At 37.6% G+C, this 258,501-nt stretch overlaps 5 protein-coding genes across 5 annotated transcripts in view; all 5 read right to left on the reverse strand.

Moving 5' to 3' along the window:
- The window catches only part of XKR4 (XK related 4), a 224,561-nt gene extending 211,526 nt beyond the window's left edge, over positions 1–13,035 (reverse strand). Inside the window, exon 1 of the mRNA XM_064653007.1 lies at positions 11,929–13,035. Coding sequence (XP_064509077.1) covers positions 11,929–12,776 — 848 coding nt within the window. The 5' untranslated portion in view covers positions 12,777–13,035. The remainder of the gene's footprint in view (positions 1–11,928) is intronic.
- A 7,706-nt stretch (positions 13,036–20,741) lies between these two features.
- Positions 20,742–210,266, reverse strand: RP1 (RP1 axonemal microtubule associated). The gene is made up of 59 exons (XM_064653041.1): positions 210,173–210,266; positions 189,079–189,729; positions 187,572–187,743; positions 174,765–174,928; positions 172,709–172,795; positions 169,893–170,025; positions 164,238–164,389; positions 163,558–163,636; positions 162,675–162,750; positions 161,046–161,122; positions 160,912–160,943; positions 160,642–160,771; positions 159,233–159,336; positions 156,717–156,890; positions 155,871–156,083; positions 154,637–154,814; positions 152,903–153,034; positions 148,280–148,482; positions 144,904–144,993; positions 142,808–142,940; positions 142,419–142,570; positions 139,983–140,137; positions 137,490–137,548; positions 137,129–137,170; positions 133,035–133,198; positions 120,674–120,899; positions 110,494–110,648; positions 109,815–109,893; positions 106,629–106,710; positions 102,446–102,501; positions 102,260–102,292; positions 96,141–96,310; positions 89,309–89,528; positions 85,994–86,148; positions 84,096–84,309; positions 82,573–82,763; positions 80,649–80,859; positions 75,272–75,423; positions 72,459–72,537; positions 70,744–70,875; positions 70,084–70,265; positions 68,980–69,066; positions 66,526–66,658; positions 65,066–65,205; positions 60,002–60,254; positions 54,014–54,255; positions 51,365–51,491; positions 49,594–49,742; positions 36,397–36,604; positions 34,745–34,804; positions 34,262–34,440; positions 33,533–33,755; positions 30,452–30,606; positions 30,244–30,319; positions 29,265–29,343; positions 28,764–29,049; positions 27,129–27,207; positions 24,682–24,757; positions 20,742–21,992 (listed from the first exon to the last, which is right to left on the reverse strand). The coding sequence occupies exons 2-59, from the start codon at positions 189,715–189,717 to the stop codon at positions 21,938–21,940; spliced, it is 8,484 nt and encodes a 2,827-aa protein (XP_064509111.1). The 5' UTR covers positions 189,718–189,729; positions 210,173–210,266; the 3' UTR covers positions 20,742–21,937.
- On the reverse strand, positions 180,405–186,119 carry LOC135413372 (oxygen-regulated protein 1-like). Its single transcript, XM_064653029.1, has one exon. It carries the CDS (start codon positions 186,112–186,114, stop codon positions 180,526–180,528), a length of 5,589 nt encoding a protein of 1,862 aa, XP_064509099.1. The 5' UTR covers positions 186,115–186,119; the 3' UTR covers positions 180,405–180,525.
- Positions 210,267–244,856: 34,590 nt separating the features above from the next.
- LOC135413383 (transcription factor SOX-17-like) lies at positions 244,857–246,879 on the reverse strand. Its single transcript, XM_064653052.1, has 2 exons — positions 246,431–246,879; positions 244,857–246,139 (listed from the first exon to the last, which is right to left on the reverse strand). Exons 1-2 carry the CDS (start codon positions 246,720–246,722, stop codon positions 245,199–245,201), a joined length of 1,233 nt encoding a protein of 410 aa, XP_064509122.1. The 5' UTR covers positions 246,723–246,879; the 3' UTR covers positions 244,857–245,198.
- Positions 246,880–253,406: 6,527 nt separating this feature from the next.
- On the reverse strand, positions 253,407–255,395 carry LOC135413389 (transcription factor SOX-17-like). The gene is made up of 2 exons (XM_064653067.1): positions 254,994–255,395; positions 253,407–254,702 (listed from the first exon to the last, which is right to left on the reverse strand). The coding sequence occupies exons 1-2, from the start codon at positions 255,283–255,285 to the stop codon at positions 253,768–253,770; spliced, it is 1,227 nt and encodes a 408-aa protein (XP_064509137.1). The 5' UTR covers positions 255,286–255,395; the 3' UTR covers positions 253,407–253,767.
- Positions 255,396–258,501: the final 3,106 nt, after the last annotated feature.

Here is a 258,501-nt window from a genome sequence, read left to right on the forward strand (position 1 = left end):
CTTCTGCACTTCAAGAAAGGTAATCAGTACCTGACACTTAACAAACAGAAATGTATGGACGTATAATTTAATTTTTTTTTGTTATATGACTCTCTCATTTGTAAAACATCATAAAAATTATTGATAACAACTTCTTAACATGAATTCTGAAGCTGTATGGTATTCCACAAGCCTGTCATATTAAAAGATGCTAGACCTGTAGAAAAATTCTGACTCTTATCATGGAAGGTTGACTTTGTGAGGCTGCACACATCGTGTAATAAAGATATGGGCACTGTGAGAATAGATAGACTCAAGAAGAAGGACTGAGTCCAGGTCTGGAATTGATTTTGGGATGAGTTAGGAATGGCACCTGCTCAAAAATACTCCTCTATTTTAAACATGCTCTTAAACCACAAGTAGCAGCAACTCCTCATTACTTCTGTTACAGAATATCTCCAAACCTGCACACAACGTCATTCTCCTGCTGTGCTATGAAGTTTTCAAAGGAACAGAAAGAGAACCTTCTTCCAAGCAGCTTGCCACCTTACCAACAAAGGTGAGGCTGGAAGCTGTTAAACACCTGCTCTGGGCTGTCTGAGGCAAGACCCACACGAAATCACAGGCTGGTTGTGAGGCCAGCATTCTCTCTCTAGAGGGGCTATACTTCTACACTGATGAGTGTAAAGCACCCACAAACTCACAAAATTCTCAGTCTACATGATAGCATATGAGTCCAGGTTCAAACTGACAAGCGAATGAGTCCATTTCAACCAGAGCCTTCTCGGGTCCTGGATTTTTATGCTCTGCTTCTCCAAACACACCAGTAGGCTGTACAAGGGGCTGAGTCAGTCTCTTCAGAGATGAACTTAGGGACTGATGGTGGGATGACTTGTTTAGCATCTTTTGCTAGTTTTCTCAGCAGCCCTCTTGATTTAGTCTGACCATGCAAAGAACACTCCCAATAACTCATTATTTCTCTAACTCAATTGGATTATTAATGGAGTAGCTATGTCATAGAAGTGACACAAACAGAACGAAGACAAGTTATAGAAAAATGTACATCTCCAAAATCTTATATTTTATAAACAGAATAAAATAATGAATAGCACACAAGGGCCAAACACGGCTCTTAGTTCAGTAAGGTAATTTTCATAATCTCTCATCATGAGTTCTTAATTCACCTGTGTAGTAAAAATTGCTAACAAAAATTCTTGACTGTAAATGCAATCCCTCCTTTAGACACATGCATTAACATACTATTGTAAAAGTTCAAAGCCATTATTATTGAGTTCTCTCAGCCACATTAATTATCCTCCGCACTGTATTTGGCTTTACTTGGGTAAATCCGTAATTACCCAGTCTTTACTTACAGAACATCTCTGTTTAATATACTTTGTTTGATATACTATGAACTCTGTTTACATTTATGTTTTTTCCAAGAATTCTGTTTTGAATGTAGGTTTGACCATTACTACTGGAAATGTTCTACCCTCAGCCTATCTGTCTGCTGTGACCCATATAAGTAATTGGTTTTGGAGCTGAAATGTCCAGTGCTTGTAAGCTCTGGATTGAAGTTGATTCTAGCACCTGCACTTTGTTTAGAAAAATTCCCAGCTCTTGTTACCTAAGCCATTTTTTTCTCATGGCATGTTGGATCCAGATGGTAAAGCACACTAACAAATAAGGAAAACAGCATAAGGGAATAGGTGTGAGCTAACTTGAAGCAGCAAAATTAGTAGGTGAAGGAAATAGGGTAAAGGACAGAAATTTTTTAACCTGTATAACATATTAGGGTTGTAATAAGCATAAACCCTTGTGGAAAGAAATCCTTAAAATACTAAAATCTTTCTTTAAAAGCCCAATAATGTCCATTATAGAGAGATGTTCATGTTTTCAACGTGCTTAACCTAAAACTTGTTTTGACAGACACATTGAACTGATAATTGCTTTTGAATTGTTTCTACCTAGATGAATTTCCTTCTGAGTATCTCAATGTATATTACAGAAATTAAGCTTCATAATATCCATATAACAACTAGATTGCAAATATACTAAATAACAAAAAGATAACATCTTCAGAAGTATGCACTGTTTTTGACTGCCCAAACTGAGCCATTTTAAATCCTCTTTTCCTTTCAAGAAAAAAAAAAAAAAGATAATGAGCTCCACTCCAATTAAAAGAAAATGGAGATGCAGTTTTTCATTTCTGAAACTCAGACCAAAGGCAACCAAAAGACAACCAAAATTATTCGTACTGAAAAGCTGGACTACACTCGCTGTGAAACTAGAAGCAAATTGGGAAACAAGAAACCGGGGCATGAAGATAGGGTTCCATTTCATCCACAACACTGCTGCTTATGTTGATAAAATAAACTACAAAAATGTTATCAGGAAATAAACTCAGAGCAAGAACCAGGAACTCAAGCCATTTTTAAATTACTAGTTATTCGCTTTTGCAACAGACAACAGAGTAAAAGTGTGAAACAACTACTGGATGGACACGTCAAAGACAGGGAAAGATGATGAAAAAATTAATAAACCAATCCTTCAGCTAATTCAGTTCATCTAGAGCTACTCCCATAAGCTAAGCAGGCATTTCATGTAGATCTGTATTATGGTGCTATTTGTGGTTATACTATATATGAAGGATGAATGTTTGTAAATGGAAATACTGGTGCTATACTTCCAGGATAAGAGAGAGAGAAGGTTAAAAGGTGGGAAAAGGCTGAAAAAGAATTAATTAAGCAGTAAAGAAGAGAGACAGGGAGACCTGTATTTGGTCTCATCAGAAGTCCCTAAGTATTAAGCTTTCCTCTCCAGCCTCACAAACATGACATTTCTGTCAGTGTTATGTCACAGCTCCAGCAGGAAGGGTAGTAAAATGTCCCCATTCAGCCTCGCCTAGGCATCACTGCAGAAACCACTCAGGGAGACAAGATCTGACCCCTCACAGCTGGAAAGGGCAGTGGACTCAGATCTCCTAAAACCTGAGCAAATACTCTAATCGCAAGGGACATTTCTCCAGTACTATAAACCAAAGCAGAGTCAGCAATATTTGTCAGGGATCTAAGCTCATCATTGCTCATAAAGCAGGTATAAACAATGCTTGCCAACTGAATCCACTATGGGATTTTGGTGTCACTGCAGCCTAGCATCTGGTTTGCAATGGGCTTAAATAAGAAAGAGGAACTCAGGTTGTGTGTGCTGGGGAGGTTCTGAACACAGCCAAAATGCAGCCAAAATGCAAACCTCTAGCAAACTTTCAAGTTGAACATTATGGTCCATTATGTTTAAATTCCTTAAGAAACTTCACACAGAATCACAGAATTACAGAATAACAGAGTGGTTAGGGTTTGAAAGGACCTCTGGAGATCATGTAGTCCAAGCCCCCTGCCAAAACAAGTTCATCGACAATCCTGTGCAATCCTGCACAGGATTATGTTCAGGCATGTTTTAAATAATTCCATAGAAGGAGACTCCACAATCTCTCTGGGCAGCCTGTTCCAGTGCTCTGTCACCCTCACAGTAAAAAAAGCCTTCCTAACAAGTCTGTTGAGCCCAATTTTCTAGGTCATATTTTCTAGGTCATATTTTGGACATACTCTATATGTCCAAAGAGTATCTAAATTCTGCTTTGCAGATCTAAGTCCTATTTTACATCTGGCTCACAGAAGAATTTCCATATAAAGTCAGCATATAAAGATTAGGGCTGAAGAAAAATAAGATACACAACTCCATCTATACTCCTCTTTTAGATAAAACCCCCATGCATTTATAATGACAAAGCTTATTTTTCCACACAAGCAAATGGTGAAAATATCAGCACAGTGGCTTTTTGTTGCTTTCTATGCATGTACAGATCTCTCTATAGATAGCTGAAGGCTAGTGCTTGATACTTAAAGGTATTTTCCTTGGACCTGCCAGAAGTAATCTACTGATCCTATGCACTATACATGGAAAAATACCACTCAAAGAAATTGCTAGGATCCTAGAAAAGATCAGATGTTTACATGAGAACATCCCATTAAAGAGGGTAAAGTGGAAAACTGTGGCAATGTTAACCTTCATTCTTAAGGGCAGAAATCAATCTGATATATAACAGCTGAGAGAAACAAGGAAAACTGTCCTTCCATCTGTAGGTTAATTCACTTTTTATTCACCATAAAACATCTGCATCTTTCTCTAAACCAGCTGGTACCATCCTTGGTACATTAGTCTTGTCTAAGTCACACCTTCCAATTTTAGATGAACAAAAAGTAGTTACTTTTGCTGTCACATCACTGGCTGCCAAACTTCCTTTGAAGACATCCCACAAGACAGTCATGCTTCACGGGCTCCAACTCATGACATCAAATAATTTGTAACTGATAGCATTAACCACCCCCACTGATTATCTCTGCCAATCAAAAAGATTTATATGGCTTGCCATACAAATCTTATACCATAAACATGCTGAACAGCACCAGCTTGTTGTCAAAGGAAAAGTAATGAAAATAATAACATAATATAGCAATTATTTTATCTTGGGAGAAAAAATACATTATAACCCATTTCAGCCATTCAGGCAGGTAAACAGAATGAGAAGGAGAGTGATAAAAAAACACTTCAGCAATCAGAGCCTATGGGGACATGATAATTTATGTTATTGTTGCCAGAAAATTCAGGTAAAATCTCCTGGAAAAATATATACCCAAGACTTATTATTTTTTAATTCTAAAATGTATGAAAAGATGTTTCAGAGCACTCTCTTCATTGTCAGCTGGTGCCACACTGATACCTTACATTTGTATTTATCATTGTTCAGATGATTACTCACTGCAATCAGAGTTTATCTAGCATTTTCTCTGTGTATCTAACATTTTTTGCTCTGAGTTTGCCCAGACATACAAATCTTCTGTTTCCCTGCCTCACTCTACACTTTCTCTAGCAGTCTCTTAGAAAATTAATCAAATAATCCCTCTTTGGTCAATGGCGAAAGGGAAATAAACTGGAGTGAGGTACATAGTTAGGAGGGTTAACTGGCATTCCCATGCCTTTTCAGAACCTGATTCCTTTTCTACAGGCTCACTCAATTCTCCCTCATGTTCTCTTTTATATCATCCTCCTTTCATTTTAAAAATCAAGCAAATCAAAACAGTTCTTTTTATAGCCTGTTTGCTACTTCCACTCCTATATGTCCACTTGACGCAATGTATACACCTGGCAGCTGTGCTAAAATGGACAAAAATGGCACTACTTTGTAAATATACTTTAGTAACCACAAATTTCCTCTTGAAATGCAAGTAAAAGAGCTATTGATTTTGTCTGTGCCTGATAAATTCCTTCCAAACAACCTGTTTACTGAAAATGTAAGTCACTATGTGATTTATCTGCCTTACATTAAAAGCTACTTAATTGGAACAGAGAGACAGAAGAACGAGGTAATACTGTTACAAGTGACATAGGTATTGATTTTATTTTAATTTTACTAGAACTTTTGTATCTTCGTGGTCAAGTCAGTCCTTATGGACAAATATTAAGGACTAAGCAGTTGACAAGGGGAGTACTCCTCTGAACAAGTTAAACTTTGATGTAAATAACCTGAAGAATGAAGCAGGATAAATGAGGCTACAGATGATGATGTCACACTTTTTTTCCTTTCCCACAGGAGATGTGGACATGCAAACTGACCTTTCAGCAATAAATACTTTCCCTGATGTATGTAACAGAAATTTTAAAAAATCAACCAACCATCTGAAAAAAACCCAAAAAACACAAAGCCAAAAATCCCAAAAAAGAACCAACACACCAATTTGGTTGCAATTTTACAACATATACAAACAAATTATAATGTGAAGCATTTCTCTGAATTCATGGTATGTTCATATATTCAATCCTGCATAGTGTTGGAGGACTCTTGAATAATAACTGCACATGGTGACATGAAATCCTCTGAAACACAAACCCTTGAAATCATACAGATTTTCCACTTTTTTGGAAAAAAGCCAAATATAAATCCTTCTCATACATAAGTTTCTAGAAAGCATTCTGTGTATAAAATATTAGTTTTCCTACTAGACTTATTGAGCGATCAGAAATTTTAGTGCTTAAGCAGTCCTTTGAAAATCTGAAAACTTATGTAACTGATAAATATTCTCTACAGAGAGAATTCTTGTTAATTATTAAAGTATAGTATCTTTCTTCTAAAGTACATCAGCATCTTTTACACATAGCTAAGGTTATTAGAATAAACTGAATACCAAATCTGATTTGTATGCAGACTTGTAAGAGATTTTTAAGAACATAGTAAAACTTCACTTTTGTGTTTCTAAAAAAATATGAAAGGCACAGACTTCATCTGCATACCACTGTCTTCAGAAAAAGAAGGAAAAAAAAGAAAAAGAAAATATTTTGAATATTTATTCTGCTGAACGTAGAATCAAAACTAAATATGGTCAGGTCACTCACAGGGGGGGCTGCCCCTTCTAATCCTGCTGAGAGGGAAAAAAAGAAAACTTTAATTGCTATTTCTGGGGGCCCATCACCTTCCTGAGACCTAAAGACACAGCAAGCAAAATAGTTAGCCGGTAGGACTTTAACTCAAGCACCGCAGTAACTCAATAAAAGAAATATGGTATTGCTGAGTGGTAGCATTTCACTACACTAAGAGACAGATGGGGAGGATATGCAATAATCTTGTCTAGGAAATGGCTATGATTCATAAATTTGGACTCCGTGTGACAAATTATCTGACAGATTTCAAAACAGTAAGAAAAACTGGTGTCAGATTGAGATATTATCACATCTTAGTGCGAAGTCCAATGGCAGCTGGAATTATTGACCACGTAACTACACCGAGCTCCTACACTACTACTCCAGTAAGTGTCAAAACTATTGTGTAGAGCAAAAGTGCAAAACCAAATGAACTTATTTAAGTTTGGAGTCGAGCTAAGATTGATGACGTTTTTCTTAATTTGAACTACCTTGCTCCCAGTTCCATCTTAGGGGTCCAGTCATGCTTAATAGTGAGCACCTGATGAAGTTGTAAGGATTTCTCATATACAGAACAGTATACAAGGCAGGCACCGTTTTCCTTTTTTTTTTTTTTCCTAATTCTAAGAACATAAAGTTGTTGAAGAGGTGAAGCTCATGAACACAGGCAATGAAATTTCTTTGGCAGATGACCCAGACCTGTGATAAATGCTTCCGCAGGGCAGCAGAGAAATTGCAACTCACTCTGGTCTCAGAATCCAGTATCACCTCTACAACCTTGCTCCAAGGATTTTTTTTTTTCCAAATAAGAAACAGGAAGGAGAAGCAAAATAATGGTTTCTTATTAATACACATAAACAGATATAGCATAGCATCACTAAACCATAGCATCACTTGTCAGGCAACTAGACCCACTTTGGAACAGACACTTGTCCTGGAAAATACCACCTGGAAGGGCCTGCAATTAACTTGGTGTCTCTTCCTTTTTCAGGTGGATTCCCACACAGCTAGGAAATCTAAAAACCCCTTACTCTGTTGAAAGGGATGTACTTAATCATCTCAGTATTATTTTAGCTATCCAGAAATAATTTTAAAGGGTAATTTCCAGACCTCCTCTTTCCAATGATTCACCTTTCCTCTGACATTGTTGGCTACAGAAACTTGACAGTTCCCTTTCAGGGACTTTAACTGCAGCCTTTCAGACAAATGACAGACACTGTGGGAACCTCCAAGAACCAAGGCAGGCTGCTCACACCACCCAGCTTCAAGGCACAATAATTGTCTCAGGGAGCTACTTCTTGCTTTCCAGACACCACAAGCTGGGTGCCAGCAGTCCTCCAGTCTCCTCCTCTCACCCACCCAATTTCCTACAATCCACACTCCCCCCAGGGCTGGGTCTCAGGACGCCTTTTCCCAGCTTCAGGAGCATTGCTATCCAATCCTGCCAGCCCAAAGAAACCTCAGCCAGAGAAAATTTTTTTAAGGAAATGAACTAGCTTCACAGACACCAAGCGAATTCTACTATCTCTTACATCCAGTCACCAAGTCCTGCTATCCATTGCAAAATCTGAAAGCCACGGCTAAGCCTGGGAAGGTTAGTGAATCAAAGGGATGCTCAAGGGCAGTGGTTAGATACTCTCATGCCAGCTCAAAGGGCAATAGTTTATCCGAATTTTACTGGCCCATATTCCTCTACGTAGTCCTTATAGACTATAAATTAAATCACCTGCTTTCATTTTTTCTTTTCAATGGAATACAAAGAACTCATGCATTACATCTTTCTTGCACTCCCCAGATTCTACTAACAATCAGCCAGGTCTCTCACAGCACATACTTGGGAAAACAGGGCTCCATAGCATGGCTTCTATGCCCATATATTGGTTAAAAGCAGAATTATTGGTAAAGAAATGTGTCTGTATCTATCTCTGAAGGCAAAATCCCATCAGTGATCATATTTTAACATGAAATTAGCTGCCAATGAAGGCCTAGTAGCTGCACTTTGCTGTGGCAAGGAGGTCCTCAGAGACTTCACTGGTACTTTAACAGGACACTATTATCAGGAAGCTCATGAACATCCGACCCCCAGAGAAAAAGTAAATTATATGTTTATACTTCAGAAAGGAGGAATTCAATATTCTAAAGTTTGTGGGGAAAAGAAAAAAGTTATACTGATTTCAAAAGAAAAAAAATTACATTTTTATTCAGAACTGACTGGCAGCTTAGCTGCTCCTGGAGCTCCCCTTCTTTACATTCTAGGAATAAAAACTGTTTTAGTAATTTTAGATTGCCAATTTCCAGCATTGTTCCATGCCACATTAAAGAGCTCATTCATTTCCCATTATCACATTCTAGTTAAAATTAACACATAATCATTTTAAATGATCTGGCTTTCAGTATATTTGTAAACAAAAAATTAATCTCAAAGGAAAAGCTTTGAAATTGTTAAAAGTCATCCTGACAGAACTAATTAGTAAAACCACATTTTTACAAGTTTGGTTTTTGTTTGTTTGTTTGTTTGTTTTTAATTTAATGCAAGAAAATTAAGAATGTTGGTATTGTCAGTTGTACCCCCATTCCTCAGGATAGCTTCCTTAACTAAGCAGTTGACACAGTTCCCCTAAAAATCTTTGGTAATGGGACATTTTTAATAGGAGACAAAAGACAACAAACACCACATAAAAACAGAATGAGCACCAGTTTCAGTATCTTGAGAATCAGGAATCAGCAAACGTTCTCCTCATTCCCTGATATCCTTGCCCTTACACAAAACCAAGGAACTTATACCTAGGGCTCCTTGTCAACAGAGAAATGATGGGCAAACGATACTGTCATTTTTGCTGAAGGAAATTCAATGCAATAAGTAACAGAAAACTTAAATGCAGACATATGGGAGTTTTAACCAGGGCCAAAAGAAAAAGAGAAGGGAAAAACTGAAAGCTGAGAGGAAACACAGTGAGAAGCACAGAACAAAGGGTAACATGGGTTTTGTTGACTGGGGGGATGGTGACCCCAGCACATGTGCACTTGTGGTGCTCACACAGCCAGCACAGTCTGTTCAGCTGTGTCAAAGAAGGAGTTAGTCTCCAAATACCGGCAACTGGAAAACATTTCAGATCCTCCTTCAGCCTAAATAGCTTGAATTATTTGCTCAAGACAGTGCCAGTGTTACACTGCAGAGAAAAAGTTCTGGACTATTAAGTGTCTAAATAGACACTCTATTTTCCAGAAAATTTCCACAGATCATGTTAGTTCTGATGCCATGCTTATATACAGAGTTTCTCAGGGTTTGACGTGACCTCTCCTCTTTGGTGCTGATTATTAGTTGTAGACGTCTCCAAAGGCTCTCCCTTATCAGGAATGTATGCAGGGAATTAAAATGAAGTCACTTTAATAAATTATGAAGTGCTGATATGCAACACTGCATACAAGTGACCATATATATTTGTATGTTTGTGGAAAACTGCAAATAAATACTACAAAGTTACTGACAGACAAAAAATTCTATGGCTCTGTTTCACTGAGGAAAAAAAAGGCATCACCATAAAAAGGTTAAACCATAAATAATGTCCTAACTTGCCTCATCAGTCTAATATTCTGGTAGTCTGACGTTGCTGCATATAAAACACAAATAAAAGCTACATATGATCAAAAGAGACTCAGCTAGCTTTAAATATAGAGGACTAGGTGCTCTTCCAAGGAGAAAATTGGATTTTAAAAAAGACTGTTCTTCATCAAAAAGCAAGCAGCTAGAGAGCTCTAAATCCCAGACACCTCATCTGACAGAAGTGCTGCACAGTATCAGATCCCACCTTGCTCCACCCACAGCCCTCCCTGCTCTTTGTATTCTCCACATGACACTAGACCTTGTAAAACTCTCTTCTCTGTCACTCAGCATGATCCACAGTTTTGTCTTCTATATGAGTCAGTATCAACATGAATTTCTACATACAATTTGAGCCATGGTACCTACTTTTCTGTCTCTGCAGGTTGGGGACTAAACATTACATAAAAACCATCTCACTCACGAAGTCCTAAATTTACCTTGTGTTAACTTGTGTTCAGCTGTGGAGGTACAGCATAAATGAGCATATAACCAATCAAGATCCAAAACAAAGCATCACTTTTTGTTCAAATTTCTGCTTCCCTCTCAAGTTCATATTGAGCACACCTGTAACTTTGAGTTAGTTTCACAAGTTTAGAAAATTGTATTTATCACAATGAACAAAATACTCTGGAAAGTGAAAGACAGTTATGGCATCCTAAGGTCTTTGATCAATTATCTAGCAGCACTTGGACTCCTTGATGCTTAAGGGCCACAAGCGGAACTGAGCAGTACCAGATACTGCATTAATACAGAGTAAAAGCCAGTCTTTGTTCAAAAGGATGAGACAGATATTAAAAACTTCAGCCTTAGAACTTTGGAATAGCAACAAATTAAACTCTCTAATGAAATAATTAGAAAAAAAAAACCAAAACCACTGTTTCCAAAACAGAAGGATGACAGAATTTCTTTTCATCCAGCAGACAAGAAACCCCAAAGGTATTTTCAGTTGTTGCTTTAGTGCACTTGCCCCACTGCATGACCTTCTTCAACACAGCATCTGTCTTCCAAAATTTTATGTGAAAGTTTTAGCTATTTATACACCATGCCTTCTGAACCCTGCACTTTTCAGGCAGCACTAAATGTATTTGCAGGGCATTCAGCCTCCATATGAATCTTTCCTGCAAATTTGCTCAAATTGAAGGAAAAGTTTACTTTTGAAAACTATGATGTCATCTCCTTCCTCAGTAAGCGCCTTCCACAACCTACTTCAGCACATCCTTCCCATAACGCAGCGTGTGTCGCTTGCGGGTGGTTTTGAGAACTGCTACTCAGAAGTTTGATTTAGAAGACATTCCTTTAATACATCACATATATAGAAAACAGGTATGCATAGCAAGGAGATGACTGCTCGCAGCATATGTGTAAATCTCATAAAACAGCATCGGGGTGTTACCAGAAAGAAACTCTTCACTGTCAGTGAAGTTCCCTGCTGGCGGCAACGGTGTCCTGGTCACATGTGAGGACACCAGGAGACGAGCATTACGGGGGTATGGCCCCTTTCCCCTATCGGTTCTTTTATTTTACGAGCCCCCGGCGCAAGTTTCCCAGGAGGTTCAGGGCACCTGGCGCTGTGCGGGCGGGACGCAGCCGGGCGCCTCCCCGGGCGGCGGCCGCCCGTGCGGCACAGGGCGCTCAGGGACACGGCGGGGCTCCCCTCAGCGGGGTGGGAGACGCCGCGCCCGGGGCCGCTCACAGCCTCGGGGGGGCCCCGGCCACCCCTAGCCCCCGACGGCCCGGCGGGTCCCGAAGAGGGACCCCGAGGTGGGGCAGGCGGCGCTCGCCAGGCGCGGTCCCGCACGCGGCCGGGAGCGCTCCCCCATGGCGAGGGGCTCAGGCCCCGGCCCCCGCACCGCCCTCGCCCGGCTCCTCACCTCCAGACCTGCCCCAGCTGCAGGATGTGGACGAGCGACTGCAGGAGCCAGATGCAGAAGGCGCAGGACGCGGACCGGCCGCCGCTGGCGCGGGGACCGGCGGCGCCGCTGCCGGCGGCGTTGCTGCTGCTGTTGCTGCTGCTGTTGGTGGCGTTGCCCTTGCTGGCGGTGGACGCCTGTCGCTGCGGCGTGCTGGGGCGAGCGGCGTCGATGTCCGCGGCCGCGGAGCTGCTGCTCACCAGCAGCTTGCTCTCGGCGGCGGGGCAGTGCCCGGCGGCGGCGGCGGCGGCGGCGCTGTCTTCGGTGCTGAAGTCGTGAGCGAACCAGCGGAAGCTGAAGACCTGCACAGAGAGGGAGCCCAGCAGCACGAAGAATAGGGTGAGCCCGAACCACCAGCGCTGGCCCCGCAGGTAGTAGTCGACCGCCAGCCAGATGTCGGTGCCCACGTCCGCGAAGTACACGGCCAGGGCGGCCAGGATCCAGAGGCAGTCCCACAGCGAGTAGCGCCGCTGCTCCCTGCCCAGCCGCAAGCACAAGGAGGACGAGCCCCCGCCCGAGCCCCGGGAGCCCCCGCCGCCGCCCCCTCCGCCGTCTCCTCCTCTGCCGCCGCCGCAGCAGCAGCAGCAGCACCGGGAGCCGCCGCCCGAGCCGTCCCTGCTGCCGCCGCTGCTGCAGCACCCGCCCCCGGGCGCCTCGTCGTCGTCGCTGCCACCGCCCGGCCCGGAGCCGGTGGGCAGCCCCGGGGCCAGCGCCTGCACGGAGCCCGAGTGCTCGGAGTTCTGCAGCGGCGTGAACGCCACCTCGCCGCCCTTCTTCATCTTCCGCCGCCCGTCCGACTTCGCGGCCATGATGCCTCCCTCAGCCCCGCCGGAGAGCGAGAGGGAGCAGCGAGCGCTCCTTTATCCCGCGTCTCCTCCTGCTCCTCCTCCTTCGCCTCCTGACTCTTGCCTCCCGCCCTCCGCCGCCGCGGACCCGCCGCTCCCCGCGTCCCCTGTCCCCGCTCCGCGCCGGGCTGCGCGCCCGCGGGCGGCTCCTCCGCGGCGGCCGCGTCCGCAGCGCCGCCTGTCTGCGGGGAGCCGCGCTCAGCCCGCCCGCCCCGCCACCGCCTCCGCGGGGGCCGGCGGTGCCGGGGCCGCCGCCGCGCTCCGCTCGAGCCGGGAGCAGGCAGGGATGCGCTGCCCGGAGCAGCGCATCCCGCACCCGCCTCCCCGCCCGCCTCCGCCCGCACCCGCCGCCGCCACCACCCAGCTGACTGACGCCGGGAAAGAGGATGACCTCATCCCTCTTCCCTCGCTGCCGCCGCCCCCCGCCCGGCACCGGCACCGGCACTGGCGCAGGGGCGGGGAAGGGGGCGCTCGGCGGCCGGGAGGGGAGGGCTCGGCGTTGTCCCGAGGGTGCGGAGCACGGCCCTGCGGCGGCGAGGGGAGGCAGTGGCTTTGCCGCCCGGCCCGGGGAGGTGGGCGCGGCAGCGGCGAGGGAGCGGGTCGGCGAGGGAACGGGGCGGGGTGAGGTGTGGTCGGCACCCCCCGGGGCCGGGGCCGCAGGAGCAGAAGGTCGCGGCCCTGCCGCCGGCTCTGCTGTCGATCTCCTGTGCCCTCGGAGCAGTTTGTGTTGCCTCTGCCCCGCCAGCACGGGGTGGAGTGGCGGGACGCGGGTGGATGCGGACGGGGCGGACAGGAGGGCTGCCTCCCCCCACCCCTGGGCTTCTCGCTGCGAGCGGGGATCCTCGGACCGGGGGAAGCCGCCGCCGCCGCCCCGGAGCGGTGACTGGGGGCCGGCCCCGGCAGCGATGCCCAGCCGTAACACCCGGCCGACGGAGCGGGAGCCACGGGCCACACTCCGTGGCCGCGCTGAGCCCCCGGCCCGGCGAGTCCCGCTGAGCCCCTCGCCGCTGTCCCGGCCGTCCCGTAGGAAGCGCCGCCGCCGCTCCCTAACTTTGTGAAACGCGGTTGCGAGGTGCAGCTCTCGGATTGTGCCGTGACTCACGCTGCCTCAGAGGCGTTCGGGGGAAGGTGAGGAGACACCGTTTTATTCCACCACCTGGAGAAATCGTGTTTTAGGCGTAAAATTCACTAGGCGAACTCACGATGCCTTTCACTGTTCCCCGCCCCTTTCCCCACAGCCGCGGCTGCACGCGGAGCGCGGCCGCTCCTCACACACAGCTCGCCCGCGTGTTTCGGGAGCAGAACTGGCCCCGCTGGCAGTTCCCAACTCGGACAGCGAGCGGCCGAGGCCGGGAGCGGCCGTCCCGGGCGGAGCCGGCGGCCGCTCACCGCCGAGGAGCACAGACCCTCTCAGGGCGGTCCGCGGCAGTCGTCGCCCTCGGAGCCCGGCGGGGGATGCAAGTGTACACTAGCTACCCGCTCACGGACGGCCACGGGAGTCATAGGGCTTGGGCTGTTGGCTGGGTGGGGAGGCATTTGCCGCCTACCCTTGGCCCTTCTGCCCCCTCTGTCCTCTTGCACCTCTAACCGTACAGAATGAGCAACTAACTGATCTCTTCACATTTTAATTTTTTTTTTAAATCTCTGGAATATTTTATAAGCATGCCTTCTCCCTTCTTAAAATAGAAGACTGAGATAGTTCAACCACGTTGGTAGAATATCTTAATAGGAACGGCAGTGAGACTGTGATAGGGCAGTGTTACATTAAGCTATGTGACTAAATATAGTCCCTTTAAGTTCATTAATTAAACAGAAGAAGTCATATGGACAGCTGAAAAATCTGTCTTCAAACTCTTAAATGTACGTGGTAAGTATAAAATTGCCTTTAGGAAATTAGGTTTTACTGATATATACCCCAGATTTCAAGAAAAGACTGCAGCATGCATTACAGTATTATTCCAAGAGTGCTGAGCACACAAAAATCAAACTTTGGAAGATGAAGACCATACATGAAAATAATTTGGTTAGTTATTTTGCATGTTATCTCACAAGAGTCTTTAACTACATTGTCACATAGTGGTTCTCAAATAATACACATTTGCTGTCCAATCTCTGTTACCATGGTATAACTTTATTTCTATTCCTTTTGGAACCCCATATTTTATTCTCACTACAATCCATATGACGTTTCTTGCCTTAGACTTGTAATGCAAATTGCTTCTTTCTCAAGATATCTTTTCATTATTTGGTCAGCAGCTATACATAATACAGTACATTCATTTAAGGTCCCTTTCAACCCAAACCATTCTATGATTCCAAGACCACCTTGTCAGGAGAGAAGGTGCTTAATAACAAAGCTAATTTAGTGGCAAGTTTATGGTTTATATATATCAACAAGTTTCCAGCATTATTCTATTTCATAGAATGGTTTGGGTTTGAAGGGACCTTAAAGATCATCTGGTTCCAATCCCCTGCCATGGGCAGGGACACCTTCCACTTTACCAGGTTGTTCAAAACCCCATCCAGCTTGACTTTGAACACTTCCAGGGATGGGGCATGCACAATTTCTCTGGGTAACCTGTTCCAGTGTCTCACCACCCTCACAGTAAACAATTTTTTTCCTAACATCTAATCTAAACCTGCCCTCTGTCAGTTCAAATCCATTACCTCTTATCCTATCACTATATGCCCTTGCAAAAAGTCCCTCTCCACCTTTCTTGTTGTCCCGTTAGCTACTGGAAAGTGCTATACAGTATCTCCAGAGCCTTCTTATAGTTACATCTTAAATAAATTGTTATAGTGTGCACTTTAAGTTACTTTAATTGAGTCTGTTTAATATGTACAGGTCTAAAAGATGCCACAAATTTATAATGGAGGTTATAGTGTGATACATGGGTGAGAGTGATGGAACAACTGTGTTCCTAGAGTTGAAATCCTAACCTAAATTGCTTGGGCTGTAGGTGGAGTAAGAGAGTTACTCAAACGTGTCAGATTAAGATGGAGAGAATAAAATGGAGGAGAACAAGGTCCAACTTACTAAAAGGGCAGAAGGTGCCTCTGAGCAATGCAATAGAAATTTAAGAATATAAATGGCATCAATCCAGCTGTACATCATCTTCAGAAGTCATGGTAGCCTGTTTAAGGCTACTCCACTACTTGCCACTTGGAGGAGGTAACTGCTGGGGCCAAGTGTCCCTACATCCTCCCCTCCCTTCTCCTTAAGTGGGGCAAATTTTCTGGTATGTTTGCCCTGAACCACTTCACTAAAGGGTGAATTTGACCAAAGGAATTGATCCATCTTCCAGGAAGACTCCAGTTCACCACAGTGGGTTCAGACCTGTAAATCTGAAAGGTGTTCAGTTTGCCAAATATTTCACTGTGGTGGAGAGAGTTTTACATATCCTTTCCTATATTTTTCTGTTCACTCTCCCCCTCCCCTCCCCTCCCCTCCTCAGTAGTGGGTTCAGCTACTGTTGCATTTGAGAGGGAAATAATATTTCCCACTGATTTTCATGTTAAAATTAACTATCTTAAATGAAGACAGTGCATTAGATGAACACTTAAATTAAAGGCTGTTTGATACGCTATAAGAGGAATGTCTTCTGTTTTGTTTTCTCACTTTAAAGATAACAAATAAAAAGCATCCCAAATAATAATAGTAACAGAACCAAATTTCCTCTTTGTTAAACTGACATAACATCTATGGAGCTATCTCAAGGCCAGAAGAGTTTGTATACACACAGTGTGCAAAGCAGCATGCATTCAGCTAGCCAATGTTGGCACTAAATCTCAGAAATTATTAATTACAAAATATAATTGAACAGCAAAAGTGAGATCACATAAATACATATTTCCTAAACCAAGTACAGAAAAAAATATATTTATTTCTCATGTGAAGGTAATTTTTGTCTGAAGGAGATTTTATTCTTGGCTTTCTTTTTCTCCAACTTTCTTTAAAGAAAACATTTTTATGGATACCACTGCTTTTGTTCTGAGTTACGACTCCTGTTTCCCTTTTTTGCCCCTTACAATATCTTATAATCTATGTCTACTTTAGCAATACTTTTTGTCTGTGTGTCTTTCTGTTTTTTCACTGTAGACCATTATCAATTGAAACCTAAATGTCCAGGAAATAAGCTTCTGGGTTCCAATCCTCTTATCTTTACTCAAAAGTATTTTTTAGCTCTTCGGGTTCCTAATATGTTTTTCCAAGTCTTCTTTAATTTATTGTACAAACTGCCATTTCAAAATACACTCAAGCTCTTGCTTGCATATCTCTCATTTTGCCATTAGAATATCAGTATACTGTACAGGTCTAATAATTTTTTGCATACATTCATTCCAAAGGATTCCAAAATCTATTTTCTTTTGTTTGGCAGTACTTTTGGCAATTGCGGTTTAGTGCTTGATGTTTCTGCATTTTCTTCTAGTTCAGACTAACTGAAGCATTAGAATGAACTCATTGTACTGGATTTGACACATTATGGAAGCATGCTGACACAAAAGTCTGACTTTCTGACTGTCAGTCCCTTGGGGAGTAGTTCTGTGTCATGAAGGAGCTGTGCATAACCCTACTGTCCTGGCAGGACTTGCAATGGACCAGTCTCTCCTGCTGAACAAAGCTCCTGAGCAGCCCTTCTTAGAAATAAATGAAGTCCTAAGCCGTAAAGAGTTCTCTGGTGATGTCTTCCAGATCTGGTGAATCTGCTAGCAGATCTTCCTTCCTTCGTTCCTTCATTCCTTCCTTCCTTCCTTCCTTCCTTCCTTCCTTCTCTCCTTCCCTCCCTCACTCCCTTCCCGATGAACATTCGTTTTCTCATTCACTCAGACATGGTCTCACTGCTATGCCTTCCATAGATCTGACTTTAACTAGTTTTCCGTGTTAAAACAGTGCCCTTAGGAACATATGCACATTGAATCAGTTTCTCAGGAGCATAAAGTAAGAACTATTCTCCAAAATGTTTGGGGATTTTAGGTGTTTTCAATAGATTCATGTTTAAACTGTACATGCAGGTGTCAGTGAAAGTTGTAATATAGACTGTATGTTTAATATTTATGCACTAATTGCCTTTTTGCCCAACCAGCTTCATTCACAACAGGCACATGCCACTGTGTGCTCTGATAACAGAGTTACTCCATTGCAAAGGAAGGATGCATTTCCTTTCAATGAAGCCTGTATTTCAGCAAATTAATATAAGCACAAATCAGAAATACATTGGTAAATTGGTATGCTGTTTAGAAAATTAATATTAGAATACTATATATTTTTAAAACATACTTAAACTTCATGGTGAATTGGGGCTGTAGTTTCTTTTATTATATTTCCAGAATGTCTAAAGATTAGAAACATGTAAATACATTCAAATGTATGCTCTAGATCGATAGATAGATAGACAGACTGATAGACCTGATTGATTCCAGGTTTAAGCAGACAGAGAATAGCCATGCTTTGATGACAGCATCTGGATTTAAATATTACTTATGAAAGAAGAAATTATTTCTTAGAATTTTTGAGAGATTGAACTCAGGATTTCTTAAATTTACATTTGTTGTTTAGAAATGGATTCCAATCACCTTTCAAGTCACTTCATAGTATGTATTTAAATATATAATCAAAGATAGACCTAAATATATATGGAATGAAAGAAGAAGACATAGCCATATAGGAAAACATCAAGGAAGCAAACTTTGTACAATGCTGACAACCCTTTCACTGTCATTGTGCATGCAGAAACCAACCAACAAGCAAGCATATTTCTTTTTATGATAAATGGGAAAAGCATTTATGGAATGCCTAAGGGGATATTAACATGCCCTCTCACACTGTAAAATGTAATTAAGAATTTTCAGAAGTTTGAAGAAGAAAATTAAAATCCTTATTTTCTTTCCCATTTTTGATTCATCTGTTCAAAATGAATTCAAGTCAAGCAAAATGATTGTAAGACAAAGATTCAACTAGCACAGAAGTTACGACACTGCTTTGCACTGTTCAGTATGGAGGATTTTATGGACTTTTCCAGTCTACTGCCTTTCTTTGTGGAGAAGTGCAAAAGAACATTTCAAACTGATATGTCAGCAGAGGTGGTTTATATTTGCAAAGACATTTATAAATACTAACAATGGAAGACTAGATGTTATCTATCCAAGACATCTAAAGAAACTCAAAAGGGAACTTGGTACTTCCTTTTTTCTTACTCTCATGCCATTTCCACAACTGACAAACTACAGGGTGGATAGATGCAATATAACTGGTTGTATGTACTTAAAAGGAAGGAATTCTTTCTTATGTATGATGAGTTTCAGCAAGGCAGTACTTGGAGTTGGTGGGAGAATATTAAATGGTCCAGTGAGCCAGTCAGAGCATTGTTATATTTTTTTCAAGTCCTTAACATCATCAGCAAAAGAAACTAAGACACTTAAGGGCTTAAATGGGCAAAAATGTGTCACCTAGGTCAACCTAATAATATATATAACAGCATACCAGGAGAAGCGGATGAAGAAAAAAGATACAGTTAACCAATACTGGACCTTTAATGGCCATTTTCAGACTCTATTTTGTCTAAGAGTCTATATTATGATCTTCAGGGTATATATTTTAGTACCCAGCTCCAGGTTTTCTCTGCAGTGCAAAATTAAATTAATAATAATGACAATAATGATAATAACAACAATAGCAGCAGAATCCTCTAGCTGCTGCCCTATTGCACAGATCTTCAAGGACAGGTTGCAGCAGGGAGAGGCAGTTGAAGACGAACCCATCTCTCCACTACAGCTTTACCTTCTCCAACTGATTGAGTTCTCTCTCTGCTCCTTCCAAGACTTCTTTGTGTGCCAGATTCATGGGTTTCTTGTTTACCCAGGCAGACTCTTTTCCATGCTACATCTCCGTTCCCCACAGAGGCATCAGTGGTGTCAATATATGCCCAGGTTTTCTATAGGCAGAGCAGGGTGCTGGGAGGAAAAAGACGGGGCAGCACCCTTGCTGTGTAGGAACAGCAGAGTGCACACGAGGAGGCAAGTCTGTAATGTCCCTGTCTTTGGTCTGCAATTTTTCCAAAAATCATCCCACTGACAAGGGAGAGAGACTAAGTGACTTCTGTGCCAAACACAGCAGACATCACTGTATACCATGTGGAAGAAACACATTTGGGGTTTGGCACTGGTCACAAGCTAAATATGCTAACTGGCATGTCTTCCAAGAAAGACTTGAACAGGAGGTTATATGGTATTTCAGGTTTTCTTACCAAAGTGAAATCGCCTGCAAGCACCCATGATGCTCTTGAAATGAAGCCCTCTGCTATGGCGGCCCTGTTAGTGGAAGGCTTAGAGAGGTGTTTATATGGCTCTGGATCAAGGGAAGAGAATCAAAAACCTGATTTGGACACCCTATAGGTAGAGAAAATAATTTTCAAATATGGAAGGCAGCTGCAGAAGGAGGATACTCACTCTTAGTAAGGAAAAACAGATTAGGAAGGCACCGTTTACACTTGATAAATCAGAAATGACATCAAAGAGAGCTAGTATTACAAACTATTAATGAAAGACATAATAATGAAACAAATCACATAATAGATCACAATGAAGTGATTCAGTGTAATGAATACTGATACTAAGTAAGTGAACTGTGCACTCTGGGGATACAATTTCAAGTCCATTCCAGAGAGCATGGTAGTAGAGGGAGAAAGAAAAAGCACTTCTAGAAGAAATTGAATCTGTTCCATTGCTCACACTTACCACATCCACACCTTATACCTTTTGATAACATAGATAGATAAAGGTAGATAAAAATTATATTACATACCAAGACCAATTATATGCACTTATTTTTTTGTGTCAAAGTAACAACTGAGATCTCCACACACATACAGATTTCAAGCATCCTCATTTCACAGAATAATGTGAGTAAATAAGCATTAAACATATTAAAAAGACAGCCAGACAATGTTTCATCAACACAGATTAGAAACTCATTTAATTCTTGTGATTACAGAAAGCACATAGCTGATACAGAACATGATGGCATCTTGAGGGTGAAACAGGTCTAAATTTCAAATCTTCATAAAGATTTTAGGTTTTGGATGTACAAAAGGTGAAGCCTTTGATTAACGGAGGGATGACCTATGTAGCTTATATACAATATTTGTATTTTGATCACACACATGAAACTTCTGGCAATGTGCAAGTCATGATTTCAGTTCAGACTTGCCTAGATCCTAAACTCTTCCTGAGTCAATTCTGACAATATCAAAGCCTACCAAAACAAACATTAATTTGTGCATCTGTAGCTAAATATATTACTATTTATTGTGCATTTGCAAAAATAATTGTTCGATTTCTTTCTTTTTTTTTTCTTTGAAGGGAAGGCATTCACGCATATTGCACTGGAAAGCCAGTTTAGATAGCTAAGGACAGGCACTGCAAAAGTCATTGTGCTGAGCAGGGAGATGCCTAAGCCTCCCAGTAAGCTATTGCAGTGTTCCTGATAACAGCCTCTCTTAAGACACTTTGGATCTAAAGATTCACAGCTGAGTTTCTGTCTCAGCTACAAGATTTTACAGTCAATGTCAGAGAGAGGCTTACCAACACAGGGTGAACTCCTGAATAACAAGGTCTTTATTACTCTCTGTTATGGTCCTATAGAAAAGAGCAGCGATACATGGTAAGGCTGAAACATTGTGCAATTTGTTTGGAAATTGATTTAAGAAAATCTAAATTTTAATAAATGTTGAAATTGATAAAGATTCATCAAATTAGTAAATACTGACAGATTTGATACAAGAGCTAAACTTAGCTTACCCACAAATTATTGCTGGAACAAAAATATTTGAGTATGTTACTACATATGTCTACCATTATGATTGCTCAGATCAAGTCCACAAATCATGTTACATATTTAAATTTCTGATATGGAAATTTCAGTCATGCAAAGTTTTTGAGCATTTCTAATAGGATCACACTTCTGTGTTCACATTAGACACATTTAATTTACTGTGATGTTTTTAACTCATTGTTTTGACATTTCTGCACAAAAATTACAATACCTTCAGAATTATAAAATACAATCAAATCAAATCAGCATGAATTTGGAGAAGCAACACACTCAGAAAGAATCAGAAATCAAGCTGCTATGGATAAAGTTGCACTGCGGTGAGGCCATCACTTTCATCTTCAGAAAGCCACCTTAAGGAAAAAACATAAAAACCTGTCATAAACACAACACATGTAAAACTTAATAAACAGAAGACAAACTCGTGAGAGCCTGTTTCTGCACCTTTGATCTTCTAGGAGAGCTTTTACATTGGTTTATACAGAAGCAGAAACCAACCTGAAAAAAAATAGTGATTTTTTTTTAAAATTTTTGTTTTAGTATCCCAATATATGTAATTTAAAAGTGTAATTAACTTTATGGGTATATTTATTAAATATACATTCATTTTATTTCTTGGTCATATGGGTAACCTGTAGTTCACCACAAAGAGTGACATAAAATCAGGATAATTCAGAGTAAGGAAACCTGTTCTGTGATAGCAGATTATTGTTCTGGTATTCCATTCCCGTGACTGTTTATTTCTCGTGTCTCTTTGTTGGTTCACAAAATACTGAGTTGCATAGTGGGCTCAATCCTTGCTCTGTAAGAGCCTATGGAGGTTTTACTGTTGATTATATGGGAAATAAACCTGAGTCCAAAACTCAGATAGACTGATATTACCTGGAACCATGGATACAGTGGAATTAGTATCCAAAGAGAGTTAAAAAGCTTCTAACACTTTTGGAAGGTTTATAACAGTCTACCTCATGTGATATCTACTAAGGAGGTAGTATGGGAGGGATTCCTAGACATTAGTATAGCATTAAGTAGCTCACATCTGAAGTTGCACCTTTCAACATCTGGGAGATATGGCAGAATCTAAACATTTCCAGGTTGAAACACGCTAATCTTAGCAGCTAAAATTGCATATGGATGTCACAGAGCCTAGGAAAGGTGTGATGTGTATGGTAGACAACAGGCATTTAGATGGGTTAACAAAGGATTTGGGTTTTTCAGTGATGGATATCTTTTAGAGACATCGTTTGTACCAGATGAGTCTTTTGATGAGAGAATGAACCATTCCCCATTTACATGGTAGGCTTGATGAGGAGCTCCATGTCTCAGCTGGAAGAGGAACATGAACTTACAATTTCCTGTATTTTAGGAGTGCCCCAGAGCCTCTGGGTCACTGAGTACTCTGGGGTTAACCTCTTCTGCTAAAATACTTCCATTTTGGGTGAGTAGGTATACACCAAAGTAAGCATACATCTCTAACCCACCAAGACCTCTGTTAAATGTCCTAGTCAGCAGCATTTAGAATCAATCTGTGTCAGTCGCTCCCCCACATCAATGATGTGATTCAAATTCTTATGCCAAATGGGTCTCTTACATACCTTTGTCGTTTTACTACAATACTTTAAATAAAATTGAAAAAAAATCTCTGGAAAAAAATGTTTGTTGCAAGCTATCTTTTTCAAGAATCTTCCTCTGACTGGTGTGATCTGAAAACTCTTACAAGCAAAAGAGATGGAGTGGCATCAACTGAAATTCCGTCATGGATTGTGTTTCACAAAGGAGTGATATTCTGGTTTAAGGATTTTTGTTGCTGTCCACTAACTTAAATTTAGGTATTTGGAAGACTAGATAGTATCTGAGCATGTGTTTGGAGAAAGTTAAGTGAAGTTTAATGTTGTTGAAAGACGTTTAACGTTGTTAGGGTCATTAACAGCCTCACATTCTCGTGACTTAGACTGTAGAGTACAACTGACTATCCAAAAACCAAAAAAGGTACTTTTTTGGGTTCAGGGTTGGGATTTGGCTTCCGTCAACTGTTAAGTTTAGAGACATATTTAGGGAAAGGATAAATTAAATATTCTTGGTTGCCATTTCTGTTTTCAGACCCCCAGGTAACATTCTTCTCTCTAGATACAGGGAACTTGTAAATTTTCACACTTATGTGTTCTCCAGGTGCATTAAAAAGCTGATTTCCTCTTAGGAAGACATGAACATGTTTGCTTCAGATGCTTATTCTGAAATTCTTCAAGCTGTGAACTGTACTATAGTACTCACTATAGTGAGCAGTCACTCCAAATATACCCTTCAATTTAATTTCCAACTTTTGAAACTGTACTGTTTCAGTTTGATGCAGACTAAAGTGCATCTGCTTTTTGCACACTAGAAGTCCTTTACACCAGTACCCCAGAATCCAAATAAATTTAGAAATTTAGATCATCATCCTCCTACATCACATCATATAAAGCTTTCTTTTGGTTTTATCTTATTTTCTGAATGTATTTTGGATCCATAGTAAGCAAACATAGAAACAGAATGATTCTAATGTTTTAATGTTGCCTTTTTTATCAATAAGATACACTCCTTTTTCTCCAGTTTTTTATCTATACTGCCATATCCTAACATCCTCCTTTCTGTTCCCCTCCCATGCCTGTTTGCTTATCCATGATATGTTTGTCAGAGCCACATACGCATTAATGCTTGTATAATGGTTCACCAGACACCTTCTACCTTTGAAAATACATACAAATACCTTCTCTTGGCAAAGGCACTAAATTGTATCTCTTCCTTCTGCAGTCATTCAGTTTTAATTTCTTGGAAAAATATCGTGTTTTCTTCTAACAATTCTTCTGACATATTATTTTGAAATTGGCCAAATGGTTCAAAAGTCTTTGGCGATGGACTGATAGCAACACAGCATGGTATAAAAAAGTTCTTACTGTTTTAGAAAACCAGAAGAGAACCAACTGAGAGACTAAAAAGACTACTACTAATTCTTATGGAGAAGAAAATGGTTTGTACAGAGTGATGATGAACTGATCTGCTGACCTGTTACAGTAGAAGCAATACACTGAATTTCTAGATGCATCTGTGATTTCCACTTTTTCCAGAAACCAGCCACTTGCTGTAGAAGGAAAAAAAAAAGGAGAAAATTTAATAAAACCAAAACACAATTAGAGTATAAGAAGTGTTTCCAAACCCCATGTGGTTCAATACTTCCAAGTGTATTCAACATCAATAATAAAACTGAAATGTAGATAATTCAAATTACTACCAACTTCTCTCAGTTTTATAGGGAAGGTGTATGATGTTTTTGACAGAAAATGTAATGGAAAATTTTTGTTACAACTTAACTTATTTTTCCATATTGAACAGAACAGGTAACAAGACAAATGAAACAGAGTGCATGGTAATATTGAATACATTCTTGAAAACCCATTTTGCCCTTTTTCGTACTTGGAAATGCACTCCACATGAACCCCTGGTGGGCATTCTACTACTCCCTTCTAATTAGTATATTGATATGTATATAAACCAAGTGGTGAATCTGAATGCTCCTTATAATTCTATCTCTCCAGTACTGTGATTCAGAATAGCATCTCCATTTAGGGCAACACTCACATCTGTTTCAGCTTTAAGAATGTATTAAATAATATACTATAATCTCCTATTTTGCTGTGTGAAAAATATCTTCATTCTTGTGATATAGAATTTTATTTCATGGAATATTAAAATATTAAGATTTTAAAACCAAAACTTTTATATATATATATGTATACAATGTTTTTGCTGATATCTTTAGTTGTGTTTGCCAAGGCAAATATTAATGACAATATTTTAAAACTAATTAGGATTATACTGCTATTAGCTGACTACCTTTTAGCATTCTTTGCATGTCCTACAGATAAAGAACTATATTCTATCAAATTATTTTGGTTTTCAAATATTTGGACAAAGTTCTAAATAGGTTAAAACCAGTAAAAATATTTTATTTGTAAGTAGACTAAAAATGTAATGTGAAAATATTTGTAAATTGTTTCAATTTGAACAAAATGTAAATGCATTGCAACTTTTCTCATTTTTCATTGGCATTTTCAAAAAAATAGTTGGTATAACTAGGCCATGAATGTGTCTAGGTTTTCCATCTTCAATTCACAAGATTCATTTATTGATATTGTGAAGTACTTTTGGAACTCCTTTAATGAAATCTTGTGAATGGTTTAATATATCATAGACTCGACTTGGAATATATGACCTTTCAGGAAATCTCTAATTCATAGTCAGGATTATCAGCAATAAAAATTTACGGTCTCTCAAATTTACACAGCATTTTACAAGAGAATATAAAGGCATATTCTTGAAAAGATCAAAATCTAATGCTTCCTCCTTTATTGACAAAACTCCAACAGACACCTCTGAAATATCCAGGTGTGGAGAAATCCAGAGGCATCTAGGAAACAGATGAAACATTTCAAAGAGCTGTTACATTTGAGGAAGCTTGTGAAGGTAACAGCTGATGTGACAAGAGACACTTGGAGATAATTTCAGAGAAAAAATTAGAGGAAGGTAGTCATGTCTATAAGATGAATTGACACACACCAGCTGTGCTAGGAAGGCAGTATTGTGATGATGATCAGGGCACAGAGAGAAAAGATAATAATTTTGTTGATAGTTCGGGATCCAGGAAATGAAAATTCAACCTATTATTTCCCCTACAGACCTCTGTGCAACTCTCAGAGTGCCAGAAGTCTGCCGGTGTGGAGTTTCGTTTCCACACTGGGAATCGGTCCTAAACTGAATTGTGTACATGCACAGCAGGATGAAAGTCAGCAAAAGGATCTTATTTATTACAGGTATTTCAACAGGTTTGGTGATTTTTCTGTTTGAATTTTCAACAACATGACGTATACAATGTGACTGGTACTTTGGAAAAAAACACCACACCTGTTCAACTTTTTCCAAATAAGAACTGCTATTTGCAGAATTTTGCTTGGTTCATCCTAGAAATGATAAACCCTTGCCACTATATAGTGCATCATGAGCTTAGAGTAATCAGATTTTATCAAACCTAAAACTCTATTTCTTTGAGATGGGTTAAGCAAATTTCACCTGACTAGAGTATCTCAATACAATCAGACCTTTTTGACTCAAGTTATACATTGCCTGCAAATTTAGTTTATGTATTTGTATGTCTCTATATGTCTGTATACATCTGATATCTGTAAGGGTTTTGGCTGAGCAATGTTTGAAGGATAAAACCATCTGAGGTTTATGTTAACTTGATCTCTATTAGAAAAAAAAAATCAAATTAAAGTCAAGGGAAATGTGATAGACAGAGGGGGTGAAAGCAAGTGCAGTGAATCTGACCTCATTTGTACACAGATTTGTATTAGCTAGCTGTAGCATAGTATGACTTCAAACACCTTTCCAAATGTCAGGCAGATCTTTAGGCAGAAGATTTTTACAAGGCTACTGAACACAGGCAGTATACTCACCGAATCCTTTCCCATCGTGACCAATTTCAATTGAATACAGGCTGCCTAATCTTTTTGTCTTAATCTTGAATGTATCGACCTTTAATATTAAAATACAGTTATTAAAAATATTATACCTATACCAATGTTTGGAAACTTACAAATTTATTTAGGTCAGTTCCGAGATTAATTCAAATATAATAATACCAATTCAAAACAGATGAGTCACAGATGATTTATTTTCCATACTGAAGATGGTGGTATAGATCCTGTCCTACTAGGTCTCAGTTTAAACAGAAAGGATTCACTTTTCAATTTATAGTAGGACAATCTCCACCTCTTTCCTGACTTTTGTCTACCAGAAAAACATTTTTTGGTCTCATGAATACTCAACTGATATGGTCTTCTAAAATGTTATTTAGTATATAATATATAAATAAACATTCAAGAACATTAGAGAGAAAGGCTTTTGCTACATGTACCGTTATGTCTCTCAAATAGTATCTACTTTAAAATATTACCTTGTTTCATATTGCAGATTTTTTTAAAATGAGATTCTTTTTTCATAAGGCATTTGACACCACTGGCTACCCATTGGCTTAGCTGGATTGCTAACAGGATTTCTATGTATCTACTCTTCTTTTTCAAAAAGTAGCGACACCTCCTGCGTAGTAGTAGGCAAAAGGAAATACTGCTCAAGAAACTTTTTTAGTTGCTCCTTGTACCTGTAGTTAACCAGATTTATTAACCTCCTCAGTATGGAAGACAATTCATGGGTAAATATCTTTTAGAAGATAGTCACAGATATCCTGGCTGAAGAAACTTGGACCAACTGCAGGTAAAAAGATGTTTAGTAATACTGGAGAAAACGAGGTACATCTCTTAAGGAAGATATTTTCACTTGAGTTCTAATTATTCAGTCATTACCTTTCAATAAATCCACAGGAGAAAGATATGGAAAATATATATATATTTCTTGTTACTTAAGGGTAACCATCATTGTATTCTGTTGCAGAGGTGGTGACTAAATGGAGCAATTGCTTTGTCGGAGTAATATCTTATTAAAATAGGAGAACAGTCAGCTAAGGTACTAGGACATAATGCAGAGAGTCTGCATTATTATGCAAATATCTGTATCTGAATTATTGGGTCTCTCAATAACAGCCTAAAGCAAGATGGATATCAGAAATAGGTTGATGTGTATGGTTCCACTTTATCTGGTTATAGGCTTATACATTCAGTGAGGCTCACAGCATCAGTTTCCATGGCAAAGTAAAATGATGGGATGTAAGAGACTGATGTATCCTCATGCACAAAGTTTGTGCAACAGCATGGGATATTGCACATATATGCACATGAACAGGCAATGCATGTTGTGCATTTCAGAACAAGGAAATTAATAACTGGGCAGATAAGTGGATGTAATATGAAGATGTATTTGGGACTAAGAGACAGAAGAGCAACAGAGACAGCAGAAGTAAAATGTCCCTTGGTTACTCTGGTGAAAAGGTGAAACAGAAGTAGCTGAGAAAAAATCTCATCTAATGACGTGGAAAATAGAATAAATACCTAAAGTTCTCTAAAGAACTTGCAGAGATTTCAAATTTGCTTTTCCAGTACAGAAATTAACACAGCTTGTAAAATCTGTGTACTCACCTTTCCTCTTTCAAAGGGGTTTTGATGCTCTAGTGACTGAGAGAGTTGAAGTACCTCAGATTTGTCCTCATTCCCAAATAAAATAATATGCACATTGGCATCAGTCCCTGCTCCCCTTTTGTTGCCTGTGTACACTTTAATAGTATACTCTGTCACATTTCTCGCTTGACTTTCTTCTTTATTTAAGTTGTTATCGATTTCATTTTTTTGTTTATCTCCTCTAATAACAAAAGATCTTGGGATATCTCTCTGTATTTCAGGCTTATTTGCACCCACAGAAAATTCTCTGAAAAACAAAACCACATATGATTTTGTGGTAAGTAAATCATATGTTAAATCAAAAAAATCCTATGAACTTGTGTGGAACAGTTAAAGATGGATTTATTTTTCAAATATCTATTTACAGAACCGCTCTGATAGTTACTTTGATTCAGTGTCTGCTCAGTGTTTTCAGCCATTACATTTTAAGAAAACATTGCTAGCTTTACATAATATACTTACCCATTCATTTCAAATACATAGATAGGATGCTGCTTTGCAGCTTCTTTCACTTCCAATTTTTTAATGTTCAGTTTGCAGTCTACAAAGAAGGAAATAGAGTTAGGTAAAAATGTTGCATTGCATGTCAAGAAATTAGGTAGACTCTATTGTTGGTATAATGGTGTCATTCCTAATATATTAAAACATCATTTATTAATTAATTTATGAATGCCAACAATTGAGTTAAAAATTGGGTGATAAGCCTAAAAGGCTTTTATGAAGAGTCTACAGATAGGCAAACAAACAAACAAAAAAAGACAGATAAAGTGTAGACATAGAACCCCTGTTTTCCTAGAAAACTGTCTGAAAATGATCAACTGTAATACATAGTAAGTAATGATTTGCAATTATATAGCAAATTTCATTAACAGACTTAAAAAAAATATTTAATTATTTTTTTAAATATTCCCTCATAGCATGATAACTGTTCTATAGATGAGGCAAAGAGGTGTTAAAGTCATGACGACTTTAAGGAAGTTCAGTGACAGAACTTGCTGACCAACAAATAGAGGTAAAATTCCCTTACGAATGTTACAGAGAGAAAAGAGAACAGTTGGAAAAAATAGTGAAAATAATTGAATCAGGGAAGGAATATCAAACAATACCAATTTCTTACTGGAGTTATAATTATTCTCCTAGATCACTTCTTCATAGATGATGTATTAATTGCAGAATATAATTATTCATCCTAATTTTATGTTCTTCTTTCTTTTATGCAATGAAATAGTTTACTTTCTGGATGCAATAATGATATAGATTTTAGATCCAAGGATTTTAATATATCAAAAGGTAGGATTTTACTTTATAAAATATTACCTTTTCTAGAAGTAGCCAAAGGAAATTAATTAGTATTTAACTCTGGCAGTGATTTCATTGACTTTAACAGGATGCTAGCTGTGTGATTCACATCACTGACTTTAGAAAGTAAAAAGTACTTTACCTGTTTTGCTGCTGATCAAAAGAACAATTTTGTCCAGTTCTCCCAAATCCACAGCATCCACAATAACTAAAAATGACTAAAATAAAAGTATTCAGTATTGCAATCTCAAACTATATTACTTAACTGTATAGGAAAATTTGAAAATAATATATAGGAAGTACAAGAGTGGATTAAAGGGTAAGTTTTAAAGTACTTTAAGGCAGTGTACCTCATTTTCCTCTCCATACTGGACATTCTGCAATGGCTGGAGAAGAGATCTGTCCCCTGTGTCGCCACGACTACCATATATACATGCAGTCACGTGCACTAAATTTCTCTCACTCAAAATATTTCCAGAAAATACTGTTAGATGATATGTAACCACTGCAATATCAAGCAAAAAGAGATCTTGACTAGGTAACAGTTCTGCAACATCTTCACGTGGCAAGCAGAGCTGTCAACAGTCCCATATGCAGCAAACAATGAAAATGACCTGGAATCCATCCTGGTGATGAAGCTGGGAGCAGCAGGTGAAAGGGCCAGAGAAGGACTGAAAATAAGGCTACAACATATGTCCAAGGACTGTGCAGAATACTGGGGCATAGAGAGGAATAGAGTAAGATGCACATCTGAAGTAGCTCAAACATGATCTGAAATGGACATCCTATGCCCGTTATGGCTGGAGGTTCCAGGTGACTCTGGCCAAGGCAAGTAAGATCTGTTGACTTATCATGGCCCTGATACACTGTAGTCAAGCAGAAGTTGCACTGCATGAACTTTGTATCAGATCATACAGTGGATAGAACTGGCAGAATTCATTGTACAATTGAGCAATTGAGGAAGACTAATGTAGGCAAGGGCAGAGAGTTAAAATGCTTCAACAGCGGTCTTCCTTCAGGTAGTGTGATCAGATTATCATAGCATAAACATAGGCAACCAAGCTTTTGTCTCTGTAGTGTACTGAATAGATTGGAGAGAGGAAAGATGAAAGCAATCTCTGAAAAGAAGTTACATACAATAAGGGTAACATATATGAATGCTACAACTCCGTTAATTTTATAAAATTCAAATTATTTCCTAATCTCAGTGTGAATTACGGTTCTTTTTTAACTTTGTGGAAATAATCTATTTGAAAGTAGCATAATGCATTTTTATTTCACCTTTTCAATATTTAATTATTTTGCCTTAAAAACTACAGATTTGCAAAATTCACCTTCTGTACAGCCCTGTATGTGAGAGGAGAAAGAGAGCAGCATGTCATCCCTGGGGATTCCTGAGGTGTTAGCATCTCAAAGGGAGGTACAATGAAGAGAAACTATTTATGTATATATTCAGCTGGAGGCCTCTGCCCATTAATACACCCAAAGGCACATGTGTTCACAGCCAGAACTCGAGGGTCTGTACTGTATTTTATCAACTGTGTTTTGATGGTTTCAATTAGCCATTAGCCTATGCTTCATCACAATCCCAAATAGGAAAAAAAAAAGAAAGAGGCAAAAAGAAAATATAACTAAGAGATGAAATATTAAGTCACTCTATGAATGACAGAGCTTTATCTGAAATTTAACAGCACTTGGCTTCTGGTTATGATGATTATGATCAGCTGCTTTCCATTCCAATTAACACAATACTGGTTTTGTTTTTAGCTGAGAAAAAGAAAACTGAGGAGAAAATAAATTAGATTTAGAAAGATGACAGAAAAACATATCTCTTTTGCACAATAAACTGCAAGTAAGTGTGTGTGTAAAGATCGCTTTGAACTCCACATGTACCACTTACTGTGACACTGCTTAAATCTATCTTGGACATAAACAGCAAAGATTTGGGGGAATTACGGTTCCAGTTTTTTCTTCACTGTGGTTACAAAGCCTCCTTTAAGATTTCTAAAGCATGTGTGGAAACAAATAAAAGCCACAGAGATGAGCTATTTCATTTGTTTGTTATTTTACCTAAACACATGGGTAATATAACACCTATTCCTTGTCTGTGATTTTTCTATCTCTCAATCTCAGAGCCTTTACAAAGAACAAAAATATTACAAAACAAAAAAAAAAAAAAAAAAAGAAAGAAAGAAAGAAAAAAAAAAGGCAAAGAATGGGGAAATTATTTTTTCAACCAAGAGGTTGAAAGTGACAGCCAGAGTCAGAAAAAGTCATAGGGATTCCAATCTCACTGCCCCTTTATCCCCCATGCTGGATCTTTCTCCCATCATTTCTATGTGCTTGTACCTGTATCCCGCATACTTCTGCATGTGACAGTGATCAGGCTTTTGCAAGGGGCACAGTCATGGCCTTTATGTTAACCTGAAGGTCCTTTTTTTCAGTCTTGAGCATAGAAGATGAAAGCCATTAAGCCCTGTTTTGTACCCATACTTTGGATGTCTTCAAGTGAAAATAACACCTTTAAGCAATATAAAATCTAAAGCCTAAATACAAAATTTACATTATCAATTGCAGCCAAAATATGAAAAAAACACAAAGCCTCAACCTCTATTAATTCTACTGAGATTATTTGCATACATACATTTAGATGTATTCAAACACCTCACTGAAACTGGGCCATAAGTTCAAATACAAAGTGTATTGGGGTGGTTAATATAACATCTACTTCAACTCACTTTAGTTGAACTGAATTATTTGGTTTCTGCATAAAACACAGACACAAATTATTTGAATATTAAGTATCATTAATTGGTCTGTTAATTTAGCTGACAATTGTTTCATTATATAGTAGCATTCAGTAATGAGGAGATATGGTGGATTTTAGGTGAAAAGATTTCTTTTATTTTACTTAACCAAGGTGATGTATGAAAAAATTGTTGAATTATTTTAACAAGCATAAATATTTGGAGTGTATAAAGATAATAAAACTGAAGCTTATATGTAGTTTTGAGCCGTTATTTACTGAGAGTCTTTGTTTGGAATGTGCAAACAAACAACAAAATCTCTTAATAGTAAATGAGCTATAAAAATCATATTGTTAATGTCAGTAATATGAGCTGCTGAGGACTAAAGGAGAATAGAAATATTACAGTATTGCAAGAAAGGGATATTTCTTATGAACTGTTCTGTGTAGCATATAATAATGGTTCTGTGCAATCAAATGAATATTGCACTTACCATTTTATGGTACAGAAATTAAGCTGAGTGGGTAGTATTTTCCTTCATACATTTTAAATTCTTATCCAGCCTTTATGAATCATTAAATAAAACCAATAAAAATTTCTGTTTTGATAAAGGTTTCTATTGTAGTACTAGGATGTGTTAACCTCCTGGACCAGTCTACTGCTTTGAAGTAGATTTATACCTACCAGAAAGTGCTTCTTTTAATGGCCACTGTATGGGGAATTCAATCCATCTGTCTCCATTAAGAGAAAGAGGAAGTGTTTTATTTATGGTGAGACTAAAGGTATCCAGGGTCGATGTGTTCTGTATTTTAAAGTGATGAAGAGACAACTGGGATATGCTGTTTTCCAAACTCTGGAGACCAAGTCTCACTTTGTAAAGTGTTCCCAAATCAGATGGTAAATGTATCTAGGAAGAAACAAAACCATGAGTTAGCACCCAAACAGAGACAAATGCAAAGGTAATTTATAGCAAGAGAGGAAGTTTGCTTTAAAGGGATCAGAACAGTCCTGGACCCCTTTTACATCAACCTTGGTGCTAAAAGTCCCATTGACTTCAAAGGCAGCAGAACCAAGTTGACTGTAGGCACTTAAGGATATTTTAGCCTTATCTTCTAGGGACATTCATTGTAATTGTTCCATCAAATTCAAATTACATACCACACTTATTTCTAAATGTGAATATGTAACGTTAATGCTATTTAAATTGATATACATTATTAACTATTTTTTTTGGGGAAAAAAAAGAATATGCTTGATCATTGTGAACTCGAGAAAGTAAAAAAATTAAAAAATGAAATCTGGTGTGCAACTGAAAATTTCAGTTCTGTTTTTCTTGAATATTTAAACAATAATACATGATTGTCTCACTTTAAAAGAAAACTCAAAGAAAATTTAAATATAGGCATATCTTACATCATATGTTATTTGGTTCTTAGTCTGATGATCCACTCTGTTTTCCATGGAAACTGGATTTGACTTGCCTTTGTTTCCATAAAAAACCATAACCATTTTGGATATATTTTCTGACAACTTTTCAAATTCTGGTTTTGTTTCTTCTTGATGTTTTGTTAAATAAATCCTCCATCTGCCTTCTGAACAAATAAAATAAAGAAAATAAAAAGGAAAAAAATATAAATGATGTTTCTGTTTTCATATATTAACCAAACTATCTGATATAAAATTTCTAAGATGCTTAGTCTACATGGAGAGCATTACTTTATTAGCATGTCACCTGGGTGCTGATCAAGTATAAGTATATTGCCATTTCTTACTACTGCGAAGGGGAAACTACTGTCAGTACTCATAAGTGTCATGACATATGGTGATGAAAATATTCTCCCATTATTACTTCAAAAATGATCAATAAAACAGTCAACGTAACTAGAGAAGCTATACCTGAATTCATTTGTTCTTTTCCTAAAGACCAGGCAGAAGTGCTCCTCCTTTCCTGAATTTCTAATTAAAAAAAAAGATCAAATTAATACTTTCTGTAGAACAGTGTCTATACGATAATAAATGTCTGTATTCATCTCTAGTGAGACAATTGACTGAGTATTATATCATTTAGATTAAAGATTTAAATAGGAAGTGTACAATGTGATTTTCTACTTAAGCATCATCTCCTACATATCATCCTATTTAATGAACTGACTCTAGGGCTAGCTCTTTACTGTGAAATGGCTGTAACATGAAGATTCAAGTATTTTTCATTTTAAAGCATTTCTGTTTTATTTGTACAATTCATGCTCTGGAAGAATGAGCACTAATTAGATGTGTTTAAAGTCCATTCTAGGGTCTGATGTTCCTCCCTGTGATATTAGTCTCCATTGATTTCAGTGGGATTTGGTATTGACAAAAACTGTTTATAAACATTAGATAGAGGCCTGAACCAAAGATGAGAAGCCTTCTTTTGAGTTCATAACCTAGACTGGATTTGCCAATTATAGTATAAAGAAACTCACAGGAACATTTTGTTCAAAACAGTGCAGTCTGGTAGAAACAGAAATTAAATATTCGTTTTTCTTTTTTTTAGAGAAAAGTCAAAACATACAATCTAAAACAAAGCTGAAATTATTTGCTTTTGCACAATAGCAGCTTCCTCCTTTTCTTTCTGGTTTCAAATGATCAAAATTTAGAGACGATAAAGCAGAGAAAATGGATTGAATTGGAATCATATTCATTGTCAAGAGACTAGTGCTGGACAAGAACAGTAATGCCAAATGCTGCTACGGTGAGCAGAGATGCCTTGGGAGTTAGGTGGAAAAGAACTAGAATATTTTCTCTAATCTAAGGACTCATCTATACTGCTAATTAACTTCTCCTAGAGGTAGTACCATTTGAACTACATCAGTCTTAGAGATGCATGTTGAGCTTTGATTGCCTGCTGATATGGTTGGACCGTGTTGTGGTTCGGTTCTATCTTGCACACCAGATTGTATTCAAATATATGCTTGTATTGAAATCATGACACAGAGAGGAAGGATGTACATTCCCTTCTTGTTTTGACAAAGAGTGCAGTCACAGGCAGTGGGGTGAAAACTGAGCCTCTGTGGTCTCATTATCACATGGTGTCAGTCAAAAATATGTCCTGTTTCTGGCAAAAGCTGTCCAAACTGTGTAGCAGAAATATGGTAAAACAGTCATCTTCAATACAATAGAGATATTTTCTTCACTGCTTAAAAATATTTTGCCCCACTTTTTATCTCATTTTCACTCTGCCTAGCAAGTAGTCGGCAGAGGTACTTGAAGCTTAAAAAAATAGTTTGCAAATGTAGAAGTAAGACTTGGAGAGGCAGCAGTATGTAAAGACATAGGCCAAATATGTTGCCATTTATGCCACTATAAATCTGGAATAACAAAGCAGAAATTATCCTCTGGCAAATAATGTTTACTAAATGGTACTAAAACACAACCATGTTCAGACCCACTAATTCCCTATATAATGACAATGTTCTACTGGAATAATTTAAACAATAACTTGTTTGTAGAAGGAAATTACAGTTTGGAACAAATTTCTTAGCAAATGATAGTTTGAAGATAGTATTGACCTGTGGCATTCAGAGCTACTGAGGCAGATCTTTTTCCATCATGTCTGTCTTTAAGCCATGTATGAGCCATAAACAATGTTTCGGTCCCTGAAGATGCTGATTCTTTCACAATAATCTTCTCCAGAAGCCAGTCAGAACCTTTCCCTTTTTCAACCACCATCCTTTGCAGAATCCCAACATCTACTGCTTCCACTTGAAAAACATCCACCTGAAAAATTCAGAATCAAAAAGTCATATGGAAACAGAACCACGGAACCAAATTATCAGTGTATTTTGAAATACAGAAGCGAGAAGAAAATCAGGAATTTTTTTGTTAATTCAGTAAATACCAACAGAACCAGATGAACAGAACCAGAACAAGTTTAAAGATGCTAAATGCCTGCCTTAAGAAGTATTTACCTGCTTTGTGGTTCCACAATTTACAGCTAAACTGCTTCTTTTCCCACAGAGATCTACCAGTTGCTTATGCTCAATTTGTGAGAGATTTTCCTTCCCAAATTTCGAGTTTAATGATCTACAGGGATACCATTTTAAACATATCTTACTCTCAACAAAATATACGCCAAGGGCTATCATTTGAGGGATGAAATACAGGGAATAAGAAGGGTGGAAATAAGCATCACAGAAAGGTATTTTGTTTTCTTCAGAAAGAATGACAAACTTCATTCCAGATTTGGATTAACTTGTAGGACTAGTTTCAATAAACATAACTGAATTTAAGGAAAAATTAGAGATGGTTATGTTGAAATAAGTTCAACTCTATCCGTTAAAAAGTCCATAATATTTTTACAATTTTTAAAACACTGAAGTAAGAATCCTAAAGTAAATGGTACCAGTTTCACAATATGGGATTTTGGATTTTTTGGTCTTCACCTCTTTTCCTATTTCCTCAGATGGAAAACAGAGATTAAACTCTTGGCAAAGAGATTTTCCACCCTTTTTGCTTTATAGATTATGAATTATCATCTCATTTCTATTGGGGTTGATAACTGGTAAAATGTAGTGTTATTTGTGATGGAATTTCCAGCATGATTTAAAGATATAAAGATGTTTTTGAAGGGATTAGGTAGCAAGAAAAAAATGATGAAAAACATTTGACTGCTGAGAAGTCTTCTCAATCTAATTCACACTGAAGTTGCTCTGCCAGAGCAAGAGGGCAGCAACCCTTATTCAAAGGTTTATGCAGAGATGAAACAGAGAAAAGCAGTTCTCTTGCTCCACCAGTCACAATTATGTTTCTTTCCTGGACAGGTTTTCCAGCTGCAGAACTGATGAAAGATTTGTGTCACAAAGACCAGCCTGACCAGATTGCACCTTAATAAGACCCAGCATAAGCTAAAATATTGAGCTCAAAATTGCAGATATTATATGACCACCTCTGGTCATTATATGACCCAGAAACAGAAAATTTTTAAATTTGTTCTTAATAATTTTTTCTTGTTTTTTATTAATGTATGTACATGTGAATATGAAAGTATGTGTGTTTGTGAACTATATCTTTAACAGTTTCCTCAAAATAATCACCAAACCATCTTTGAATTACTCCGTGGCTTCTATACTGAAAGGTCATGTTAGTCAAAAACTGCTAGAGTGCATCATCTAATCATCATCACATCTGCACTATCACCCCAAAGTTATCATTTGAAATTGGAAAGTGAGACAATGATTTTAAGGAAAAAGTGCTACAGAAGCACTTGAATTGCTATACTTCCTTACAAGGAGTCAAGGTTATCAGCTGCTTAGTGAATTTAGACTGGCAAAAGCATGGAGGTTCTCAGAATAATGTCCTCCAGTAGCAGAGCAAATACATTGGAAGGGTTGAAATTTTAGATGGAGTGTAGGACTGCAGATAAAGAGGCTCCTCTTCATGCTTTCCTTAGTTATATCAAAAAATTAATGTTTAGTGTTGACACCACCATTTTATTTTATTACCTATTGGACTAATCTAATGATTGAATATGATTAATCTGAACTCTTAATTTACCTTAACTGTGATATTAGTTTGATCACTGCTTTAATAGGATTGGTAAAGTTATAGCATCATGTTTGAATAAAATAAAATTATTTATTACACTTGCAAAATTAAATGTATTAAAAATACACAGGGTTAGAAGATGAATGAAAAACACGGATAGACTCAAGTAAGAAACATATAGACCCTTGTCTCTGTTAGTAATAAAATATTTTAAGTTCCCAAAATGTGAAAATTTATCTCTAAAATTGCTGCTTGTTCTTGCAAATGCTTATGCTTATATTAATGCACGGTTGTTGTGGTTTAAGCCCAGTCAGTAACCAAGCCCCATGCAGCTCGCTCACTCCCCCACCAGTGGGATCAGGGAGAGAGTCAGAAGGGTAAAAGCCAGAAAACTTGTGAGCTGAGATAAAGACAGTTTAGTAGGGAAAGGAAAAGCTGCACACACAAGAAAAGCAAAACAAGGAATTAATTCACTGCTTCTCATGGGCAGTCAGGTGTGTTCAGCCATCTCCAGGAGAGCAGAGCCTCATCACGTGTAACGGTTACTTGGGAAGACAAAGAGCATCACTCTGAACATCCCCCTTCCTCCTTCCCCCCCCCCCCCCCCGCTTTATGTACTGAGCATGATGTCGTGTGGTCTGGAATATCCCTTTGGTTAGGTGGGGGCAGCTGTCCTGGTTGTGTCTCCTTCCAATTTCCCATGCACCCCCAGCCTCCTCACCAGCACGGCAGTATGAAAAGCAGAAAAGGCCTTGGCTCTGTGTGAACACTGCTCAGCAGTAACAAGAATATCTCTATATTATCAACCCTGTGTTCAGCGCAAATCCAAAACAGAGACTCATACTAGCTACTGTGAAGAAAATTAACTCGAAAAAACAAGCACAGTGATTTATTTTATTGGAAATATATGAGGGAGCTTTTGTTAGATCCTTGTTAGAATAACTTCTTTTTAAGAGAAAAGAGCTTTACAGAGGATGACTACTGACACTATCATCAGTGTCTCAAAAAAAATCTGTTGTCAGTGATCCACTCTTGGAAAGGAGAGTTAAGAATAAAGGAAAAATATAGACAACATTCTGCTGACTTCTAGACTTGTGCTTTCTCCAGAAGAAGGATAGTTGGGTTTGATTTACATTAAACTTGATGACTAATAAGCTTTTAGTACTTAGTAACTCAGTAACTTAAGAAATCGAGGGCAGCACGTACTATGAGTTATGTATAACCTGGATAATGCAGCCACAGGTAACAGCAAGTTTGTATATATAGTTAGTACACAAAAGATTTTCCAAATTGTTTTTCCTCTGAAAATAAGTATATTTTGACTGAATAAATATTTCTGAAAACTTTGATATTTGGTTTGTGTTGGACAGATTACTTCATCATTTGTCAGTGTGCCATTTAAACAAACTCATTTTAGAGCATGTAAAATCTCAGAAATCCATGGTCAAATTTGTAAATGATTCAGACATCTAATAAACTGTAAGTTAAGAAACTATTAGGTAGACTAGAAACTGTGACACCTGGGGAAAACTCACTTCACAGACAAGACTACATTTTCTCTTTATGTGTACATTTGAAAATCTATGTGGTGTAATAAGCTTTATTGTAGTCAAGAGACCAGAAAAGAACAGAGAAGGAGCAGCAACTATAATAAGAACAATTTGCTAGAGATAATTTATTTGCTAAATTTAATTCACTTTTCTCTTCTTAACCTATCTGCAAACAGACAGATTATGACATATATTTCATTCTAATTTTAAGAAATTCAATTATTATTAATAATTTAGTTAATGATTTTTTTGATTCATCTGAGACCACAGATTAGGCATAAATTGTTGGAAATACTCAAGTTGTTGACAGGTCTTGTATGTCATATGATACTTTATCTATTATTTGACTTACAAATGGGGAGTCTTTAAATTGCTGAAGGGTTAATTCTTCTACAAAAAGAGAAAGAGGGAGTAAGAAAACACATAGAAGAGAAGTAAACCTAAAGAATATAAAACTTTGCTACATCAGTTTCCCCTGGGGAAAAATGCTAATTGTTTTTTAGTTACTAATATCAAATTAGGTTTGAATGGAGAAAAGTCACCTTAAATATTGATAATAATACATATTATCTAATTCAGCAGAGCTTATACTGAATTTTCTCAGAATAGTATTAAAACAATTAGTGTGAATGTACAGTCCACTAAATTTTCCTAATTAATATTGCCTGGAGAAAGAATGATACTCTCCAAGGCTAAGCAGCTGAGACTGACAATGTGAGAACCGTACATCCTCTGTGATCCAGAAGAGTTGCCCTGGCAAAACCAGAATTGGCACTTTTCATATTTCTTGACTAAGAAAATAAGAACTAAAAAATTCCTTTAAAACAAGCATTCCAGCAAACCTTTCAGAATATTTAAAGTTTGGGTTTTTTTCTTAATTTCTTTTCAAATTTCCTTAAAACGTTTCTTTTTTTTTCCCAGGGACCCATGTTTTAAGCATTTCCTTTGAATCTATGACCCAGTTTGACTTTATTCAGTACTCTTCAGTGTCAGTGCTGGCAACATCACTGTCTGTAGCAGTTGCAATAGCTCTTGTAACAGAAGAAGCATTTGAACAGTCACTGTGCAATATTTACCTTTATAAATGCCAATCATTTTACAGGCATGGTATTGAGTTTTAATGGTTGGTAAATGACTATTCCCAGCAGAACTGAAAATGGCAAGTCAAGACACACCATATGCTTCATTTCATCAACCTGTATGCACAAGCAATTTCCCATTCTGCTAATGTTAGTATCATTTTAATAGGCTTTTATTGGAAAAGGAGTTAGAGTGTCTAGATAAAGGACCTTTTCTATTAAGCTTAGCAAACCTATTGATTTGCTGCCTGACTATTTTGATCTCACTTGTTAATCTGGAGAAACTCTACTGAAAACAAAGGAGTTTCAACACTGGGAGGTAAAGTAAAGGCCCTTGTAACACTGAGACAAAACAAGAAACGGTCTGTGAATATTCCTGTAGAAGGAGACAAACGAGAAAAATTAATTTTACTGAGACATCACCCTTCAGACTGTGGTCCCATGGCCTCTACCAGCTGTGCTGAACTGAACTCCTCCACCCTGTCCCAAATGCTTGTCACATCACTGCCTTCTCTTAGATGGATATTATCACCTTTTTAGTTGTGCCAGCATAGCCATACAATCAGCTCCAGAAAAATTTTATTAAGATAGACCAAGTGAGAAAGTCCAAACCATTAACAATATTAATTGCTTAAACTAAATAAGCATTTGGACAGAGTAAATGTATGTCACTGTACCAGCAGATTTAAGGGGTGAAAACTTTGGGAGCTAAGCAGCAGTGATGACAAGCACTAGTAGCAGTACTCAGTACAGAGTCCCACCTCAGTGGAAGGATGAACAGTTCACATGAGTGTGCCTTCACCATCTTATAATTGCTGTTCTGTACAAATGTTTCTTTAAAAGTAGGAGTTTCCATGCATCTGAAAAAGCCAATCCCAAATTTCTTCCAAACTCAAATTTCTGCAAACATGTTTTTGTATTATGTTAAATTCTCAACCAGAAATTCATTGAAAAATCTCTATCTTTACAGGAAAAAAAAGTAATGTAAATTAGAATGAATGAATAATTAGAGGTTTCTGATAACCTACATTTATCATGGTTTTGGTCATCTTCAGCAAAATTAGTAAAGAATCAGTGAAAGAATACGGGTAGTAAAAAAGCCCAAATAATATTTGCCCTGCACTGACCTTATGTAAATTTGCTTAGTATAACTGGAAGAAAATCTTTTTGAAACAGGATTTGTATGCACAGAACAGCGGCAGGAGCAAGAAAGAATAGTGGCATCTTATAATAACCAGCAGATATTACCATTCAACTAAGTAGTGAAAGACATTTCAATGAGACTTTAAGTGAAATGCATTTAATAAAACACAAAAGGACTGCTTACATAGACCAATATCATAAGCCACATCTAAAGCTGTAAACACAAATTATTACACAATAGAAATTAAAAAACAAAACAAAACAACAACAAAACATAAACGAATAACCCACAAAAGACAGCCATAACTCTGGACAGATTCAAACCTATCTAATGCAGCCTGATTATTGGATTAATAGAAGTCCAAATTTGAGATCTGGTTTAACAGGCAAAGAAAAGAGGATGGATGTATTTTTCTTCAACTTCAGTAATGCATATGATTGTATAATATTTTGATTAAGACACCATAATCTAATATAATAATGGGATAATAAAATATCTAACTTGCATGTCTCCAAGTGCAGCTGTAAACAGAATATTTTCGAGCACATTTCATTACAGTGAGGCCAGTTAATATGCTTATGCTCTTTAGTATTTTCTTGAGTTATCTGGAAGAAAACAAGATTTTAGAGATTATGCAAATACAATCTCTAGTTATGACACTTTAAGAAGTAGGATGTTAAACTGAAGAGTACTCTGAAAAGATTTATGAGTTAATAAATCACTGGAAAGCCTTTCTTTCCATGAATCAAGCAGAATAATCTATTTAACTCGTCAAAGGCATACTGATTTGCTAATTGTCCTAAATACTCTCAAAGGCGGTAAAAGTTTAGTAAGAGAGCTATCCAGGCTAACAGTCAAAAGTGTGATTCAGTTCAGTTCCTGGAAGTTAAAGTTTAACAAATTTAGAAAATAGTGTGAATCTCTAAAATGTAAAAAAAAAAAAAAAGGATATTTAAGGTTTGAAACAACTGTCCAACTGGATGTAAATTTCATGACTGGTAGCCATTCATTCTGTTAGGGATATTGGCTAAACTATTTAACTTAAATTGAAGTTAATTTAGTTCTTGCTACATTGAGGAAAATGACTGAATATTTTATTTTCTGAAAAATGCAGACTTGCATTGACCATAACTACTTTAAGATTTTTTGATACATCAAGCTAATAAAGTTAGCTGCATTTTAAAATTATCTTGTTTATTAAAAAACTGAAATGAATACAGCATAAAATTCACGTACCCAACTTGGTCTATCTAAAATAAGTCCATATAGTGAGAAAATTTCCCTGCAAAATCTTGCAAAAGCAGCAGAAAGTCTCTGAGGATAACTAATTTCATTTTAAGATAAATGTCTAAATGAAGAGAGAAGGTAACCATCTCCTAGAAGCATCTACTTCACTCTCTTTCTGAAGCAGATGCTCAAACCATCATGCTAGGACAAATGTGTACAATACAGGCAAGCAAAACTAAGTGACAAGTACTTCAGACTTAGAAATGTCATTTATGTGGTTTATTTTTGAGCTTTACAAAGACAGAACACAGTACCTCTTTCTTGTATTTAATTTTAGCTTTAATTAGTTTTGTCCAGTTTTTATTTTATTGCAACAAAGTTTGACATGTTTTCTTTCCCTGCAAATGTCAGGAAACCAAATTAATTATTCACATAGCTCCAATCCATTGGCCAGTGTTGTGAAGGCAAGCTAGGTGATTGCAATGGTATGTTCTAACTCTGCCCCTTATAAATCTCTTACTGAGTGTAAATACAGACTGGGAAATGCCATCCTGGAGGTATCGCTGAGAACTGCACGTTACTCAGATATTTGTCACTGTCTTCTAGGATTACACAAAGCTTTAATGATATTCTTTCTTTCTACTTTTCTCCTCACAGTTTCTGGCAACGTCCACCACCTTCACTAAGAATGTATCCCATATTTTCCTAGTTCCCATCTGATTAGTCCTTCTGCTCAGTGGACTGAAACACGGTATAACCAAAACTAGCACTCAGTTGCCAAGCCGAGCGTCGCCGGTGCTGGCACGATCAGCAGCTGAGCATTGCAGTGTGGTGCACAGGGGAGTTTCCCGAAATGGGGGAACCACAGAGGGAGCAGAGAGAGCCCCCAAGAGTCCACAGCTCAAACTAGAGCAGCTCACAGGATAGGGCTAGGACCAATGGTGGCCAAGCTCCCTACATGTAGAGAAGAAGACCTGAGGGACTGCAAGCAACCAGGAGTGCCACCAAGAGAGCAGGCAAAGGATGAGGAAAAGGCTGAGGTACTTACTGCCTTCTTTGCCTCAGTCTCTAATAGAAAGACCAGTTGTCCCCCTGATACACAGCCCCCTGAGCTGTAAGACAGAGACAGGCAGCAGAATGAAGCCCCCACAATCCAAGAGGAAATGGCCAGCAAGCTGCTGCAGCACTTAGACACACTACTCCATGGTGCTGGAAGTGATCTACTCAAGAGTACTGAGGGAGTTGGCAGAAGTGCACACTGAGCCACTTTCCGTCATTTACCAGCAATCCTACCTAACTGGAAAAGTCCCAGTTGACAGGAAGTTAGCAAATGTCCATCTACAAGGGTTTTAATGAGGATCTGGGGAACTATAGGCCTGCCAGGGAAGGTCATGGAGCAGATCATCTCAAGTGTCATCACATGACACATGCAAGACAATCAGAGGATTATGCCCAGCCATCACAGTTTTATGAAAGGAAGGTCCTGCTTGACCAACCTTAGTAGTGGATGAAGGAAAAGCTGTGAGTGTTGTTTAGCTGGACTTTAAGAAAGACTTTGATGCCATTTCCCACAGCATTCTCCTGGAGAAAATAGCTGTTCATGGATTGGACAGGTGTACTGTTCCCTGGGTAAAGGACTGGCTGGATGGCCAGGCCCAGACAGGGGTGGTGGATTGAGTTACATCTGGCTGGTGGCCAATCACAAGTAACGTGATTGATAAGTACACTTATCAATGAGCTGAATGGGGGGATTGAGTGCACCCTCAGTCAGTTCTCAATGACACCAAGTCAGATGGGAGTGTTGATCTGCTGGAGGGCAGGAAGGATTTGGACAGGGTGGATCAATAGGCCAAGGCCAATTGGGCGAGGTTCAACAAGGCCAAGTGCCACGTCCTGCACTTGGGTCAAAACAACCCCATGCAGCACTACAGGACTGGGGAAGAGTAGCTGGAAAGATACCTGGCAGAAAAGACCTGGGGGTGCTGATCGACAGATGCTGAACGTGAGCCAGTAGTGTGCCCAGGTGGCCAAGTGGGCCAATGGCATTCTGGCTTGTATCAGAAATAGTGTGGCCAGAGGGACCACAGCAGTGACAATCCCCCTGTACTCAGCACTAGTGAGGTCACACCTCGAATCCTGTGTCCAGTTCTGGGCCCCTCTCTGTGAGAAAGACACTGAGGAACTGGGGCGTGTCCAGAGAAGGGCAACAAAGGTGTTAAAGAGTCTGGAACACAAGTTCTGTGAGGAATGGCTGAGGGAATTGGGGCTGTTTAGCCTGGAGAAGAGGATACTCTCTGCAACTACCTGAAAGCAGGCTGTAGCCAGGTGGGTGTCGGCGACTTCTGCCATGTAATCAGCAATTGCGCAAGCTCAAATTCCACCAGGGGAGGTTTAGATTGAATATTAGGAAAAGTTTTTTCACCAAAAGGGGCTTCAAGCTTTGAAACAGGCTGCCCAGGAAAGTGGATGAGTCATCGTCCCTAGAAGCTGTGTAGATGTGGCACTCGGGGCCACAGTGGCGAACCAGGCAATGCTGGGTTAATGGTTGGATTTGATCATAAAGGTCTTTTTTACCTAAACAATTCTATGGTTCTATGATGACCAGACTGATTTAGTGTTCACTTCTGTACAACATTAACTTGGCCAACAGCCTACCACTATGATTAATACATTTGGATCAATGGCATTTTGCAATTATTTAATCATTATGTCAGACATACTTTCCATAAGAGAAGGTTTTTCTGCATTTACAAATTAGCAGCACTCTTGTTGTGATGGGATGTCAACACTGCATGCAAATACTGGTTTCCTACTAGTGGTCTTAGTACACTGTCCCACATTCTGACCCAAATTAGTGTATTCTGGTGCACAGTGATTTTTCCTGAAGCATTTTTTTTTTTAATTGTCAATGCTTAATCTGTGAGTACTGAAACTGAACACTAACAGTCACCTCTCACTGACAATTTTTGTATGTGCTGCAGTTACCATGGTACCAACCTGAGCAGTTGATGTCTAAATATAGGGCAGGATAAAGGATATATCTTTTCAAATACTAATAGAATGAAGTAAAAATTCTCCGAGATTTTAGTGCTTCAGTAACTTGGAGTACTTAAAATACTGGCTACTTTCATAAAACCTAGATTGAAATACTTAAATATCAGTCATAACATAGTCAGTGTAGTTTACTGGCTTTGATGGAACTGAACTAAAAAAAACCCCACATTCTCAAAGAGGAAATTTGTGGGTAACTTACAGCCATATGACAGAGCGTACAGCAAGTCTATCAAAGACCATATAAAAAAGCACAAAGACTTACATTTGCTGAAAAATGTTGAGTGCAAGAAGCAGTAAGGATTTTCCAAAACTGGGCCCTGTTTTTCACAGAATGTCTGTGCTGAGTACACTTGGTTAAAAAAAGTGTTTGTAGCACTTAACATTTATCAGACTTAAACTGACTCATGAAGTATGAGTAAATACTATTAGGATTTCATGAAAACTGAACTGCATGAAGAAGTGTGCTGAGATTGCTTTGTCTATCCATACAGTTTTTAGAAGAACATCAAGCAAGGCATCAATGTCATAACAATTTGGAAGAATATGGTTCTTGCAGCACAAATATTCACGTCCATTTTTCTGAGTAGATCACCAAAAGCTCAACTCTCTCAGTGACAGTGCTGCTCTCTCTCAGGGTGAGCTATAGGGCGCTTACTGGTGAATTAATAATATTATACACATTACTTTATCTACCAGTTCTCTGATGGTTTCACAGGTGTAAGGACTTTGGAAAGGAACAAAGCAACTTTTCAGATATAAGAAGCTAATTCACTTTTTTACTGTCATGTAACTCAGCTCATGAAAATAAAAGACCCGTTAAATGAGAGAAGAGTATCTCCAACCCACTGCAAAGTTCACTGAATATTTAAACATTTCTATGTATTTCTGCATAGCTAAACTGTTGCTTGTAGCAGCCCTGACATTCTGTGAGACTAACACCATATTTTGATGTGATTTCTAACAGAAACACTGTTCCAGTTCACTAGCTGTTACTGTATAGTCAGGGGAAAAATTATTGCAAGGAAAAGCACATTTTAAAATGTCAGAACAACTGTTAAGATTCAGAATGCAAATTCTGCCTGTTATACTCCAAAACCCCTAAACCACCAAGTGCAGACTCTCTGACTGCAGGAGTGCTTGGCTCAATATGTGATTGGGCTGGTGTAGAAAGAGACATTCTACACTTGAGAGTCTTTTTGGAGATTACTTGTAAAGGGAGGAAAACATTGGGAAATTTCCAAAACATGTCACGAACAAAATGTTGCTGCAAAGGCAGGAGTCTTGCTTGCAGAATCATTTTACAATTTTCAGTTAACCAGATACCTTTAATTTATTTTCACAGAACAAAGAGTGAATCAAGACTTTTATGTGTTTCTCTATTACTTATCTACAAGCAATTTCTTTTTAGGACCCTAAAATATTCAAATGCTGATATCTAAAATTAGAAATATAAGAATACTGTGTTACATTCACACACTGCTCCTATAAAATGTCAAATAAGTAATGAAGAGATGGCTGCATGCCAGCTCTGCATCTTACTCTGTAAAACAGAAAAATTCTGAACCACACTGAAATAGATGCAAACACTATAAAAATACCCTCCAGGTTATAAATCTTTGTGGTTCACTTCTGTTTTCTTAGGTAACAATTCTGGATGTGCATCCCTGGTCCCTCTTCATTAAAAGCTGCTAGTCTAGAAATCAGATTGCACACTTGTGTAACTATGATTTAAGGAGAAATCCAGTAAAACTTTCATTAAACTAACTTTATGAGGACAAAAGGACCACAGGTCTAAAATTCAGTTAAATCATCTTATCAGTAAACCATAATCTGAATTTCAGAATTAGGGAAAACAAATATGACTTTATCAAAGCTGAGTACCTTTATCCGCAAGTATTTAGTCCCTTAAAGATATTTAAACTCTCCAAATTTTCTTATGAACAAGTATTTCAAGTAGGTGAAATCCGGTAAGACAATATCCATTTTCAATTCCCACTAAATTGATGAGTCTGGGGGTAGTTAAGATCTGAGCTCCTCCTAATCACACATATCATGCCTCGGCTTTGGTTATCAGTCTACACTTATTTGCAAGGTTGCATCCTTGGAGAAACTCTCATTTGTTTGGCAGCCAATATCAACAGAAGGAAATAATTTACTGCATGTTATTTCTGAAAGGGAGATATGTTAGAATATCGTGGTCAAAATATTCACTGAGATTTCAGAAAGGTATCAGGGCACACACACACAGGTAGCACTGTCTAATGTAAAATATGTTCAGCATTTCTGAATGGTTGCAAGCCACAGGTTGTTTTTTTATAAACTTTAACTATTCCAACTCAAATTTTCTATAGCAGATGTTTGTTTCAGAATCTTTATTAAATTGTTTCAATCCTAAAATTTGTTTTCAAATGAAGAGCCACAGTAAACAGAGATAATTTATTTATTCTATGGTTAAAATATCTTGTGATTTTTTTTTAGCTGAAAATTTCACTCCCTGTGTCCAGAGCTCCCAACAGGGACTAAGTTTTATGTCAAAGACATGCGTTTTGCAGTAAATCTACCTATGTTTCTGAAGCGCACTGAGTACCCAAATTCCCTCTAATTTCTTTTTATACTGACAATGCAACAGGGAAATTTATCTCTGGAAGCTATATTGGTCTTTGACTGGTCTATGTCTACCAGCTACAAGACTCACTCCTGCACAGCAAATAAATTACACTCTTGGTAGACCTAAGAAAATTATAGAAGGTAGTGTCTGACCGTCTGGAGAGAGACCAAGACCAAGACTGAGGGGTAGGCAGCAGAAGCCAGGGAAAGGTGCCACAGTCTGAAGAATGGCATGAGAAGAAAAGATGTATTAAAAGGAAATTGAGCCTCTTTATGGCTCTATTGTGAAGCAAATATGCAGGAAAACCACTGGCATGTCACTGAAGACCTTCAATATTCACAAAATTGAATCTTAAAGCACTTGATATAATCAATTTATTACTTGTACTTATTGTTAACATTAGCTATATAAATATCAGTATTTCCCACATAAGATAGAGATACTTTCAATTACAAAGCATTGCAAACTGGACTTTGTAGACTGCCCTACTGCCGTTAAGTCCACATGAATTGGACTGAGCTCTAAAAGTGAAAAATATAATGCAGAAACTATAAGTATACCTTTTCTTTAGTGAAATTGTCATCTCCTTTTCTGATTAGCTTTCTTCTGCCAGTATCTCCCAATGGGCCTTGCAGCATGACATATACATCTGCATCTGTTCCTGACCCAGGGGTAGCACCCGTGGTGATGTAGAGAACATAGCTTTTCACTGTGGGGAAAAAGAGATTAATGGTTTACCAAACCTTAATCAGTTAAAAAATACATCATTTAATAAATTACTACCCTTATATTTTCATTTCTCATCCTACCCAGTGTGATCAGAAGACTATATTGTAATGCTTAGAAAAGCACATAGAAGCATTGTAATTAGAATTTAAGAACCACTGTTATAAGGAATAATAAGCTAAATAGTTTGACCTGGCCTGAAACACAGGCAGAAGAAAAAATGAAATAAAAATATCACAAATTGGTATAAAAACATGTAAACAGTACTCAATCACCACCTTATGCAAGTAAATACATGATATTCCAATTAAATAGTTCCTAGGCTATGCTAAATCACTCAACAAGCTCATCTCTGCTCTGAGCATTATGGAGTTCAAATGAAGCTGAAATTTGCCAGATAGACAGTAACTTTTGCATTTCCTTTGGATCATGGTTCAGTCAGAGGCTGGCCACTGTACACTGTACCCACTGCAGTTACTGGCCTCAGCTGAGGAGATGACATGTCAGAGAACACACAGTATTTCTCTGACATGTCATCTTACAACTCTTCAGCTGAGCATTTCTTGAATGGCTGCTTATGTAAAGCACCTGTTTGTATGCCCAGAGAAATGCATAACACACTGGTGACCTGGCCCCCAAAACAAGAAAGAAGTCACATCCCTAAAATATTCAATTGAAAAAGAGAAAAAAAAAATGTGAGAGGGTTAAGAAAAGAGTATCTGTCCTCATGTTAAATGCTCCTCAGAAAGAGGAGCAGCATTTGTAAAGATTTAAATATCTGTATTCTTCCATAAAGAAATAAATTTTAGAAGTATTTAAAAGCAAAGAGCCTTCCCAGGGAATATCCCAGCAGTATTCTTCTCAAATTCATATTCAAGAACCTTCTGCCTAAGTGCTTTGTTTGACACTAACTTTGAAAGCACAGCAGAAAAGGCAAGTAATATACAGATTACTTGTGCTTGGTTTAAACCCTTAACTTCTGGAAGAGACTGGGATATTCTCATGGTAGAATATACATTTAGGACAAGAACTCTTCCATTCTTCTCTAACTTTCTCTAACTTTGGCTATAAAGCCTTGTAAGAAACACAGAGCAAACTAAAAATATCCTGTCTTGAGGTGATCTAGCACAACTCTGATGGAGTTTGATGACATAAAACTGCTAGGTCACAGAAAAAGAAGGCCTGAAATTCTGGGAACGCAAACAGAACATTTCGGTTGTGAGGGGCCATGGATCTCCTTCTTATCTGAAATTACAGTATAAGAGTTATTTCCTCTGGATTTCCCTTCTTTACTCTGGGAGAGAACCAAATCATATTGTTGAGAAAAAGCTGAACTCTGAGTACCATTCAAAACCTTTATAATAGTTTCAGTGCCATATGCTTGTTCTTTTATGTGTCACAAACTGATACCAATCAGACTTGAATGCACAATGCTCAGTTATGGGATCTGAGATACTGTTTTTTAAGCACTGGAAAGGACTGGACCTAGCCATGCATCACCAGGCTGAAATAAGTAGAAAATATCTGCTAAATCCTTTGGACTGCTCTGAAAATCAACCATTGTCACTGACCAACCTTTTCCAGTGTTTCTGATTTGTGACAAACCTGCTGGAAAAGGAGATCCTGCTGTGAGAACTGGAAGCTCAGTCACTCTTCCTCCTTCTTCATCAGCAAAGTTGTGACAAAATGGAAATTCTAGAACATTTTTACTTTCTCTGTGTTGAAGCTTTACCTTAGCAAAGAGCAAAACCAGATAATTTCAGCATCTGTTGCACTCTAATGCAAACTATAGCAAAAGGCAAACTATTAAACAGCTATGACACATCATCTCAATATTTAAAAAATAAAAGGAAATAATCCTTTCTAAAATGTTTTTGAAAGCAACCTGTTGAATGAGAAGGAATAGATACCTTTCCCAATTAAAGATAATCAAAATGTTGTCAACATTATTGCTGTAGAGACTACATTAAGGGACAAAATATTTAGAATTGTTCAAAAATGGTTCCTTCATGTATCTTATTCATCCAACATATGGAAGAAAAAGAAGTGAGCACATTTCAGCTTGTGAGAAATGTCAATATGCCACAATATTTTTCAGTGCAGAATGTTTTCTAATTCTAAGAGGGGAGAGAAAAAGAAGTGTTTCTTGGAAAAAACTGAAAAACAGAAATTAGGAATGCTTTAGGGCATATGTATATATCAGCATATATGTATCATATGAATATATAGAGTATCATACTAAGTATTCTTATTCTCTGTGAAATTCTGTGTATAAACTAATGTTTATACACATGTTGTTCCTGAGCTAAGCAGCTTATTCCTACTATAAGAAAACATATTTTAATAAGGAGATAACTTACACTATGGTACTACCAGCTACACTAAAATATGAAGTTCCATTTTTTAAGCTATTTAAAGATCAACCAGACAACATATTTGAAAGAAAAGTTGCACAAAGTAAACCTGCTTTGAAAAGGGCACAGATAGTTCACTCATACAATTCTTCATGACCTAACTCACTAAAATGTCCAAACCTTTAACCCAGTAAGCAAAACCATCTTTGGTTAGGAATTGTCATTGGGAGACGGTAGCAATATTTTTTCTTCAAAAGACTCTTATTATTTTTCATTATGACAGACACATTGAAAAGATTTTTTTTTAAATGTACTTTGAAGTATAATGTTGGCACAATTTCCCTTTCACAATAATATCTACATTCCTGAACACTTCATTGAAACTCAGATTTCATTTACTGTGCTTTATTTTTTCAAGAACTTAAAGAAGGAAGAATAAAACTGTTAGCTATTACATGTTGCAGAAATAAAGCATTAATTTCATTCTGGACATTATTTTATACTGTTTTCAATTTCCTCAAAAACATCAAGATAATTAGTTTGTAGTTATGGTTATAAGAATGAATCCTAAATCTATACATGGAATTCAACCAACTACTCCTTCCATTACTTTTGATAGAGGGAAATCTCAGACTCTCTGGAGGTGCAATATTGTAAAATCAAAACAAAATAGCATAGAAACGACCACACTGATCCTAACCAGCAGTGTAAATAGACTGGTAACCTGTCTTTTATAATAGATATTATCTACAATCTCCTATACCAACCTAGTTGAATCATAGCAAAAGGATTCAGGCAGTCTTGCTATAGAAATCATGGAAAAAGAGATGTCTTCCTAAAACCCAAATAATTTACATGTATCCCAAAGAAGGGAAATTTATAATTTCTTTCTCTGCCTTTTACTTCTATCTAAGGTAAATGTGCATCTTTTCCTTACTTACATAAATGATGCTGATTTTTTTCTAACTAAGCTTTGAATCATTGTCCTGAGCTAATGAACTAAAGCAGATGAATAGATGTCACTGTTTTCAACTGCCAAGTTTCTGTTCTGAAATTTTTACTGTGATCCACTGTCTCCTAAAATACTCCAGAAGCAGTCTTAATTTTGATATATTTGTTGGATGACTATTTCATCTGGCTAGGAAGATGAAATTAACAACCTGCCTACCATTTAAATGTCAGAGGGCTCAGCTCACTAATATCATGTATTGGACAGGAAAATTACTTTTTCTCCAGCTTTTAATGAGAACAAACCAAAAACATGAATGGACAAAAGTGTTTCTGCAATTTGAAAGAAGATGACCCTTTCCTTTAGAATTCTTTTTATTTTGCCAGCATAACAAGATAAAGATTTTTTTTTTTTTGTATAGTGAAGTGCTACAGCAATTTCAGTGTGATGTCAGATTTCAGCTTCAGCATCTTGGACACCAGAATAAAGATTGTCACTTTTGCTATTCACTTCTTTTATTCACATGCCAACTTAAAAGGCAGATACTTTCATCAAAATGCATTCCTAGTGTCTAACTTAATTATTTGCCTTGGATCACTGAGTCTACAGCATGTAACAGCCAATTTGGAGTTATGTAAATATTGCAATGGATGCCAGTGGGTACAGTTCTGAAAAGACACTACTGGATATACTACAGATGATGGCACATCTGTATACATGCCCTCCAGAAATCCACCCAAGTTTACAAGATTTTTGTTATTCATCACTGTCCTAGAAAGTGTTATAAGCAATCTCTGAAGTTACCACTCTACAAATGGTGTAAGTTTTGTAAATTAAAAATTATGTAATTTCAGACAAAACTGAAAACTGGAAGCCATAACTATAGAATATGGAAATAAAATAAAATAAATAGAGGCACAATAAGTAATTGCTTTAGATTTTAGTTTTTACCTCACGGCAATGCCAAGTTTCTCCTTCTCCAGCTTCTTCAATTTCTAAGCGAACTTTGAATATAGTATTAAATTTCTTACTTAGTTCAATAGAAGTCTCATAAATCTGTTCTTTTTTAAGGGATCCTTTGGGGAATATCACTGAAGTACAGTTTCCTTTTTCACCACATACAGTTAGAGACATTTTAGGGTTCATGCAATTAGAAGAAATATCGCTAGTTGTAACAAGGACATCCCAAGTCCCTGTTGAAATAAAACAGCAGAAAAGAAAATTAATAGGTTTGCTAAATATCCAAAAAAATACAGCAATTTGTAACAGGCTAAGTTAGTGAATGACTAGCAACAGATTCCCAGTTTTGTACTGAGCTCAAATATTGGTATGTAACAGGTACACTTACTGTCATTGATTTAGTGAGAAGCAAATTTGGACAGCAGCCCTTCCACAGCAGTACCTGACCCTTTAGAGATGGGCCAGTCCAAGAGAAGTGTGCAGATAAGACAGCCAGTTCCATATTCGAGACTTATGAAGAGTCATGCCAATCTGTTGATTTTTTTTCCCCTTTGTAAATGTTTCCTCTTATGATTTTAAATATTTAAATATTTTTCCATACTGATCACCATTCAAAAGCACCATATATTTTACTAGATACTACTGGTCAGTATTTTTTCATTTTAACATTTTGAGGATTTACTTAAATGAACATGTTAAAATTTGCTCCATGTATACTATAATAAACACAACAAATCACAACAAATGTGATTAGGTAAACCGGTTCAAAGCTCGAAATGTGATATTTTTATCACAGATCACCACAATTATCATGACAGCAAAGTACAAAACTTTGTCTATTTCTTCTGTGAAGAACTGATGTTTGCTGAGAGTTTAAAAATAGTCCTGTATAACAGCCCATAGATTTGTCTACTTTACAGACACAGGAAACACTCAGCTAGTATTTTCACTAGGTGTTGTCTGAAGTATTTAGTCTCTTAAGCATTATAGATGAATTGACAGTCCCCGGAAGACTCACAAGGACTCCACACTGATACCGGGTAGGCTCCTAAGTAATTTCTGCAACTCTAAATGGAACAGATATTTAGTTAAACCTTTAATCATTAAGACATTTTGAAGTTCAGAAACTTGTACCCATCAAAAAAATCTCACTACTTTAGCTAGCTTAAGTATTTTCAATAGATATTTGTAAATAGAATATATGGAAAATTCAGGGCTACCAAAATCACGGTTTCAATTTTAAAAAATTATGAAAATCTGAGTCTTTGGTCGCCTGGGCTGTGGCAGAAATGAGTAGAATATTTTCATTAGCTCTGTTTATGCAAAGCAAGACAAAGTATGGATTTGATAATTTCAAGTAGCTATTTTGTAAAACAGGTTATTTGAATAACGGAAACCGTAAACTTCCAAACTTCACGTCCTAATCATAACAGAAAAGTCATCGTCTCCTAATATAACTATGTTTAGTAAAGTTTTATTACTTTAGATCAGATGAGAATCTGTGCCATAAATCCAGGACTTGGTGAAGGTAAAAATCTAGTACTCACCATCTGTAAAATCATCTAAAATAACTTCAATGTTATGACTTGATGAATAATATTAAATACCTACCATTTTAACATCTATGAACACTAAATGTAAATGAAACCAATGATATCCATGAAAAAAAAGAAGTCAAATGAAAATTTATCATATCCCCTGTGACATAATCTAAGATACTGTAGCCCTTTAGTACAGAAATATTAAGCTTTTAAACTATCAGTGCCCAGGAAGGGTGAATTGAAGGATTATGCCTGTTGTCATATAGTGCCATACGCTGCTGTTAACACCTAAACTAAATTGTATAATCTCTGATAAATTTGTCAAGATCCAATTTAAAAGCAGTTTCCTTCCTTCTCTTTAACTGAGTATAAAACAATATATTGGGTTTGCATGGCAAGGTTTTGATAGCAGGGGAATTTCAGGGGTGGCTTTTGTGAGAAGCCACTGAGCCCATCAGCAAAAGTGATAGCACCTCTGGGATAAGGTCTTTAAGAAAGGAGGAAAAAAGACCTGCACAGGAAAAGGAAAGAGTGAGAAAATGCAAGAGAAACAATTCTTGAGATCCCCAGGTCAGTGCAGAAGGAGGGTGAGAAGGTTCTCCAGGCACTGGAGCAGAGATTCCCCTGAAGTCCATGGTGAAGACCATGATGAAGCAGCTGTCCCCTTATGGCCCATGGATGTCCACAGTGGAGCAGAGATCCACCTGGAGCCCATGGAGGACCCCAAGATGGAGTAGATGGTGGATGTCTGAAGGAGGACATGACCTCATGGAAACCTTATCGCCCCTTGGAGAGAGGAGTCCACACTGGAGCAGATTTGCTCCTGAAGGACTGCACCCTGAGGAAGGAACCCATGCTGGATCAGTTTATGCAGAACTGCAGCCTGTTGGAAGGACTCACTTTGGAGAAGTTTGTGGAGGACTGTCTCCTATGGGAGAGACCCCATGCTGGAGCAGGGGAAGAGTGTGGAGTCCTCCTCCTGAAGAGGAAGGAGAGACAGAGGCAACATGTGATGAACTGACTGCAAACCCCATTTCCTGTTCCCCTGAAAAGCTGGATAGGAGAAGATGGAGAAAACTGGGAGTGAAGTTTAGCCCAGGAATGAGAGGGGTAAGGTGTTTTTAGATCTGGTTTTGGTTCTCATTATCCTACTCTTATTTGATTGGTAATAAATTCAGCTAATTTCCCCAAGTCGAGTCTGTTTGGCCTGTGACAGTAATTCCTGAGTCTGTCTTATCTTAACCCACAAGTATTTTGTTGTGTTTTTTCTGTCCTGTCCAGCTGAGGAAGGGAATGATGAGTGGCCTAGATAGGCATCTGGCATCCAGCCATGTTCAACCCAACACAAAGAGTTCTATGCTAAAAATTTATTCTTTCTTTGTTTCTTTCTCAGAAATCTCTTAATTCTCTCAGAATGGCATTAACAGACTGCTGAAACCCATCTATTTTTGTGACAACTTTGCTAGCTTAAATAACACTTCTCCTTCCTTGATGTATAAACCACCATTAATTTTATAAATCATGACTGTGTCCATTTTGAGCATTTAATTTGTCACTCTGAATCTGTCAAGTTTTTTCAACACTCTTTCACAACAAAGAATTGCCATATTCTCAGTTATCATAACTTCTTTAGAGCTATTCCAGCTTGAACCAGTCCTTCTGGACACAGATGGCCACAATTGCACATAGCATTCCAGGTGAAATATCACGGTTTCTCTGTAGAGGTAGTAAATCACTTAGATTTGAACTGATAATGCCTCCATACCAGGTGAGAGTTACCAGGTGAGAGTAACCCCATTGCTGCATCATATTACTACCTCAAAAATTATCCTGTGATCATATAACAAGCCCAGATATTTCTTGTAGCCCTCCTGCTGAGGAACGTGTGTAGCAGAAATCATTACAAAACATGATGACACAGGTCAAATACAGTTTTTAGACTGCAAGGTACTACTTATTTCCTCATTCAAAAAAACCCAACAACAACAACAAAAAAAAAACCATACACACCACAATGGAAATTAGGAATGTGTATCAGAATTAAGAGCTCGAATATCTAGTTGGGTTTACACCTAACTGTATACAAGCTTTTTGCCACAGAATTCAGTACCATTGTTTTCCTCCAGTTCTCAGTTTATCACACAACCTCGTCATCTCCTGATAGTACTGATAGCAGCTTTGTAGCACCAACAGATTTCATTAGCATATTCATTGTCTCTTCTCCAGGCCTTTACAATTCTTCCTTTACTACTACTTTTCACTTTCTTATGATTACCTAATAATTTCCCATAAAGCAAATAAAATTAAGTATTGAAATTTAGACAGATTAGATGTTATTAAATTTGTCTTACTACACAATATTTCTGGAGTATCATCTTGTTTTACATCCTATCTTTAGTAAAGTCATGGTTCATTCTTTCTCATTTCCTATTTGCATCTATTATCTTAACTATTCTTTTCTTCAAAGTGTGTTATAAAGCTTTTCATGTGAACAATTACTAATTCTATATTCACCTACATTATGCTTTCCATGTTTTAGAGGGAGGTATTACCTTTATTATTGTCAAGTCATACCTTTTGTCTTCATCAAATTGTTTTAAATCCTTGCTATTAGTCCTGCTACTTCGTTTCCCAATTCCTTTAGTATTCTGGACTAACGACTGTTCTGGTTGTTGCTGTTTGACTACATGAAACTGGAAGTTCTCTTTGCATTTGAGATTTGGTGATTGCCAATAACCTCATTCCCATTAGTAGTTATATTTTTGATCCTCTGGCCAACATTACAGTTCCTTAATGAAAAGAGAGATAAAGTACTCTATTTCTTTAGAGATTTTACCTACATCATCTTCAATGTGAACTGTATTGTTCTTGTATATTTACACATCTTTCTAGGTTCTTTTCATAAGTAAATGGTTGAAGAACTTTTATTATTTGTTTTAATTCTTTTATAAAATCTTATTCAATTTGGAATTTAATAATTTTCTGACCCCTAAGGTCGTTCTTTGCTGATCAGCCTTTTTTTTCTCCATTTCTCAGAGGCTCTCTGCTTACTTATCATATTATTTCTGGAGTTTTATACACCCAGATCAGAAATGATTTTCAATAGATACAGACCTGAGTATTGATAACCACAGACTTGAAATTATCAGCAAGTCTGCACTTAGATTATTGAGGAGTATGTGTATGTGGGAAACCAAGGAAAGAAAATGGTTTTACATTTAACATAACAATTACATTCAGACACTAATCAAGGCGCATAAACAAGGATGCAAGATTTCTCTCACTTTTCACATTATCAGTGAAGAAAGATGTAACAGATTTTGACCAACCTTGGGCTTCTGCTCTGAATTACCCTCAGAAGACGCCTGCCTTGCTCTGTGGATTATGTAGGACACCTATGGGATCTACTTATTAGGGACCTAGAGTACTTACAGTGGTGCAATACAGCTATTTCTTATTCTGTAATTGACACTACTCTAACTGCTTATCCTAGGCCTATATTTCCATGGTATCCTGTTCTGTTGTCTCAGTGACATTATTTTTCTGTTTCCTTAGCTGATATGAGATATTCACTAGTCGACTAACTAGAGGTGGCTATATGTGAACTAATTTTGTCTGCAACTACATGTAATATAAAACTCTCTGAACATAAAAAGAAATATCCAGGAGTACAGAAATTAATAAAGATCAGTTTAAAAAATGGCTGATACAGAATGCGAATTCACACCTTCAGATTAAACTTTACATAGCTTGGTCTACCAGTTCTGATTCAGACTTCATAAATGGACTCAAACCAACATTTTACACCTCTTCAAAAAAGATATGTGAGAGTGCTAAGAAATCCTATACTCTGGCAAGGCATAAAAGACTTATCATGTTTTCACTGTCTAATTTGTTTCTGAATTTTCGTAGTTTTTTAAATAAACAATTAGAATAGGATATTGAGTTCAGGTCAACTAGCTGTTTGCAAGAACTTGTGCCACTGATATAAGTAAAAGAGAAAACTGCAAATAAAAGCAAATGCTTTCTGCAAATATAAGAACATACGGGAAAATCTCATTCTGCTAAAAGCATTTTTGTATCTCTTCTTGTGATTTCATCACTTGCAGGAGCCTTCTGCTCTGCATTGACTACCATATGGAACAACCTACCTCTTTCTGCTTCAGCTTTTTTTCTAGCTTCAACTGAAAACATAGTTCCTTCATTGCCTCCACCACTTAATACCTCCCTTCTGCTCTAGTCTTTCTTCCCTGAATATTGTAATTGTATTTACCAGCTCAGGAAAGTGTTTAGAGAGACAATTTGTGTGAGAGATGCAATTCACATTCAAACTGTATTGTTTCTGTAGTTTGGTTTTAGTCTCAAGAATAACCAAAATATATTATAAATTACAATTACAACAAAAGTTGAAAGGAGTTTTGAGGATTTTGGACCTTACCATAAATCTGTCCTGTCAACATTCCATTCCCGACTTTGCCAAGAAGTTTCAATGTTCGTTTCATCTGGGCATCACCAACTCCACTGTCTAACCATTGTTGGCAAAGAAATACATATTGGTTGTCAGTCTTGTCTGATTCATGGATGACAATTTGGTCCAGGTACCATCCGGCTCCAAAACCCACATTATGGTGCTCAACAAGGACTTTGCTTAACTGTCCAAGGTCTACTGCTCTCATTTCAGAAATACAAACCTGAGGAAGTAGAGGTAAAAAGAATAGCAAAGTGATTAAACCATAAATTTTATCTTCCATCTTTGAGAAGATTGTGTTTGAAAAGGCAGACTCCTTTCAATGCTGAAGTATTTTTTCCTTTCTGAGAGTAAGGGAAGGCATTATAGGCTGACATTCATATTTGGAGACCTTGTTTGGAAACTATGTGGATGTTCGAATATGTACATTTTTAATTTTTAATGATCACTGCAGCCCAGGCTTTATTATGAAAAACATCCAACATTTTTGGGTGGAAAAAACTTACAGAAATCTCATGAAAATGGAAGTTCAACCACTTCCTCATAACTGAAACAAAGCAAGTGTTTCAAGTATCAGAAGAGACCTGGTAAATTAAATCTTGGTTTAGATAAGGCATTTTATTTTTAAATATTTCAAAGTATTTTACATTCTAAGACATCCTATTTTTCAAATGGGAAGTGTCGTATTATTCGACTCTGAACAGCAATACTGACACTGTTGATGACTGTGCAAACAAAGGAAGATACTGACAGTAGAAACTATAACTAAGGCTGTGCACGCATACAGGCAAGAATTGATGTGCTCTTCAGATGTAAATAGACATCTGTTTAAATATTGCTGCGGCTACCAGTAAACAAAAGCTAAATGGCAACTGCACTAGTGCATATTGGGATGAATAAATTGTGTGAGTGAGAGAATGAATGTGTTCTGTGTGAGAGATAATATGAGTGGGTGGGTAGATACATGGGCATGTGTGTGGGTGACATTAAAAAAACCCAGATGGATAGTAGAAACAGACGCTATAATTTTTATTTGTTGCCAACCAGTTTGCCACCAGGCAGGAAAAAGCATGAGGACCAGAAAGCAACAAAGGAAGAGATGATTTTTAGAAAGAATTATGTCATCTGGTCCATTCTACTGTCTGTGTCAGACTATTCTCTACAATGTGATCAGAAAAAGAAAACATCGGAGTTATTATTCCTATCACAGTCTTAGGACTTCCAGCATTCTTACCTTGTTATATCTACAATCTCCTCAAACAGTTACCATGGCAAGTTATACTCCTGCATGTAATGTATATGTAGACCAAAATAAGATCTATCTGTGAGGAACATCTTGCAAACAACTTTTTGGGTGCATTCATTGCTTTTTAATTTTATTCTTTGTAGTTCCAAGCCAAATATAATTTTCTTGTCAGTCTACATGACCCTTGACTTAGAGGAAATAGCCTGTATTGCTAATATTCATGTTCCTTCACAGCTAACTCTATCCGAGAAAGGGACCTATCATTAGTTTCATTCTTTGTGATAATAATTAACATTCATTAGACAACAGTGGTCATAATTGCCCATTGTTATCAATGAATTCTCATAATAATACATTAAATTGCCTACTCCCTCAGCATTAGCAAGAATGTACTTTTGGTTGATGTCATTGCATCTCTTTTTTTCCCTTCAGTATAAGGACATTACATTGAACACATTACTGGAAGTATAATTAATGAAAGTCAAAATGATTTCATTTAAATTGTTTCACAAACCCACTTCACACTTTTTTCTTACACTTTGTTGCAATTCTCTGCTCTCTTAGCTTTTCCTTATATTCCTGTCCTTTATCAGTCAAGAAAGATCCTTTTTTTTTGATGTCTCAAGTTTCCTTAACTGTGTTTTCTTTGCCTGTCCATTCCATATTTTCCAGGCATATTGCTGACGTAATCTTGTCTTTCAAGACAGCTTGCCCTTTACATTCCTTCCTTTCACCTTCTATTCTTAGATACTCTCACTAAAACCTCATTCCAACTTTTTTATTGATGTACTTCTATGTATAAAGAATGTAAGACCAGTAGTAGTATTTTAGATTGCAGATCCATCTAATCCAATACAGTGTTGCCAACAGCTACCACTAAGAGATTTCTTGGGAAGAGTTGAAAAACAGGGCAAATATATAGAGATGCTTCTTGAATATAAAGTCTCTCAGGCTTTAGCAATTTGTGATTCAGAGATTGCCTGAGCCAGAGATAGCGTCTTTGCACTTAACAGCCCTCGGTGGAAAGTTGTCTTCCATGACAATGTGCGATGGCTTTTTGCACCAATATGCATTTTATCATCTGCAACATCTTGTGCCAGAAAATAAAATGTATTAATTACACACTGTGTAAAACGCCACCTCCTTTTGTTTTGAGTCTGCCACCTGCAAGTGTCATTGAATGCTCTTGAGCCCTGGTATTTCATGAGAAAATAGAAATGCTCATTTTCTCTATGCCGTTTTATATTTCTTATCCCCCTCATCCTTCCTCTCATCAGCTCTTTTCCAGGCCAAACAGTACTTGTTTGCTTCATTGTTCCTTGTATGGAAGATATTTCTTATCACTTGACATTCTTGCACTTTTTAAGACAAGTGAATCAGAACAAAACACAGCACCTGCACCAGAGAACTTACTTGGAGGCATGACTGTCTTTTCTGCCTTGAAGTGGCTGGGTTTTTCCTTTTTGTAACAATTTCTAAAAATTTTATCTGTTCTATTTTCCTTTCGTTTTGCTTCTAGTGGGTACTGGGCTGACATAGTCACAAAGCTATCCTAATGGTAAGGTCATTTTCCTATTTCACAGCCCATCATTTTGCATGAAAATTTAAGGGGTTTTCCACTCATGGCCACTGCTTTTCATTTAGTTACAATGATTTAATCTGCCATTTTATTACTCATTCACTCTGCATGAGGTTCTTCTTCAATCTCTGCCACCAACTTTCATATTTATTAGCTTAGTATCATCAGAACTTTTTGCCATCTCGCTGCTCAACTCTTTCCCAAGAACCTATCGCACAATGAAGAGCACGAATACACAAAACACCTAAGCTGAAGAACAATTTCATTGTCTACAGCACAAAAACCGCTCCCCTAAAACAAAGGATCTGTTTGTGAAGATACAGCACTGCTGCTTAACTCAATGCAGTGGCTCTGATTTCTTTAACCCAAACAGCTGTGCCACTGACTCTGTATTAACGACCACCTTGAAAGTGCTGAGTAAATTATTTCTTTTTAGACCTCTTTTCTAGATTATGTCACCAGCTATGTGTCTTTATGCCTTTTATTAACTCTTCTTATTGCCTCTAGACATTTGCCCTCAAAAATGCCAAGGATTAACCTATATTTTTAATTATATAATCCAGAAAATCAATATCACAAACCTTTTCCTATTTTTTTTTGGACTAGGAGAGCAGGATTCTGCAAAAATAACATCTTTAAAAAAAAAATAAAGTTTCAAGAGACTATAAGAAAAGGAAAAGAAAAACATGCCTAAATATTTTGGGGGGGAAGACCATGGGCAAATTATTAAATATCTCCCAATGCAGAGTAATTTCACTAGACACCAGGATGCTAAATACTGCTATGAATCTAGCAGTAGGTTATTGCTATGAAAAGAGATTAAGCATATTTTTAAAAGATATATTTAATTTCCTCAGTAGTAACTGAAAGTGGAATTAAACTTCCTTGAAATATATATATGTTTCCCTCTTTTCATTCTTGCCTAAACTATTGACGATCTTCATTTTACAGTGAGAAATAAGGGATAGAAGGAAAGTAAAATCATACATTCAGATCACCAGGTAAACCAGTGACTGAGCTTAGAAATGAATATAGGTGTTCTGCCTAGGTGTGCTTTATACATTATATCACAGAGTCCACTTAGAACAAATGTCTGAAGACGGTACCTAGAGCTAAGCTCATAGAAATTAGACATAGAAAAAAAAAGAGAAGCAGAGAAGGCGATGGCAAACTTTTAAGGAGATTGTAAATGTATTATTGGAGTCAGAAAAACATATAGGAATATCTAAGTAGGATGATTAAAGAAACATACTTCTACACAAGGCACAATGCAGCAACAAGACTGTTGAGCAGAAGAGGGAGGTCTATAAAAGAAAGAGAGAAGCAAAGAGAAAAAAGGCTTATACAAATTCATGGAAAAAAAATATCAACTACTCTGGAACACAATGATGACATGTCTGGTTTCTAAGTTTCTAAGCTCAATAATATATTTTGACATTATAAAGGAAGTGAAGGAAGAATTGTTAAGGGCAAGGCAGTGGAACAACATTCCAAAAACAGTGGAACATGTTGCCTAGGAAAATTATGGCATCTCAGCCATGAGAGAGCATATGAAGTGGTATGAAATATAGAGGATCCTGCATTGTTGTACAGGATAAATTGATCATTTGAAAGGTCTCTTGAAATTCTATCTAGTCATACCTGATCTGAGTCCAGGGTATGTGTGAACATGTTGTATAGATGCAATCATTACTATGGTAATTAACGAAGGTTGACCAGAAAATCTCTCCTAGGATATATCTTGACAAGACACAGTATGTTTAAAAGCATCTTTATCTGTTTGCAATTCTATATATAAATGGATTAATTAACATACAGTAGCTAACACATTTAAAATCTTTCTTTCAACTCTGTCTGAACAGATCTTTTGAAAAAAATTGCATTTTAAAGGAGCAGTCACAGGAAATAGCCCTGATATTTCTATATCATCTTCACAAAGAGCTGAAAATTAAGCCACAGAATTTTATATATCATTGGATTCAGTTCCAGACTCCAAGAACTGTTACTGAAAGTTTTTGGATTTTAAATTTCTTGGTAATTAAACTAATCTTAAACTGTAATGCCAATTCAGGTTACTTAGTAAGCAACACATTCTTTTGACAGGTTACCAGAGTGTAACATAAATGCTTGTATTTCATAATTAAAAAGAAATATGGTATTGGAAAAAAATAACATAAAAAACACGTAAGGAAAATAACTTAGTACTAACCTGTCCTCTCTCAAAATTCGAGTGCCTTAGTCGCCTTTTACAGGAATCTCCCTGCTCTCCAAATACTGTAATAAATACATTTGCATCAGTCCCTGATGCGGGCAATGTTCCCGTATGAACACTGATCGAGTAAAGGACTTCTGCCATGAAAAAACAGTGATAAAAGACATTATCAAATCAGACTATTAGCAACATAATTATCAAACATTATAAACCAATTTATTTTAGGTACAAGAGCAATTTCAAGACCAAGGAATTGACATCAATTTTCTGAGTTTCATATAGATTGCTAGCTACCTCACAGCACACAGCACAGCGTCAGAGATGAAATGTCCTTTATGAATCAATGCAGCAATCCATGCTTGCATGACAGAAGAAGATGTCCTAATTCTGGACTTATCCAGTGGTCACTGAAATCACCTGAAAGAATCACACTGATTCTATCAGGCATTGTAAAAAACCTAGAGTTCTTGTGGGAATTCAAGTTATTAAATTGAGTTAGGATTTACCAACTTTAACATTTTACCAAGAAAAAAACCACAGACATAAAAGATGAAATCCACTTTCTGTTCTGGATCAGTTGAATTATGTTTTGATCTCACATTTTGAGAATTATGGCCAATATCAGTTTAATATGTCCAGGAGAAATGGCTCAGCTATTTATACAAATATGCACTGTTATTATTATTCTTCACCACAAAGGATAGCTTGCCATGACTTTTGGCTGATGAGTTATACAGTACATATTCCTTGAGGCAGCATGACAGAGGACTTTTTATGGGTTCTGTGAAGAATTAAATGTTATAACAGATTCTTTAGATATATTTCCATTTGCAGTCTAGCCTTTGGTTAGATATTAGATGCAAAAAGTTTTAAATATTTTAACCAAGTCTTCTGTTCATAGAGTATAATAAATGAGAGCTCTTTTCTAAATATTTTATAAAATGTAATCAGAACAAAGGAACATGTTATCGTATTTTAAACACAATGATGAAATGAAACAGGGCTTCTGGGGCAGGAATGGGCCTTGAAGAAAACCTAAAAAAAGATTGTATTTTCTCTTTGTGATACATGCCATTATGACTTGGCATCTGCCTTTTTTTAATCTGTGATTTGGTCCCTCACCAAGAGTAAATCAGTCATTTTCTCAAAATTGCAACAGAAATATACTAATTCAGCTTTGTACATTTTTCAGACTTTCGAATTGGTACTTAGTCTAGTGAAAACAATATGTCAGTTGTTTTAAAACAAAAAAAGTGCTTTGACTACACGCCTATATAGACCCCAACATGGTTTATGCAGGTTTATTGAATGAATCTTCAAAAATGATTTTGATTGTTTTTTAACATATATAAAATGCTTTGCAATCTGTCCATTGTGTTCATCCCATTAGGCAGTTTACAATTTTGTGCATGTGCATGCATTTGCTCATGTATTTACTTTTTATTTAAGCAGCATACCCTTGAGTGGTGGCTTGTCTGGCCTGACTGCTGCTAGCTCTGTCACAGTCTCAGATCCATCTTCTCCAAACAGATATGGGGCTTCAGTATGGAAGCCCAACTCTTGTTTAGTATCCAGGTCTTTTAGCCGAAGCTGCAGACAGAATCAGAGTAAGAAATTAATTTATCTGAATTGCTTAATTTTTTTATTTCTATCCCAATAGAAACTTACATTTCTTCCTATTTCTAACTCCTGCACACGTTTCATAAAAGCTACTGGATTCTGTATAAGAGTTACAACAGCTGCTGTAAGCCGCTAATTCTGCAGCCTGATGTTTATAGGCGTATTCTTCATTGCATATTGACATGAGCATAGGACCCATTTGTAGAGAACCAATGAAGGATACAGATTAAATTGACCTGTATGTGTTTGCAATTTAGAATGTCAAATGAATGAATACAGTTACATCAATCTTAATAGCATATGCTCATTTTGCAAAAACATTTGCTTTGCTACTTTTTATTTATTTAAATGTGACTTGCTACATCTCAGTTAGGATTTTCAAAGTTGGCAGAAATTAGGTGTCCAGTGGCCTTCAGGCCTCCCTGTGGAAATATGTTATTTGAAGAATGAATTTCAGTAGAAGGTGTAAGCATTAGGTCCAGCTTCATTCCACTTGGCTTTAAATATTCATTGGAGACTGAACAAATTAGGCACCAATTTTGTGAACTTGGAACCTCCAAAACAACTGAGGATGCATATCCTGAGCCTCCATATCCTAGCTACTAAGATGGTCAATGTGGAAATTAGATTAACAGGAGGACAACTCAGATCATAAACTCTATCCTACGTCAGGTTATAAAATACAGAATGAAAATCTATCAAGTATATGAAGAAACATTTCTGATAATTATTACATGCAGTATTGAATTTTAATACATAGCTAATGACTGCAAGTTTGCAGGAATGGTTTCTTCAGCCTTTAAAATCTCTATGTATAGAAATAGAAATCCAAGACATTTAAAACAAACCAAAATGAAACAAAAACTGAATTTCATCAAGACAGTAAGTAATTGACAGTAATTGAAATACTTAGGCAGGGATTCCCAAAATTAGTGAGGTGACTTCTTGCCAGTACTGACACCAGCGACAAAAGCAAAACTTTGAGCTTATTGTACAGAATACACATACCAGTTTGGAAATCCTGAGTACAGATTTCCTCACATGGATTTCAATTGCAAGCTTTGAAATGTATAAATATTTAAATAATTGAATGATATAATTTAAATTATTGGGAATCTGACAGGTCCACTCAAAAATTTTGTCAGACTGTCTTGCCCTTGAGTTTCTAGAAATGTAATGACTGATCATTTTCATTATTGCTTATGCATTGTGTCCAGTGCTTCACAAGATCAGTCACAGGGCTTCAAGATGAAAATAAACTATTCTCCATGACCATTTCCAGAATTAAACCATTAATTAATCAAATAAGAGATGTTTTTATTTAGATAGAATCAAATTCCACTGAAAATGCAGCCCATTGTTTACTCATATTTTATACTTGCAAAAACTGAATTTTCTTACACTAAATGTATAAATCCTTCTTATACAAAAATATTCTCCCTATACAACCCTAATTAAATATCAATTACATATCACAAACTCCTATGTGTATTAAAATTTCACTAAGGGTTACCTGCATATGCAGGCAGACAACCTGCTGAAACTGGACTCATAAAAATGAGGTGTGTAAATTTATGTAGACTTTGGCCTTAAAATGAAAGGTACCTGACAAATTCTTGTCAGTTGTAAGATTACATTTAAGTGTGAACTTTATCTCCAAATCATATAGTATTTCTATATTCTATACAAAAGTGAAAAATAGTTTTGTATTTCATTTTGGAAAGGGCCATAAAATATTTTTGCGCAAGAAAAAGCTACTCATTCTATAGTACATAAATCTTCAAAATTTACAGAAAATACATACATAAGGTTATATAATTTTCTACAGAAATGTTCAGAAGACTCTAGGAGACAACACGAAAAACTCTTAGTTTTTATAGTACCTCTGGAAAAACCAAAATAGGGAAAACAGAGACTGGCAAAAGGAACACAGGGATTTTGTCTCCTTTTTAGCCTTTGCAGTTTCATCTGTAATCCATGTTTCTGAGAAATTTCTGAAACTTTGGATATTACTTTTTTCACTTAAGAAGAAATCAAGGATGGGTCTGCACATCAGTGAACCTCTCTAGCTATGTGCCCTTCAGCAGGTGCAAACAAGGTAGATCTGTCCACAAAGAGATCTGGAACCTGTAGGCAGTCATCTGTTGACACCAGGTAACAGAGAAAAAAAATGACTGGCTTTGCTAGTGTGATGCAAAGCATCACAAGAAAGACCATCTGTCTTTCAACAAAAGTTATTTGTTGGTATGTTGAAGAATATTGCAAGTGTACATGTAGTGTATTTGGAATACCTTGTGAAGTTTAATTCCTCTTCTCAGGGACGGACCGGACAATATAAAGGAAAGTTTTGTTATATCTCCAATATCACCAACAGTCAACTGTTAGGAAAAAAATAAACTAAACATTGTTTGTAATAGTTTGCATTACTCTTAAACCCAGGTAAAAAAATAAATACAATAGGTAAAAACACTAGTCAATTATATTAATATTGGAGTGAGGAAGTCCTATTAAGATAGCAAGTTAATTTGGACTTATATTTGTATCATAATTTATGTTTATTTTTAACTGAGAGAATTGGCTGCAGAGCCTAGGCCAACACATCAAAAGCAAGAAAATGCATGACCGATTCTGTATTTTCAAGCCAAATTCATATTACTATCCTTTTCTCCTGGTTTTCTTATTTACAACCTCTCCATCATATCTTTATTCTCAAATTTGAAATGAAATTTTGAACTCATGATGATTCTTATCCTTGGGTATTGGTTCTGTTCTCAGCTATTCTAGTGCTCAAAAGAAAGGATGGCTGGTATCCGTAAGTCCTATCATGTGCTGCTGCTTGTATCTTTTCCTTTTGCATCAGTTAAGCAAGTGATGTTTATATTCTGCAAAAGATTGGTAATGAGGTTTATTTCCTCATGTTTAAGAATAAAAACCTTTTGAAAGGGGTGACCCAGGTGTGTGGGTGTGCAGAAGCTGCCATTAACTTCGTATGCAAACTACAGATTTGACATTTGCCCAGGCACAAGCTCATTTTAAAAAGACACAGCTTCTAAGTAGTGAAAACAGATTAATTGAGGTTTGAGAAGCAGAATGTAAAGGAAGTGTGGAACAGCTTCATCATTCATTGCCTTACTTTTAAGGCCTACTAGTCTTAATTCAAAGTTAAAGAATTTTCTCACATCAAATTTGGTGTTTGCTAAAGAGAGATTTAATAAGAAATATGTATTAGCCCACAAGTGATAAGTTCTCCAAGCACTATTTGTATAAAACATGGAGGTATAAACATTAACACTGACAAAAAAAATCATTCCACACAACTTCACACATATTGGCTACAACTCTTATTTTACTGGAACTATTTGGTAAGACTTTTGTGAAATAAAAAAGAAACCAACCAAAAAAGGATTATCACTCAGATTTTGAACTTTCTGTGCAGGGGATTTCCCTTTTCTTCCAAATGCAACAACTTGAATGTCAGGAACATCTTCTGGTACTTGTGTACAGTGCACCCATGTTTGCCATCGTCCTCTGCTTTTCATATCAAAATTTTTCACAAGAAGAGACATCACAGATGTTTCTGCAATAAAAAAAAAAAGTATGTTTAGAACCTGTGTCTAAGTTATAAGGCAGCATAAACCAAAAGATACAAAATTATATTGCCTGGTAGTGCTGGATTTGGCACAGGCAAGTCAGGCAACAAAGACGCAAAACCCTCATTATTCATGTGGAGTGGTAGAAAATCGGGCCAGCCGCTGCATAAATCATATCACACTCACATAGGAGCCACACCTATTTTCTTTGTATCATTCCAAGGACAGGAAATGTACTGCCAGAGGAGATTCTTTCAATATTTCCATATTCTCCATCCCAGACATAATTTCTTCCTTCTTGTTTAGAGAAGGCACAATTCACCTTGGTCCAGGCCCATGTCCCTCACCATTGGGGTTCCAATGTTCAGTTCTGCCTACAGTGTGAAGTAGCCTTGTACCCATTATGTTCTGCTCTGCCACACAGGAGTGATTCACGCAAATAAAGGACACTTCTGTTAGCATTACCTTTGAGTGGAATTGCCACTTCTACAAAATCTTTCTTGGAGTGTTTATTTATCCAGTCATTGTGAACAAAAACATGCATAGAAAAAGGGTAGAAATCTTCTTTTATAACAATTTTTTCCAAGAACCACTCATCTGATGGAAAATAAATGGGACATTATTCATTTATACCTTTTAAGCACAAAATATTCTGTGTATACAGTCAAAAGTTTCTATCTTTGGCAAATCAACAAAGTGTGGTTTTTTTATGAACTTCTTAAGGAAATAAGACTTCTGAAAATATATGTTGGCAGTGTGTATATGTATTTCTGTCTGTTCCACTATGCTCCAAAATATTCAACAAAGTGAAGAAGTCTTTGCATTTTTACAGATCTTGTGAAATTAAATGTAGGGGTAGATTTGTTGTAATGATCTATTACCATCTCAAAGTATGGAAAGGCTTCCGTCTGAGATTTTTAGATACAAGAAGTCCCCCATAGGAAATTATATTATCAGTATCCTAAAGGAAAAAGGATCAGGATTTCTACGACATTAGACATCAAAAAATTCACTCAACACACAACTTTCTTTCTGATGAGGCCCTAATAAGGCACAAACTTCGGCTTAAAGTTTTATCTTGATTGAGACCATTGTGTTGATTCTTTGGAAACAAAGCATTTGAAGAGTCATATCTCTGAGTAAATTTGGTTACACTCCAAGTCTTGGTGAAGTGAATGAAAGTTTTAATGTTACCATCTAGGAAATATATGGGAAATAGTCTCCCAATCAGTTTCTCTGACTCTAACACACAGAGTCAGTTTATCATCTCGGGGTTTTTTAAAAATATGAAAGAACTAGAGACTCATTTTATCATACTCTGCAGGAATCTTGTCTCCATTATCAGCATTATCTACACAAGTAGAATATCTGTAGAATCTTTGTTCTGTTACCTTTAAAAACAATGGGCCTAAATTGTAGCCAAAGGATTGAATAAAATACCAAGTCATGATACTCCTTGCTGTTGCTATTCATTTTTAAGAAATAAGCTATTTTCTTTATCTCCAACAGCTGCCATGGAGTTGGAAGGAGAATGAGAAAAAATGCTGCAAAAATGCAGTCTTTTTATCTGCCACTCAACCTCACATACGCAGTATCCCTTAAAAAAAATATATATATTTTGCATGGATTAGAAGAAAAAAAGCTATGAGACCAGAAGAGCCTTTCTTCCCTCTTCCACTTCCCAATCTAATGAAGCAATTTTATCTTCTTATCTATATCTAGAAGTATTTAGACCTGAAATTAAATTATTTTTTTTTTAAATTATCCACAATGTAAAAATGGAGAGGAAGACAAAAATTACAAAAGCTGCAAAAGCATGGTGTCATATTGCTTCCTGGAAAAAAAACCCACTTTGTTGACTGTAATTCTTAAAACATAGTAACTATGGAGAAGAGTTTCACATATAATTTTACCATTTTGCATTTTCACAACATTTCCTAGGATGCCTTTGCACATTTTAGTAAAACCAATCTGGATCTGGATACTTGACATGTATAATCCACAGAAATAATGAACAGTAGAAAATGGAGTGCAATATCATATTTTCTAGAACTTTTTTTAGAAAAAAACCCACTTCTGATTTTTAATACTAAATTTAAGACATTTCTGAAGTTCTAGAATCTCCTAAATCTAACAATTTACATTATCATTACCTTACATTAACTGGAAAAATTGCTGACCTTTTTTTAGACTTTTAAATCCAACCAGAACTTGATTCAATTTGCCAAGGTATACTGATTTGATTTTGAAAATATTCACCTGCAATATGAAAATAATGAAAATTATATTTTAGTAAAACTCAATATGTATCTGCTTTTGAATATTTATCAGTTTAGCCTTGTGTCTGGTCACTGATTTGTATCTCAACAGAATAAAATTTATCTCGTTTATGCTGTTTCATTGCCTTTGAGCTCATAATTAAATATTACATGCTATAACTGATCTTTTCTGATCCAGTTAATACTATGAATTGTGCATTTCAGAATGCTGCCGTATCTGATAGGAAGCAATTTTGGAAACACTTTTTTCTAGTACCTTCATGGACTGAAATAACCGAATCAGATCAAGTACTAGTATGTTGAAAGTTACTTTGATCCAGAACCTAACTTGCAATAAAACTGATGAATAAGTGTCTAATAATTCTGAAAATCTGACGCAATTTTATCTTCACTAAAATTCACAGTAAATTTAGTAGGAATTAGGCAAGTAAATGAGAATTAAGTGAATGGTATCTGTGAAGGTTTCAACCACTGTGCTGTTAGGGTAAGGATTCCTCATTGAAATCATCTCTATAATAGGTCAAATTTTCTGCATACAACAGGCTTGAATGATAAATAGACTTCATGGAAACTTTCCTTTTTTCCCTACTGTAAATCTTTATAGTGTATTCACATTCTTGTATAAACATGTTAATCTATTTCCTTGTGCAGTCATCTTTATAATCAATGGGAAAGCTCACATAAGTGTGCACACTGATACTGGGAACACACATTGCTTAGTGTTATTTGTTGAATCTTTTGAACTGGGCCTGGAGAAGTGAGGTTTGGAAACATTATTCATTAATGGATTCATCTACTCTTTTGGCAAACCAGCTGTGAAATTAAATCTCTGTAGCTAAGACTTTTATTTTGTGTGACCTTATGAGCTATCCCGCTGTAGACAGAAGAAGTTGCCTTGGAAAGGTTGCACTGAAAATGCGAGTTGAATACAACAATGGGGACTAGTTTGAAAACAAACAGTAAAACCCTTGTATTGTTCCCATAGTTGTATAGACCCCAAAATTCACACTGTCTGTGAGAATCATATTGATGACAAGAATCATCTAGGAAAAAAGAGCGATTACTAAGAATGTAGCATTAGTCATTTGAGGGAAAATTGGAGTAAAGAAAACTGTGACAGAATGAACCCAAACAGTTGTTACTTGAAATCTTTTCTATAAGAAGACAACTAAGGTGCTATAGCCCAGGATATAGAAAAGCCCTTTAAAGTTTCAGAGGAAGGATTTAGCCTCTTGAACAAGCCTGTTCAAAAACTGACACAGAATCTGGATTATATAGAAAAATCTTTGCGAATTTGCAGATAAGTTGCACTTCCACAAAACTGAGTATTCACAGAAGTCAAGAGCTATTGTTCACATATTTTTCTCTACAAATTTTATTTTTGGCAAAAATGTAACACATTCTTACAAATGCAGAATTTTTTAAAAAGCTCAGGACAGTTTAGTTTTCTAAAAGAAACAGGAATCAGTCTTTCTTTCAGTCTGTACTCATACCTTATCCATTGTAGCAGTCTTGCTGTTCAGATTTCTCTAAGGTACTATCCTTAAGACATACTATATAGGACTATTATCTATATCACCAAAAAGAGTAATCTATAAAATTTCCTACTTTAAAGCAAGATGAGCCCTACTATTCCATCATCATTAATTTCAGATTTTTCTTGTGAAGTCTGAGCTACCGGTTTGATCGGTTCTTGATGAACATGACATTGGGCACGCATATTCTCTTCCAGAATGGAGAAAGAAAATACAGAATACAGAGGGTATAATGACTAAGGTTTGGTTTTGTTTTCATACAACAATACTGTATCTTCCAGAATCTTTCAAAATAGTAAGAAAAGCAGATAAAATAAACAGAGGCATGTATAAAGAATAAATGAAGCATATTGCAAGCAGTTTTCTCCAGATTTATACACCAGAAAAGACACTACTCTAGATTGACTGGCAACAGTGAAATACTCTCTCCTACCCTCCCCAAAAGAAGATTCCTATGAACTTCACAATGATTTTATGAATTCTTTAAAACAAAAAAATTTTCCAAGCGTAAATTCAAAACAAACAGCAGGGTCTCTAAAAGTATCAGCTAGACATTTCCTTTTGATATGAAATAGATATTTCCTTTTGATCTGAAATTTTAGTTACTTTTTTCTTATGCTGATAATCACTCCAGGAATTACTCTTCTAGGAAAAGCCATTTAATCTCAAAAAGCAACAATATGTTTACCATGTTGAAAGCAATAGGTGGGTAGATCAATTGGAAACATGAAATGATAAGACTCTGTTTGAAATACTGACAGTGTTCAGGAAAGTTAACGAGAAAAGGTCATGGACTAGTTTAGATTGAGTGGTTACAAATGCAAGATATCCTAACAGAAATGGTATCAGTTCTAGCAATCAGGCATGTTTTAACAAAGCAGTGATGCCTCCCCGGACTTAAAAGTCTGAAATATTAAAACAGAACTCTCAGAGAACCTTTAGTCCAACTCATTATTACTTCATCAATTGAACTGTTTTACTGTTGCACAATGCTGAAGATGCTTTAAAACAATGTCATCTATAGAAACAATCACCTCTAAGTTACAAGAGAAAATTATGTCTATATGGAATACAAAACCTAAGTATTTTGATACTCTGTCCATGAAAGGCTTTCTGTATACATAAGTTTTAACAAAAAGACACTCACAGATTCAGTTACATTTTCCCTCCTTGTTTTACCTGCCCTCTTGCCAAAGTGATCAGGCTCTTTTTCGAGTTAAGCCATCGTTTCCCGGAGTAACTTTTTTCTCCTTGTATACGAAGATAAACCTCACCAGTGGCATCTGCTTTCTTCAAGTCTCCCGTGTGCAAATGGATTGTGTATTCCACAACTTCAATAAAAATAGACATAAAACCTCAAAAAGTCAGCAGGAGAAAATACTCATTCTCTTCTTGCCCAAAACCTGCATTATGTAACAATTCCCAGTAGAAAGCATTGCAAATTTTATCCAAATCCCATACTGTACTACCAAACAAGGAGTACAGGTTTCTTCAGTCCTGGTGACACACATAACCCAAACATATTCCCCCTGTATATCTCCCTGTATGGCAATCTGCAGAATACAGATTTGTTCTGCTCTGATACCACTCCCAGAAAATCAGCACCCCTGGATGCTATTTGAGGCACAGGATCTCCTGTGTACTGTCTCTTTCCCCCAAGGTAAAAAATTCCTTTTTTAGAAAAATGTCATGTTTACATCCTCTTTGGAAATCTGAGTTCTTCTTTCTAAGACTATTTACTGATATTTCTTTGTTACTTCCTTCCATGTCTTTATATCTATTTATCCCTAGTCAGACAATAATACTATCACAATAATCTTAAATTAAAATGTTAATGTGGAACAGAAATGATGACATAAAATGCTTTCAATATCAACTTTAACACATAAATATAAAAGCCTCCTCATATTTTGTATCAGACTCCAAAGAACCTTCCATTTACTGCACAATAGCACATAAATCCAGGTCAGCTAAGTGAACTTTGAGTTTAAGGGAAAGTATTCCTGATTTTCTCATTTGTGGTCATAGTATAGCGATTAGAAGAGACACCTACGACTCCTATAAGAAGCTTCTGCTTCCTTGCCTTTTTCTAACACAATACATAGGGAAGTGATGCAGATGAGACAAGATTGCATTAATACTAAAGAAACTTCATGGAAAACTCCTATGTTCACTCTTTAAATGACCTATTTTACTTCGGAGTTTTTCATGGAAACAAGGAAAAAGAAAACACTTAAACAGAAACAGGTCACAATCTCAATATTCATTGTTATTTGCATCATTTTAACAAGAAGGAGTCCAGGAAAAAACAAGAAGGGGTTTTCGGTTTTTTTTTTTTTTTCATCTGGTGTTGTGTGTTCTTAATAAGTTATAATAAATCTCATTTGTATAGTGTGTTCATTTGTGCTCATTTGTGTAATGAGCTGGTGCTGTCAATTTAGGAATCTAACTTTGGTGGCTATATTAGGAATAAGATCCATATGCAGTCAGCAGGGAAAGGCAGGTGCTATAGAAAACACCTATAATAAGTTCTCATATATTCTAGAGATAGACACTAGAAGTTAGGAGTCAGATGGTCTAAATGTTCATCTGCTTCCAAACACAAGCATCATTTCTTCAGCCTAAGAAAAAAAGCTATTATCTTGCAGCAACACAGGTTTGTAAAACACACCTTTCTGGTATTTTTAATAAGGAGGAAAACATTTTTATCCACTGTAAAATGCAAAGTCACATTCAGTATATGGGTAATGAGCAATGCATATGTACCAAGAATGTATTCAAGAATGCCTGTATTACCTCCTGAATAAGCACCAAGACAGATTTTTTTTTAAGGACTGAGCAGCCTTAAAATCCAACATTTTACAAGTAGAGCTATCTTTGACTACCACTATCAGCCCAAACTCCCACAACCTTCATCACTGGAGCAGTAAAACATAGACAACATCTAGACTGTGTGACATTTACATGCAGCAGAAAGTCTTCCAGCCTCACTCCACCACTTGTTCCTACCTGGAACCTGGCTGGCTCTACAACAGCTGCTTTCCCAGAAGAGTCATGTGTGCAAAGAAGGAGAGTGATGTTTTAGACAGACATGAAACCAAGGAGAAACTAAGAAGCACTTTCAGTTTCACAATTGACGGTACAAGCCAGAGAGCACTAAATACGCATTATTTAAGTCTGAAACATATATTTCAGTGTAAAGCACCTCATAGGATACATGAATATCTAAGTATACATCCTAGAAACATCTGATATTTTCAGGACATTTTGCTTCTTCAATCAAATTTATTCCAAGTTAGAAATGGCCCAATTTAACCAAAGTGCACATTCTTTAAAAAGATATAATTATAAGAAATTTCTAGTAGGTTTGAGAATGATTCCCTGCACCCAGAAGCTAAAGCTGTCATTTTTTTTTCCTGCGTAGGTGATAGGAAAACAGGGAGGAAAAAAAATGTTCTGAGGATATTTATTTTTAAGCTTTTCTTACAGCTCTTTTCACAAGTTGGTGCTATTCATATTGAGTGTTATAATCAAAAGGCCTGAATTCAAATATTGTGACATCTTATATAGCTATTTCTTTATACATCTAAAATGAAGAGGTCACATAACTGGATTAAGCGTATTAAAGGCTGGGTTTGCATACTGACTGTAAAATTAATGTCTAAAAGTATTCATTAAATAATAAGGGCTGTTATCAATCTGCTAAGAAAAGTGTGCTCATTGCAATAAACTTCTGAAATATCTTTGTTTCTCTTTATCTTTTACTACATGGGGAAGAAGGCTGGGAAAATCTGTTTGCTGAAAAGTAGCTTTATTTCACTGCAGCACTATTCACTTCAGGGGCTTCCCCTGGGATTTTTTTTTTTTTTAATAATTTAAACTAAGGGCTGGGAAAGTACTTGTAATTGATAGCATCACTCATGTTTGATGACAAGAAATAAAACGAGAGTTTTCTGAAACTGGGGCCCTAATGTATCTCATTCCCTTCTTTGAGGCAGTTAAATGTGCACTGCCAGGTGAGAGGCAACATAGCTGCATTAAAGTCAACGTAGCTACACAGACTTGCTCTTGCTGGAGCTCCAGATAATTGAAAGCACATGAGCTGTCCAGGTGACACCTTACCATTTAGCCAATGGCATTTTTGCTTTCAGGGGAGTTAGGATATGAAGGTAGGATTCTGTATTATTCATTTGGAGTGTTGCCTTGTCTGTATAACTGGGTCATATGAGCAGATTCATTGGAGTCAAAAGGATACTTGAGTGAATAAGATCAAAAGAATTTGGTCCACAGGTGTGATCACTCATTTGGGGTGGATTAGAAATCACAGCACTCACATTTTTGCTGCTTTTGTCCAGAGTCATTAATATATATATAATCACGAGCTTAGCATTAATCACACAAGTAATATTCAAATGAGATAGGTTCTGAAAATTAAGAATGTATCTCATGTTTTTCCTGAGTCAGTATTTTCAGCTGAATCTGCTGAATCTATTGATGCATAATTTAAAGCTCAGTGCAGTCATAACAAATATTTCCCATTAATTTTGTACTATATAAGTGAAATAACAGTATACAAAGTAAGTCCTATGAAAAGGGTCATAACACAAAAGAGATGCTGGAAAATAGGGTAATCGTTTTTAGAATGAGTTTGGGACCATTCTGCCAGATGAACGACATACCCAAGCAACAAAGATCTATTAAGACAACTGCTTTGTTCAGCCTTGTCATCCTTTATCTCTTCCCAATCCTGTTGATAAAACTTCTGTTTCAGATGTGAGCCAACACAGAGTGAAAGTGATCACGTTATGCTCATTTAAAAAGGGAAAAAACACTCCATAAATTAAAGATAGGAGATGAAATACTTTTCTTTCTTTTTTTTTCTTCTTTTTTTTTTTTTTTTTTGGGTGGGAGTGTCTAGGAATGAAACTGAAATATAAGGAAGAAGCTGACATAAATTTTAGACTGAATTAGTATTGGGGTCGCAGAGAATAAAACTGATATTAACAACTCCAGTTGGAGATCTCTGGACTCCACAAAATAATTTGTGAGAAACTTCCTAGGTTAGCAGATACTCCCATCTGTGGAATAATTTTTGAGAGAAAGCATATACACATCTATTACCAGAAGTTTTCCAAGGAAAAATACCCTAACTTTCTAATATACTTCAAAAATTAATTGCTTTACACATCAGAATAATGTATCTCCATTTGGTTCTTAGCATAATAGAGGCTTTGAGGACTGTATTCTAGAATTATTTTTTTTTTAATTTCTGGATTTTTTATATGTAGTTAAAAATTTAACAAGTTTGCATTCAGAAAATAATTGTCAATATTTATGATTTATCCCATTTTTTCATAAATAAATTAAGGAAATAGAGCTTTTTAACTATCTCTAGAATTACTATTACTTACAATTCATGATTGTACATCCAACATATGATACATTCAACATCCAATGGTTTTTGTTGTTTTATCTGATGGATCAAAACTCTAAAATTTTAAGGTTTTTCAGTAAATAAATACAATGTGGCTAACTTTTTTAAATTACGTAAACATACACTAAACCAGAAATTTAAAAGGTCTTCAGTGTTTGTGTTCAAGTTTCATCTTTTAATTTGATGAAATATTTAGGGAACATTCCTTAGAGAATGGTGTGCAAAAGTTCATGTGGTCTGTCTTATTCCTTTTTCTGGGCTGCTTCCACCTTTTTCTATTAGTTTCTGTTTAAGCAGAGCACTCTTTGTACTATAAACTCTAGCAATAAACCTCTTAGTGGCACTAAAAGCTTCAGTATACCGTCTTTACTATCCTGATCAATCCTCTTCATTCTAATGAGCTGGATAGATGGGAAATCTGTTCCTAAGTACTAGTGATCAAGTTATCAGTATGCAATTGGTTGTTCCTCAGCATATTCCAGGAGGGAGTGGCAGAAAGCACTTAATCGTCTCTCTGGCATCATACCATTCAGATGTGCTACTAACATATAACTTAATATATACTTTTGTAGAATATTACTTGCTGTATTATAAATTTCTCATTGACACCAATAAAATACTAGTGCAATTGAAATTTTTTGATATCTCTTTGCTGGCTAATTGTAACACATTTTAAGAATTCTACCTTTGCTTTGTAGGGGATCTTTGCAATTCGTTCATTCTTAAAAAATTTGCTATGTTTGTAGGTCATGTATACTTCTTTGTGAATAAGATACAGGCAATATCACAGAGTAGATGATATTTTGTACACACCTTCAGCTGACATAGTGTTAATATGAAGAGATAATAAATAATCAAGAGCTAAAACTGGAACATCATTTAACATGGAAGAAGCCAAATACTATGTTTGGTGTCAGCAGTTAGAGCATCTGTCATAATCCTCCTACCGATGATTTCTGTTTTCTCAGCTTTCTTCTGTGATAAATGCATGTATAAAATCATTATATTCCTTAATATCAAATACTTATGGAAATCTTCACACAGTATTTTAGGCCCAAAAGAGATATATTGGTATTCCAGAGACAGATCCTGACCCCAGTAACAAAAAAGAACATAGCTTACCAGGCAAAGGCTCCTGATCTGCATAGAGAGCCGGCAGTTCCACACATTTGTCTTCCTTAGGGTTGAACCAGCAGTCAAAAGCTAAATACATCTCTTCCTTTGTGCCTGTGTGTTTCATATGCAGTAAATCTAAGTGCCATGGCTGTTTTAGCTCGCTATGTGGGCCAGATACCTGAACTTTGTATATTGAGCCAATATTTGCCAGTTCATCCTATGTGAGGAGAAAGAGAAGATGAAGGGATCTCATTTTAATTGTGCCAGAACAAATGTAGTTGGTAGCTGTATGCAACAGTTGAAAAAACTTCAGTAATTAAAGAATTGGGGCAGATTTATAACTAGTACTATTTTCCCCCTTTCTAGTCAATACAATGTGAATGAGGAGACGGAATGCTTGAGGTTTGATATCAGGGAAAAAGCAATAGCAGTCACTGCCAAAATTAGTACTTAGAACAAGGCATAGTGTTCATATATATTACACTGATTCAGTAAACTATTTTCAGGCACAGAAGCTTTGGTTGATTTTTAAAATTTTGAACATTATCGGAAATATTTCTTACAACTTTTAGTATAAAAATGGTGCAATTAACTATAAATTCAAAGGAGAGCTACTTTAGTTCTACTGGGGATAATGCAACATCTCTATGACATACCATTTCTTGAGTAAGTGAAGGTAGAGGAGGCCTCAGATACTATAAATATTGGCTTAAAATTATTTTTTCCCTCTATGGGGGAAAAAAAGGGAAAAAACAGAATTTGTCTTTTCCTATTCACTATTTCTTGTATTCTTTCCTCTGCTCTTTCCTTTCAAATACTGCCCAGATAGTAGAAGTGCATGTGACCTGACTTCAGCCTTTCCTCTGACATGGCACTTCCAGTTTCACACTATGTTTTGTATTTACCAGAGATTCTTGGAAAGAACTTAGGAAAACCTTCTGAGTACTCTTCATTTTGGATCATGTTGTGGCTAGTATAGTCTGCTAGTTCCTCTTTCATTAAAGTGGATCTTCAAAACCCAACAGTTATTTTTTTAGCTCAATCACCAAGAAGAAAAAGAAGGTGACAATAAATAACATGGGGAAAAAAAAGAGAGAGAAACCATTCTAGAAAAAGCAGTTTGTTCAGAGAAACGTGGTGGCAGGGATGAATAAGTTACATAAAAAAGAAAAATAAACTTTTTGCAGGCTTCATCCCATTTATCATAGAATCACAAAATCACAGAATATGCTGAGTTGGACAGGACCCACAAGATCATCTAGTTCAGCACTTAGCCCTGCACAGGACCATCCCCAAGAGTCACACCATGTGCCCAACATCATTGTCCAAAAACCTCTTGAACTCTGTTGGGCTTGGTGCTGTGACCATATCCCTGGGGAGCTTGTTCCAGTGCCCAACCGCCCTCTGGGTGAAGAACCTTTTTCTAATATCCAACCTAAATCTTCCCTGATGCAACTTCAGGCCATTCCCTTGGATCCTGTCACTGTTCACCACAGAGAAGAGACCACTGTCTGACCCTTCTCTTCCACTCATGAGGAAGTTGTGATTCTTCCTTCCCCATCATCAGCCCCAAAAGGTCTGCAGTAACCCGTGGCATATTGTATGCTTACAAATTGCTTACTTTTGTGAGATCAACAAAGCCTGTAAATCAGTGCATGCAGCATGGTATATACTGTGATATCCACCAAGAGACCAATTCGCTTACTTAAAAAATTTTCAGTATGAGACCCTGGGAGGATCTGCTCATTCAAAAACCCTTGTTAAAACGTTGCTATCTACAAACAAAAATGATGACCTGTGCCAAACTACACAGAGGACTTAAAAATCAATTTGGTAGTTTAGTTTAAAGAAACAATTTATCTCAGAATTAAGTGGGTTATTGGCTACAAGATTCATGGGCTTTTCTTGCAATAGAGAAAGGTTGAAGTACTTTGATCTGCATTGCTTTCCCCGTGACTTGCAGTGGTAACTTTTTGCAGCTCAGATTGCCGTAGAAGATAAAAGAAAGGCGTATTGGATCCTTCTCATTGCTCAAGTCAGACCCAGTGATAACCATTGTCCAGAGACCTGATGATTTCATGTTGATTTCAGGCGGTTCAGGACTAAGAGTCAATCTTCTACCTTTAAAAATTATCAAAGAGAAAGGAAAGATGACAGCATGAGAGAATGGCATAATGTAGCAGGACCATAGCTTTTACAGAACACAAGTAAAGCTCCTTTTGCAGGTTTTGTTATATCTATAGCAACTGTTCGCTAAGAATAACACATCAATAACTTTCCCCCCCCCAAGAATTTTACTGCTTAATGTTCTTTCTGTGTTTAGAATTTAGTTTCAAATGCATTTTTTTGATGCCAATGAATTTTCCTTGTCATGTTTGGAAGTAATTTCTAAGGGAACATTCTGTTACCTTTTAGAGGTCTAAGCAATTGCTCTCAAAAAAGCAATCAATATTACTAAAACTAATTTATCATTTAGGAGCACTAGCTATATGTAGCATGTAGGCACCTAATGCAAAATGAACAATTCTAATGAACTTCACTCATAACTGGATCTACCCTAGCAGTATAATATGTGCTGTAATGGTGCAACTGAGAGATAGTCTATAAAAAACACACAAAATTATTTGCCAGATCCTCAGAAGATCAATATTACTATGTCCCTCTCTTTTTCTTCATTAATTACTGTTATTCTTCATTTTAATTCTGTTTTAACCATTCTGGGGGAAAGGAAAATTATTTAATGGAGAGGAATAGCTCAGAAAAATGTACTTTCTACAACCTGGAAAAACCACACAACTGAATACCTGCATATCTATTATGTATCATGGACACCTTGTATTTTTAAGCTATCTTACTCCCTCTGGACAAATTTTTGTATCTCATTTCCTTTGCACTGAATTGTTTTCACAGGATTGAAGGAAGAAATCTTTTAGTAGTTCTAAAAGACTAAAGGTCCTGCTATTAGTGTTCTTTTGCCAAGTACATCCAGGTTTAGATTTGCACAAATTCTGGTGTAGTAGTAATTTTGAAATGAGCAGAAACTGAGAATACCAGAACTACACCTTCATGCTATGGAATAATACCACAGGTAAAGACTAGGCTCATTTCACCAAAGTAACTTTTCTTTGGATTTCAAGTGAGATCCCAAGCTGAAAAGTGATGCATAAAATTTAAGCTATTTATCCCCACGAGGCGCACATCCCAAGCTCTGTTTTATATCTCCCTTTGCAACGTGTTATATTTAATTTGGAAAGCAAGTGTTTCATACACAGCACACTGATAAGATGGAATTATATTAACTTTGACCTTACAAGATGTGGCTTTGCTATAACACTAAGATCAAACTGAAATTCACACTTTCAATAAAATGAGCATATTATAGAGGTCTGAAAGAGCTGTAGCCAAACATATATATGTATATATGAACAGTCAAGTTAGTTTTGCAGAACTTACCAATTGTTACAATCTCACAAACAGTCTCACATAAGCCCAAATGAGTATCAAGCCAATTCCACAATGGAAAGACCCATTCTTTGTCTGAATCTTGTGATTCTTTGACTGTTACCATCTTGAGGTACATCCCTGCCCCATAGCCTTCTCCGTCATGTCCTATGACCACTTTTTGCAAATGACTCAGAGAAACAGCTTCCACCAAAAATGAATCCACCTGAAAAACAGGGAAATACTCAATAAAACAGAATTTTGACCCAAATATTCTTGAACGTCAGGGAAAATATAGATCTGGATTCAGCAAGGATTGAAAACTTATGACTGCTTTTTTTGTAACGTTTAACATAACATCTCCCCTCTGAATCTAAAAAAGCTCACACTGATAATACCTATCATTGAATCCTACATTCATCAGTAATGGTGCTTTGTAACTTCATTTGATCTTCGGACAATATGGATCATTGCATCAATCATTTCCTATTACATTAAAATGTAATATGAAACTGTCAATCTTCTGACAGTCAGACAATTATGACAAGAGTTTGGTTCTAATCAAATTTCTATCTTTCAGGGTATTTCTAGTTTCTAAAACTTATCGGACAGACATAGATATATATCTAAAAGAGTGTATTCACTGCAAGATAGATGTTAAATTCTCCTCCAATAGTCAGAAAAGCCTGTCTTTTTGTTTTCCTTACAGAATGAAGAAAAGAGTAAGGAATAGAGAGGAGGAAGTTAAGATGAAAGTGGAGAGTAAAAGACAAGAGATGGGAAGGGAAGCAGTATGGAGAAGGCGGAGGAAGACAAAAGAGAAGTAAACTCAATGAGCAGTGGATGAGAATAGGGACCACAAAAACAAGAAAAGGAAAAATGTGAAATGCAAAGAAACAAATTACATGCCCCACTAAATTTTTACTTGTTTTGTAAGAAAGCCAGGTGTTCCATATAAGGCCCAGAATAGGGCCAGAAGGACCTGATGGTAGCTGGCAAAAGTTAGAAAGTTATGAACAACTGGAGCTAAATAGCAATGTCTAGGATTGTAATTAACACCATAATTCCAATAAAACATTATTTCAATAGTAGGAACTTACTAAACTGGATGTTAGAGCAAATGAAAAGAATATATTAGCAAACTGATCTCTAAAAAATACCATAGTTGCCAGAGTCTTATGCTACTTTTTAAATAAAAGTATTGAAGCAGATTTTCTGCTACTAACATTAAAAGTACTTTCATATGACAAAAAAATTCTTTCTTTTTTTCTAATAACAGTTGGAACCCAACAGCAGATTGTGAGCAGAAATCATTAACTTTGATAATTAAGGTATTTTAAGAAATAAATCCGTGCATGAATATAAATTTAAATAATTACAACAGAGTGATATCTTCTCTATATAAGCATAGTTCTGAGAAATACACAGGAATGAAATTTAGAAATTCCTTCAGTCCATTAGTGATTCCACTTTTACCCTAACAAGTGCTGTAGTAATTGTCTAATAAAATAGTTTTACAGAAATTTAAACCTCTCCTTGACAATGTACATTTTGGCAGTGAGTTTTTTCAAACTTCAATGTTCAGTGAAGGAATCTCTAATAAGAAATTCTAATTCACAAGGGAAGAATTCTGTTGCTTTTGGTCATCCAGAAACACTGTTTTTATGTGCATTCTCTTCTCTAAGTGGAATTTTTTTTCTCTTGTCTAAATTTATTGACTAGTAAGTCATGTGGGAATGTTCTTCCAGAAGAACTAAATAACACTGAAATTGGTCTGTTGCGAATATCTGGAGGACAAATTCTGTGAATGTTTCAAAATTTTTGCCTATCTGTAGCCAGAGCGGGTATAAAGTGACACTTAAGGCAATGCTAACCCCTGCACATGTAAGACCACATTTTTGTACCATTACCTTATTTCTTTGAAATTTTCTTCCTTTTGTTAAAGATGTATGAAGTTTCCTCACACCTGTGTCACCTCTTTTGCCATAGAGAGTGATATAAACATTTGCAAAAGTTTCTGCTCCCCAGCGATCGCCAGTATGCACAGAGACAACATACTTACAGACTGTATAGAAAGAGAAAAAAAAAGCTGATTAAGTACAAGGCATATTTAAAATAAAACAGCAACACAGAGTTAGACTACTGCTTGTTTTTATTTCTGCAGCTACCAAAAAATCTGCTATTCAGTGATTGTAATGCTGAGCTCAAAGAAAACTTTCTACTAATTTTCCTAGAAATTTGAAGGAAATTGGACAATTTAGACTTCTGTAGCTTAAGCTACTAAAATCTAGATAAATTCTGCCCAATTCTGTTTTATTGTGCAAGATCTGGAAAATAAGAACTCATCTGAGTTAGTTCAAGGTCTGTTAGAAACTGAATTATCTTTGCAGTAAATAGTAACTAGCACAGGTAAAAGAAGAAGAAGAAGAAGAAGAAGGTGATGTTAGTTGGAATAAGAGAGATAGATGTAACATAGCATCTGGATGCATGACATGACATACAAGTATAAAAATTTTACAAAATGCACTTATTAAATTAAGGAAGGAAACTATAAACTCTTTGTCTCTATATTGCTTCTGTATAAATGAACTTCTACAGTCAGATTGGATTTTCGTCTGAGGAAGACATGAGAGCCTAAAAAAAAATTATTACTGGCTCAAAACAACTTGAGGGAGGAGGGGAGCAGATTGGTTTTGCCAAGGTGGAATGGTGCTCTGACCCCATACCTCACCTCCTTGAGAGTCTCCATGCAGCTGTCAGTCACTGGCAAATCAGGAGCACTGCCCCACACCACACCCCCTGGAACCCCTAACCCAGGTCCCACATGGCTGACAGACTGGAAGCTCCACCTGAGGAGGGGGTGGCCACAGTAGTCCAGAGTAAATAAAACCAACAAACGTCACGAGGCTTCCACGTGGTCATGGCCCTGTTGTCCTTGGATTTGTGGTAGCTGGTTCTACACTGGATTTAAGGCAGTAGATATAATTCTCTCTTTCTCTCTCAACTTAAATCTGGATTGGTTGGAATTTGCTAAGTTGATGTTTTGTCAAATGCTTTATGTTGATTGAATGTTTTCTTTAAGCTTTTGCCAAGTTTCCTTATTTTCCAAAGTTGGTAAATGTAGGTGACCTCCTGAAAATATTGTCACATTTTTCCCTCATGTGGCCCCAAGGTATAAAAGAACTTAAGGCCCCTCTAATGAATCCATCAGGTTGATTTTTGATGCAAAAGCCCTTCAATGAGCTCATGGGGTGAGCCTGGGGTCTTACAGAATATCATTAAGTTGCATATATATTCATGCTCACAAAAAGAGTAACCAAAATTTTTCAAATGTCATTTTTAATGTACAATCTTCCTGAGTTAACATTTAACTAATGTAACACTATACTTTCTTTTAAGGTCGTGAATAGGTTTGAGGTATTCAGTGACTGAAAATTCTGGAACTTTAGTTTAACAAAGCAGTCAAGTCTCTAATTACTTTTATCTCGTGTAACTGCTAACTTTTCTGAACAAATGCAGTTCTTCTGTAAGTCTTCACATTCCAAGGGCATCTCTGAATATGCCCTGAAACTCTCAGCATGGCAAAAAATTAGTCCTTAGGAAAAAAAAAAAGAACTTTTTTGTACAATGAGGGTTTCTTCTGACACTTATGTTAGTAAGTAAATCTACTATAACCTATTGAGTAATAATTAAATAGTAACTGTAGTGGTTTGGACTTTGATTTTCCCCAGAGGCTGAAAAGTGGTAGACCCCAAGGGGTGGAAACCTCTGGAAGTTTTGAAATTCTACCCAATGGGCGCTCCTGCAGAAATGTCAACATCTCACAAACTGACTGGAAGAGATGAGTTGTAGTTTTGGTTGTTGTAGAAGTGGTAGCCATGTTGTAGGGCCACGAGGTAGGGGCTCTGTGCCCCTTGGGGCCTCTGGCCCCCTCCCAGCCCCTGGCTGGGGGGCTGCAGGGACCTGGAACAGCATAAAGCTGGGCTAGGTGCCTGTAGTTATGCTGGGAGATGTTTTTCTCCATGGGCACAGAACAGCAGCCAGGACTGACCAGAGAAACGGTGGCAGAGAGCCAGAGATAAGAACCAGAACTGAAGGAGCAGCAGAAGCAACATGCAGCACCGGAGAAAAGACTCCTGGAAAGGGAGAGAGAGGGAGAACCAGCAGCTGAGAGACAGAGTTTGGGGTAAGGCTGTACCAGACCCCCCAAAACTCCTTTGAGACCTCCTGGAAGGAGGAAGATGATGGACTCTTACTTGAAAGAGCCTTGGAGTGCTACAGCACTTACAGAGAGGAGCTAAGAAGCTCAAAGGCGTCCTGAAGCTGGACCAGGACAGCCAAAGGAATGTGGAGGAGGGCTTCGCCCCCCCCGCTGCCTGGAGACAGAGCACGGAGCTCTGCAAACGGGAATTTGAATCCCCTGAGGAAGGGACTTTCACGAAGATGCCCCGGCATTTCGTGATATGCCTGCGGTGATGCGAGTCTTGTCCCTGCTGGCAGTCCACAGGTGAGGCCTTCACTTGGACCGGAGGAGAGCCGAGGGGCTTGGAAACCCCCTTGTGTATGTTGAACAGAGATCCAGCTACAACAACCCAGTTACTGCTGCATGGAGGACAGAAGAGGAGCTGCTGCTTAAGGACTGGAAGGGATCTGTCCTTCTTTCCCTCCTGGACTTTTATTTGGAGGGGAGAAGAGATCTGATCATTGTAAATATATATATCATGGTAGAGATAGTTTGTGATCGTGTGTATAATGTGATATGGTATTTATTTGTACAGTCATTGTAATATATTCCCTTTCCCCCACTTGGAGTCTGGTGTGTTTGGTCTGGAAAAGCCCATCTCACATTGGGTTGAGATGTGGGAGGGGGGATGGAACTAGGGAATTGGATTTCAGGACTATCTCAAACCATGACAGTAACTCTACAACAAATCATTTCCATGGCTTTAAACATGTGCTTTTCTTTAAAAAGTATAATTATACTGTTCAATTTTTCACATTGAGAATCAGGCAGAAGAGTTAGCAACTGTAAAACTCAATATGCAACTTAACTGGAAAATTAAAATTTTTTAAGCGGTCAGCATTCTTGTAGTGCATATATGAAGAAGGTTGCAATAGAGCCACTGAAGATATCAAATCCAGACAAAGCGCTGTATTATATCTGTGGCATCAATTTATTTTTGAGCAGTTAATTTACAGTGTTTGTATCTTCTCAGTGGTTTTACCTGGTAAAGTTTTCTGGTCCTTGGTGACTGCAGGGAATTCTTTCACCAGCTCCTTGTCTTCTCTGTTAAGAGTAAGCCAGCAGTTACAGTCAAAGTTCAGCTCTTGTTTTGTGTGTAACTCTTCTAAGCAAAAAGACTTCAGATGCCAACCCTCAAAACCTGGCACATCATCACAGCTGACTCGAATCTTGTATATGTCTCCCAGATCTCCAGTCTCAAACTGCAACAAATAGCATAAGAATGTGCTGTCAAGCCTGGTTCACTTACAGAGATTTTCCCAAATCCCTGTGTAGAACTCCTAAATTTAACATTAACCAATGGAAAAGCTGAATCTGAGGCTGAGATATATGGGACGAGAGAATCAATCCTTTTTTCATGATATGATCATGGTGAGATTTTCTCCCTTATAAGTGTGTCAAGGTTAAAATTAGAAAGACCTGTGCATTTAGGCACTTTAGACAAATCTAACATAAAGCTGTGACCCTACTGGATAGAGAGAGCATTAGCTTACAACTAAAGGTTCTAATATCAGCAGTCAAGTGAGGTATTAGTTTAATAATGCTTACTATGAGCCTAGAATCACAGAATTATTTATGTTCCAAAAGACCTTTAAGATCATCAAGTCCAGTCATTAACTCAGCACTGCCAAGCCCACTATTATACTACGGCTCTGAGTGCCACATCTACACCTCTTTTAAGTACCTCCAGGATGATGACTCAACCACTGCCTTGGGCAGTATGTTCCAATGCTTCCTTTGGTGAAGAAATTTTCAATGAATTTTAATTTTAGGTGAAGAAATTTTAGAAAGTTTTAACTAAATTCCCATTTGCTAAATGATTTGGTTTAGAACATGACACTGCTTTACAACCAATTCTTTGTAAAAGAGAGGAGATATTGCTGAATAAAAAATAAATCATGAATGTCACAGAAATAACTCTGCAGGACAACAGAGTCCTGTTCCAATACTACATATGGGAAATTCAATAACTAGTTGATGACTGTGGGCTTCTTAAACCATCCAACCTAGAGCTGTGGGAACTGGGATGGTTAAACTGCATGAAGTGCTAATGATCTGCATGACATTAACCACTGCTTGATAAGTTTTCTGAACAGTGGCAGCCTTTCACTGGGAAACTGCAAGAAGGACTGGGTGGAAAGTGATTTTTGAGTGAAACAACACAGAACTGTTATTTTTAAAAGGTAACAATTATTTTTAAGAAGGATCAAATCAGGAAATGTTGCCAATGGCCTTGTTCTCCTCCCATATTGTTTGGGGGTTTTTTTCTCACACCAGTCACAACATAAGATTTGGTGACTTTCCAGAAAGTAAATCCTTTGTGCACCCTATAACATCACAGCAACAAACTGAAGTTAGTCTTGCACAGTCATGCCCTGGGATTAGCAGCATCAGCAGCAGATTGGCTCCTGATATAGAGCACAGACCTCCTAACAGATGATTTATTCTGCTTCTCAACAGCCCTCTGAATTTATTAGCCCTTCACTGCTGACCTCACTTGCTTAAAGGTAGTTCATGTGTATTTGCACAGTGGACATATACATGTAGGGAAGCATCAGCTACCTTATTCTTACTAGAGAGGAACCACATAAAAAATGTGGTTTTATAATTTTGGAAGACTTGGCCACCATCATTAATAACTGTTATGCAAATTCATCATCATCATCATCATCATGGCCAGTCTTTGCGAATGAAGATTTGGGAAAGGTCTTTTCCCTTCGAGCCTGCGCAGTGGATTTTTTAGGTGAGACACAGTGTGCACTGAACTGAGCCCACCCTTTAATCCTGAGGTTCATCTGCCGGGGCCGAGCGAGCTCGGACGGTGGCAGTGAGGTCCTCAGGACGTAGGTTTGTTTAGAGTGACCTTCTCTTAGATGGATGGCCTTACAGGGCTGATGAGCTCCATCTGCTGGAGGAGTTCCCTGACCGGGAATGGAACCCAGGCCGTGGCGGTGAGAGCGCCGCATCCTAACCACTAGACCACCAGGGGGCCCCCTGTTATGCAAATAAGAAATAGTAAAACATCAAAGTATGAGGAGGAACTGAACTGAAAATAAAGCAACGTGCCCAAACCATTTTACAGGAACTTGAACTGTTTATGATGTAGAACTTATGAAGAGAGGCCTTTGGTAGGAAGGAACTGCACTTGTTGACTTAATAGATCCCTTTCAGTCTGAATTTCTCAAGGTAAGTATTATAAGTGATAGGCATGCCACTCCTACAAATTTTCAATATTCAAGACATTGTTCTTTAAGGACCAGGGAAGAAATGCTTCCTATTTTCTATGTAAGAGCCCCGAGGCTGCATGGAACCTCTCAGATCCTGAACTGTACCTCCACAGCACTCATAGCAGTCACACAGCATTGGTTTTACACTGAAGAGGGCATTAGACTTGTCTTCCCTCCAAAACTAACCTGCCCTGACTGTACACATTTGTGCTTACATAACTTAAGGCTGTTCCTGACTTGGTCTCCACTGCTGCACTATGAAAAGGGAAATACATGGGCAGAATTTCATGTCAAGATTTTTTCATTCATGCTGTCTGTATTGCAAAGGATATCATTAGCTATGTATCATTAGCTATGGTGAAGTAAGTGGACTAATCCCTTGTAAAATATGCATTCCACCTTATTAAGCTGAACGGGAATTATTTGGGTTCATCGAGAGGAGAGTGCACATCTAAACTATGGTCCTTTCACAGGCAACAAAATTATTGCTTCTTCTCTTTCAGAACCAGACTACAGACTTTTAAAATTATGGCCTGCAGATTTTCTTTGTTGTACTTGGACCCCCATGACTAACACACAGCTACTCTAAATGCTTGAACAACTTGTTTCACAAAGCTCTCTGTTTGGGAGTTGCAAAAGTATAGGACTTGGTTTTTTTTATATGACAAGGTACCTCACATTTTACTTTGCCTTCTGCTACCCAGATTTGATATTCTATTGGTTTCTAAGTTGCCATAAATACATATGCTAAAATCCTTGTAGGAAATGCACAGATGAGAGATATAGGAAAATAATCCCAGAATACAGGACAGGCTACTTAAAAACCACAATTGTCCCTTTTGTTTCTAGAATCACAACTTCATTTATTTCTGTGACTGCCTTTGAAACAGAAAGCACTAATTATCATACAGTTTACAATCTGTGGAATTAAAACACCAACTATTTTCAACTGAGTTTATTAGATATTTCCCTTTTTTTCAGGGATTTGTTTTTCCCCCACGGTTCTGGCCAGTACTAGTCTTTTTTGTTCAGCTCCATCACTGTAAGCCAGTGCTACCATTAAGTCATCTTTGTAATCCTTTTCTGAGCAATTTAATATGAACAGTTTTTCTTTGGAATATGATATATTGTCTTTGATCCCATAATTTGCTTTTCCCTCCATCAATGTCTATTAATTGATTTAACATGAACTTTAAAGCAGAGATAGACTTATAATCCATTACAAAGTATATCAGTGTATATCAAAGTATATACAGTGAATATCTTTGTTTTAAATTTGTAGACTATTTGCAAGAGGACACTTTACCTTGTTCATTATTATAACTTCCTATTTAACGTTTCCATATTTATTTCTTCTGAGCAGCTTTATGTAATACTCAGAACTTGAAATTTTAGGTGAGTTGGATGTGATTTGTCATATACTAAACAACACTATTTTTTCTATCACATGACTGAAAGGAGCATGTCTCATAATCAAGAGAAGGCTCTGACAAAGCCACTGGACTTTTGAATATCTGAGAGACAGGTAACTGATGAAGATGATTAGAGAATTTCATAATATTTTAAGTCTTTTATTTTTGACTCACACAGGGTTTCTCAAAAACATCATGCCTAACGTAATTAAAGCTTTGTAAATTTCACTGTTTGGGGGCACATTTAAATTAGATTCTTTTTAATTCTTTTCAACTCTTTTCCCTGCAAAAAAAAAAGAAAGAAAAAAAAGGAAAAAACCCCATAAATTATTCTAGTTAATAAGGTTTGGTCAAAGCACTCTAAAATTCAGATGAAGAGCCTTCTATCATATACTCTAGAAATCCTGCTGTTTGTTGTTTGGAACATCATCTCATACTGTGTAAAACACATGGAGTATTGTATTATGTGATTTGAAACTTTCTGTCCCCTCATGGTTCTTAACACAAAATAAATTCCATATTTACTGTGTATTTACAAACAGTCCTACTTGCAGAGCTCTACTGCTCATTTTGTACTACCTGTGCTAGTGTTTTGAAGAGTAGTTTTAGGGATCCCAATCTCACAATCTGCCAGTTATGTATCTTCACATTTTATGGTTCTCTGAATAAAAGAATGTGCACAATACACTAGGACTCTCCAAAGACATGTTCTGACAAGCTTACTCTGCATGCAATCAAGAAACACAGATGACTGGGAGAAAGATCTATATACTTTACAAATCTGCTTATTCCATGTGAGATCAACAATTGATTCTTACCATCACCAGACTATCAAGGACAAAAACTTTTACTCATTTCTTGCCATGCTATCTTCAATCAAATCTCATAACGTTGACACATTCACCTATTTCTAAATTTATTTTTTAAAATTAAGGTGTTCTAATTAAGTTAATTCTTATTTAAGGAGCTCAAATATTATGCTATAGGTTTCTGAGACCACTGAAACCCAACTGTACCTCATAGCACACTGCTATTTTCTCTTTTAATTCATTCCTTATGCTTGCTATGTGCAATTAAACTACACCTGTTCTTTCATAGGATTTGGCTGGACATATTTTGGATTGAATAATCATTCTGAATATGATACACATCTGTGCATATACTTGTGTGAGAGCACCTGGAAAATCAGGAATTTAGATGTCTTTCTGTCCTCAGTGTTCAATAAATGTATCTCTGAGACCAAAATTTAGCTTACTGTTTCAAAACTATGTGAGCTGCTTATAGCACATAACCTGTTGTTCTTTTTACTGCACTATATTGTTAAGGATGTTTGTCTAGGACTAGGATCTTGGGGGGAGGTTGAAAGTTCATTTACTTCTGCTTGTTGAAAAGCTGAATTCACAGCTTGTCTTCTTTGTGATGTGTTCATGTCTCCAGCCTGCTGCTACAGTGAGAAAACATGAGCAAAGCTTCTGAGTTCTTTTGCATAGTCTTAGTAAGAACAAAGAAAGGGAGAGCAAAAAGAAACTGGGTTTATTAGCTCAACCACCTAAAGAAGATATGAAGGTATTTATGGAGATATCTGTGAATCCCCAAATGACCCTTTGTATCAGACCTGCTTATCTTGTAAGCTGTGCTATAAGCAATGTGACAAAGAGATAAAATTTCATGTGTAGTAAATAATGCTCAAATAGTACTAACTCCTTCATACAAAGCAACAAAAACAATGACACAAATATCTATGGGGAAAATATAAACACTAACCCAAAGCCAATCCAAAGTCTAAACAAGCATTCACAAAGGTGCTGGGGTGGAAGGGTACGATGGATAAGGTACTGTGGTGCCTAGGATAGTGGACTATGAGGGACAACCATGACTGACACACAGCATTACTAGTTTCTCCTAGTACCAGTCATTGGTACTATCATTCTCCTGGTACCAATCATTGAAGTAAGGCAGCCTTAAAGAGGAATACATGCCATTTGAGAAATTACCAACTTGTTGGGTGCAGCAAAGGTCTACTTTATGAAATGATGCTTCCCAAAATTCAATCAGCTGGTGTGGTTGCTCCATAGACAGATTCTGCCTCTACTGACCTCTTCAGTTCTGAAGCGTCTTTTGTTGCTCAGTGTGTTTCCCGTGTTTTTTGATAAGCAGCTGCTTTCTTGTCTTTAAGAAATGCTATTTATCTTCTCATTTACTCCCCATAAAGTTCCTAAATTGCTTTAGCTTGTTATTTAAACTAAAAATTCAGCCTGAATAGGGTCATTAAAACGAAGCTTTGGCATAATTTTCAAAATGTACTCTTGCCATTGTTTTCAGAATGTTTATTGCAGCCATTGAAAAGTCTTCCTGAGCTGTATAAAACTGACTTGAATTGCAAGCTATTTCTCTCATCTTGCTGGCTAGAAGCTGTACTTCATGCCAATCAACAGAATTTGCAGTGACTTAGCCTAGAAAGCCAGGACAGAATGTGAACATTAAAAAGATGTCTTGGATGAATCCTCTCAAAGCAGCAGCATGCATGTCGGGTGTACAGGCAGTCAGGACTGTGTTAGGGTTGATTTTAATAGTGGCCATATATAATCTATTGCTGCAGAGTTCATCACACTTTTATATGCATGAATGCATTCTCCAGTGATTTATTATTATCCAGAAAAATTCTCTGCCTGCTGGCCTGAGAGACAAAACTATCTTGGGGGAGAGTTGATACTACTTTACAAAGATGGAAATAAAGGAAAACAAAGCCCATTGAACTCCCCTGGGAGTGCTGCCCAATCCTTCATCTTCTGCATTCACAAATAATTATATATGGCCTTTTGAATGAACTTCAGCTCAGGAATCTTTAGGGAATTAAAAAAAATTGCAAGATGAGCTGGTGAATGCAATAAATTACAAAAAAGGGTCCATTTTTCTGCCCTTGAAGGCACTGAAAATTCAAAGAGAACATTGGAGCTTGCTATAGTAGAACAGGACTACCAACAGGAGATGACCCAAGACCTGAACTTGTGTCATTCCATCTTTGCAAATAATTGCATCATTTTTTACCAAAGTAATATTATATATATATGACTCTAGTTTTGTATACATACACACACACACACACATATATATATATCGCCTAGACAGCAATGTCATGGTAAGGTCTGTGTAGTAGTGTATATTTATGACTTACAGTGAATTCATCAGTTGCTCTGGGCAGAAAGCACACATAGCCAGGGGTTTGTGGAGAAAGCAGAAGCTCATCACTTTTGCCCTTTGAGCCATAAATCACAAGGGTCCTTTTACATTCCTGTGGCTCTGGGGAATCTCCATCTGTTTTAACCTGCACTCTCCACCGTTGTGCTAAATAAAATAAAGACATCTTTAATATCAATGTATCAATTAAACATTTTTAGTGTCAATGGTAGAGAGCAATGGATGTCTTTGTTACTATTGCAACAAAGAATTTAAAGATTACCGTGAACTTACATCCTATTTTATAAAAATAGACTGGTTGACATTCTTTTTCTTGACAATAAGTATAACTTAGACTTCATAAACATAAGACAATTGTCGAAGTGGGTATGAAAGCAGAAATTAACACTAAGGAAGCAGGAAAAAGACTCTGCCTATGTTGTTGTTGCGGAGTTTTTTTGCATTCTTTATAACAAAATAGTTGCTTTAATAAAGTAATTATTCTAACACATTTCAATTCTTAGAATGTTCTTATGTAACATGAGAAAGAAAACTAACATTCTGAAAGACTTGTATGTGATCTTTTTGTAAGAGATGCTGGCTAATACACTACTAGTTAAGCAATGAAACTTTTAACTTTTATTCTACAGTTTTTCTAAGTTGATTTGTCATGTTCGGTCTGCTCATTTGTCAGACAGATTATTCACTAGGGTTGAATACAAAATTTAGGTAGTTATGAAGAGATGTTTGCACTGACCTCAGCTCATGGCTTAGGCCTTTCAGAGATCATTTTTTGGTAGGTGACCTGCAGAATGCAACTGAGAAGCTATGCCATGTGTGGGAAAAATACAATGTTGTGGATGGACAGTATAGGTTAGGAAGTTACTTAGTGATTGAAAGTAAATCGTCCCCTGAATTCAAATGAATTATGTGTTGAAAAGATACTTGATTCTGCATAGCAAAAGGAACTTAACAGTAGAAGGAAATCAAAAACTTACGTTTAGACTGTGGGGAGTACTATGAAAATACGACAATTCGTTAATGGCATTAATATAAAAGAGAACTCTTTCATGTTTGTGTGTAAGCCTACAAAACAATATGTCGATAAAATAAATTTTAGAATAATTCAATTCAGAATTAAATTGGATGTGATTTTTTTTCTTACAGTACTGTGTACTTGTTTCATACCTTTTTCTTCCTCCTCCTGCTTGGAGATGGAGACTGGATGAAAACCTGATCTGGTTTCCTTGATTTATAATTTTCCCTTTTTTTCACCTTTTTTCTTTAGCTAATTCTGGTTTTCCCCTTTTTATAGAACATGTTTCTGCATTACATCTGACTGTTCCCTGACTCTTCTGGGCTCAACTATAAAACAGCAGGCAAATACACATCTCACAGTCAGTCTTCTGAGTTACATACTAGCTGAAAGGATCCTTCCATTTGAACTCTTTTTTTGAGGTCATTTCCAGGAATGAGTCAGATGTCGTGTGTGGAAGATCCACACTTTGCCTAATGAGGAACTTTTGCTGTTTGATATGTGTGCCAGCTTTGAATTTTATCTCCTTGTGCCAGGTTGGCATGTGGTACTCTACAGGGTGTCACACTTGGTGAAGTCAAGCATGGTTTGAGCTTTTGCTGTTCCTGATCACTCTGAGGGTTTATAAGGAGCTTCAAATTTTTACAAAGACTCCCAACGTAGCCCTGAATCTCTTATCCTGTCCAACCATGCCCCCTTTTGAAGGCTGTCCCAGGAACACAGCAGAGAGAAAATTAAGATAATTTTGCATTTTTGTGTTTCCCAAATGAGCTTTTTTTCTCTCTTTGTAAGATCCCCCTGCTCCAGGAAATAGTAATTCCCAAGTTGAAAGAAAGCACAGATGCATAACTGCCTGTTCCATCCTCAAAGAGGTCACACATTCGGAGAAGGTATTTCGGGCAAGGTGATTTATTTTAATTAATAACGATGATTGTGTTTTTAATTATTATTTCAGAAGAAATGCTAAGACACCAGTTGGGAGTTTTCCAGAAAATAAATCAGTGATTACAGATTTAAGGCCTCTTAGCATCTGTGACTCTTTTCTCCTACATTTACTTTTAATGCTTCTACAGTTTGGCAACTGAGCTAACCCAGACTGACTGCATTTTCTTTCAGTTCAGCAAATTCATTTAACCTGCTCATGCCAGAATAAGAAAAAAAAATCATTGTCTAATATTCTATTCACTTAGACAGCTACTTGGCAAGGATGGATACACCAGCCAGGAGACTGATGCCAAATATTCATTGTGTTTAATGGTTTCTCTAGGAGCGAAAATCAGATAGCTGGGCTTGAGAAGGTTATTTTCTGTGTTTCAGATGTGCAGCCACATATCATTAAAAAAGACACTTTTCCCCTGCTATCACTGAACTGTGTTAGCTTCCTTTCAGAGTGATTAGTGTGTTAGTGTGTTATTGTACTCTTGGCTAATGCGAAAAGCCAAGAGAATCAGTGTGAGAATCAGTGTGAGAATCACTAAAATGAATAGTAGGGAAAAACAGAATTCTGTGAAAAGAATCTCACAATTGTCTCTTTTTATAATGATATAATGAAAGATCTGATTTCACATTATAGAGATCTATACAGGGATATGTTAGAAGCAGGGGTCATCTGTTGACTTTCAGAAATTAAATGGGATCAGTCATAACAATTTCCTTCCAGAAATTCTTTTAACCACTAGTCTGGAACCTGAAAGTTCCTTCAGTAAAAGTGTGAAAATCAAACCTGCAGTGACTTCTGCACATAGAAATTTGAGCATGGTAAAGCATAAAGTCAACATTTGATAATATAATTCAGAAAACTGAAAAAGGGTGGGTTATTTTCTAGTTTTTTAGATCTGAGTAATTTATGTATTTTTAGAGGATTGCCAAAATTTTTCTTAAAATACATTATTCCAGTTTATTGGTTTTTTTACTCTGGTGTTTTTTGGTCTTAAGACCTAGGATGACATTCACACTTTGCTGGATGTAGGAGTAAGTTGCTTATTTCCTGGAGATTGTAGAAATTTGTATTGCCTTGAGGCAGAGCAGTCAGTCTGCTTAATTCTTTTTCTTAGGGATTTCTGCCTTCATCTGGCAATACATTTTGTCTATGCTTTTTAGAAGCAGGACCATTCCACTTAAAATTTGGGAATTTTGTGATTATTTTTAACCTATTAGCTAGTGCTTGCAAAGTAGGGAATAATTTTAAAACAGAATTAGTCATGGCAGTATTTACTGAATATTTTCTCTTATGAATTTTCTATATGCCTTAATACCAACAACTTTGCACAACACAAGAAGAGCCAATCTAGAAATAATTATAAACTGAACTCTGTTCAAGGATGTTGAACCACACTTCATTCACCACCCACAAAAGCCCAAAAAACCACAGGACACCCTACTGGAATCACATTACAAGAACCCAGCTCCTTTAAACTGACTGCAGTGGGGACAGTATTGGAATATATTGTGTCTTGACTTCTCTCTTTGAGAGAAAATCCTTTCCTATGTGTGAAAATCCACCTACTTTGAGGTAGAAAAAGAAAAGAAATAGGGAAAATAGGAGGAGAAAGTAGTAAAATATCCCTACAATGTGGAAAACTTTTAGAGAGTGTTGTAAAGTTCCATTCTCCCTTGAATCAACTTCATCATTTGAGAGCTGAGAGCCGAGACCTATCTGCTTTCTCTTCCAGGGCAATGCACTTTCTCTTTTTACCTTGCGTAAAATATACAAGGAGGAATCAGAGGAATACAAATAAATCTATTCCTATTCCTGATTTGCCAGAGCCTCTCTGTAGTCTACAAATGTATAAAGGTTATTGAGGAAACTTGATATGGGCATACTGCATTTTGGCAGAATCCATAGCCAGCAGCAGCAGTCACAGGGATCTGGGATTTATGCTTCATCAAAGCTGGCATAATGCCAGCCTGGCTGACAAAGGACAAAGAGCCCTCAAGTAATCTATCCAGCAATGATGACTTTCAAAGTCTACTCTTTGGCTAGGTGGTTGAACAGGTTACCAGCCTCGTACAAAGTGAATGAGATTTCTGACCTTCAGAGTGCCTTATAAAGTATTTTGTTCTATAACATTTGCTTTAGACCGGGCCTAAGGACATCGATCTAATCCTGAAAATGACCAAACAACACTGAATTACGCCAATCAACTTTTTATGACTTTCTTCGAAGCCCACTTGCGGAGTGCAGCTCATATAGAGTATGACTACAGGAATGCCTAAGATATTGGCTCCCTAACATCAGGACTGCTGCTTGCCTCTTATTCAGTAAAAATATATTATAACAACAATTTTTGCTTTCAGTCTGAATGACTCTGCTTATCACTACTGTACCATGTGAAATATTCACTGCTACAGATGCTGGGAGAATCTAAGGCAATTATTTTTTTCTTCCAAGACTCTCCATCTCTGGAGTTCTCATCTTCACTTATCAGCTCCAACTTAGTTCTGTGTCAATCTACCATGACGCAGTGCCTGAGTACAAGACATCTTTCCAAACCTCTGGTGGTTGTTACCCTCTTATAAAACTCAGTCATGCAAGGCCCGTGGCATCACCAGTATGACAACACAAATTAAATGGTGAAAATCCTGAGATCAGTCCTACTCATTATCTTTTTCACATAAGGCATAAAAGTCCAATCTCTCACCTATCTCAGTTCCTCACTGGAATGAGCCCCTGGGTGAAAGAAAGATGGCTGAAGAGCAAATCAAGCTAAGCTGCATATAACTAAGCTGCATATAACTCAAACAGATAACTTCCTAAAAATGTTCTTCTCCTTTATAATTTCATTTTCCAGAACCTCTGATCTCAACACTCTCTGGGTGCTACCAGACATCTTGACAGTGTGACGTATCAAAAGCTGATTAAGAAGAAGCCACTCCTTTCTTGTCATACCCAATATTTTGAGTCTAACCACTGTTGACACTCGAGGCACTGAGCAGCCTGTGCATCTGTGCCTGCTTATTATAACATAATGAAGAATGAAGCTGCACTGGAAAAAATTTGAATTGGTAGTAAAATATAGTCTCTTATCTGAACATAAGGTGAAATAGATATCATGGTTGCCTCTCTGAACTGTGCACTTAGCAGAATACAGAATCCAAAATCCAAGTCACTTGTGAAATTAATTTTCTATGTGGGAAAGCCTTTACTTACCTGAGTTCATCAGTCTCCTCTTGTCTAAGTTATGTTGCCATGGAACAATAAAACTGTTGGCTAAACTGTTTGACTGAATGCAAATACTTTGATTTTCACTGAAATTGAAATTAGATTGAGAGACTAGGACTCATTCTACAGAAGGCAAGTCACTGTTTTAAGAGACAAATGTAAATACTAAATTTTGTAGTTTAGTTTCTCCCATAAAATGCCCAGGCATGGTTGCACAGAATAGCCATTTACAGCTAAGCGTTCATAAAAATATGTGTGTCAGTCTGTGTCTCTTTTCTGGTTAGGAAGAAATGAGGAGATGGTATCTCAAATTTTAAACACCTGGGAGGAACTAGTGTATTACAGTGATGAGATTGTCTTTGTAAGTATAAAACCAGAAAGCTAGGTGGGTAGTTTTTTTATTAATTTTGTTATTAATTCAAGCAGATTTAGTCAACTGAATGCATGTACTACATTTAGCTTCACTAGAGGATTGGGAGTGTAAGCTGCATTATTTCTGGCTACTTTGGGATTTTGACCTGAAAATGCTTCTACTGACATTTCACAACACATTTTTCAACTTGCTGATGTTTGCTAGGGGACCTGTCCCCAAGTATTAAATGACAGTGACATTGCGGTAAATAAAACAACACTTGACTCTCTTCTCAGAGGAATTCCTTGTTGATTTCAGGTCAGAAGAGTAGAAATATGAAGAAAACAAGAAATGGTTTATATTTTTCTCAATTGGTTATTGAGGTTAGTCCTTTCTGTAGACTGTTGCCAGACAATCTGTCTTTTTGTGTCACAGCTGATATGCAGTATAAAACATATACAAATGAGGTCACTTGCTTACATATTTGTCTCAATACTGATTTGCAGGTTAAATTCAAACAGCAAAAGCTATGATATAGAAAACACTGGCTAGAAAAAAAACTCTTACCTTTGAGGAACGCCTTCATTGAACTGCCGTCCTCTAAAATATGAACAGGAAAACTAATTGGAATGAGCTTTATTATCACTTTTCTTCTTAAGTTATGGTCTCATCTGGAAGGGTTCTTCTTAATAACTGGATATTAAGCCTATAATATAGTGCTATAACACAATTTTTCTTTAACAAAATACTTACCATTGGCAGTTAGCTCCCTTTCAGTTTTCCCATCATCTTGGCATTCATCTAACCATCTTTCATTGCAAAAACAAAAATAATAAGATTAATAAAAACTATTAGTATATTATATGTGAGCTGACCATTACCTTCTGTCTCCAACAGTATTTTTATACTTTGTTTATCAAGTTATGCCTTGAAACCTAGATCAAAGTTTCTTTTATACATTCATCACAGTTAGTCTTATTTGTGTTAGAAGAATTGGGTTCAACCTGCTCCAGGCAGAGGAATTCTCCTTGTAGTTGTGCGAATACTGTAGTACTATATGAAGTATATTATATGAAATGCTAATTATTTACTGGTTCAGAGATTCAGCTGTATATTTGAAGGGGTATATAACCTGCAGTGATTAGTTATATTCATTGTACTGACTGATATATAAAATGATATATAAAACCTGCCAGTCTGGAAGTTTCTAAATCTTTTGCAGATCTGCAGCAATTAACTGAACTTCTCTTTTTACTTTTCTTTTAAATTGATGAATTTTAGCAGCTATCCTGCAATATCGTTTTACTGCAATATTGTTTTACTCCTTCAGTTGATCCTCCATGCTCAAATAATAACCCTTCATGGCCTTCGACAATATCACTTATTTAAAAATAAATAGATACATGTTTACTATCAGCTTCTATTCTATTGACTCCATATTAATGTTGCATTTGTTAAAACCCAAGGATCCACAATATATTTCACCTCTTATGTGTAACAAAACTCTACGAATAAATATCTTATGCATGAAGTCTGAACTCCACTGTATTTCAACTATTGTTGTAATAAATAGCTTGATTAACTTTTGGGACATATCTCCTAATTCTGTCCTAAGAAAGAAAAGATCAGTAGTAGTTTCTAAAAATAGAAAGCAAACTTTGACACATTGGCAGCACACTTACACTGCAGGCAAATAATGACAAAATTCCTCTGGTTCTATGTGTAAAGTCCCTAATCTTTTTCTAAGATCTTTACAATTTCCTTTTGAAAAGGCAGCCCAATGTTTTTATTAAGAATTCTACTCTTCAGAGAAGTCTCATAAGTTCTCCTTGAATCTAAAGAATCAATTTTCTCATTCATCTCTGCTTCCAATAACCATCTTTAATGCACACCGAACAATTTTAAAAGCTTAATACCCAAAAAGAAAAGCTAAACCAATAACCTGATCATTCGAATGATAGTCTTAAGAAGAGTAAATGGTTCTTAGCTAGTCATTTCCAGGAACTTTGCAAAAGGAAACCCTGTGGTGTTTTTTTGTAAACAGGTAGGATTCCTAGAAGAGGAGAGCTGTCTACTGAAGATTTTCGAGACTTAAAGCACAGTTCCCAAAATAACATGAAAACTATTTTAGCTATGTAACCCAAACTTTTAAGTTCTGGAAACCACATACTACAGAATATAATTATCTGGATCTAAATTACAATTCTTCAACTTATTTCTATTGTATTAAAAATACTTATGCATAAATAACACACACAGATCCTTACTTTCCTCTATTGTCTTATTTTATGTGGGGTTTTTTTCTACTACAGCTGTATTATTCAACTCAAAGACAGCTAAAAGGTTGCAGTTGCCTCAGATAGTAAGAAAATTTGAAAGAATGGACTGTTTAGCAGTTGTTAGAATTGAGAGAGTCGAATGTTTTCTAATTTTGTAGATGGTAGCAAAATTTTAGACCTACTAAAATAGAAGAGATTTATTCTACTTTAAGAGGAAAAGTTAAAGGTCTTTCCAAAGATTTCCAGGATTTCAGTGACAGAGAAAGTGACCAAAATCAGTGCAGCTAGATCTTAGAATAGAATCAGAGCATCATTTAGGTTGGAAAAAACCTTTAAATCATCAAGTCCAATCATTAGCCCAGCACCACCATGTTCACCACTAAACCATGTCTCCAAGTACCACATCAACACGTCTTTTAAATACCTTCGGGGATGGTCTTCACCACTTCGCTGGGCAGCCTGTTTCAATGCTTAACAAGTCTTTTGGTGAAACAAGTTTTCCTAACACTCTTTCTAAACAATCCCAGGCACAACTTGGGGCCATTTTCTCTCATCCTATCACTCGTTACTCTCAGGAAAAGAGACCAACCCCCACCTCACCACAACCTCCTTTCAGGTAGTTGCAGAGAGAGATAAGGTTCCCACTGAGCCTCCTTTTCTCCAGACTAAACAACCCCAAGTACCCTCAACTTCTCCTCACAGAGCTTGTGTTCTAGACCCTTCAACAGTCTCATTGCACTTCTCTGACGTGCTCCAGCTCCTCAACATCCTTCTTGTAGTGAGGAGCCCAGAACTAGATACAGGGTTTGAGATGCAGCCTCACCAGTGCTGAGTACAGGGGGGATGATCACTTCCTGCTGGCCATACTACTTCTGATACAAGCCAGAATGCCATTGGCCTTCTTGGCCACATGGTCACACTGTTAGCTCATGTTCAGCACCCCAAGTCCTTTTCCAACAGGCAGCTTTCCAGCCACTCATCCCCAAGTCTGTAGCATTGCAGAGGGCTGTTGTGACCCAAGTGCATCTCCCTCAGTACCCTTCTGTGAATCACATCCAGCCTCACAGCCTTGTACATGGCTAAGTGCTGCAGCAAGTTGCTATTTCCCATTGGATTGTGGGGGGTTCATTCTGTTCCCTCTACCTTTCTTCTAGCTCAGGAGACTGGATACCAAGAGAACAACTGGTATTACTGTCAAAGGCAAAGAATACATTAAGTGCCTCAGCCTTTCCCTCATCCTTTGCTAATGTTGACCCTCACATACAATAAAGGAGGGAGATTCTCTTTAACTCTCCTTTTGTTTCTGCTGTGTGGGGTTTTTTTGTGTTAGTTTTGTTGTTTTGGGGAGTTGTTTGTTTGGTTGGTTTGTTTGGGGTGTTTTTTGTTTATTTTTCTTTTTTATTTGGTTTGGTTTGTTTTTTTGCCTTGTACAGCAAGATTAATTTTTAGTTAGGTTTTGGCCCTTCTAATTTTCTCCCTGCATAACATCACAACAAGACTGAGTTGCCTGCCCCTTCTTCCAAAGGTCATAAACCCTCGTTTCATTCCTGAGTTTCAGCCAAAAATCTCTGTCCAGCCAGGCTGGTCTTCTTCATCCCCAGCTCATCTTGCAGCATATGGCAATGGCCTGTTCCCGTGTCTGTAAGATTTCCTTCCTGAAGAATGTCCAGTCTTCCTGGTATGCCTCCCAGGGGATTCTGTGAACCAGTCTCCTAAACAGGCCCAAGTCTGCTCTCCAGAATATCAAGGTGGCAGTTCTGCTCTCCCTTACTTCTCTGAGGACCAAAACCTCTTATAATTTCACAATTTCTGTGTCCAAAATGGCCTCCAACCTTCACATCACTCACCAGTCCCTCTCTGTTCACAAACAGCAGATCCAGTGGACATCTTCCCTAGCTAGTTCCCTGACCAGCTGTGTCAGAAGGTTCACTTCTATAAACTCCAGGAATCTCCTAGACTGCTGTGTTGTATTTGCAGCAGACACAAGTCCCTCAGGAGAACAAGGGCCAGTGATTGTGAGACTTTTCCCAGCTGCTTATAGTATGTCATCTGCCTCTTCATCCTGGTTGGGTGGTCTATAACAGACTTCTACCACGACACCTGCCTTGGCCATCTCCCTGATTCTTGCCCATATACACTCTACCTTATCATCACCATCATCAAGTCCTAGACAATCAAAACACTTCTTAGCATACAGGGCTACTCCATCACCTCTCCTTTCTTGCCTGTCCCTGCTGAAGGGTTTATAGCCATCCATTACAGCACTTCAGCTGTGTGAGACATCCTGCCATGTTTGCATGACTGCAGCTGTGTAATTTCAGATCTTTATATACAATACTTCTTAAAAGACTGAGAACTAAAAGCTTAAGTAATTTCACATGGTTTCTGTATAATTTAGATTAAACAAAAAGATCAATGCACCTTTGCTCTTATGAAATATTGGGTTTGGGGCTTCTTTGCTTCAGGCTATGACTCCCTCCTATGTCAATATAGCAAATTTGTTTCTTGCCTTTGATCGCAAAATTTTGCATCCCTTGTATGTTGAAAAACTCTGGGACATCGCTCATACACCTACGTTGTTTGTACATATCCATTCTGCGATTTTTTGATTATGTTGCTGGTAGGTAACAAATTATTTTTCTCCATGAATGGCATACCTATTACAAGGAAATACAACCTCCTGAGCTTCCTCTCCTTCTTTATGTTTGATGACAATCTTATCCAGGAACCATCCATTGCCTGTGTTGAAATGACAAAAGTTTATCATGTGAAATCATGCTTTTTTGTTTCTTTTTAATAAATTTTAAGAAAAAAAGCCCAGATTATATTTTTTTAGCAAAAACACAGATCATATTAAGACATCTCAGCTAAATAGATAAGATATATCAACAGAATGAAACTTTATTATTTTGTATCTCTTGGAAGAGAAGCAATTCTTTTCTGCCTGTTTTAATTTTAAGTGGGGGGGATTTTTTCTCTTTGAGATAAATACATGCATACATCTCTGAATTGTTCACACTGTTCACACCTCAGCCCATATCTTTTGATTCCTTGTAATCAGACACAAGGATGTTGAAACGAATCCATTTATTCCAATAATCAAGATTTGTGTGAATGCTGGAAATTTTGGTCCTCTGTGAGTGAACACCTTATTGCATATATAAAAATATTATATTAATTAACAAATCTTTAAAACTAGTGCTGCCATGGAAATGGAGCAGGACTGCAGCCTTGGTGGGGCTTTGTATGTCCTGGTGCCAGAAACTGGCAAAACTGAGGATCCAAGGATCCAGGGGCAGCACCCAGATAGACTGAGTGCCTAAGGCCAGTTACTGGAGGCCTTATACGCCCATACTGTATAAATTTTTTATATTTGACGTTGATGGACTGTTATTCTGATCAGCTGGAGAGGGTAACAGGATAAGGCCATTGTTACTATTTGTGTATAGGTTGAGTTCCTGTCTGTGTTGTCCTGCATGGCTGGCCATGTGCAGACACACGTGTTTGTGTGTATGTCTGCTTGGAACACATGCTCAGCCTTGCTACCAGTGCAGCCAGCAGGCATGGAGCTGTGCAGCCTCACTTCTGTCAGGCTACTGAATTCATCCTCTGCCTAACAGCAGTAACCACTGGCACATCCATGCTGATCTTTCAGATCACTTCCAGTAACCATCTTAGTGACCAGTATAATTCTCCTTGCGACACCCTTCTCAAATATCCTGTTCTCACCGCTCCTCCACAACTCACAACTTGTCATATTGCTTACAAGGTTTTGCGTGACTCACACCATTACCTATCAGCACATTTTAGAAAAACAACATGAGGGATGTTTTGGTCAGAAGAAACAATCATCCTATTTATTCTCATGCTCTGCCTCTCTGGCTGCATCTGAGTCTGGAAATCCCTAGAAGGCAGCAGTTTCTGTCACACAGGAAGGGCATGCCCAGGCAATGCATGGAACAAAATGGCATCTCCCTTTAGGATTTCAGGCCCAGGGCACATTAGGACACTTTGCAAGCTGCTTCTGTCACCCTCTTGCACCTCACTACTCTTTCGTTGGAAAAAGCCTATTAGGCTGGCCAAGATTAACTAGCGATCACACAGGTCAATTTGAAAAAAGCCAAAAAAGATGAAAGGTACTGCCTGTGTAAATATACAGGTATATATGGAAGGTTTCTATGGAGGAAAATCTTCTTTCAGCAGGTAAGAAAAATCACCTAGTGACTCACACCAGACCAATGCCCAAACCCTGAGTCTAGGACAAAATTCCTTTACTTTCCTCATTCACAGTGTCTGTGGGAGAAGATCTGTACCCTGCAGTCTAGGAACTCTGAAGAAAACATATGTTACAGGATCCTTTCAAGACAATCTCTAAATCAAGACTAAGGACCTTCCTGTCCTGTCACTCAAGCAAATGATAGGATTAGAAAAAGCGGTAGTCCCATCTCTAAAAGTACTCTCTTTCCTCTCTCTCAACCCTCAAGTGGATGAGCCTCTTGGTGGTCTCTCTCCTGAGTCACCATCCTTTTCCAACTCAAAACTCCCCAGTAATCTCAGGCCAGGTTTATGAGGGGCTAGTTTTGGATGCAGTTCAAAAGAGGTCTGTGAGATCTGTCTGTGATAAATACAATGAACAACCATCTGAATTACCGAGGCATAAATTTCATTACAGGAAGAATTCAATCCATTGTCCTGTTTAGACAGTCCTCCAAACCCATGGATTCAAACTCGGGTGTCAAAGAACAGCTTAAGATAGCTGAACTGAGTTACAGATTTACAATTCTTATCCTGTGATAAGGCTGAACTGCCTATTAACAGAGAGGTGAGGGAAGAGAGCATGGTACGGGATTCTGGGGAATAGAGGGAAGGTGGGTTCCACTGCACTGTTTTCTGTGTTATGTCTTGGGCTACCAGGATGTGAAACTCTCATGTATACAATCACGCATTTTGCTGAAGGCAGAAAACTCTAGAGAACTAGAATGCCCCATCCTAAGGCTGCACTATTAAGTCTATTTCTGTAGTAGTCACAGGTCTGCTCAGAGCCTTAGGCAGTACAGTCAGCAAGATGGGTGTTGCTTAAGGCCATTTCAGAACAGAATAGGGTAAAAGGTGTTTTCTAATCTGTTGTCAGTGTGGCCTCAGACTGCTTTAAAAATCCTTCTCTTCACTTAGCTTATTCCTAGATATTAATCTGCAAACATATTTTGAGTATTTACATCTTCAGTGCTTTTAAATGCTAGTTTTCTCTTCATTTACATCATGCACACTTCAAGGGCCTGTACTGAAAATTCATCTCATCACCAAATTTTCTCTTTTTTCTGAAAAACCTACAAGCCAAATGTAATGTCACTCACTGGAGCAGCTCCACATTGACTCACACAGATTAAGTAAATAATCGAATCATCTGCTGTTGCCCAAAGCAGCAAGGACATTATGCTAGAGTTACTCAAATTTTGTCTGGTAGAAAAGCAGCTGCTGAATATCTTTAATTCCATTCTGGCCAGTTTTCACTCTTTGTCTAATAAAGGATTGTCTTACCAGTGTGAAGACCATTGTCGTACACAGTTTTGAAAGTTTTCTATATGCAAATAAATAATGCTTTCTTATAAATAATCTTGAAAACAAAGAGTAGAATGACAGCATTTGAGATTAAACTCATGTCCATTCTTCTGTCCATTACTATTGTTTTTCATCATCCCATCACAGTGATCAGCCTGCAGGAAAACTTTTTATCACTGCAAGACCTTCTGTCACATTTTATATGAAGGATGCAATATAAACAAAGTGCATTGGGTTTAAAAAGGGCTTGAAAACAGATTGGTCTCTAGGAAGTTAAATCCTACCTGGACCAGCTCCATCATGGCTAATCAGAACTTTCTCCAAGTCTCCCAGTGAGACAGCCTTTATGCAGAAAATATCCATCTGTGGAACCATACAAGGAAAATGATAAAGGTCTTGAACACAGCTATTGCTTTGACTATAACAGAGTAGAATAGCTCTCTCCTCTCTCTTTCTTTTTTTTCTTCTTTTGCAAAATGAATATAGTTGTTTTATACTGGTCCTGGCCAGACAGTGAGGATCCTTTAAATCTTTCTGAGTTGAATAACACCTCAATTCCTTTGGCAAGACACAATGATCAGGTGCAAATAATTATTTATTCATCTCTATATCATATTTTCTAGTGCTATCTGCCTCAGCAAGACTAGAAAACCTGGGATATGGATTTAGAACTTGATTCTAAAATTCATGGTGATCTGTTCAGGAGAATAAAAACTATTGTTACCATTTTATCCATACAAGCAACGCAAACAAGCAAGAATACTCAAATTCTACTATTTAATGCTCTCAGTAAATGATTGATTGAGCAGATAAAAGTCATCCATATGATGTAATTATGTAAGTAATTTTGAATAAAGAAAATGGTAAATGCTTGAATAAATCTTATAAATAAAAGATATTTACACTTGTTTGCTAGCCATAATTTACTCTTATTGACCAGAAGTAGCATTGTTTTTACTTCACCTGCCCACGTTGAAATTTTACATTATTATTCTTAGATCTGTGGAGCTTCCTTTTGCCAGCATCTCCTCTTATCCCAATGAGGTTGATGTAAACGTTGGAATTTGTTTCAGCACCAAGTTCAGCACCTGTGTATACACGGACCTCATACACCAACACTAGAAGAAAAAATTTGAGATTATCCTTGTAGTTTTCACAATTCTAAAGTTTTCTCATCAAAATTTAGCCTGAAGATGGCACAGATTTTCAAGTTTACAAGTAGCAACAGCTACCTGTGAATTTTTCACTTCTAGCATCAAATCTTTTAATTCTCTTCACAAAAATATGAAAACACCAAGCTTCAGAAACCACAGGATGTTGAGCAATGCTATGCATTGCTTGGCAAAGCAAATCATCAAGTAAGTGTTCCCTTGTACTCCGTTTCCTTCTCTCACTTGTCATCGATTATTCATGATTTCAGGACCTAATTCACAAAGTCTTTCTTTCCGAGTTATCTGGAGACCACCTAACTGTGCCTAGTTGTCATCTCAAACAATAGTTAGTTTTCAATGGTACCAAGGCATTTTCAACCTCCAGATTTGTGCAAAACAATTATCTGGGTTGTTAACCTTCATTTCATCTCTTAAAAGAAGAGTAACAATCACAAATCCTAGCAATTTTGGATTTTCACCTCATATACAAAGGTTGGCAAGTAGATGAACAGGCTCCCTCACCTATGAAAAATGAACAGTCATCTTGCTTTTGAAGATTTCAACATTTGTCTCTAGTGAATGATAACACTTTTAAAACCAGCTCTCAGCTAAAATATATTTACAACTTTTTAACGCTTCTCCTTCTAGTCTTAGTCTAGTGTTACACACAAAAAATATACATGTGTCTTCAAAGAATTCTGGAATACAATTCAGAATTACTGTATTAACATGTTTTCTACCACACTAATATTATCTTTATAATTATCCAGATATGAAAATTTATTTTAAAAAATTATTTGTACTGATCATATAATATTGTATTTTATCACAGTTTTTCTTATTGTGACTTTGAAAAAAAAAACAATCCTGTTTGAATCTTAATGGCAATTTTTCCATGCAGTGTTTCTATTCTAATCACAGCTGGCCATTTCTGCTGCTATGTAGTAGATCACAGAGGAGATTACTGTTTCATTAGTGTATAATTTTAATAGTTCTTGGGAGTGAAGAAAGGTAACTGAAGCCCTAACAAACACAATTAAACACTACATTTAAGGAGGAACTAAGATGAAAACAGATATTAAAACAAAATGCTTGAAACTGGACAATATTATTCAAAAACTAATTAAAATACTATTACTCTTAAACCACCACATAGCTAGTAGAATTGCCATAAATTTCTTATTCACTGGATCCCAAGACAGCTTATAAAACTCAGACATCACATCATCCACCATTACTCAAGAAGAACAGCTATTTCTGATTCCCAGTGGAGAAGCTAAAAGAGTAGTAAAATAATACTGCAAATACTTTAGGAAAAAAAAATACCCCCACATCTATCAAAGGATAGATTTTGATGGATAGACTGTATGCTTAAGCAAATTAAGGTATTTCTTTTAATCTGTATTAAATCATCCTGAAGTGGCAAACACAATGTCTTAAACTCTTTATCACTGTTGTAACTGTGACTCAAAATATCAATGATGTTCCTGGATCAGTTTTGTTATTTTCTGTAGCTTCAAGCACTCATTGCAGCTCTCACATCCATGCCTTAGTGTACCAACAGCAACCATGATATACAATTGATCCCAATAACACACACACACATCAATTAAAAAATTTGACAGAACATAATAAAAATTAGTTTCAAGGTTTTCAATGTTAAAAAGTCATGATAAAACAAATAGTATATATGAATGGCAATTAACAAAGATAAATCGACCTGATAAGTAGCATAACTGAGCTATATATCCAAATTGCATTTTATATCATAACTCCTAGTATGATCATAACTGGCCAAAGGGCAGAGGATAAGGGTTGTTTGGAAGTTTGGAAGGGGAGAGGTCACGTTTCCAAAAATGCTAACAGTTATATTAATCTGCAAACAGCCTTTTTAATAACAGGCCTGTACTACCCATGGAGCAAGATTCTGCAGATAGATAGTAAAAGCAGGGCCATATTCATATGAAGTCTCCTCCATACTTTTACACACTCACATTCTTAGTTTTGAAATTGCAAAACATCTGTGGGAGCAAAGGAAAGAGTATAGACTGTTTATTTTATGACTGTTTATGTACAAAGACTGGTATTTGTATTACTTACACCTACAAAATCTTTGTCATGATCAAAAATAAAATTTTTAAGTAACTATAAGATGAATTTTAAAGTATATTCAAGGTTTTATTTTAAGAAGCCCTTTAAAAATAAATGTTTACAAAACCAAAATACCAACAAATACTTTCATTTCTGGAGGGAAGATACACAAGAACAGAACAAGAGGTAATTATAACACAACATGAAGATATTAACAGATAAATAAATTACAGTTCATTTTATAGCACTGTGCATCTCTGTGGTAACTAGAGAGATGATAATAATCTAATCAAATACCGCTTTCCATTTCTACAAGCCTAAATAAATCAGTCTGAAGTATAAAATACGCACATGCTGAATTTTAAAAAAACTGGAAAATATTTTTCAAAGCTCCTTGTGTCTATACATCTCTCACCATCTGTAAAATGTTAGGTCTGACATTTATTTAGTCTACGCAATCTACATTGTTTATATATGAACCTTCTTAACAAAAAAGACCAGTTTGCACTTTAAATTTTTCTACAAATCAATAATACATGCTACTATATTAGAATAATAACTGGAGTATGTGCTGAAAAGCATTTCACAGGAATCTCACAGAAATTTAAGCAAGGAATATATTCTCCAAAACACACTGCACGTGCCTACTTACAACATACCACCATGGTGAAATGCTTGCACATTCATGTAAACGTTCATTAAACAGGCTGTGGAGGTTAAGCCTTTTCTGTACAAATGAAAACCTAGGCACAGACTAGACTGAGAGGATGCAATTTTTTCAAATTTTGTCAAGCAGTTCCTCTAGATTGCAGAACAGCTACAAAAGGACCTAGGGTTAATGGCTCCTGAGCTACAGATTGCTTAAACATAAGAACAAGAAAGATGGTGCCATTCTGTAACAGATAAGACAAGGTACATCAATTGTTTGATGAGCACAGGGGACAATACAACCAAATCTGGATAACGAACCTACCTACAGAATGTACTGCTGAGACAGAAAGACTCACCATATGTGCAATTTTTCTGTTTGTACCTTTCTGTATATTGCTCACAAAACACAGATTTTTGTGTAGAGAGTAAAATAAAAAGATCCTAGAAAATGCGTTCAGACTCTGTGACTCTGGTTTAATTTCTTTTGAGTAACTGACATACTCCAAGCCCCCTGCTGCAGGCACATCTGAAATGGAGACCTGCTTCACTGCAGGAAGAAAAACCCATCCCAAAACTCTGAGAATTAGAACTCTATGGCCCATCCCCTATTCTGTAGTAGTAATTTCATTTTACTATACGCTGATTCAGTGAAACTACACCAACTGAAAACTGGAGTGACAAAAAAGAGAGGTAGGCCCATAGCCAAAAAAAACAAAGGAAAGAGAAAGTTGAAAATTATATCATAAAACCAAGCACTCAACAAAAGTCAGGAAATGGTGTTTCAGCATTATGAGGGACCCGTTATACTCACATCACATCTATACATCTGTCCAATCTGGAGCACATCAAAGTAACAGAAGAAACATCTTGGAAAACACAGTAACTTTGATAAAGGATATAGGAGGATTAATTAATACAGAATAGTAGGGGAAAATCTCAGATAGCACTCAGTATAAAAGAAAATGACCTTTCAGAAAATAAGTGACTGAAATCTTCAAATTGCCAACAGGGTAACTTTAGATAAGCACTATAACCAAACAGAAAACTCTGCAACATGAATGCATAGACGAAAGTTGAAAAAAGGGAAATAAATTTTTTTCAGGCAGAGGTGGGGAGCTTCTAAAAGGCAGACATTAAAGCAGTATAATAACTGTGTTAAAAATAACAGAATAAAATATATTAAAAATACAATAGGAGTCACTGAGCAGTCAAGTGTAGAAGTACCAAATTTCTACTTGCTCAATCTATAAAAATGCTACCACTACTATCTCTTGAGATACTATCATGAGGCTTCAGGTGTTTTTTAAATCCCAACTCCAGATTCTGGTATTTATTGATAACATAAGAACATGAACTACCTTGGACAAAGAGGAGAGCGAAAGGAAGTTTCCTTGGTTATGAAGAAAAGTAATCTAAGGGCATACTAAAGGCAGCATAATGTGAGTTAGAGAACCTTTTTTCCAGACTTCTTACTCTGGGCACCTGAATCAGGGTTTCCAATATAGAAAGGTGATATATTCCTGATCATTTACTGATGGTAAGAAAGAGTTTGGTCCCAGTTTGCAGGCACAGTATATAACTACCAATTCCTTCTGAAGAAGTGATGTACAGAATTCAATGACTTATGACATTTTCTTTTGAAAAATATAAACTGTAAGCAAACATCACAGGCTGCTTTGCATTAAAGACTGACTTAATATTTTGATATGTTTTGGAAGAAGAAAACAAACCTAACAAAGAACAATTTATTTTTGAGAATGTGAAAATGAAAGTTTTCATTGCAGAAATACTGGTCTTTTTCTGATGACTTAGTATAAACTCCTGTCCCATTTTTGGCTCTTTTCAAAGTAATTCTACTAAAAGAGAAGTCATTATTTTAGAATTCTGGTTAAAAGCAGATGAATTCAAGACAAATATATTTATCACTTATTACTCAAAGTATATTAGATAAGCATCCTCCATGTTACAACTATCTGTGCCTAGTGACATGGGTGTGTCTGCAACCGCACCTTAGTTTGAATCGAGGAACTGAATCCCCTCTTTCCTTCTTTCTGGTGTGCAGCATGGAGTGGTTTTAGAGCAAAAAAACAGGTTCTTTTCGGATGAAAATATACAAGATAATACATTCTAGGAACACAATGATGACAACCTTGCCAAGAATTGGTAGTCAGTCTGTGGGAGCTTTCCTCTAAACTCATATAAAGAGGACAATGGACACTTAACTAACTGGTTTTTTTAGCACTAAGCGCTTCACTAAGCAAATTCACTCCCACCAGGCTGCTAGTGTAAACAGAAAAATTGGCCAAAGTGCACAAAAGCTAGAGAGATGTTAAATTATATACAACACTAAAATTGTCAAACTCTTTCTATTCAGTCCTCCCTTAATGATGGCATTCCAAGATAACAGAACAGCTCCAGGTTCGGCCTTTTTTCCTCATGACATGCCCACTTGAATTAAATGGTCATTTTGGCTCAATCTGTCAAACAGCAAGACTGAATGTCTGTGGTTTTACGACTTGGTATTTACTACCCAGGTTTCACAAATAGTGTTTGGCATTTTGCCATGACAGACGGGTAAAGGTTGGTGAGTGCTAAGGCTAAAAGACAACAAAGTCTTAGTGGCTGATTGTGGTTAAGAGGGACTATCTTCCTCAGAAGTGGTGCATATATTATTTGAGAAGACACAAATATAAAAACAATATCAGGTGTAGACATTTAAATTAAAATTACAGTTCTCACTGTAATCTCCACTAAATGGTATCTATTGTCCACTATTACTCTTTGGAGCAGTAGTCTAAAAATATATATATTCTTCATAACATGTAAGAAAATTATCAGCTTTGAAAAAACACACTTATTAATGAATTTTACAATAGGAAAGAGAAGCTTGACTTTTTACCTATGTAGTTGGTGCCTCCTGAGTGATAAAACAGGGATAAAAATTTTGTAGAGCTAACACTTGAGTCATTACTATTTGCTTCGGTCGTCTTTTGCATTATTTCAGTCAGTAGGCATATCTAAACTTTCTATATTTGCCTGCACATTTCTCCAAGTGAAAAAGAATTCTAAATATTTTGAGCTGGAATTTTTCCTAATTCAGTCTCAATATTTGTCTTTTATCTCGTATCAGTACAATTATTCCTTCAATTCTGTGATTAAGAACAGAATACATTTACCCATTTTTATTCTCATTTGAAGTTTATGTTCATATAAACACAACAGTAGAGAAAATTCAACACTTCTTGTGTCACGTACCCCTTCGGTTCAAAACTTCAGCCATATCTGAAGACAGTCCGTGTTAGAATGTGTGAAAATATTCTGCACATTCACAAAAGAACACAGGCAGATATTGGCAGGGGGCAGTCCAGCTAACACCCTGCTCTGGCTTCTCCCAGGCCTATCACAGGAGCCGTCAGCCCACAGTCTGATGTGGAGCCATCTCTACAATCACAGGGGCACCAGGACAGGTGGAAAACCAACTTAGAGAAAGGGACACTCTCTTCCAGCCCCTTCAATGGTGTCCCAGGAGAGCCTCAGTCCCAGTGTCTGGGCATGAAACCCAGCACAGTGAGTCAATCTGGAGTATCTGCCATCCTTCTGGGGTTTGCTGTCTAAGGGTGTCCGACACAATATAGGGCCGAGGATTACACAGGATTTATGAGATGTTTTCCTCACTTGGGGAGGAACAGGTGTTAGAAAACAGAGGGATCAGATCTGTGCGCACATGTGGGTAGGGGGTCTAAGTGCCAGTGACTGGACTGAGACCCAGTTGGGGTCATGGATGACAGCAGCTGGAGATACTGAAGGGAGTAAAATTGTCAGCGAGTGAAATGGGACCAGGGGTCAAAAGCCCATGTCTCTAAGTGCAGGGTCACATGAGCAGCTGAATGCTAGAGGGACCATAGGAGTCCCAGTCAGCTGTCAGACACACCGTGAGGTGCAGGTATCTCTAGGGGTGAGACCTGCTAGGGTGCATGTGTGTCTCAAAGGGGCAGACAGCTCTGTGTGTGCATGCGTGTGTGCATATGGGAGAGGGTCTGTACCAGCAGCTGCAGCAGGGCTGCAGCTTCAGGGCCTCATATGTCCAGTTGCCAGCAACTGGGGAGACTGAGATTCAGGGGCAACTGCTGAGCAGAGAGAGTGTGTGAGCCCAACTGTTGGAAGCATCTACCATGTACACATCTATACACATATATAGTCCCACTAGTGGATACCCATCCTGGTGAGCCAGAGAAGGGAATGGGATGAGGCCGCTGGTGCAGTGTTTGTGCAACCATCTGTGCAGCTGGCCATTATATGTGGTGTATACATGTGCTCTCTCTCTGTGTGCTGACCAGAAGCACATGCTGAGCTTTGCTGCTGGTTGGACCTGGGGCCATGCAGCTGTGGCACCTTCACCGACACTGAGCTGTCATATCTGGTCTGATTCTCGTAATACTCCTGTGTTATAAAGCTAAGTCAAAAGCACTCAAAATAAGGTTTCTCTCTCATTTTCATTGAGTGATACTTAAGATTTAACCAGCTCAGGGCACGATTATTAGTTTCCAATACCTATCACTTAGAAAATAGTTGAACAATTTTTCTTTTATTTTGTGCATCGCAATGTAACTAGGCGATGAAACCCTATCAAAACAGCAACAAGTAAACAAACTTGTAAAGTTTGGTAAACTAAAAATATCTAGGACTACCAGAAAAAACAAAACAAAACAAAATGAGGCTGCATAGAAAAATCACATGAGAAAACCAGGTTGGAGCAGACCTCCAGGGATCATCCAGTTCAACAGCATGCTTAATTCAGGGACAACTTCAAAGATAGATCAGGCGAAGCTTTTTAAATCTCCAGGGTTGGAAAAGCAAAAGAGAGGATGTAACAGGAAGAGGAAAAGGAGCCACAGACCTATAAGCTTTGGCAATGTGAAAAAAATAAGAAAAGAGGGGAGCACAAATGCAGACATATATTGGAGGGTTAAGAAACCTAAGTTAGGAAAGGAAGCTGAGACTGGTGTGATGGAGAGATTGAGAAAGAAGTGAAATCATCACTGGGAGTAGGAGACCAGATTAGTATTAATTTTTTTAAGTGGCTGAGGGACGGTCAGAAAAACTAAGAGGGGTTACCATGGTGAGAAATTTGGATGGAAAAGAAGAATATTCAAAGAGGAAGGTGAAGAAAAACTAAAAGATTCAGGAAATAAATTCAGATCGTAAGAAGAGATGCTAGAAAAAGAGAAAGCCAAGGAACCAAAAATCAACTCCAAGGCTTTGGATCCATATTGGTTGCATAGTAGACTTTTGCTGGGGAAAGGGAGAAAAAGAATAAGATAAAAATTACCCTTTCTTCTAGGAGGAAAGCTGAACAATAGGATAAGTATTAAAGAACAGCAGTTTAAGTGCAAAAAGTACCTTTTGTCCTTAGTTTACATTTGTTCTTTTTGTTAAAATTTTCTAGGACATCACTTTTATAGTTAAGCAAGTCTAATATGACCAGAAGATAACAGATTGAATTGGAAGTACAGGATACAAATTACCAAATAATATCAGATCATCACTGAGTAATTAGCAGTACATCGTTTCTTCTGCTGGAGAAAGTGACTTGATGTGATTTGTACAGTACTTGTAAGCAATTAGCTTTTAAATGAAAAATGCAAATGGATAGTGTTTTATTTGCTTGTTCTTGAGAAAATAAGTAGGAAATCCTTTGGATTCCTTTCTGAGTTTATACTGATGTTCAATTTAAATATGCCTAAAATCAATAATTAATTAGTAAATCTTAAATTTTCAGGAAATTTCCAAATTTTTCTACTGTATCTTTTCTTACATTCTTGACACATATATTTTAATTAAGATAATGTTCCTGCAAGCATAAGGAAATATACAGTAATATAATAATTAAAGAGTAAATGAATGTGCTGGTTTAAATATATTCCCAGCCTTTGATAGAACTGACTTGATTTTTCATGCAGAAATACTTAATTGGAGTGCACCTACCAGAATATTAGTACTTCTCTATGAATGGGTATCTCAGACTACATAATGCAGATTTAAATTATTGATGTTGAATTGATTGTTTGTACAACTTAATTGGTTTCTGCACTATTATCCTATTGCCCCAGTATACCACATATATGCCACTGTGAGTGTATTATGGTACTGTGATACATGTTAATGGTCATAGGGCCTGATTCATCCAGGTCAGTCCTATTTTTTCAAATCTTTTTTTGAAGTCAGTAAATATTCTGCATAGTAATTTTTAAAAAGTGAAGAAAATAAAAAAAGACCAGAGGGAAAATGTGAACTAGCTCATACATGTTCCTCAGCATCTTCTGGCCATTCTAATAATACATTCACACATCACAGTCTTAATTTTTTTTTCAGAGAATTATATTCTTTTGACTTGAACGTTTTCATTTCTTTGATATTTTCTTCTAAAATGATTTGTCACTAAGTGCATGATGATATTTTTTTATGTTCAAACACTGATTCCTTGCAAAATTCACTGCATCAGTTTGAATGCAATTCACTATATGGTAGCACATATCTATGTAATGTCAAACATTATTGGCCATCAGCTGCATTGTTGTCATTCTGTACATAAAGAGAATTCTATTTTAAAAAAAAAGAAATCATGCTAAGTGATTATACCAAATCCCTATTCCTTCATAAAGGCCCAGGACTTTTTAAACAATAATCTTATATAATGGGCTATTTCCTACTTCACTTGAAGAGAACAAAGTGTGTCAAAGCTATCTTAAACTTTGAAGTACCTAAGTGTCACCCTGCGGCTAACAATTCCTGTGTGAATGGCTGTGACCCGAGCCTGATTTGAAAAACACATGTGTGATGATTCAGATAATGGATTTCTGGTAAAGAATATTTTATGCAGTACAAGAAACGATGATATCAAACTTGACAAAAGGAACTGGATGTCACATAACACTATGTACCTTGATGTGCCTTGATTTCCTGCCTGATTCCATTCTTTAAAGAGCAGAATTTGCCAGTGATGCACAGGCACTCTGAGAGATCAAAAATTGTATAGGGGTTACATGCACTGGCCACAGATATTATTCTGATTTTGGGAAGGAAAGAATTGAGGTTAAGTGATCACTTCCTGCTTCTGTGGAGCTAGAAAGTAACTGGAAGGGATTGCTTCGTGGTCACGCTGGCTTTTGGGCAGCCTGCCCTGGTAGAAACATGAAAAGCTGTCATAAACTCACAGGATATGGCTATGATCTAAAATACTAAGCACGTACAGGGCAAAAGCTCCTTTGCAGGGTTTCTTATTGCCACTTCTCTCCACGTATCACCTTCATCCTTGTCTTCCGCAAGCCAGCACTCTATGGGGAGACAAATCTCTTCATCAGAATGAGGGTCTACTCTTTCAAGTTTGACTTCCTTCAGGTACCAACTGGGATCATTTCCAGTGTTGTCATGGCCGATGCGGATTTTATATAGCTGCCCAAGATCTCCGAGATTAATCTGTAATGAAGAAAAAAAAATACAGATTTTAATAACAAATTATGGTGTTGTCTTTTAGCCATCCTTATACCGAGCATGCAAGCTAAATGTACAGCTAATGTGGACTAGGGTAATGGGTTTTTTTAGAAAATGAAGCCTTAATATACAATGAATCCCAGAGCAGTCAAGCAGAAGCCTATGGAGTAGTCTGCAAGTGTAATTTTATTGACTTCAGTACCATATTATTTAAAGTGACTAAAGGGCTCAGACGTTCCAGTCTGTTTTTAGACCTCTTCACAGCATCCAGTTTCCAGTGTTATAATGTAAATCTCTATTTCTAGACAAATACTTTAACAAGCAGAAATAAGTTCAGTTATTGCTGCATGAAATAATATGTTTGGAATCCATACAGTTATCATCAGCAGAGTGCTATTAACTATTCCTACCACTTATCAGTCTGCTAGGTTTTTCTTTGACTTCTATTTTCATGTGCACTGGTGTCAGGGTTAACTGTTTCTGTAAGTGCTGATGCCACACTACAGCAAATTTAAACAATAAAACATGACTATGTCACATTGAATACTGCAGCCTTGAAATAAGAGCAACTATGTTTTAGGTTGCAGAAGTTTTTTCAGCAGTGTTGATGGCAAGAACCTAAGCACAAAAACAGGGTTGACCACTTCAATTTTCAGTACGGTGTTTGAAAGATCATGGTATTTGGAGAAAAAATCAGTAAGAAAAAAACCAGAAAAAATAGTTGTTTCTTTTACCATTTTACCAATTTTGTACTTTCTCTCATCAAAACAAAAAACAAACAAACAAAAAAAAGCTTGACAAACAGTTAACACCAACATTGTCCCAGTAGTCCAAATCAACAAAAAAGATTAACTAAGGTCTGTGTTTGAAGGTCTGTTGTGTCTGTTCTGGCTGCCCCAGAGTGAGAGTTTCCCCTTCAATATTCTTTACAAAGGAAGACAACAAGGTAATGCTCCTTGTCTCTGTGGAGCCAGGAAATGTCAGAGACACTAGAGACATATCACTTTCACTCTTTTGTCAAAACATTTTCCAAGGCAATGACACAGGTTAGTGTAACACTGACATTTCTTGGTCACAATGACCATCACAGAAGAGAGTCTTGCAGCCCTAATTGAACCCCATTTCCTTGAATCCTTGCAGTGAGCCTGGCACAATTCAGTCTTATAGGGTGAGATCATGACACCTATGCTAGTAGTATAAAGTCTGCACAGAGTCACACTTATGACCATAGTAGTAGGTTTTGCTATATTAAAACAGTATGTTAAAGTAAGATGTGCTAACTGAAGGTATAACTATAGCATTAATGCAATAAAACCATGTACATCAAAAATATGTCGCTAATATTCACAGCAGAATTACAGTAACAGATAAAAAGCACTCTGAAACTAGCCAAAAATGTAGTCAGCACATAGGCTAAGTTGCCATAATAACCCTGTCACCCAGCTACAAAACAGAGGCCACTGCAGTGGGCAAGGGACTGCTAAAGTTGCCTTGCAAATAAATAGAAAAATATATTAGAACTCTCACCCTTTATCTCACCCTTTATTGTAAACTGAATAAAGTGTGATGCTCTCCTGAAATCCAGGCACTGGCTGCTATTTGCGGTGCAGAAGTGTTAAAGGGTAATTTAGTAAATAAAAGATTGAAACCTTGTGACCTCATCTCCATGATTAAATTCTGGCATAACCCTGTTAAAAGAGAAGCATCACAGCCATTTTTTGTACAGTATTCATTGCCATGATTCTTGGTCAGGACCAGGAAACTCTGTCAAAGAGCCTCTTTCAATTTCTGAAGCATCTAATTAGTCTTTTGTCTATGAAGCAAACTGAAACTATTGATAAAGCAAATTGTACATATCTATAGTACACATCATATGAGATGGCTCAAAAGTGAAGCTATAATTTTCTTAATTATATTTATTTATCATATTATGCTAAAGTGAATTTTTTTTTTAGAAGAAAGTCTAAGGTGGTAGGTATATTTCCAGGTGAATTCCCCTGCAATGACCAGGGACATCTTCCACTAGACCAGGTTTCTCAGAATCCCATCCAAACCGATCATCAATGATTCCAGGGATGAGGCATCCACCACCTCTATGGGCGACCCGTTCCAGTGTTTCACCACCCTCATTGTAAAAAACTTCTTCCTTATATCTAGTCTAAAACTACTCTCTTTTAGTTAAAAGCCATTAGCTGTCACCCTATCACAACAGACCCTGCCAAAAGTCCATCCCCGTCTTTCTTATAATCACAAAATCATAAAATCCTCAAGGTTGGAAGAGACCTTCAAGATCATCTAGCACCACCATAATCACCCCTAAACCATATCCCCAAGTGCCACATCCAGAGACCTCTAGAACACTTCCAGAGACAGTGACTCCACGATGCCCCTGGATAAATTATTCTAATGTCTAACCACTCTGCCAGTGAAAAAAATTTTTTCTAATATATAATCTGAACCTCCCCTATTGCAACTTATGGCCTTTTCCTCTTGTCCTTTCACTTGAGACTGACCCCCATCTCACTACAACCTTCTTTCATGAAGTTCGTCTAGACAGACAGCATCCATAGCCTTTCCCTCACACTGAGTCAGGTTGGTCAAGCAGGACTTGCCTTTCAATCAACGCATGTTGATTGGGCCTGATCCCCTGATTGTCCTGCATACGTCATGCAATGGCACTCAGGGTGATCTGCTCCATGACCTTCCCTGGCACCAAGGTCATGCTGACAGGCCTGTAGTTCCCAAGATCATCCTTCCAACCCTTCTTGCAGATGGGTGTTACATTTGCTAGTCCCTTTTAAAAGACTGGAAATAAGCCCCTTAAGTACTGAAATACTGAAATAAAGTCTCCCCAGAACCTTCTCTTCTTCAGGCTGAATAGCCCTAACTCTCTCAGACTTTCTTCATAGGAGAGGTGCTATAGCCAAATGACCATTTTTGTGGTCCTCCTCCTCCTGCTGTTCCCCAGCAGACCTATTTCCTTCTTGTGCTAGGGCCCCCAGAGATGGATACAGTACTCCAGGTGGGGTCTCACCAGAGCAGAACAGAGGGGCAGAATCACCTCCCTTGTCCTGTCAGCTGCATAGCAGCAGATGCTTGGCAGACCACTGGTACAACTGAAGAAAAGAGATCACAAAAATAACCACATGTAGGAGACCTGATCAAAAAAAAAAAAAAAAGACCAAAAAAATAAATAAACCAAACAAAAAAAAAGGGAACAGAAAGCTCTGTCCAGACCATTAGGTTTTTGAAAAATCTCAAAAATAATTAAAAACACAGAACACTGCCAAGCTGATAACATGCTTAGTAATACAGTTAATATTTTTGCCTAATATTCTGTTTCTGACTAATTGTTTATGGGTGTTCTTGGGGGGAAAATTGTGTTTATTCTTGCATGGAAATTAAGACAAGAATGTCAATGGCAGAGAGCAAATCAACTGTATATGATGTTCTGGAAGATGTATAATGCAATTACAAATTTAGTTTCAGTACCAGTTTCATTTTTGGAACAATTTATCTTGCTGTCAGATCAGATATCACATTGGTCTCTCAGTGGTATTGACTTGCTAACATGTTAGTTTTTGTCAATTGGAATCCTGTCAAATGTATGTCAAATTTTGCTTTTGCAGTGAAATGCAGAGGAAAACACTTATAACACAGTAGAGCTAATGATATTCTTTTGACAACAAAAACACTGTGTCTTAAGGTTGTTTCTTCATTTCTAGTGTTGACTAAATTGCCTTGAACTTCTGCATGACTTGAATGCAACCTGGCATCTAGAAATCTGCTTTCACAGCCAGAACATTATGAAAAAAGTTGTTAAACAAAGTTGACTTTGTTGCCCTCATAAACAACCTGCTTACAGAAACCTTAGTCTAGCTGCTCTGTATTCCAGCACCACAGATGCAAAAGTAACATTCAATTTTATATGGAAATAGCCATTCTGGTAAAAATGCAATAAAAGTCAGAGGAAAGAATGAGTCTCAGGACTAAAGCATTGTTCTGAAAATCAAGCAACTAGATTCTACTCCTGAGTCTGCTTTAGGCTTTCTGAGAAACATTACATAGTTCACAAGCCCTCTTTGCTTCACTTTCTCAACTATACAACAAGAAAAACATGTACGTGTCTCCTACAGGGACATTGCAAAGCTCTCTTCATAAATGTTGAGATCCTCGGGAAAAGACACAAGTCGAAAATTCTGTATTTTTTTCTAAAATTTTCTGTTCATTTTGGGTTAGTTGCTGTTTTTCCATAACTCAATTGAGAGATCAAAAATTATCAATTGTAATTCTCTTGATTAACTTTGTAAAGCTCGTATTTTTGCTCAGGGATGATGTGATCTCATTTACAGTCACCTGGTCTCTCATATAATCATGCAATTTCTGTTGTGACTAGCAGAATTTGTGCAGACAGAATAAGAGAGGAATAGCAACAACCTTCTCAGCAAATATGTTGTAAATCTACTGAAGAATGTGGCGAATATAATAAAGACACTCCTCCACTGCACTGTGAGTGGATATTGCAGGAACTCAAACCTCCTAAATGACAGCGGTACAGGGAGATAGACAGCTGAAGTATTTTGGGATAGTTCTACACTGCCCTGAACAAACCTGTTAAGAGTCCTAGCCACTGTGCACCTGAGTTAGCACAGTAGTCACTCAGACTGACCAGTGTCCTGCTTCTCATGGCACCCTGCTGCTGGTGAGCACTGACCAGCAGTGTTGCAGCACAAGTAGAAGCTTGAGACTAATCTTTGCTGTTCTCTGCAACAGAGCATTGTCAAAATCATCAGATATCAAGTCCTCAACCAAAGCACATGGTCAAACCATTGCAGAGTTTCAAACATCTGTTGATTAAACATATTAAAAATTGGCTTGCAAAGTGTCTTCCTGTAAATACTTCAGCTTGATGTAGTAGAGTTTGGACATGGATGGAAATTCAAAGTCAGGTTCAATTCTGATGTGGCTTACATCAGCCACATATAGAACGTAAATAAGACCTAAGCTGCAGAGATAATAAACAAGGGCATGGAAACACAGATATCTCACTGAGGTCAAGAAATATGACAAACATCAGGTATACTGATTTTCTTAGGGATGGCCTATTACAGAGATCTTCTAGAAATGCCAACCTTATGCTCTTCATAGCAAAAGTTTTTATAAAACATTTGAATAATCATCTACAGTTCATTTGTTGGTTGATTGTGAAACTCCTTCTGATGCATCAACCGATTTGCATCAAGTTCTGTGATAAGTTCTAAAGGGGATGGACCTCATACAGACCTTGCTTATGTGACAGACTGCCAGTACTTAATAACCTTAATAATAGCATTGTGGCTACAATGATAGTGGCAATTCTATTACCTTTGTAGCATTTTTCTTCACTGTTATAGGAAATAATACCAACACATCATATTTTATAGTATCAGTACCAGTACATATTATTGAAAAAACTGTTCACCACTTTCAAAAGGGCCACATTTTCAAACACAGCCACTTTGCTTCAGTCACAGTCATATTCTAAAAGTTTGCAAGCAGTTAAACTAGATTGGCCTGCTAATCCATACACCTATACACTTTGCACATTGCTACTATTTATTTTTGTACAAGCATAGGACTAAATTATCTTCTTACCAAAGGCAATGGGAACATTTTCATTAAATCATGCATTAGACAACTTTGCCTTATTTTTTGAAATTGAAGATTAACGAAACTCATATTTTACAATTTGTCTCTCAGCATAAATTGAAATCCAGGTTTATCAGCAAGAAGTTCTTCCTAAAGAGGATGCAAGGACTAAATTTTAATTCCACTTCTAAATGAGCTATGCAAATACACTTTTCGGTCCCTAGCATACCTGTGATATTTTGAGTGGAGTCAGTATGACCTATTTTCATGTACTTAAGATGTTTAGCTAAGTGAAAAGTGAAGTAATTCCTTGTCTGACCAAAAAACTGTTCAGTGGAAAGATACCTCCATAAAAGGATGGAAAGAATACATGTAATGACCCCATTTCTCTTTTATATACTGCAATAAGCAAAATAATGTCACTGCATTCATGTTGTACATAAAGTATCCTGCAATCTCTTCGTGATAAACTCAGGCTAGCATGAAAATCATTTGGATAAATCAACACTTCAGAGGCAGCTGCACCAAAGTCCCAATGCCTAACACATCCACTAGATAACATGTTCAACAGACAGTTATTAATTTCATGTAAGGCCACTTCATTAACAGAATTTTAGAAAAGTCATGCACAGCAACTGGATTCCCAAAAGAAAGAAAAATCATTGACTTCATTAGTTTAACTTCTACAGCATCTGCATATAATGAAGAAATCTTTGAAAGTAGAAGATATTTTTTAATTGTGAGCATTCAGCTAATAACTGTTGCCAAAAATATCATAACTAATATATCAGTGTAGTACCCATGATCTACCCATGGTGCTTGCTTTTTCCAGATGTCTGAATTCAGTCCACTTGTTAATTATGCCCAAGAAACTTGACACAGTTACATATTAACTAAAGAATTAGAGTATGTCACAGGTGTTCACACAGAAATTTAACAGTCTCATGAAAAAGGGTGGATATAGACATGCAAGGAGTAGGATTAAAGGCCACACAAAAATGAGCATTATTTTTTCCCACTTCATAGTTGCTTTGGTCACAAAAATAAACTGGATAAACAAATACTTCTCATTGCACACTGACAGCTAAACACTTTCTTTTCCAGCCCACTCAAGTTCTGAAAGAACTTTTTTTTTAGTGGGCGATTAATCAAATTATGCTAATACCAAGTACATATATATATATATATATATACAGTAAATACATACATATATCTATGCATCTCTCAATATATCTATCTATATACACTCCATACTGCAGTACATACTGAATAATTACTGAACAAGTAGCACCACATTCCCCACTCCCAGTTCTTGAAGATGAGATGAGTTGTGTTTTTCTCCAAGATTGTTTGTGAGTTCTTTACAATCATTCTATGTTTTTTTATTGGAACAAGTTAAATTTTTCTTCATGCACAGACTGTAGCTGATGGAGATAATTTTACATACTTCTCCTTTTTATCTCAGTGAGGAATGAGGTTCATCTTCTCATCATATGCATTTCACAGACAGACAGTTTCAAGTCGAGTTAAAGCTATGAGTATGATTGTTTTGTGCTGCCTTAAGCATCTCTGACTAAAGCCTGGGTTTCCCTAGGTTTTATTGCACTGTTTCTGGACCTAAATGGCTGTTACGCCAAACAGGGACAGCTGGAAAATAGCAGGACACAAGCTATGCCCAGCTTTTAGGCATCGTCAGTCTCATGGTTAAGAGAGTGGACAGCTACATCAGTGCTTGTGTTAACTTCTGCAATCTTCCCAGTTTGGAAGGATTCTCACTGAGCTCATTTCGGGCTCTTTTATTCAAACAATAGGAGGAAAAGCATGAAAATGGATTTGTTTCAACCTATTTTTACAACATTTAGTTTTCTCCTCACTGCTTCTCATTTTACTTTAGAGATCTCAGTTTTGACTCATGAATGAATAACTACGAATCCAGGGTAGAGGAATGAAAGACATGCAATGAAACACAACAGATTCTTAGAGTCTATAGGGTTGATTCTAAAGAAAGGAGTTTTAATTATTCGTGTATAGGTTATTTAAAATCACTGATGATTATATTTAAACAGGAGGAAACCAAAATGAAAAATGACAGATAAACTTCTAATTGTACCACCTTCATGTAATGCAGTACAGCCTAAGGTGCACCTGATGAACACAATTCTTTACAAACAAAGCACATTTAACTGGAAGGAAAAAGACTGGTTTTAGAGCTTTAACAATCTTATCACAGGAACACTGTTTATTAATTTTTATGATCAAGTACCTCTGCAAGTATTAGGAGGAGACCTGCTTTTCATGTACCCGTATTATTTTCTGGTATTTGCCCTGATAGAGCATAGCAGTGTTTAAAGGATTATTTATACAGATGAGGAAACTTTAAATCATGTGACTGGATGTGGCATCGTCTTTACAAATTAGAGAAATGGGTTCATGCAGCAAAATTCCCATCAGGGATAGATTCCAGTTTCCAATGCTCCTAAAATATAATGCATACTCCATGTTCTGTACTTGCAAACATGGAACAACTACCTTCCTTAGAAAGACAGCCACCAACTACAAGATATAAAATAAGGTTAAAGCAAAGATTTTGAAAATCTATTAGGAAAAAATTCCAGCCTTTCTAGTAGTTTAATATAGTATTATTTAAGATAAACTGGACAATGTGTCGAGATTGGTAAGAACAACACTGCCCTAAAGAGATTGCAGAGCTGATAATGAAGTAAACTCACAAAGCAAAGCATGAAAAAATTCTTGTTAAGGAAGTACTAAGTCCTGCCACTATCAACTAAGATAAGCAGTATTTTGAAAGCAGATCTGCAGAACCAGTCAGTGCGTTTACTGACTTCATTATTACTGGAGCAGCAGAACTTGTACCCGAAGGTATGGAATTATTATGTATTGAAGTAATAAAAATTGAGAGATTGCAGCTGGCTTTTACTGAAGATAATAGGCTTACAGACTTCTGCTTAGTTCTCTTTGACACAGAAGGGAATATTTGGCATGACCAAACATTAAAAGAATACTTATAAAAAGAATTTCTTTATCAAACAGTGTGTACACTCATAAGAGATAATTCACCATGTTTCAAAGAATGATGATGCAGAATACAGGGCTACAGAGAATATAATTTACAATATAATTAAAGCTTCAATGTCTTGAGCAACTCAGCATTCTGCCAAAATCAGTATTTTTGAAATACTGAGAAGTAATCAGGGACTGTGATGACACCAGAGGAAAATGCAGGAAACAGATCACACTTGTGATGAAAGCTGTAACTTATGGTAGATTGATATACCTTTGCTGGAGGAGGAATGACTCTCAACAGAAAAATTATGCCATAAAACTATGCCTGAATAGTAAGAGAAGCAGAAAACTGTAGCCTAGAAGTAGTTTCTTGGAACACACAGGAACAATTGCAGAGCAGAAAGGGAAACCCACCAAAGTTCAACACTGTTTTTTTAATGTTCCTATGTTGTTCATCCCTGACATACCCATCTGTAGGAAAAATTGCTAGGCCTCAAGGGCAAATGTTGTGCAGTTTACACATGACTGTCTTGTGAGAACCTAGAACCCAAGCTTCCAGTCAGAAACAAGAACTCTCTCCGTCACACAATATCTGTAAATTACCTTCAATGAATACCATCATATAGAGATCTCCAAGGGTAATAGCCTTCTTACACTCTACCTACATTACACTGGAGTCTGGCCAGTTTTTAATTTAACTTACACAAACCTTAATCAGAGATAGCCAAGGTTAATGAAGTTACACTGGCTTTATACAGCAATGCAAGTAACATCAAAATCAAGTTCTAGATGAGCAATGAAATCTCAGGTGGACATAAAGGAGCACAAGTTGACTCACTCGAGCTTTAATAACTTTCTTTCTTTTTTCATTATTTTTATCTTTACTGAATATTCATTAATATTCATTATTTACTTTTAGGTTACTACGCAGTTGACTGTACTTTCTATCAGACTACTACTCTTGATTTTTATTCAGACAATTCAGTATGATTTTGTCTCATTCTCTTTGTGTGGCCATTTCTCCGTCATTTCTTATGGTTGTATTTTTGACCAGAGGGATTTTGAAATGATATGGTACTTTGATTGTTTTTGTGAGGCATGATTGAACTTTATTTTTTTCCATTATATTATGCTGAACTCTCGCAGCTCCTTGCATCAGCTAACACTTTGTTTAAAAAAAAAGGTTACCTAGAGTTTAAATAGCCTTCGAATATGCAGCACATTTCTACACAAAGACTGCAAATCAAGGGCCATTTAGTCAAGATGGTTCCCAAACTTAATAGATTAAACTAGTGTAATCAAAAGTAAGAGGTGCTATCCAATTTTTCTGCAACTCCACAGGTTTTAGAATTACTGATTTTATTATATGATGCTCTTAATGTTGGAAAACTGTGGGAGTACAGGAGAGGTTTGACTACGAGCAGTGGAAAAAGGACATAGAAATATGTGAAGAAATCTACGGAACTCCTGTGGAAAACACCTTCTTTACATTCATCTAAGGAATGTTAATACACTTCATATTCATGTTCATGTTTAATGTTTGTTGTATTTCATCCTTCAGTGTACCCTTACTCCTCAGTTTTTTATAAAATCCCTCAGTGTTCTGTACCCCAGTTTTCTCCCTTTCCCCTGGTTGGTTAGGATTTGCTGCACTGCAGTACCTAATTAATTAGTAACTCTTATGGTTATCTCCTCCCATTTTCCCTCTTCATTGGTTTATACTAGCATACTCCTCCCCAACTCCTCCCTAGTTCCGCCCACTTTTCCAGTACCTTCGGTTCCCTACCCTATTTAAGCAGAGTTCTCCCTCCAATAAAGTGCCATTTTACCCTCCATCTCCGAAGTGGCTGGACTCATTCCCTTGGGCTGCAACAGAAAACTGTGGCAATACGAAGTGCTGAAATAGTTGGAGAACACAGTTTTTTTTTGGATTAACAAAAAACTCAGCTACCTTATTAAATTGAGACATTTAAGAGGGAAAGTGTGGGAAAAGGAAACCAAAACCCTTTATCTGTTCTTTTCTTTTTCTCCCCATTGATCAGCACTGAGTGAAAGTTAAGTGCTTTTGAGAAACAATGGATGGACAGACATCTGGTCAACTTTGAAGCTCTGATGGTATGGTTACGGATTAATTTACAGGTTTGATTACACAGTTAGGTTTTATAAAAGGTTTAAGTTGTATTCCTCAGTACAATGGCATATCACCAAAGAAAAACATCAGGCACAAAACCAAGGTGCAGTATATCACACCTAAACATAAATGTTGATGTGGATAGAAATCATCAGAACTCCCGGAGCAGGTGTCAATCTTGCTTTGTTGCTGGGAGGATAAAAATTATGCGTTGGGATATATACTGCTCCTTCCAAAGAGAAAGCAAGCAAACAAATGTTCTTGGTTCTTCCCTCAAGGAACAGAATAAATGATTAAGAACTGGTGTCAGACAGCATTAACCAGCTCAATAAATATCCAAGAAGATCATACAGTCAGAATGATTTGAAAAGGAATATTTAAATTTAGTTTTCAGGTAAACACTGATTTCACCTTCCTGTTTTGATATGAGATAATCTTAAAACACCATTATCTGCAAATTTAGCCAAGTTGCTTTCTACTTAAAAAATGTAAGGGGAAGATCACCACTGCCTTTCTTCTGCAAGGACTTACTTATACTTCAAACAGCAAAAAAAATTTAAAAAATCACAGATACTTCCTGTCCCATCTGTCACTGATTCTCTGTCATCTGTTTATTATGCATAAATTATTTCAACCTAAAAGACATATCACAGTTTTAACTACCATAACAGATACAATCCTGACTGAGGAACTGCATGAACTAGAGGAAATTGCAGGAATTATACGATCTTGCAGAAGTCCTGAGAAATGTTATGTTTCTGAAGGACATCTCAGAGATTTTTTCATAAATAGAGAGAAATCTCTCCATTTGCTTGGAGAAGCAGGACACCACCAGTCTGAATCACATGAGTTAATATACTCTGTGTGATTTTATTCTAGTCCCTATCCATTCCCCCTTTCCTTCTTACTTTCTCCAAGAAAAGGTTCACACAATAGTGTGCTTCAGTGGAAGTCCAAGGAAGTTCATGGAAGAATTTACAGTGGACACTTTCAAAGATGAACTTGCAACACAAGCCATAACCAAGACTATCTTATTTCATGAATGCAAAGACCAGATGAAGAAAATTCTTTTTACCTCTTATCTAGTGTAAACTAACACATTAAGCAGATGCAAGTATGAAGCAGATTCTGAGAGATGTGTCTGCTTGATGCAGTTGTGAATACATTGGCTGATTTAAAACTCACTGTCATAAAAAATCAGCCACTCCCTCAGAAATACTTATGATCCTTACATATTGCTTTGAGTCCTTTTTATTACCTCTATTATCTTGTTTTGAGAAAAGCTATATTGCATATGTTTTCAATTCTCTGGAGTTTACATAATAACCATACCACACCTTAAATGTATCTTCACTGCTGGGATTAAACAGCTGTTGTTTCCCAGATCCCAAAATAATAGGATCAGAAGCTTTGTTTTCTCCATAAGCGTAAAGGGATACTGTTGCTGTTGTGCCAGCTGTTTCAAAATCCCCAGTGACTACAGTAATCTTCCAGTCTCCTTCTGTAAAGTAAAAAATAAAGTCAAAATGCTTGTATAACTGATGCTTAAATGTTGCAATTTACTTGAAAGATATAAACAAAAGCATAGTTTGGCTCAAGGACCGTGACTACAATGTGCCTAAAAGGTGATGAGGAAGAGGCAACAGAAGATAGGCTAAATACTACATCATTCAAACTCGTCTCAAGCAAGTTGTGGATCAAGGATCTAGGATTGCAGTGTTCTAAAGCTGGAAATATGAACACAGAGCTCAGTGAAATTTCTAGTGATAACCCTGTTGCTCAACATGGAAGAAGACCAACATCCAGAATTTGGATTATGACAATACATATGACCAAGAAATGCATCAGGACAAATATCAAAACATCCCAATTAAGTAAAATTTCCTCTCATTTTATGTTGATGTGGCACATCAACAGACGATTGCATGGCTGGAAGCATGACATTGAAATCAGCATGGAAAAAAAAGAGATTTTGTAGAAAATTCTGAACTAGACGAGGACTCATTAGAAAATCATTTTATATAAAGCTCCCTGACACTAAAATGTCATCTTTGCTCGCATGCAATGTACACAAATTATTTAAATATTCAAAAGCAGCTTAATATAAATCTTATTTTAGAAAAGAACAATTCATAATTGTAAAATGCATTTCTGCATCTGAAAAGCTGGGATTGCACGCTTCTCCACCCCTCATTGATTGCAGCTTTTGTCTGTGTGAAACAAGTTCCACTTAGCAACTTAAATTCATTCTGTGCAAGACAAACAACAAATGAAATACCAGCCCACAGTCATCTTATAAATAAATGCCATAGCATACACTGCAGTTTTATTAATAGAAAGCTGTCTGGTAATGCCTTCCTGATTTAAATCTGTTGTCTGACAGAAACATTTATCTTGGGCCAGCCCCATTATCACTCAGTAATTTGCCCTGCAAAGATTGAACTGGACCAGGAAGTTTGATCTCCTGTTTTCCAAGTTTTTTGATGTCTGACCAATGCCTGGTTTTGGAAGGTGGTAGATTTTTAAGCACACACAAATACACATCTGGGAATTCAGAAAGCAGCTGAAGCTTATTTGGTCCGACCAATCAAACCTGGCCAGCTGGTTGAGGGAAGGAATTCTCCCCCTGTACTCTGATGTGATGAGACCCCATTTGAGTACTGCAGCCAGCTCTGGGGACCTTTACATAAGAAGGATGGGACCTGTTGAAACAGATCCAGAGAAGGGCCATGAAAATGATCAGGAGGCTGGAGCACCTCTCCTGTGAAGGTTGTTCAGCTTGGTTCCAGGCAGAGCTTATTGCAGCCTTTATTAAAAGGACTTAAAAGAAAAGCAAAGAGTTTTTACAAGGACGTGTAGTGATATGACAAGGGAAAGTGGTTTTAAACTGAAAGAGGGTAGGTTTAGACAAGACATAAAGAAGAAATATTTTTACTACAAGGATGATAAGATACTGGAACAAGTTGCCCAAAGAAGCTGTGGGTTCCCCGTCTCTGGAAGTGTTCAGGGACAGGTTGGATGGGGCTTTGAGTAACCTGGTCTGGTGCAAGATGTCCTTTTCCATGTCAGAGGCGTGTACTAAATATCTTTAAAGATGTCTTCCAACTCAAACTGTTCTACAATTCTATAAAGGAAGTGAACCATGCAATTTCTGCCAAAAGTTGTTAAACTCCAACTTGTAAGAAATTCTTTTGTGCCTTTGAAAATCTGAATCCTCACAGCCTTCTCTATAGACCCACTTTCTTGAAAAAAGAACCATAATGCCAGACAACAAAAGGATAAACATCAATTAAAAGAGCAAAAAGCCTCTGTACACTGAAATTGGAAACACAGAGCATAAGGCAAGGGTTTCCTGCCCCATAGAAGAAGAGCTTGTTTATAAAAAAGTCAGCCTCCTTAAAGGTAAAGTTCCTTTGGACCATTTGGTTGGAAAATAAGGACAATTTCATTTACAAAGGCTTATGAAGGGTGGTACAGACAAAGGGTAAAATATGACCAACTATTCTGCCTAAAAATTCAAAAATCAGTCAGAAACAAATACTCATTTCAAAGCTGGCAAAATTTATTTTCTTTTGGACATGTTCATTGATTAATTGTGCCTTGAGTGTTTTTGATGGCCATTTCTCTTGTATTATCCCCTCAAAGTCTATCTTTTATTAAGCAATGGAGCTTCAAAATGATGCAGTTGCTACTCTTGAGACTGTATATTCTACCTAGCTCATCTTCTACCTCCTACGGATAAGTTTAGTATCACTAAACTGTTGTGCACACAATTACCACTCTGAAGGTAAAAAGGGGAATCAAATTTCACCAAAAACATGATTTAAAAGAGTTTTGGCTTGAACTCCTCTGTATTGATTTTGAGTCTTTTTCTTTTTTCTGGAAACAGAAAGGACTTGTGTTTGAAAGACAATGTGGGTATAGGAAAAGAATCCTAAAATTTCTAACCTGATGCCCAAAATTCTCATTGCATTGCATGCTTCCAAATGGAAGCTGGAAACAGTATTACAAAAATGTAATTTTTGTTGGCATAAAAAGCTGGGGTTGTTCTGATGAGGTAGAATACCAAGAGTTCCTTAATGGCTGAAGAGGAATACACATTAAGGGGAAAAGAATACAGAAAAATATGTAATGACATGACATTCCTTTAGCATACATGGAGAAAAGGTGCAATCTAACACCAGGTACCTCCCTGGGGACATCAGAAAGTGGTACCTTGCCACAGATGACTTTCTAGATTTATTTTTTTTCTTTTATAGAACAATACAAGACACTAGAAAGTTCTAATTCTCAGAAAAATAATTCTGTTTAAAAAAAATTATATAGAATGAAGATGAGATATAATTAAAAGCTTATGGGAAAAAAGGTAGGTGAACAAAATCTCAGATGAACCACTGAAGCAGGAATTGATGCAGTCCCTCTAGGTGTAGGATACGCAATTTCAAGTCTCCCACTGTTCCACATTTTACCGACTGTCCCAAACAAGGCGTTATTTGTTGCATATGCTTTTGGCTGCCTAACTCTGATTGAGACATTTGCACAGCTTAAACAACATAGCATAGAGACCCAGCTATAGGTGCAGAAATGACTAACCAGACCAATTTAAAAGGAGGATCTCCAGGTGCAAGCCATGAGAAAACAAGGTGTGCAGAACAGCTGAAGCACAAAGAGTGATGAACAGACCACAAATGAATGCCTTCTGAAAAAAGCATAAGCAGGAAGAAAAGATACTTTTGGTTCAAAATAAAGCTTATAATAGTGGGATTCTAGTGTAATTTATAAAATAACTGGGCACACATTTTACTGTTAAATGCTTGCCATAGGAACACTGTTTAAGACAAGGTATTTATGTCTTTGTGGATATCTTGATTGATACAATAAATTTTGAATAAACATTTTAAAACTTTCTCCCAACACCTTCTGAATCAGTGTTCAACCTACAGCATGAAGCACTTCTCACAGCCGAGAAATTCTAATGTGTTATTAAGAAATTTAATTTAATCTGCTCTGGTTGCAGGGACAGAAGAGGCAACCTGAACAAATATGAAATCACAAGTAGAACAGAAAACAAAAAGTTAATGTTGAGAACAAAACTATATATAGCCCAGGAGAGCTAATCATGTATTAACATATTAACTATAAAAAAATGAAATTAAGATAGATCACCAGTAAGTATTAGAAGAATAAAAATTTTTCAAACAAGCAGAGAAAATTAATACTATGGAAAGAAAAATGACAGAATAAAAAGAAAGCATAAACAACGTTATTTATTGTTTAGATTAAAATGTGAACCTCAGAGTTTACTAAAATGTATGAATAGTGTGTTGTAATTAATGTTTTAAAATAAATACAAATGGCAACAAATATGTAAAGCAATTAGTTCTGAAACAGAAAATCTTCATTAAAAGAAGAAAACTAGAGCAGCATTTACCATATGCCCCTTGAATTTTCAGATGCTGATTTTTTTTAAACTCTGCAAAAAAAATAATCTGTTAATAGAGGATCTATCCTTTAACACTAAAGAAAAGGTTTGAAAGAAGAGATGAAAAAGACATTCCGTGTTTTACCCGATACAAGAAAACCCTTTCTCATTCATTCCCTCCTTACTTTCTCACTATCACTTCTAGCAATTATACTATTTAACACAAATTGTGTTCTCTCAGAAATATAGTAAAGGAAGCAGCAAAATGGTTAACTTTTATATTTACAGTGTAAATTCAGCCCAGATTTCTTCAGAGGCAGAAAATTACAAATTACTGTCCTTATTTCCATAAAGTTACAATAAATCTTACCTTGAGGGTACAACTCAATTTCTGATTGGATTATACCTTGGGACATAAATGGAATCCACCTAAGAATAAGAAAGAAAATAAGAAAGTAGGTAGGAATCAAATTTTTCTCCACTATATTACCATATAACTGAATGATCCACGTCTGATTTTCCTACTGAATACATATAACAGCAAAGGGTCTCTACTGCTAAAATTTTAGTATTAGATTTGATAGATGTTAAAATAGAAATTATTTGACTCAACAAAGAATTTAATTTGTGCAAACATAAGAGCTTTGTAACTGTAAAATTCACCTCTATCAGATTAGGAGACTCATGTGGCACTACTGTATTTGTTCCTATAGCTAAATAGAAGAATATGGCACAGAACATATCTTCAGTACTATGGATTTAGTAGTAAGTATAATTTGTATGTATCTATCTATCTTAAAATCACCGTTCAGTGTTAAAAACAAAGATGGAACCAAATATTGCTCTTCCTTATTCCTCCTACAAATTGGGGACAGGTAGATGAGTCTGAAAAAAGACAAATCAAGGCAAACATTTGTTAGGTTTCTTAGTCATGTTATTCAAGGCTATGGATAATTTTGAAACCTTGTTATTCAGAATATGGATCATCAACAGTTTTAGCTTCCTCTTGTTTGGTATAAGATCAGCTGGTTTTTACAGAAAAAAAATGCAGCAAGCTTCTGGGCTGCTGTTTTTTATTTCCTCGGTACACTTCCATGGACTCTCCAGGAATGACCTAAAGCATTCAGTCTCCTATGAAGCCTGTTGGGATTCCAGTATAAGCTGGACAAGTTAAGTCCAGAGCAACTTTTGAAGGTTCCTTATTTTTAGTCTTGAAAATATTAGCTGGTCAATCCATAGAAGCACGAGTCCCTAAGAAATAATTTTTTTTTACTAGACAACTACTTATTTCTATCACTTCTGCTATAACCTGATCACACAGGCATTTTCTGCAATCCTAAATGCTAAAAGGTGTCAGTAACTAGTAAATACTATATAACTGAAATCAAGTAAGAGCTGTTGGATGTTCAGAAACTAATATCAGATTTTCAAGACAGATAAATGCTTATGTTTCCTTGGATAAATGAGAACAAAGACAGCACTTCGTTCGTATCCTGGATCATAAAACACCTATGTAAAATAAAGCTGTGAGGCTGAACATTAATAAATTAAAGAGCTTTCTGAAGGGCTAAAGCTTTCCTCCCTCTTGAATAGAGCACAGTCTTTCAGCTTCACATTTTGCCAACATGGAAGCTACACCTCACCCCATCACTGACCTATTTTAACCCCTTTTCAGTGGCAGTGTTTCCTTGTAGAAAAGTTAGAAAAAAAACCCCACAACTTTTGTTTCTTTTTGGCAGTGTCTATCACAGAACAATTTTTGCTGATCAACATCTGGTGTTAATTACCACAGAATTAATACAGCAAAGTGTCTACCATTCATGGTTTCTAAGCCATGTTACCCACTGGAGGACAGCTATGACACAGAGTTGATTTTTTGTGTTTGAGGTAGGAAGCTGGCCTAACTTCTTTGTAGAACTTCCATTAGGAAATTTTACCCATATTTTTTTAGAAAGGTAGCAACTACAGCTAGCAACAACAGCTGGTCTGCATCCAAATCTAGTCCAGAGAAATCCTCAGTCTCATACTACTATTTAAAAAATATGTTACTGATCGAAGAAAAATCTCAGTTTTAGAGTTTTACCAAGGTGACACAGCATCTTTATTCCTGTTTTTGAGGATGTGACACCAAGGGCTGCAAGAAGCTGTTCAAGGTTATATAACAAATTCATTAAAATCCAGACAAAATAACTAGGCAACCTGCATTTATCAAATATTATTAATTAAATATTATTTATTCTAATGCCTTGTCACATAGTCATATTGTTTCTCTACACTTCTTTCATTTCTCTTGAATGATGCACATAGCCATGAAATAGACTGCAAAGTGGAAACTCTAAATGTGGGATTACCATATTTCTCCAAACATGCAAAATTCAGTATTTCTCAATTGACTTTTAAGATGCTCATTTAATAACCTAAATGGAACAACCACAAAATAATTCTGGGTATCACATTTCTCTCTCTAGCTATGCTGTTGTTCATAAAGAGAATGAATGCTACTTCTGCATGGCAAATCTGTTTTCTTTCCCATTTAGAAACGCACTTAATTTAGAACCTTTTTGTGTGCTTTGTCTTTCCTTCCTGAGAGGTAAGTCACACTTACAGCACTGATCCTGATAAGGCTGTACTCTGCAATCTAGTGACATAAACGCTATGTAAGCATTTAACCTTTGCTATGGACCATACAGCACATTAACTGAAGCAATCTGTTCTGGAACAACACATGTTATGGGTTTAATGAAACTGCAAAATAATCCAAATTTGTCTTTCCCCAAAAAACTCACATTTAATACATAGACTGACATAACACTTTTAGTAATACATGCTGAGGAGTATTTAAGATTATTATTGTAAACACTACCTTTCACAATTGAAAACATATTCTGAGTTGCTGGAGGCTTCTCTGACAACGATTTTATCACAGTACCAGTACTGGGGCTTGGTATTGGCCTCACAGCGCAACAGCACCTTCTGCAGCTTCCCAAGAGATACAGCTTCCACTTCAAAAACGTTGACCTGGAGGACAGAGGAGACAGCACTGTGCAATTTGCCACTACTAAGGCAGGCTGCAAACCGACATGTTTTAAAAGCCTGATTAACTCTCACAATGTACAGATTCCCATTGGTTTTAATGACAGCTGGACTGTATCCAAACATTTTGGATATGAAAAGTTAAATGTCGTTTAGTGACACATCAGAGTAAATGAGAAATCACAACTGAAGTCAAGCTGTAGTAATAATCCCAAATAAATTGTTTTTTTCAGCCATCATCCAAAACACTGCACACACCCTTCAATATTGTTTCAATACCTTGCCATTTCCACTACTCTTCTCTAGATAAGAATGAGTTGAAGCTGTTATTTCCCTTGCTGATATTTATTTGAAACACACTTTCTCATCCTTTTCTCTTTTTTTATCTCACCTCCTCTATTTACATTTTATTCTGCTGAAGGAAACTGAAATTTGACATGCCACTCTCCCCTTGTTATCCATTTAGGCTTGTGCTTACAGTTGGAAAAGATTGTTTTCATAGGAGCATGAAGCTGATCAGGTTCAGGTTGATGATTTTCTGCCACAGTAAAAAGTGTACAGCTTTCTCTCTCTGAATGTAATGGTCCAGATCACTCTTCTCAGTAAAAAGAAAATGAAGGAAAGAAATACACTGGAAAATTCATATCTATAAGGTTCTCAGTCCTTGGCAAATGGCAGAATTGAGACTGCCTGTGCAACACTAGTTATCCCTTGTGTATAGGTAATATATGATCACAAGCTATTCTCTCTGAAAGATTCCTGCCTCAACGTGTGCATGGGAGGACTGCAATTTTTCAGTATTTCTGTTTATCCTCATTATCTTTATGACTCTATGCATTATTTACAGCAATCACCCAAAGAGCTCAGTGAAACAGAACTGATTTCCCCAATGACTTCACCTTTGAACTTCTTCCAAAGCACCCCAGTTTTCTATAAATGTTAAATCTGTGGTGGTTTTTTTTGAAAGTCCATCTTCATATTAATTCAATTTACCTATACAGTTAAATCACAGAGTTTGTTGCCAAAAGCTGCCAAAGATGCAAAGTGCTTTGGGTGCTCAACTGAGAAACGGAGGGGTGAATTTATTGGCATTTCAAAAAGCTTCCTAGGTGCAGAGCAGAATTCTATTTGAACGAATCTCGGTTGCAGCTATGGCTCTTCAGAAAAAATTAAACAGGTTATTCAGCAAAAGATAAGCATGAAAAAAAGTGGTCGTTCAGCAAAGCTTTATTTTAAGTGATCTGCACAATATAATGTAGAATATCTGTGGCAGGGATGAAATCAAGTTGTTCAAGTCAGCACCCAACTGCCTCTGCCATAAAATGATGTATCCCAGTCCCTGTTCTGCTGCTCTAAACAATCCACTGTCTCATTCACCCATTTCCATAACAAAGTGCACTTTGAACCATTCCTCTTAGCCACTGTATAAATAATATGCTGAATTTACTAACAATCTGGGTAGAATAATGCCCCCCAGAAAATTCCACTTAAATTCTGAATTTTAATTTGAATAGAACTTTATCTCTCATACATTAGTAATGGCATAAAATATAGATTTTAAAATAGTATAGATACATTTGAAGTTTCCCAGTGGGTTATTACTATTCTTAGAATTTTAGAGATTGCTTTTTGTTTCGTAAGTAAGTGTTCCAATAACAGCTTGATACTCTTGGTTATACATACAAATGTTAATCCTCAATAGCTCACGAAGGAAGGAACAGGTTTGATAGAAGGTCACAAGAAGGCTACTGGTAGAGTTAACATTAAATTAAGTAGCTCCTGAAATTCAACCATACTGCAGAAAATCAGGCTGATAAAAATATTTTATTTATGGAGGAGCTAGGACATAATTAATTGAAAGAAAAATGACTTCTGATCTCTCCTGTATTAAAGCTACACTATTAGACATTAAAAGAAATAAATAACAAACAGATCTACTAAGATCTGACATCATGGAACAATTTCTGTACACGTATTTGGAGCCAGCTGTAACTCATCATACCTTGAAAGGATATGTTTTAAATTCATAGGCAGCTCTTCTCATCATCCTGAGATGGAGGCCTCAAATAATTTTTCTTTCCTTTTTCCTGCCTGTGTTTTTATTCATTCTAGTAATTCCTGGATCAGTAGAAGACTATTTTTCCTTAGTTCTTTATTTTGATAAACCTCTGATCTTTTTTTTTTTTTTTAATTAGGAACCTGTTTAAGACCTGTATAAGTTATTAATTATGCTTTTATGGCTAAGCAAATTGTATTTCAGACTTACCATTCTTCTCTGAAATGTCACTGGCATACCAGTTTTATGCAGAAGTCTTAGACCAGAATCTCCTCTTTTTCCATAGATGCACAAATAAACTGCAGTATCTGTATCAGCATGCTCCAAGTCACCGGTGTAGACATAAACATGGTATAAAACAACTTCCAAAAATAACCAAAAGAAGAAAATGCAAGTTACATGTAATCACAATTAGTTTTACTCACTATATTATAGCTTAGTGATAACAATGCCAGCAAGTCTGATTTGTAATTAATTTTCTGGAATATACTCCAGAAATCAGTCCAACTATCTGCTTTTAAGACTGCTAAGACCACAATTCAGATGCCATTCATGTTGAAAACCAGATGACTAGTATATACATAACTGTACACACATACTTGGATAGATAGGTTTTCCAGCTTCCACTACTGGAAGTTCACAGAGAAATCCTCTGCCATCACAATTCTTTGATAACTGTGTGTTTGCTGGAAAATTCAGTGTTTTCTTGCTCTTTAGATGTTGCAGTGTCACCTGGAGAAGAAGCAATTCCAACTATGACTCAGTACACTCTTTTCAGTGCCATGCTTCTCAACAGCAAAACATGGTTTTGTACATCTTTTTTTTTCTATCTCAGAAAACAATAACACAAATTGCAGTATCAAAATATATTTATTTTGGCCGCTACTTTGCAACAAACAAATCTGTAACTGAAATTTGTTGGGTTTGCCATTAGAAATATTACCAAGTCTGATTTCTGTCCATGAATCATGTAACACTGCCTGGAATACTGAAGACTGAAAATCTTCTGATAGGTGATGTTAGGTCAGACTGAGCTTTTGGAAGATGTGGAAAGATTGACACATTTTTTATTTTAAAATGAGAACAGGATGAAACTCATCATCTACATCCTTCTGAAATTTGGCAAGTAGAGGATATGTTGAAATCTTAAATCAATTTGTATTATATTTGGCTCTTTTACAGCAGAAAAAAAGACAACCTGTGTACCACCACCCTCTATATATTCCTCTGAAGATGATTAGAATTCAAATTCTCAAGCTATTTGCCTATGTACATTTTGATAGCTGTCTTACTTGTTTCCTATAACTAAAAGTCATTACTATCTTCTATGAAAACAATTTTTATTATTCTTGAATTGCAAGAATGTTTACTAAAGGTTTTTTCCATGGGCCTTGACTACCAAAAGGAAAGCAGTGCCAAAAATTATCTTTCTGCAGTTGTACTTCGAGTGTGCATATAATATGCATAAGCCTTGCAAACAAAATTATGAAAACAAGTATTTATATCCAAATTCTAAGACTTAGGAAATCAGAGCAAAAGATACCTTTTTCTCAGTTTTCCAATAAAATATTATTTCAAGTAAAATGAACACTGCTTTTAACACCGAAGCATGTATTTATTCTAATATGAAATACTTTGGCAGCACTGATTCCTAATCTCCAATATTTATTGGCAGAGCTCCCCCTGCTGATTCATAACAATTGCAAATATTAACTGCTTTGTCAGAAAAACACAGCTCTCAACATGATTTCTTTTTCTCTGTGAAAAGAAGTATTTGAAATCCCAGACTTACCCCATGAAATTTGGAACAAAATATTAAAGAAATATTTTGTAATCACCAGGCTGGAAAGTAGGACTCCTGCAATCATTTGAGCAACTGAAATATTTATACTTACATTCAATTTTGGTACAGTTACAGATGAGAGCTTTATGTTAATGTAAAAAATCTGTTATTACTGTCTAATTCTGGTTGTCTAAATCAGGCTTTTTAAGATTATTCAAATGACAAAGAATAAACTTGTTTCCTTTACAGATTCAAAGAAACAGAAGACAAATATTTATCCCAGTTCTGAAATAAATTTTATATGGGTGTCAGTGTTAACGAGAATTTCTCATAAATTAAATCTGGTGAGCATCCCTAAACAACACAAGAAAAATAGAGCTAAAACAAAACAAAGAAGAAGACTTAATTCACCCAATTGAAAAAAATTAGCAGGTGTTTTTTTCCCCTTGAAAATAGTCATAATTGTGAGCTGTGGTGGGGCCCATTAGAAGTTACTTAGCCTACTCTTAAGCAAACCTTGTTCATTCCTTGCATGTAGTTGTCATAGAATAATTGCTGCATGATTTTCAATCTTTCAGAACTGGAATTTATAGCTAAAACAGACACTGAAGAGTACAAACAAGCTTTGAGAAACTAAAACTTGGTTGAGCCCAGCAATAAAAGACACAATAAAATTGGTGTCTTCATGAATTAGGAATAATTGCAAAATAATCTTACATATTTCCATCTCTTAGGAGACGGACTGTGTTAGTGTTTTGTCATCTCTAAAGCAATCTAAGAACACAAAGCAATAATAACTTATCCCAATCAGCATTTATTGATTCATGAAGCTATGGCTTTATGGAAAGATGGCCCTTTAATTCACATAAAAATAAATAAAATGGGAAAAAATCAACATTAAAAAAATCTTACCCTTTGTAAGTTCCACTCTGATTGTTCGTTTGGTAATCCATCAAATTCAATTCTTATCTTGTAGATTTTCCCAATGCTTTTTATTTCAACCTGAATAAAGTCAGAACAGTACAATGTATAACTACAGAAAATTACATATATTTCTTTGCATTGGTTTGAGATTTCTCTGAACCATGGTAGCATCTGAGTGTACAGGAACAGCACGTAATATTTGATTGGCAGATTTTGGGGTACAGGATCCAGAAAAGAGACTGCTTATGTTTTGTCTGAGCAGATTGCTGTCTGAGCCCCAGTTTGACCAGACATAGCCTAGGGGAACCACAATGCTTGCCAGGAAAATGATTTGGCAGATATTTGAACTCTTCAAAGTTTGAAGAGTACAAAAAGTTGGTGAGGGTCATTCATGAGAGCAACAAGGAATACAAAATTATATCCTCTAAACTACAGGTCACAAATCTTTCATAATGCAACACAGTAATATCACCATAAACCTTAGTATGTCAAAATGAAGGATATAAAAAGAGTAAGCTCCCAAAAGCTGGCAGAACATCCGCAGAACTTTGGAAGCCACCAATACTACCTTTTCCTTCTGACTATGATTTGTATTCATTCACATTTTCTTTGCACTTTCAAGCATTATATGTGCTCTTATGAAAACTAACATAGAGTAGCAACTCTATCTTCAAAACTTCAAATGAACGCCCACTTTGAAGTTTAACCATTATTTAAAGCAAACATAAATAATTTTAGATCTTTTGTAAGGTACTGCTATGAAAGGAAAAGTGTGTTATCGTGCTATTTCTCAAATAATAATTCTATTCATAAAAAGTTGGTAACAGCCTATTCCTCTCCATCATTTACATCCTATTTACATTATACAAAAATTGTTTTCGTTCTCTTAGAAACACATAATAGCACATTATCAACCCAATCTTTATCTTCACTAATAAAAAGTGCTCTTCTCTTTTTGGAGGTCAGAATTATCTCATTTCCTATATCAGCTTTTGGCTTTTTGCGCTTCTGTATAATAAATTTTCGCATTATAGTCACAGCATTGCCATGCTTTAGTCAAAGAGTTCTGAAATCAAACAACTTTTAACTTTGGTTTCCTGAACATTGAAATGCATATTGAAATCTCTCAGCGGTTGTTTGAGAAAGAATCTGTGGGTTTAACACCTGCTATTTGTATTGGTATAGTTGTTACATCAACTTGAATTTCATTAACAAAATTTCATTAACAAAATAAATGCAACACTGATGTGACAATATATTCCCTCTCTTTACCGCTGGATTAAAAAATTAACTTTGCTTTGCTCTGTCAAGTCAGATTCTGATAGCCTTGCTTATGCTGCATAATATTTCTCTCTAAAAGTAGTCTTATTAGAGGTGACCCGGAGACTTTGGGATTAAAGCAGTAGTAAAGTAAGGGTGTATATTCAGCTTGACTGAAAAAACAGCTATTGTCCTTTTCCTCATTTCACAAAAAAACTAACCCAGTTCTCAATAATATGGGATGTGGTCTTCTCATTCATAGAGCAGGTGTTCACTGAATATACAATGTTATCATATTGTCTGTTTATTCTAATGAATCCCTCTTTAGACTTACTTGACAATTTGGAGTTACATGATAATTTCATGTATCAACACAAAACAAAATGTAGCAGACTTTGACAGAATGAAAAGAGTGATTTCTGCCTCAAACAAGTAGAGGTCTTCCAGAAGAAACACTCTGGTAAGCTTGATTTTTCTCATGCACAATCCTAAGAAGGATTAGACAGGCAATGACTACTTACATGGGTAAGGTAAGAAAGGGAAGGTCATATATGAATGGTTTTCATTTCTCAAGATAGTTCTATTCGAATTTTTCATAGTTGGGCATATTACTGATAAAGTGAAATGTTAAAGACTTTTACACTGATTCCAAATTGTCTTATTACAGCCTTTCAGAAACTGCTTTCTTACTATAACTCCTGGCCAGAGCTACAATTAAGTTGACTATGTTGAAAAATAAAATTTGGTATCCTCTGCTCTAGAATATATCAGTGAAAACATACCAAGTTTATGGAAATGGTAAAAAGAAGAAGAAGAAATTTTTTTTATGTCTTATGTTCCTATCCTCATTTCAAGACCTACTCTGTTAAACAAGTACAGGACAAAGCTTAAAGAGAAAAAATAGAAGAAAGAGCTCTTACTCATGGGCCTTTTCTTTCTTTATCTACTTCAGACTAAAGAGTGAAAAGCATTTCAGTGACATTTGCTATTTCCTGCCTGAAAGCAATGGTGTCAGGGTGATGTAAAGAATCATAGCAGTAGCTCCAGGTGCTGAGAGAAAAATTCTGCTCTCTCACAAGATCAATATCTGCAGCACACAGCCATAATGGACCATAGCTATTTTAGAGAAGAGAAATTGGTCCATCTCTTCAGAATGTATGGATTAACTTTGCAAACATGCCATTACCCAAAATTGCTTATAAATTATTTACTAATTAGGAGAACAAGATTGACTGTGGATCATAATATATAGCCTATATGCTCAGAAAATGAACTTTATGATAGGTTATCTTCCTGCCTATTCCCTATTCATAGAGAGTATTATTATTAATATTATTGACATTAACAATCTTGGGTTGTGCCAAGTTTTTATTAGAAGAGTTGAGGAGTGCAGAAAAAAATGTGAAGAATGTAACTTCTGCTTTAGTTAGCTGAGGACAGCAATGTTACATGCATCTCAGACAGAAAGATCTAAGCAAAACATAAATTTTAATGCCTTTGGTAATTTCCTCTCAGCCTACCTAGACACAATTTCCTCATTACAATAGAGGTGGGGTTATCCTTAAATTATAGCATAAACCCTGAGTTTTCATGACATGATCAAATGTAGTTTTTATTGGACTCTTACTTGTTCCATGGGTAAATCTGGCCCTTTGGTCATTTATAATATGGCAGCTCTAAAAAGGGTTTTTTTCTTCCTTAATTGAACCAGTTCCACAGCATACATTTTATAGTATGCTTTGAAAACTGTATACCTGAAGATTTAATTACTAAATGATATGCTAGTCTTACATCAGGCACGGTTCTTCTAGAAATGAATAGTTTTTAAAGCTAGTTTCAAATTAATTGCCTTAAAGAAATCAATGTACTTCTGCAGTTATTTCCTTTGGTCAACTATATGAGAGAGGGGCTTTAAAAGAAAGCGTATTTCTTCTGTTGCTTACGATATATAACAAGCTGATTTAATACACAATTCATAGAGATTAGACACAGATTTATTTTATACGGTATATATATAGGAGAAAAACATTTTTTCTTTTCACAAGACAGAATAATCCTTGGAAAGGTCTACATTAAAATAATGTTCTTAGCCTTCATTAGCTACCTGAAATTCATCTTCCTGCCTGGGAAGAAACAGCTGCTTCCTGTTGTCCTCGCCAAGAGTTATTGGTCCAGCTACTCCTCTGTCTCCATATATCCAGAGAGCAACATTCGCTTCAGTTCCTGCATTTCCTGTCAGTATTGACACTTTCCATTCATCATCTGAAGGAAGGGACCGCTCACCACCTTGGGGATTTCTCATTTCCTCTGTGAAATACAGAATATTTGTGGGAGACGACAATTGACATGAAACTTCCAGTCGCTGTTGTAACTTCAGTACATAAAGAGGCCATAACAGCAGGGGGATTGTATTTTTTCATGGCAAGTGAGACAGTCTGAAAAGATTGATTTATGTTTCTTGTCTAGACCTAAATGTGCTGATTAGCTGAGCAACAAGAATCAACTGGAAAATAACAAGTTATCTCTCACATGCATTATCATCAGTCTTTATACATATTCTGGAGTACAGTAAGGATGCTATGATGCAGAACTATGACCATTAAATTGACATTTCTGATTCCTTAGTCTGGCATTTAGAAATTAATAGAATTACTCCTCTAATGCCTTGTGTTGGGACATGATTAGCAGAGTCACGTATCTGGGAATAGAGACAATTTGCATTTCGAATTTAAAAAAAAAATCAGGAAATTAACTTTCTTCAAGTTAAATATTAACTAAATACTGTAAAATAAATCAAAAAGGAGCTCAATATATCCTTGCCTAACCATACTTATGCATACAGTGCCAACATTTGGTCTAAGAAAGGCTGTACATGAATGAGAAAATAACAGCACAGAACCACTTTATGAATATATTTCACAGCTTTAACGGCTGAGCAAATATAATTTTGGAAAACATAGGCTTCACTTTAGAATAGCACTTAGTGGTCTTTTATCTGCCTTTAAGAGAAATATATATATATATGCAGAGATGTCAAATTATACCTCTGCATATGAGATATGAAAAAACAGATTCTGTTAGGCTAAAGGAATTGGGTTTGAGTATTCTGGTCAAAGTGGAGTTTACAAAGATCAGATGGCTGGAACAGTACTTTTGAATAACTAAACCACGGACCATGGAATGCTCTCCAAAAAAAGGGAGTACTTGCTGACAAGAATTTATAGTCTATTCTGACACGGGAGGCAGGTATAAATCCTAAATTTGAAAAGATGAACTTACACATTGTCTATATACTGTGTCCTCCAGGGATTCCCAAAATGTTCAATTTGAGAACTCATTTTCATGTGACAGTAAAGAGACTTTTTAATATGCCACCAATATAAATTTGTTGAAGAATTCCCAAAACATCACTGTGCATGTTTCTGCTGCACTACATAAGGTATGTACTGCTATTAGAGTCTTTTTTTTTATTTGCTTGATTAAAATACTGCACTAGGTTTCTCTGGGATGGAGTTTTTCCCTTGACTTATTAAACTGCCCTTACATCAAAGAAAAAACCAAACAAATAAACAAACCTACAATCCAAAAAAAAAAAAAAACAAAAAAACAAAACCCGAAAACAAAAAAAAACAAAAACAAAAAAAAACCAAATAAAAAAAAAAAACCCACAACAAAAACAAAAAAACTCCCAAACTGATACCCAACTAGTCCCAGAGGAATGACTATTTTGAAAAAACTCTGCTCCAGTTCTATTTGTGAGCATGACAATATAAGGGACAATATCTCTTTGGTCAGTTGGGGTTAGCGCAGAGTGAGCAGAGATGGATGGACTCTGCTCTGCAAGTGATGCTCAGCAGCAGCTGAAACACTGGTGTGTTATCAACACTGCTTTGGTTACCAGTCTAAAACACAGCATCAGACAGACTGCTAGGAAGAATATAAGGTTCATCCCAGCCAAGCCCAGTACAAATACTAAAAAAATAAAGCAATACCTATGATGGAAATTTGCAAAATTTATCTGATTCTACTTTGTTGCTAGCATTAAAAAATAAGTTTGAATCCTTGAGACTTGCTTCTTAATAAACTTTTATGAGCAATAAATCCCACATCTTGATGAATCACTGCTGAAGCAAATTGGCTAAGTGGAGAAGCGTTGATTCAATACTTCATGTTCCCTTTAAATTTCCTCAAATGCACTTTTATGATATTAAGCAAATGCTTTTTTCTTTCTTCTTAAAAATTGAAATAACAGAACTACAACAAAGTAATTGCCTTGATATAACAAATATTTTTTTTTAGAATTTGACTATACAACTTTCTGTAACTTTAGTTACCTAAATTCTTACTTGTAACTCAGAAAGCTAGAGTTCCTTCCAGCTATCTAAAACCACATCTTTCTTACAGCAAAGAGATTAAAATGTTCATAAAATGCACAGATATTCAAGAAACATAAGGAATCCCAGGCTACTCCATGTGCTTAGGACAAGAATTCCATACTCTGGCGACTGCTACCCAAAGCAGTTACTGCAACCTCAAACTACTACCACTTGGAATAATTTTAATGCATAAACAATTCACAGACTTAGAATGCTTTTTGCCTCATAATTTACTGGCTCTTCTTACAAATGGAGATCAGTTGCATTGATTTGCTACAGGCTAAAAATATTGCTGTCTGAAAAGAGGATTTGATGGTTACCCTGCATTAGTCATGAGAGTTTACACGCTTCATGACACCATGCTGTAAATCTATTGCAATAAAAATTCATTCTGATAGGCCTGCATGAGAATGATGAAGTCACAACCCTTCACACATTATTTCATAAAAATAACCTTTTTTTAAATTTACTTATCCTAAATCTAACATAAAAAGAAAATTATTTTGTCTCAGAATACCATTTGATTGAGTGACACTTTTAAATTAACCATCAGAAAAAATTAATCTCTAGAGCAAAAGTTTGGGCAATAAAGTTGATGTATTTTTATTATACCTGTGCGTATCATCCTTTCCAAAGTTAACTGAGTGGAAATGAGATCAGATTTTATTTGATTCTTATTTGCTCTTGTAAGTAAAATATATTAAAATATTAACAGCATCTAATTGTACACCAGGCATACAGGAAAGGAACACAGAGGATACAGAGAGCATTTCTCAGAGGTACATTTTGTTAATACCAAACCACAGAGATGTTCTCGAGGTCACAGACTGCTTTTGTGTCATGGAAGCTAATGACACCTGAGTTGTTAAGTAGAAGCTGTGACCTGACATCCTCTCTATACAGTGAAAGAAGTTTCTTGAGGAACATTGGACTCAGACTGCAACAGGAGAAGCCCCAACTGCTGTAGCACAGTTTCCAGTTCAATTAATCCTAAATCAATTATTATTTGTGAAAACAGAAACCAAAACACAGGTTAGCAGACACAGACATAAAAATGATGGATTTAATTTGCCCTGAGTTCGACTGCTAAGCCTACTGCTGGACTGTGTACTCAGTACAAACATCACCCTTTTTCAAATGCTAACTGGGAGTAAAAAAAGCAAATGAGAATTTAATGAATATGAGTTTAAAAATCAAGGTTCAGCTGTACATATCAAAAGATAGTTACCTTTAAAGTATTTTGAGTGAAAATATCTTACTAAAAATGACCATTTTCTTGGAAGGGCAGAGTACCTTTGATATTTCTATTTATTTAGCACAAGCAGAGTCCACATTTATGAATGCCAGAAAAACTACTTACAAAGTGCTATAGACTCTATGTAACCAATTTCACTGCAGATATTGCTTTTATAAAAGGATCCTTTGTATCCGACCCTAAAAACATCCAGCTGCTTTGAAAACCGGTTAAATGGCTTTGTGTATTGTTGCCATGTGTTTCGGACACAGCATATCTCATCACTTGCTGACAACCCACAACACTTTGGGAAGGCTTAGTGACACAGTGATACAATATGAAGTCTGATAGATTAGAAAGTGGGTGGTTTTGAGCTAAAAATGGAAACAGCATTGCCAGAAATAAATAACAGTAATTGATAATGATTCACACCTATGTCTGGAATTTAACCATCCTCACTCTTTAAGAGATTAATCATTCCCTGTTTTGTTTAGTTGTGTAGTTCCTTAATCACATTTTGTTTTGTTACTAGGATGATGAATATTTCTAAAACTGTTGTCTTAGACCTTTTATGCTACTTCTAAACCACAATATGTAGCTAAAGAAGAAAGCAGTTTATTCTAGAAAAACACATCACTCCAGAAGGATGACCAGAACTTTGTTTATCTGTTCCTACCTGCCAAAACATAGGTATAAAGCTAGAATGCAATGAACCAAAGAACCAAAGTCTTCTTTTCTCCAGTGAACCAAAAAGCTGAAAACATGAGTGTGCGAGACAGTATAAATAAGAAATATTCCATTACTTTCAGCAAGCTTTAAATTGGCCTCTGCACCATAACAACCCCTTAATTTCCGCGGAAATAGTCCTCAGATAGATTACTAGTTCCTTGAAAAAAAAGTAATGCAAAGTTATTCAATTTACTGACTGCTGCCTTTTCAATAAACCTCCTCTTAAAAAAACAATGACTGGCAATGTGTTTTGTGTTGCATGTATGCCTGCATGATTCAACAATCTAGAAAAGTCATTCATTGTCCTTCTTGAGATAAGTGTCTGCAAGCGTGTATAGAAAGCAGGTTTAACACCTGTATCACGACTAGTTTGTAACCTGTCACTTACTGGAGGATGGGGGAGTTGAAGGGCTTTGAGATACCAGCTTCTGGGCTTTTCCTGGTTGGAGTTGAGATTCTCTGGAGTCTTTCCTCTCTTGATTGGGTGCTGCAGAGGTTCCCATAGGTTCTTCCCGGCCAACTAAAACAATGAAATATAAATTCTGTCACTAGCTACAAGCCGTTTGCTTTTTCTTGCTCAGAAACTACTAAAAGATCTCATTATTATTCAACAGAGTAGATGTCAAAATCTTTTCTCTACATATTGCACAGCTCGAAGCAATAGGATTTTATTGTTAGCAGAATGCCACAAGAAGTGGAAAAAAAATCAGGCATGCCAATTAAAGTCCATTCCATGCTTTGGAAATCTAAGTAAAAATTTAACAATGATGTATGAATAAAATGACTTGTTAAAATGTAGCTGTCCTCAAAATAAACTTCTCCACCTCCACGATGTTTCCTTTCTTAAGAGTGGGAATGCTGAAATGAAAACTGCTAGAGGCCATTTGAATAATATGAAGCAAATTGATATTGTTAAGATGAAGCAAACAGAAAATATTTATGGCTGTCATAGAAAACATTAGCTCCTTTTTATATTCCTTTTACTGGATAACAAGGATTCAGAAGAGCTGAAGCCTGTAACAAAGTAACATTTAGCTTTATTTTGTAACACTTCTATCAAAAACACTGCTCTTCCAAAATCTAACAAGGGAAAATAATTTCCTCATTTCTACGAGGACACAGTGATCAAAATATTTTTTTCACCTTACAGCAAATAGGGACTGAACAGTAGGAATGCCATTGCAGTGACTTTCATAAGGCTTGTCTGTGTCTTGATCACAATACACATAGAGCAATTAGTAAGACTAGTTGTATGGTTTGATACTTTCTCTTTGCACTTGTGTTTGGAAAAAATCTGACCAGCTTCTCAGTTTCAAACTGATGTCCTTTCCATGAGATGTTTCATTTCTTGGTCTCTGTAGTCATGTCCACCAGATAAGAATGTGTTTTATGTAGAATAGCACTCCCTGCAGTTATAACCTCAGTTAGCTGGTTATCTTTGGTAACCAATTTTTCACAAAATTAGAAACGTCATTCTCTTGCAGGAGAAAAGACAAGCAGGCAATCCAGGGACAGTGACCCAGAGTGTGCTGAGAGATAATTTCTGAGTCTTAGCTAGTTGACTAGAAAAGGTGAGCTGCCCAGTGAGGAAGCATTTTGACCACAATAGCTCTCAAATCTGACTATGGGACAGAAGAATGGCATAATGAATATACTAGTATGGGGGACTACAATATATTTCACATCATTAAAAAAGAAACTGAACATTGCCAAGTAGGTCCTCTTGAAAAACTACTAATTCTCCTATAAAATCAGGAAGACTATGGTACACCTGGCAGCAAGACAACATCCCCCAGGCTTCCACAATCTGTGGGCAGAATGGGGAATACACGCAAGAAATCAACTCCATCTCTATCTTTTCACTTATTTCGATTCTCGTTTTCAAAAATCTATTAGTAAAACTATTGATATCTTCTGCATAATTTATTATTATAAAAAGAAAGTAAAGATAACTAAATACATGGCGGAAATTAAGTGTACATACAGTAAACTTTTAAAATTACTGAAATAAAACAAGGAAAATTGTGCCCACGTAACTTTTACAGTTTTGCTTTGAAGTTTCTTAGAAAATTAGAAAGACTAATCTCTAAATCAAACTACAAACCATAGAGAAATCACATACATTTGATGACCTGTGGGTAGAAAAAAATATTTCTCTCTCCAGTGTTAATGACTGGTTTAGTTTGGCCATCTGGCAGGAGACCAACATATATCCCTTTATTTTGCACTGATTCCAGACTTATAGATCCAGTTTCCAAATTCTTCTCAATTTTAAAGTGACAGTATTCATCACCTGTACCCTAAGAAGTTGAAAACAAAAACATAAATAAAACAATCGAATTCATGTGGCTACAGGAGCTGGATGTTTCTTAAGTCTTAATTATTACTACTTTCCAATAACATTTCAGATTAATTTTACATTCTTCACAACATGCTACATTATTACATGCATACCTGCACCTTATTCTTGTTTATTCCTTTATGACCAGAAAGACTAATCACATAAGTTAGGTAAGTGAAGGACCAAGTGAAGCATTCTGATTTAGGCAAATTCTAGGATATATTCAAAGGAGTTTCCCACTTCAACAACTTTCAAAGGATTAAGGAATGTGAAAATATCTATTTCAGAAAACATATGGTATTTATATACAGATTTTATATATAGCACAGATTTCGTAATGCTACATAATATAACATCAATTAAATAGATGTAACTTTTTTTTCAAGTTCCTGACCCTTACAAGTTTAATTTCAAGACCTTTACCCAAACCCTCTTTTTATCCAGACCTCCTGATCCATTGGTGAAAGCACTGCTGAAAAATAAGATACTTGCAAAGCCTACATTCAAAATATGGATCAAATATTTTAATCTCTGAACAAAGTGTACTGGAGTCAATGACAAAACTCTCATGGACCTCACATCTGAGTACTTACACAGCTCTGTTTCATACTCACTTATCTTAAACTCCCCCAAAAAATGATGCGAGAATACTTCTCACATAAATATGAGAATTTTAACTTAGATGAGCAGAATCGCACTTTAAAAGTCAGTGCAGTATGCATTTACTTACATCTTAATTATTCTTTAATAGGTTTTATCTTCATCATCTATCTTGCAGCACATAAGTTTTAACTACATCCACGTCCTCAATAGTCTAAAAATATAATCAGATCTTTACAATCAACTATATTTTTCTATCTTTTCTTGGGCAAATGAAGGAAAATATCTGAAACATTTTAAATCTGAAAAAAGTTTTATCCCATTTTTATCCAACCAAGTAAAAAAAGATTCTCTCCTATCACTAACAATTTACTCAAACTATCTGCAGAGGGAAATACAAACAAGAATTGCTTACTGTTCCATCACACTGGTCATCTTTGATCTTCAGATACATTCTTGGTTTTCTCACACTTTCAAACATACAGAGTCCAGAGCCAATTTTATGCACCTTCCAGTAGGATTCCTGCTGCTTCTGACCTGCTCCACTGCAGCTCCCATCAGGTCTAAGGGACAGAGCCTGGTAGAGACTTGTGTTGAGCAGAATGATGGCACCATGATGAAACACACCCTTTAGATCAGAGGCAAGAAGTCCTTTGTGAATAGCACAGCCTTTCTCCATACTAAACTGTGATACTGATATTGCTCCTACTGTTTTATTTTAAGCACTTACTCATGCATGTTCTTGTATAAAACATAAAAGAGTTAGTCTCAAGTAACTCAAGTATACCTCCAGTTTTTGAACATTTGCTGCTTTCTGTGCAGGCACTAACCAGAATAGTGGAAATCCTTTCCTACTCAGCAGCTTCCCTGCTTTTTCTTGCTCAGCAGCGCAGCACAACACCCAGAGCGCAAGGAGTGCGGCAAATAAAGAAACTTGTCTCTTCTCAACAGCAGCTCTCCTGCGTGTACCTATATTCCTACTTTTCGAAGCTCTACTAGGAAGTTTATAATATCATCTTTCCTGTGTTACAGCCCACTCTATATGCATGTGCCAGCTGCAGTATCGGCATCACTCCTCCCAGGAGAGCAGTGAAGGAGAACTTGTCAAGTGCTGCCTACCTGTTAAGCTGTAGTTGAGCTCCACCTCGTGGAAGAGGATCACTCTTTTAGCTTGCAAACCTCTGACACTTGGCTAGATACAGCCTGCTTTATAATAGCAAATTTAAGAAGTGTCTTCTTAATTTCCCTCTGCCCACCTTACCTTGACATGCACAACAAACTCTTTGGAAATCCCAGCATATCCTGTTGTTTCATCAGCTACTTCGCCTTGAAGATTGAAAGTCACAACGTGACCTGGGTAGCTGGCTGACTCAAGAATGGCACAACCATTTGGTTGAAGGTGAACACGGAGGTTACAGCATGCCTTGTCTTTGTCCTAGCGTAGTCAAAGGAGGAATAATAAATTAGATGAACTAATCCAAAATAGAGAGTATTGCAATGTAGTTTTTATATTGAGTTCCAACCATACTACCAGTCTAGTAAAAAAGTTTTATATTCCTCAAGTTTGCAATCCTAATGCTTAAGGCCTAAATTGTGGACTCTGCGAAATTTCACAGAAACAGCTCATTGTGAGAGGACACAGATCTGATGATAACACGAAAGATACCTGGGTGCCTCAATTAGAGAGAGTTAGAGTTACAGTTGATAAACATGGCAAAGAAGTATAAAACTGACATAGACAGGAAATGAACCACAGTAACTCTTGGCCACCAGCCCACCTTCTCTTGCCTCTGAGTCCTCATTCATCTGTATCGTTCTCACAGAAAACCCTTAGAGAGTCAGAAGTTTTACACGAAAAAGTAAAGCAACACAGTCTCCATGCTTGTCTGTTCAGGTTTGAAGACTCTATGATCCCATTGTATAAAATACATAATAGAAAAAATACATATTTAAATATTTTATCAACTCCAACATCATTCTCATATTAAAATAAAACTAGGATTTTAATCTATGTAAAATGCTAATAATAACTTCAATAACTGAAAGCACTTCTGACTAACATCATCTAATAATTTTTCAGCATTTTTAAGCCTCCAAAGAATAAATATTCCTAGGAAAATTTTTAATTTCCAAGGCGCTACCTTCTGAAGAAAAAGTTTCATATTCAAAAAACTGTCTACTTAAAAGCAAAGGAAAAATTGTATGGATTTTGGAAGTAGTCCTGAAATAAGTGAACCAGAATGTCCTCAAAGTATTTATTATAAGGTAAATCGCAATTTTTGTGTTGCCATTTTGTTTTACATTTATCTTCATTAAAGGACCTCAGAAAGTTTTTCATACTCCCTGGGAAAAGGAACAACTTGCACAACTGAAAATGAGAAAATGGAGATCCAGATTTTCCATTGGTTGCTCAAAATTATGCTAGTAGCAAAATAGAAAACAGAAAGTTCAAATTTAAGTACCCAGTTAATAACCTCTCTGTAGTAAGATATACTACAGTGTGATGGCCTGCAACACTGACAGACTGGAGCTCTCTGTATTAGAATTATAGTAATGAACATGAACAAGTCCTGCAAGGAGGTCTTGACACTTTGCCTGGCAGCCTGATGCTATCCCCACTGAGGAACCTAACTCTACTGAGAATATTGTATTTCCCCTAATGTCAGTGTACATCATGTAAAAGAGGAATGGGACCAGCTTCCACTGTGAAATTATTCACTGCATAGATAAAGGAAAGAAAGTGAAAAAGAGAAAGGAAAACAGCTTCTTCCCTCATCAGTAGGAGAGTTTTGTTTGCTATTAGAAAGTGTCCAGATGGTGAAGGGTCTAGAGAGGAAGCCATACAAGGAGCAGCTGATGTAACTTGTTTTTTTCAGCCTAGAGAAGAGACTGAGGGGAGACTTCATGGTCATGAGAGGAAGCATAGGGGTAGGCACTGATTGCCTCTCTCTGGTGACCAGTGACAGGACCCAGGGCAACGGCATGAAGTTTTGTCAGGGAAGGTTTAGGTTGGATATTAGGGAAAGGTTCTTTACCCAGAGGGTGGTCGAGCACTGGAACAGGCTCCCCAGGGAAGTGGTCACAGCACCAAGCCTGATAGAGTTCAAGAAGTATTTGGACAGTGCTCTCAGGCACATGGTGTGACTCTTGGGGCTGTCCTGTGTATGGCCAGGAGCTGGACTTTGATGATCCTTGTGGGTCTCTTTCAACTCAGGATATTCTATGATTCTATGATCATAAGGAAGGAACTAAATCCTACAACTCCATTTACCTACTTGTATACTGCAAGTGATGAGAAAAAAGGCTTGGAAGATGGGATGAAACAAATCAAAATGGATCAAAACAAACCCTGGACTGTATCAATTGCTTTATGACTGGCATGTTACTTAGAAAAGACACAAAGGAAAAACGAACATTTTAAATCAAGCTGTAGATTTTATACTTATCCAAATAATAGGATATATTAGGGCATTCCAAGTAGCTTGTCAGTATGTGGCAAGCCAATAAAAATGACAGCTTGGAATGGTCTGGTATTCCTGCAGCAAATCATTTAGTTAACATACCCTACAAAAGAGTAAAAAGTAAACTGTGAAAAAACAAAGCCTTATGTCTAAATTTACCTACTCATTGGCAATTTCCTGGATTTAATTCTGCAATCTTTCACTCCTTATCTGATTGGAAGTACAATTATTTACTAGACAGATTTAAAAAAACTTTATTTTTAATCAGACAATGACATGTAACTATGAAACAGAAATCAGTAGCAGCATTTCCTACCTTTCCAGTTACATGGCCATTGACAAGAGCAAGAGCAAGACGTGGCATCTGATGACTGCTGAACATATAGATATTTCTCCTTTTGACATTTACATCAAAAAAACCTAAGAGTTAAATGAAAAAAAAAAAGGTTAGAAGTATGAAAGTATATTAATTCATACTTGCATTTAATTACAATCAATGGTTTATCATTTTCAAGGGAAAAGAATTAATTAAGTGGTTAACTCCACAGCTTGACCTCTCTGATCAACAAATTCTCTCATTCATTCAGGAAAGGGCATCTAGGGAGTACTGTCTATTTTGCTGCCTTGAGGAGGAAAACCCTGACGGCTAATGATAAGGAACAAATCTCTTTTTATCATCTTATATGTTTAAAAAAAATCCATAAAAAGAGCTGAGAACTCCAGCATAGTGAACTGGGCTATAGCAATGAATTTAGCTGATAAATAACAGATGATGTAGGGAACATAAAGCTCTCAAGTAAGAAAAGAGAATTCATTTTCTCAATATCCATATTATAATTTGTTAAGCAAATCCTGTAGTGTAGCTCAAGGCTTCTAAAATTTTAAATCTGGCCAATTTTCCAAACAATTACCTCTTATAGCTACAAAATACAGATGAAAGGTGAAGCAGTGCCATTTTTATTGTTCCCAGCAACAACAGATGATCTTTTAAGTAACTACCAGTACATTATGTTGCCTATTTGTTGGATGCAGCTGTCTCTAGAGGACTCCTGTGGTGTCCTGATGCACTCTTTGGCATGTCCTGAAAGATTCTATTCTTTCCCAAAAGATCTGTGTAAGGACCCTGGGAAGACATCAGAAAGGCTGAGCAGCTCTGTCACTAAAAAGGTAGCAAAATATGTGTGCCTAGTATGATATGTTTTACAAGTTAGTAACACAGTAGGATGAAAGCTGATAAAGGGGAGGAACTGGTAGACTACCATTAAAATCAATTACAAGAATAGAATAAAATGAATTTACATTTGTATGTAAACACACACACACACAAATATATATATATACTCCTTGTTAATGAACCATACCTAGAATTTCGAATTTGTTAGCTTAGATAGATCTAGGTGCAAAAGACAGTAACTGTTCTTGCCATGTGAGTTCTGTGGGAGCACTAAACTGCAGACGACAAAAAGTTTCTCTTTAGTAAGAGAAAGCCAGTGACAAAACACTATATGAGAATTTTTATGTGTGTGTCATCTTTATGTAAAATAGACATGTAATTTCTGAGTTCTTACAGCCATTAATACACAGATTAATACATGTATTAATATTTTGAGTAAGGAAAATTTTGAGTTTTATAATTATCTACTCCTATTCATTATAGTAATATCTATATTAAAGTCCCCCTTTCTTGTTTCTTTTATGCACAAATCCACATGAAAAATACTTTACCATATTTGTTTTTCTTGTCACCAAGAGCATCCACTCTGCTATCTGGGTTGAGGCAAATGAAGCCATGGGTGAGCCTGTTGTAAAACTGAAGTGTATTTCCTTTCTGAAATTTCCACTTCTCAGCAGCCCACTAGTTTTGTAAACAACAAACAGAAAAGACTTACGAGAAGATGATACACAGGAATTTATCATACAAAGCATTCAACTGACCTGATTCACTCAAAGCATAATTTGAATGTTTTAAATCAAAATAAAAAAGTACATTCTTACAGTTTCTTCTCTCTTGAGTTCCAGCTCTTGTCCTGTGCAGACAAAAACAGTGTAATTAATTTACAGAGTTTCTTCATTCCATTTGACACAGTCACAGTGAGGCTGAGTTCCCCTCCTCACCAGTTTTCACTTACTTCCTGGAAATGTGCTGGCATCTGTCACAGCCAGTTCTCTAGCAATATTGCCGTCATCCTGCCCCTGATCCAGCCACCTAAAAACCAGAACCTGTTTCAGTAGTAAGCTTGATTGCCTAATTCCACAGTAATGTATACGTGGCACTTGGATGCTGATACTCGCTGTTCAATGTATTAAAGTCTCAAGGCTGACAAACAGCAATACAAAAATCCAGCTTTAGTGAAAAGAGATTACCATCGACAAAAAAATTATTTTGCTTACTTGCTCTTGATGAAATATAAGTAAATGCTTTCCTGGACTGAGGTACAAGGGCCTAACCCATTTAATACAAATCAGAGAACTCATATCAATAAAACCAGATCAATAACATAATGTGCAGTGGTCACGATGTTTGCTCTTCCTGTCTGCAAGAAGGCTACAGCAGGATGCAAATTGTTCTGTGCCCTGAAAATCCTGATATAAGGAGGCAAATCCAACACTGGCATTACTTTTACCATGTCTGAAAGATATTTTTACAATGCCATCATACACATCTACTTACGTCAGTTAAGTCTAACTCCATTTGAGTCAAAAGCATTCACACACTCGAGTATAGTAGCAAGCACGGCATCAGGCTCTAACAATAAATAGCACATACCCTCTATTTTTCTGCCTGAAATGGATTTGAACTCTCCCTAAATTATGTATGAAGCTAGCATTATAGATCTCTTCATAGCAGTTCATCTCATCTAGAATACTGAATCAAAATTAGGTCAGGCAAGGATGAGGTGCTGTATCTGATAGGCAGAAAGTCCTTACTCACACATAAATCAGATGCAGTGTGCACATCGCTCACTCCGAGCTGTCTCAGCCAGTTATTTATTCACTCAGAGAAGTGAGAGGAGGAAATAGAATTGGGGTGCCACTGGCAAGCTGCAGCTAGAATCTTACGTGACTGGACTTTACCATTCCTAATATTTGCACTGATCTTTATCGATTAAAATTTTTCTGCAAGGTGTTGAGAATTAATCAGGCATAGATAAAATTGGAAATGAGTTATAGAACAGAAGATTCAGAGCAGAAGCATCTCCAAGGGGAAAGGAAGGGAAGTTAATACTGCTTCAAATTAAGTGGCAGCTCAGTGAAAGGCTGCAAAGCAAATGAGCAAAAGAGATGTGGTCAGGTGGCTGCATTTGTGATTACCATTTCACAAGATCTTAAAGTCTGATCCTGAGCTCACTGAACCCCATGTTAATCTCCATATAACTTCAGTAAACCAGGAACAGTTTGCTAGAGGGACAGCAACCCACTCTTCTGCCTTGCATAGCATGACATGGAAGAACAGATGGACCTGCTGGTGTCAGATACAAGGTGTTGAATATGAGGAATATGTGAAAAAAACATGCCTTAAATAGTTCAAAAGGTACAAGAATGGAAAGTTTCCAGGCAGAATATTTTATTTCTTTTTCATTAGTTCAAATTCACCAGAGGTTTGGGGCAGGTACAACTCAGAGAGTCATAAAAAGAATCAGACCATTTCAGCTTACTTTTTACGAAACACATATTTACCTTCACAGGACATTTCAGGAGAAAAACTGAGAGTAGTTAAAAATTTATTAAGAATCTAACCCAAATTAAACACCACTAACCTGTGACATAAAAAAGTATAATCCAAATCTGTTATGGGATCCTTGATTACAACTTTGTCCAGAAACCATCCATTTCCTTAGAACAAATAAATCAAAAAAAGAAAAAGTTTGTTTGTGAGAAACAGATTGATGGATTTAATGATGTTAGACTTCCTATAGCTTGCTGTCTTCTACTGGAACTGCAAAATCTGTAGCTTTACTGACAGGTTGCTAGAGTCACAGCTACCCTGATGTCTGGAGAGAAGACAGTACCTGATCTAGGTACTGTAGGGCTTGGTTATGTGCCTGCAAGCTGCTAGGTCTCTCCCTGGCTACATCCCTCCCTCCTTAACAAGTTATTGTATGACTTGTGCTTGTTTTGCCAATAAAAATATCAACAAAATTAGATAGCAGGGTATCATAGCTCAAAATGAATTGCTATGATTTACAATATTTAGGCTCAAGAGTTTGAAAAATATGACTTGTGGCTGCAAGCAATTTAAGTTTCACCATTAATTGCATCTTTACAGTGCAACTGATAATGCCAATCAATGTAAAATTTTAAAAGCCCATTTTAACTTTAATACAAGACACAATCAATGTCTTAAGGGGCAGACATTCTCCCTCTTCATAGTTTTTTCATAGGGATTAGTAAAAAAATTACTAGCAGATGATGTCCTTAACATATTGGTCAAGAGTATTTTGAAAATGAACACAAAATATTTGAAATCTATGATGATACAATAAGGTAACTATGTCATTTGAACAGTTTTCTTAGAAGCCTTTGTCTTTCACTTCAAAAACGCTATCACATATTCAGTTTTAGAAATACATATTGTATTTCCAATAAAAGATTAATAAATTTGCAGGCAGTATTCAGTCACTAGAGAAAGAGATTTCTGACCTGATCCAAGACCATTGTGTCCTATAACAATCTTGTACAAATGTCCAAGGTGCACAGCTTCAACAGCAAAGATGTCAGTCTGTAATCAATCAACGAAATTTCAGTAAAATCTAAAAAAGCAGAGAATTCCTCAGCCATGAAATTCTGAAGACCCATAAACCCTTATAACTCTTTTGTCAAGGTCATTTAAAATATCAGCTAATGATAAAGTGAGAACAAACCATGAAGGTCAGATTACCTGAAATAGAAGTAGTAAGTAAGCCTGATCACTTGCTAATGGCAGTAGTTCCATTCAAATGAATGTGATCAGTCAGGAAAGAGAAACCTGCTGAAAGCTTCACAGTCTAAACCATTACAAATTATAGCAGATTTCAACATTAGAAATTCAGATATGAAATGCAATTTAATTTATTATTTGATATTAAATCAAATTTTTAGAAGAATGAAAAACAAAAGTACACAGCTTACTTATGTTATAAATGAAAATTCTGACTTCCAGAAGCACTGGCATAACTTGAGAAAGTATTTTGGGCTTAATTATGGAATTTTGGGAAGCCATTGGAATGTTTCCCAAATGAAGTAATTATCTCCTTTCTAATTGCACCTTTTTTGGAATAACCACCCACCTGAGAGATAAAAGCCAGCCAAAGATATCAAAAAATTCCCTGTCTTTCACTTACTTGTCCTTTTAAAAATTTCTTGGATTTCTGTGACCTGAGCAGCTGTCTTGATCCTGTATCACCTCTTTCTCCATAGACAGAAATATAGACATCAGCCTCAGTTCCAGCATTCCACAGGTCTCCTGTTGTCACATGCACTTCATAGACAGTCACTGACAATAAAAGATGACAACTTTTCTTATCACAAACACTATTATAGTTACAATAACATCTAGCTGGGAATGTGTCTGTAGAGTCCAAATACGTCTGTGTCAAAGACATGCTACAAAACCTTAAAAATCCTATTCAGTAAAATAATATACAACTTGCTTTGGTGTTACACTTATGGTTTTTGTCCCAGAATGTCACTGGGGAACACAAACAGAATTAAACTTCACAATAATATGTCTTTGTCCTGCAACATATTTTGAAATCATCATAAAGCTGAAAAGTAAATAATATAAATCCAAGATTAGCTTCATCATAAGCGGTGAGATCAAAACTATAAAAAGCAACAGAACCATTAACATTTTCAATGCACTAGTTAACCAAACAGACAAAAATGTAGCACCATAATTTTAGTTTTCTTGGAACTCAGAAAGTTGCTTTGTTTTATTATTTTAGTAATTCATGCAATAGGATAGAATCATAGAATGGTTTGGTTGGAAGAGACTGTTCAAGACTGTCTAGTCCACGTCCCCTGCCATGATCATGGACATCTTCAATTACTGCAGGTTGTGCAGAGCCCTGTCCAACCTGACCTTGAATGTGTCCAGGGATGAGGTAACTACTATCTCTCTACATTCCATGTGTAAATTCTTTAGAGGATGTAAATTTTTTAAAGGATATAAATTCAGAGGGGAAAAAACTAGGACTTAAATTCCATAAATCATTTATTTAATGGAAATGGATAATGCAAATAAAAGTAAATTTGAGTCAAAATCTAATGAAACTGAAGTAAAGACTATGATACATAAAAATATGTATCAATATAAAACTGTGCTCACTAAAATGCAAATGTAGGAACTCCAAAAATCTCAGAATTAAGATAAAAACTTGCAATCATAATCCTCAGTATAAATATGGGAAAGGCAAAATTTATGCCCACATACGGTAAGAATGATTTGTTAGACAAAGAGAATGAAAGGGCGAGAGAAAAACCTCATTTTCTGCCACACAAGCTCTTCTTCCAGGTGTAGATGTCCTTGTGCTTCTCTGTCTTGCAAGTAGAAAAGAATTTCTGAACCACTGGGTCCGAAACAACATTAACATTATTATCACTCAGTTGTCAGTTTCCGTTTGAAACATGTTATAAAGCTTGACTGTAATTCTCTGAAGGAGGTTGTTTCCACATTTCACTCTTCTGATGGACAAACATCTTCTTTTTAATAAGTAGTGAAAATTAATTCATGATCAGTCCATATCCACAATTATGCTAAGCGGTTGGTCAGTGTTTACAATTTCTCCTTTTATCCTTATTTTTCTTATGATTATCTCTCATTTACTTACATAGTGTTTTATGTGCATGTTACTATACAAGCCATCTTTGAAGAATTTGGTTTGGATAATGGTAGCAATCTGGCTAAAAGGGTAAACAGTCTGCACAGGTTATTTTAATGTGCTCACACAGAACACTAGTGGTAGTTTGCTTCTGGCATGAGAGATAGCTTATTTTGAGATGAGCTCTGGAGCTCCTCTGAAGTATTGTGCCATAGACATATGCTATTACTAAATCCAGCATAGAAGCTTAAAATTGCTAACTTAAAATTTCAAGCAATGTTCACATTTTTTTTACATTTCTCTTCACCTCTCATAAGCCTAGGGATCATCCCAGCTTTATAATAAGTATTTATAATGCTTACAGTTTTCATCCTAGGAAATTGTGGTTCTCTTAACGGAATGAAGCCGCGTCAGGGGAATTTCAGACTGAACCTTAGGACAAAAGTTCTTCACTACAGAATGGTTGGTCACTGGAACAGACTCCCTGGGGAAATGGTCATTGCATTGAGCCTGTCAGAGTTCAAGGAATGTCTGGATGTTTTAGACATGTGGTTTAGCCTTAGGTACTACTGAGATCAGCAGGGAGTTGGATTAGATGATCCTCATGGGTCCCTTCCAACTTGAAATATTCTATGATTCTGTGATTCTTTCCTTTAGGTATTTCATGGAAAAGTGTGCAGAATAGAGATTAAGAGAAGGAACTGTGTTTTTTACATCTAATTTTCTCTGTAATTGTAGAACGTTACGTTTGCAAACATATAATTTCTGAAATTAGAAAGTGTAAGGGTTAAGATTATTTACAGTTAAGATTATTCAGTTCTTTCACCCACACCTATGAATTATGAAAGATAGAAGAAGGAGGTAAAACAAATATTATTTTCAGATCAGCTATTGTTATTTGGGTAAAAGACAGCCACATTTAAGATACAGAAGCTTTTGGCAGTCTTTAGTTGTCAGCATAATCAGGTACTATTTTTCCCAGAGTATGCCTGTCTCAATATTCAAAATAGTTTTCATTTAGGAACCATTAATTTATACCGCATTTTACCCATATCATTTCACGGGTCACCACATGATCTATTTACTTGCCCAAATTTTTCTTTGCAGCACTCACATGAACAGATTCCCCATGAACAGACCATGACAGAGGCAGAGAATTCATTTCTCCACACCAACAATCCCATGTCTAGGACCACAACAATCCTCTCTGTTGCTACAACAGCCTCCTTCAATAACTACCTACTTTCCAGTTTCTGCAAGAAGAAAAGCAAAGGTCCGCCAGCTACCAACACTGTGTAACTCTGATTTATTCCCAGCATATAATTAAAACTTGTGTTATAAACCAGAGCAGAAGGGGACAAAAGAAGAATGGTAGAAGATAAAATGTCAAATGAACAGTGCTCAGTCCTCCAGCATTACAGCAACAAAGTCTCTATATAATACTTCTTAACAGTTTAACTCCCATGTTTTTCCTTTGAATAAAAAGAGAATGTTAAATCAGAGAGTGTTTCAGCCTTTTTTTATTCAGAAATTGGTTTTAAAGTGCCTCTTATCATCTCTCTTTCACATTGAATCCAGACCTCTTTACTGTTCTGTTATCAAACTATCTTCTCTGAAGTTAAAACCTATGTTCCCTCTTCACTGACTCATGCAGAAATATAATATTGGCAAAAAGACACAGAGGCTGCCTTTCAATTACTGAGTCAGAGATGAAACTGTCTTCTCCAAAGGCTACAGCATGACTCCTCTTACACTGAAGCTGATAGAAATGCAGAGAAGTTCTTTTCTTCCTCTCTTGTGTGAGGGAGAAATTGTTAACTACAAAATGCAGATTGAGAGGATGGTTGTAAGTGTGCCTTTGAGCTTGTTATGCACAAAGATTACTGGATAGTAAAAATCTTCCATTGTATCTCTATCTCAGAAACAAGGAAACTAGCTACTCAGAAAGAGCCTGAAAACTAGGATGTTGTTGAGGTCAGTGTCCCAGAATATCTAAACAAGAGAACATTTGGGGAAGAAGAGATACTGCAAATAGGGAAACTGAGCATATTCAATATAATATGTTAATTATAATTAATTAACGTTTATTTAAAGGGATGGGTTAGGAGGTGCTTGACCTTTACACCAGTGTGCTTGTATGTCCCCCTGCAATAATAATACCAAAATCTCCTAACCCAAGAGACCAAACCTGTGAGGAAGCAGGCTGGCTGAGGCTTTTCATGCCCTCAAGGGTATGAAGATCATGACCATTCAAGATCAAAAGTCATTGTGGTTAATGTGGGCGGGCCTCTCTCTACAGCGCTTCATGAGCCATTTGCAGATGTTAAGTACATCACTGGAGGAAATCTCTCCTGCAATTTTGTTTCTCTTAAAACATACTAATGAAACACAAACCTGTGTTTTCTGCTCTTCTTGTCGGGTTCTTAATCTGAGAGTTCATTCATCACAGAGAGGCATAAATTCAACTCCAGGCCACCCACCTTTTTATTATAAGAGTAGCTGTACCATGGCAAGCTTCTCCACATTCATGGGCCATTTTCTGGACTTCTGCCCCTCGAATTTATTTACATCCTCTTCCTCTAGCTGCACCCACAACAGCTGCTACCACTGAAATACCTGTTACAATTTCTGTTTCATGAGTTAAACACAAAGGGCCATATGCATACCACCAATAATTGCTATAACATTAAACATTCTGGAAAAGGGTTTCTGGAATTTCTAGAGAACTTGGAATGGAAGTTTCTCACATCCCATTAATTTTGTCCACTGCAGCTGATATGATTTTTTGGGGGAAGAGAAGAAGGCATGTTCCAGGTGGATCTTATTCTGGTGATAATCCTAGCACAAATAATACCAGTGGTATTACGGCTCTTCCCCCTCTAGCATCACACCCTATAGGATGGAATCTGACCCAGCATTCTTATTTCCTCACCCATATCTCTCCTAGGACACACTGATCTTGCTATGCCCTTGTAATTTTCTTAGGCCAGAGAGGATCAATGCCATTTGGAGAGAAAGGAAGAAAAAGCACAGACTTTCATAGAATCATAGAATCGATTGGGTTGGAAAAGACCTCCGAGATCATTGAGTCCAACCCTTGGTCCAAATCCAGTCCATTTACTAGATCATGGCACTCAGTGCCACGTCCAATCTGCGTTTAAAAATCTCCAGGGATGGTGAATCCACCACCTCTCTGGGCAGCCCATTCCAATGCCTGATCACTCTCTCTGTAAAGAATTTTCTCCTGATATCCAACTTAAATTTCCCCTGGCGGAGCTTAAGCCCGTACCCCCTTGTCCTATTGCTGAGTGCCTGAGAGAAGAGACCAACCCCCACCTGGCTAGAACTTCCCTTCAGGTAGTTATAGACGGTGATGAGGTCACCTCTGAGCCTCCTCTTCTCCAGGCTAAACAACCCCAGCTCCCTCAGCCTCTCCCCATAGGACTTATGCTCCAGTCCCTTCACCAGCCTTGTTGCTCTTTCCACCCCCTTCCCATTGCTCAAGCCTAGAGATCCTATAGCAATAACATCCAGCATGGTGACAGAGATTGGCGTAGTAGAGAAAGACATTAAAAGAGGGTAACAGCAGCAACACCCAATAATTTTTGTACCATTTGGCATCATTCACTTTTAGAATTACAATACAGTCTTCATGTGAGTAATGGAAATTTTAATACTTATAGCCTTTCAAAATATTTTTAAAGTTTTGTTACACATCCAGAAATTAAAAAGCACAACGGTACACTTACACTTTTAATTTCTTACCAGAAAGAAACTAAAACAGCAGCTACAATAGTCATACTGGAGCTATAATCCTCAATTATTGAAAATAGAGTTTGCGATTTGACTCATATGTGCTGGCTTCATGGTAGTTACATATATGTGAGGTGTCTTTACCATTGCCTTTGTGTTAAACCAAACACACATGCTGAAAATCTTACCAAAGAATTAGTCCTCTTGAGGAATTTGTGAAATTCAAAGCATTAAAGACTCTCCCATCTTCTTTCCAGTGCTTCTTAACTTTTTATCTGAGTATGCCCAGTAACCACAGGAAAACAGCACAGAAAAAGTGTTGTAGCAGCCAGAAAGTAATAGAGGGCCTGATGAAAAACAATTAACTCACCTCTATCAACAGCTGTCTGTAGTCTGACTTAGCTGATGTGGTACTATGCTTACCTGGAAGGATAGGCTGACCCTGCTGTAAAACAGGAAGCTCCACAGGTATCTCCCCATCAGACTGGTCCTGGGCCAGCCATCGATGTGCAGGGAATGAAAACTGCTCCCCTGAGGAAAGGTTCAGCAACTGCACCTAAGTAGCACAAAAAAATCCAATTTAACTTGCTGATCTGACACCAGATGGTACAGAACAGAAACAAGTGGGATGCTGTTGAAATCTGTGCAGGTAGAGCTCTGTGTATGATAAAAAATCAGTCTGACTTTTCACTCAGTAAGATTTGAAAGCACAGGGCAGAGTAACTCAAGTTACTCTGTTCAATTAAGAAACAGGGTTTATCAGCTCAGGTTCACTCCAACAAAATACAGCTGTTGTTCCAGCTGGTACATCCACGTGGGCTGGCACTAGGTGGCATGGCTTACCAAAGACGGAACTTGTCGAAGTTTGGCAATGCTTGCAGCTCTATTTTTTATTTTCTTATCAGAACAGGAATTAAGGGAACAGGTTTTGGTTCTTCAACACTGCTTGTGACATAAACAAACCGTGAAAGTGCTAGCCCCAACACCAGTTGAGGCCTGCACAGTGCCCTACAAAATTTTCTTTCATGTACAACTTCTAGCATGCAGCAGCAGAAGGGCCATATGCATACCAGCTGAAGGAGGGAAGGAGGTTATTTTGTACTTCAAAGTAAACACTTCGGAGGCTGCTGTATATTATAATAGTCCCTACTTGTAGTTTCACTCTGTGCTTTGCAGAATCCAATCTCCTTAATTTGAACAATGAAGAAACCCAGAATTACTGGAAACATTTTTCTCTCTTTTGCTTCTTGAATATTAAAATTTTAAGACAGAGATTCATCTTGTCTGAAAAACTTGACACATCTTGACCTGCCAGCATCTACTGATGAAACTTGAAAAGGGATTTTAGATTAGCAAAGCAGCAGCTTTGTGGACATTTTCTGGCCTGATATCATCTCAGTACAGTAACAGACATAGAAACCGCAGAACATTGAGGGAGGTCTAGTGCGCCTAACTACCAGAAAAGCTCTGCAGTTGCAGATCACTCTCTTTTAATTGCAGTTCTTCCTGAAAAAAAAAAAAAAAAGTAGATTTCCCAAGGAACAATGATGTTAAATGTCTGTAGGTTGTTTCTATTCTATGAAGTGTAGAAATCAATGGCTGTACGCCTTTGATACATAGTATCAAAGTACGCTCTGCTACACAAAGTAACCTGCTACAGGTTACTTGTATGGTCTGTTCAGCTGAATGCACTTCTTTTCTTTGACCTTCTGCCCAAAGTTGCAAAGAGGGAATGATCTGGCTGATGAATCATGCCCTAAAAACTGTGCCTGATTGACTGAGATTCCATAAGGAGACAACTAAAATTTATAAGCTAATAACTAATGGAACAGACTGAAGTGTTGATTTTTTTTATTTTTAATTTTATTGTTCATTTTATTTAATATACCCCAGGTGGAAAGAAGGAGAATAATAAGTTCTCATTTTTCATTTTCCTTTTGTTTTTTCAGACTTCCTCAGTTTCCCAGTTTAAATGTCCGTCTTATACAAAGCAGGCAGCGCAGCCTCTATTAACAGATGGTGACATACAACAAACCTGCAAAGGTTTATTTGTTGAGCCAGATTTTACGATAACAAAAACTTCTAATATGAAGATTATGTATACAAATGAACCTTTTCCATTAGAGAAAACCCAGGAAAAACAAATACCTATGTTTTCTAATCAGGAAATCCTCACCTGAATTGTAAGAGATATAATCCCTAGAATTCTATCATGAAAGCTCTTAGAGGGATACTACCAGTGACACGATATTTCAGAATAGACAGCCACTGGCTAAAGGTATGAACTCACAGCCTGATGTTACCTTCAGTTAACATCGTCCAGATCTTAGTCTTCTTTCTGAGATGCAGTCTCAGACAAAAACAAGCATCAAATAACCAGAGAGTTTGAGCACCAATCAATGAATATTTTACTACAGTGGACACTTTACATTACATAGATATACATATACCTTGAAATATAATTTTAACATTGAGTTTACCAGCTGTTTCTAAAGCTCTTCATAAACTGCTACCTCTTAACTGAAAGATAAGAAACTCTTGGCCTAAAGATGGATGTGTTTTAGGCATGCATAGCATAGAATTGGCATACATAGTACATCATGGACTCTAAGGATAAAAGTCACCTACTTTAGTTTCCAGTCCGAAAACATATATTATGCTTCACAACTGAGGCTTGAAACAGAACTAGCTGATTCTCTTTGCTTTATTATATTTGCTATACCTGCATCAAGGTATAATTTCTGCATAAGGAAAGAGAAGAACCTGTTATTGTCTTTTTGTCCTCAGAGACACAGAATTAGAAACATTTGCAATGTAGCTCTGAGGTATTTATGCTGTGCATAAGGACCCAGCATCAGCCATGGTTTTCGAGATGACTTAGCCAGACTGGATTCAATGACTTTCTGGGTTTCAACAAACTCTAGGCACTCTGTAGCACAGAAAGACTGTAGAAACTGCAGCTAACTTAAGCAGTATTCCTTGCTGCCCAGCCGCACATTTTTAAAGAAACGTAATGTACAGCTGTCACTAAATTGTAAACAGCCAACCAATACATATCATCATAAGCTGCCTTTAGTTCCACACAAAAACACTCCTTCATAAATAATCCCTTAAATGAAGGTGCAAGCATTTGATGATGCTAATATACTTATCCCAGGGATTTTTTCTTACTCATATTTTGACTCCACTGTCCTAGTGACTGCCTTTGGAAAGATAAACTTCTTTCTCACTGCTTTTACCTCTTCGCAGTGCCAGGCAGGGGAATTTCCTGCATTCGTATGTCCTATGCGTATTTTGTAGAGATGTCCTATATTTCTAGTATTAATCTGTAAAAGAAATACAACTAATGAAACACAAAACATTTTTCAAACAGAAAAGACATGCAACAGAAATTCACTTACTAACTCTGAGACTTTTGTTTGGAGGAATTAAATATTCTGATATTTAAACAAGTGCTTCCAAACTATTTTGCTTCAAAAAATCATTAGAACCTTGAGCCTTCTAAAGGACAACCCTCAAAAAACCCATTGGCCTGACAATTCCATTTAAATGAATACTGCTGTAGCTGTTCCCCACTGAATATTAGCCTCAGTGGGAGATGAATATACTCTGTATGTATGACTAAAAAGCAGAACTCTCTTGACCCTAAACCTGGCTCAGTTTAGCATTTATACCACTGACCTTCTACAAAATAATTTTTGCCACCCACCTACCTCTGAGTTTTTCCCTACCCTTCCAGGAGTGTATACCTTACAATTTGGAAACAATTGTGTTCAGCTTTGATGTTTCCTTTCACAAATCATTTCAATTAAACCAACTTTAAAAGCTGTATTTGAAAGATTAGCTCCAGGGCAGGCAGGATGAGTGTGTCCAGTGCAGATAGCAGGGTGCTGAGGGAATAACTTTGTGTGAAGGTTATTAAACTACTAGTATAAACTTAAGTGTAGAAATAGAAAGCTTATCTTCAAGGAACTGGAAGCATGCCATGAGTGTCTTCCCTCCTCACTGTATAATTTATTTCATTATAATGTAGGCTTGATTTTCTGTCCTTCTGTTGTTTTCTGTACAACTCATTTTCATGTTTTCATTGACAGTGTATAGATGGGTGTGAACTGAGCTCCCTGTATCATGAACTTCCCTGAACTCAGTGTTATAAACAGTAAAGGGACAGAGCAGGGAGGACAGACCACAGCTGAGATCTAGCATACAGTGCACTCGGAGATTTTTCTCTTTCTATACGTTTCAGAGTAGGCTCTCTTTAACTGTGTTCAGTGCTATGCATACTTGCCTGAGAGGGGAATCCTAAATCCCAAACAATGTGACTGCCTCCATATTTTGCATTTAAAAGTCATTGGAGGTAAAATTAATTGCAATAATTACAACAGTAAAGAGCCAATGATATCTGTTGTGAAGAGGGTCTTTTTATCTGTCAGAGAACTGGTTACTTGTTTTGTCTACTTCTTTCAACCTGGGATTTTTTGATATCACAGATGGACAATGACATACTATATCAGAAGTGCTTCTTCTGAGAAACTCCATCAGGCTGAAGAGGGCAAAGAATTGCATTTTCTGCATCCCAAACATCCATGAGGCTATTGAGGAAAAGGTGAGCTCTTAATCAATGCTGCCATTAAACACCTTTTCTCAGAGAGGGGACTTGCTATGCTGGATACTAATAATGGAAGCAATTGTTTGTCATATGGCCTTATAGTGGACACCTGCCAGAGACAATCCCTGACAATTCCATATATACACTCAAGCTATGCAGATTGTGATGAGGGACCTATTCTGGATCACTTAAATCACTATGCCACAAGACTGATGAGGAAGGAATTTGTTTGTGGCACTGGGGGCAGAAGCAGCTGCAGATAGCAGATTTATTACAGGTATAAAATTTGGCATTACTTCAATAAAGCAGCAGGTATTTAACAAAATTAAAAATTTGCTCCATATCCTAATTCTTCACTTCCTTATTTAATTTTTAATATTGTAGCCCTGTTTCAAATTTGTAAACTAAACAATTATCTGTTGTGTTATATTTCTTGGTATTTTTTTGGGGCACTATGTAAATTAAACAGTAGTTCTTCTTAAACAGATAATAAATATGTTGGATCAAATCAGATTTGGATGAGTGAGTGAGAAAGGATACTAAATTTAGCTCTACATTTAAGTCCCATTTACCTTTTCTAGATATGTGTACCACGCAAAAAGCTGTCTTTTCATCACATAGATTTTGAAATGTCATATGATCTGGCAGAATGCAAGAGGGCAATACAATGAATATATATTACTTACTGTGAAGATGTCTTCATTGCCTCTCTGAAATAATTTTCCCTTGTCTCCATCAAGAAAAATAGGACCCGAACTGCCTTGATCCCCATACAATGTAATATAAACCTTTGAGCTTGTTCCTGCAGATGGCATATCACTGGTGAGGACTGACACGTTCCATTTCCTAGCTATCAAAAGATAAAAAAGACTCGCTGAATTACTTAAACTCGAGATTCTCAAACAAAATGCATTTCAGTAATCAAAATTCTAAATAATATCATGCCAATGAATACAGAAATATGTGTTTCACAAAATTACACCAGGCAAATATTGTTTGCTGTGTTGGGCATGTCAAGAAATGTCAGGTTGCGTTCACATCTTTTACTCCATGTGTCCTATATGACTATGTCAGATTTGCATGAATGTAGATCACTTTTCAAATGCAGTTTTGAAATTTTTTATTAAATTGTATTAAATATGGCTTTCTGTTTACTTAGGATCTATCACCTCTTCTCAGTGCAGCGCTGTGTAATGACAGCCTTGACACTACTGACATCAAACATTAGGGTCTCACAGCAAATTAGCTCTGCTAAAAAAGACCTCCAAGAAAGGGTCTGTATCTCTGCAAAGGTGTGATTGGCTGCGTAGATGTAACAACTTGTTTGGAATCCACTGAAGTTTACCAGCACACGAAGGACGTTGACCTGTTGGAGCAAGTCCAGAGGGGGGCCAGCAAGCTGATTAGAGGGATGGAGCGCCTCTCCTATGAGGAAAGGCTTATAGAATCAAGTTTGTTCAGTCTGGAAAAGTGAAGGCTTCAAGGTGACCTAATTGTGGCTCTTTAGTACCTGCAGGGAGCCTACAAGCAAGATGGAGAAAGAATATTTACAAGAGCATGTAGTGACAGGACAAGGGGTAATGGCTTCATACTGAAAGAGGGCATGTTTAGAAAATATATTAGGGAAAAATTGTTCACTATGAGGGTGGTGAGGCACCAGAACAGGTTGCCCAGAGAAGCTGTGGATGCCCCGTCCCTGGAAGAGTTTAAGACCAGGTTGGATGGAGTTCTGAATAACCTGGTCTAATGAAAGACGTTCCTGCCTATGGCCTGGGGGTTGGAACTAGCTGGTCTTTAAGGCCCCTTCCAACCCAAACCATTCACCCTGTGGAAGCTGCGTATCAATGGCATGGAATTAAGGGAAATGGTATCACTGAGGGATACTCTTATCAACAAGTTAAACGTGGTCATTACAGGAATTGTTGTAGCTTGAACATATTAAACTGAAAAAATAAGTATAAGTATAAAATATAAGTAAGCATACGTATAGGTAAACATAAGTATAAAACATTTAAGTTACTCTAGGTGGGTGTACCTAACCTCTTGTCTTAATTTAGTTCATTAAGATATGCTGGGTTTTGGTGGGGTGCACTTAAACGTCTTTGTAGCAGATAGTATGGGGCTAGGTTTTGGATTTGTTCTGAAAACAGGGTTAATAATACAGAGTGGTTTTGGTATTGCTGAGCAGCACTTGCACAGCATCAAGGCTTTTTGTTGTTCTCGTACTGCCCTGCCAGCAAGGAGGCTAGGAGCTTCAAGGGGACACAGCTGGGACAGCCACCCCCAACTGACTAAATGGATATTCCATACCATATGGCGTCACACTCAGCATATAGAGCTGGAAGAAGAAGAAAGAGGAAGGGGGAATGTTTGGAGTGGTGGTGTTTGTCTTCCCAAGTCACTGCTATGCCTGATGAAGCCTGCCTTTCCTGGTGATCGCTGAACACCTGCCTGCCCATGGGAAGTGATGATTTAATTCCTTGTTTTGCTTTGCCTGTGTTTGTGACTTTTGCTTTCCCTATTAAATTGTCTTTATCTCAACCCATGAATTTTCTCAGTTTTACTCTTCCAGTTCTCTCCCCCATCCCACTGGTGGGGGGAAGTGAGCAAGTGGCTGAGTGGGTCTTAGTTACCAGCTGGGGTTCAATCCATGACATAAGGTAAGAAAATTGCATTAAATATTCCCCATAATTCTTACTGCAGATTAACATGGTGATTAGACTAATGGTATTTGATATCATTAGGACTATAAAAGACAAGTTCCTTGTTTAATAGAGATACATTAAACAATTAAACAGTCTTCCTTTCCTCTGACATCCTTCCAAGTAAGAAAAATATGTCTTACGCATTTCAGAAATTACAACCATGATGACTAGAGGAAATGGATAAAATATTTATGTAGGACAAAAAGTTAAGAGAATGTCTGATTTTGTTGATAGATATCAAGGAGGAAAGGGCATATCTAAGTATGGTTTTCAATAACGACTTTGGGATAAGTATACATAAATTAACTAAGCTGAGGATGTATAGGGATAGGTATAATTTCAGAAGAATTTGTGGTGGAAAACTAGAACTTGATTTCACTCAGAAAGACTGTAAAATGCCTTCTCAAATGGGTTAGATTTTTTTTTTCTTCCTTCTGCATTTCAGAGAAAGTTGCATGGAGAAGCTGTGAGCAAGCTGTCTCTGTCCCTGGTATGCACAGAGATAACATGCTTGCAAACATATGCAAGGCCTCCTCTGGCCAGAGAGGGTGGGGAAGGAGAGAGAGAAGATACAAAAAGCCTTGGAGAAAGAGAGGCATTGCCTTTTTCCCCTGGAGTCCTTGCATCTGAAATAAACCTTTTTTTATTCATTCCACCGCCTTGCAATTCTTGGCAAGAATACCTGCATGTGTTTTACCCTTCAGGATGAAAACTAGAAAACAGTTAAGATAGATATCAAAAAAAGGATTCAAGCTCTAGAACATCCCTCTAGTGGAACCTGTAGTGACTATAGAGAAAAAGTTTTAAAATGAGATTTTGTAATTATATGTATTTACTTACCTAATTGTGTGATTTCTTCCTAGCAAGGCACTAAACTAGATTAACTGAAACTTCCTGGGACTGTGATCTATGTTATGCTGGCTGGTTTTTTTTAACAATGGCAAGACAAAAACTGAATTTCTTCCCAAAGAATGGCATACTCTATATACATCCCTTGAATGTTTGCTGAATGGTTTTCTATCCTATATAAAGTAGTTCATGTTACTTCTCACGGTGTTTTTCCCTCTGTCAATCAGTAAGTTGCTCTAGTCACCAACATTGTGAGATTCTCTCTTCAGCCTTCTCCATCTTACCTAATGAAAGCAATTTTATTTTATGTGTATATCTCAGACATTCGATATTCTTTATCTTTGTATATAGAATATATATACACAGGTGTATAGGCTGTAGCACGCTGGAGGTCGGTCTCTTCTACCAAGTAACCAGCAATAGGACCAGAGAAAATGGCTTCAAGTTGCACTAGGGAATGTTTAGACAGGATGTTAGGAAAAATTTCTTCACCAAAAGGGTTGTCAAGCATTGGAATAGACTGTCTGGGAAGTGGTTGAGTCACCATCCCTGGAGGTATTTAAAAGACATGTAGATGTGGCACTTGGGGACATGGTTTAGTGGTGGACTTGGCAGTGCTGGGTTAACAGTTGGACTCAGTCTTTTCTAACCTAAATAATTCTGTGATTCTGTGATCTTCCCTGAACCATTAATGAATATATAAACCCTATGACAGTATGGTACATCTCACTGTCAATCTTTTTTCCAGCTCCGAGGTCACCATTGTATTCTTTGTCTTTCAGTTAGCATCCTGAAATCAGAACCAAGTCCCTCAGTTAGTATAACAATCTTTTCACTGCTTGCTGTGGTCTGGTAATTGTAACCTCAAGGAGTACCTCACATCTCACCTTTTGAGTGTTTAGTTTGCTCAGTAACTCTCAGTAATTCAGTAATAAGCATCTGATTAAAGGTTCTTAAATCTTGATCTGATAAAGTTAAGGTGCCGTGAATGCAGTACAGGTTGCTGTGAATCAGAAAGACTGTGAGTGATGGAGACATACCTGTTAATTTGTCTGTCTACACATTTAGATATTATTTACAGCATAGAAGCTTGGTACTCAGAATGCTATATGACATTCAGTTGGATTCTAGTAATTTTGAGCTTCATTTTCCAAACATATATTTTATTTCTGTATCAACATGTAAAAGGATGAAAAATACCATTGAGATTCTTCACTTGGAGCAGGAGGATGCCAAAAAAATTGGAGATGAACAGAAGAATATCAGAACCAAGGCCAGCATACAAAATAACACACAACTATTTGGTATGAAATGTATTAGACAATATATCTTGCTTTAGGGTTGCAACATCAGTTTATTACATGGAATACACTGCTTCAAACAGCAGAAACATAACAGTTATTTTTGGGGAAATATATGCGCCACTGGACTCCTAAAAAGAACTCCTAAAAAGAATGCTTCTAGATTTCCTACCTGTACTGCAAACACCTTTTGCTTCAATTCCAACTTCTTTCCTCCACGTGCTTTCTGTCCCACATGGAGACAGTCCAAAGCCTCTGGGTCAAAGGAATTTGCATCAGCCTTTTATTAGGTCCCCAATCTGGATAATCAAAGGATCATGACCCACGGCTTATCACAGCATGTATGTGCCAGTTATTCTAGACACAGCCTCCAAGAGTACAGAATGGTCAAATTCTCATCGTCTAGCTGAAAAGTAACACTTTTCTTCAGGTACATCTCTGACTTCATTGACATTGAAGCAAGGTACCATGCAGTATTAGGAATTAAAATCTAACTGAAAAACTGAAACATTCTGCCTAATCACAATATACATTAAATATTTTCCAATTTTATATTTAAAGTCATTTACTGAAAATTGTAAACCATATATGAGTGCTTACGATGCACATGTAATGTTAAAAAAATTCTGTAAACAGGTATCCAAAATAATTCTAATAACAGATGGAAAGATCCTGGAACATATTGCATATGCCCTGATTCTCACAATACAACATATTTACAAACAAAACAAAACAAAAGCTAAAAACACATGGACTGTGTTTAAAGTACAGAGGTTACAGACAAATGCACAACTAAAACTTGTAATGTATTTAGAACAATTTTAAGTAAGTGGTGCTGTCTCAGAAGGAAATATGGCAAGAGGAGCCAGGAAGTCCACTGACAAACAGTCTCTCTTCTCGGTTCCTAAATATGCCCCTTTTCTAGTGCCCTCTGGGTAAAAGAGGCAATTTTCATTTGGTGTCTGGATGATCCTAGACACAGACTGAAAAATTTCTTTACTCCCATAATTATTCTGCAGTTGGCCCTTAAAAACTCAAATAGCAATTTAATAATGTACATCTATGTAAAATTAACACGACTTCTGTTTCCTACTTGCTATTGTATTACAGCATTTGAATAGTATTTCCTACTTTTCATTTGAAATTAAACATATCAGTTGATTTCTTCCAGGGAAAGCATTTCTACTGAAAGACAATTTTCAAACTCCTTCTCAAATGTCATGAAATATAGAAATCTTATCTTAAAAGTCAGGTAGGTATTTCAAATCACAGTCCTCTGTTCTAACAAGCAGTAGTTATTTCTCTAAAATTAGATGATTAGTATGCAACTATCTCTTAACATGTGATATTTCAGAGGAAAACTGTCTATTAACCAAGAAATCGTTGTCTTAGAACAGCTTTTCTTCTTAGGTTGGTTCCCATAAAATTTTAAGTAATATTTGTGTTTCAGCAATGATATACAATTGTGATTTATATTTATCTAGGTATTCATATTGGGAGTCTTATTGGGTGTGGCATTCAGCAGTTTATTATGTGATTTTTTTCTGAAGATTTTTCACTAATCTAATGTTATAGAAATTCCAAGATCTTCATTACAAGTCTTTCTCATCTTTACTGTTTCCATTGTTTATTATACAAAAGCAAACTTTTTCTTCTTTGTCTTCTTCCTCTTCTTCTTCTTTTTCTTTTGTAGGAAAGGCATTTTCATTTTTCTTATCTTCAGAAGCTTTATGTTCAATGCTATTTAAGGAAGCATCACACTTCAGAAATGTTTCAGAATGACAGGTTGCTGCTGGATCTGCCAACACGGGAGAAATTTTTTCTCCAACAATAGGAATTAGACTTATTCTTAAGGTTTGATGCATTGTTTTCTTTCCATTGGGTAGTTCAGTTGTGCCTATTACAAGATCACTGGATATGTGTTTGGATACATAATTTTGACAATTTCTGAATTCCATGGATTTTACATTGATATCCTCTGTAGTATGTAACTTCCCTAAATTACTTGTGTCTTTCAGAGTTGCAGATGTAAGTATTCCGAAGTTACTAATAAAATCTAAGGTGTTATCAGCATAAAACCTATTACAAATGTTATTGGCAATCTTATTGATAGAGTTATTCTTCAAAGTCACAAGATTAATTTTGTCTGTTAAATCTTCACCTGACCATTCTAAATGTTTGCTCTTTTTGGCCAGTAAATTTGGACCCAGCTGGTTTTCAATATCAGATGCCTTTTGGTAGGCATATCCTCTCTGTTCCTCATTAATTGGTATTACTGTTACCATCAGTATTGGACAATGTTGGCCACATATAGCATGGAGTCTATCCAGAGAGTCTTCTTCCTGAAGAGCACTTCTGTTAGCATTACTAACATCAGTTGGCTGAGACTGTACAGGTTCAGCATTTAAAGGCTTTTCCAATGGATGCACTTTATTATCAGGCATTCTAAATTCTACAGATGAAAAAGCTGGAAAATTGGTATCAGGCTGTGTGGAAGTAGAAGCTGCCATGACTGACGATTTGACCTTTTCTTTGTTTTCTGCAGGAAGGATCTTACCATTCCGGCTAGGCTTGCTTTTTGTATTTAACTCATCCTGTAATGGGTCTGAATCACTATTATGAGGCATATTGAAGTAGTTGCAAAGATTTTCAGGGGGTTTAACCATGTCTTCAAGTTCTGAAGAAGAGATTTCATCAAGGGCTGGGTAGTGATTCAGATTTCCAAAGTGAGAGTATGGAACTTCATCACTGTTAGTGTCATTTGAGGTTGTATCCAAATTACCATACATTCCAATCCGCTCAGGTGGTGATCTTCTTATCAAGTGATTTTCTTTGAGAAGCCATTTGCCTTTATCTATCAATATTCCTTCATCTTCACTAGCTTGTATGCTAGGTTGACAGTGTTGCTTTGGAGATTCCCTTACACAGTCATTAGCATAATTTATCTCTTCTCTGTTAAAAGTAGATTGTGATGTTGGTAAAGTATTTTCTCTCCTCGATATACTGCCATCTTTGTTTGTGTTTACTGGATATTCTTGTAATGGTAGCAAAGAATGTGATGATTTCTCTGCAGAACAAGACATAGATTCTTGAGAAAAATAAACTATTTTTTCTCCCACTGCAGAGTGGAATCCTTCCGTATCTGTTTTAAATACTTTTGACATATAAGGAAATCCTTTGTGATAGTCAGGCTTAAATGAAGCTTCTGTTTTGCCGTAAAGCCGTTCAATAGTTCTTTTCACATAGCCAGTATTATATTGTTTTTCAAGTGCTGCTTCCTCCCCACTTTCATTGGTCAAGTCACTGGATGCTTGACAGTTATATTCACTCTCTTCAGTATCTGGTCTGTAATCTGACCAGTCTGACGTAGCAGGACTTTTAAAGCATTTTTTTAATTGAGAAGTGTCTGAACACATTTTGTTCCCCAGTTCTTCTACTTGCAATTTCTGTTCTCCTTCGCTCGTGTCACATTCTGTAATTTGCTTTGATTCATAACGAAATGATAATGGAGAGACTGTAGATAATCTCTCAGAGCTTTCCTCAGAAGTTTCTGCATCTTCCTTTTCATCCTGTACAGAATAATCCTCATTATTATATTCTACGGAGGTATCGGCTGCAAGTTTAAGTTGTTTTTTGGAGGTTTTGTCATCACCTGATGACTTCAGATCAACATCCTCATCTTCACTTTTATCAGTAGTAACATGTAGAATATCTTTTTCACCTTCTAATTCAGAAATATCCTGATCTAAAATATAATTTTTATCATTAGAAGTTACACTATGAACTGTCGAGTTAGGTTCTACTGAAGTTTCTGACTCTTCATTAGTAAATGATGCATCAGTGGGTTTAACTTGTGGTTTTTCATATAGGCTATACAGCATTTCTTCATTTCTTTCAGGAGTCTCTAAAGCTGATGCAAGGCTACAGGTATTTGAATCAGGATTGGAATATTGACCATCTAGCTGTGTTTTGGAAGCAGTCAAGTCTAAGATCTCTGTTTCTCTGCAAAGATCATTCTGTATATCAAAACAGCTTTCTAATTCCCCAGATAATTTTAGAGCTTCTCCAGAATTGACACTGTCCATTGGAACACAAGGCTCAACTGATTCTTCATGTTCATGCAAATGTATACAACTATGAATTTCAGATATGGGTATATTCTCATGGTAATGTGGGGAGTCCTCCTTGTCAAGTTCCCTCTTGAAGTGTAATAACTTATTTTCTGTTGATTGTTGAAAATGCGAGAAGACAGCCTTCAGCTCATCAGCTTTTTCTGTAACTGTAGTTTGTTTCAGATGTTGTAACTGTGTAAACATTTCAGAACAGCTACAGGCAGTTTTTTGCATATCATCTGTGATTGTCCCAATCAAACTCTCTCTCAGATTCAGTACCAGTAGCCAAGCTAGGAGCATGTTGGAGGAAGAACCAAAACCTGAAGGAGAAAGACTTGAAAGGCTGCAAGCTTTTCCTATACATCCACTATGCTCTTTCTGGACACCAAGTAAAGTTGACTGTAGTTCATTCAGCAACATGCTAGACATGCAATTATTCTGGACATCAGTTCCAATTTTCTCATTAACAATTGTGCTATTAACTTGAACAGCAACTTCAGATTTTTTTCTTTGACATAGGTTGGTATCTTGAATATCAGCTTCTGCCATCTTTTCATCATTGTCGTGTGTTTCATGAAACAAGTGTAGCTTACTGTCCTGATGAAATTCTGACTTTAGTGAGTACTCGGCTGCTTCTACTATAGTTGTATTAGCATGAATTAAAGACGCAGTTTGTGTTTCGCCTGAATTCTTTGCTGATTCTTCTGAAGTTCTCAATTCACCAATAGGCTTTAAAGTTTTTTTGGTTAGGTTATGTTCAATCAGATGGTTTTTTCCAGTCATATGCACTTCATTTGTGATAAATCTTGTTTCTTTATCTATAGAAGTATTGATATTTTCTTCAGGAAAAAAACACGCATTGCTATTCTCAACGATCCCTTCTTTTTTCTTTATAGGGGGTAAGACAGGATTTGATAATGATTTTTTCAGCCAAGATTGGACATAGTTTTCTAGTGAATGTTCACCAGCCTCCTCTTGAAAACTGTCCTCTAGTGTAATGGCACTCTCTGACATATATAACTTCTTTGCACTTTTACTTAGATTTTTCTTGGTTGCCTTTTGCTTTTTCTCTTTCTTCGATGGCAAATTTTCTGAATTATTCTTTTCCTTTTCTTTTTCAAAGCTAAGATTCTTTGGCACTTCTGACAATGGTTTTAAAGTCACTAATGTGTTAGGTGTCTGTTTGAAAGATTTGGTTATAAGATATGTTCCTTCTTTCTCAGTATTCAATGTGTCCTGACTGTGTTCAGATTCATTGTTTGAATTAACTGTCATTAGACCATCTTCACTCTTTTCAGACGAAATGATACTACTTTTTTTGCCTGACTTCGATTTTACCTTGGCCAACTTCTTGTTATTACTTCTTTTTTTTTTATTTGATGATGATCCATTTTGTTCCACTGGATGCTGATGATACAACTCATCTTCAGGACATATGTTTTTGTCTGAATTGAGAGATCCATCATTGGTTTTCAGTAAAAATTCAGATTCTTTTTTCTGAGGCATTTCAGAATAATTATCCATAGCCTCTGTTGCGGAATCCTGTGTGGTTTTTCTTGTGATATGCATTCCCTCACTTCTAGTTATCCCTGAAATTTCTTGATCTTTTTGATTTTCATATGTACCTTGCTCTAAAAAACCAGATGATTTTCTCTTCTTCTTCTTTTTAGTGAGGGATGATGCAGATTGGCTGTTATCAACGAGCTGTGTTGTCATCACAGATTCAGTCCGGACACTGATTTGATTCTCACTTTCAGTAACAGTAGGAAAGAATTCAGTTGTAGGATTTATTTTCTCAGTAGGACCCTTATTACATGGAGGTACTGTCACCTTCATCTGGCTATGTCCAGGACAGGCTGAATGCACTGAATCTTGAGAAATAGGTATAAAATCAGCAGCTTTGCAGTTTTTTTCTTCTTTTGACTGACGTAATTCTGAATATGTAATGAAAGAACTCAGTGATCTTTTTATTTGTTTAATATCACATGACTTAGGGATGTGATCTGCTGAACCTGGTCTAGCTGTCTGGCAAATTTTTGATGCTGGTATGAAACCACTGATGTTAGCTTTGGAGGTTGATACTAAGCTACTATATGCACCTTGTCCCACAACTGATTTCTCCAATATATTCTGTACCAATTCCTCCTCATCAGGCACTTCTAATGTCTTCCTATTTGTGGTTTCTATTAAATCACTGCTTTTATGGCTTATTTTAAAAAGCATTTCTTCTTTTATATTCTCTGAAGAAAGCTTTAATAAACCATTGCCATTCATGTCACTAAACTTTGGATTACTGACACTTGATTTTTTTCTGCTTGAATGAGCTACCATGCAATACTCAGATGTTTTTTCTCCATTCTCTATTTCTTCACTGTACGAAAACTGTCCTATTGTCTTCTCTTGAACCTCTTTCTCAGATACCAAGGTGACACTTTCAACTACTGCTTTCTTTTGTCTAACACGCCTTGGCCCAGGGGTGGGAGGCCTGTAAAAGCGAGGCCTGATATTTTCCTCAGATACATTGCTTGTGTCTAGATCTGCAGAATTGTTCTGATCAGAGACATTACAATCAGCAGTTTTTAAATCAGAGTCTGATTCTTTGTCTGACACTTCTGCATTGGATTGCTGTAATGAGTCTTCCTCTTCTTTATTGTAGCTGTTCAAAAACGGAGTATCTTGTGGATTTATACATTCTGATGTGTTGACATTGGATAAACAGTCTTCCGCATTCATTGCAGAATTGCAAATTGAGATATTTTTGTCATCAGAAAGGCCAGCACGACTTACAGTGGTTGTCCATTTAATGGTTTCTTGCTCTTTAATTTTGAATCGAACTTTCATTTCCACTGTGACACTGCCATCTTGATTAAGGTGAACAGACTTCTCAATGTCATCTTGATACTGTGCCACAGATAAGTCTTCACCAGTAACTGACTGATTTCCTTCTATCCCATTATGACTGTCAAGAACATATGAAGAATCTGAGTTGTTATCATTGGAATTGTTATTGTTGCTGGATCCTTTATCGGAAGAAACCGAGAATATCTGAGATCTTGAGCTAGAGTCCATTTCACCTCTCACTACCAATAATTATATTGAAAGAACACAAATTCATTCAGTAGTTGGAAAGCAGAGCAGACAAGTATCATGGATAAGGATCCAGATGATGAGACAGCAGACAGGCAACAAAGAAAGAGAAAAGAAGAAAGGAGAAAAATTAGTACCAAAGTTGCTAATGAAGTGTGTTTATTTTAGATACTTTTTTATTTATTTTGCATTAGCAAGTACAGAGGAAAACATGATTAATCTTGCTGTTCATTTAAGAAATTGTTTGGAGAGAGAAATATAAGAAATTTTTAATAAATAATTAAGCATTTAAATACTTCACTTAATTTTATTTTACAGTAGGTTCTTTCTAATGAGAGAACTCTAGTCTTATTTGAAGCTCCAAAGCCTAAGGCATTCACAGGCCCTCACTTTTTTGGACTTCGAGCTACCGGCTTTGCTTCCTCTTCGAGCTTTAGCGATCAGTAATATATAATTTCCTATTAGTTCTTATGGTTGTACTAAAATATGTCAGTCATGGTGAATATATCTCTCCTTTCCTTAACCCAATTAACTACCCTGTGTACTATCACATGAATAAAGGGTTCAGATCCAGTCCCCTGGACTGACCTTCTACAAAGAAGTAAACATTGAAGTTCTTGAACTCCTTATAAAATCTGATCTTAAATTATGACATTCTGAAACACATTTATGCATAAGTACTGCAGACAATGGTGCAAAACTCAGCAAAGCCAATGAGAATACTTCCAGACTTCAGTGAATTTTGAATATGGCCCAAATATGTGTTAGCATACTGACCTTATCAGTGGCACAACTCTGTGAGTAATCAAAGGGAAAGTACATATTTGTGTATCTTTTCCCAAAGTTATCCAAAAAACATACACCGTAGCCATGAGGATATAGGAACAGATGATACACTGTTTAGACAAAAGCAGCTTCAAAAACATGATTAATTTATGAGTGGATGGATTAAAAGACAGGTTTTCCTGTCTGTGTGGAACATGGAACAAGGGAAGAAGTGTAAGTCATGACAAGCCAAAACTCCACTTGTTAAGGTAAGTTCTGAAAACTGAAAAAATGCTTGGTCAAGAAATTCAGTCAGTTAAGAGCCTGAAGTAGCCTGTGGTTTCTCTCCTACCAGTGTCATTATTAACCATGACACCAAAAAATTAATAACAATAACAGTCAAGTGAATTAAAATAAAAGATAGATTTGCATCCATGTTCCAAGTAAGTCTGTCAGAAACAAAATATTCATACTAGTCGAGTACTTTGCAGAAACTTACATTTTAAAAAGAAAATTAACAGTTTGATCTTAAGCTTATAGAGGAGTCATACCAGATATAAGCAGTTTCAACTGGCCTTTTTGAACATTCTTGATCCTAGTAAGATTGTCACTGTTTATGTCTTATGCCGAGATAAACAAATTAATAAAATGCAAATTAGTTTCAAAGTACTTACTCTTTTCACTTTCTGACTTGGCATTGGCTTTTGGGTACACACGATTTCCAATTCCAAGCAATTTAGCAGGCCGTAAATACCCAAGAGTTTCATAATTGCTTGGCTTGAAAGGCTCTCTTCCTGCTGCGACTACAGCTCCAGAGCACAATATCAGGGCCTGAAGATTAGGAACCTGGGAAAAAAAAGTAACATTAAATTTTCTGCCTGGGTAGTAACAAAAAAATAATGTAAGAGATTTGTCCCTTTCAAGCTTCTTAGTCTCTACATTCATTTGCAGCAGACTATTAAATATGTATCATTGCACGGAATTGATTTTTCAATTCCTATAAAGCAATTCCTATATCTGTGGGGGCATATCTTGTTATACAAATATATTGGAAAATGACTTCAAGAAGCAACTTGAATCCAGATCAGAATTTTCTTATAATTTAAGTATTTGCACATGTAATTTTGTTTCATTGTTGCACAGTGACTGTTCATAGCCATGAAATGCAAATATGTATTTGGAGGTAGGTAAACATATGAAGACATATTTGGAGGAAAAAATTCAGAATACACTGCAAGCAGTCGACACATACTTCCACCATTGAATAGGACACAGAACAATATACATTGGAAAAGACCTCTGAAGGTCATATAGTCTAACTCTCTACTCAAAGCAAGTCTGACTGGATCAAGATGCTCAGAGCATTGTCTAACTGGTTTGAATTTATGTTCCAAAATATATCGCAAGATATTCCTTACAAACTGCACTTCACTAACTTTTAGGTAATACGGACAGTTTTCCAACCTAATACACAACTTCACCAAATGGAGGATAAACAGGAGATTGCCCTTGAACTCCTGGAGCTCTGCATGGAATTCTCTTGCTAAATATTGGCTAAGTGTAATCATAAATGTTATTCTATGATTTAACAACACTCAGAAAAAACACTAAGTCATATAAAATTATATAAAGTACTATGTGAAATTAAAATCTGCGTTATTAGTGCTGCATCATCTGAGTTTAGTGGTATAAAACCTGGTCCATGTTTTGAAAACTATGATAGGCAATCAGGTGTCAGAGTTCCAAGTCATTAATGGCAAACCGCTCTGCATTTGTGCAATGATAAAAATATGCCTGGCTATTAGATGCTACTGTTCACGTTTCTAAAAGATTAAAAACCACAGATAAACAGCATTAAGCCTAAAGGAAGTTTCTGTGTGAATGGGTAAAGTATAGAATCAAGACCATGCCTGAAAGAGGCCTAAGTTAGAGAAAAAAAATGTTTTTTCTTTTTGCTTAAAATAAAATACCCTCTCTGACTGCAAGATTCCAGTATATTTCCTCCAAGCTAGTAGGTCTTCTGAAGGGGGAAAAGGCACAGAAAGGAAACATGAAATTCAGCACATCAGATCTTACACCAGGCCCATGTTCAAAGCTTATAATGGATAAAATCACCTCTTTAATTTAAAATAATCTAGAAGCAATCATAAAAAAATTGTCAGTACTCATCTTTGTTCTTACCTTTTTGCCATCAGTGGTATATAGTTTTGCAACTGGATATTGCATTAACTCGCTCATATGATCCAGAAAGGCCTCAAATGTTTGGGTATTTTTCTTTCCCAAAACTATGGTGCGCCTAAGTCTTACGTCTCCATTTTTGAAAACAAGCATCTTTTTGGGAGTTATTATTTTTCTTTCTCGATGGCCAAATCCATCTTCATTCCCCCTTGCTAATTGCACAGCTCGACGACGAGCACTGACAGGCCTGCTGATCTGCCATGGCAATGGCTTTTTGCTGGCCTGTTCCAAGTTGATGGGCTTCATTTTTCTCTGATGGGAACAAATATAAGATTTTCCATCTTCAAGATCCTCCAAATTGGTGATGCTGTGTCTCCCTCTTGGTGTACTAATGTTCCTCACTCCAAAAGGTAATGGGACACGTTTGGATAAACTATCCAGCAAGGAATCAAATGTTTTGTAAGACCGGCTATTAACGACCATTTTGATCCCATTAAACTGGGGATCTCCACTCTTATAGAAGCAAATCCGTTTTGCCACAACAGGTTCAGTAACATTGAAATGGCGCGTGGATAAACTCTGTTCACTATCAGAGGAGTTTGGCTGATTCACTGAGTAACTAGTTGAAGGTGTTTCGCTCATTTTGACAGCAATCTGCAAGAAAGAGGGGATGGGTGTAAAACCTTTCCTATAACTAGTAATAATACAGTCTTTATTTTGAAAGGTGTAGAAAGAGGATTTATAAGAAACCAACAGCAGAAAGTTGTGCCAAAAATCATTGCATTTAAATGAATCCAAGCTGTTATCTTTAAATTCCACAAAGACTCCAATACTGTCAGATTAAGTTAGCATAGCCCTACTTGCAAATATTCCCAAAACTCTACAATGTAATTTCAAATCTCTTATCATTTTGCAACAAGAGACCTGTCCTTAGAAGAAGGTGCTTTGACAGTCCATCCTTTCTTGAGGATGAAGACAACTAATGACAACTTTTCATATTTCAGATATTAGAAAATTCCTTATTAGGAGGGAGCAATTTGTGCATTGGCATGAGCCTTTTTCAGTCCAAAACAACAAAAATGAAAGACAATGCAATTCATTCTGATCTTACGTGCTAGTTTCATACGAAAGCAAATCCACTGGATTCAGAGAAAAGTCTCTTGATTTATTTACACTTGTTACAATAAAACACGTTGTAGAGTGAAGTTGCATCATAAATTGACAGATCATTTGTTTTTCTATTCATGATACATATCCACTAAAATATTTGCATTTATACTGAGGCAAAAAAACACTGACCAAATAAGATATCTTAAGTACAAGAAAAGTCCAATCTATATATAGATTCTGTAATGACAACCCTTTAAATGGCTAACTTAACACAGGGTAGAAATGTGGGTAATCAGTGTCAAGGAAAGAGTTTTAGTGGAGTTTTACTGAAAAGCTACATAGCAGTCTCAGGAAACATGTTTGTCAGCAAAATGATATAAATTAAATTATTTGATGATATTACCTTGATATAGTGGACATATTGACCAATGGAACTATCTCCTCTGGCTACTATATATTTTTCTTAATCAAGCTATGGAAAACAGTATTTTGACTATTTTACTACTACATACATCAGTTCTGAAACTGATAAGAAAAAGTTGTTATTTTTCAAGATACTCAAGGTTCAAACAGTCAGATTTGATAAGATTTTACCTTAATCTGTTCTTACAGCTTTTCCAATAATGCACTGCTTCAGAACAGGTGCATTACCTTTACTAGGAGTCAATAACTTTTTAAATTATTTTTATTTTGAACAATGATCAGAACATAGGAAGAAATCTCTCCTTTTAAGACATTATTTATGCTGTAAATTGTACTCATTCTAAGTGCTAAAATGAAAAAATAACCAAACAGGTCTCCACTAGAACTATGTACTCCAAGACTGATTTAGGTAATCACAATTCCACTTAAAATAAATAATTTTTTTTTTAAATTTTTAAAAAGTAATTATTTACTTAAGGAATATGCAAGAAGAAATTTTCAAGTTTGGCTACAGCAACTTATACAACCCAGTCCATGATAGCTATAGTTGTTCATCGTTTTTGACACATCTATTCATTAGCTGCCTAAATTTTCACTGCACTTCTAAACTGAGAGGTTGACAGGTGAGTTAAGACTAGGGACCCAATTTGAAGCAGTCATTTTATGCTTCGTGCGTCATTCCATTTAGACTGATATTCCTAGAGGAAATACGTAGGGGCATTTTTGCATTTTTGTTGCTTGCTGCAACACAAACTTTCCTACTCTCTTTGAAGAGCAGATGTTCTTCTACAATGAAAGCAGCAATGTGGTAAAGTTCTTGAGTGAACTGAACATAATGTTGCTCCGTTTTAACTGGCCAAGGAGACTTGAGCTTTAGAGTGCAGTTCAGGATCTCTGGGGACAAAAGTGTTATCGTCAACAATGGCCAGAGACAGAAATAAATATAGCTTCTCAGCTACTCTATACTGTATTTCTCACCCTTTACGAAAATGGAGTGGAATTTCATCTAACTATATGATTTGATTATTCACTCTTACCAGAGATAAAATAGGTGGATTTTCTCATGAGACTACTGAAATTAATCACTTTTGAATTAGCTTCTCAGAAGCTGATCTGGATATTTGTAATTGTATAAAACATTCAGCTACATAAGCATCAACATTTGGAAGAGAAATAAATATATTTTACATAAAGATAATTGTTAAACTTAATCTTGACGCTGTGAAAGTACTGAAATCCAAAACAAACAAAGAGAATATACATATCAATAGTGGAAATTGCTTATGCATCTTTAAGATACCTTATAATTGCATCCTACAAATAGAAAACATTTAAACAATGAACAATTGTTCAACCTATGGACAATGAACAATTGTTCTTTAATGTATTGTAGAAGTTACTTTTTCGTACTACAGGTCATCACACTGTAATAGCTTCATTTCATCTTAAACATACTAATGATTTTCATACTTAAATGATATTATTATAAAATTAAAAATAGCTGATATTACATAATACAGAATGTCTATTAAGATATTTTGACAACTATATTGCTAAGAAATTTATTCTCAAAAAAAAGCAAAACAGAAATCAGAATTTAATCCCTTTCCCTGTGTTCTCATAAACAAAACCACTCATTCAAAGCTTATGCATAAAGATGCCAAATTTTATAAAGACTTAAAGTGGAGCACTTTGTTCTAAATACATAAGAATATGCCTAATGCCATAGAGCTGGTAAGCATTGCATATAATTTTATCATACTCACCCACAGTCACACGTAAATAAAAGAGAGTATAGCTTGTTTTCAGAAATTTATGAATTGTACATGTAGTTGTCTATACCATCTGAAACAACATCCTTAGTCTTATTCTAAGTATGCTCAGCTAGAAAAAACATCATAATCCATTTGCTTAATCTCAGCTAATGTGAATCACCAGATCAGGTTCATCTCAGGCAGCCATTGTTCAGAGCAGAATGTCCAACATCTCATTCAGCAAGTCCTCTCATATGGTTTTGAAACTCTATTTACCTTCTAAATATCTCATTTATATAATTTTCTGTTTATTTAAATTGCTCAAGAGATGCATAGAAACACATAAAATAAAAATGGGGGGGAATGTAGGTCACCTAATCCATCTTCTTGTCAGAGTAGGGTTATCCTCCAAAACTAAATCCTTTAGTGATATGAATTTTTAATATGTTAAGATATAACACAATATAACTCACCTTCTGAGACTATTTATTAATTTTATCTACTTATTAGCTAGCATTAATTCTTGCTTTTGTTCGTTCATTTTATCAAGTTGATCCTCCTTGTGCTAAAAGATTCTCATATATTGTCTACAATCAGATGTCAAAATGAAAATAGTCCCCTGTTTCTTTCCCAACATTCAGTAAAACATGACAGTCTGAAGGAGTTTTGTCATCCATGAGGCACTCTTTATTTCAACATGTTGGAAAAAGGGCAAAGATTGTAAATGCATGTGAATACAGTTTATGAAGAGACAGGAGGATTACATTTAACTATATTTTAACTATACCACTGACTGTGGGGGTTTTGTGGGGTATTTTTTCTTTTTTTCCAGTGGAAATACTATGTTCCCAGATGGTAACTGTTCCATCTAATTGCTAGCAGATGTATAATCTGATTTGGAGCTTCTTTGCTTAATCAGGATTACATCAAGCTCTCAAAACTAGCTGTGTAGAAGAGTAACAAAAACACTGCTCAGTAGACGCCACCATTGCATGCAGTAACGAGTTTCCTTGGAGGAGAATGCAAAATTTATAGAAGTTTTAAAATACCACTTCAGTTCCACTTTCATAAGATGCATAGGTACAAACATTAAATGATAATCTTGCACAGATATTTTGCTAAAAATATGATTTTTTAATAATATATTAATATTATTATTTAGGCTCTTAAGTTATCTTAGCTAATGTACTACAGTCAGTATTTTGTTGTTTACACTTGTTCAGAAGATGAAAAAGTGCTAATTATATTCTGGTGTCTTATAACTTAACCATTAGTAATATGAATTTATATTGCAGGATTTAAAATATCATTGCTACCCCCATTAGCTTTCCAGGGCATGCAAAGCCACTTTCAATAACCAGCTAATCCATCAGTAGCTTCTGTGTATCACTAGAATTTGAGACCCAAAAGATAATACTTCTGGAACCTGGTGAAGATTATAATCAAGTGTCACCATTTGATAATGTGAATGCTACTTCTTTAAGACTTCAAAAGGCTTATAAAGTTCTGTCCAGACATATGCAACTTTAAAGCTCCACTGCATTCATTCTTGTACTGCAAACACTCAACATATTCTGAAAAGATAGGAGAAATCAACTTTATAGTAAAAATAGCATCAATAGAATTATGCTTAATTCAGGCTTAAAACTAACAAGCCACAAAAAATTTTAATTGTCCCATAACGATCATTACCGACACAAAAACACTTTTTACCCATTCGTGGGGGCAGCTTGACTGATGCCTATGGAATTATATAAATGATGTGATAAGAATTTAGCCCTAATATTTAGAGACCAGTTTTATTTATATATAAATCATTCACAAATACAGACTGAGTAATATAAAACTAGTTCAGAAAATTTAAGCAAGAAAAATCAGGCCACATGAGAAACATACTAGTAATCAAAATTGTAACTGCAAACAGATTTACAATTTTTCTGATTTGCTGTCACTCTCATATTTAAATTACAAGCCTGTCTATCTCTCACATCTTCAATTCTAAGTTCTGATACTAAATATAGCACTTAATCTGTACTCAGTATCCTTAGTCTTGGTTTTTTTGTAAGGGTTATTGACTGGTCAATAACTGAAATTATGACCATATCACTGTGAGACTGTCACTAACTTTGGTTCTTACCTCTCAGTGAAAAAAAAAAATAGGAAAGCTCGCATTTGGATCTTTGTGAACACAACATCAGATAAGTACAAAGGATCTACTCTAATGACCACAGGCATCAGTGGAACTTTTCCTTTCGATTCCTCTAGGAAGAGAGTGGCACAGAGATGGCCAGCTGAAGGTCCAGTGCCTGAAGTTAACCTGCAATTCAATTCTATGAGGCAAAAGGTCTAAGTCCAGCACCCTGAGCACACTTGGCCTGCAGACCCCGGGCTGAACCAAAGCTCAAGTGGAACTTTTCAAAGTCAAAATTTTCTAACTGACTCCAAAATTCATTGTATAAGACCAGAAAAGTACAGCATCAAAATAATTGTAAAAAATATTTTAATCACAACTCTTTCTGATTTTGATTAATTATTCTTCCTTTTCTATGGACTTCGCTTTAGTAACTGAACTGATTAAAAGCTACAAGTACCTAAATATAACCTAACACTTTCCACCTCCATCTACAAGTCTTCAGTGTTTTTCAAGACCATCATATCAAGGAAACTGAAAAAAAATTGTTAGCAATTACATTAGCTTGTTTGCTGACAAATTCTTTTTTCCTTAGTAGATAACCACCATCTCAGGTTGAGAAACATAAAAAACCTTTTCTGCAGCATTATCCTAAGTCTGAGCAGGGCCAGAGCTCTGTGTGATGTGGCCTTCCCTGCCTAGCAATCCTATGGCCCTTGAATGACATCCTTTGTTTAAGTCAGAGCCATATGGAGCAGCAGTTAACACTTGAGTATTTTTATCATTCAAGTGTGAGTCACTCCTTTAAAAAGGGCAGTTGCTACACCAGTTAAACTACTACTGTTTATCTTATGGCCCGAGAAAATGCTGATAACGTGCTTTATATTTCCAGGTCACTTCATGCTCTTTTATTTTGGAAGGGTTTTATTTTTTAATGAACTTGCTCAGTAAGGTATGGAACTAGGAAATTACTATCAAGCTAAAAAGGAAATTATCACATTAGAAGCAGGGGGCTGGGTCAAGTTCCCTTCAGTGTGCCCAGCCTGTTTACATCCTTTCCAGCAAAGCCTTCCAAAAAATGTGCCACTGTTAATATGTTACCATTGATAAGGTTTTGGACCATTGCATTACAACAGCATTTTACTGTTTGATATAGGTGAACTTCTTATCAAGTTAATCCCCATAGACTTTTATTCATTAAATTCTCTGCCAGAGATTTGATAACCAATAGCTGAGGATGCAGAATGAGAAAAAAAAAAGGATGCCTCTCGGGAGGGAAACAAAACAAAACCAAACCAGGGCTCTGCTTTCAAGAGAGCTCTGCCTGGATGGTTAATTGAACTGCAAAACTCCTCATTGAGCTGTTCTAGTTTTTGACCACCACTAAATTTAACTCAAATCTAAACACTAAACTGTCTTCAGAAGACAGATTCCTATGAAAATTCAATGGGCTTGCAAAAGCAGGAATTGACCCATCACCTTTAAGTGGGTTAGAATTTAATTCTGGAGTGTACAGCCTATCTCAAATTTAAAGGTATAATCATTTTCAGACTAGTTTTTCTTGTTTTCTTGCCTCAGATGTATTTAACCATCTACATTTACCTTCTGTTCTGTAATATACTAACTAAAGAGAATGGTCAACCACGTTCTCATTTTTCCTGAGTATGGGCATCTGAAAAAAGAGCCATCCTAGAGTACATTTTTATTTGTTTGTATTATATCAACATAATCTCCTGCAGTGATATGTGGATGCTTACAGAGCACCTCAAATTCTTTAAACTAGCAAAAGAGTGACTAGAAATTTTTCCATGTCCCTAGTTTTCTTCTTCTACAACATTTCAAAAATTCCTTTTCTCCCTTCAATTTGCCTTCCTGACCCTCCCAGCCCTTTCATCAAATGCAGTCACCTGTGTACTGACCTTAACACATCACGATTTATAAAAACATTGCTACAACTAACTGTACATCTAATTGGTTCTGTCAGCATACTTAAGATTGACTTCTTCCTGTATTGGTTAGAAAACTCCTATGTGAACTTTAATGTTTTACTGAAAATTTCACTCATTAAGACATCTAGGGTTGTCACACATTCTCAGGGTTTTTTTATGATCTTTTAACTTCCTTGTATTTCTTACCAATCTGTTAATTTATAACTATTATTCTTTACATTTCCCAAACAGCATGGTCAAAGAAAAGGCTTAAGAAGGCAGCACATGAGTTTCCTGGTCAAGATGTTATCAGCTTACCTTGAAATTTTACCACATGTGCCTCAGTTTGTCTAGCTGGAATTGCACGCAATGGCCTTGCATGCAATTTCCTATTTCACAGAGACATTGTGAAGCATAAGCTGAAGAAGCCTCCTGAAGCTCCAGCAGCTTAAGTGACTGTGAGGGACATATCTTTTGATTCCTTCTGGAGGACATAATGAAATCTTTTACTTATTTCCTTGATGGAGTTCAGAGATTGTTTTTAGAGTGAGTGACGTCATAAAGTGAGGCCAAAAAGATAAAAAAGCTAGTCTTAAATGTATTGTACACTTCTGCCTCCTACAAACAATTTAAAGTAAAAATTTACATCTTCAAACCCCTGTTCTGATCTGCTGCCCACTCCTGTGCAGCCCAGGCTCCTGAGGCTCCCAAATTGCTAATAGCACAGCTTTGCTGTTGGGCACGTGTACAACTACTCCAGCTCTGACAACACTAAGCTGCTTAATGTCTTAGCTTTGGTGCAATGCACAGCTCATCGCTGCTTTGCAGATCTTGCCTGAAGAAAACTGACCAACCCCTTTTACAGCCCAGGCAGCCAGCTGCTGCTGTCCTTCATAACTGTCTAGTAGTTAAAGAGCTCTTTTACTGCTCCAGAGATCCAGTTCACTGGCTGATTTAGAGCAAGTGAAGGATTTGAGTCCGTATATCTTAACCTTCAACAGTGAACTAGCTCAATGCTCCTCCTCCTGTCTAGGTTCTGTATAAGAAAAGACTGCCTAGTGTAGAACATCTAATTCCACAACAGATTTCAAAATGCCCAGTGGCAAGACACTCCTAATTTTAAGCCTGGGTTTAGATACCCATTTCTTTGACAGAAATGGAAATAGTATCAAATACAGACCTGACCTAAAGGCTTTTTATCTGCCCGGGATTCAGGGGACAAAATACCTAACTCAGACCTGAGGGTGCCCAGAGGAAACAACCTGACCACCTCCAGTGCTCTATCACTGTGCCTGAATCCCCAGGAAAAGTCCAGCTCACTCAGTTGTGTTAAATGTAGGGAGAAGCAAGAAGATCTGGGGAAATATATATACTACTGAATTATATTTGACTGTCATGCTTGGAAAACTACATGTGAAAAACTGAGCTGAATGTGTGTTCCTACAATCAACCCAGGGTTCCCACAATGAGTTTTAAACCTGAAGACAGTCACCACTTCTGTTATTGTAGTTCTCCAGGATACTTGGTTTTGCCCTTTCTGCATTTACTCTCACTTACACTTATACACGAACATTAAAAGTAGCTATTTCTGCATATGCATGTTTATATTTAAGTATATGTACATACACAAACACACACAGAGGAACTCTACTCAAATATCTGTAGCTACTTTTATATCCTTTGGATTAAATTGTCATTTTCCAGTGTCTTGCTTGCATATTCCCAGGCCTCTTGTTTCCCTTTCATTTTATTTTTGTTTGGAAGTACATTCCTCTAAACTCCCTCACAGGCAGAACTGGTATTTTACACTTACATTGAATTTTGAACCAATTAGATGCACAAATTATTTTTTTTTTTATGAAGACATCCAGCCTGTATTTCTGTACTGTACTTTTGTCATAATGCCAGTTTCTAATCTCAATTAGTGCTAAAAGGTATCATTAGATGAATAAAGATTTTTTGACATATGATCAATAAAAAATAGAAAGGCAATGTCCACCTCCTTCAAAAATAATCAAACTGTATTAGCTGTTATTACCAGCAAATTTCCATATGTCAGTCTTTTTCTCTATCTAAATGAAGCCTCAGATCTTGCCAACAGATTTTTCTACACACAGTAATACTGACTAAAAACTATGTATGAACAAAATGGTACTTACTACTTCCTTTTAATTAAATGTTCAATAGTAAGATTTGGGGGGGAGGTGTTAATTTAATAAAATACTTTTCATATTTATGTTATTAATTTTTAATTAAGTTATAATTAAATTAGCAAAAGCCATAAAAATATTTGTAAGTAGGAAGTCTGTGAGATGAATACACGATCAAACAGAATGGTAAAAAATATTGCTGCTGTTTTCAAGAAGTCCTCTCAGTAAAATAAGAGAAAGTAATTCAAAGTTTCATTATGTGAGATACTGAAATTAGACTAGATAAAATATTAAAATTTAAATTAAAAAAAATTAAAAGCATACACCAGCAAGGCTAAAGAATAAGAGACCCCCTAGTATTTTTTTCTATCTCTTAAGCACATTAAGTCAAATTATTTACTTTGTGCTTAAGACAGATAAAATCCAATACACATAACTTGTAATGGAAAAGATCTGTTCATTTCCTCACTTATTCAGACTGAACCCCACACACTGATCCTTGTGGTCTTTCTCCAGGGAAATAACAATACAAAGCCAAGAAAGAGCAGATGAGTTAACTTACAAGACAACATATCATCTACTATTAAAAACTAAGGAGAGGTCAGTGATGAAAAGGCCTGACTGTCAATAAAAATTTATAATGTTTCTGCTTCTGCTGCTCCACTGCAGCAGAAAGTTGGTGCATTTTCAAGCTTCCTCCCTCTTACTAATATTATCCCTCCCTTAAGACAAACAAAAAATTCTTTTTCTCCCATCAACTACTAGTTTTGAGTTAGGCTCTTCTCAGTTGTGCCAAGCAGTAGGGCAACAGGCAGAAACTGAGGCAAAGGAATTTCTGCCTGAATATGAGGAAGAACTTATTTACTGTGCAGGTGACCAAGCACTGGAACAGATTGCCCAGAAAGGGTGTGGAGTCGCTCTCACTGGAGATATTCAAGAAGTGTCTGGACACAATCCTGTGCAGTGTGCTCTAGGATAAACCTGCCTGAGCAGGGAGGTTGGACCAAATGACCCACTGTGGTCCCTTCCACCCTGAACCATTCTGTGATTCTGTGAATGTGACTGCATCTCAAAAGGATGTATGTTCAGATGCTCCACTCCCCTTCAGGATACAGTTGCATTATATTGTGTTATTCTGTGAAGTGCATTCATGCTCTTATCTTCACTTATCTTCACTATACTGAATACTAAACAGTATCTATTTTCAACTTATTTTCTAAGTTAAAAAATTACAAGTTTTAATTATTTAAGTTTTGTGTTATTGTGCCTTTATTTCTTGACAATTTCAAACACTGATCAAGAAAAAATGTTTAGAATTCCAGACCATGCTGAAGGAAAATAATATTCTTATAGAGATCTAGTACTGTCTAAAGGGATGCTAAATTGAAGAGATATATTCAGGTGAAGTCTTGAAATCTTTTGGTAATGATGACATAAAGGTTTTTATTATAGTGACAAAGAAGGTGTGATTTATAATCAAATATTGGCCATGCCTCTATAAGATTCTAAAGGCAAATTATGCAGTTATACTTTTCTTCAGAAAAGCAGCAGCTGACATTCTCTTTTTGCAGGCACAGCCATCTCTGTCTTCAGAGCGTCAGAAGACAGCACAAGGCCTTGGAGAATGAAAAAAAATTTGCAGAAATACAAAACCCCTCTCCAGAGCAACCTCTACTTGGAATCACAATCCTCATGGCTTTCGCTTGGAACACGTAAAGAAAAAAGCAACTTGCAAAAAGTTATTTGAATGTTACTGAAAAAACCCCAGTATTTGCAAAATCACCTCTGATAAGGTCACTAGCCAAGGTCAACCTACGGCAATCTCTCCGGGTGCTGTGACAGAACAATAGACCCTCCACACGGAGCAAGCGGGCAGGCGCGGGCTCTGCAGCTCTATCTCGGCAGATAAGCAATTCTTGTGACTTCAAATAAATCACGGGGAACAGCCAGCGGAAAGAGCGATGTCAGATAGGTCTCTTCTCGTGTTTTTCTTAGAAGACTGCCACAGGGAAATACTCAGATGCTGAAGGATGTCTGTTTACTTAGAAGAGACTGATCTAAAAAGAAGTGACATACTATAATCTGGTCACGCGAACTGACTCTAAGCAATTAGACTGTCTTACTGCTTTAATGCTATTTCAGGCTTATTTTGCTTATGGAAATAAGACTTCCTCCTTGGAAAACACAGTACATGTTACGCCACATCATCCGTGCTCTTATGATGGTATCAGAGGCTACTGTAGTCATTGCATCATTTTTGTGAAATGTATAACCTCAACCTGAACTGAGCTACTCTTTTACCTTTTTGAACTATGGAGAAAAAGAAAATGTAGTAGGCTTTGTTCAGAGAGTTTTCTGGATACTAATCCTTAACTTTTATCTCCTTTCAGAAACACTGAAAGGAATGGAGGTGAAAAGTAATTTTTGTGTGACCCCCATTTAAAGGCTAAAATACAAATTTTCATTTAGATACTTACTTTTTATTGCTATTGATATTTCTTAAATTACCCTAGAATTTTCTCAGACTAAAAATATAAATTGAGAGATAATTCCTAACATACTTGGAATTGTTTATATTGCAATAAATAACAATAAACTTGTTTCCAACTGAAAAAAGCTCCCTTTGAAGATGTAATCTAAAATAGTTGCTGTAAGAAGACGAGAGTGCTAATTAATAACATTATATTTGTATACTACAGAAGGAGTTGATTCAAAATAGGCTCCTTTTTTTTTTTGTGAGAACCATTTTTATCTGCTTGCAAACTAATGTGTTAAACAAGAACCATAACTGAGTCCCCTCAATAAATGGACAAATCCTTGCATGAAAAGAGTACAGTTGGAAGTATATTCCTGCAAGGTAGAAGTAAAAAGCATTATTCTTGAGACTGATGCATCTCTTAGTCACATCACAAATATTTCTTACAGCAGAATCCAGATAATTTTCTTTAGACTGTGTTCAAGTGATCCTCGTGATGTATTTCTCTGAGAGACCGAGTTAATGTGAATGCAGCTCAGTTACAAAGTTCTTCTCACAGTCACTGGAAATTTGTCTTTATTGCCTTTCCAAATATTACCTGTATACTATTAACTTAGGAGATTCATCAAACAAGTAAATCCTTCATTATTCAGAAGAACCATTACACATAGGTCTAGCACAAATGCTGCACAAATATAGATCTCTATGCTACCTGCAGTGGTCAGAAATACCTGTAGCAATGGTGTATTTGTATGCTAGCTGAAAATTGAGGGTCTGTAAGGTCACCCTATTTTTGGATCAATGTTTGTAAACTTTGAAGATCAAGTGAGAAATTCAAAATATTTCTTTGGAAGGAAGAAAGGAAGATTCCCCCCCACACACACTTTTTCAAAAAGAGATATGGTTTAACTTTAAAACTCTCCTAGTCTTATTCTTCATCTGTGCGCTTAGGCCCTTAATTCCCTTAGTTTTGCTTGAATTTTGCCACTTTTATTTACCCTTCCCCAATGCAGTTGTGCATTTTCTTAATTTGAAATACATCAGAGCTTTGTATCAGTTCAGATACATTTTTATTTATCTTTTATCTATTATCAATAATTCAGTTTTATTCTGTATTGCATATGCTCCCAATCACATTACAGGTACTATATGAATATGCTAGACATATTATGATACAAATGTTTCTGTGATCAGTCCAAGCGAGAACAGAAGTACAAATCTCAAATTTGGAGAACAGGATCAGGGAAAGTGTAGTAATAATGACTCATAATTGATCTGCTTTCAAAAAGCATGTTTAACAGTTAATAACAATAACTTTTAAAGGGACCAAATAGAATAGATAGACAGATAGATAGATAGATAGATAGATAGATAGATAGATAGATAGATAGATAGATAGATAGATAGACAGATAACTGTTATTAGATAATGGAAGGCTTTTTTATGCTGTCAAGTTCAAAGTTTGTTACTTCCTCGACAGTCTTAGACCATGTTACCTTTTATGTTGTATAACAAAGGTATATCCCTTGACTTATTTTTCAAAAGTATTGTCACGGTTGCAAACAAACAAGGTCATGCATTGGTTGTCCATGTCAAGGTTTTGGTAGCAGGGGGGGATACAGGGAGGAATGAGAGGAGGCTGAGGCTGCCCTGTGCTGGACACAGCTGGTTCCAATCATCTCCAACAGAGCTAAGACAGGACGTAGCTGAACCTGTCATGTGGCACATCTGTAATAACATATTTAAGAACGGTCAAAAATGATGGACAGACAGGGGAGGAAAAAAAAAAAGGGAGTGAGAAACAGCAGTGTAAGTATCCATGTGAGAGAAGAAGCAGGAGAGAAGGTGCTGGAGCAGAAACTCCCCTGCAACCCCTAGAACAGCACAGACTGGAGCAGAGATCTGAAATGTGGCCTGGGAAGACCTCATGCCAGAGCAGGTTTTTCCTGTAGGACTACAGCTCATGGTAGGACCCACATTGGAGCAGAGGAAAAGTATCAAATGGAAAGAGAGACCGAGAGGATCTGCTGGGGACTGACTATACCATACCCCCCACCATCCTTGCACTGCTTTGGAGGTGGTTGTCAGGATCTGGAGAAGTTGATCCTGAAAGAGGGAGAGGAAAGATGTTTCATTGTTTGTCTTTATTTCTCGCTGCCTGAATCTATTTTCATTGGCAATACACTAAATTAATTTTTCCTCAAGTCAGAGCTGTTTTACTCAGAACAGTAACTCTTAAGCAATTTCTCTGACTTTATCTCAACCAATCAGTTTTCTCATTCTATTTTTTCCCCTGTCCCTTCAGGGGGAGTCGGTGAGCAGCCAAGTAGGTGTTTGGCCCTTAGCAGTGGTTAACCTGCTGCCACTCCCCAGCAGAAACACAGATTCCTGAATTCAGAAACTGCATCTCCTCACTTGTGCAAGTCATCTAGCTGTGTTCGTGAGAATTACTGTCTCATAAATATTCCTTTTTTAAACACAATGCCTGGTGGCAGCAGATGCAGATAAGAGACAAATGAGGCTGAAAATACTTTTTGCTTTAGTTATCTTCAAAGGATTCAGAGCTAAACCCCTCACTTTTATAATAGTAAATCTCTAGTCACAGCAATATTTCATTTGGTACTCGAGGATTTCAGACAACAGGTCCACACACTGACACAAACTGTCCTTTGGCCAAGTAATCTCACTCAAGTAAATGAAACTAATACTGTAACCAAGGGGTTTGTACTCAACGTTGTCTAAGGTGAAACAGTTCAGAGGAAGTTCAGTTCAGTGCATTTCAAGACTTGAAATGCTCAAAAGAAAAAAAAAAGTGAAGCTGTCAAATACCATATTCTGCTATTTTCTAAGTGAAATTTCAGTCCTTTCGTTTGAAGGCACTTTTATTTTAGAAACTTACCATATGGTTAAAATGGTAAAATAAGAAAAGATCATAATCAAAATAACATATAAAATCATTTAAATGGAATATTTTGAAATGATCAGAGCTTTTTGGTGCCCAGTTTCCCTTTTTTTTTCCTTTTTTGAGATTTTAACCCTGATTTCACTTAAAATGAGAAAAAAAAATTGAAATCTCAAAAATGCTTGCATGATGGGAAAAGGCCATGATTAGCTGTTTTTCCTAACATTTAAAACTAGAAAATAAAAATTGCACAACTGGGAGCCTGCCACATGGCAGCTGACATAAGCTGGCACTACTATCCTAATTCCCAGGGACTTGGAGCAAATTACAATGGAAGATCAAGTGGATCTTTCTGTGATAACCATGCCATTCAATTAATGTCTACAAGTAACTCAGTATTACTGATGCATGAAAAATTAAAACATTACTTTAGAATTGTGTACGTGTAGTAACAGAGATGTTTAAAAGAAAGCTAACAAAAAATCAGTATTAAAAGTACTTCTTCAAAATGATTACCGCACATTGTCAAAAGAAGGGTTAATATTTTTATGCTGATAAACAGTAATGCCTCTTTTATACAAACAAAGAACACGTCAAATCACTGCCTCAATCTTTTCCTCTTCACAACATCAGTAGGTAGCCAATATACTTCAATTTAAAAAGGCAATTTTTTCTATTTAAAGAAAATCAAGTGTAAGTTCCCATGAAGTCACTGCAGAGCAAATATTTATCCATCTAAGCATCAAATTTAGCCACAACATTCTGTTCAGTTCAGAATCCTAATGTGAAGTCAATGGACAAATACAGAGAAAAAAATTTTTGTCCTAGAGTTTATGATGAAGTAGTAGCATTGCATTACCTGGGCTTTTGTTTTGTTATTAATGTCCTAAAGTAGAAACTCCTATAGCATAACTAAATATTCACAAAAGAAAGGGTTGTATCTAAACAAGCTGCCTCATAGGGACAGAAAAAAGCCCTAAGAGATCTGCAACATGAGGGAGCAATCCTGTCCATTCTAGGGAGGCAAAGCTAAAGTAAGTTATTTTCAGCAAACAGAAATGCTGATGCAAAATCCATATAAGGAAAAGAATCTCATTTGGCTTCTCCTCCAATCCTCTGCTGTTTCTTTCTAAAAGGAGAGATTTGAGTGAAATAAATTATAGCAACAATGAATTTGACCTAGTGCTTTCAAGAGTTCTCTGTTAATATCTAAGAATGAGGCTGACTTGTTAAAGCATAAAGTTTGCAATATTTCTGGAATGCATTCTGTTGCAAAATGCTCTGGGTTGTAAAATACTCAGACATATTTTCTCTCTCAGCCCCCACCTCTGGCAAAGACACATCTCAAAACATAAATCTAATAAGTGTTATTTCACAGTCATTTGTGGTTCTGTATTTAGTCATATTTTTGCTATCAAACTGACAGAACACTAAAAAGGGATACTTTTGAAATTTCATATAAAATTATTCATATCACTTAACTTCATCAAAATATTTAGAACTGATGACAAAATTTGCTCCTGTGCTAGAACTGACTAATACTGTCCCCACCCATAAGCCTTTTGCAGCACCTCTTTTCAGTTTGCCTTTGATGCCAGAGCCTTATCTATGAAACAAACCCATCAATTTTCAGACAAAAACTGGAAAAAGATTAGCTCCCTCCCTGCTGAGATAAATCACTTCCCTATGTATTCACTTGCAAACTTCAACATTTTTCATAAGGTTTTTACTCTGACTCAGTCTGTAAAGGAAGCTGTTAGCTTCAAGACAATTAATACTTCTGTGACACAAACATAGAACTTCAGCTCAATTTTCAGAAGTGATTGGTAGCAATATTCTTTAACTACATATAAATACAAACATTTATTTACTTATTTCACATGAATGATCATGCTGTTTTTTAAACCAGGCAATAACAGAAAAAAAATACACTTTTTCCATGTGTTCAAATTAAGTTGATAGCTAAACTTTAGATGACAACTTTAGAAACTCCTGTTGTAAAGCAGTAAATAAATTTAAGACTCTACTTCTGAACATCATAACACAAATATGGATCTCACATGCTTCTGGAAATATTCCAGCTCTCTAGGACCCAAGATTCCAGTGCAGATGCCTTTCTCAACTATTATGAATGCTGTGCAAATTCTTGCTTTAAAAAGGTGGTTATAGTCTTTCATTACTCTAAAACAGATGTAAAATTAAGTTAGAACATGAAGTTAAATGCACTGAATTATGAATATGGAATAAAGAATATTGTTTCCTTTTACAATAAAGAAAGTACCTTAATAATAATTTAATGTCTAGACTAAATTACTTGTCCATCAAAACTTCATTTATTTGTTACAAGTGCCGCTTGAGACATATAAACAAGGAAATATTAGGGTCCATTCAGATCCTTATAAACAGACTACTAAGACATAAGGGGTTTGACTTGGAATCATAGAGCAGCTGATGTTAGAAAGTGCCTCTAGAGATCACCTAATCCAACCCACATCTCAGAGCATGGTCAGCCAGAACAGGTTGCCTGGAACCATGCCCAGATGGCTTTTGAATATTTCCAAGGATGAGAAACCGCTGTCTCTGAGCAATTTGTGCCATTGTTTCACCCCCCTCAGAATAAGAAAATTTTTTCTTATGTTCCAGTGGAATTTTCTGTATTTGTCATGGGATATAGGTTTGTATAACAGTTGTTGGAATTTAAGGACCACAGAGCTTAGTCTGAGAACAGCAACAGGCCTGTGACCGCAAAAGCCGTGTCAGAATCTGAATAAATTAGTTAATTATTTTTCCTCTATTCTTGTTATTTGGAAACCATTATTAAACAGTCTGCAGGCAATTCTCACAACACTTTGATTCTCATTTCTCACTGACATAACTGCAGTCCCAGCCCTTAAAGGCTGGTGTCTGAGCAGCTCGAGTAACAGGGTTAATGACCATTCAAATCCTGGCTCTGTTAGTTTTGGAAAGACTAATTGGAAAGTGAAGAGTATGCACCATCTAAACTGTTATGAGTGTACTTCTTTGAAAAAAATTTTTATTGGAACACAAGCAAGCCATCTGGGTCTCCCTTGTTATGAAATGGCCACAGTTGTATTTGTTTACGTTTTGCCATGGTAGAGAGGCCACTAGTTTAACGTCACAACCCAAACCACAAAATATATTTTGATTTGTCTAAAGTTTGCCTATTAGTTGATAAGACATACTTCAAGCAAAACCTTATGTCTATCTAAAAGAGAGGCTGGAAATATACTTTGCATTTCTCATTCATCAAGAGTAGGATGTGATAAAGTAAATCTAACATTCTGGGATTTCTACAGAAGTACAACACTGACAGTCATGTTATGTGCAAAAAAATTATGCAGAGAAACATCTTCCATTAAGTTTCCACTCAGTTATTACAAAAACTGGAATTTACGGTGTCTGAGTAAGATAATCAAGACTGACCACATGCCTTAAATTTCCTTCAGTCCAAAATGTAATTGCTATGTGCATATTTGTCCATCATATCAAAGGTATGAAGATGTACTTGTGATGACAGTGTATGTACATCCCTCAATATTGCAATGAATACTTTGATTTTCCTGTGTCACCTGTTGTTTTTTATTTCCCAAAGGCAGAAGTATGCATGATGCAGACTCTTGCTTAATAACAAGCTTTAAAACAGGTTTTTATTTTATATGCAACACTACAAATTGTTACTAAATTCTAGATTGGAAAAACAAACAAGTTTCCTTCTCATGAAAACCTGTATCTTTTCTACTGAAACTAGTCCTCAGAAGATGAAAAGTGAGAAAGGTAGAAGCTGTTCTATTCACATATTTGAACTAAGTCTAAAAAATTGTGATTTCCCCCACAATTTAAACCATTTTGTTAGAGAGATCCTATGATCCTATGAAGGACATTATTGCTTTAATCTGTATTTAAGATGGTCTGTGACCAGGCCATCAAGTGTCTTTTACATAACCTGATTGAAAACTCTATGGGAAGCTGACAGAAGGCAAGCTGGCACGTTCAAAATACATGCTGCTGTTGAGTTGATCTCAGCAGCATGCAACTTTCCCAAGCAATGATGTCTAGGTTTATCTCATACCTACAGACAGACCAACATTCAGGCCACAGTTCACCAAGACAGAAGAAATATAGAATCAGCAAGGAATACGGAAGTCCTCAAATACAAAGCTAAAGATGAATGTGCACCTTTCACTCAAAGACAACTGCATCATGGGCAAGAGCTTCTCAGTATCTCGTGTTCACCAGTATCACATCCATCTTGCCCTACTTCAGCTTTGCTTACCTGGGATATTATCTACAAACTAATACCACTTAATCTTCTGAGGCAATATGATAATAAATGTAGAGCTGTAAATGACCAAAACATGTAAAACTACACCCAGTGATGATATAAGAGCTCCTACTATCTAAATAGTTCAACTTCTATTATAATACTCAACAAATTTATCTAACAGAAAGACCCAGTGGAATAAAGGACTTAAATATCTGATGGCTTTATGTTTGTAGCCTGGCCTACCTGAGGACAAAATTAAAGGGAGGCAAACTCTCAAGTGATTAACAAGATCAAAGCCTAAGTTTAAGTCAGGCAGATCACATGCAATGTTGAACATCTTCAGCTACTATCAAACTTAGCATGAGCTGACTAGTGTAGCAGCTCTCAACAACATTCTTTGTCCCCTGCCCAAACTTTTAGAGATGTTACGCTGTTCAGGCTTCCTGTAAAACATGCCTTAATCTTTTATCCATAGTAGTGTTTGAATGTTTTCTAATCACAGAAAAAATAATACATGAAGCTCTACATCATTTCTGTCTTAACTATTTTTATAAAAATGCCAAAATACAAATTCATAAACATTTTGAAAATTCAAACACAAAATTATGTAAATGTTAAACAACCAGAGTTGGCAAACGACAGTTAATATTATGCAGAAAGACAAAATAAGGAGAAATATCTACATTTCTGATCTAACTAATTGTATATAACAAACTGATTAAAGTTTCTTAAACCAGACATGAAGTTGTTAAGTGGGAGAAAATTACACAGCATACTGCATATTCTGTTGACTAAAGTACCACATGGAGAGTAGCTCTAAAAGTACAAAATCTTAAATTATTCAAAAATTATAAAATGCTTTTATCTAAAATTGTACAATGCACAAGAGAATCCCTTGAGGGATTCTGAGAAGCTGATAGAACTGTTCTTTAGAAAAGAATTGCAATTTACGCTGATCAGAATGAGGAAATCCATTTCTAAAGGTTTGTAAAATTATGAAGGTTTAACTCTTAGTTCTTGGTTCAACCTTTCCTTTCTCTAAATATTGGCATTTTATAGAAATTTAGCTTCCTGATTTGAACAATGAAGTATATCGTTTGAATAAAACCCTCAGCACCTTCTTGCAGAGACCTGAGGTCAAAATATATTTTGGAATGAAGTGCAAACATAACATTAAACATATTACACTGACTCTTGTACTAAAACAAAACATAATTTTGTTCTGAATTTGTCAAAATTTTCTCTCTGAATCTGGGGACCTAGATCGGTACGTAACAATAGGACCTTTGCTGACTGAAGAGACTAAAAAAGATGCAGAGTAAATACTCATTTAGAACAGGATCAAAGCATTCTCATACTGAGAACACTGCTTTGTAAGAGAGTTGTCAAAAGTACAAAAAGACAAACTCAAAGCTGAATTATTTTTAAGATTAGTGGGTCTGTATATTCAAACAGTCAGGAAAAGTAAAACATTTTTACTGCTTTGCAAATGTAAATCACTGGGAAAAAGATCTGTATCACAGATTTGCAGTTCTCAACTGCAGGTAGTAGGTATAGAAGCTGTGGAAGGAATGTATTTTTCTTATGTTGTTGCATTGTCTTTGGTCTTTTCAGTTTGACTCTTTTCTATTATTTTTTTGTACTCCTGATGATTATGTTCTTATTGAGGCACAGATGATATTCATGACATCTTTATGGCATTAAAATATAAGGACTGAATTACCTTCAGTCTACTAAAGGAATGTATCATAATGAGCAATGATGACATGAAACACAGCACAGCAGAGTGTGCTTTGGCAAAGGGGCAGAAGAGGTATGTACAGAACAGAAATTATGTGGAACATGCTGCTTTAACTGAAAGGCTACTGCTAAGGTGTTATGTTTCAAAGACCTCACCCCAATAATGTGTGGTAGAAGGGAACTTGTAGACAGCTCTACCTTGACGTGTAGTCTTCAGAAATCCTTCAGCAGCAGAGATGCTAGGTATCCAGATCGAATAAAACGATCCTGTTTGGTCATCTGTCAGCAACAAAACCTGGGGGTGGAGGAAAGAGCATTGCCTTTAAGTCACTGTAATAAAACATCATGACTGAGCTGGGCATTCACAGCAACAATACCTAGTTTATGTGCTACTATCCTCCTTTACCAGGATGGAAAAACCAAGGTTTTCATCTTTATGAAGAAAAAATCTTTGAACTTAAGATCCCTGGGGTTAAGCCAGACCAAAAAACTCCTTAGCGAGAAGCTCTGACCATTGCCAGCAGAGTCTTAGGGAGGAAGGCCATAAAAATAGCACCTACAGATACTTTCTCTGGCCCATCTAACTTGCCAGATTCCAAATACTGAGTGGTGTCGACCATAAAGTTCAATAATCGTTGATGAACATATTCTCCATTAGTTTTTCCTTATTTCTTCCTTTATCTGTTTATACTGTTGAGCATCCATGACAGCTATGGCAAAGATTTTTACAATTTCAAGTTCTGTGGGAAGAAAACCCAACCTTTTCCTTTCAAATTTGCTGCTTGAAAGCTACATTGGCCTAGTTATGAGATGTGGTAATTAATTCTCAATATAATTCCTGGTTTATTTTATTTTACTTTTCTTGCTCATTCCTTTTGGTTATTCCTTTTTGTCTACTGAACCAGCACAACACAGATCAAGTTAGATTTAAGAACTGAACAGACCACCTATTATTCTTCAGCATAGTGAAGAGTGTACCACTTTCATGTTTTAACCCCAGCCAGCAACCAAGTGAGCTGCTCACTCAGTAAGATCAGTGAGAGATTAAATGGACCAGAAAAGAATTCCTGAAATATGCAACTGAATGTAGTGACTTTCATGAAATCTAGAGGATTATGGCCATCATAACTCAGGAGAGCAGGACAGACACAGAAAAGAGTATTATGAGAATTAAATTTTTTTTAAAATGTTATACCATAATTTAAGCGTCTACAATACAGCTGCAGTGCACACCTTCAGTTTCTTGGGAAATATATTCTATTTTCCCAACTGTTTTTAAAGCATCAGCAGATACTTCTTTCACATATCCTCAAGTTTTGTCCTGTTTATTTTGCATTTTCTGTTTGAACTGTGTACACAACATGTGCATGTTAGAAACAGGATGAAATTCTACAACTATTTACTCATTCGAAGCATTTCATTATGAAAACAAGAAAAACAGAGCTCAATCTTACAGTTTTGATATCATCTATTTTTAGTCATAGTTCTATTGTTACAAATAATTTGTTCCTTGCACAGCAACAAATACGTCTTCTGCACTGTGATTCAGGTAAAATCTCATGGATGGCAATTTGTGTCACTGAATATTGTACTACTGTGACTCAACAAGTCATTCCCAGGTGATCTTTATCACATATCAGAACACAAAATGCAATCACAAGCTATATGGCATCAACAGTGTTCCCATGTTTAGTTTACAGTTTCTAAGGATACTATTTATTTTGCACGTGGTGCTGACAGAAGTGATACCAAGGCAGTAGAATATGTACAAAGAAACCAAAAGCCTGTGTTGCCATGGCACAAACAGAACATTCACTTCAAAAAGGAGGGGTTCATTAGGACATTTCTAAAGGATTATGTCTGGACAAATATGCTACTTGCTTTCTGATGTGCAAATAAAATTGCTTGTATCACAGAAAAGAAGGTAATAAAAGCTGAGAGTGTGTGGTTTTCTACCATTAGGTTAGTTAAGATAACTTCAGCACTTTAAGCATGAACAGGTCTATGTCATTCCCCTTAGTATTAGCAATCATCTTCAGGCACAATCAACAGAAGTAGAATATATTTTCCTCTTAAGCAAATCAATAGGAGTTAAATCCTCCTAGCCACTGTGTCTGCAGTCTCATGGTAGGTATCTAGGAACTTCATTTGGAGTCTCCAGAACTGTTTGTCTTTAAAGGCAAACACAAACTTGCTGTGTTTGTACACTCAGCTTTGAGAGGTATGTCAGCTCCAAATCAATCTCCACATAACATAGCTGGAGCAAAATCAAAATAAAATTGTACCGCTGAATTCAATTCTGCAATAAGGCAGGTCCATACCAGCTCACATCCCTGCAAAATGCATTCTCTTCTGCCTATTCTGGAGTGATTCATGGCTTTTCTTGCTGGATTTTGTACTACTTGACACAAATAATTTCATATTTTCTAAAAACAAAATTTCAGTTTGACTTTCAATTAAACCCCAAGTCAGGTCTCTGTCACTCAAAAGCAATATAAAAAGTTAAGATATTTCATGTATTCATTTCCATTTTTATTTACTGGCTCCAAAAGTTAGTTCAGCGACAGTGTCATCCAAACGTGCTCTTTCATCTTTGTTCTGCGGCAATGGGGACAACAAAATACAAATATCTCTACATAAGAATTATCAGGACAAAAATCCTAATGTAAGGAAAGGCACAGTTTTCCCAGCCTAGCACTTTGTAGGCTTGTATACAAGAACTTATTACAACAATTCAGTCATACTAAAATCAACACATTGCCCTCTTTACACAGAGCAGTTCTTTCAATCAAACATCTTTCATCTTATTAAACCACTATATATGTTAGCCATAAATTGATACTGCATTGATTTACGGTAAACAGACTTCATGCACTACAAAACAAAAATAAAGAACCTGACCGAAGAGGTTCCACCTAACCAGTTAGATGATCTCCTAGTCTTCTTTACAACCTTAATCCTTATGGTTCTTCATGTTTTAACATTCCTAAACCATGTCACTTGTACTGAAAAATAGGATCTAGAGGGTATTGCAGGTAAAAAGTTTCCATCCCCTCATCACACTTTGCCTCTCTATATTCAGACTGTGGGTGCTGAGACAAAATCCTTGTTAAACAAGTTGTTCATACACGGTAAGACCCGAATTTCATGATAGTAGGTAGGCTTTGCTGTACAACTGCATGTTGCATGTTGCTGTTTATACTGTTATAACACTACGTTTTCATGTATAGACAAGAATGGTCTGCATTGGTCTGAATCAGCATGTGCTGTGTGAAAGCTGTGAACAGTTGGTAAAGAATTGTGTAATTTAAAAAAAAAAAAATTAATAAATTCCAGTGAAAAGAATATAACTGTTGCTGTCCAGTACAGAACACTTCAAGCAGAACACTAGAAACCAGTAGTAAAGGCCAACTAATACAGCATGTGTATCACAATATCTGAATTAAGAATCTTCTAAAGCAAATATCTGGCATCTCAAGAGGTTTTTCAAGTTTTTTTCCTCCAATAATCACACAAAGCCACAGCTTGTGTATTTTGTCACTCCTATTCCTAGAGGAGGTACATAGCCATAGGTGCAGTCTCCCAGAATACGAGCTTGTGACACTCAAAGATGGAGTATTTTGCTGCAAATCTTTCAGCCAGGGTTTTTTTCTGGAAAGAAAGCAGAGGCTTTGGTGCTTCTTTTTATCTGATGCTGCAAGCAATATTTTTAAGATGTATCTGGCCACTCAGCAATGTTGTTCTCATGTATTTTGGACAGAATACTCTTAATATATTTTGCCAGGCTGGAAAAATCCATGAACTTGAATTTATAATACTATAAACATACAACAGCACTGACAGATAGCTACCACTTCTTGGTAATGTAAATCACACATTCAGCCAAGAGGTAATAACACTATGTGGCAGGAAAAAAGAGGACAAAATAGACAATTAGTATGCTCAGGCTCACTGCTGGCATCCACAATTATAAGAATCTATCTTTTTCATGAACTCAGTTAAACATGAGAGAAAATTTACCAAATAAGATACTAAGCCAATGGTTTTGGTTTACCTATATCTGAAATTATAGGATTCTTAAAAAAAATTGCCAAAATTTTTGTGAATTAAACCTTTTATTTCATTTGAGTTGTACAAGTGGTGAAGTTGTAACAACTCTGAAAAAATAGTTTTCAAAGGGGTAAAGTATTTCATCTTGACTAAAATTGCAAAGAAAGGGTAGGTAAGATTGCAGTTGACAATTACAAAGTAAAATATGAGCTGTTCTTTCTCATTTATATATTTTCCTCACCTTATGCTCTAACAGAACATTCTAATCTGAAACATGCCCTATAACTTTTTTAAGTGGCTTCTCTTAGTCTGATCTATTTTGAAGGTGTATTCATAATCACTGACACAAAATCTTTCAAATATAGGCACCTAAGGTTAAGCATCTAAATAAAAATAATCTCTTTTTCAGAAAAAAGAGACTGTTACTGAAGTCAAAGAAAACTGCTAGGCCTCTGATCATGTGGAGATGGAATTAATCAGTAAGAAAACCATACACGAGGTAATGTGATTAACTTTCCCAGCCCAGTTTAAAAGTACTTGTACACATATTTTCTAATGTTGACAGAAAAAATGTCAGGTAGAACAATGAATACATTAAAAAATTAACATTTGTCAAAATATTAAAAGCAAATATTTTGTACAATCTCTTAAAAAAAGCCAAATAATCACAAATATAATATGCCGCAGTGTAATCAGAATATAAATTCATTCTGATATATTACTACTCTATGCAAAGAACAATCAGGAAAAAAGTAAAAGAAGAAGTACTACCTGATGCTCTGGAAAGCAAGTTGCTAGCCACCAAGGTGTTTGAAGTGTTATAATATGTGAGAGAAAAATTAAAGTCACATAGACAGTATTTAAGTAGCGGATACTGCTTCTTTCTGTTCACATATATTCCAGCCACAGTGTGTTCCAAATGCTTTTGCCCTAGCTGAAAACAAATGTTGATGTTAGTTCAGTATCATTTTCTATACTACCTATAGCAACAGCAAACACATATTGAATACTTAAGCAACAGACTGATTATTCCCTTATCATAGTTTCAGTTTTTAATCTTTGAATGGTGTGCAAATGACTGATATTCTGTAACATTTATCTTCTGTGCTGTAAACTTTGCCCTTTTACAAACATTTTCTTTAACAATATAGTTCAACACTGTAGAGAAATATCTAATTTATGTTTTTAGAAACATGGTTTATTTAAGATCTTATTCTACACCTCCAGTACTCATAACACCTTATGGGTATCATAAAAAGTTTGGTATCTCTTAGAATCTGACTTTACCTATTAATGAGATGGATGAATTACACTAGCAAAGACAGCATCCAAAACATTGCACAAACATGTTTTAGTTTAGTTTATTAACATTTTCATGCAAAACTGTATTAGATGTATTAAATATGGAAAAATCAGAGATATAAGCACCAGAGAAATAAAGTATTTGAGGGTACAGAGACTGAGAGAAAAGTCATATTCCCCTGTCCATAATGGGACAGATTTTATTTGCTTAAGTTAGATATCAGTTAAAGGGCTTAGCTGTTTCAAGAATATATGACTTGTTGAAGGTTCAGTAACTGTGGAAATCCAAGATCAGATTTAGGAGAGCTTAGGAGTAGTTCCAAGTCCTACACTTAGGCCAAACAGCCCATGCAAATTACCAAATTATGTAACAAAAAAGCCATATTACTCATTTTGAATTACACGACAGATGCGATAACTTATTACTAAGAAGCATTGTAGTTTAGAATATTGTTTAATTTAAATTGCTACAATTACATGAAAACGGAGGAACAAGCTGGTGAATTGGGGTATAATATAATGCCTAAAATACACCACACAGCATATTCGTATTTCAGTGTGTAGATTAATAACTTTTTGTCTGAAGTAGAGTCTGGTTTTGAAGAGCAAAACACCAAAGCATATATCCTGGCCAAAACCTGAGGTATTTTTTCTTCTCTTTTCAATATTCTTTGCAGGTTTTCTTCCCAGCACCAGAAGACAAGGAAAACTTCAGAGAAGCATGAAGTAAATTAAAACTATTTTTTTTTAAGAGTTCCAAAATTAACAGTGATCTACCATTAAAATAAATAAGTAGTATTACAGATAGCAGGCTCAGCTCATAGAATTTTATTTTTAGATGGAGCAAGAATTCCTCCTTCCCCCACTGAGTGTCTGATCCTCTTCAGAGCTCCTCCCACATCCTACCTCTGTATTCTATCAGTGGATCAGTAACAGATTATTTCAAATGCAGAAATAAGGTGGCCTCTCCCCAAACTAAGTAAATGACAGTAGAATCTAAGTAACACCATAGCTCTGCATCTGAACTAAATTTTTCTCCCACTTAAATAGAGCACCCGCTGTTGAGATGGGATCACAGAAGCAAAGGTATAATAGGTGACTGTGTGTACAGCCTGTGTCTAGGCAACACAACCAGTTGTCTCAGTTTTCTTGTGGTCTTCATAGCCCGTGTTGTCTTCCTTAAAAATACCACAGTAAGCAAGAGTTTCAGCTTTCATTAAAAACAATTACAATTCCACTCATTGTCGTCATAGGGACAGTTCTGAAGAGATTAACGCAGAAGTGCCCTGACAACTGACAACCCAGATGCAAACAAATTGAAAACCAGAAATCCCTCTTTCTAATATCATGGGTTTCAGATGCTGAATTTTGACTTTTAAGAAGCTTAGAGATGTCAGCTCTAGACTTTCCCTGATAGTGGAAGGGTATAATATTTGATATATGTAAGATCATATATAACAGTATCTGTCTGGAATAGGTAAATGATCAGAATTGTATTTCCTGTTCTGATTCCCCCTCACCAGGTAAGTATGACTTCATATAAACAGGGCATGTAAAACCTGTAGTAAAATCTTTGTCAAGTAGCATACAGAAAAACAATCAGAATACTAATAATATGTGTTCAGAAAAACAGCAATCTGAAATTGTAGAATATGGAAAATAGGTACAAAGTGACAAAACCCTGGAGCTTTCTCTTTATCTGTGGTTTGTGATCAGCAGCTTTCACAAGAAGTCTCTGCTTTTCTTACTAACCAGTTTATCTATTGTGCATGATGATGCAAAGTACTGTAGTTGCGAAATGAGTGATGGACAGTTTCTACAAAGAGCCTTAAAGCAAACAGAAGCTTTTTTAAACAGTGCCATCTGGAGGTGAAAGAGACTCTCTCATCTCCCATGGCATCGGGGCTCAGCCGTATAATTTAGCTTTTACAATAGCTGTAATGATTCCATAAATGCAAAAACCTCGTAATGGTCTGAGAGACCTGTCATGGAAATGGTTCTGCAGAGCGATCACCAGTGGGTGAGGGGAGGAGTGCAATCTTCACTGAGCCAAGTCCTATCCTAAATGTAGAGTGCAGTTTCTCGTCCTTGAGTCCCAGAGCTGCAGTAAGGGCAGAATCACATGGTTCATTCTGTTGCACCAGGAAACAAATCTCTTTGGTCTGTCAGAGGGCTGTGCTTTTCTTCTATGCTGTAGCAAAATCAGTATTCAGACCTTTCCTCCTTATACATGCTGTCCCAATGAAGTCACTGCCTTCCTGGCTGCCTTACTGGCCCTAAGACACCCCAGTTCACTGCCTTTTTTTTACTGGGGTTCTAAAAATGGATATAGTATTCTAGCTGCAAGCAGATAAACTCTGCCAGGGGTGACCATGCATTCTTGTGAGGAAAATGCAGAACCCCTTGAGAACATATTCTATGCACAGTGCAATTATACATGCCCTAACAAAAGTGAAGTCTGAAGTGTTCTACCTCTGTGTGGGACTGCATTACCAAAGAGAAGTCTGTGTTCAGCACCTATAACAAAGTACCTGCACTGACCACCTCATCAAAGTCTGTTTCCAACAAAAACTCAAAGCAGCAGCAATCTCTGTCATGCCACCTGTGCCATATAGCACAGTGTGGTGGCATGTTCATTTCAAAAAATATCCCTTGTGGCCTCCATATATGGACTTATCCTGTAGCAAGCACATCTTAGAGTAGTACATAGAAAAAGTCATAAGAAAATATGAAATAAAATAAAAATAACTGAAAGGAAAAAAGGAAAAAAATATTCCATGTTGCCAGCAAACAAATTGTTCCTTCCCATTATCAACACAGCGCAATGAAAAAATGTGAACGAAAGTAAAAAAAATACAATGAAAATATAAAATTTGGTGTTAAGGTAAAAGAGGAGTTATTTGAAAGTCTGATGCATCAAGTTAATATACTCTGCCAAGAGACAACTCCTACTTAGCCAAAGAAGAAACAAGAGGAACTGTGCAGTGCACATTTCTCTTTAATTAAAGAAGGCAGAGTGTGTTCAAACCCTGAGTACTGTGGTGGGATGAGAAACTGGGTTCAAAATCTGTAAACAGATTATGCTCAATGTGAATGTATATATGGGCAAACACTTGACACAAATACTCTTTTGCCAGACTGTCACTGAAATTTCATTATCGTAGAGAATGTTTCTATTTCAATAAACCAAATTCACAAAAATATTCCTTCAGTTATTTTTCTATGAACTTCTAGTAAGGCCGTGCAAAAAGTATATTCTTAAAGCATTGATGCCTGCTGGCTCCAATTAGAGTCAACTGATATTAGAAACAAATACACTGGGTTTGTATTTGTTAATTTCAAGAAAAGAAAATCTTTTCAAGCACAGCTGCACCAGTTTAACCACTAAAAATTCAAGGGTTTACATAAATGGAGTTTCTCATTCCCCTGCTAGGCTTTGGCCCTCAAGCACTTCCCATTTAGCAATTAATATAGAGAGCATCCCACACTCTAGTAAATAAAGTCATACCTGTTTGCAGGAGTGAATTACAAAGTGGCAGAAGATAAAAAAATCAGTGGCACTTTTAACACCTTTCAAATTATCTCTTGCAACCAGGATATAAGTCTCATATAGCAGCTGTTTTCCTCCAGAAGAAACCTGTGCTTTTTACCAAAATTATAGTGTTTTCCCATATTCCCAAACTGACAGATGGTTTTGAATTCTTCCCATGCCTTTTTAGCAGAGTCTATCCTGAGAACTGCAAGAGCAGAAAACTCAAAAACATGAAGAATCAAGTCCTGCTGAGCTATTCAACGCTGGGGCATGATTTTATGGCACTAACAGGGCTCATTGGCCCTGACCAGCTTCACCCAGGACCCGCACTCTGTGCAGGTCTCAGAATCTGATCTCAGCTGTCAGACTCTGCTCCAGTGCAGCTGTAGCAGGGCTGGTCTCCATCCCCAGGGAGACGCCTGATGCCTGGGGCTGCCCTGGTGTCCCCCAGCAGCTCCAGATGCCAGGGCCTCAGAGAGCCACCTGCCTGTGCCACGCCCTGATATTCATAAGCATTTAAACAGACAATTTGTTCAATCTGCTGACAGAGAGAGCTACGGCACAGTTTCTCTACGTAAAATCAATGAATGGCATAATAGTCTCAGTTGTGTAATTCCCATAAGAGCCAACATAGAAGTACACAAGCACAGTGATGTTATTGCCTGTCAGATGCTATACCTCAAATCTCTGCCACTGAAAGTATTTCAAATGTGAGAAAGATGAAAACAAAGTAACAGGAGAAGGAAGGCTATTTGATGGTTAACAATGATGGTTAATCTTTAGATACACCCTGCTAAACTGTACAGTTGTTTTTTGATTGTTTAAGAAGTTTTCTGGCTCACTCTGTAGTGTAGGCAGCTATACAGGACAGACTGTTTCTACAGTCCTGTAAAAGTACGCTACCAAAAATAAATGTGTTAATTATGCTCTGAAGGTTCTGCTACACCGCAATAAAAGTATAAAGAAGAGAAAAATTAAGACAGGTCCATACGGCACAGACTCCTAGAACAATGAAGAAAATCAATTTCTAAAAGAGAATTACATCCAAATCAAAAATATTTAGATTCATGATTTCAAGTTGCATTAAATCATACACGTTTTATATGGCTTTAGAATGTTGCTCCTTTGTCACTGAAAAGTTATGTGCAGATTTATAAAGACTTTAAAATTAATATCAGCATTATCCTTATGATATGCCGAGTTTTCTGTGCTCTAAATAATAAAGATCCTACATACCACCTTTTTTTTGAGCAAGTAGTCAGATCAATAAGATGCTGCATGAGCTTCCATTTACAGGTACACATCCAGCAACAAAACAAACATAAGCAACACATTTTGAAACAGTGAATCCCAAATGTTCCAATTCTGTCTCCTTATTGGTGATATATTGATGATATAAGCAGCAGAGTGTACTGGAGTAGTTGAAGAACAGCTGAGAGAAGGCAGAACACTGAACTCAGATGAATCTGCTGCCAAACACTCCACTCCTCCCTAAATTAGGGCTTTTGTATCCACCTACATCAATTTTTAAAACAGGTCAAATAGTCTGGAAGACACTAAGCTCCATCAGGATGCTTGACTTGGTGCCACAATGGAACACAGTGCTTAAAACAACACAGAATTCCTTATAACTCTGTTGACGCCATCCCTCAATCCAACCAACAGCAGAAGAATAGAGCAGGCACAGAGAAAGCATCTGACTTAACTGTTGGGGGAACAAGACACAACTATATTACCAATGTTTTAAGAAAGGACATCCATGGTGTCATAAGTGCTTCTCCTTCATAAATCATTCTTTGCTTCAGAGAATATATGTAGCTGGACAAAAATGCTGATCTGAATGCTTTCTTCTTCCTCTCCAGAAGAAATCCATATCACAGATATCAATCTCACATCCTTAAAGCTTCATGCCGTGGCAAGCAAAGGAAAAAATATGTTCCCGCTCTAGAATCCTACTAAACGATTTTCATGAGTACGGTACAAGACCAGGCTTGTTCATCTTAGAAAGGGCAGAGCTGGGCTCAGCTCATTGCCACTGAAAAGAAACATTTTCTCTGAAACAAACATCATCTGCCATGACTGTAGATAAGTCCACAGTACTCCCACAAGCAAGTACCACAAAGGCTTTGGGTTTTGCCTGCACAGTGTTTTCCACCTCACAGAACAGTTCATCTGTAAAAAGTTAAATGAAATTGCTAAGTGTTTCACAATATTTTGTTCTTAAAAGAAGAAAAGCATACCTATCACTTCAGCACAGTTATCTACAATGGTTGCACGCTTCTGTCTGTATACAAACATTATAAATCATGCAACTCACATTTGAATTACTTCCATCAGATGTATCAAGCAGAAGGTTTCATCCATTAATGCCTTTCATTAGGCATTTTTAATTCCAAAAGACGCAGAGGCACCACTCTAATCCTGAGTGAGCCTTCTTGTGTGCTCAAGACCCAGGTAGCAGTGGGACTGCTCAAGCACAACAGCCTGCTCAGCTGTAGAATATCATCACATTACAAAGAGTGACTAACAAAGAAGTAGCTTTTCAGGTCAAAGAGAAACTACGTGTAAAATAAGCAATAATTCACCTGAATGAAGAACATTACGTATTTACCACAGACCCAAAATTTACATCACGAACTGCAGCAAGTGCTGCGAATATCTTTTTAGTAGTCTACTCTTAACGTGCTTCCCTTCCTATTACACATACAGTTTCAGCATTTTTATTACCCCAGGACAACAAATTCTAAAGGATCAAAATATTAATTTTTTGGTAAGCAAACAGTAGCATAAGAGTAATCATAGTCTTATGCACAAAACCACTGAAAAGTCAGTTCACACTTCTGTACAACTAGAAGAAGATGAAAAAGTACCTAGCTTGCAGCCATGACATTCAGTATGGCTGCAAGGGAAACTCTTTCATCTTACATTGAATTTCCTCAGGAGTAATATCTGCAGACCTTTGATAAAAACAGTCAGGTTTGGCAAACAAGTATATTTGCTTGAGCCACGACGGAACTTCACACCCTACCCTTTGCCAAACCTAATTCTACAATTTAAGCCAAGCTCATCAGTCTAACAGATATAAATCATCTTTGTCATTCCCTTTCTCAAAAAGGGCCTTTCAAGACGCTCAACGTGTTGTTGTTACCTCAAATCCTGTTTTACTGTACTATTTGTTAATCGACTTGAAATCAGTGCAACCATTCTCATCTCCCAAATAACTTCACTCTGTTGTATGAAAAAGATGTTGCTGTCTCTAATTATTAATTCTAAGTCACTGGGTCATTGAAATATTGAAAGTCATTGAGCTCTGAAATCAAAGATCACAACTTTTAGCATATTACTGGTACTCAAGGTATATGTACATTATTAAGTCTGTTGACTCCATTCTTTCTTATTTCTCATTCCAGTACTCTGCACAACACCAAGGGCTTCTCTGGGATGAAGAGACCACTTGGTGCTTGACCACTCCAAAGGCAAATGAAAGATAGCAAGGAAGGTCTGCTTTTCAATAGCCAGAGGCATGAAGACAGCTTGTATTTAGGGTTGTGGGATTAAAAACTGAAAAAATACCCATGTTTAGAAATAGCAGTCTGATGGAGGCAGAAGAACAAGGAACTCTTGAGTCCTTCAATGAAAAGGGAAGGTTGAAAAGAATACTCTGTGACTGTCCCAGAACTACATTCATCAACTTGTTCATGCTCTTTGAAGGCACAGGACAATCCTACTAACAAATAATTCTTTCCTCAATTCAGAAATGTACTAAGTTTCTTTTTTTCACTGGTTGCACATTGTGAAGACTAACCTGTTTTGTTAGTCTTTTTTGTATAACTGCTAGGGCTTAATTTGTCAAAATAACCATATAGCTAAAACAGAGAATTTTAACATCATTATATCCATTAAACATCCCTTTACAATCTTTTCCTTTAGTTCATACCAGTCACATAAAGACATTTAACAGGTTCATAGCCAAAAATATCACTACAGACCTTATTTCATCTCTTCATACATTCCTTCATTTTAATATGTCTAACAGATATCTCAAATTATTTAAAGTAACTCTTTGCCGCTTCGTACAAACAAATTTCTTCACACAGATCAATTATTTCTTAAAAGCAACTGTAAACATCTGCTTGTATCAGACATCTCTAGACACATTCTAGAGCATTTCTAAGATGATCAACATGACGCAACAGGTTGGGTAATATTCACAGGTTCAGAAGCAGTATCTTGTCTGCTCAGTTTCTCATAAGTCAGAGTAGGTGTCTTAAGTAAGTCCTGCAGCCTTCTCTACATGCCCTGGACAGAGATACCTCCAATATTTTTCAAATGTGTTTTCCCTGATCAAAAAAAGACAAATGTTGATACCACCGTCCCACTGAACTTCAAGCAACTCTTTCTAAATTCCACGAAATGCAAGTGCTTTGGGAAAGCGTATTTCTTGAACTCAAGAAGAGTTACATTCTACAGCTGTGATGACAGTATGAATATAGAACAAAGCCCAGCAGACCTTGCATAGCTATTTATAGTGCTGGGATTTACCCTAGTGACATATCCTGGGTTTCATTACTGAATTCAGGTTTTTAAACTTTGGTGCGGATATTGCGTTTGTTTTTACTCTATCACTGAATTTCCTTGACTAACATAGTAATAGCAAAAAAACCCATATTAATTGAAAGCTGTCTATTTAATAACATTTTCTTTCCACGATGGCTTAAACCCTCTGTATTCTTTTAAAAACTTTTATATTTAGCCTGGCTGCTGAGCTAGACATACTGCAGCAAGTCTTCCACCTGCTGGACAAAAGGCAGCACTAAGTTTCCTTAACAGGAAACAGATGCAACAAATGTCTGAGAAGGACACAATGGCCCAAAAAAACCCGCAGCATCAAGGTGTCCTTGTTCTTGTCTAAGAGCAGTAAGTAAATAAAGGTGAAAATGCAGCCATCTGATTAAAGGGACACAAAGAGGTCAAGCACTTGTGGCCAAGGAGGAGCTGTTCTACTTTCGCAATATTCCTCTGTTTCTATAAGGTCTCTTTATTTGTGCTTTTACAAAAAATTTGCGTTACTTGAAATGGAAATACTACGGGTCTACTGCCTTTCAATCCTAATCAAGCAAGTAGAGAAATTTCCCTCTTTGTGTTTTTTGCCTAGCTCAGGTGGCTGGCTAAATCAGAATATCATGTATTCTGTGATCCTAAACCACCTGGGCAATTGCCAGATGCCCATGCCGATTCAGACTGGATGCCAGGCTAAACGCTGAAGGCTTTTCAGTCCCGGATCCGGCTGGAGGGAGGGCTGTTTTCCTGTGCTCCCGGGGAGACGAGCGACGGTGCTGTGCCTGGGGCACGGGAAGGGCGGCGATACTGCTTGCTGCTGAACCTGCATCTCAATAAGACATGGAAAAGGCTTTTAGCAGTGTACAGCTCTGTATCAAACTACAGGGTGTTATCTACTCATCCAAAGAAAGAGGAAATGTTATTTACTGAAGTTCATTTAGTTCTTTCAAGGCTAAACTAATCTTTTTATTATGTAGCTTTCTCTGAGACCCCCAGCAGAGAGGGGGGTCATATTTTTCGCTGAGGTATTGCCTGAGCTTTGGAGAAAATCAAGGTGCAAATGGAGAGGCTGCAGGTTTCCTGTGATGTTATTTACCCTCCTCTAAAACCTACACATCATCAAGAGGGTTGTGAAATTGCTAACCGAAGTTAAAAAAAGATGGGTTTCAAAGTCTTGTGGGAGCATCCAGAAATCTTAAATGGATTAGCAGGACCAATAATGAGAACTGAGCCATAATGTGAGCTTTATAGTTCCTAGATCTTGATAACAAAAGTTTGACCTTTTTTTTGCATAAAAAAAGTTATACTTATTACACTGTCCTTAGTGATAACAAGCATAAACAGGGCTCAGTGTTTTAAAATTTATGTTCAGAAATTAAAGACCAAACCAAAGGCTTAGATAAAGCCTGTTGGAAACCTCATATTTTGTGTTGCCAAAGGCCCCGCAGAAGACTCCTCCATATATATATGTACACATCTGCATGAGTATGCATACAGAGGTTCATATCTGTATCAACTATTTTAAAGGGCCAGTTTCACAAAGCTAAACATAGTTTCGTGACACTAGCTGCAAGAAAACACTTTTTAAAAGGCATAATAATTTGGAAATGTGGCTTCCTCAGGAAGCCACAACCTGAGAGACAAATATTCCAAAAAGTAAATAAAATTACATAGAAGAAAACTAGTTATAAAAAACATCATAAAAAATCATAACAGTATCATAAAAGAAATGTGATGATAAAAGATTGAGAATTGTTTTTAAGTAAACTAAGAATAAAGACAATGTAATGGTATTATTATAAATTCTCAGTGACAATGTGGATACAGCAGGAATGTACAATGATTAGTTCACTAACCTGTTTTATGCGTGACTAATCAGACACAGTCATACCATAAGGATGATGAAATTCTATTTTATTTCAGTGGTATTGAAGGAGGCTTCTGTACAAAGCTTACAAGTTGGATATTATTTGGTCAACAGATTGGGACCATGAGTGAGAAAAACAAAAGGCAGAGGAACTCTGAAGAATGTTTCATAATTTTCAGGTCACAGAATGCCATGAAATATTCAGGACACTGAAAGAAAGTTAGTCTGTGTCATTAATAGCAAATGTAATTGAGATATCTTCAATATTATAGGGCCTGTTAACCTCTTAGAAATCCTGGATAAAATAAAATAGTGCCTGCAGCAGCACTCAATCAATAAAAAATGGTAATTATATGGTAACTTATGTGTTTACATTAGATCATGGGAACTAGTTTGATAGATTTTTTTTTTATGTCATTACAAGTACAGTTGATAGTAACAAATAGTGTCAGTCCAGCATATTCAGGTCATCAAATTAAAGCACTTTCATACTTGCTCCACCCCTACTCTCATCATTCATACTGTGATGGCCAGCCAAAAGCCAGGCTGGCTGTATAATTTCCATCCAAAAGCATTGGCATGTGCTTATAAGCAGGATATGCTCAGCACTAGACTAACATAACTATACAGTATCTGGACATAAACTGTATTTTTAATGGGAATTCATAGGATTGGTTCTTATCTCCTCCAGTTTACACTTCTGGAAGAAAACAACATCGTTAGAGGAGATGTGAAGGCTAGGAAAAAAGCAAATGACAGAAAGTGTAGTTTTCACTGATGCAGAGCCATCAAGATCACGTAGTAACATGGACATAAGCAATCCCAACCCATTTTAAGATAAGCAAATGAAAGTCATGCATAGGAACAAAGACAAGAGCTCTACTTGTGCTCTACTAACTGGAAACACTGAAAAGAATCAACAAATTAACATGGAGTCTTTGAGGATTCTGTGATTCTGGGATGTTTAAAATATGAAGCAGGAGCAGAAAATAAGATCACAGTAGTTCCATTATCTCTGTGTTTGGTAGTGCTGCATCTTCTTTTTAAACAAAGCATAACCTGTTTTCAAGCCAATATATTATAAAGAACATTGATCAACTAAAAAGACATCAAAAATGTGTACTGGAGTGACTCAGAGGTTTGATGGTGCAGGACTCAGAGACTCAATCTTTTCAGCTTAACAGAGAAAAGCTGAAGCAATGATTTGATCACTGTTCTTTAAGTATCCAGATGGAGAATAGTGGCACTACAACATTTTTCAAGCTAGCAGAAAAGATATAACAAGATCCGATGGCAGAAAGCTTAAGCCAAATATTCAGAAGAGAAAAGATAAATTTTAAAAGTGTCAGTACTTACCTGTTGGTTAAACCCATTTTTTCCAATATCGAAGAGTAAATATCTAAGACTCTAGGTTTATTTTGAATGTTGAATATTGAAGCAATATATATTTTTTAATTGATGTACTAATATATTACATCATATATTATTCAATTTTATGTTACTGTAATTTTCACTACCGGACACAGTTTTAAAATTATAATTATATTAACAGCATCAGATTCATCTAATTATGAATTACATAAAGCTGTCCTACTTTATTAAAATAGACAAATGGTAATAATAATGTAAAAATAAATGGATTCAGGATGTAAATGCCTGGATTAGCTGCCTGTCAAGATACAGTTCAACTTTGACCAAAGACTACTAACAATGTCAGACAGTTAATTGTTTTTGCATAGACTTCCAAAAAAACCCATTCTCTACTATAGCTGATATCTGGAAAATAATACTTTCAAGCAATAAATTTTAATAATGGAAGGGAAAAAATGTCCTTAGAATAAAATTTTTGGGAAAGCTTACATAAAAGTTTTACAGTATGACTCAGAGAAAAAAAAAATATTAGGAAGATAACGAGCAGTGTAAGCAAATAAACATCCTGATTCACACACCTCAAGCAGCTAAAACTCTCAGTATTTCATTTGCAGAAAGAAAATTAAATATCTAAAATATTTTCATATCATGTTCATTCACATATATATGAACATCTGTGCATTGAATGCACTAAAACACTATTTATTTGTAATCATTTGCATCACTTTGTAAATTCTAAATTAAAGCGAAAACAAAAAGGTTAAAATATAAATATCGTTCCTGTCCTCAAAGATCAATTGTTTGGCCTTTTTTAAACTTCCTGTTTTGCTATATAGGAACTCTTCTTTATCACACTCGATTCACGGAACATGCTATTATTGTTTTGCTTTGCTTTACTCCCCATCAGCAAAAAGCTACTGCACCTGAACAAGACACTAAACCCCTTTTCCATGCAAGTTTTCTCACAGAATAAACTGACATCAGTAGATTGTTTGCTTTTAACCCTGACAGCCCCCCCCAGCCTATTTTTGAAACAAATTTTATTTTAGGATGTCCTGACTCTGATACTAAATTGGAAACCCTGGTGTGAATTTTATAGAACACTATTTCCTTTTATAGAGGATGTTCACAGCTAATCTGTCATCTACAGGGCAGACAGAGGCCAGAAGGCTAGGAAACTAAGACAGGTGGCCCAGCAGCAGCCTGAAACCTAAACTTTTTCAGCATTTTGTGCTAAATTAAATTGAAGGGAATCTGAATGTGTACCATGTTTTATTAGTGCTAAAAACACCCCAGCTCTGTAGCAGGATAGGCCAACATTGAGCGGAAAAACTTTCTTCAGAAACAGTTCTTCCACCTGGGTAAAGATGGGTAGCAAATTCCTTGTTTCCCACAGATCTTTTCACAAGAAGTTATGACAGGAAATGAAGAATCTGGGTTTGTTCAGGCTTCCCCCTCCCACCCCAGCCCTGCAAACACCCACATGTGTTTCCATGTTTACAACGTGCTTTTAAAAACCATATCTACCTAGTCAGCAAGTGATGTCAATCCCACCTCATTTTATTATTATTAATAATGTAATTGAATGAAATTATTATTCTATTCAGTACCACTTTTTCATCACTAAAAACTACTCATTTTTTATTTTCCATCTAACTCAATGCAAATGCATGGCATGGCAGAATTGTCACCAAAGCAGCCGTAAACTGAAGGTCTTCAACTCCTCCCTTTCCATAGCACGTCAGCAGTCTCCAGGAGGCAAGAGGCACAGGGTACCACACTTATATCCTGATAAGACCGGGTGATTCTGAAGATAAAGCACTGTTTCTCCTTGTGCATACAAAGTAGCTTGTTGACGTGGGACCTAAGTCTGAAGGAATGATCTTGAGTCAAGAACAGCAGCAGAGAGAAATGGGTGACATTAGACCACATGGAGCTACTGTGCCAAGATTGTACTTAACTCCATGAGCTAGATCATTTAGGCAGTAATCAGGAACAGGGTTTCCACTGAGGCCCATAAAGTCCAATGTAAGTATCACGCAAATTATGCACTGGAAACCTTCTCTTGCTCCCAACAAAAAGATGTGGGGCAGCAGCAAGTCCTACTTTGGACCTAAAATGGCGCATGAGCTACCCAGCTCAATACTTGCAAATCTACATCACCCATAGCCTCAAACACCAGCTCAACTGGGAGATGGGGTTTCCCCACAACACATCAGAACAGTATGGAGGACCCAAATATGCTCCAATAGCACATTTGCTCCTTCTCTTTCACATCAGCCTTCCACTGTATTGAAGGTCTTTATTTGGGCACACAATTTGACTTTGAAGGCCTCAGTTAGCAAGTCTTCAGAAAAATTCCTGCTGTATACAGCGCTTTGCAGTAAAGCAGAAGGGTCAAACTTGCTTAACAACTGTGCTGAATGCAAAGACAAAGGAAAAGATCCCGCTAAAGATACAACCCAGAGTAGTTAACTTACTGAAAAAAATCCCATTTTGAACACAATAACACTGTTTTATACTGTTATCTTATTAAAGACATACATCAGTCTAGTATTTGGGGAAGGGGCTTGCAAAACACAGAAAGAAAATATAAATGTCTATGTTTATATGTATGTCTGCAAATGGGATGGAAGTATGTGTGTCAGTAAAAATAATTGCCACTACACAAAATAACTGTTCATCTGCATTACAGCATTTCCATTTATTATCTACAACATATAAACTATTTCACCAAAAAGGATACACACTGCAGACAAAGCACAGAAAAGCAAGATAGGATGTACATTTTGAGAAAATTCCTGGCTTTCTGTCCCTGGCAATTTTTCTGTCTTCCCAGACATGTAAGATAAACATACCTAGACTGACTTCAGCATTTTATGGTTTATAGCCCTCAGTCCCAAAATCTGCCAAAATTTGCATGTACAGAGACAAGATATCAAGAATGAAACAAAAAGAAAATGGTTTTCCCTTCTGCATTTTTCTGCACTATCCCACTTGTTAACTTCTCACAGAAGTATATTTTATCTGTAGAAGGATTACTTTATTTAACTTTCTATTTTGGACCTTTGCTAGTAACACCAATTTAATTTATACATCTATTTAAAAAATGCTGCGGCATTGTGAAAATGTATCTTCTTAAGAGTTGTTCAACACTAACTTAACTTCTGATTTTAACCTGGGAGGTCTATGAATACAAGAACACTATGGCAGAGATGGAAGACAAACTTCAGAAACCTGAGAACCATGATATTTGATCCATACATGCCAAACTAATAGGCTTTTTGATTATCCCCCCTCCCACTGGCCCTACTCATTTTCTGCACAAACTTCCTCATCCCTTAAGGTAAAAGTAACAGTTCTACTAAGGTCCTACAGTGATTATAGATTTTCTATTTGCTGTATTCGGGGGGATGCTATTTTATATGTTACCTTGGAACATGTTTTTAAACCAGTTAAATATATTTGTCAGCAATTGCACTCTTATTCTGGATTAGCTTGTCCTTTGTTAATTAGAATAGTCTCCTAATGCAATTTTGCCAAGTATTTTAGCTCTGGAGTTTGCAAGCCCCTAAGCTATCATCAATTTCACAAGTTTCTTAATTTACACCTGCTGAGATAGGATCAGCAGACTTGGGTTTGTTTAAATGAAAATTTCTGTTTGGATTACAGACGAAGCTGCCTACCCATGGGCATACACATTGGGATAAACAGCCACCATAGGTGGCCACTCTCCAAATGAAAAACATTACAGAAAGTTGGTTGTACAGATAAAAGAAAATAAATGAAGGTATACTACAAGACGAGCATTTGCATTTACTGTATTTCAAACAATACAACACTGATTTTGTTAAATTCAGCATCTCACTTCCATAAGCATTATAAAGGTCTTTAAAGATAAGCTGTTGTAGTGATGTGTATGTCCATGTGAGAACAGTTACACAAAAACCAAAGTTTTCAAAACTGACTGGCAGTTGTTAGCCTATTTGTGTCAATTTAATGTCCTACTTTGAAGAGTCCAAGTATGTGTTTCTCATTTTTTGAGAAACACAAATCAAACAAAATCATTTCTACATATATATGCCATAAATACAGCTTAGAGTATTTTAAAATTAATAGGAACTTTATTTTCAGGTTTCCTATTAATAAGCTTTAACCTGAAGGTTGAATCTTTGCAACAGGAAATATCAAGAAGTCTGTCATTCATGAATTATGAAAAAAAATTCAAAATGTAATTTTCAGAAAAGTTTAATGCTGGGGTGTTTTTTTAATAAAACAATTAAGAAAAAAATCAGAAAATATTTTTATTTTGTAAATGAAAGAAGTGGTCAAGTATTATAAAGTCAAGTTTCCAGCTAAAGAAATCTGCATTAAGTAAAACTTTACATTATAATATTAGCTTTTGTGCAAATGTATTTATGATGAGAACAACTAAATTAATCCAATCTGAAATGTTTGGGTTACTCTTAAGAAAATTTACTCCTATCTTACATAGCCTGAAGACTTAAATATTCCATTGTGATTGTCTATGTCAATTCCTTGTTTATATTGTTGGGGTTTTTCTAATATGATTCAACTACTATGTTTGATTTAGAGATTTGCTCCCTACTGCAATGTGTGTAAGTTAAAATTGGCAACTAGGAGCATAACATGATAACCTGGCCATGTGAAAGCTTAAAATCAACAATTACAAAGCTTTCAGTTGTGAAAACAACCAGTAAACCTTTAGGCAAGCCAATAACATTTTCTTCTATTTTCTCACCAAATAAGTGAGATCCTCTTTCCTAGTCTGAGGTGCATGTAGGTTATCAGGTGTGTGTGTGTTTTTAGGATTAACCATGTTCATGGCAATACAATTAGCTTGAAGACTTGAGAAGAGTTTACACAGTCCAAGTCCAGCTTTTCCATAATTCATTTCTCACGTCACAAAATAATACACAGTCATTTCATTTCCCCTGATTGCTGCCTGAACATTCAACAATGCAGCAATAATTATGATTCATGGCTAGAGTGCATCAGACAAGGTCAGTGTCTCTGGCTCTAATAGATATTAAATTGAATGACTTACCATGTCATCTCTGTTTCTCAACCTATTCAGAAGGCATGACTATGAAAAAATTCACAGATACATGGGGGTAAAGTCAAGAAAAGCATCCACAATGAGCAGGCTTTATCAGCAGTAGAAAAGAGTTCTAGGGCTATGATATTTTTCACTGCAATTCACTTATTTTTCTTGAAAAAGAACTGCTACTGCAGTACTCCTATATCTGGCACTCCTGAGGCTGAACCTCTAATCCTGTGTTCAGTTTTGGGCCCCTCACAAGAAGAAAGACACTGAGGTGCTGAAGCGTGTCCAGAGAAGGGCAGTGGAGCTGGTGAAGGGTCTGGAGCACAAATCTTATGAGGAGTGGCTGAGGGAGCTGAGGTGGTTTTGCCTGGATAAAAGGAGGCTCAGGGGAGACCTTACTGCTCTCTACAACTACCTGAAAGGAGGTTGTAGCCAGGTAGGGGTTGATCTCTCAGGTGACAAGTGACAAGACAAGAGGACACAGTCTCAAGTTGTGCCAGAGGAGGTTTGGACTGGATATTAGGAAAAAATTCTTCACAGAAGGGGTTGTCAAGCATTGGATCAGGTTGCCCAGGTTGAGTCACTATATGTAGAAGTATTTAAAAGATGTTTAGATGTGGCACTCAGGGACATGGTTTAGTGGCAGATCTGGCAGTGGTGGGTTAATGGTTGGTCTCAATATAAAAGGTCTTTTCCAGCTAAATGATTCTATGATTATAAGGACATGCCCTTCTCTGTTCAACAGCTAGCACTTTGCTATTAAGGAACTCGCTATAGGAGACTGATAATCTTAAAACAATTAGTCATGTCATATGAGTAAAAATACAAAATCCAAGACAATTTTGTTCTGACAATTTCCCATGCTGTACGACATCAAATATAAATTCAGAGTTTGATTTTTGCTTTAGAAAAATTTCACTTTAAATTTGCAGAAACAACCATGCAATAGATGACTAACTTTCTGACCACATATTACAGAGATTAGTGAGTTCAGGTACACTCTAAGGACAAGATGTGGCCCTGCATGCAGGACTCCTCATGTTAATGAAAATATTAATATGAAAATATTCCTGCAAGTTATAACATGGAGTCATACAGAGCATGTATGCCTGATGAATGGTTATTCAGCAGCATGTGGTGCTCCCTGTGAAATACTATGTGAACTATTTAATAAACTAATTTCCACAAAATCCACATCATCTCATGAATGACACAGTACATTCTCTACCACTGCCAAGAGTAGGTGCCTGCTCCTGCACAGATGTTCTCAGGATGGGGAAGAGTATGTGAGGTTACTGAAGGTTACTGATGGATGAAATGGGGAAGATGTCTTAAGGGGGCTGAGTACCTGTGATTAATCTACAGGAGGAAGTGAAAAGAGAGGTGCTAGAGTCGTTTACTGTACAACTAGGTGAGAGGAATGCCCTGAGGAGCCAACAGATAGGAACTCCCTGTGGTATTTAATTGTTGTACCTAGTTCAGTTCTTTTCCTGCAGTCTGTTCCATCATTCCCTAAAAGCTGAGATCCAACTCAAGAAACAAGGGAGCAGCCCTACTATCATATTGTATCCTGTTAACACATTTTGAGAACATGCCATTTTGTTGATAAAGAAAAATACCAAAATCCATGTCGTGACAATCTCTGAAATATTATTTGATCACATTTACCATGCCTTATATTGTGAAAGCAATTGCTTACATCTAGAACAATTGCATTTACATTGAAAACACTAACGGTACTTTATTTATGTTAGGGGGAAAATAAGTTGAGATAAATAATTTTGCCTTATGACCAAAGAGAACAGCTGATCACCATCCTTTCATTTGTGAGCAGAAATTGAGCCATCACTCTCTACTCACACATCATGTTTTCAAATCTCTGTCCCCACCCTCAGCTTATCTCTATCTTTCTTCAAGTGTGAGGTGCAAACATAGATGCAGTATTTATCTGAGATCTCATAGGTACTTCTTATAGTGAAACAATTAACTCTTGGATGTGACACATGTTCTTCTTTATGCTTTTGCTTTTTTGCACAGCTGCTTTGTTGACTCAGATCATTAGGAATGTGATGAAAAAAGAAAGAGATTAAGGTAATGTATTTTATTTTACACTGCAGGGGACTGGGAATGTAACTGCAGTCAGTTGTTATGTCTCAGCTGAGCTGCAGTAATTCCCCACTGAGGAACAGCAACTATTCAAGCTGTTCTGACTGAATCATTCATAACCAAAGTATTCTGTTGGATAAACGGCTTGGTTCACATGCCACTGTTGCCTTAAGATTCTCTCCCTTCTCTTTTTTAACAGCATGTATAAAGTCAGTTATTCTTTTATTTATATTTGTGCTTTCCTTAATTGAATTTCTTCTTGTTGATATCAGGCTATTTCTCCAAATTACCAGGATAATTTTAGCTTCTAATCTTATAATTTATAATGTTTGCAGCCCTACCAGGTTAACAAAATCAAAAATTTTTATAAGTAGAGTCCATGCATCTGACTCATTATTAAAAGTAAAAAGTAAAGAAATGGATCTGTATAAGGATTCCATCTGAAAGAACTTTTCCGTTTATAGGTGAAGACACTGATAACTATTCTTAATTGTGATTTAACCTGGACCACATCTCCTCAGTTTAGGAGAAAGTAACATATAACAGCATTACAAGTTTTACTATCGTCAAGCTATATATAGTTCCTCTCCCTTAAACACTCAAACACTTACTCTGCTAAAACAGGAAATCGTGGTGAATTGACAAAATTTGTTCTTGAAAAATCTGTTTGTTTTCTTTTAGTTTCTCTATCCTCTCACTGCTTGTAATGATAACTGTTTGGTTTAATATCTTTCTGACTATCAACATTAGGTCAAATGATTTGCAACCTTCCAGGTCAGGCTTTCCTTTGAGAAAACCACTAGGCTTGTCCTTTTTTGTTCCCAGGTTGCGAAACAGAATGCCATGTTTATTCTCACTGAGTCACCTCAGATTTTAGATTTTTCCACCATTGGTTTCCACCAGTTCCAAAACCATTATTTTTAGAAAATTGGAGATTGCATAACAACCAGTTTTGAAAATTTTAACTAAACCTAGCAATAAAAAACTACTGATTTAAAGGAATAATGCAGATATATCTAATTACCTTCCCACTTGGATCATTTCTTTCCTCAGTTCTTGACTACTGTTATTTTTTTCCATTAGCTGTGTTTTCTCAGGGCTTTGTATTTAAGATGCTATAATAACAGTGCAGTGTTTCAGAGGATGGTCTCCTTGCTCCTGCTGTAAGAGGAGGGAAAACTTGTTTGACAAAGGAGCTTTCCAGGCTGAGATACTCATGGTTAAAACTGACACTGTTTGCCTTCCTGTTATCAAGGATAACAGAGGCAAACTTTGGAAATCAGTTAGTTTCTCTTGCTTTAAAGTAAGTCATGAGAACTCATGGAGGTTACAGATACTGGAAAATATCTGTAATTCCTGGATATTACTCTAGTTCTAATTTAGGAAGCATGAAAAGTCTAGTTTAGATGGTTTGTTTATACAGGACATCACAACACTTATTGTTATTCATCACTTGGCATAAAAGGAATCTTGGAGTGTTTCCAGGAAATCTACAAACTGGGGTAATTACACATAACACTTGAGACAAAGGAAGAGGTAACAGGAGAAACTGAGCTTTATCTAGCTCAGACACTGACATTCACTCCCAGGTTTTAACCGAGGAACACTTCATACCTATCACAAATTTAGCTCCAGAAGGAGCTACTTACGTTGCATGACCAATTGCATACTCTGGCCAACCTGCTGCTCCACAAGGATGAAGGTCTTCAACAGGTCCTGTGTGATATCTGCCAGCCTTGTGTTATTGTCTTGAATACCTCTAGGACATCTCAAATGGTGTCAGACCCTCAAGTTTAGAGACTTATAACATCATTTGGAAGGTATTTGGGTCACAGAATCCATCAATTAAAATATATTGTAAACCTTGAGAGAATATTTCTCAAGCTGCAGATGAGAACATAGCACACCAGAATGATTACAAACTTCCAAAAGACAGGGATATGCTATGACCTTATTGGTAATGTCAATTCAAAGGCAATCTTACTGCCACCTGGCTATTTAAAAAATATTTAAAATATTTAAAAATTCTGCTCCTGTTTTGAGATGTACAGTTATAATCTTTACAAAAGTAAAGATTCTCTAAATTATGAATAAAAATCAACAGAAAGTCTGAAAAAGCACCTGAAAATACTAGTACATAACACAACACATATTTGCTTATAAAGCCCATTTGTTAAACTTCTCTCTATGAAGCAGGAATACAATTTTATGTGTGATAGGAGATCATAAGAAAAGTCTGTTGGCTTTTCTTTCAGATCTTTAACATCAGTAAAATTCAAAAACATTCACATTGACAGAAAAAAACCTGGAATGCTAAAAATGTTATCTAATAACATTATGAAATATATATATTATTCTTACAGATCATCCACATCATGCTTCAGACTTTAACCCAAAAAGCAGTGTTCGTAATGGCAGCACCACAGTTACAATGATGAGCACTAAACTTGTTTAAAAGCAAAATGAATCCATTTGTCACTACCAAGTGCAGCCGGCAACATGTTCTGAAGGTATTGAATGGCAAAGTGAGTAATACAGGAAACACAGCAATGAAGAAAACAAATCTTTCCCTGAGGAAGAGGAGACTGCTTGGTTTCCAGGTTGCAGAGGTGGGAAACAGTGTAGATTACACTGCAGAAGGAATCCCGTGAATTTCTAATATTTCATTTCAGGGAAAATTCTAATCTTATATGCACTTCCAGCCACACTTGCCATTGGCTGATCACAACCAAAGGAGACTAAAAGCAGCCAATAGTTCTCGCATGTAAAATAAATTCTTAGCAGTGTAAAGTCAAAAGCTATGTTATTAGCATAAATTCAAAATAAAATACAATAAACAAGTGGATTCTGGATAACGTGGGGTAGCTAACTGTCCTGCTGAAGTTTAGGATTTGGGTAGTTATTTCTGCAATACACCAGTCGTGTGTGCACAGCCAATTATATGAAGGCCATTTGGGAACAATAAAATGAAAAATCTTGCCCAAGTGAACAATCTTGTGTGTTGTAGCCAGGGACTGTTACACAAACAGAGGAAATAGCACAATTATGTCAAGGTTGTCAGGCAACAGAACAAGCCCGAACATGCTAAGTTCTGTTACTGCTGCAGGCGGCTTCTCTACAGCAGTAAGTCCATATTGACTGAACTATTCACAGATCATATATTTTGACAGCAATAAGTAGTCATTCTGAATTACTTTAGGTATTCCAAGTCAATCTAGATACCTCATCCTGACTGGCAGAAGCATTTTAAGGTTGTTAGCAATGAAAGAATATTCATGTCCAATTTAGCCCTAAAAAAAGTTTCAGATATCTGTTACATCAGATTTTTCAAATTCTGCTAAAACTTGAGAATTACCTAAAAATACTCTCTGCTTCTAAACATAGATTACATACAACCCATCTCAACTTTTTTTCAAAGAAATCTAATCATAAATCATAATCATAAAATCTAATCTAAATCATAATCTTCATTGGTTCAAAAATTCAGAGTATGCTACTACAAATTGTTGTAGAGTGTTATTTATACTTTCTTGGCCATCTAGTGGTCATGTTCCCTGGCAAGACTTCCCCTAAAGGCAGGCACAGCATGGCTGTTCACATCAACCTAACTGCATTCTCAGCATGAAGCTTGCTGAGGGAAAGCAGTCATTCAGACTGCATTGTGTATATTTGATTTTTTATTGTTATGAAAAAATATAATAGATGAGTTGTGAATTCTGCTCCACACATTTAAGATGAGCAAAGCATGAAGCCAAATTTGTGACAGCAGTTTTCACTCCAGAAAAGTTATAAGGTGCTGCCGTCTAGCTACACTGGTACTATCACCAGAGGTAAGTGTTGCATAGACCCAAATCCTCAACAGCACTTAGCTGCTCCTCTGGCAATTTAGTAAACACCAATAGGCTGAAAGCTACCCCTCAGACCACTTGAAGTGTTAGGCATTTGCATGTCCACCATGAGCCACAAAAAGTTCCTAGTACTGATACAAACCCAAGGCAGTCAAGTTACTCCAGTTACAGCCCCATGAACACTACTGTCAGAGCAAAACTGGAATAAATCCAAAAAATAGTAATTTAACTTGGATCAGTGTTACTGGGTATGTCACCATAAAAAATGATGAGGTAGTAACCTCAGATTTGTCACTCAGGGTCAAGACAGGACACAGGATTTTCAAACCAAGTGTTTTCATTTCTTAGAAGTGGTGCTCTGAGTTTGATCTCCTTGAAGCAAATTTTATTTAGATCTTTTACTTGCCATCTTGTCAAGGCTCTCAAGTTTCTAAAGAAAGTGTTTCACTGAGTAACAGGCTGTTTTGGAAAATTGCCTGACCTGGCATTAAATACAACTGATTTTTTTTTGTAAATTTTGAAAGACAAAGCCTAGTTTTCTGCCTCTTCCAACCAGAACAGACTGTAAATGACTACAGAAAAGATTATACTGAACAGACAACAAGTGATTACCTAAGCTTAATTACCTAAATATGCCAACCACTCAGTACAACAAACTCATCTTGATTGAGGTAGCTCTCCCCCACAGTAATGATTCAGAGTACAGGTGATGCTACACTTGCTGGGAAGTTAGCACCTAAAGCACGCTTTAGGTGCTGTAATTGGAAATCGGACTCTTCTCATGGATGAAACATCCCCTGTCTCTCTGAGACTCCTTGCAGGATGCTAAGTAATGGTTGAAGGAGATGATCTTTTTCAGGCATTTAAATTTACAGCAGCAAAATAACAGCCTTGTTATTTTTCACATTTCCTCGGGGGATTTCCAAACTATATAAGAGTAGACAAAACAGTGGGTTATTCCCAGAGACATTACTTTGATTTCTTCAGGAATAGCAAAATAGATCTTTTTTTGCCTCAGGTTTGTATAAGGTCTTCTTATTCTGCTCTCTAAGAATATTTGTAGTGAAATAACTTCGATAATTCTGTCTGAGAATAGAAGCAACAGCATTTGTATCTTGACAAATTCTAGCAAGCTTTCCATGCATAAACCTCTCTACAGGTTCAACCTGTAATTCCAAATCATTGGTAAATTAAGTCCATTCTTTTTAGAGCAAGCCCAGGATGCTGTGTCTCAAGGTTCTTATGTCAATAGTAGTGAGTATTTTTTCAATATTACACTTTCAATCATCACACTCAATTCAAACATACGAAAAAATCATACACATTTCATTCTTCTAATGACAAATCTGCTTCACCTTGCTCTTGAAAATGACTCACTGTCTTCACTGTTGATTTTGCACAAGCAAAATTATCATACATTGATATATAGAAAGAATACGTATGTAATCAAGAAAAAGCATGTAGCCTAGCTCACAATAACTTTTAGAAGTGATACTTTTCATTAAATTAATAAAAGCATAAAACAAAAGACTACATAACCTGACTCTTCCTTAGCTGTTCTCCAGTAATACTAATCTGTGCATTTGAAACCAGGATTTGTATTGTAGCAAACAATTCAGGTCCATGAATTCACAAATAGTGGTTCACCTTTCCAGTTAATTTGAACACAACCTTTAGCCTCAAAAACATATTCTAATACTCTTTATCTTTCTTCAGCAGAGGACAAATTTTTGTTTTAAACAGGATGTGTGCAGGATAAATTTTGTTTCTAAATGGCAATAACAAGAAGCTTTAAAGTAAATTAGACACCGTAAAGTAATTCCACAATGCCTTGGATAGAACCCAAGACTTGCTGGTACCTAAATATATTCTCTATGGGTAAATGGAGCAGCCACCCTCAATGTGAACAATAACAATATTCCCCTGGTAACTCATTTCATGGAGTATTCTGTAGAGTTTTCTGTCTGATAAAGAAAAGGAGGAAAATTTATTTTCTCCAAACTGCTCTTTATCAAAATCGAGAAGATGTTGGAATCCTACTTTAAACAACTACATGGCAAAAATTTATACTGATGGAGAACTTTGTTTCTAAAGTCTTACTTCAGCATTTTTCAGGGTCAGATACCTGGGATTACTTTGTATCACAATACAGCTATGATATAAAGATTAATTATTTAGTAATGAGAGGACATAGCCATAACAAAAGAGCCTCAGCAGCTCCATCATTTGTATTTCACTTGTTACTGTCCCACTACAGGTGAAAAGCATCCCTAAAACAAGCTTTCTGAAAGCATGAAAACAGCTGGAAACAAATTTGTAATTTGTTTAATTGTGAAATTCCTGGAAACTGCATTATGTTTCAGATATTTACTGGTATCTCAAATGGCATTTTTACATATGCTTTAGAAATGTTCTGTATTTTTCCTCAAGCTCTTAATTTTGAGATTCTTTTTCTGAAGGACTCACGACATCACTATTAGTGTTTCAGTTTTATCTGTGAGAGGAGACATATGTCATGACCTTTGGGTGTTTACCTCAAAAGTTCAAAACTTATGTCATTAATATTCTAAGAGCTGTGACAATTCCAATTCGTAGAGATACATATAAGTTATATTCATGATTTAATTAAATCTAAGATAGACACCTTAGAACCACATTTAATCTCAAAAAAGTACAAAATATAAAAGAGTATTCTACAATGTATTACTGGGACAGTAAGACACCAAGTGAGAAATCCCCAGTCTCCACATGACCATGTGCCCATTTAATTACATTTTTAAATCATTGGGGTAAAATGAAGTGCTTATTCATAATTTACTTGATAAAAAGTATAAACTGGACATTATTTAGGACTACACTGCCACAGTTAAATTGTTTCTGCTCCACTAGCTATCTTAGCCTCCTGCATTTCATACTGCAACCTGTAACCAGAATTTAAAATCAATTTATATTAATGTAGTAATCACTGCATACACAGCCATAAAGATATTGGTTGCTAAAATACTTAATATAATCCTCTTGTTTGTAAATCCATATTCATTTAAGAAAGACTTTCAATAAGAAAATCAATAGCTTTAATAATACCTGCAGAGGGAATATCATTGCTGTCACTATATTAACATAGAAACTAATCAAAGCAATGCGGTCTCTGCAGAACAGCTCTAAGGAACTGAAAAAATAAATAATGAAATCTAATAAAGTTATTTTATATGTATGATAAAAATATTTAAGAGTTCCCACCCTGATTTTCAGCTTATCAGACTGGTGGCCTTGCCTGTATGATGACGCTTGATTTATTATGACAGAAGAAAACACAGTCCCTTTAAAGTCCCAGAAACATGCTCAGATAATCTGAGTGGATTAGGATAGACAAGACACACCAGAGATTGACATGTACACCACTTAATCAGCCCATAAAATCCTCATGGAGCAGCTCAAGGAAAACAATGAATCAGAGTGAGGAACACCTCAGTCTGCACCGCCCACGCTTCGACACCAGTGTAGAAGCAGGTGCTGCACAGGCAAGTCCCAGCCACCCAACAAGGAGCCAGACAGCCACACAAACCAGCTTGGTAACCAGTGGACATAATGGAAGCTGTTAACCACCTTTCATTTAACTGAGAAAATGATCAGTGTGGCCTTTGAATATGGGATAAATTAGAATATCCCTGTATAGGATTGTTTTAAAAATATTTGGTTTAACCTTTAATCAATACATCAGTTCAATGATGTTCCCATTCCTAATTTAGTGCCCAAATACATTTGAGTATTATACCCAGATGATTTTGAACGTGGTCCGGGTACCTGCAACTTGCAACTAAAGTCATCTCAGACTTTCCATTTCAAGAACATGAAGTCAGCTTTCTATAGCTTTAGTAACATATTTGGACCATCAGTTTTTCATCCCACACAGCTAGCTTCAGCAGAGTACAGAAGTTTCAGCTAAAACTCTTCAGGTATTTCTGAAAATAAGGGTAGGGAAAATATGTTCTTTCAATTGTATGAAATCAATCTTAGGACCTTTTTGCAGTAATATTAATATTTAGCCTGGGATAGGCATTCCCTCGGTGTCAGAGGTATGATTACCATTGTCCTCCATGAAAAGCTGCCCAGGTCTATGGCTGAAACTCTAAAATAGAAGTTATAAACTCAAAAAACCATGAGCAGCACTGGATCATGACACATGAAGAAGGAAGGCAGGAGAAACAGCTCAAAGATGGAGCTACCTCATGGGCTAACAGCAGGAGCCAACAGTGCAAAGAGAGGAAAAAATAAAATTAAAGATGAGGGGTTGCAAGGAGGTAGAAAAGAGGGCAGAATTGGGACTGAAACAGAATCAGGAGATACTGAGGAGCAGAGGTAAGGATAAAGGGAGTGGGCAACTTCAAGCAGGAAACAAATAGGCATGAAAAAAAATGTCAAGCCATGAAGGAAGGTGACAGAATAGAGATAAATTTCAGACAAAGGAAAGAGAATAGACAAACCAGGTGGGAGTGGTTAGCATGTTACAGCAAAGGGAAAAGGTTTATGTGAGCAACAAAAGGAGCATAAACTAGGTAGAATACAGTAGAAGGACACTATAACAAAAGAGAAGATACAGAAAATACAGAGGCAAAGTAACAGCTGTTATTTCCCAAATGGGAACTGAACCGATTAGAGTCCCAGCATCATTTTGCTGTCCTGCACTATTACCTCAAAAACCAACTGTCAATGTTTGTTTCTTCCTCTTGGGGCAGGTTGAAATATAGGCTCACATAGCATAGGAGAATAGAGGCTGTTATTTGATGAGGTTTCCTCAGTTGCTGTTTCATTTCATGCAGCTGATGGACAAAGTTCTGGGTAGAAATCAGTATTAGAAGGTGAACAGCAAGAGTAGAAGCGACCAACAAGAGCAGAGATCAAATGAGGCAGGAAAAGAGTCACTGCAAGGTTAAGGCAATTTAATGATACTTTGAAGAGCTGTATCCTGTAAAAACTAAGATTCTGTGCAATAACGTTTTTCCTTTTAGATGGATTGCATTGCACCAGTCTCTTTCATTTCACTGAGCAATCAGTTTGGGATGATGTGCAGAAGCACTGAGCTCTCATAACCACAACTTGAAAGCAAGGGAAATTTGACTTGGGAAGGAAAAGGTGCTGTAAGTGTTATAATTAGGGAGCATTTTGGTTTCAATCTTCATGTATGATTTCTGTGCAAGATATGGAATAACTGCACTGGAGTTCCATAGAAAATATGTATATAATTTACAATTAATACTGATATAATAATATTACTCACTATAGATTAATTAGAGCTGCATTGGTAACCTTAATTCTGGAATTTGTTTAACCATACCTTGGGATTTCCTGAAGTAACTTACTTCCCTTCCTTACTTTTCTTTTACTGGAGGATTTTTTTTTAATTTTATAAATATAACTCAGCTACATGCTAGGCTGTACTACTGCATTATAGGGGAGGGGAAAAAAAGGAGTCTTAGGACACATGTAGTGAATCAATGTAAGAAAAAAAGCAATACTAACAAAATTAATATTTCAATATACCGAAACACCTATTCAGTGTTAAGTACCTAGTCTGCTATTATTCTGAGGGATTTTTTATAACATTTCTGCCATTTCATGAGCAAGAGCCCCTTGTGGCCAGTTTTAGCTGTCCATAACTGAAAGAGTATGATTACCGCAATGGTCCTCCCCCAGGCTGGTCACCTAGGAGCCACAATTGGAACAATCCAACACGAACAACTACAGGGTTTTCAGTGTTGTGAAATTTCTACTAGCCTGTAATTATAACATGCTCAATATTTCTTTCCATATTAAAGTGCCTGTTGTTTTTAAAACACTAACATATATGCAGTCTTATTTCCCACCTTGCACCCAATCCCCTAATATCAGAAAACTGACACTGGCCTTCACACTTTTCCCATTGTCAAGTTGCGGGGAAAGAAGATGTTACAGCACTGAGGCAACGACTTCAAGTGGGTTTTTTCAGTATTACACTTATATGCTGCGAAAAAGTGTCACTGATGGCAGTGGACATAATCAGGGTTTCTTGTGACCTAAATAAAATTACATTGTATGAATTAATAAACAATTATCTGATCAAGTATGTTTTTACTAGATTTGTCTGAACATATAGTTGGCTGTGTGTACCTAATGTGCTTAGGAAATGGTCACTGTCATATAATTTTTATAAAACCAAGCATGAATTGTGCAAATGGAATGACTGCAAGATTTCTCCACCCACAATTTAGTAGTCTAATAGTCTAATGCAAGATAAAGTACACTTATCTAAAAAAAAGTTATTGATACCACTTTTGAACTGTTACTTGCAAATTAACTTATAGTAATAGTAGAGAATTTGATATTTTAACTCCAGTCAGCATCTTCCAAATGGAAGAGACATCAGAAGTGTTGATAGCTTCATGCTTACCTGATAGCGTCACGATAAGAACTAGATGTAGTTGCACTCTTACACCGGCAGAAAAGTCACAGCACACCAGTACAGCTGAACATGCTAAAACCTCCTGCTTTTAATGGCCAATTGATACTGGCAGTTGAGTGAGAGTAACTGAGGTGACCGTTTGGACTGCAGATTTTTCTCCTCACTAGTATAAACCTGAGCCTGAACTCCACGACACTAAATGGCATGAAGAGACTTGAAAGTAAGTGGCAGAAAATATTATAACTTATAAATACAGCTCCAATCCTATTCGTGAATCACTTGGTTCTAACAGAAATCACTAGGTAGAGGAAAATCACCTTCACATCTACAACTATCCAAATCCAGTAGATTTCCAGGTACCCTTTAAAATTAGTATCTCAACCTCACCTAGCTTATTTTGTTGTAAAGAGTGAAGTTTTTCCCCAATTCACGAATGAAAGTTCAGCTGGCACTCAGGAACCGGAGGGGAAAAAAAATCAGCTACAAATATCACAGAAGTACAGTCACATGTTCGGTACTCCAAGAAACAAAGAGCAGCACAGAGCTAGCCATTCAGCTATATAAGGTGAATACAGCCACAGTCTGGGAAAAAACCTCGTTTGTCCTGGAGATCCTTTTTAGAGCCATTGTCATGGTGAAAGAGCCAAATCCTATCTGCATTTGCTACACACCGCCTTAGGGCATGACAGATTTAAGTTTAGATTAGTCTCACTCAAGGGTCACATGGTCAAGAAGAAGGACAGAAACAGCTGTGCGTTCATTTATTTTTCTGAAATACAAAAAAAAAGATATAGTTAAGAAGACTACTAAAAACGTCTTCTGGGCAAACGACTAACAGTGCTGATAACACACGAATAACGAGAACCTTAGGCAAAGACAACAGAGAAAAAAGAAGATGTAAACATTCTGTCACACCAGTCGAAAAACAGTCCGAAATACGCTATTAACCTGCAGGACAGTAGCATATTTCCGTCCGGACAGAGTTAGCAAAATTGTCCCGAGACAAATAAAATAAATTACATAAATAAGAGAGGGGGCCGAGCACCTCTCTGCCAGTCCGTGCCGTGCCCCAGCCAGTCCCTCACACGTCGGGGTAGCCGCAGTAGTAGACGGCGCTGCTGGCGTCTGAGACGGCCGAGGAGATGGGACCCGCGCCGTCGGGCGCCGCCAGCCCGGCCGCGTCGTGGCCGGCGAAGGGCAGCCCCAGCTCGGGCTTGCAGGCAAAGCGCAGGTACTGCTCGAACTCCGTGCGGTCCACCTCGCCCAGCAGCTCCTCGGGCGGCAGCTGCTCCAGCTGCTCCCGGCACGGCGCGGCCTCGGGCGGCGGGGACGGCTGCCCCACGGGCCCCGGCGGCAGCGGCGGCGGCGGGCCGCGCCCCGGGCCGGGCGGCTGGCACGCCTGCCCGTAGTACGCGTGCAGCGGCGCCGGACAGCCCAGCAGCCCCTGCAGCGACCCGCCCGGCCCCAGCGCCTCGCCGGCTGCCAGGTGCCGCCGCAGCGACGCGCCCGACGGGCTCTCGCCCGCCGCCGGGTACTCGGCGGCCGCCGGGTGCGGGCCGTAGCCATAGGGCACCAGCGCGCACTCCTCCTGCAGCCCCGCCGCGAAGAAAGGCGCCTCGCTCTCCGCCGCGTCCAGCGGCGACGGGTCCGGCGTCGGCAGGCTGTAGCCGTCGAACGCGGCGCCCAGCGGCGGACAGTCCCGGTAGTGGCCCGCGCCCGCCGCCCCGTAGCCCTGCTCGGCGTAGGGCAGTCCCAGCCCCTCCACGCACATCCTGCCGCCGACGCTGCCGCCGACACCGCCCTCGCTGCCCAGCCCGGGCCCCGACGCCGCCGCCGCCGCCGCCTCCGCCAGGCCGTGCTGCAGGAAGCCGCTCTCCACCCGCTTCAGGCGCTTCACCTGCTTCCGCCGCCGCGGCCGGTACTTGTAGTTGGGGTGGTCCTGCATGTGCTGCACCCGCAGCCGCTCCGCCTCCTCCACGAACGGCCGCTTCTCCGACAGCGACAGCGCCTTCCACGATTTACCTGCACCCATCAACACCGTCAGACCAGCCGCCCACCGAGGCGCCCTCGCGCCCGGCCCCGACACCTCCGCCGCCGCCCCCGCCCACAGCCAGGATCCCGAACTTCTCCCAGGTACCCGCTCCTCGCCCTCGGACCCACCACCTCGGCATCTGCCCCTCACCGGGACCCCCGGCGCGACAGCGCACGGGTCGCCCCGCTCCCCGCCCGCAGCCCGGGCCCCGAGGTCCTCCCGGGCTCCTCTCCCTCGCGGGTCCACCCGACGGGGCCGCGCTCCCGCCCGCCCGCGCTCACCCAGCATCTTGCTGAGCTCGGCGTTGTGCAGGTCCGGGTTCTGCTGCGCCAACCGCCTGCGCTCGTCCTTCGCCCACACCATGAAGGCGTTCATGGGGCGCCGGATCCGCGCCTCGCTCTTGCTCCGGCCGCCCGTCGCCCCCGACGGCGCCGCCTCGCCCTTCGCTTTCGCCTCGCCCAGCGGACTCAGCGACTCTGCCCACGGGCACACGGCCGGCATCATGATGGGCAGCGAGTACCGCCCCTGTGCCTGGTCGTCGCTGCTGGCGTAGCCCGCATCGGGGCTGCTCATCGCGGGACGGCCCCAGACGCGTCGTCAATCGCCACCGCCGCCAAGGCCGAGAGCTCCGGCGGGGCCACAGGACGGACTCGGCACTCGGACCCCTCTCGCTGCTGTCGGGACGTGCGCCCGGCCCGGCCCTATTTGAGCTGCGGTGCGGCCAATGGGGCCGCGGGGGCGGGCGCGCAGCCGGACGGCGGCGGTGGCTCCCGCTGTGCTGCGGGGCGGCCCCTGGGGCTCCTTCTGGCGCGGCGGTGCCCGGCGGGGCCCGGCACCTGGGCAGGTCGGAGCCGGCCCCGCTGCTCCCGCTGCGAGCTGCCCCGTGGGAACCGCGCGGAGATGCTTGCTTGCATGCGCGCTCCCGGTGTGGCAGTGCAGCACCTCGTACAGGGAGAAGCTTCTTCCCGTCTGGCTGCCACTGTCGCTGCCTCCGTTCTTTGTGCTTTGCCTCCTTCGCAAGTTGATTTCATTAAATCATGACGTGTTCAAAATTAAGTCGACTCTCAGTTCATCGGAACATATAGAAAGGCTGTGAAGACAATGCTGTTTGTTTTCCCTAAATAAGGGTGTTTGAGCGTTTTTTAAAATCATTTTTATTACTGTCCTACTGCTATCATTGTGAATGTGGTCCTGATAAATGGGACATTCTCATCAACTGTAATAATTCTTCCAATTTCAGCTAAGGTTCGATTGTATTTTTATAGTGCCATCAACCCTATTTCTCTGTACGTACTTTGGAAGATGGGTTATCAGTGCCATATTTCATGCAGGATGAATGCAAAGGTTGCCCGTAAATGAGCAGTCGTGCGACCTGCAACCTTGGCATGACCTGGGATGTGTTTTTTGGAGAACTTTCTTGTGCAGCATAATTTTACAAGCTGAAAGTATCCGTGCCTTGATACATGAGATTACATCTTATTTGAATAGAAAGGGTGTGAAGTTACAGGCGAAAAAAAAAAAAAGACAAAACCCCAAAAAACCACTAAAAATCGTGCCCTCATTAATTAAGTTTGCCGGTCATTAACGCCCTTTTTTTTGCCTCCTATAAGGCGCGCTTTTCCGTGCCAGCCTATCTTCGTCAGGTGTGCGGGGGGGCTGGGCCGGGCTCCCTCCAGGCACTGCGGTAACCCTCGGGGGGGAGCAGGGGCAGGAGCACCGTCAGGGAACCCCCCCTCCTCTCTCCAGCTACTCATATAGGAATTATTTAAGTCATCTTACAGTTTCTTTCCCGGTACCTCTGTATTTGTGTTTTGCTTGAAGTCGAGACTATATAATCCTGTGTTAGTTCTTAACAAAGAGCAGCACTAAGGCAAATTAATCCTTCATCTTCTACATAGGTATGTAACCGGGAAAAGTGAATGTAAATGCCTGCAGGCTAGGAAAAGTTCAGGGGACAGAATACATACTCGGGAAACAATCCATTCAATGATAACGATGTCAGCCTAAATTTGAAATAATTCCCTTCAGACAAAAGTTAGCTCAATATTGTAGGCTCAATATTGCAGGAAGTAATAGACTAGTTTGGATTGGAAGGGACCTTAAAGATCATCTAGTTCCAACCCCTCTGCCATAGGCAGGGACACCTTGCACTAGACCAGGTTGCTCTAAGTCCCATCCAACCCGGCCTTGAACACTTCAAAGGATGGGGCATCCACAACTTCTCTGGGCAACCTGTTCCAGTGTTTTACCACCCTCATTGTAGAAAACTCCCTCCTTCTAGCTAATATAAATGGACTCTCTTTTAGTTTAAAACTATTTTCACTTGTTCTATCACAATATAGAATAGCTACTCTGCTCTGGTTTTTAGCAAGCACACATACACGTACACAAAAAAAGAGGATCAGTTGTATTCCTTGGATAGATATTTTAAATTTCCCCAGTGCAAAAACTAGACAGCTAATTCCCTGCTGTAACTTGGAGTAGGATTTTTGAGAAAATTTTTACATCCTCAAGGACAGCGGCGACTGGACCTGTCTTACAAGTCCGCATTGCTTTTTAGTGGGCTGTCTGGGAGCCTGGAGCCTCACTGCTGCCCTTCCCGGTCGCTTGCGCGACGGCCCCCTCCCCTTATTTCACTTCTCCGTGCCCGCCACTGCACTGTCCGTTCTTGCTGTTGGCAGCGGGACACAGAGGCCACTGCGGCTTTTCCAGCCCGGAGGCTGCCGGGCGGGCGGTAGCGGCGGCGGGTTGCCCCGTGGAACATCCACCCACGGGCTGCGCCTCACGTACCAACCCGGTTAACCTGGTAACTGGTGCCCGCTGTCCCTGCCCAGAGCGCTCTTTGGAGATGGGTGCCGAATATTGGAACAGGAGACGCCCAGGCTCCCGAGTATGCCGTAGGTTTTACTCGAAATTTACTCGTAGGTTTTACGAAATGGGGCAATTGATAGCCGACCGGGTCAAAACTCCGGCAGGCGAGCAGAATCGCGCAGCGACGTGAGTTGCATCTCGCAGTTCATTCACACCACATAACAACCTAACAACATGAGTGTATAGGTCTTATCCCCTAAAGCAGCTCTACCTATCGTCATAACCATCAGCAGGCTCCCCTGAGTACGAGTGACTTCTGAGGGCCAAAAATAGAAATTCAGCAGTTCAGAGAAAGGACAAAACAAATCACACACTCCTGAAACAAACAAACAAACAAAGTGTCTTCAAAACGACTTTCAGAAATAACACAAGCATGTAATGCCACCCGATCTTCATCTTTGGGACGTCACAAGCAGCTATGGGACCCTGTAACCCGGAATACGAACAGATCACGAGTTAGGGTCGACAGCAGCGAGGTCCGGGCGGCTTTGCAACTCTCAAACCAGGTAAGGGAAACAAATAACTTACCCTTTCTCTGAACGAGCGCAAACGCATTCATAACCTGTCATTTTATAGTATAGAAACTGCGTATTCTTGATGGCAATAATTTTCTTTTTTTCTTCAAAAGGTGTGGACTTTGAGGTTTTTCTTCCCAGCTTAATGTACAAAACCGAGGATAGATTTAGCGACATCCACAGTAAAGCGAAGTCAGCAGGAACAAGGGGAATTGCATAATATTTGCTCTGGGATAGGATTCATATCTTAGGTGAAATCTCTTTATGCCATGGACCTCCTGAGTAAATAATTCAGGGTAAAATCATACACTTAAAGTATTACAAAGCTGCAGTTTGCGAGAAGCCTTGGCTGATCAGAGCACTCTGTTGGACACATAGGCAGCTGCCGTATCTAAGAGCCTCTCTCCAAACAGAGAGAAGGTGAAAGAAACTCCTATTTTTGTAGACGGAAAGCTGAAGCAGGGTAATTGAACTCTGATCTCGCAAGTATTTCATTAGTCAACACATTAATTGTCTGTTTAACGTTAAGCAAATGTGGGCGTGTAATTACTGGCTTACAGTCCTGTTCATCATATGCATCACTCGGTGCAGCAGTAGAGTGCACTCAGCCACCTGATGACAATAATATCGCTTGTCACAAGGTTGCCAATGACCTGTCGCTGCCCAACCCGTGCCAGCCGTGGCTGCGCGGCTGGCTGAGATTTGCTGTGCAGACCCCGTGCAGGCAAGCTAACAGCAGGGGTTTCTGTGGTCCTTCACAGGCAATATGAATCGCGGTGGGGGGATGAGGGGAGCTATTTATTCCAAAATAAGACTAGAGTTGCCACATAAGTAAACTAAATTTGTATACAAGGTGAAATTCTGCAGTAGTATTGTTGCTAATATCTTCTAGCTATTATTTCTAGATAGAAAAGCATATAGCTACCGAAATGGACAGAAATTCTCTAAGTTAATATCTTTTTTTTCAGAGCATAAGACCACTGCTTCCTGCCATTTCCAGTCTCAGCTACTCTGCATTAAGGATTGTCTTGTTATTCTCGCTCACTGGCTTCCTGGCCACCTGCCCTGACAAACCTTGAACTGGCTTTAATTCAGCACCTTGGTCCAAAATCTCTTTTTCTCACATTAGGCCTACTTACTTTCCTACCCGTATACCTAAAGAAGAGAGAGAGCACACACACATGCAAAGACCACCAAAACAAAACAAAACCCACCCACCCAAATAAACCCACTAAAAAACCCACCCCTCCTCCAAATGCAGTGTGACCCCAACGTAGGGGATTTGGCTGTGGTAAGAAAGATCGAAATGTAACTACGGACCTATTGAAACATGGCGAATTAATAAGAGAGGGACAACCCCCCACAAACATACACAGAAACAAACAAACAAAAAGAGATTAATACCTTTGGGGCTTTGGGGCATAAGTGGCCTGTGTCAACTTCAGAGGAGCACTCCTGTGGAAAGGGTCCCGGAGGCGCTGCTCAGCTAGTGTCGTTGTTTAACTGGAGAAAGATAGTTTTGGTAAGATTAGAGGGGCGTTTGCAGATGTCACCCTGTCTGTGTGGTTTACTTTTTGGAGTAAACCAGAACCGCGGTTTCCAGGGAGAGTATTGCCTTGGATGCAGTGCTGGGATCGGAGTGCCAGTGGCAGACCCCGACTCTGCCTGAAGAGTGCGGCAGAGCAAAGGGACCAGGAGGCACCTCGGTCTATGGCACACAGAGCCTTCTCCACAACCCCCCGAGACGCGTAGCAACTGCTTTCACCACCTGACGGTGAGAACCGTGCCGCGAAAGACACTGCTAAACAAAATTAATCAGTTTGGAATTCTTCTTTTAATGTGCCTATTGTCACAGGTACTTATAGGGTGTGAGGAAGGTTCGAAGTTTTCCAAAGGGCTACAGGACTGACGTGGGTGTTTGTCATGTAGAACTGGAAAGTCAAGACGCTTTATAGAAAATAGGGCTTGGATAGAGCTTCAGAAAATTTTGCTTCGAGTATATTTGTAGTGCATAAACTTGTTAAAGAAGTTTCAGACAGTTGTCCTCATAGGGACAGCCTGAAAAAAACTACATGTCTGGCTGCATACAGGAAAATAATGTTTCTTAGATTTGAGTCTGCAAGCTCTGTGCAGAGTGGTTATAAGATCTGCCTATCTTCACCTCACACTGGCACACTGTTGTGCCAGCCAACCCTTTTACCAAAACCAGTATATTTATTTCAATTTAGTGCAAATCACTTCCAGTATTATTATTTTGGGGGATTAGAATGTTTTCAACCTTTGTCATGACCTCCTACAGTATCAAGTCTGGTTCAGGTTTCAGCTATCTGACAAGTTGAGATGAAGGACAGAGGATGGGAGAGAAACCTGCATCTAAGGAGAAAATGAAAAGCAATGGTGGCTAAAATTATCAAAAGAGTATTAATGATTTATTTCCAAAACCAAAGTGATTTTCCCTCAGAAAGCTGTGAACGTGTGCAAAAAGAGCAAAAATAATTTAATCCTGTAGGTTAAAACCCCATGATAAAAGGAAAACTCAACCAATAAGAAACACCATTCATGCATATTTATTTACTGTCTTTAAGTATCTATGTTATGAACACGCAATAATTGTTTTCAAATTAAAGTATCAAGAAAACATCTTAATGTCTTTGTTCTGAGGTAGCACCTCATTCAAAATTACGTCCTTTCTCTCGTGTACACCTCGGAGAAGAGAGAGTGGCAGGATAGGTATATGTCTGAGAATTGAAGACTGTTTACAAAGTAAAATGGGAAGATTAAGACACTAGAAGGTAGACTATTTTAGGAAATATGAAGGGTCTAGATGCCTTTTAACTCAAGACTCATAGTATACGATTATTAAGTCGATTTTTGCCAATAAGGCTGTGTTAGATTCTTACTGAATGAAGCAGATTGCATTTATTTTATTTTTCGTGGGTACAAATAAAAGTCTCTTTAATTGTAATTTGAAAACACATGCGATTTAATTTCCCGTCCTCATAGAAGACAGGTTAATCAGTGAGCAAGTCTGCCACTTCTGCGCCGGTCTCCTTCTCCCTGCGGCTCAGTTCCACAGCTTTATCTCAGAAAGCAAACGACCGAGATAACTGTTTACCTCCTCCCCCCGATTTAAGCAATAGATATAATTAATTTATCAGTCCCACCCAACAGCGAGACTCAGCAACAACATCCAAATGAAAACGTCTTTTTTTTTTTTTTTTTTTTTTTTCCCATGGAAGTTTAACTGCAGCATGCATGTTTCTCAAGCAAAAAATTTTTTCTGTCTATAGAAACTGTGACACATAGACCAAGGGATTTCTTTAAGAGAGAAAGAGTAAGATTCTGGGAGGTACGGGTGAAGGTTCTGCTGTGGCTGGGTGCCGAGCGGGCTGCTCCTTGCCAGCCTCCCCCCTTAGAGGCTCGTGTAGAATTTTTTCACCTACTTTGAATCCTGATTTAGGGCACTCGTTCTCCGCAGCGAAGATCTGATATCGTCTCTCCTCACCCCTTCCCTCCCCCATCGCAGCAAAGGCAGCTACAGGGACACGAAAGACGTTCTCTCTGAGGAGGTACTTAAACCAGCGCTTATCTGGCCTCTTCAGCCGCTGTTCTTAATGGCATCAGTGTGTCCATTATTCCATTAAAAACAGACCCAGATCCAAATGTACATCGGGAGGAGTTTTCATGTAGTTTTTCTACTCTTCAAGAAAAACAAAACAAGTCGATTTTTAGGCACCTATGTCTACAGAAAGTGTGAGAGGAACTGATGCTTAGTGTAAGGAAGACTTGCACTTAATTGTAAAATTAGTCTAAAAGGCAGTAACAATTAATTACAAAGGTCGATAAGATCTCTTTGAGGAGATATCAGAGACCAGTTTTATTATTTTCCCTTTATTTGTAAAAGTGCAAAATTATTCTGTACAAATCCATCATATAAAAATCAGCACTCTGTAAAATATACAAAAGCATATGGATCTCTAACAAGATCTCAAAAATTGTATTCCCTGTGTGTCACTAATATCATGATTCCACATCAGGAACAGTTCGACATATCACTGTCGGACAGTGATGGTAAGACCTGCACCACCTGGACAGAGAGAGGGTGCATGCCCTTTTAAACCTCAAGCACGTCACAGATACCCTGTCAGTTCTAAAGATTAAAATAAATTACATAAATAGGAGAGGGGGCCGAGCACCTCTCTGCCAGTCCGTGCCGTGCCCCAGCCAGTCCCTCACACGTCGGGGTAGCCGCAGTAGTAGACGGCGCTGCTGGCGTCTGAGACGGCCGAGGAGATGGGACCCGCGCCGTCGGGCGCCGCCAGCCCGGCCGCGTCGTGGCCGGCGAAGGGTAGCCCCAGCTCGGGCTTGCAGGCAAAGCGCAGGTACTGCTCGAACTCCGTGCGGTCCACCTCGCCCAGCAGCTCCTCGGGCGGCAGCTGCTCCAGCTGCTCCCGGCACGGCGCGGCCTCGGGCGGCGGGGACGGCTGCCCCACGGGCCCCGGCGGCAGCGGCGGCGGCGGGCCGCGCCCCGGGCCGGGCGGCTGGCACGCCTGCCCGTAGTACGCGTGCAGCGGCGCCGGGCAGCCCAGCAGCCCCTGCAGCGACCCGCCCGGCCCCAGCGCCTCGCCGGCTGCCAGGTGCCGCCGCAGCGACGCGCCCGACGGGCTCTCGCCCGCCGCCGGGTACTCGGCGGCCGCCGGGTGCGGGCCGTAGCCATAGGGCACCAGCGCGCACTCCTCCTGCAGCCCCGCCGCGAAGAAAGGCGCCTCGCTCTCCGCCGCGTCCAGCGGCGACGGGTCCGGCGTCGGCAGGCTGTAGCCGTCGAACGCGGCGCCCAGCGGCGGACAGTCCCGGTAGTGGCCCGCGCCCGCCGCCCCGTAGCCCTGCTCGGTGTAGGGCAGTCCCAGCCCCTCCACGCACATCCTGCCGCCGACGCTGCCGCCGACACCGCCCTCGCTGCCCAGCCCGGGCCCCGCCGCCGCCGCCGCCTCCGCCAGGCCGTGCTGCAGGAAGCCGCTCTCCACCCGCTTCAGGCGCTTCACCTGCTTCCGCCGCCGCGGCCGGTACTTGTAGTTGGGGTGGTCCTGCATGTGCTGCACCCGCAGCCGCTCCGCCTCCTCCACGAACGGCCGCTTCTCCGACAGCGACAGCGCCTTCCACGATTTACCTGCACCCATCAACACCGTCAGACCAGCCGCCCACCGAGGCGCCCCCGCGCCCGGCCCCGACACCTCCGCCGCCGCCCCCGCCCACAGCCAGGATCCCGAACTCCTCCCAGGTGTCCGCTCCTCGCCCTCGGACCCACCACCTCGGCATCTGCCCCTCACCGGGACCCCCGGCGCGACAGCGCACGGGTCGCCCCGCTCCCCGCCCGCAGCCCGGGCCCCGAGGTCCTCCCGGGCTCCTCTCCCTCGCGGATCCACCCGACGGGGCCGCGCTCCCGCCCGCCCGCGCTCACCCAGCATCTTGCTGAGCTCGGCGTTGTGCAGGTCCGGGTTCTGCTGCGCCAGCCGCTTGCGCTCGTCCTTCGCCCACACCATGAAGGCGTTCATGGGGCGCCGGATCCGCGCCTCGCTCTTGCTCCGGCCGCCCGTCGCCCCCGACGGCGCCGCCTCGCCCTTCGCTTTCGCCTCGCCCAGCGGACTCAGCGACTCTGCCCACGGGCACACGGCCGGCATCATGATGGGCAGCGAGCACCGCCCCTGTGCCTGGTCGTCGCTGCTGGCGTAGCCCGCATCGGGGCTGCTCATCGCGGGACGGCCCCAGACGCGCCGTCAATCGCCACCGCCAAGGCCGAGAGCTCCGGCGGGGCCACAGGACGGACTCGGCACTCGGACCCCTCTCGCTGCTGTCGGGACGTGCGCCCGGCCCGGCCCTATTTGAGCTGCGGTGCGGCCAATGGGGCCGCGGGGGCGGGCGCGCAGCCGGACGGCGGCGGTGGCTCCCGCTGCGCTGCGGGGCGGCCCCTGGGGCTCCTCCCGGGGCGGCACTGCCCGGCGGGGCCCGGCACCTGGGCAGGTCGTGGGGTCCGGCGCAGGCAGCGCTACCCCCGCCCCCATGGGACCAGTGGGGATGTCGTTCGGGGGACGGTCAGCGCGTTGTTAAGCAACACTCGGCTTCAGCCCCGCTCTCCGCAGTGGCAGCAGAGACCTGCCAACCGTGTCCGTGCGCTACCCAGGCAAACACTCCTCCGTCTGGACAACACCAGAAGTGGCCATCCTTGAGCGGAGCAGACACGAAAAGGAGTGAAAAGGACGGATTATTTCCATTCGTGCCGAGATACACTGAGAGATATAACCTTCTTCTGTAGGCAGATTTGGAGTGTAGCTTCGGAACAATAAGCCATCATCTGTGTCTCACACTTAATCTTCTTACCCTCTAGTGCTACCGTAGCATATTTTACCTCTTAAGCCCATGAAACACGGAAACTGTGTGGAACAGTAGGAACATGAACCCAGAGCAAAGCCTATGAAATATATCCTATCCCACTTTTTCATACCTCTTAATAAATATATTCAGTGTCTATCAAAAGCGCAAATATTTATTGTATGTAGTTATTATTCATAAGTTGAACTTTGAAGTACACATTGCCTGCTGCATTTCTTTATCATTCTTCTGCATTATCTTCTCTCATTTGCCTGAATAAATAAACTATAAGTACAAAAAGATGTTTGTAAAAAGTCCATCAATTCAGAATAAACAAAAATTCTATCTCAGTACCATTTATGTTCTTCTTTGGCATGCATACTGATGTAAAATACGGCGCTTTAACTGGCACTTTGGTTAATATTTGCATTGTTATGTGGTGCTATTAAATGCATCAATGCTTATTTGAGAAACCGCTGAGCTTTAAACTGAAGATCAAAGAGGTTTAATTTAGTTAAGGACACCTTTGTTTGGGTAGCCACTTCGATCAAATAAACCAATATTGTAAGAATTCTCGCCGAAATTAAATGAATGAAGCCAGAATCACCATTAACTTATTCTAACATTGAATTTCCTGTTTCGCACAACGTAAAGACTGCTTCTTTACACTTGACAGACAGCAGATATTCTAAAAAGAACTAAAACGCAGGGGTGAACGGAAGCTGCCTGGGACTAAGATCGGGCAAGATAATTCTCGAGGCATTTCTGCATTCGTGCTTTCTGCTCCCCTCTATTTCTTAGGGATTATAAAAAAGTGATATATTTCCAGCCTAATGGTATCCTGTATTTATCCCTTTTGTGAGGAGTCGAAACCATGGCCAGAAGACTAGTATCTGCCTAAACCAAATCAAATAATAAGTTTTAATTTTTTCCCCATTAAAACATACGTGCTAGTCCAACACAAAGAGAGGCAGTGATTCAAACAGCCCCGCTCTTTTTCCTTATATCAGATGCTGTAAAACGCAGTGGAGGCTTAAACGGTGAACCTACACATATGTGTGCATAAATTGATCTCATACTAGTATATAACAGCACCATTCTTGCAAAAGTAGTTTGCATTTTAAATTGACTGTAAAAAAAATTACCTGGGACATACTGCGCTTGCAAAGCTGACCATCAGCACAGAACCGGGGATAACCAGGAGAGCTCTTTAGGAATAAAGTGCTTTCCCCCTCGTTTTTAGTTCGGCACCCGTGGGACACTACCTTAGGGCGTACCTGGTTAAGGCTGGTGTGCTAGAGGCTTTAGTTTTATGGCTGAGGTGGTGATATTTCCCGACCCGACGTGCCGGGACTCAGAGCCCTCAATGCCAGGCCGGCTGCCTCGGGACACGTTTATGCACTGAAGCATGGCCCATACCCGGAGAAAATTTCTGAATTAAACAGAATCCGAATTGTATTTGAAGAAAACTCACGCAGGAGGAAAGTGTGTGCAGTTTTCAGTGCAGAGAACAGAATACTCAGCTGAGGGGATAAGCAACACGACTTCCAAGCAAACCAAAACCCCAGAAGGTAAAAACGCACTGATCTAAGGGACCTAGTCCGTTTCCACTGATCCCCAGAGCAGTTCCCAGCTCATGCCTCATTTCTGACTAGGACAAGATTGATAAACTATAAGTTTAAAGCGTAGGAAAGAGTGTTACCTTTTTTTACCGTCTGCTCTTGTTAAAACGCCAAATTCTCCCTTTCACTCTAATTTGCAGAAATATTTTCGTCAGCCAAGGGAACAATCCTGCAAGGACTTGTATTGAACAAGTTCAGCGGGTAGAGGGACTGCTTACAAATAAAGTTTACTGCGACTTTTGGGGCTGTCACTTTCAGCAGAAAAGAAAATGTTTTTCTATATAATGAACATGAGGTAATAAACTAAGCAAACTGTCGCTGACTTTGGTTGGGAGATTTGTTGAAACTGTTTCTACAGCTCATTGATCTGGGATCAAAGAAAGAAAGGTGTGTTTTGAATCTAAGCCGAGAAAGTAAAAGCTCCCTGGTTTGTACAGAAAATGCTGGCAGTTTGTGACCCTTTCAGTAACCCTAGTGTCATAGATAGATTATCTCACCTCTTTCCTAGATTTTTGTTTTGACTGTTTAGGCATTTTCGAATTGTAACTTTAAACACACACCGCTGCACTGCCTGTGACTCCAGTCGCACTCTTTGCTTAGAGCTCACTTCCCCGTAGAGTTTAATAGAGAGCTTCTTCTGCCACTCCTGAAACCTTCGTGGTCGCACGACTCCTGGGGTCATTCGTTAACTTTCCCAACCTAACAATGCCGCCGAGAGTTCATCCTTCTGATTTATTGACCTTTTAAACCCGCCGGTACACAGCGCAGGGGCGCGGAGTGGGGATCCTCCAGTGAGAGATGTGTTTCTATTTCAGGTCCATTACAGAATACGGTGTTGGAAGTGGTGCTCCCAGCGTTATCAGAGCCGACCACAAATGCCACATGAAAAGCAGCAAACATCCGGAGGGTTTCCTGCAAATTGAGCAGTTTCTCAAGACAAGAGCCTTTTTTTTTTAACGTGTATTTAAAGGCAACACG

The sequence above is a fragment of the Pseudopipra pipra genome, chromosome 1 (genome assembly GCF_036250125.1).
Source record: "Pseudopipra pipra isolate bDixPip1 chromosome 1, bDixPip1.hap1, whole genome shotgun sequence".
NCBI classification, from domain to species: Eukaryota; Metazoa; Chordata; class Aves; order Passeriformes; family Pipridae; genus Pseudopipra; species Pseudopipra pipra.

Coding starts and splice junctions, on each gene's coding strand:
- LOC135413389 (XM_064653067.1), bottom strand. CDS start 255,285: ATGAGCAGCCCCGATGCGGGCTACGCCAGCAGCGACGACCAGGCACAG. Junction 254,703..254,993: donor CGAGCTCAGCAAGATGCTGG/GTGAGCGCGGGC, acceptor TGATGGGTGCAG/GTAAATCGTGGAAGGCGCTG.
- LOC135413372 (XM_064653029.1), bottom strand. CDS start 186,114: ATGGACTCTAGCTCAAGATCTCAGATATTCTCGGTTTCTTCCGATAAA.
- LOC135413383 (XM_064653052.1), bottom strand. CDS start 246,722: ATGAGCAGCCCCGATGCGGGCTACGCCAGCAGCGACGACCAGGCACAG. Junction 246,140..246,430: donor CGAGCTCAGCAAGATGCTGG/GTGAGCGCGGGC, acceptor TGATGGGTGCAG/GTAAATCGTGGAAGGCGCTG.
- RP1 (XM_064653041.1), bottom strand. CDS start 189,717: ATGAGCGAAACACCTTCAACTAGTTACTCAGTGAATCAGCCAAACTCC. Junction 162,751..163,557: donor ACACAATGGTCTTGGATCAG/GTCAGAAATCTC, acceptor ATTTGTTCTAAG/GAAATGGATGGTTTCTGGAC. Junction 160,772..160,911: donor AACTCAAGAGAGAAGAAACT/GTAAGAATGTAC, acceptor TTACAAAACTAG/TGGGCTGCTGAGAAGTGGAA.